The sequence below is a fragment of the Equus caballus genome, chromosome 20 (genome assembly GCF_041296265.1).
Source record: "Equus caballus isolate H_3958 breed thoroughbred chromosome 20, TB-T2T, whole genome shotgun sequence".
In the NCBI taxonomy this organism is placed as follows: Eukaryota; Metazoa; Chordata; class Mammalia; order Perissodactyla; family Equidae; genus Equus; species Equus caballus.
The window spans coordinates 8,951,393-9,239,750 of record NC_091703.1 but is presented as its reverse complement, the minus strand read 5'-3'; the positions used below and the strand labels follow the sequence as shown (position 1 = coordinate 9,239,750).

At 41.8% G+C, this 288,358-nt stretch overlaps 6 protein-coding genes, 2 long non-coding RNA genes and 1 pseudogene across 35 annotated transcripts; 2 read left to right on the top strand and 7 right to left on the bottom strand.

The window, feature by feature from the left end:
• Positions 1-5,220: 5,220 nt before the first annotated feature.
• SNRNP48 (small nuclear ribonucleoprotein U11/U12 subunit 48) lies at positions 5,221-23,001 on the bottom strand. 2 transcript variants are annotated; one of them, XM_023624429.2, is made up of 9 exons: positions 22,519-23,001; positions 19,449-19,562; positions 19,138-19,198; positions 18,241-18,315; positions 12,913-13,101; positions 12,351-12,472; positions 8,950-9,038; positions 8,458-8,622; positions 5,221-6,397 (listed from the first exon to the last, which is right to left on the bottom strand). In XM_023624429.2, the coding sequence occupies exons 1-9, from the start codon at positions 22,672-22,674 to the stop codon at positions 6,349-6,351; spliced, it is 1,020 nt and encodes a 339-aa protein (XP_023480197.1). In that variant the 5' UTR covers positions 22,675-23,001; the 3' UTR covers positions 5,221-6,348. The 2 variants fall into 2 exon arrangements, with proteins under 2 accessions (XP_023480197.1, XP_070101027.1); XM_070244926.1 differs by lacking the exon at positions 22,519-23,001 and adding an exon at positions 22,054-22,254.
• Positions 23,002-26,549: 3,548 nt separating this feature from the next.
• On the bottom strand, positions 26,550-67,057 carry DSP (desmoplakin). 3 transcript variants are annotated; one of them, XM_023624425.2, is made up of 24 exons: positions 66,493-67,057; positions 54,573-54,675; positions 52,479-52,627; positions 51,567-51,741; positions 48,334-48,462; positions 47,365-47,415; positions 46,278-46,439; positions 45,635-45,739; positions 44,659-44,754; positions 44,201-44,326; positions 43,510-43,662; positions 42,015-42,169; positions 41,074-41,200; positions 40,102-40,303; positions 39,629-39,855; positions 38,782-38,948; positions 38,206-38,344; positions 37,479-37,672; positions 36,256-36,418; positions 35,689-35,772; positions 35,148-35,255; positions 34,490-34,588; positions 31,440-33,734; positions 26,550-30,451 (listed from the first exon to the last, which is right to left on the bottom strand). In XM_023624425.2, exons 1-24 carry the CDS (start codon positions 66,669-66,671, stop codon positions 27,215-27,217), a joined length of 8,625 nt encoding a protein of 2,874 aa, XP_023480193.2. In that variant the 5' UTR covers positions 66,672-67,057; the 3' UTR covers positions 26,550-27,214. The 3 variants fall into 3 exon arrangements, with proteins under 3 accessions (XP_023480193.2, XP_023480195.2, XP_023480194.2); XM_023624427.2 differs by having other exon boundaries at positions 33,237-33,734; XM_023624426.2 differs by lacking the exon at positions 66,493-67,057 and adding an exon at positions 60,006-60,370.
• A 62,606-nt stretch (positions 67,058-129,663) lies between these two features.
• Positions 129,664-131,992, bottom strand: LOC138919589 (uncharacterized). The gene is made up of 2 exons (XR_011429887.1): positions 131,858-131,992; positions 129,664-130,939 (listed from the first exon to the last, which is right to left on the bottom strand). It is a non-coding gene; the product is annotated as an uncharacterized lncRNA (long non-coding RNA).
• Positions 131,993-133,496: 1,504 nt separating this feature from the next.
• Positions 133,497-145,539, bottom strand: LOC138919588 (uncharacterized). Of its 2 annotated transcripts, none has more exons than XM_070244924.1 (5): positions 145,355-145,539; positions 135,409-135,616; positions 135,196-135,322; positions 134,356-134,551; positions 133,497-133,742 (listed from the first exon to the last, which is right to left on the bottom strand). In XM_070244924.1, exons 1-5 carry the CDS (start codon positions 145,402-145,404, stop codon positions 133,610-133,612), a joined length of 714 nt encoding a protein of 237 aa, XP_070101025.1. In that variant the 5' UTR covers positions 145,405-145,539; the 3' UTR covers positions 133,497-133,609. The 2 variants fall into 2 exon arrangements, with proteins under 2 accessions (XP_070101025.1, XP_070101026.1); XM_070244925.1 differs by having other exon boundaries at positions 133,526-133,752.
• A 14,028-nt stretch (positions 145,540-159,567) lies between these two features.
• On the bottom strand, positions 159,568-186,207 carry RIOK1 (RIO kinase 1). Of its 7 annotated transcripts, none has more exons than XR_011429884.1 (18): positions 185,857-186,207; positions 182,594-182,798; positions 180,448-180,538; positions 179,778-179,847; positions 178,583-178,625; positions 174,516-174,608; positions 173,632-173,744; positions 173,447-173,527; positions 172,091-172,177; positions 171,535-171,672; positions 171,003-171,106; positions 170,679-170,785; positions 167,687-167,752; positions 166,690-166,809; positions 165,815-165,868; positions 163,993-164,145; positions 160,730-162,709; positions 159,568-160,155 (listed from the first exon to the last, which is right to left on the bottom strand). XR_011429884.1 is itself a non-coding variant. In XM_005603556.4 (17 exons), the coding sequence occupies exons 2-17, from the start codon at positions 182,717-182,719 to the stop codon at positions 162,599-162,601; spliced, it is 1,557 nt and encodes a 518-aa protein (XP_005603613.3). In that variant the 5' UTR covers positions 182,720-182,798; positions 185,857-186,207; the 3' UTR covers positions 159,568-162,598. The 7 variants fall into 7 exon arrangements, 4 of the variants coding, with proteins under 4 accessions (XP_005603613.3, XP_001490410.3, XP_070101024.1 ...); XR_289060.4 differs by having other exon boundaries at positions 185,557-186,118; XR_011429885.1 differs by lacking the exon at positions 163,993-164,145 and having other exon boundaries at positions 185,557-185,858.
• On the bottom strand, positions 176,187-177,137 carry LOC102148047 (threonylcarbamoyl-AMP synthase pseudogene; annotated as a pseudogene).
• Positions 185,858-231,490, top strand: CAGE1 (cancer antigen 1). 16 transcript variants are annotated; one of them, XM_023624419.2, is made up of 14 exons: positions 185,858-186,576; positions 188,597-188,793; positions 191,376-191,463; positions 193,409-193,932; positions 196,256-197,311; positions 198,049-198,198; positions 202,886-202,996; positions 205,149-205,229; positions 205,453-205,560; positions 216,244-216,348; positions 216,982-217,052; positions 227,120-227,188; positions 229,678-229,717; positions 231,217-231,490. In XM_023624419.2, exons 2-14 carry the CDS (start codon positions 188,686-188,688, stop codon positions 231,256-231,258), a joined length of 2,553 nt encoding a protein of 850 aa, XP_023480187.1. In that variant the 5' UTR covers positions 185,858-186,576; positions 188,597-188,685; the 3' UTR covers positions 231,259-231,490. The 16 variants fall into 16 exon arrangements, with proteins under 16 accessions (XP_023480187.1, XP_070101020.1, XP_023480184.1 ...); XM_023624416.2 differs by having other exon boundaries at positions 185,870-186,293; XM_023624418.2 differs by having other exon boundaries at positions 185,871-186,576; positions 188,576-188,793.
• LOC111769257 (uncharacterized) lies at positions 203,558-243,050 on the bottom strand. 2 transcript variants are annotated; one of them, XR_002802111.2, is made up of 3 exons: positions 242,922-243,050; positions 237,250-237,359; positions 203,558-203,668 (listed from the first exon to the last, which is right to left on the bottom strand). It is a non-coding gene; the product is annotated as an uncharacterized lncRNA (long non-coding RNA). The 2 variants fall into 2 exon arrangements; XR_011429886.1 differs by lacking the exon at positions 242,922-243,050 and adding an exon at positions 242,451-242,712.
• Positions 243,051-244,695: 1,645 nt separating this feature from the next.
• Positions 244,696-287,627, top strand: SSR1 (signal sequence receptor subunit 1). 2 transcript variants are annotated; one of them, XM_023624413.2, is made up of 9 exons: positions 244,770-245,067; positions 247,562-247,674; positions 253,104-253,191; positions 254,728-254,990; positions 257,077-257,153; positions 257,907-257,985; positions 259,868-259,961; positions 270,104-270,167; positions 286,782-287,627. In XM_023624413.2, exons 1-9 carry the CDS (start codon positions 244,989-244,991, stop codon positions 286,804-286,806), a joined length of 882 nt encoding a protein of 293 aa, XP_023480181.1. In that variant the 5' UTR covers positions 244,770-244,988; the 3' UTR covers positions 286,807-287,627. The 2 variants fall into 2 exon arrangements, with proteins under 2 accessions (XP_023480182.1, XP_023480181.1); XM_023624414.2 differs by lacking the exon at positions 286,782-287,627 and having other exon boundaries at positions 244,696-245,067; positions 270,104-272,459.
• Positions 287,628-288,358: the final 731 nt, after the last annotated feature.

Sequence of the window (288,358 nt, the reverse complement as noted above, 5' to 3'; positions counted from 1 at the left end):
ACAGCAACCTGCACACAGGGCCCCTCTATACAACAAAGCAAGAAGTGGAATAATATGTCCCATGTTAACAATGACATCATTACTTGGGAGAGAGGGTGACTGCATAGTCACCAATTAATCAGAACAGCCATCAACCAGCCTTAGCCTGGAGCAGGGTGCTCCCAGGACCCCAGCTGCACCAGTCGTTGGCCCTTTATTTGCTGGATCATGGTGGTGCCTAGGAGGGGGTGATTTCCAGGGCAGATGGGAAGAAGGGAGGTAGGGCTTGGGACAGCACTTATTTACCAATGAGTTCAGGAGTATTTCAGTATTTCTACACTGGTAATGTGATGCACCCCCTATACTCTTCCTTATGGAGTCTTCAATAATGCATGGCATGTTTGCTAATACTATAGTATGAAAGAATTCTCTGAGGGCATGAGAGAGCTATCTAGGTTGGTCCATAAGCAAAGCCAGATATAGGAAGCAGAACAGAAAGGAAAAGCTTACAAGTGTGTTACACCTCATAATAATGGCAAGTATTTCGGACTTTCCATTCATCAGACACTATGTGAGGCAAGTCACATTCATTCTCTCTAAACCTCACCGCTACCCTTTGAGGGTGTATTGTTATTTTCAATCCACAGATGAGGAATAGGAGGCATGGAAAGATTAAGAATTTGCCCAGGGTCACATTGTGAAGAAGAGGCAGACCTGTATTATCTGACTCATCCTGCCTCCTTTGATCAAGGCCACTCCTTTCAGTAGGTGAAGAATTTATTATTTAAAAGTATTTCATTTGTATTAAATTGTGTAATACCAAATAAAGCCCAAGCTCATGCTTCATCTCTCCGTGTTCTTGAAGCTCCTTTAATTGCCTTTCTCATTCTAGAAGAGGAATCATGGCTTGGAGCTGGAGCAACATGGGTTAGAGAGCTCCACGATTATGGGAAGTTAGCCTCATAAACATAGTACTCAAGCAACCCAACCCCATATCCTCGAACTGATGCCAAAAGGTGTGATGCTCCTAAGGCAGGACTTGCCAGCACCCACAGCCTTTCTTAATCTAACACTGTTCAGATGGTGTGTGTAGCAACTCTTCAAACTGGAAGTGCCTCCTGCCTTGTATTACTAAACCAAAGGACCAAAAATAAGCTTAGTTTATATTCTATTTCAAGGCAGCATCCTTTCTCTTAGGAAGCCTTGTTTTTAGAATGGGAAAGTGGCTCAGCTTGCTCAGTAAGGATGCATCTGGCTTGCAACAACTCCAGTCTGACAAATCTTATTTTTTCTTTCCTGAAAAGGAGCGCTAGAAATTACTGGTCCCAATCCAAACATCCAAAAGCCGTGAGGACTTTCCATAACACCAAACTTTCAAATTTGTGACCAGAGTAGGAAGTACAATAACTAATGGAAAAAACAAGTGTGGCTTAAGAGCTTTAGTTTAATAATTACAACACCTATCAGCTCAATTCCATCAACTCAAAAGCAAGCTACATGAAAGGAAATTAGCCTCACAAACATACTCAAACAACTATAAATGGATTTATTTTTTCATACTCGGAATGCAACAAAGCTTTACACCAGAACCCCGGGACCTTTATGAATTCACTAAACATAAAAGGAAAGCATCCTCAGGGGCTGGCCCCGTGGCCAAGTGGTTAAGTTTGCGTGCTCCGCTGCAGGCGGCCCAGTGTTTCGTTGGTTCGAATCCTGGGCGCGGACATGGCACTGCTCATCAAACCACGCTAAGGCAACGTCCCACATGCCACAACTAGAAGGACCCACAACGAAGAATATACAACTATGTATTGGGGGGCTTTGAGGAGAAAAAGGAAAAAAATTAAAAATCTTTAAAAAAAAAAAAGAAAGCATCCTCAGAAGACGGGGGTACATTGTTATAGTATTAAAATAATATTTCTGTATGATAGAATACATAGATGATTATAAAATAGTTTTCAATGCCAATTTAAAATATTTTACCTCAAATTTGCCATTTGACAACTAATTTTCACCAAAAGGTTTCAGATTATCCAATCAGCCTTACTTAAAAGTGGCAAATACTTGGAGATCATTGATCTAAGTCAAAATTCTGAGTGATAAGTTCAGTTTCTTACTGAATGTAATCAGTGCCTTGGGCTCTGCACAGCAGCCACCTTGACAACATGTAAATTAAAGTGACTAAGGTCAGGCTAAATATTTGAGAAGCTTCCTTGATTTCTTTTTGCTCACAAATGCCTCCTTTTGTAAACTTCAGGGAGCACTGTTTCCTATGGCAGACGGAAACCACAGCCACATCCTCTTCCTCCAGATGAGCGGAGAACGGGATGCAGTGGACTGGAGAATAAAGCAGGTCTGAGTTTCTCCTCAGCTGATTCCAACTTCCTTCTGTTCAGATTCCTCCAAGAACCTGGTATTTAATTTTCAAGCAGTCTTTATTTTAGCAGATGCTCTGCAATGGATTTTTATATCTTCCTGTGGAATCTTGCTATGTAAAGTTGATCAATGCAATGAACTTTGGTGCATAACTAAATTGTATCAAGACACAATGCAAGTTCATTTGTGGATCAGTTGAACAAAATGGCAGGTGGTAAAATGTTCCCTTTTTTGGATTTTATAAAGGAGTTCAGAGCACTCTGGCGGATATGAAGAGGCTGCTACAAAATGACAGACACTACCATGAGGTGAACCCGTTAAAAAGGGCCCACAGTTAATCAATGTTTATACAGTGGGTAAGAGCAGGGCCTCTACTTTCAGTCTCTGTTGTACTGTTTGCATGACATTGGGGAAATAACCACGCATCTCTATGCCTAAATTCCCTCATCCACAAACATTTATCACCTCCATCATTCAAGAGCTGTACTAAGGACTCTGAGGATTCAAAGATAATCATCATAAAAATTTAAAAACCTAGTTGAGGACAGAAGCAGTAAGTAATTATAATAAAGTGGGGGTGGGGGGAAGGCAAGAATGTGGACCCTGGACTCTGGAGCAAAACTGCCTGGGTGGGACTTCCTGCTCCACCACTCTCTTTGAGAACTGGAGCAAGCTGTTTAACTCACTGAGTCTCAGTTTCCTCATTTTTAAAATGGAGATAATAAGAGTGTTTACACTTCAGTGTCTTATGAGAATTAAATAAGTTGAATATAAAGAGCTCATCAAAACCACTGAGACGCTACTTTACCCTCATTAGGATGGCTATTACCAAAAAACAAAAGATCACCAGCAAACAGCAAGCATTGCCAAAGATGTGGAGAAACTGGAGCTGGATCCCTGCTGCCTTGCTGGTGGGAATGAAAATGGATAAACGCTATAAAGACAGTATGGCGGGTTCTCAAAAAATTAGAGTTATCTCACGACCCAGCAATTCCACTTGCAGGTATCTCTCACAAGAATCGAAACCAGGGGCTCAGATATTTGCACACTCATGTTCACAGCAGCACTATTCAGAATAACCATAAGGTGGAAACATCTCAAATATCCAAAAATAGATGAATGGATGAGCAAAATATGGAATATACACACAATGGGATCATCAGCCTTAAAAAGAGTGAAATTCTGACACATGCCACAACATAGATGAACCTTGAAAACTCTATGCTAAGTGAAATAAGCCAGGCACAAATATTCTATGATTCCACTTATATGAGGTCCCTAGAACAGTCAAATTCAGAGACAGAGAGAACAGTGGTTACCAGGGGCTGGGAAAATGGGTAAGTGGGGAGTTGCTGTCTACTGGGTACAGAGTTTCAGTTTGGGAAGATGAAAACATTGAGATGAACAGTGGTGATGGCTGTACAACAATGTGAATGTACTTAATGCCACTGAACTAAAAAATGGCTAAAATGGTTAAATTTTATGTTATATATGTTTACAATGGAAAACAAAAGGCTCAGAACAGAGCCTGCACATAGCTAAGTGCTCAATAAACGTTAAGCATCCTTAGTGCTTTTAAGAGAGTTCTCTCTTCAGGAGAGAAAATTATTTACAGCCAGTAGATCAGAAACATAGGTGACAAGAAGCCAGGACTTAATGGATGGGTAAGATGGGTAGCCGTCATCGCAATTATTAACATCAGCACTTTACAAAAGCAAAAATCAGATGTTGGGTGCAAGGGGCGTGCAAACGTTTTTGTCAAAATTTAAAACAACAAATATTCTGTGCTGGCATGGGAGTTACATTGTTGAAGATACAAACCCAGCTGTCAAGGAGCTCATAATCCAGTGAAGGAGTCCAAAACACAAACAGAAGCACGGAAAATGAACACATTCAAGGATCAAACAAATGCCTCTTATCTAATTCTACATTTTATCAGATAGTTTAAAAAGCTGGACTTAAAAGAACTCTGGTTGCACCTTCCATCACCTCCTTTTTCCATACTATGCTATTTTCCCCCAATCCCACCAACTCACTTCTCCTTTCCACTTATTTCTCTCTTCTACTAAAGACCCAAGTATGCCTTTGAATTTTAATCTTTTGTTTCTTCTAGTTAGTAAAATCACTGAAATCATAATAAAAAAACAAAATTATAAATTGAGTTATACTATACAAAATTGCTAATTCAAATGGTTTTGATGGTTCAATATTATGGTAACACGAAAGTCCTTGCTTTAAGATTTTTAAATCCGAATTTTACATATGTAGAAATTAAGCACAATGGGAGTAATGGGACTTCACACCGGCAAGTGACCTGCTGATTTCCAACTTATAACTCTGAAAGCTGTTTTCCAGACCTGAGGCCTAACAGCTATGCTGATCTAAATCCAGTTAACCTTTGTCATTTCTGTCATTGTCAGTTACCTATTAAGGTTTCAGTTCTATTTGGAACCCACCTTGGAATCTTAAACCTGGGTTTCCAAGATTCAAGATATTGCTATTCAGCAATGAGATGCTTAACATTTAATGCCAAAGTTTCACCTTAATGATCCATCATACAACAGAATATACTACTAGGAACAAAAACGAACAGACCACTGACACACACAACATGGCTCAATCTCAAAAATATGCGGAGTGGAAGAAGGTATATATTGTAGTATTTCATTTATAACTAGAAAAGATTCATCTAATCAACCGTAACAAAAAGCAGATCTGTGATCGCCTAGGGCTGGGGCAGAGAAATTGACTGGGTAGGGGATATACGGGAACTTGTGGGGGCAACGGAAATATTCTCTATCTTGATTGAGGTGATGGTTACACGGGAGAAGGTAAAAGTTTGCCAAAAGTCAATGAAATTCACACTTAAAATGGGTGTACTTTATTTCATGTAAACAGTTCCTCAACAAAGTTGATTTACAAAAAACAGTATATTTTAATTGACAAGTGAAACATGAATACCTTATTTTAAAAAATTAATGTATTATGGATAAAGCTAAAGTTTCCTTTTCCTCTCCCAATCCTGGTTTTCACCCCTTCTCTCTCCCATCTATATCTCCTCCCCCAAATAACCACTGTTACAAGTTTGGTATGGGTTCTTCCGAACCTTTACAAATATATCCAAATACATACACAGCCAGAGAAAATGTATGGTTTTGTACATAAATATAACTGGGACATATCTTCCCATAACTTACTATTTTCACTTAGCATGATGTTTCTGAGACCTATCCATGTTAATATAAAGTTTCTTTTAAATCCAATATAGTAATCTATCATATGACTATACCATATTTTATTTATTTAGCCAGGCCATTCCCTTTCTTCCCCGCCTCCCTTGCTGAGAAAGACTAGCCCTGAGCTAACATCTGTGCCAATCTTCCTCCACTTATATGTGGGTCACCGCCACAGCATGGTTGACAAGTGGCAGAGGTCTGTGCCTGGAATTTGAACCTGTGAACCCGGGCCACCAAGGCAGAGTGTGCCGAATTCAACCACTACGCCACAGGGCCGGCCCCAAGCCATTCCCTTTCTGACAGACGTTTAGGTCGTTCTCCCCTGTTACAATTCCCCAGTGCAGCAGTAAATAGGAGTTACTACTGGGGTAGCACAGGGATGGCAGCTGGTGTTCCAAGGGGACTTTAGCCTTATCTGCAAGGTTTCATTTTTTACAATGAGAACATATTCATGTATTATTTATATAGTTTAAGTATTGGTTTTAATTAAAGAATTTTCTGATACACAAATTATCACAAAGAATGAAACAAAATCAGAAATAGGAATCAATCATCTATTAAAATATAAGGAAAACAAAGTTATAGGGCATCATAGTGTATTCACAGTTTGAGACATAAGTATTTACTGAAAAATAATGATCTGAGCACTAAGCAGATCACACAAACACATCCTCCTACTCAAAGCAATTTTAACTGTAATATCAGCATGTTGGTTATCATGGCATAAGCACACTTAATACATGCACAAACACTTGATTCATATTTTTTGCTTTCTTCTTTTATGACTATGATGTCTTTCCCCATCCCTGAAATGAAAGGAGTGAAAAAAAACTATTATAACTGGTGGACATTTTAAGATCAGACTTTAAAATAATAATTTACCAGTAACAGACTTACATCAGATACAAACCAGGACAAGTTAAAACAGGCATTTAGAAATGAACAGTGATTTCTTTAACAGTAAATATGAAAAACATATTAAAACTAAGGGGCAAAATTGAAATGGGGATAAGCAAAATGGAATTTTTAAAAATTGCACTTGGAAGTTCTGCTTTAAAATTAACTCTGAATATACGTACATGACTGATGACCAGAGAATTCATTTCAAATAAAATATTAAAGTCATAGAAGGATTCAGAAATTGTCTAATTCCCTTATCCTGGCTCCTATCTCAACTCCCTACAATTCATTCCAACTCAGGGGTGATATCAAAGGTTAGCCTTGCCCTATTCAGAAGTATTTCCTCCTAATACTCAGTTTATCTTCTCTAAAGGAAAATTATTTCATGTTTAGATTTTGAGGCTGTCTAATGTATTCAAGTCAACAGGGACTAATGAGAGATCCCCAAAGTTACTAAATGGAAGAAGCACTAACAAAACAGAAAGAAGCGAAAGAGCACAATTTCTGATAATCAATTTGTGTATAATTGTTACAAAATATCATTCATTATATGAATCAAAAGGGATTATTAAGCAAATATTTCATTTTTACACGAGAAGGACTAACTCATAGCTAGCTTTAAACCTGTAAATGAATGATAGTAAGATGAGCCAAATTACTAAACCAATAAGTATTACTAATTCCTGATCACCAGTGGCCCTGGACAGATGTCACCTGAGAGCCTATTATTAGACAAACAGTGTGCACATGATACCTGCCTTCACAGAGCTCACAGTCCAGGAGGGAAAGCAGTAACTTAAGTTCAATAAAAAGTATGCACTAGGTAGAGTGGTAACAAAAATGGAAAGAATCAGCTCTGTTTGAATGAGTGAGAAAAGGCTTCACGGAAATGACTAAGCTGGGTCTTAATGAACGACGAGTTTACCAAGCAGGCTTTAAAAAGAAATTAGGCAGCAGAACATGACATGGAAAGACAGAGACATGGCACAGTGTGGATGAGGAACTGTAAGTAATCCAGGCTGGCTGGAACATAAATTATGCATTTCATGGGGCAGTGGCAAAACACAAGGCCAGGTAGGCAGATGCCCTGATCCTGGAGGTCTTAAGGTCTAAAGAATGTGAATTTTGCCACTGAAGAGATTTAAGAGGTGAAAATTCACTCTGGCTGTAGCGTAGGAAGGATCCCTATGGGACCAGCTTAGAGACAGGTAGAACAATTAGGAAAAATACCATCTTCTTCCAGAGGGACAGCACTAAAGAGAGCGAGGAGGAGGTGCACATGCGGTATCTTCAGGTACAACCGACAGCAATTAAGACTAGATGGTAAGGAATCAAAAAGGCATATCTAACATGACTCTTTGATTTCCGGCTCTGTGAACAAATGATGGTCATCCATTAACTAGGATGGGAAATGCTGGGGAGAGAGGAGCAGACTGAGAAAAAGCTAAGTCCCACTATGGACCTGATAAACTTGAGATCCAGGTAGATGCCCAGTTAAGCAGGTGAAATACAGGAAGAGATCTCAATTGATTCAAATTCATTATTTTAGTGTTAGTTCATATGTCTCCAGCTATCAAAATTTTATCAGGGATATTTAACAAGGGCAAAACTGACTGACATTAAAATTTGGATCTTCTCTCTGGCCCTATACTCCCTTTAACTGAGGAATTAGCAAGAGAAAGAAAGAATGAGAAAGAACAAGAAAGAGGGAGGAAGGAAGGAGCAGAAGAAAGAGATCTAGGCAAACATCTTGTTTAACATAGTTAACTTACTACCTAGACATTACTTTCATATGTCCTGGTTAGAAAACAATTAAAAAAGGGAAACCCATATCCAACCAGGCATATAGAGAACTACGTCACCAGAGCTGTGGTTATTTGAAGTGAAATAGCAGAATCTGTTCAAGGCACTGTTTACTTTTCAAAAGCAAACAATTCAACATTGGATGTTGCAGAGTTAGACTTACCTCTCTTTCCTTCTTCTTGAGTCCCAGTTTTTGTCCTTATCTTTATTTCTTTTCCGTTTATGTGGGCTCCTGCTTCGATCCCTTCTATGTCGTGAACTCTCAGCATCCAAATAGCTTCCACCAGACTGCCGTGAGTCTACTGACGCTGACCGCCTCTCTTCGTTCCTGAAACATAGAAGAGAGCATTAGCCACTTAGTTTTAACCACTGGTCTCCAGTTTAGACCAGCCTAAAGCCCAATATTCTGTATCAGACCAATGATTGATAGAGTCTAAATAAATGTGTACAACCTTACATTCCATATAAGAAACACAGCTCTTGGAATATGTTTTGCAACTCTGGTATAACAATCCTGAGCAATAACAACAGGAAATAATAAACATTCTCATGAATTATACTGTGCTACTAATCGTCTCAGAAATGCTAAAATTTAAACCATTATGGGTAACAGATTAAAAACAGAATATTTTCCCCAATAAACACAATAACATACTTTTCAGCAGCATCCTCTGCTTTTTCCTGCTCTTCTTGCCATTGACTACTGAGTTCTTCCATGTGCACATTTATCACATCCCGAATCACCTTAGAAGTAAGCACCAAATTTCAGATAAGAAAGCAGCTCAAAAACTTACAACTATAAAGCTAGAAAAAAAATCACTGCTAACAACCAATCAAATATTTACTAAGAGCTATGATATGATGGACTGCGGGATGTGTGTAGTTTACAGACCATAAAAAGGCAATGATCAAGTTGGAATATGAATGGTATAAAGTACTGTTATCAATGTTACATTTGCTCAAGTTGATAACTATACCATGATTAAGTAAGAAAATATCCCTATTCTTAGGAAAGATATACTAAGTATTCAGGGATAAAGGATCATGATGTAACTTACCCTTAAATAGTTCAGGAAAAAAAATTATGTGCAGGTAGTAAGCAGAGAGCAAAAACTGTAGAGAGAGAGAGTGCAAATGGCAAGCAAATGGGGCAAAATGTTAAGAGGTGGTCTGGGCAAAGGATATTCAGCAGTTGTTTGTATTATTTTTAGTTTTGCAACTTACTGGTATGTTTGAGATTATTTACAAATAAAACCTTTTTTTCCAAAGCTTATAATTAAATCAAGATGATAGACAAAATATGAAACTTAAGAGTCACTCCACAGATACTTTCCCAATGAGACTATAAGTTCCTCACCCAAGAACCACTTAGAAGTGTTTTTCTTTATCCACATCATCAGGCACAGGGCTAGTGACTGGCGAGGGACAGCTGACACTAAAGAAGTTCACCCTTCCCTCAGGCCTAACCAGGAGATGCTTTACGAAGGCACCGGGGAATGCGGCAACCTCAGAGACGCACACTGAGTTCAGGCCTGTGTCTCCCCCATCTCCAAGAAACTCTCAATGGCCCCCAAAGCAAAATGGAACTATGTTCAAATTCCTTAGGAGAGTCTTCGAAGCCACCCACAATTTTATGACATCGCATCTCTCACTGGATAGTTCTTCAGAAGCCCTAAGTTCTGGCCACCCTGGATTACTAACGAGTCTCTGGAAAACTCCCATACTTTTACTTATTTTTAGGAATACCACCCCTTCCACGTGAAAAATCCTCATCCACCATTTCCCCTCCTCCACTGTATTCTCTTGTGGAAAATCTACGACACATCAAGGTCTAACCCGGGGGAGTGACATGAGTCACACCCACCTGAATTCCAACTCCAGCTCCAGCAGTGCCAGAGCAGCCCTACCTGACTCCCTGACCAGAAGCTCTACATGAGCTCCGTGAAGCCCGAACGTGACTGGACACGTCCAGAGCCGACCTAGCACAGGTTCACCACATAGAAAAGAGCCAATAAACAGCCACTCCCTTACCCCTCCCTGCTTCTCCTTTTCTCTCAAACACTATCTTGTCTGTGAAGCCTATACCAGTGCAACCTTTTAAAAAGAACTGCTCCCTCCTCCCACATACTTTGATCTCACCTTATGTTAGTACTTAACAAAATCTGTATTTTGAAAGTCTGTTTCATTTCTTAAGCTAGAAGTAGCTCCTTGAGGGGAGGGTCTATGTGCACTTATCTTCATATCCCACAGCAGTGTGTCAGGCAAAGCAACTACAGTACGTAATACATTTCTGCTGAAGTTTGTCAGGTTCTAATCCAGAGCAAACAAAAATGATACAGGATATAAATGAAGAGAGGAATGCATAAAATGCTGAAAAAGCCATGACCAGAGATATGCTAAAGCACTAAAAGACTTGTAAAGACTGAAGTATTTACAGATGAAAGATATTTGGGATCTGTTTCCGAGATTACCAGGTGTCGGGGTAGGGGTAGTAAGCGGGGGTATAAATAAAACAAGGTCATATGATGGTAATTGTTGAAGCTGGGTAATAGGTACCTAAGGGGTCATCAGACTATTCCATTCACTTCAGCATATGTTCGAATATTTCCATAACAAAAAGCTAACCACAAAATTGTAAAGAACACTAGCAGCAACACTTAATCTTGATTACAAGGTTATGAGATCGGAGAAGAAACAAATGATGCCCCATCAAGTATCTGAGGGACCACGCATCACTAAAGCCTGCACGGCCCCGGCCCGCTACAGGGAGAGGCTGGAAGAAATCTGAAACACATATTTTAGCTGTAAAAGGAACGGCATAAAATTAAGGGCTAAACTGTGTGAGACAGAGCGTAAGAGCAATAATTCAGCAGATGGCTCAGAGTCAATGAGCAGCTCATGGAAACAGTGGCATCAAGATTTAAAACAGCAAAACAAAGAGCATTTCAGATGAGAAAATAACATATATTAGGACTTGGAGGTAAGAATAAATCTGTGTAATCAGATATAGTTTGAGAGACACGCTTGACTAAAGTGAAAGAAAATGCTTGATAAAATGAGGCCAGATTACGGACGGTCTTTGAAATCATAGAGAAAAGTAAGAAATAATGTGGGAACAATTAGAGATTCAATGAAGAAATTATTTACAGTCTGGGCAAGGTAATTCATGTACCAAAAAATTCATCAACTCTATCCACTAAATGACATCTGAAAATAAATCCAGATATACATCAAGAGATTAATGTAATTAATTATATAATTTTATAATATACATAATTTATAACTATAATTTATAATATAAATTATAAATAATTTATACCAAGATATTTCTTAAGCCCACATATTTAGTAGAATGCATGAAAGGACACTAAAATTTCTGCAAAAAAATAAGAAAGCTATTAGGGCCGGCCCCATGGTGTAGGGTTAAGTTCAGTGCGCTCTGCTTCGGCGGCCTGGGTTCAAGGGTTCAGCTCCAGGGTGCAGGCCTACAGCACTTGTCAGCCATGCTGACTCAGATGTTAGCTCAGGGCTAACCTTCCTCAGCAAAACAAAAATAAAAACAAAAAGATAGCTATTTATTTAGCAGTTTCTGTGTCCACATGCATTATCCCAATCAATTCTCCTAACAACCCTGTAAAGCCTTATAAAATGCAAAAGTATCATAAAATGAAAAAACTGAATCTTAAAAAGCTCAGAAAACTTGTCTAAGTCAAAGGGTCAGTGATAAACACCAGAATCAAAACTCAAGCCCAGGTCTGTCTAAAGCTGTCTGTCCATGCAGTTACCACAATGTAATATCACTTTCTCAAAAGTACGTATTTTTTTTTTAAGATTATACAACCTCTTTATACAAGGTTTGTGTACCCTGAAAAGTCTCTGTCTAGTACAGGACGGTTGTGAAAATGACAGAGCAAACACGAATCAGGTAGCCATCTCGAACACACTTTCTTTCTAAGCACCTCTAAGGAACTGTAGAAATCCACAAACAGACTTGGAAAACTACCTAAGGGAAATTTCTGTTCTCAACAAAGCTCTACAAGATTATGTAAAACTTACCTCAGTATACGATTTCTTGGTTATGTGAACATTCTTAGCTCTATAGGACTGGCGTCTTCTTTTATAATCTCTCACTTCTGCAAGGATTTCAAGGTACGATTTTGGACTTTTTCGACTATTATCTAATAAAAGAATAAAATTATTATATCCTTAGAAGCTTTTAAATTCTTATGACTTAGTAGAAACGAACAACAGAACCATCCTATATGTCAACATGTTTCAATGTAGCACACAAAAATATTCTAAAAATTCTACATCATATAAATGGGCTAAGTTTTATATCATTCCTTTTCTCTAGCCATTAGCTGAACATAAGTGTGTTCAGGTACATAGATTAAAGTAATAGCACAGCTGTAAGTAACATTCCTATAGAAGGAAGGTATGTGTAATGTAAAAGTCAGAGAGCAAAATTTCATGTACTGAGTAAACATCTTAATATATATGTGACTATCAGATGATAGAAATCATCCCATTCCAACTCAAAGTGGCCTAACAAATGATCTTAACAACACTCAAAAGACAGAATGACAAGAAATATAAAGCTACGGTATTCATCTCAAACCTTGATTGACTTTGGCAGCCAAGTCTACAAAGAGATCACTGTCATTTTCGATAATTTGAGAATCAGAGCGCTTTTTCTTCGTCTCCTCGATTACAAAATCATAGAGGGCAAGACGATCGGCTTGGGTTAGATCACAAACACATCGTTTGTGATTCAGAGGAACTTCAACAGGCAATGAAGAGTAAGTCCCTAAAGTAAAAATAAAACCACAAGAATAAACAATACATGAAGCATTGTGGACTTAAACTCTACTACTTATCTTTAAACATGCACTGTAAGAATCCAACATTCACACAATTTTTTTCACAGTAATCCCTAAATATACAAAGTATCAATCTACGCAATAAATGGCAAAATAATGGCTCTACGCTGAACGCTCTATCCACAGAAAGGATGTACCGTGCATGTTCGCTATTCTCTCCAACAACGTTAAGATCTGTTAAGACAGATCTCATGAAGGCAGGCAGTAAATAGCCATACAACAACTTGCTCATAAGAAAACCTTTTGGGTAACAATTTTGAAAAGGCTACCCATATTATAAAAATAGATATTAACTTTCTTTCTGTTTATATGCTTTTCTCCGTAAAAGTTAGGGAAAAAATGCTTTTAATAAGTAACACGCATTATATAGTCCCTTTGAAAATAAATTATGGAAGTACGAAAAATGCGCAAAAAATGTCTTTTTTATATGAGACATCAAGCTAAATGTTCCATATTCAAAATATATCCCACTTGTGCGTTGACTTAGAGCTAGGGACCAAAAAACAATTAAGCAGCAGAAATCCCACACTTCCTCAGACCAGAGAAAGACACACTGAACTGAGACTAAACTTTTTAAAAATTTTCTGAAGAGGAAGCATATTGGTTTAACCAAATTAATTGAAAAAAGTTAAAAGCAGTGCCCCCCGACAGTTACAGAACTTTCTAAAATCTGCTCTTTAATGGGAAAAAAAAAAAGTAAATACAATACCTTGATATGATGTATTAAACACTGAAGAAAATTTTTGTTTTAAGATTCAAATTTTCTCAAAGAAATAAAAAAATTACTGTAACTGTAAATAAAACAATTTAAAACAACTCTTTCCATATTTCATTATTCACTAATGCAAACAAAGAACATGAGCTCCTAACGGACTTCTTGTAATGTTTGCTAGGTTACCCTAGAGGAATCACTCCGGTTCACAGAACAATGTAACATCAGTAGCTCTTCCTAGATACTTAAATTTGCTACAGTCTAACCTTGTTGACTTCCTAGGTAAAGAGGCAAAAGAAAAATTCAAACAAGAGCATACTATGAACCAAGCATTACAACACAAAAAAAAGAGATGACTTTGCACTTGTCTACAAATTAAGAGGAGAGCTACACTGAATCTCAGTCCATGGTTTAGCAGTTACGGATAACAATACACGGCCATTTGTACTAGTCAAAGGGTTCTGAATTAGTGAGGAAGAAGGGTTCCCTTTCAAGTCATTTGATTTTACTCTAATTCTGGTAGACACTAGGGAAAGTCTTTTTTGTCAAAACATTTCATACTATAAAAATGAGTTAGCTTTGATTAACCTAATTCATTTAAATCTAGCTATAAAAATCTGGGAGAAGAATACAAAGATTAGAAAACACTGATGTATTACAAACAAGCTTCACATAAACCTTTGCCTGTTATTTTTAATAAAGAAATATAATTTCCTCCATAAAATATTTTAGAGATTTCCTTATTCAGCCTAAATTTCTGCATGGTGAAGATCTATACTTAAATTCCTTGAAATTCAACTAAAATTCCAAATCAAGACTGTAATATTGTGACAGTGATTAAGATAAAGTTTAAAAATTTGAGTGATACTTTTAAAAGGATATCATTTGCAAAAAGGATACTGCATATCTTTAAATAAGGAGTACATTCAGGTTCCTAATTCCTCTTTATACTCACCCCAATTACTGAAAAAGAAAAAGTACAGGAAAAGTTAAACAACAAACTGCATTTAAATCATTCAGAACACAGATATTTCTGACAAAAAAAATGAATATACACACTTACATATGCTTACATTTCCATAAAATTTAAATTTTCAAACGAAAGTTTCTATACGATTTAGAGATACATCTGAATGTGTTGTCATCATACTAATTCTGTAACCCTCTGTCTAGCTTGTTTTACAGTTTAACTGTGGTATGATACACCTAATACAAAATTTAGCATCCTAGCCATTTTCAGGCGCACAGTTCAGTGGCATTAGTACATTCACACTGCTGTGCACCCATTACTTCTATCCAGCCCCACAACTCTCCATCACCCTACAGCCAAACTCTAACCTACTTTTTTAATAACTCTAATTCTCATGCTTCCTTGTTAGTGACTTTTGCCATCATGGGGCATCTTAAACATATGAGATACAATATCAAGTATTGATAAGAGGTAGTATGTCAAAGATACAAATTCAGAATTTTAGGGAAAATTCATAGTCAATTTCCTAACATTAGAGATAAAGAAATTAAGGCCCATAGAAATACAATGACTGGCCAAAGTTTCACCAGTGGTAGGAACAGATTAGGTCCAAACCATTACATCCTATCTCTTTAGCTTTCTTTAGCATAGTCCACTGAACTTCAAATCATAGCCATAACTCAAACATATGCCATGAAATTGAAGTACAGCAACATGAATCTTTAATATTGACGGAAAAAGATAAACCACTAAATATAAAATGATTGTCTATGATTGAAATTAATATCTTAGTTATAAAATTAACCAAAGTAACTATATCTGAAAATAAGTAAATCTAATGTTTGTTCAAGCTTTCACAAAGATTAATGAATTGAGAATTATGTACGTTGAGTTTAGACCTGATACGACCAATGAAATGAAAACATAAATACTACCTCAACAAAAAACTTACAATTTAGTGCGTAACAAACAAAATATTAATTAAATAGGAAAATGCAAAATTGTTCATGTTAGTCATTCTTCCTTTAAAGTAAATACATCAATAAGACGACACTAAGAGATTTTTCTCCTGGTGTAAAAGATTTTAAAATGTCTAAGATATAAATTGACCATAAAAAAATAACCTCTGTTGAGAAACTGCAGAACTCTACAAAGGATGAAAAGAATTTTTAAAAGAGGGTTACAGATCATATAAAAAGTTACAATTAAATCTTAAGATAGTGCAAAAATTCAAAATCAACTAAAAGTTTGTCTTAACTATCTATTGAAAGAATTATTCAAAGCAATTCTTTGCTTTTGTGAAGAATTAAATTCAAAGTCCAAATTTGCCTTAACTCAGTTATATAAATGAAAAACTTAGAATGTTTTCTAAATTACTTACATATATAAAATTCTCACCCATTTTATCTTAATATTGCTTTCTATAAATTAATTTGCTTAGAAATTAAACTGCTTAGACAATAGCAGCTACCAATTATTAGAGTCAGGGCTAGTGTAGCATTCATTATCTCTATTGTTCTAACCACCACCACAAGATAGTTTTTATTACAGATAAGGAAACAAAATTTCAGAAAAGTCATTTGTTCAAGGCCGAGCAGATAGTTTCTTTCTTTAAAATAGGTTTACACAAAGTAGAACAAACAATGAACAGTACCAATAGCAGCAGTGAGTATGCACAGATTTGAAGTTTCTGATATTCTACTTAATCACGACAGATAAACATAAAGAACGAATACATTTCAGCAATATCTAGAATCTCAGTCCACAAATTTCACTAAATGTAGAGTTTCTAAGAGAAAGCAGAATAACTCAGCTCAGAGTTGGTGCCAAAATTCAGAACCTAGTTCTCAATCCAGCTTTCCTATTATCTAACAAAAAAAGTGTTAATTCACTTCTATACACCTCTATTTTTTCACCTAATATGGAGGGGGAAATACTTGCCCAAACTATCGAAAGTCTGTTGTGAAAGCGAAATGAAATATACAAAACAACTCTGAAAAAATAATCTCATTTAAAATATAAAAGGATTGAGAACCTTTAGAACAAACACCCCAGAACCTTATCATCTCTATCAGACAGGGTTTGTTTCCCTATCTGTAAAAAGCAGACGCTGGATTAGATGATCTCTAAGTCCTCTTTCAACTCTAAAATAAATTCAGTAAATCTATCTAACTGGCTTTGGTCAAATAAAGTCCTTTAACTTTTAATCTCTCCAAAAAAACAAAAACAAAGTTCTCTACTTTTTAACTGGTTCATTAAACACGGCAATGGTTAGAACCAATAACAGAGCCAAAAACAGGCTTGCTTGATCACAGCTCAGTCATTTCTTCAAATGAGACAGGAGTCAAATGTGTCCCTCAAAGAAAAAACCTGGAATTTAACACAAAAGTACACAAAAATGGGAGCTTCAAAACAGGACATACAAGAAATGTGCTTGTTGCTGCTGTAAGGAGCCACTGTAATATAGACTCAGGGTAAGAGACGTCCTCCTCCTGAAGCCACAGAGCCACTGGGGGAGGAATCAAGCCCAGACACTGGCTTAGAACAACGGGTGAGACCCTGAACTTCAACAAGGGAGACAACAAATCATAACGGGGTGGTGGAGAATATAATTCAGCTAGAAAGAAGAGTGAGGGAGGAAAAGTAAGATGTCCAGAGAAAACTATCTCCAGAAGGTTCAAGGACAGCTCAGAAATCCTTATAAAAGGAGGCAGTCATGCCTTGATTAGATGGTATACTTAGGTTCAGAAGTCCATTAACTCTAGTTACTTGTTTACCTCTATGAGTTTGATGGATTATGTTTCAATTTTCTAAAAACTCATACTTAAAAATTCTATCCTAGTCTTTGCTGGTCAGTCCCAGGCAGAAACTCTAAATCCAGCTCCGAAGCTGGGCATGTAGGGATCCACAAAGCCTCTGAAATTGTATGTACAACTCTGTCTGTGCTTTATTCTGCAGGGCAGCTGTGCAGACTCATCTCTTTTCACCTAAGCCTTTCCTTTCACACTGCATTTCAACATTCTTACCTTTAACACTGGGCTAATTCTCAAGGCAGGAAATCTCAGGGTAAGACAGTCTCAGTCAATGAGATTTATTTATTAAATAATCATAATAAAAATAACTATCTATATGGCAATCTCACCCATTAGGTAATTCCAAAGCACGAACCCCTACCTAAAACAGTGTCCCAGTGAGACTCTGGTGCATTTGAGCAGAAAATATCGCACAAACGAAGCTGACACCAAGAACATTAGTCTAATGTTAAATGTAAAATTTAACCTTACCACTGTTTCCACGAGATTTTTCCTGAAAATTTGTAACAATGTGCTTGTGGGAGAAAAATAGTTTGATTCATTAATTAGCTCAAACTATGATGCCACTTACTTTGATTATAACAATCACCATCTTTTCCAACTGCAGTTCTAGCTTGTTTAATTATCTGGAATTGTGAGTCCTTATCTGTCCAAAAAAAAAACCCATAACCACAATATGAATCATCAGTGTCCACAATTAATTTATTAACTGGTTTCCACTCCAAGCTCTTTGGGCACATTGACAAACCTTCCAGAATCTTAAGAGAGAAAACACCCACATCATTGCCTAGGTAATCTGAATGCAGAATTCTTTCAGATCTAGCTAGAGCCCAGTAAGTAACCAGACTTCACTATAATCAGGCATGCAGCAGTAGCCTCCACAAATTTTAGCGACCAATAATAGCTAACACTTCTTGAATGCCAGCTAGGTGTCAGGCACTATGCTAAGCATATTACATATATACCATTTAATCCTCACAAAGGTACTATTACCATCATCCCCATTTTATGGAGAAATTTAGGCAACAAACAGGTTAATGACCTTGTTGAAAGTCACACATCTATTAGTGACAAAACCAGGAGTTGAATCAGGGCATTCTGATTTCAGAGCCCAAGATTTTAACCTCTACGTAAGCTGTGAACACTTGGAACACATTTCCATCCTCAGCCCTCTCTTCAAACTGTGTTGTGTGGCCAGATTTTTGTCACAACCAAGAAGGAAGGCATCTGTCTTACTGTGCAGAACTCCGCAGTTTTCACCGCCTATTGATACAGACCTGGTCTCGAAGTTTAGAATAAAAACCAATTTCACTGTACATTAATTAATCCTACATTCTTTTAAGGTACAAAATGTCCTTCTTAATCACAAGCATACTTATAAAGTCCACTCTTTTGATAATTCAAAAATGAAATATCAACACCTATCCTAAGATATTTTTAAATTATAATATCTTAAATTAATACTTACTCAAAGTAATTGAAGGTATCTTCACATTCTCATAGAAAAAATCAGAATTATACATTTTATCCTAAAGTCAAAAAAAAAAAAACCTTAGTGTTCTTGAGTAACAGATAATTGACTATTTTGAGATTTGACATAAACCAACAATAAATTAGTATCATTTAAATATTTCTTGCAATAATTTGTGAAATTAGGCAAGTACCATTCTACCCCATAAACGACTATTACTTTATGTCCGAAAACCTAACACTATTCCTTCCAAATATTCTGAACTTTATTCATGCACATATGACGTGTACAGAGAATCTATGTGGTACCTCTTCCTCTTTGGTGTAGCCCAGTTTCCTCAGCTGACAAGACACCATGTGCTTTGCTAAAGACGATTTAGGCATGTGATGATTGGAGTCATAAGGGCATATCACAACTTCATCCTACAAAAATCAAACAGAAGAAGAAAGGTTCATGACATTTAAAGAAATGATTATACCATTAAATGTTTACTACTTAATTAAGTGGCATTATCCAGTTCTCTCCTCTTATGCAGGCCTCTCGCAACTGTGTGTGTGAGTGTACGTGCATGTTAAAAAAAAAACCTCCCCCAATCTCCCTCCCCGATAGCCTCTGCCCAGTCTCCACCCCTTCAAAGCCCCATTCTTTGAAAGGTTCACATTCACTGCCTCGACAACCTCCCCTCCCCGTCAGTAGGTTACTAACAACCTTCTTGCTACCACAGCCAAGGCACGTCACAGTCCTTATAATATTTGAACTCACAGAAGGTCACAAGTGAATTGTTCACTTCTGTCATCCTGATACACTCTTCACGTTCCTTCCACCTCTCTGGCTCCTCCTACTTGGTCTCCTCTAAAGGTCTGTCTTCCTTGTTCTACCTGGCCCCATTTAAAGGTTGGTGTTCATGTAGGTCCAACCAGTGATCTTGTGCCATTTGATATAGGCTTCCTGGAAGATCCCACGTCTTCAATTTTCACTAGATACTGATGACTCCCAAAATGTGGATCTTTACTCCTTGGTTCTCTCTTGAGTACCCTATACTAAAGACACTAAAATTTCAACATGACAAAAATAAATTTATTATATTCATGGTCTCCTGACCCCCCCAACCTGTTCCTCTCATGTTTTCCTACTTCAGTGAAAGGAAGGTCCCACTTGTTAAGCAGGAAACAGCCTCTTCTCTCTCGTCATCCACATCTGATCAATCACTCTAAAATCCCTCCACACAATCCATCCCCACTGCCACTTCCCCACTTCAGGATATCATCATCTCTCTCCTGGATCACAACAGCCATTGCTTAACTGCTCTCGCCACTTCCAGTCTCGCTATCCATTCCATTCTCCAAACTGCAGACAGTTTGAATCCCAGGTGTGCCACTCACTGACTGTATGAACTTAGCCTAGGGACTTAACCTTTCTCTGCCTCAGTTTCCTCATCTATAAAATGGTATCATAGCAGGACCTCTCTTACAGAACTACTGTGAAGATTATCCAAGTTATACATGAGTTCATATACATAAAGCAATTCAAACAGGGCCTGAGATATAGCAAGTGTTCAAAAAATGTAAGCAATTATTATTTTATTAAAAGGCAAATATGATTATGATATACCCTGGCTCAAAACACTTCCATGCCTCCCCCACTGCCCTCATTAAAAAAAAATCCAGATTCTTTAATATGGCTGACACAGGACCTTTAACATCCAGTGCATACCTACCATCCTTCCCCTCCTCCTCCACATCCTATGCTCTAGCCATCCTTAACTACCTGAGGTTTTCGGGACACACCCTGGTCTCTGGACTTCTACACATGCTGTTGCTGCTTCCTCTGGCTTCACCTAGCTAATTTAGCTCACTTTTATTTATCAGCTTAGAATTCACTTTATCCTGCAAGTCTTTGCCGTCCCACCACAGCCTACAATAACCTGTACCACACCAATTCCAACCCACCCTTCATAGACTTTATCACATTGTAATGTAATGGCTGATTTCTCTGAATTCCCCCTCACCAGACAGTAAGCTCTATAAGGACAAGAACCGTGATTTTGTTCACTAAACTTCAGCATTAAAACACTCCAGCAGAAAAGCGAAGATTCCTTAACCATCTGGACTGCATCTATTCTGGGAATTACGGATGTCAATTACCAGGATTTTTAAACCAGCCACCTTCTTGAATATCAGATGCTGGTTTTGCAAAAGTTAGACGTACACTCACAGCTGACTGTCAGAATTTTGGAATTTTACAAACGAGTTCTACAAAGGCAGCATAGCAATTAAGCACACAGACTCTCAAGAGCCAGAAGGCCTGAGTTCAAAACTCTAACTGCTATTTACCAACAGTGTGTCAGTGGACAAACTACATCTCTCTAGGTGTGTTTCCTCACATCCATAAAATGTGGCTAAGAGTACCCAGCTCATAGGGTAATTATGAGTATTAAATGAGGTAACTAACATACAGTAAGTGACATACACAGGCAACGTGCTATTTAAGTGTTAATATAAGAAATCCAAATTTACTACAATGCGGAGCAAACAATGATATGGAAAGGTCTGGCGGGCCTCACTCAATGAATTCCCTCCAAACGAATAATAAATATATTTTTAAAATTTCCACTACGCTTTTAATATAATAAATCCAAACCGTTTGTATATAAATATATAATATATATTGTATATAAATATACTTCCAATGCCTCTGGGGAATCAGTCACGTAATTTAAACCTGAGTTAAATTATTACAGCATGACAAACCCAGAAAGAATATTAGAGACCATGAATTATCCCACGTTGGAGCACTTCCCTTCCACCCATCCCATTAAAAAAAGAAAGTCAGGACTGTTCACTCTATTACACTTGCCTACATTTTTAAAAGCAACTCTAATGTCCAGGAGAGTTGCCAGTCACCATCACTTACTGATGTCCTTTAACAATCCTGGAATGCGTGCTGTCCCAGGCAGAAGTGGGCAATTCTGTGGCAGAGGAAGGTGAACTGAACCTCCAAGCTCCCCTGACGCCGAGTCGGCTGCAGCTGCGGGATCCATATGACGGATGACAAAGCAAACCGCCACCGCCTCCGCCTCCGCCGGCAGCCCCGAGACCCGCTCACCCACTTCCTAAAGGAGCACCACACCCGCCGCGCTCTCCCGCCCACCGCACCGTCTCGTTTTCCTTACGCCCGAGGCTCCGCGGAGGGGGCGCTGCCGGTCCAGGAGCCAGGCGCGGGGCGCCCCAGCGCGGGGCCCGGAGGCAGCAGGGTGCTCCACGCCGGGGCCCGGGCACCCCATGGCCCCGCAGACGCGCCGCCCGCCGCGCCGATCCCCGCGGCCAGAGAAGACCGCAGGTTGAGCGCCTCAAAGGCCCCCGCGCGCCCGCCCCTCACCTCTGCCGCCTCCGCCTCCCCGGGGTCCAGGCGATCGAGGCTCCAGCCCAGGGACGCCGTCACCTCCTCCAGCGTCCGGCAGCAGCTCTCCACGAACTCGCTCAGCTCCTCCTGCAGCCGCCGCCGCTCCTCCACCGGAGGAGGCTCAACCTCCATGGCGGCGCCCCTCCCGCCACCAGGAAGCAGCGAAACTGCCGGCGGCGCGCGCGGGCCTCTGGGGGCTGTGGGCGGGGCCTCGTTGTCACGTGACTGGAACCGCCTATAGGGAGGTGTCCCTGGAAGGGCAGGGGCTGTCGTTTTGAGAGGTGTTTTCCGGCTCCTCTCTGCGTTTGCCGCTGCTTTTGGACGCAGTTGTCCCTGGCCTTACCTGAACAGCATTACTCTCCCCCACCGGACTTTTTAGAAAATCCAAATTTACTACAATGGTTTACGAAAAATGGTTTATGTGTACTGAGAAGTTTAAGGACTAGTACAGTGAGCATTCGCATAGCCGTCGTCCAGCTCATTAATTGTTAACATTTGACACGTTTGCTTTCTCCCACTTTCTCCCCACACACAGCCTCACACTTATTTTTGCTGAATTATTTGAGAGTAAATTGCAGATGCTTCACCCTCAAATATGTCCGTATGCATCTCCTAAGAATAAGGACATTTTCCTGCATAACCACAATACATGATCAACCCTAAGAATGTTCATTTCATAGTATCATCTAATATACAGCTCATAATCAAATTTCCCCAGTTGTCCCCAAAATTCCTTTTATAGCCATTTTATTATTTTTTCAGCCCATGAGCTATAATTGGCTATTGTCTCTTTTAATCTATAACAGTCTGCCCCACTCTCCTTTTTAAGTTAAGTCATTGAATTTTGTCAGGAGCCTCAGTAAGTTGTCTTGTAGAATGTCCCTCTTTCTGGATTTGTCAAATTTTTCCCCCTTATGACTAGATTCAGTTTAAGCATTTTTGCAAGATGTGTGTACTTCTTTATTACATCTCATAGAGGACACATGTCTTAGATTCTCCTAGATTCCTCTTTAGTAATGCTAAATTTGATCATTGGTAGAGGTGGTGGCTGCACTGCTTCCTTGTAATAGTACATTTTCCTCTAGTAACTGGTACATAATCTGTGGGTGATGCCTTAGGGCCGTATGAATGTCCTGTTCCCAACAAACTCACACAATCCTTCAGTGAATCTGTTATTACATTAGGAGTTATAAATGATGATTCTCTAATACTATCATGGCCTCTACATTTATTAGCTGGAATTCTTACCACACTTTCATTTTATTTATTTCACTATGGGATCAAGGGTGTTTTTTAAAAATTATTGTTTTAAGATTTTTAAATTCATTACATACTCCATTACCATCATAGTTCTTGTTAATGCTCAAATTGTCCCAAATTTGACCAGTGGTAGCCACTTTAAACCACCTTGTGTCTCTTTGACATGTCCCCACTGGTCCTTGAGTACTTCCTTTTTTTTTTTCTGGGAAAGATTCACATTGAGCTAACATCTGTTGCCAATCTGGTTTTTTTTTTCCTTCCCAAAGCTCCAGTACATAGTTGTATATTCTAGTTGTAAGTCCTTCTAGTTTTTCTATGAGATCCTCTGCCACAGCATGGCTACTGACAGATAAGTGGTGTGGTTCTGTGCCTGGGAACTGAACCTGGGCCACTGAAGCAGAGCACCCCAAACTTTAACTCTAGGCCATCAGGGCTGGCTCATTGACTACTTCTTTGCTTTGATTAACCCAAGTTTACTTTGTACATTTCCTACCCAAGACCTTAACTCCTCTTATTTTTTTCAAGCCTGCTGCCAAATGTTTGCTTCCCTTTGCACTTGTTTCCACCAGATGAAGAAATGGCAGAAATTTTTGTAAACAACTATTTCCAAAGGCCAATAGCACAGTTCTCTCACTTAAAAAAAGGGGAGGGTGATAATAAGAGAATAAGGTAGTACCATAAAGTACAAAAATAGGCCAGTAGCTGCAACTGGATGTATGGTAAGAAGCAGTTCTTACTCTGCCCACAGCATCCTTACTTTTTATTTGCATTTACATAGTAAGCCAAGCATCCAGGAAAAAGTGAGACTACTTTTGGATGTGAAGTGATGACTGTCATTGAAAAGTTATATATGTATTTCCTTTTCTGTGGATGCACCATAGACGTGAACCAAATCAAAACTTAGCCCAGGTCACGTAGGTCCCAGGTCAAGTATGTCCTCTCTCTAGGACTCAGCCCTATCTCATCTCAGAGTTCAATGACAACTTCAGCAGCAGTTCTGATGGGGTGTAGTTTCAACCTGAGGAACTCCTTTACATCGATGCTTGTTCATCTCAGTTTAATCATCATCAGGAGACCCTAAGGGTCTCCTCCCCCTGTTCTAGCTTAGGCCTCTCTTATGGGCTGAACTGTGTCCCCCCCCAAAAAAAATTCCTCTGTTGAAGCCCTAACCCCCAATATGACTGTATTTGGAGACAGGGCCTTTAGGGAGATCATTAAGGTCTAATGAGTTCATAGAGATAGGGCCCCAATGCGATAAAGGCAGTCTTCTCGTAAGTAGAGGAGACACCGGAGCCACTCCCCACCCCTCACTAACCACCAGCCAGGACGAGCTCTCACCCTAAACCAACCCTGAGGGCCCCTTGATCTTGAACTTCCAAACTCCAGAACTCTGAGCAGATCAACTTGTTTAAGCCCCCAGCCTGTGGTACTTGTTATGGCAGCCCAAGCTGACTGATACAACCTCCCAGCTCTAGCATGAGGATCCTCCTTCATTCTTCCCAACTCACTATTTACCACATTTTTTTTCTTCCTATTACAAGGGCTATTTTTGTACCATCTCTTTCTACCATGGGATCCACAGCTGCTGGCACAATGCATGGCGCATGAAAGAACTCAATATTTAGTGAATGAAATTAATTACAAGTCCTCCAGATCAGGAAGGGAGCAAGAGGAAGAGGTGAGATAGGAAAGAAATGGGTGCTGTTTTCACCCTAAGTACCAAAAGCTCCCAATAATTTAAGTGTGATCTTTTTTGGTCTACACAAGTAGCATTTCATTTGTTTTCCTACTTTCTATCTGTACTATTTGTTTGATTGTATCAATATATACTGCTGATATATGAAAGTTGTCCCACTGGTTAGTTCGTGTGTGTCTTCTGCACCCATCCAGATTGCAAATGCCTTTAAGTCAAGGGGGCTTTTAAATTCGACTGAATCCTCACAGTACCCAGCCTAATACTAGACATAATCAGTATTCAGGAAATTCATGTTAATTTAACGACAAATGTCTGAATTTCAAAAGTTTCTCTTTGATCCAAAGAATAAGCTTATATCTCATCATCCTTCAATAGAGCCAAGAACTCTTCAGGAATCATTTTCATAGATTCAAGGACAATTCTTTCCTCTTACGGAACAAAATGAAACGTGTTTTGAAGATACCCAAAACAGAATCTTAGCCATTTCATGTTTTTTAAATGGTATGATGGTGACTTTTGCCCATGCTACTTGGTACTCACTGTCCAGAATAAACTAGAACAGTACTGATCTTTGGCCTGGCCTCTTTACACAAGCTTCTTTCCAAGGACTCTACCTGGTCCAGAAATGTTGAGAAACTTACCCCAAAAGATCAAATTTCTAACAAGAATTCAGAACTAAAATAGTTGGTGTTTGTTTTTTTTAGGAAGATTAGCCCTGAGCTAACTGCTGCCAATCCTCCTCTTTTTGCTGAGGAAGACTGGCCCTGAGCTAACATCCGTGCCCATCTTCCTCTACTTTAGATGTGGGACGCCTACCACAGCATGGCTTGCCAAGTGGTGCCATGTCCGCACCCGGGATCCGAACCAGTGAAACCCGGGCCACCGAAGTGGAACGTGTGCACTTAACCGCGGCACCACCAGGCCAGCCCCTAATGGTCTTTCTTAATAGGTATTTAGCAAACAGATGGTTTTAAGACATATTTTACAATAAACAAAAATATGCTGCTAAATGCCCTTGTGTATAAACAGTATTAAATAAAAACACAAAAACTTCAAAACTCTAAAAGTTTATTGCCAAACTTCATAAAGACACCTTTTTCAAGTACACAGAAAATGACAAGCAAAATACACAGAAAACTTTGACCAAAGAAAAGCAAAGATTGCTACTATTATGCAAATACAGTCAAATTAATACCAAACCAAATAGGCACATTTAGGAGTATATGGGTTATACAATCCACAATCTAAAACTAAAGGAGACTCATTCCAAAATGCTTGGGTTTGGGGTGGGTAATTTTATCCTAATACAGAAAATGGAAATATTTAGATGAGAAACAGAAATGATGATTAAAACACCAATGATCAATTTAATTTTTATCTCCAAAGAATATGAATATGTATTATATGCCAAAAGATGTTCAAGAATCTAAAACCTAAACACAGAAGAGAAGAAACAAATTCTAAATTCAATTTGTGCTATCCTTACAACTGATTATCACTTCATACACACTACATCCAGTGTATTACTATGGTGAGCTAAGAAGATAAAAAGCCAGAACAGCGCCTACTATTTGATTTCAACCATGACTATGCTTTCTTAAGCAGAGAAACTTCTATCACTATATTGCAAGGACTAGGTTTTCTCTTTTTATTATTTAATAAAGTGAAAATTCATATAAATGAAACCGAGGTATAGCAACCATTACCAACTGACTACTAGTGCCCAATAGAGCTACTGCTAAAGGAGTAGGAATAAGAGTAGGAAGAATTCCCTGTTGCATCAAAGCTTCCTCTCCGGGACCCACTTCGGGAACCAGAGCGAGAGCCGGAGCGAGATCCAGAGCGGGAGCCGGAGCGGGAGCCTGGGGCAGAAGACACGTTATAAGGGCTAGGCAAGCCCTTGGATGAAACAGAGGCGGCCTCCAGAAGGCGGAGGCCAGTGATGTCTTCCACCATGGAGCGATTTATGGCATCCTTGTAGGATATTTTCAATTTGGTTTTGGGGCAGGTCAGGATTTTGGCATAGCTGCTGGTGTCTTGCAGCCTCTGAGCTGCTCGGCCATCGATGAACCCCTTTCTGATGGCTTCTTCTGTGCTTATCCTCCCATGCACTTCCGGGTCAACAAGGCCTCCAGTGAGGTACTGGAACTCCAGGAAGCGCTGACCTGCCTCATAGGGGAGCCATTTTTCTTTCACTGCTTCTGCTGCTGACATCTTCTTCTTTCCCTTCACACCTTCAAAGCCAATGAAGGCTTTCTGAGCAGGCTTCAGCCTGGTGGCCATATCTTGGTCAATCAGGCCCTGGGAGACCGCATCCTGAAGCGACAGCTTCTGCCCAGTGGTCGGGTGGATGATGCCACCTGTGCAGGCCTGAGCCTCCAGAAGCCTCTGACCAGTGATGCTATCCACAATGCCCCTCTCTATACCTTCTGCAATTGAGATTTTCTCCAGGTTTTCTGTGTCAAAGATGGCTGCAATAGGGCTCGATTCTTCCAGGGGGTCAGACAGAGAGCTGCTCCTGATGGTCAAATTCCTGATGCTGGAGATGGTAGAAATCTTACTTACCGACTCGTGTCGGGAGCTGCTGAAAACATCATCGCTAACACTACCACCTATGCCACTGCTGTTGCCAACACCATTTTTCAAGGAGATCATATCAGCAAACTGAGTGAGGCTGAGGCTGCCGGATCGGTACTGGTCAAAGAACTTCCTGTCAACGAGGCCCTTGTCAATAGCATCTTGAATATCATACTGACTGCCTGTCTTCCTATCGACCAGGACCACCCTGGTGGAGCCGTCGGATCCAGTGATGGTTATTTCTTCCCACTCACACTCCTGCTCACACAGTTCTCTGAAGGTTTCATAATCTATAAGGCCCTTCTTGTAGGCCTCCTGAACAGACATCTCCTTGTTGGTTTCTGGGTCAACAATGACCACTCTACGCTTCCTGAGGGTATTTTTTTGCGATGTCTGCACTTGCTTCTTCTTTTCTTTCAGGGGCAGAAGATAGAGCCCCGTTTCCTCATCCTTAATGCATCTTTCTTTTAGTTGCAGATAAGTAAGATTTTCTTCAGTGTTTGGGTCAAAAAATCCTTTTGTATCATCACTTGGATCTGACAGAATCTCACTGAGCTCCTCATTAAAGTAGCCCCTCTTGTACGCTATGTCAACTGGTAAACGATGGCTCTCCTTCGGGTCGATGATTCCACCGGTCGCAATCTGTGCTTCCAACAGGCGAATGCCATGGCCCTTTTCAATGAGTTCCTTGTTCATGGCTTGGAACAAAGAAATGATGTTTCCTGTTTCAGGATCATTATACCCGGTGACAGCTCGTTCTGCAGACAGGAGCTTCTCTTTGAACTCAATACCCACCAGACCTCTTTTGTAGGCTTCCTCCACAGGTAACCTCAAGTTGCTAACAGGATCCACTATAAAGCCAGTAGCTGCTTGGGCTTCTAGCAACTCCAGAGCAGTACCAGGTCGGACCAAGCCAATTTTCATGGCCTCATAAATGCCAAGCTTCTGTTTGGTGGTCTCATTGTATATGCCTGCTATGCAGCTTGAACCCTGAAGGAAGTCCTTAATTCTCTCACCAACCTCATCATAAGAAATCTGACCTGATTCCAGTTCATTTACAGTGGATGGTCTCAATATACCAGAAGCTACTAGCTCAGAGATGGTCACAAGTTGTCTGATTCCTTGGAAGGACATACTTCTCTTCTGTACCGACAGCAAGAGCAGACCAGTGTGTGGTTCAATTCTGCACCGATCCCTCAGCTGCATGTAACTGACCTTCTTTTTCGTGACTGGATCCACAAAGTTTTTCTGACTATCTCGGGGATCGTTCAGGGACCGATACAAATCTCTGTCAATCAGCCCACGTGCCAAGGCTACATCTTTTGGCAAAAAGACACTGTTCACGGGGTCCACTACACCCCCTGAAGCAATCTGGGCTTCTAGCAGGCGCATTCCAGTTTCCCTATCAATCAAATTTTTCTTGATGGCTTCCGAAACAGATACTGTCTTGCCTGAAAATGGATCATCAAAACCAGTGATGGCTTTTTCTGCGGTATATATCTGTTGACGGTCATCGAAGTCGATGAGGTCCCGAGCTATTGCACTGTCAACAGTCAGCTTCTCATTCCTATGGGGATCAATTACACCGCCTGTAGCTGCCTGGGCCTCCAGAAGCATGACTGTGGATTCTGGGGTGATTAATTTCTTCCTCTTCGCCTCTACCAAAGAGTACTTTTCCTTAGGGGAAGCAGAAGCTCCTGCGATAGCTCCTGCACCCCGAAGGAAAGGCTGGATTTCAGAAGCAACTTCTTCCACTGACTTCTTCCCCTTCAACAGTTTGTCCAGCGTTGTTTTGTCAATCAGCTGGCACTCATAGAGCTGCATCGCCGTCACCTTCTTCCTCAGTCCATCAAACACCAGCTTTGAGGAGTCCACAGTCCATTCGTACTCAGTCTGGGTCTCCCGATGGGACCCATATGGGCGCTGTTTCAGTTTGTCGATTTCCCTCTGAAGTCGAGAACGTTCTGTTTCCAGCTGCGACTGTGTCTCCCGGGTGGAGTCCTCCAGCTTCCGCCTGTACCTCTCTTCAATCCTCTTGATCTCTGCTTGGAGTCTTTCGATCTCACTCCTCAGGCTGTTCTTTTCTCGCTCGCTCTTTTCTCTTTCTGACTCTATCTTCCTGATAGCTTCTTCCTTGCGGGAATATTGAGTTTTCCACTGATTCAGGTCATTCTGGATTTGCTGTTTCTCACTCTCGAGGCGCTGTTTCACCCTACTTTCTGCTTCGAGAGTCGTCTTAGCGCGATTCAGCTCATCCTCCAGCCTCTGCAGCCTGGTCTTGTCTTGCTCCAGAACTTTAATTTTCATCAGAAGGGTCTCTCTTTCCTGCACCACCTGAGTGCACTGATTCTTTGATTCCTGAATCCGATTAGACGCCTAGAATGTAAAAAGAAAGAAATGGGGAAAAATAATGCTTTGATCATATCATATGACTATCATAATTTAACCTCTTTTCCTACATTAAAAACAAAAAATTTGATTACTCATTTGCCCTTTCTTTCTTTTCCCTGGATATATTGCTATTTTACTGTTTTACACATTCATGAAAAAAATTCTGTAGATAAATGTTGCCACTTTGATAAATGGCTTCATACTTACTATTTTTTTCCACAGAAGGAAATAGAAGTTGAAGACCTGTCTTACTCTTAATGGTAATTATGGTTTGAAAAATATGGGGAGTTTTGTTCCAGGTTATCACACCTGCTATACCTACATCTTACCCATGACAGCTATACTACTGTATCTAATAAAGCGATGTAAATCTATGGACATATATGCACCCAACACACAGCCCCACACAAATATTGTCTATAGAAGTCAAATGTATTAGAAGTTAAAGAAGTTATTTTTAAGTTAGGGGTTAGAAGAAGAAAAGCCAAACAAAAAGAAACATATTAGGGCCGAGATCAAAAAGGAATAGAAGAATGCAGGTGGAAAAATCGTGTAAGCAAGCAAGAAAAAGTGACTTAAAAATTGCATAGAAAACCCCCTTAATATGGCTTTTATTTAGGGAAATTTTAATTACAAATGTAGGTAACAGCTCACTAAGTAAGAGCTATCTCACAGAAAACAGAGGGGAACATTCAGAGGAAGTGATCTCAGATGTCATACCCAGGCTACAGTTCTCAAAGCAGGTCACACACAGGTTGACGTTTGATGCAGCAATAGAACAGAAGGGCAGACAGCACTGAAATTATGTGACAGCAGTCATCTGGATTATGACAGACGGTAGTACAGCAATAAAAAGAAAAGTGAGACTTTCTGTTAGCATCCATCCCAGTAGCAAGAGCACAGTTCAGGTTAGATGACAACGGAGAGAATTATTTGAGAGACAGTGAAGCTGTGATCAAATATTTGTGAATACCTCTAAAGCCTGCTTTTGGAATTTCTCAATTTCCTGTCTCAAATTTTCCCTCTCTCTCTGTAAATCATTAATCAGCCCCTGCAGCTCCAGGGTCCGGTTGTTGCTGATCTGCAGTTGGCTCCTTAGTTCCGAAATAGTTGCCATTTTATCGTTATCCGCCTCGCTTCGGCCCCTTCGGAGGTCATCGTACTCCAGCCTCAGGTTCCGGAGCTCTTCCTCCAACATCAAGTGCTCCTTGGTCAGGCTCTCTGTGAGAGACTGCAGCCTCTCGATTTCTATTTTGCTTTCATTTAAGCTTCGGCTTTTATCTTCTATCGCCTTCTGGAAATGCTCATTCCTCAAGTGAGCCTGTTTGACATTTTCTTGTTCCTGCAGCAGCTGCCGCCTCAGGGCCTCGACCTCCAAGGAGAGCCTCCTCAGCTCCTCCTGGGTCCTCTGCTTCTCCCTCAGGTGGCCATCCAACACGTCCCTCTGCTGCCGGAGGTCGTCCTCGCTCTTTTTCTTAACAATGGACGCCTGCTCCAGCTGCTGGGTCAGGCTGGTGATTTTTATTGCTTGCTCCTTCAAAGACCTCCTCAAGCCTTCTAGCTCCTCCTCCAGCTTCTTCCTCTTGGAGGAGTCTTCTGAGGCCGTCTTCTTCAGCCGATTCAGCTCCTCATCTGCTTTCTGCTTCTGCAACTGCAACTCTTTCAGAGAACTCTGGAATCTGGTGATATCCTGGTCCTTCACAGTCCTCTCCTGGGAAATCCTTTCATAGTCGACTCTCAGGCGCATTAGTTCTTGCTCCTGAACCTTCAATTTACTTATCGTCTCTGTTGCACTATTATTTGCCTTCTGCAAATCATACTGGGCCCTTTGTAATTTAGCATTTTCATCTTCCAGGCATTTCCGTTCTTTGGTTTCTGTTTCTATCAGTTGTTTTAACCTTTCTATCTCCTTGTTTTTATCCTGGATCGTCTTGGCAGCATCATCAAGAGACTGCTTATATCTCGTGCTCTCTTCTGTTCGCATCTGTGTAACCTGTCTCAGCTCAATCTCCAGCTGCTGTTTTCTCTGAGACATCTCCGAGCCAGTGGCCTTTTGCTTTTGGATGTTTTCTTCGACCCTCCTGAGATTCTCTGTAGTCTGGGCTAAAGTGTTCTTCAGCCTCTTTATTTCTTCAGATAGGCTCCTGTTTTCTCTGGTGAGGTTGTCTATCTGGGCTCGGTAGCCACTGGTGTCCTCTTCCTTCTGCATCGTGAGCTGGTGGATGGTTGTCTTGGTGATGTTGATCTCCGTCTCGAACTGGTTTTTTAAGCTAATGATTTCCTCATCGTAATTGTTTCTTACCTTAGCCAGTTCATTTTCATATTCCCAGCGGCGCTTGGCCTCCTCCTGAAACTCAGCTTTGAGTCTTTCAATCTCCTTATTTTTGTCCTGAATGGTCTTTGCAGCCTCCTCCAGGGACTGCTTGTGTCTTGCATTGTCCTCGGAGCGCAGCTGGATGACTTGCTTAAGCTCTATCTCCAGATGCTGCTTCTTTTGCATCATCTCAGAGCCACTGGCTTTTTGCTGCAAGGCATCTTCTTCAGCCCGCCTTCGCTGCTCAGTGGTCTGCAATATGCTGTCATTTAGCCGGACGATTTCATCCTTCAGATCTCGATTTTCCCTTGAGAGTCTATCAAGCTGGTTTCTAAGATTTTTGGAATCATCCTCTTTTTGCAGGGATATCTCCTTGATGGTGGTCTTCGTAATGTTAATCTCTGTTTCATACTTGTTCCTTAAATTACTCATCTCCTCATTATAGTGGTTTCTTACCTTTGCCAGCTCACTCTCATATTCTCTCTTCCGGGCGCCCTCCTCCTGCAGAAGAACCCTCAACCTTTCTATCTCGTACTCCTTCTCCTTGATGGCTTTCTCAGACTCTATCTTTTGCCAACCAAGGCTCTCCTTCTCACTTTGCCTTGCTTTCTGCAATTGGTCATAGTCATTCTTCTGTTGGTCAAATCTGTCTTCCACAGTCTTTCTTCTTCTCTTTTCATCTTCGATCTCATAAGTCAGTCGGGTGATCTTCTCATTGAGCTCTTTTATTTGGCCATAGCACTTGTCTAGGTTCTGCTTAGCTGACTTTCCATCCAGCTCAGCTTGTCTCTTCAGCTCCTCCAGGCTCACAAGCTTTGCTTTGAACTGGGAACACTCCGCCTGGTATTTCTGCAGGTTCTGATCCAGGAATTTGTTCTTATTGCAGTTTTCAGAGTTGGCATCTCGGGCCAGTCTGAGCTCCTCTTCCAAAACCTCGATCTTGGTATTTTTCAGCTGTGGAAGTGAAACCAGAAATTACGTTAAAAGAAAAACATCTCATATCACAAGAAAGAAAGTGTACTTTTTCCCTCCCAGACCAATGTGCATTCTCCCTTCTCAACATACCTACACATGCACACACCCCACACACACAGGCACACACATAAAGAGTGATACAAGGCAAAAACTACCAGACAAAAATTCAAGAATTCTGCATTCTCGTCATAATTCTTCCATCAACTGCTTGTATGATCTTAGCAAATGATATCACCCTAAAGTGTCAGCTCCCTCATCTGTAAAAATGAAGTAATTTCTTCCAAGGTCAAAAGCTTATGATTTCATAAAGTGTTTCCTTTATTTTAAGGTATAAAGTAAGTTTCCATGTAAACTCAATTCAAGTTATTAGAAATGAAGAGTAAATTAAACAATCATTCAACATGAAAAATTCAAATCCAGCTAGTCCAGAATGTTCTAATCCTTAATGTAACACAAAGAAAGAAGGCAAATTCCTGGACCAAACATTGAATGAAATTACTGGTTTGGGGCAAGGTTAAAACAACTATAATTTTGCAAATATTACCTAAGTCCACCTAGAGCAGTATACTGGAGCATGGGACTAACCCTGGACTTATGAACAAACTATATTATGTCAACTGTCTACAGGAAATACAGTTTTACCAGTGAGTATGTCTAAATCTATGTTATATGAGGTGGTAATAATAACATTCTATTTTTTTTGATGCTGCAAGGAAATAAAGTAAGTAAATTACCTTCAGATCTTCCAAACTCTTCAGCATCTCACTTAAGAATCTGTAATAGTCTCCAGACCTTGTAAGTAGCTCTATGTACCGCGCATGTATGTCTGCAGCCTTGGAGAAAAGGTGTGAAAGAAAAATAAAAGATATTGCACTCAAAAAATAGTCCTTTGCAAGGTGACCAATTTTGTTTTCTAAAACAATGAAATAGTGAATTTATAATTTAAAGAGTGACTTCCCTTTTTTCGTGTACACTTATTCCAAAATCTAGACATACAACCAAACAAACGGCTAAACACCTTGTGTTCCATGCTCATCACTACAGGGTGCTTCCACTAAACCATCTGACAGGTGATGCTCTCAACATCTTTGGGAACAAGTTGTCTTTTAGAAATCAACTAGATATTTTCTACTTTTTAAAAGTCTCCCTCACTAAACCCAGAATTTAAGCCCAGTTTCTGCAAAGATTCCAATACATACACCACAGATCCCAACTTCCACTGATCATTTCCTAAAATGCATTGTATATTGATGACTCACACTAGAGGGAGCAGAACCTGCTAGTAAACCTTTTTGAGTGGATATCCTACAACAAGGGATAAATTCAGGGACAGAGGGAAGCCAGGAAGGGGAAGGGGGGCAGGCTCTAGGAGGTATGCAATGACACCCATACCTCTTGCAGAATCACCCCAGAAGGAGACTGAACCATGGTTCTCTTGATAGGTATGTTCAGTAGAGTTTCCAGTCCTGAGGTGTATGACGCCAGCTGGAGTTCATAATCCTGCAGAATAATAAAATTTAAGAAAAACATAATTAACGGACTTAAAAGGAGTCATTGATAGCTACCATTCCACAATTTTAAATCATCAAGCTGTATTTCTAATGACCAACACCAAAGGCAATCATGTGCTGCTAGTGTTCAAGCAGCTAATACATTATTAAACTAAGCAGTACATCTTGATACGCTCAGCAGAGACTTCTGCACATACCCCCAGTCTAAAGAATGAAGACCAGCCCATTCCCACAGGTGCTGTCAATGTGTAATGAATTCAAGTTCACAGATAACAAACTTTTATGGTTTGTTTAGGAGAGAACATATAAAAGCCATAATCACTAACCTCAAGAAGCTTATAATCTTTAAAGTGAATCAGAAAATAATGCAATCAATATTATTCCTGATGAAACATCAACATTTTTTGTGAAACTCAACATACCTTGATGGCATTTGCACAAAGTTCGGAAATCTTTTGTACTTCTTCTGATTTGTCTCGTTTGCCACATATTTCATTGTGCAAGTTCTATACAAAAAATAAAAATACTTACAAACGTTAACATGCATAAATATTTTTAAGTAAATGTTATTTCACTCTTCAACCACTGTTATTTGTTTTTTTCCCCTCAGTTTATTACTACACGTACTGACCTCATACTCTGACCATTTAACCTTAGGAGATGGGCATGTTTTCTGTTCAGAAAAGAGAAGGAAGATCTTCAAGTTCTGATTATCTAAGAGGTCATCCTCGAGTCGGCACTCTTTTCTGGTCCTATGACCTCAATTTACGAAGATACTTCACTACAATATTACATTATTTCTATGTTCATAATTGCATTTCTTTGCAAATATCTCAATAATTATTCCTATGGGCATTGTTTAAACAGTCACAAAATGAACAAATAATATTAAATATTTATCATTTCAAAACTAGGTACTGCTATGAAAACCAAAGGAAAACATGGCTTATATCCAGTGGAATCTAATGGAATGGCAAGTTGGCTTATACCTTCTGCTCATTCAAAAATCGCATGACCGTGTTGGAATCTCCAAACTTCATAGATTCTAAGGAATCCTGGCGGCGTTTGGCATCATAGAGCCACTTGCAGAAAGCCTGATAGTTATCACGATAATTCCTCAGTTGCTTGATTTGTTTCTCCAGGTCCCATAATCTGGGGAAAACAGACATAATAAACATAATAAAGCACTGCTATTGTTCCTCAAAGTGTTTAATACAGACTGACTATCTGACCCAGCAATTCCACCTAGTGCACGCTCAAGAGAACTAAAAATATACACCCACACAAAAAGTTACATGTGAATGTTTCTAGCAGTATTTTTTATGATAGCCAAAAATTGGAATAACCCAAATATCCATCAATTGACGAACGAACAAACAAAATGCGATATAGCCATACAATGGAATATTATTCAGTCATAAAAAGAAATGAAGTCCTGAAACATGCTACAACATGGACGAACCTTGAAAACATTATGTTAAGTGAAAAAAAACAGTCACAAAGGATCACATATTATATGATTCCATTTATATGAAATGTCCAGTGTGGGCAAATCTACAGAGACAGAAAGTAGACTGACGGTTGCTTAGGGTCTGGAGGGTTAGGAGGTAATGGGGAGTGAGGCAGCGGGTATGCAGTTTCTATTCTGTAGGGTGATGAAAATGTTCTAAACTTAGACTGTGGTGATGACTACATAATTCTGAATATACTACAAACCACCGAACTATTAACTTTCAATGGGTGAATTGTACGGCACATGAATTATCTATCAATAAAGGTGTTTTTAAAAAGCACTTCTAATAAAGTGAACTACAAGCAAGATTCGGGAAATTTCTTTAAACCCTCATTTGCATTAAGACACTTTTTTTATATAAGATCTGCTTTTCATAAACTTTTGGAGAACACTCACTCAAAGTACCTACTCCTTCCAACAGTCATAACAAGAGTTTATGGGTCACAAAAGAGCTTGATCAATGGCTTCTGCTGTTTCCCCAAGACCCTGGATGGCACCTGGCACAGGTTAGTTCAAGCTTGGCTATACGGCTGGACTATTTCTATTTCCAACAAAGCTGCCTACAGGCAGTCCACGAATAGAGCCCCTATTACACTTAACGTACACACAAAACAAAATCACTCTTTTTATAGTGATTACTTTAAACGACATTATCTTGGGAACAACCAAATGGGAACAAAGTAAAAGAGGTTGGCATACCTGTAGTCTATCTGTTTATCTATTCTCTGCCAGCGATCTGTCAACTGTGTGACTTTCTCACTGAACTTGCCCAGATCCAGGTCATAAAGTGGATACTGCTGTGAAGTCTGGGAGTGGATCTGCTGGGCTTTCTGCAGCTCTGTCTTCATGGTGGCCAAGAGTGACTTCTTCAAGTTCAAGTCATTTTTAATTTTCTGTCACAAGGAAAAAGAAAGTACAAATTAATCTCGTCACCCACTTTAATGCTATACAGCAAGTCACCAAATAAAAAAAAGTTTACAAAACTCTTCAGAATATTTATAGTTTTAAGTGATAAACATCAATTCACAAAATATATTTACTGATTGCATTTCCTAAAAAGGATACAATGTATAAAATACTTTGAGAAATGCTAAATATCACACTCCGTTCCATTCTTGAATACTTGTAATATATATTAGCATATTACAGGTCTGAGAAGTCCTATAGTAAAGAAGCCTGTGTAACTATGTTTAACTCAGCATTCTCCATACTGATCTCAGCACAGATGACTTTCTCACATAGTTCCGCAACACGCTCTGGAAACAGTGTGCTAGAGCTAGAGATAAAGACTGACAGCAAGCATGTGTGGCCAACGAAATCCAGTAATCATCAAAACTCATGAAAACTTAGTGAGGCTTCATAATTGGGGACCATGTCCTATATTACTTCCCAAAAACTGGGCCACTGTGACAAGCCTTCACATTACCTTCAGTCCACATCGGTACGCTTCCACTTTATCCAGATCCAGGCAAACAGTTTCCTCTTCGGTGAGTCTGGCTTCATAAACCTTTAACATGTCTTCTGTTTGAAGGATTGCCTGGAGTAGTGCTCTCACTGCACACAAGCTGTCAGGAGCAAAAAAGGCAAAGAAAATTGCCGGGCACATAATTAGACTGTGCACATTTGGCTCTTGCCACTAGTAATGAAAGAGAACAATATTAAAGCAGATAAAAATTTATTTTGCCTATTTTATAAGCCGTGGGAGCAATAATTTTTTTTCTCTCTCTACCATGATTCAGACAGCCATTTTGCATTAACCGAAGAATTTTAAGTTCTGGCCCTTAACATACATTAGATTTCAGAATAGTGGAATTAACACCCTAGGCTCGAGGACCCTCTCTCGAAAGCTCAGAAGAATGTAAGTAAACCTGTAGTGAAAAGGGAAGCTGGAAGGCAAAGACTCCAATAAGCCAAGAATATAAAGCAAATGAAGTCTGACAAAACGAAGCTCAAGAAAAGCAAAATATCTTGAGGTTAAAATATCTGAGTTAGCGGCATTTACCTATTTAAGTAGCCATCTGTAACGCCATTGATATTTTCCAGTTTCTGAAACAGTCCAAATACTTCGTTCTGTAAATAGCAATATTTTTCCGAACCTCTGAAGTTAGCTAGCATATCTTTAAGCTGGTTGAGAACTTCAGCAATTGCTTGAGAATCATTCTGCACACTCTGTCAAAAAGAGAAAGAAAGAAAGCTCTTTTGATTTAGCTGTGTGATTCTTATGACCATTTTTGTCCTTAAAAAGTCCACTAAATGTAAAGGGGTCAAGAAAGAAGCTGGACCTTCCAGTTCCTTCTTCAGGGAGGTTGATTAGCACTATGGAAACGTGGCCCTCTTACTCAGAACGTTCATCTGGGACCCTTCGGTCCAGGGCCCAGGCTGGGCTGAGCAGAGATCACTGAGCTGGGAGCTGAACCACGTGAGCTGTAGCCCCAGCTCTGGCGATGGCTCTGAGCTCTTCCCCCACCAACCAAATCTCTCCATGCCGACTTCCTGTCTATAAATAAAGGTAATTCCACCTGTCTAGCCCGCATCAGAGGTCATTTGAGGCAAGCAGCCAAGTTAATATTTGTGAAAACTTTTCAGATAAAGTACTAAATTACACAAAAGAAAAAACACATAGCCTGATTCAGCGACCCACAAGCTAACAGCAAAGGTGGAATGCCCAGCCTGGTAACCATTTACACATTTGGAAGCATTGGAAAGAAAAAAGAAATCCTGCCAGAAGCCTGCTTTCTTGCAAATTAATGTTTCTTGCCTATAAATATTCAAACCAGGAGGTTTTTTAATTAGCATGCGGACAAATATACACATACCTAGAATCGGGCAAAATATGAATGGATACCTACCTTTAGTTCATTTATTTTCACCGTGATATGGTGAGAAGACCCTTGGTCTGCCAGAAGGATGTTTTTCAGAGTCATTCTGGCTTCACAGTGCTCCATCTGCTTGCGAATCTTCTGGAGCTCTATCAGCATCCATGTTTCCTGCTTGTCATTTTCTCTGTTGGTTTCAATCACTTTAGTATGGTTGACGTCTTGGCAGGGACCAACATGAGTGATTTCAGTTTTGGTTACTGTAAAAACATGTCAGGACCACAAAAATCAGAGAATTCCTAGCCAGAAGAGGACTACGCTTCAGAAAACATCCATACTGCATAAAATTGTGGATATTTTGATTTGATTCTGAAAATTTAGTGTATAAATGACTTTTGACAACTTATCTTTCAAAGAAGTGACTCTAAAACAAGTTTTATGCAAACTATTTTCCTTTAAAAACCACATGGATGGTTGATACAAAGAGAAAGATGCTCCAAACCAACCTGTCTGGTGCTGGGGGTAGCCAGGGAGCTGTATGACCAGCGTCTGGTAGTGCTTCTGGGCATCCGTGAACTGAGACTGGATCTTCCGCTTGTCATCATCTCCAAACATCTCTGAGCCTTGGCTGTTCCTGATGAACTCTTGGTAATGCAACTCAAGGTCAGATATTGTCTTCATGTAATCTTCCTGCCGCATCGTTTTCAGCTGAAAGTAAACAAGGCAGGAGTGTTCATGACTGCCCCCAGAGTGTGACCAAGAGGAGTTTGCTGGAAAATGCCCTGTGCTAGATGGGGCTTGAGGCAACACTCGTCATAGGTCCATTAAGATATCAAAGGTCTTTGAGGGTTTAGACATTGCTCCTAAGAACCATAGCAATGGGTTGTCAATTTTCTTTCCCACAGAACTTTATTCCTCAAAGGAAATATTATTCAGAAGCCCCAAATGTAAAGCAGATCACAGCAAAGCTGTTCTGACTGAAGAGAGAAAGGGGGAAATAGAGGGGATCCAAAAACTTATCCATTCCAGGCCCCTCTCCTCGCTGCCATCCCTGGGATTCTTCAGACCACAATCCGAAACCACTGATCTAGAGGAACTGATGCTTTGGGTGTTCTTCTAAGAATTCTATACCACCTTTCACTTCTGTGATATCCAGTCAATAATTTATGACCTAACTTCCCGCTGCATCTAAGGAGAATGAGATCCAGAATATCACAGGACCAATGCCTTTTCCACTGGTACTTCTGGCTCATCTGGCATTTTTAATTAGTATTTCCATTTGTCTCACAACCAGCCCCACGAGAATTCCTCCCATTCTATATTGGACAAACCAGAACCTCTAACACAGGCTCAGCCCACTCTCTTGATGAGCTACAAAAGCATTAGCCGCACACCAGAAGGTTTGCCTGGTAGAAAGGCACACTGCGGGGAGCAGCTGGCGCCTCCTCCAGGCAGCCTGTGTGGACCTAAGGACGTACCTTGGCGATAGTCATGGCCCTGATTTTCTCGATGTCAATCATGCAGTAGTGCCAGGACACCAGGCTCTTCATGTTGATGTAGAGTTGGTTCCACAGGGCCAAGATGGCTTCATAGTACTGTTCGATCCTAGGAGGGGTGGGGGGATAACACTCTAGAGCCCAGCTTTTCATCCCGAACAGGGAACCTGGGCTTGCTTGTGTAAGCTGCACAGAAAACTAAAACAAGAACTAACCAAGTAACGGGTGTATGTGTAATTTTCAAAACACTCAACATTTCAATGGATTGGGACTAATTTGGGAATTTGAACTTATCCCCAAAAGTACATTCTCAATGATCTACATTAGTATAGATAAAGGTTTTTGCTGTTGTGCTGTTTGTCAGCAAACTTTTTAATTAACAGAGGTCCAACACTGTGCAGGACAGCAGATAGAAACTGGTCATGAAACACAGAAGGCTGCTGGAACCCAGAAACGAGCCCATGGGGCTCATTATGCACTCTCCCTATTCTGTGTGTGGTTGAAGATTTCCACGATAAAAGGTTTAAAAGAATCTGCCACGGACAATCCGTAAAACGAACGCTCCACCTAGTGATGAGCAAATACTGATATCAAGGGCATTTTATACTTGTGGCTACAAGTAAAATTACTGATTATCTAAGAAGGAAAGAAGAACTTTGAAACAATGCCTTTAAAGTGCATGACAAGAATTATTTACTCTGGCCCTCCTAAACAGTCAGACATTCTTTTTTACACTTCAATAATAAGTATGGTATCTTCAACATAAAATTGCAAGACAACACAAGTGGATGGTCATCAGGTTCCTTTTGGGGGGGAGGGGATCATAGTAAGGAACAGCGTGTCTAAGTTTCTTGTATAAGCATTTGCCCTGTTTCTCTCTGCTCATGTTCATGTCGTGGTTATTAAGAACTTCACCAACTTACTTGCAAGACAGGTCCACGGCCAGAGGATTCGGAGGAGGAATAATCAGACCAACAGAAGGAACGAGCATGTCCACGCCTCCTGGGCCCGTCACATACCACTTGCTGCGCTCATTGTTGTCCTTCAGGATGCACTCGTCCCCTTTGTGCACGATTTTCTGTAAGGTAGGCAGCCCCGTGTTTTGGTTTTATTCATAAGTACACATTTGCATCTTTTTTCTCAAAGAGAGAAACAGAGATGACAACATGCAAACTGCTTGAGCTTTCTCTTTTACTATAGTCATGCGTTGCTGAAGGACAAGGACGATGTTCTGAGAAATGCATCGCTGGCGATTTCGTAGTTGTGCGAACATCATGGAGTCTACTTACACAAACCTAGATGGTATAGCCTACTACACACCTAGGCTAATCTTATGGGACCACCGTCGTATATGCAGTCTGTTGTTGACTGAAACGTCGTTATGTGGCACACGACTGTATTTTTTTCCTCAAATGAAGCTGATCTTTACACAACGCAACAATACCGATGCTTTAAATAATACACGTGAGCCTAAAAGGTATGTATAAAGTGAAGTAACTTTCCAAAGACAGCCTGGGGAACCCACCAACAAAGTGAGAAATGCTTATGTAAAGCAAAAACGAATTCCGTGGTTTTTCTATTTTTGTGAGTTCATGTTTTATATATTAGATTTTAGAATGTTGGAGTCACTTGTCTCATTCATTTGCTCTTACAATTTAAAAATAAAACAAAAAAATTCTGGTATCAGGTCCTGTAAAAATAACTTTGCAAATTACCTAGCATCTAAATAGCTTCTTAAAATGGGTACTTAAAATATGACAACCATCTTAACTATAAAATATAACAAGCTGGATACTTACGTATTTCAATCTCCACTTCAACTTACTTCTTACTTCTCTCCACACAAGTTCTTAAAACAGTTCCACATGGTAGAAGAAACTCCATTGTTTTGTGACATTTATCTAACCAACTAATGACATTTTATATTTCTTAAATCCTCCATATTTGTATAAGAAAACAGAGCTGTGGGAATTATATAATTACTGAAAACAAGTCATCATCTATAGAAATGCTTGTATTTACCTGCAGAATTGATATGCTCAATTCCCGCATAAAATCTGCAATGACACTCACTTTCTAGGCAGCAAAACGGTCTCACGTCTCATTTCTTTTACGTCAGAAATTTAAGATGAGTGATCACAGATAATGTTTTGCATATTAGAAGAAAAGAAGTATTAAGCCTTAAAATGGAATTAGAATAGTTTAAAAAATACCTAGTGTCCTAATTATTGACCACTATCCTATGATTCAGAATAGAGCTGCGGGATTTCTTCTGCTGCTTGCTGCTTTGTATACAAAAGAAAGACATTTACTCTGGCGCTTACTGAAAGCTAGGTTAAATTTTGCTCTCAATTGACAATAATCTCTGTGTAGACAAAGGGAAAACTTTTGCATCGTTCTGAATAACTGAGTCCACACCTGGTCTTGTTTGTAGTCACAGAGAGCCCTGAGAATGATGGGCTTATTGCTTCTGTAGTCCGGGTTACGCGGTTTCAGCTGCACAATCTTCTTGGACTTGTTTACCAAGTTCTGTACCTGACGCTTGTATTCAAGGATTTTCTCCCGTTCTTTCTGTAATTGCAAACAGCATCATGCTTTAACATAGATACCTTGTGAATTTTAGATAAGATCTTCAAATGACATTACAAATTAGACATCGCTATAGTTGTATTAGTGTAAAAGGTCACAAATTCCTATCTGCAGGGACTATGGGAACCTTTTCTAATAAGCCACTCATAATGAAGCCACTTCATAATAAAGCTACAGGACCATGAATTAAGTGGGCAGGAAAGAGTATCATTGTGTGAAAGGACTATGTTGATAAAATTTGAAGTGTTTTTCCAAGGGAATTTTTATGTTAAGTAATCAGTTTTCTCCCCATTTTTGTTTTGGCAATAGTAATTACTAAAGCAAAAGTAATTTTCAACAGTAGTTGGGCACGTAAAGAAATTCATTTCAAGAAAAGCCACTGAAAGAGGAAGAAAACGCTTGCTCAAGCTCCGGGCCTGTGTGTCCTGTACAATAATAGAGATGGGCAGGGGAACCCCATTGGCCGGTGCATGTTATCACCCCTGGGTGAGGGTGCTGAGTGCGGGGTCTGAGATGATACCTCCAGCTCCTTGATCTGGTCCAGCAGGCGCTGCAGAGGCATGTTCTTATCACAAGGGTACTTCTTCCTGATGGCGTCTTGAAGGCCCTTCAGGTAGGCTTCCGTCGACTGAGCCTCTTCAAAAAACTAGGAAGGATGAGAGTGACCCCACATCAGTGAGAAGCAACTCAATAAGCGGTGCCATCTAGTATTTCTATCTCCAGGATTATCATCCCTGAGAGTCTATTTGACAGGCAGCTAAAGGAAAAGATTCGAGCAGCAAGTATATTAACTTATGTGACAGCAAGAGACGATCTGAGTAGTAACTAAGTTACCAATCTATGCTCCTCTAAACAAAAAACCAACAAATAGTATTTATGCCATATTTTGAAGATTGTTTTTCGTGCTTTGTAAAATACATTCCAAAGATAAGGTATTAAGACCTAAAAGACAATTAAATTATTACTAAGTATAAAAACCTGAAAGTAGGCAGCATTTTCTTTGAGATGAACATCAATGCACTTGGTGATCTGAAGAATCCAGCTCCACTGTGTCTGGAGAGTATCCATATACGCCTGAAACAGGAAAACATGAGCTGGCTCACCACCTCCAGCCACAGAGAGGCATCCGTTCTTCACACACATGTGAGCGGAATGAAAGCTATGACACATTTTCTATCGAATTGCAAAGCAAGCAAACTTTTTTCTAAAAATTGAAAACAGACTTTCCCAACAGGAACTCTTGGCATAGTAGAAATTAAATTTTAAAACCAGTTCTAACAAGTAGATACCATTAGGAGTATTAGTCAAAATATTCACCCAAATGGCACAGATCCTGACCAATCAGAACAGACACCGGGGACAGCACAGAAGCAGGGTCAGCACCTGCAGCCTTTCAAACTATACCTGTTCCTGCACATCTGCTAGACCGTGGGGCGGTCCCAGGCACCCATGCAGAGGGCTTGAGAAGCTTAAGGCAGTGACTCTTACTTACTGATACGGAAATACTTCAACTTTTTAAAATCACTATAGCCATACCAGTGCTACCAGCTAATGGCAGCCTTGAGCACAACCCACAGATGGCAGTCTAGGGCAGAGGTCAGCAACTACAGCCCAAGGGCCATATCTGGCCCACTACCTGCATTTATAAATAAAGTTTTATTGGAAGAGAGCCACACTCATTCATTCACCTATTGCTATCGTTGCTTTCACACTATGATGACAGAGTTAAGTAATTTCAACAGAGAAAAAAATGGCCTGAAAATCTAAACTATTCATTATTTGGTCCTTTCCAGAAAAAGCTTGCCAACTCCTGGTCTAGGGTGTTGATCCCAAAATATAAAATAAACTTGTCATGGCTTTATGATGGATAAGAATCATTCATTTGTATAGAATGAATACATGAAAAGTTTCCTTTTTTTCCATAAAAAAACAAAATAAATCTCATGAAGCCTACCTCAATTTTGTCTGAAGCTGGATGCTGATTGAGGACAAGTTGGTCGCTTTCTTGTTTAAGCTTATTGAGCTCTTTTTCCTTAACTTCCAGTTGACTCATGCGTATCTGTGAATGCAAGAAAAACAAATCCTTCAGAACAAGTCATCATTAGCCTTCTATCACCTCCACCGTTTCTAAAGGAAGTTAAATACAAAACTGCATTTTGGAAATAAACAATGCCAAAGAATTGTGTTATGGTTTCCTCAATAATCAGAGCATTTTTAAACCCAGAAAGGACATCTGAGATCATCCAGTATATGGCTGAGGCCAGACTGGTGACATGTCTTGTCCACTCACATGGGTAAAGCGACAGGGCTACAACAAACACTGAGATTTTCTAACTCTAGGTTTTAATCTGCCATACTACTGTGCTATACATACTCTGGACTGTCTGAATGAACTAATTCTTACCCTAGCTACTGTCTTTCCAGGATGTTAACATGTCACCCCTCTTAAACCCCCATTTCATAAAGGAATGGTTTTTCAAGACCATTTTCACCGAGGCTGAATTATAAGCAGCTGATTAAATTATTACAAGGCCATTCATCCCCACTCCCAGGTGCCCTCCAAGGAAGCATCCACGGCTGCTCGGGGGCGGGCTTACGGAGAAGGCCTCCTGTTTCTGAGCGATGTTGGTGTTCCTGTCGCTCCAGTCGTACAGCAGCTCCTCCTCCTCGCAGTCGTTGATCCACATGATCTCTCGGGACGTGGCCTGGATGATGTTCTGCAGCTGTCGCAGGTGATCCATCCTCTCAAAGGACGCTTTCTGCACAGCGAGTTCAAAATCGGCATTAGGATAATATGCAGATCGATGGTGCTCTCTGCAGATTTCATAGATAAACCCGTGTGATCCTTTTTACCAAAAAAATCACAAGAATCAGTGAAATGCTAACCTCTTGCATTCACTGACCGCCTGGTTTGTGAAAGGGACCCATCCAAACTTGCCACGAACAGGTGAGCAATTTTAGATTCAAGGAAACAGCCTGTTCCAGAAGGGTTTTGATTCCGATATTGATGTTTGGGTTCAATCATTAGTTTTAGACTATCAAGGGAAAAATGGATCCTTAAAAAAGATAAATCAAGCTTTTCCAGCTCTCTCCCACACCCCAAAAATTCAAGGTGCCATCAGTTAAATCCCAATTTTCCAAGCAGGAAAACTTTTGTGCCACTACTAGCACGTGATTTAAAAAGCACCACTGCCAACAGGGAAATAGTGAAAAAGTGAAGACGGGGAGACACAAATAGGCAGAAGAATGGAAATATCTCTTCTTATGAGTCAAGTAACCGATTCAGAGTTTGTCATAAAAGGCTGATAGTGTGCTAAACATCTGTCTAAGGAAAACAAGTCTTATTTTTGCTTCTACTTCATAAAAAGGCTGCAATTCACCAGTGGAAAAGCTTTACTGCTTAAACTGCAAGTATTTAACAAGTGCTATTCATGTGACACTTAACTTGCAAATAGAACAGCACTAGGTACTGTCTTCAGAAAAAAAATCTTTTAGAATTCACTTCTAAAGGAAATGCAGGAGTAGAAGCAAAATGAGCATCGGCAAGTCCCCACGTATCCTTCCAGGTGCTTCCAGGGTTCATCAGCTGTAACAGCTGGAGGTGCCTTACCCCCCAGCCCATGCCCCGTATCTATGGGACGGAATGGAACTGAACACCGGGGCTTCAGGAAGCAGTCAGCTTACCAGCAGGTTTTCATACTCCTCCTCCAACTGGTAGATGGCTGATTTCTCACGCTGGAAGAGGACATCAGCAGGTGATTATTTCCTTCCCCTCATGGGTTTGTACAGAAACAGCAGCCCTTCTAAACCTCCTTTTTGTCAGACACTGACTTCAGATCCCTCAGTAGAAAGAAACATTTCCTCTAGAAACTCTTCTGCCCGCGGGGACCTTTTCCCAGCTGGTTTAAAGCCAAACGCTCCCTGAGCTGGCGGTGCCACCTCCACAAAGTAAAGGGCGGATCACTGTCACTTACAGACTCACCGTTATAAATCTAAAGGTTTAAAAATACAATTTAGGACTCCCCAGATTTTAGAGAAGAAATGGAGAAATTTGGTTAGATACTCAGGTGGACAAAAGGCAAAAAGAAAGGTGGAAGAAGTGAGGATGAGTATCTGTGGTCTAAGGAACAAGTTGATTTAAAAGTATAGAGATCTGGGGGAGAGCAAGCTCTTAAAATCAGATGAAAATAGTTTATGCTCTAATTCTTGACCCAGCGTCAAGAGAGTCCTTTCAGCAAAGAAATGTCAGGATGAGACATGACTTCCTTTATGAGAAATACATTTTAATTACCACATAGGAAAGGATTCACCAAGGACACAAAACTATAGGACTGTCGCACTTTCTCTATTTGAAGAGATGCTCTGCTTTCTGCAGAAATGAACTACCACCCACAAAAAGAGTCACTTACAAACTGCACACAAATGTGTGTATATGCCCTTAGCCTTCTGTTGAACTCCTCCTGAGTGTTAACACAATCTCTAATAGGTCTATCAGGTTCCACTTCCCCATTTATGCAATGGGATTTTTAAAAATTTCCAGTCTGTTGGGGAAGAAATCAAACTAATGTTTCAGACCAAACTCCCTGGATCGAGTAGTTACACAATATTTCAGTATGCTTTTTGAAGACTCCAAAATGAAACACTTCAAAGTACCAGGTCGGCTTTGATTTTGTCCAGCTGCCAGCGATAGTCTCCAATGGCATTGTGGATGCTCCTGTGGCTGTTGATATGCTCTTCCACTGAGGCCAGGTCCACGCCCCAGGCCACCATGTCCATCTCCGCCTGTGGAGGGAAAAGAGAGTTTCCTCCAGTTCCGGTCGTTTGCATCTGACTCATCTCACCACAGCATCAGGGTCAGAGAACCGAGGGACACACACAGCTTCTATTTAGATAAAGCTGAAGACGTAAATAGTCAATATTTCTGAAACCAAAAAAATTCTGTAAAGGCTTGAGATTCCCAAACAGCTAGCTAATGGGGGCTGCCAAGTACTTCCCTCAACTTGTCTGACCCAGCTCAAGATGGCCTGAGATGATTCAGAAACCAGATCCTTGAAACCTGGATCATGAAGGTGATCTGAAGAAAAATAAAAATCTCCCTGTGTACATCTAAGTGGCTTGTGCATATGGACGGTATGTGTGCATTCCTGCATATGACACAATGTTACAAAATGTGGATAGACGTTTCTATATTCAGTTACTTTAAAATGTGCATCAAAAATAGTTCATTAAGCTCCATCAAGTACTACTTCCCAAGCTAAACAGCTGACCTAAAAGTATTTCTCATTGCTGATTTCTTTAAATTGTTTTGATTAACGTAATTGTTGACACTTTAAATCTGGCATTTTCCATCACCTTTCAGGAGGCAACACTCCCTAGAGCCCACTTCAAACAGAAGTTACGAATATACTCAATGCCTTAATTTCAATTAAGGTTGGCAATATTATGATTGTGGGTTTATGTGAGCTTTTTAAAAATTAAGTGTGACTAACTTCCTAATTTGAGTCTTCACTACTCCAAATGTAAGACTGCCACATAATAAGAATCAAACATTATTTCACCAGTTTCATACCGTGGCAAGTCTGTTATCTCGTCTTTCAAAAGAAAGCATGAGCTCATGTAAATTTCCAAATCACCTGTGTCATCTCTTGGACATGCCAAAGGCAAACATTCCAGTCTGTATTGCAGCAAGAACATAACAGGCATTGTTCTATGCCACGTCCATGTTCTAACATACTTGGCAAGCCTTCAGTAAGGGGAGCCATTTCAGAGTCAGACAACCGAAAGTTACCCGGGACTTTGACCCTCCCCTCCCGCAGCTCATCTCAGCTTTTAAACAGAAACAGGTGAGCACACTGGAAGTTAATGAGATGACCAGGCTCAGCTCACGCCCCTCATTACCAGCCAGGTGGATGGTATCTGACTCGTCCATCAGCAGAAACACAGATCAGGGAAACCAAACAAAAGCCTGGCACAGGCGATGTGTGACTGCCTCCTGATTGTACTGCTGGGGACACTGCTCCCTTATCAGCGGGCCCTGCAGCTCAGTCTCCCGGGAGCGAGAGAAGAATGCAGGCTATGCTTGAGGGAAGAAGGGATAAGAGAGACTCCCAGAGCAAACCAGCAGTAAGTGATAAAACTGCTTTTAGTTTGTTTGAAACCATGGGGCTACCTGATCTGAACAGCACTGCTCATCGACTGCATCTACTAGAAAATGCTCCCAACCCAATGACAGAACATGGAGTCCATGTGACAATGCCATTTTCCCAAATTTAAAAATGTTGAGCCTTTGCTACAAAGGATTCTTACAAAGCTACACCCAATATGAATACAGAAAATGATGAATCACGAGCTGCCATTTTATGTAACTGTCATCCTGACTAAGAAGAAATTAGGGGATTTGATGTTTCATAAGTAATTTGGTTCAAGGGTTGTTTCACCTAACATCACTGATCGTAGGATGGCCTTCAAGCCCCAGCAGCTCTGCCAAGCCTTCCTTTGCTGGCTCCATTCCAGAGGGCCGGAGCACCACCCCCTCCCCGACTCCTCTCTGGGCAGGATTTTATTACAGCTCAAACATAGCAATTGACCTCGCACTGCTCTGGATAGAAATTTGACATTTGGGTGTATGTATCTTGTTTTCTTCAATAATACTCATTTTCAGGGCTATGGAAGAAATTTTTGAACCCTCATTTTCTGGCATAGTACCAATACATATAAAACGCTCAAGAAATGTGTGCGCCAAGATTAGAAGGGAATTTGAAAACATGCAAATAGGTTTCTATTTAGATTTCTGGGATTATAACTGACTTTTCTCCTCTATAAGCCCCACCTTCTGTAACAGCATTACAAAGTCTTTACAACATGTGGGAGAAAAGGTTAACTAAGTGATGGAACCAATGCTTAGTCCCATAAGCCCTCGACACTTAGAAAAGAACACATACAAAAACTTTTGAGTGGTTGAGACACTTCAGAACCACTGCTAAACTGATCCAACAACAAGTAGTAAAACCAACATTCCTTACAGCCACAACCACATGGGCACAACAAAGGACCTCTGCGCAACTCACCGTCCTAACACGGCCACCCTCCCAAGAGCAGGAGGGGTCATTAGGATCGGGTTTTCATTATAAAATTCCTATCTACATGATTACGGCACATTTCTACTGCCACCTGTTCATTATGGCGCATAATTACTACATAAAACAAAACAATAATTAGCGCTGAAAACTGCTTTGTGAAACTGCAGTTGGAGGAGAGGCTCAGCACTGCTTTGTTCCCATTATTTCAGTGGACTCCCACACCACTGACGGAGCGGCTGCACAATGCGACGACTGACGCTTCCCAAATAGGAGGGGAGCAACCAAGGAGCACAAACTAGAATATCCGGTTTTACTGTTTCCAGCTCTTCCAATTTGTCAGCGTTTTAAAAGAACCTCCACAACCTTCTTTTTTCTAAGTACCTATCAGTAACACAGATGAGGTCAGTTACCACTCAGGGGGAACAATGAAGTTTTTTAGCACAGAAACTCCCACAACAGATTTTCCAGTTGTGAATGGTAAGAGCTGTAATTCAGAATCTAATTAAATCATACCTGTTAAATATTACCTGTGTAATGAAGTAAGATTATAAAGGAGTGAGGCTGATTCTCTAAGCCACAAGAGGGGGGAAAAAAAATAAAACCTGGTTTCATTTATTTCAAAATAGAAGCCTTCATTTTTCACTTGTATATGAGGAAAATTCCAAAAACAGCAAGTTGTTGCTGCCAGCTGAGGCTCAGGCCACTCTTTGTGGCCAGACCACTGGGGCTGACCCTGCACCTCTGCACAGCTGGCTCCATAGGCTCGGGGCATTGGGGCCCAGCCCTCACCCCTCGGCCGCTACTTACCCTCTGCTGCCTCATCCACCCCAGACACTCGCTGGTGAGGCGCTTGGTGAACTCGTCCCACCCGGAGCCACTCTGACAGGTGTACCCTCCACCACCCTTGGAGCTGGCCCTCCGGACTCGAGGGACACTGATGGCTTTATAAAGGGCTCGCATTTGCTCCTGGAGCTGAAGCAATCTGAAAGGAAAGGAAAACAATAACACCATTGCAGGAAAACAGCCTACGAAAATACATCTGGGCCAATTTCCCCTTTTCTGAGTCTCCTTTCTATCAGTAAAGAGGTCATAAATGTTTACAAAAACAAAGACTTTTTTTCTTTACCACATGACTTGAATCTTGATCACATACAAAAACTCAAATCTGATGATGCTCAAAGCCTGGGTCACCACAGAAAGGGTCACTGGCTTTGCTTAGCCTCGTAGCACCTTTTGCTTTCTCATGATCTTCACCCCTGGGAACTTTCCTAGTATCCTGGGCCCAAGGCACCACGAGAGCAAAATCAGACTATACATCTCGGCTTTAAACTGCATGGCCAACTCTACGGGTCTCCTTTGTATATTCACTAAACTGAGCTCGACTAAGTGAAATGCTGGCCAAAGGCCTTTGCTGCCCGCTAAATGGAGGTCCAGTTAACATGCCATAACAAACTCAACTCCTCAAAATAAGGACCCGCTTTTGGGCAGGTGCACTTAATTCTTTTCACGGCAGCTTTGTGATTCCACAAAAGATGAAGGGAGTGGTCTTAGTCCATTTGTATTAGAGATACGCAGAGCTGCAAAATAGCAAGTGAGCGAGCCCTTCCTCGGGAATAGCTGTGCCCGCTTCCAGGGAAGGCCTGGGTCACGGGATTCGGTGTAACGAGTGTATTAGACTCCTCACCAGGCCTGCCTGCATTCCCGTGCTGTGGGCAATACCTTTTCTGATAAGCATCACAAGGCTGGCCCATCTGCCGCATCTCTCGGATCAAGCTATCCGTGATTTCCATCTGCTCGTTAGCCTGGGCAAAACACTCATCCAGCTCTCTGCTCCGAGCCAGCTGTATTCCATCTCCATATTTCAGCTCCTGAAAGAAAGAATTCATATGAAGGACACGCACAACAGTGGAAGGAAAAGCGTCCTACGTGTTAACCGAAGCAAAAGCTTCCGTTGTCAACTTAAATAGTTTCCATCTTGCAAATAACTGCAAAAAAATTCTAACTGAAAACTATCTTATTAATTTGAGACAGACGTAAATATAGGGAGATTCATGAACCAATGTTTGTGGACTGTATTTTAAATTTTCACTAGGCTTTTAAAAGCACATTTACAGAATGCTGATCTTTCCCTTGTTTCAATATGTTACATGCCCATCTTTCAACTTCACACAGAACTCTCACCTAATGGGAATTTCACTATGCTAAGAACACTGGACCGTTAAATCGGATAACGTCTTTTACACACACAAATTGAGCTTTCCTGCATCTTACGGGAACATAACTTCTCAGTTCTTAAAAAGAAAGCCGTCTAATTCAGTGTATTGGGTCAATCAATTTCCTGGTTTTGATGATGCATTATAGTTACGAGATGTCACCTTTGGGGGAGGCTGCTGGATGGGTACACAAGACTGCTCTGTACTATTTTTACAACTGCTTGTGAGGCTATAATTATCTCAAAATAAAAAGTTTAAAAAAAAAGAAAGCTTTCTCTGTTCACATGCAAAAAGCTGCCACGTCAGTGCCATCTATGAGCTTTCTCTAGAATTTTCCAACTGCTGCTTTCATTTGGCTTCTGCCAAATGAACCTTATTTCTCTAAACAGAAACTATAGCAAACATGGTACATTTCCCTAACATTGTTACACTTTTATGCATGTAAGAAAAAATAAACTGAGAACGTGATGCCATGGAAACTTTTAGAACTACATGTAAAACGCATCCACAGCCACTACAAATCGCGTCCAGGTCTGGGTGTGTGCTCACTATTAAGACACCACGCCTCCGATTTTGCTTTATGTAAAGGAGTCCCCACACGTGATGAATATTTGGAGGAGTGTATTTCAAATCAGAGACTGGAAACGACCGGAACTAGACCCAAGCTCGTTCACTGAGCCGCAAATACCTTTGTATGTGGATTAAAGTGAAGTTATTTTTCTAAGTGGGTGGACTAAACCAGAACTAGAACCCACACATATCTAAAATTAAAGAAATTGGAACGTTAAGACATCCTCTAAACAGAACCCATAAATTCGCTTGGTTAAATCCCTCTGTATATTTAACAGGATTACTTTGTGCTGAGCCAGTTGCCAGATTTAACCCCACACTGATGTCGGCATTGGGGAGACTCGACTCAATTCCTTTGCTGAAGAGACACAATAAATCGGGACAGGGAGAGAACAGGTGGCCATGGGCCCCCTACTTTCAGTCCATTTCCAGCAAACTCAGAGCAAATGTGAATGCTACACTGTTTTCAAATAAAAACTTGACACGTGAAATATCACGGAACCTGTGATTTCTAACCCTCTTTCAATGAGATCCTAAGCTATCTCAGTAATATCAAGAAACCTCACAGGGCTTTCATAAATATTACCATTTTCCCTCAATTTTCAATTTCTTATTTTTCCATATTTTTTTGTTTCTCAAACAGAATTGTTCTAACAATACGGTAATTTTTCCTGAAAAAAAACTTTATAAATTGATGGTGTACATCACAATCCAGTGACATAAACATGTCAGGTTGCATTTCTGGGAAGACAAAGTATACAAAATCACCTAAGTGCATTTCCAAAAGGGTGGCAATCTGTAGCATACAGATTTGTTGAAAAAAACTTTGTGTGAAACTAGTTTCCCATGGCTAAGCCAACATTACAAATAGGTTAAGAAGATATACATCCCTCTCTAGGCTGTTTTGCAAAGATCAACTCTCAGTATGCAGAGAAGAGCAGTGAATAAGGAAGCACAGGTTAGGCAATGAGTCTAAGCTGGCCAGGAACACAATCAGGCGTGGTTGGTACGTTAGGACAAGAAGGCTTACCGGCTGCACAATGAGCTCCGCCCGCATCAAACAGTCGGCGCAGTTCTGCAGGAGGTCCTGGATGGTGTTCTGGTTCTGGTGTCTGGACATCGTACCAGTTTGACTGGTGGGGCAAACACAGAGAAAGCAGACACAAAGTTTAATTTCAAACTTTCAGAAAAGTTGCAAATAGGAGACAAAAACGTTCCTGGAGACCCTTCGCCCAGACTCTCCAACTGTTGATATTTGCCTGTTTCCTTTCTCCCCCTTCTCCCTCTCTCTGTACGTGTGTGGATTTATGTATATGTGTATTTTTCTGAACCATTTGAGAATAACCATGACCCTTTGCCCCAAAATACGTCAGCATGTATTTTCTAAGAATAAAGACATCGAATAATACAACCACAGTATAATTATCAAATTTAGGACATTTAAAATTGATAGAACACTATTTTCTAATCTACAGAAGTTTTTCAAATTTTCCTAATTAGCCCAATAATGACCTTCACAGCAAGTTTAGGGTTTTGTTTTCCAGGTCCAAGATCCAATCCAGAAATGACTCCTTGAGTTGTAAAAACATATATCCCAGCAGCTGATCTATCCCGCACCCCCCCCCCCCCCCCCGCTTCATCCCACAGTGGTAAAGAATGCCGAGCCCCCCAACACCACAAGTCCCTCCCAAGGAAGACTCATGGCATCAGACCCAGGGCACGAAGGTTTCACTGGCCAGTCTGGCTGAGGAAAACGGTGGGAGACAGGAGAAAAGCTTATTCTACAAAAATATTTTCTGCAATCACAGTAAAAGACAATAATGATGTGAAGGAAGTGACGGGAAATGTAATTATCTTTAACACAAAAACAAGCGACTTTCTTTTCAAGATGACCCTAGAATATTATTCTCTACAATGATGTTCATCCAAACGTACCTTTCAAATAAAGCACTTTTCTGGAAGAAAACCTTAAAAGAACAGTGGTGTTTAAGAAGAGCGTTGTAGATGGTCCATATTTTAAAGAAAAAGATTACATGAATTTAATTTGCTCCAGATAAAAGTAAAAAAAAGGTATAATAAAAGTTTTACTTTTTAATTTGCTAAGATATATTATGGTGCAGCACGGCCTTCTACAGCTTAGTTTAAGAGAGATTTAAAGCATATTAAATTATTGTTTAATGTTTGAGAAAAGGCCTCATGAATGTGCGACAAGAAGCCTGCGTTCCTCCCAGGGCTTCAGAGCCACCCAGCCCTTCAGCTGGGCCAGCCTGCACCTCCCATGAGGCTATTTGATGCCTGTTTGATGTACTGGACTTTCTCTTATGTGTGTACGTTTTCTGTGTGGGTGGGTGGGTGGGTGTGTCCGCGTGTGTTTTAAAGAAAGAATTTCATTGTTTAAAAAAAAAGTTTGAGGGGCTGGCCCCGTGGCCGAGTGGTTAGGTTCGCGCGCTCCGCTGCAGGCGGCCCAGTGTTTCGTTAGTTCGAATCCTGGGCGCGGACATGGCACTGCTCATCAGACCACGCTGAGGCAGCGTCCCACATGCCACAACTAGAAGAACCCACAACGAAGAATACACAACTATGTACCGGGGGGGCTTTGGGGAGAAAAAGGAAAAAAATAAAATCTTTAAAAAAAAAAAAAAAAGTTTGAAACACACAGGCTGTACTATGCACAGATGGGATAAAATCACAAGAATGTGGGAAACTTCTCCTAGGGCACCTGATTCTGCATCATCTCACCCTGGGAAAGCTCTGACTTTCTCTCTCTGCCACCTATTTGCGGTCCCTCCCTGCAAGTGAGACTCCCCAACAAGCCAGCACTAGCTGAACGTGGGTGGGTGGGGAACCAAGCTCTCCCTGGGAACCACTCCCAGATGCTGACAAGGTCCTCCAGGCAGGCCCCAGCCTGCTGCCTGAACTGCCCCCTATCAAAACCAGGACGCCCCACCCCCACCCCCCATGAATGCAGGCCTTCTCTTCCCCTCAGAATTACACAGGAAATCTGGCACCCTTCTCCTACTGCTGAAATATCAACAGGACTACATCAGCTGTCCAAACTTGTGCAAAATTCCAACTGTCTTAGAGTCAGAACACTTTCCAAAATGTACCTATTGTAAAATAGAGGAAAGAAAAAAGACAAAGGAAAAAACTCAGAAATGCAGAAACCTCATTTAGAACCCTAGGATAGATAAGGAATTAGGAAGGAGCTGTGTAATTGTATTTGCTTTCTTTATCGAAGGGGCATCAGAGTACCGGACGTTTCTTCTGAAACATTTAGTAATTCTGTTCAGCAATTTGGTTCTGAGGGTGATTCCCACAAAGAATGCCAGTCCCAAGCACATAAATGAAGGGGCTCTCTCTGAGCACAGTAGAAAGCCCGAGCTTCTTGATTTAATGATTTAATGTGTGATGAAATGATTTAATAATGTGTGCTACTATCAAACCCCACAAAATGAGCTCTAAGACAGAGGCAGATAGGGGAAACTGGGTGAGAGGTATACGAGAACTCTCTACTATCTTTACAACTTTTCTGTAAATCTAAAATTATTCCAAAATAAAAATGTTTTAAAAGAAAACGGAGCAGGGAGGCCAAACTCAGTTGTGAATGAATGTAACAAAGTTTACACACAAGTCTTTTAAAAGTGAGTTCATGAAACTAAATTCATTTGATAACAAAACATGAAACTCACCAGCTACTTTTTACCCAAATACTAAAGTAGTTAGTTACATGACACTTAAATGAATGGTATCCAGGAAAAAGAGAGGTGAGGCAATTAAAAGTTGGCTTAAAACATTGGTGGACCATCTACATTTTTTTGTTTCCTCCTACTTTTAGAAGACATTCCTATTTCTGGAGAGCAGTTGGCATCTCTATAAATAAGACATCTTATCTGCTTCCCCTCACCTACATAATCTGAACTTAAAAAAACCAGGTAACTTCATATGTTGTTAATACCAAAAAGAATTCTTCATGCCTTACTAAAGTATTTGCATATGGTCACCATACATGCTCTTCATATCCACTAAAATCTATGTGTTTTGCCTGGCATTTTAGTAAACAGATTAACAACTGTTTAGGAAAGAGGAATGCTCGAAATATAATCTCTTTAAGGGTGGGAAAAAATGAAAAGCTGAAGTGTTACAATAACGAAATCAAGAAGCTTTGATATTGCTATTTGTCTATAGGAAGTACGATCTGATCAACCAAATTTCATCTTATACACAACTTTTCAGGACTGCATCTGGTCCTTAAAGCAAGATCTACCTATCCTATCTTTTATCTGTAAGTCTGATGTGTGGCCAAGGACACCCTTTGGGAACAGACCTAGTGAGAAAGGGAAGCAGGTGTACACTTTTCCAATAGCTCAGTCCATCAAAACGAGATGAAGGGAGACACAGGCCCCCTGAGGTTTAGTAATGGGGGAAAGAGAACCTGTCTTCACAGTTCATTTGGCTTGCCTTGGCTGGGTGAAGAATTCACACAGAACTCTTTGTACCTAAATCAAGGAGGAAGTGCAGGGAGAAAGGATTCTGACCCATCAGGTGAGTCCAAGATCAGATACTCGACACTGTGCAGTGCTGGATTCTTTCTCTGGAAGGACAGGAGAGTTTCCTTCAGGGATCACGTGCATTTCTTAAAAGTTGTGTGTCATTTAAAACTTTTAGGTAAAATCATACTTTTTATTGGACCATATAATTTTAGACTTTTTTTCTAATCTCAGCAATTTTCTAGCTAAATGATATCTAAGATTTCTTAGCTACTTGTTCTGTAACTCTATTGTATGAAACCACCAAACTCACTCCTCCTATTGAAAATAATACAAAAGTCTGTTCTGACTAATGATAATGAAGGTTCCTCTTCAATTCATACAGTACACTTTGGGAAAATGCAAAATTGTATCATACCTGAAGAAATAACTTTTAAATAAGTGTACTTAAGAAGCATATAAGGATTTTAAAAATGCCTCGCCTCAAAGAAAATTTCAATACTGGTACCTATAAATGTTAGGGGTGCAGAGATTTTAAACCATGTTAGGAATTGGACTGACAAGGTCAAAGTTCAATTTTTAAATCTCCACTTCAGTGGCATGGAGGATGAAAGATATGTGCTCTAAAAAAATAAATAAGAAAACAAAACTCATTTGGGTCGATCAAAAGACTTCTAAACTAAAATTAATAGCTGTTCTTGGAAAAAAAATTGTCCTTAAAGTGACTTTTCCAAAATTCTGTTTCATCTTCAAACTCACGAAGACAAATGATTCATACTACAAAGAACCTGCCTCCACAAACCTCTTTTTTTTTAGTTCATTCTAAAACTTGTTTAAACAAGTAGGTAATAGTCCCAACAGTTTACAGAACAAGCCCTTCAGCAGCGGCTAAAAGGAAAACACGATCTGGATTTTCATCCAAGGATGGACTACAGGCCCGTGTGAGAAACATTACAGAGCCTTCCAGGTTTTCTTTTACTACCTCCAAATAACACTCTTTTCTTAAAAAAACAGGAACTCCAAAATTAGCCACCTTAAGACATTAGTTTAACCCTTGTTGCCAAGAATGTTATACAAAAAAAGACAAAAAATTTTGAAGAGAGGCATGCAGTACTACACAGTAAAAATATATTTTACATAGTTACTCTGTTTTATAAAAGTAATTTTATAATAATCTATACTGTTCAATAGACACTTGGCCCATGCCACCTAACTCTGTATCTCTTTTGGTGAATATACTTTCCCTCCCATTGGATTCCTTCTTTCCTTCCTTCTTTCCCTTCCCCTTTCTCATTCCTTCTTTCTCTTTCTCTCCCTCTCTCCCTCTCTCTCCTTTTCCCTCTCTCTCTCCCCTTTCTTTTGTTCATTCCATCAACATAGGGTCCTGCACCTGTGCCAGAAATATCGTCTTACGTGTCTCTGTATTCAGGCTCATGGAATAATGGCCTCAGAACAGCTCAATAAATATTTGTTGGAAATTATAATTATGTAATGCATTAATATTGATCTTAAAATCTATTTGCTTAGCTCTTCATAATTTTCAAAGCATTTTCACATATACTATCTTGTTTGAGTTTCTTTAAAGGATCTTAAGTAAAAACAAAAAAGTGACCTTTGTAAAAAAACTACTTTTACTTTTCATTTAATGACAATACGCTACCCCCAAGACTCTAAGCACACTCGGTTGAGTGGGAAAGCCATGTGTCCATCCTCAGGAAGTTACAGACCAAGAGCTGCGTCTTCTGTTGCGCTTTCCTGATGGCAGCTCTGCCCTCACTCTGCACTAGCTATTTACACACCTGTTCACCCTTCTCCGGGGGAGCAAAGTCCCACCTCACAGTAGTCACCTTCGACTCCCACATGCGCCTAACAGAGCTTTGCACACAGAGGGTACTTAATGCATGTTTGTTTGGTTTAGTAAAGCAGAAGAAAAACAAAGGCAAATAAAAGGCTGATCCGAGGCCATCAGAACTCACCTCACTACCGGCTCAACAGGCAGGGCAGGATCCTCCTCAAACCCCCATTCCTACCCCAACAGTGAGCAAACCAGGGGGTTTTTCCTGTAACGTTTAGAAGGAGGTCCTCCTCTGACCCTTCATCGTGTCCTCACCCAGTAACTTTGGACGCAGTACTCTAATAAAAGTTCCACTTCCTTCCCATGTTCATTATTTTCACACCGTTTTCAGTGGATGGGGGGCGGGGCAAGCTGATCACATATCATTAATTTCAAAAAGACTCCGACGTTTGCAGACTTGGGGTGCACTCCCTGCTCAGCCGCTTCCAAGTCCTACAGCCTGTGGCTTTGAGTAAGTTACTGAGACTCATTGTGCCTGGAGTTTCTGCATCTGCAACCTGTAAGGACACACCCACCTCCTGGGGTTGGCCTGAGGCTCAGAGGAGCCAGCAACGCCGCAACCCCCGCAGAAACTAAATCCTCACGGCCAGAGGGCTGCGCTGCCGCTGCCAGCACACCATGCTCAGATTTCACTTTTATTTCCATTTTGTGTTTTTTGCCCCAGTTCATAATTTTGAACTTCACCCAGTTCATAATTTTAAGTACATCCTGCAACAAATTGGGAGTGGATGAGAAGCAAAAAAAAAAAAAAAAAAAAAGGAAAAAGGAGAAATGGATTGGGTATTAAGTGTGAGGCATTTCACAGGTTCCTAAAATTGCCTACAAGACCTGAAAATAACGATTTGAGACAACTGAAAGAGGGGATACAGTGTGACAGCATGAAAGAAACTTACTGAACAGGACAAGAAAATTCAGAAAGAGATGTGTTCCTTTCCTTTATTAACTGGGATGACATATGACTATTTGATCCTTACAAATTCAATGTCCAAATTTAGGGATTTCTATTTTAAATTACTTCCCTACACGAAATTTCACATTCCTTCTGAAGCCTAAAAAGAATCGTTGACAAGTTATCTGGTTATCCACCAAGAAGCCAACACCCTTTTCATTTTTTTCAGGGGCCAGAGAAAGCAAGGGATGTTACATTTGTGTGTCAAGAATTTTAATTCCAAGCAAAAACTTAGACTTTTTTGCAGCAGCATCTTACCAAAGTGTCATCATTTTCCTGAAAGGTAGATTTCACACTCTCAAAGTCTTTGAAGGTCCTGGACCCTTCCAGCCCAAGGTGTTGGTGGTAAGGTGTAAATTATTGGACTGTGCTAGGATTTTACAGGATGTTACCTCAAATGAGTGGCTCACTGAGTCTTGGGGTCTGGGGAGGTGGCTTCAACAGCAGAACTACACCCAGCCGTTTTCCCATGGAGCGCAAGATTTGAGAAAAAAGAGCAAAGGGTGGGGCAGTGCTCCAAGTGCCAAGGCCTCAGCACTGCTTCTGGAACCTCCCCATCTGGAAAGACTGGTTAGCTGAGAGCTGAGCTGGACTCCCTAGTCACACCCAAGCCCTCCTGTGCTCCACCCTAAGAAGTCAGCATTGAGGCATCATGGCCATCAGCAGTTTTTTCTTTCCCAAGATATTTCAATCACCTGACAACAATGAAATTATGTCCATATTTAGAGAAAAAATTAACTGCTGTTTAAAGCTGTTCTGTAGATCTCACCAACAATTAGTCGGCTTAATGCAGCATCATATTTCATATTGTGTTTTTTTCCCTAAGCAGATGGAAAGTCCATGAGAGTATTAATGAAAGAATACAATGGTGATGAAATAACTATTTTATAGGAATGCAACAATTTAAAAAGAAGTAACTCATATTAGACAGAAGAGTTGACAAGTAGTAAAGATGAATTCTAATAACTAAGGTGAGACCCTTTCTTGAGCCATGGTGGTATACCGGGTTCCAATATTAGCTCAGCCACTAACGAGCTGTGAGACCTAGGCCAAGCCATTTTACTACTCTAATCTGTTCCCATCTGTAAAAATGGGAAGTTTGTCGTGAGGCCCGAGATGACAGACATAATGTACCTGGCACATCATGGGTGTTTGCCAGGTTATGATAACTATTATTAACCACTGATCTGATATTTTTATAAAATATATAACTTACCCAAACTTAATAACCATGTAAATGTTATCTACCATATAGTAAGCTAAACTGAATCTTACTCTGCAATCATTTCCCAGAAAAATACTGGAATATACATTCTGTGAGTCACCCAACACTAAGCCTGATTTCTCAGACTCTCCTTGCCACTCACATCCAGTTCTTAGCTGAAGTTGCCACTCCACCTGGCAATATCTACTTTCCTGTCCCACTGCCACCAACCTCAATCAGACTTTCATCACCTCAATCTCACTGCAGTTGCTTCCTTAAGCCAGCTCCCTCCTGCACTCTCCCCACTTCATGCCACCCTGCACCCTGAGGCCACAGAAGGAGTCCTCAAGGTCACTTAGTTAGGACAGTCTTATTTCCCTGCTCCTTCCGGGGAGGAGACCTTGCCTGGCTTCGATGTAAGCAATGGTTCCCCTGTGCCTATCCAAATTCCCCCCATGGATTCAGGGTCTCCTAGGCTCTGGCCCCAACCTCTCCTTCCCCCTTACATCTTAATGCATGCCCACTTAGGGCGAACGCTCAAAAGAAGACATAGGCCTTGAATTTGCTCCTAATTTTCCACCTCTCTCACTTTCTCATGCTCTTTTCTCCCCCTGGACTGCTCTCTCTGCCCACCTATCGTTACCAGCGGAAATACTCCAAAGTCTAACTCAACACTGTTTCCTTCAGAAAGTCTTACTAGTTGATCCACCGCAGATGTTATCTCCTTATGAAGCTGAGTCACCTGTACCCTCTTGTCCAGCATCCTTTTCTATTACAGTACTCGTGCACTTACCTTTCTTTAGAGCATATGCTCCTTTCAAGAAGTCTGTATTTTCACCTTTGAATCTCCCCAACACCTAACACACAGCAGAAGCTTAGTAAATATCTGCTGGATGGATGAATAAATGGAACTGAGATACTCTCTTCATATAAGTAAAGGACAGGCCAGTCTAACACACAAGGGACACAGTCTAAAGGCCCAGGAAGGGGGCCAGCTCATGGCCTGGTGATTAAGTTCTGTGTGCTCCACTTTGGCAGCACAGGTTTGGTTTCTGGGCACGGACCTACACCACTTGTTGGTGGCCATGCTGTGGTGGTGACCCACACACAAAAATAGAGGGAGACTGGCACAGATGTTAGCTCAGGGCAAATCTTTCTCAGCAAAACAATAAATAAAGTAAGTAAATAAAAAATAAAATAAAACAAAAAAAATAAAGGCCCAGGATGACAGGAGGGCAGAGGTGAGGAGCCTTGGGTTCTGGTGCCAACTCAGCCATGAGTGGACTCAGGGATTTGGGGCAAGTCTTAATCTATTTGTCTCTAAAAAGGAAAAGTGAGATTTCTGTACTCCTTTGCATTTGCTCCACTCTAAAATTTGGTACAAACGGACCTTCTTATTTCAGGCTAACAGATAGGCTTCTTTTAAAAGGTAGTGTAAAACAAACTTTAAAATATATATCAAATAGTGACCACATGCATTTTGGTTTTGAAATCACGAGTTCTGGACAAAAGTAAGCATTAACATAATAACCACATATTTCTGAAGCTTAATGATTGTATTCGGCTTTTAATCCTCCTACAAAATCCATACTTTGATCAGTGAAAGATCTAACTAAGACTTTTTCACTCGGCCACCAAATTTCACTACAGATTTGCAATTTTTTTTAAGTACAGGAATAAGGCTAGAGTAATTCACAAGAAGAAGTTAAATAAAATAGTTGCAAATTCTATCCAGCCTAAAATAAAATAAAGAAGACACAAAAGACAGGTGGGGGAAGGAGGGAGAATTACAAGGGAGAAATAATACTGTTCTAAAAATTGACCAATGTTATTAACGTAAAGGGCAAAGGGAAGATGTTTTAAAGTCACTTTAAAAGGAAATAGTATAAAATGTCAGCTCTCTACACACTTGTTAGTTTATTTAGGGAAGGGCTAAATGCAAACACTGATTACTTCAAAAATCACCAATCTAATTCAGCCAAGAAAGTGGCCGTTTTAGAAATAAATGAGTTTAAATTCAACCAGTAGTTTTCATACCGCTTTTTGTGCTTTAAAAACAAAACAAAACACCTTTACTTAGAAAAGCTTTTGGTCAGAAAAGTACTTACTAAACTCTTAACCATCATTCATTGAGCAGAGGGCAGTCGGGTCAGAGACGGTCCCCTACTTCTACAAAGCGCAGACATCCCTCCGCGCAAAACCACAAAGCCACCAAGAAAGCAGGCGGGGCCCTGTCTCTGCAGTCGGTCGCCATTACTTTAAAAGGCAGCAGCCAGCAGCGGCGGGCCATTCCGTATTGTGCTAATTCTTCCATTCAAGAAGGGTGAGCAGCACCCCCGCGGGCAGCGGCAGCCTAGGGGACACTCCATTACCAGGACCCGGAAGAAGGACCGCAGGCCGCCCTGGCAGACAACATCCACGCGCAGGAAAAACACCCTTCCTCAAAGTTAGGCAATTTTTCACCTGAGTCTGTTTTCCCTTCCCAGAGAGATGTAAAACTTAACAGGTTTATTAACAGCCTTTAGCTGGGAAAAACCGAGCACAAGAAATGATGCTATACTAGAAGAAAACAGTCTCCCCCAAATTTGCTTCAGTGAAGAAACTTAAAAACCATGTATCTTTATGCAGTTCAACAACCAATGTATTAACTACAAATTTACTTCAACAGGAAGCCAAGGGAGCGAAATATTCCATTAACAGTAATGTTTATTGTCACTTTAAAAGACAGGTATTCTAGGATAACAGAGCAAATTAAAAACAAAATTCTCGGTTCATAATACGCCGAAAAGAAGAGCTGCTCAAGAATCCTTGCAAATTCAAACTTGGATTTAAATGTGTGGATTAAAAGAATGTGCTTTCCAAACAGTGGAAGACTGGGAGGGAAAAGGAAAGTTTCAGATTTAAATGGTTGGCCAAGTTTTAAAACAAACTTAAAAACCAAAGTGAAAACTGGCAAAAAAATCTCTCCGCTTCTCCCTATTGCTTGGCACATTTTTCCTGGAAATCCCCAGCTGCGTTCTGTTCAGCAACCCAAGAGCTCCAAGACTGAGACAATTCTTTGCTAACTCAAAAAGGAAGTAAATTATCAAGATGCTGCAGGAAAATAAATAAATCCAAGCAGAAAACAGGTTGCAACTCGAGCAGCCGCTGCCTTCAAAAATGCTGGCAAAACAAAACCCCCCTGGAGTGTATTCAGCTTGCTCCTCCCCAGCCTGAGGCCGCGGGGCCGGGCAAATAATGTTCTGCACTCGAGCCTCTTTCCCGAAAGCCCTGCACGGGAAGGGCTTGCCGGGGGCGGGGGGGCGAGCCGCCAAGTTCTCACGGCTCACATGGGCATCCCGAGTCCAGCTCCGGGGACCCGGCAAATGCAGGTTCATGATCTTCCCCCACCCAGCAAATGACCCCTCGATCGGTTATGCGCTGACTCTGAGAAGCAGACCGTGCCCTCTTCCCAGTGGGCCTGCCTGGGCGCACCTTGAGCAGGGCTGGCCCCCGGCGTCGCCGGCCGGCGCGGGTGGGTCGCGGCGCCCACCCCATCACGGGCCCCCACCCACACTCGCCTGCCCGAAGAGCAGACCCTGCCCCCGCGCTCCGCCGCCAGGACACGGGGGTCCTTTCTCGGGCGGTTTTTAAAAGGGGGAGACAAAGGACGCAGGCGCGGGGCCACAGGTGCGCTCCCCGCGGGGGCTGCGGCGCGGCGGACCGAGGGGGACAGGTGTGTCCCGACGGAGCTCCGACCCGGGCCACGCGGCCGCCCCTACGGGGAAGCTTCTTTTAGGTGGCGGGGGAGGCCGAGGCGGGACCTTCTTAAAATGGGACCCCGCGCCGCCCCGACGCGCAGCCGCCACACAAAAGCCCTTGGGTGGCCGAGGAGCCGAGGCGCTGGCGCGGACGTGGCCTCGGGGTGACCAGGAATTTGGGATGAGCCAGTAGGGACCGCGGAGCGCCAACTCGGACCCTGGCCACCCACGGGCTGTTTGACTTTTGGTTACAGTTAGAGAGGCTGGGTTTTGTTGTCGCAGCCACGCCTGCCTGACCCCGACCTGCTGGCCGGGACAAAGGGGATGCCAGCCCCGCCCGCTGCGCAGGGGCAGACCCGGAGGCAGCCGAGAGACCGGCCCTGTCCCCGCGCCCTGCCTGGAGCCCTGGCGGGCCTGCCCCCGGCCCCGGCTCGCGGGAGGGGAGAAGGGTGGGACCGAGTCCCCGCCAACACGGCGAGAGCCGCTCCCACTTCGGTTCGCGCCGCGCGTGGGGCGTCCGGACACCGGGCTCCTGCCCCAGCGCCAACAGGAAATGCTTTCCTGCCCTCGGGCACAAAGACTTTCCCCTTTCTGACCCTGGGTTTCCTCGTCGGGCAGAGGAGGGCGGTCCCTCCCTGCCCGTCGTGCGGGGAGAGAGTGCAGACCCCGCAGCCGCGGCCAAGAGCCCCGTGCTCGCCGCGCGCCCGGTACCCACCCGTAGCCGTCCGAGTTCTGGTCGGTGACCGTGTAGCGCCGGGAGTAGTACATCCTGCTGGTGCCCCCGCCGCCACCGCCACAGTAGGCCGCCTCGTAGCGCACGTCGGGGCCGGACTCGGCGCGGGTCATGCGGCCCAGCGTGTTGATCCGCGGGTGGGAGCCTCCGTTGACGCTCATGTCGGCGCGCGCTCAGAGCCGCTCAGCGGCGCGGCATACGCGGGGCGGCCGGCTCGGAGGAGGCAGGGGCCTCGGGAGCGGAGGCCAAGCAGGGGACAGGGGGCGGGGGCGGCTCGGAAGGGCCGGCCCGGCCGCTGCGAGCGCGGCGCGGCGGGCGGAGGGCGCGGCGGGGACGGCGACGGGCCGGGAGCGGAGCGGGCCGGAGAGCTGTGGCTCGGAGGGCGGCGCGGGCGCAGAGGAGCTGGGTCGCGGCTGGGTGTTGGTGTTGGTTGGTGGGGGCGCGAGTCTCCTCCCCGCTGGCACCGGCGCCGAAGCCACACCTGGCCGCTGGCTTCCCAGGGCGGGGTGCGGCCGCCGCGCCTCCCCCGCCCCCCGCGGGTGTCCCCGCCGCGCCCGCCCGCAGCTCCTCCCTGCGCCGCCGAGCCGGAGGGGGACCCTCCTCCGCGCGCGGCCCCCAGGGGAGGACAAGCGCTCGCGGGGCCCGGCAAAGCGGGGCGCCTGCATTCGAGGATTTCCCCGGTCCCCAGGGCGGAAATGAGCTGAAAAATCAGGGCCATTCGATTGGACAATAAACTTATTAAACGTTTACTTTTGCTCTTCCCGGGAAACGGTGCCAACGAAGTTTTGACTAGACACATAATTGAGGAGAGAATGCTTAGATGATGAGGTTTTCTTTAGGGGCTTGTTTGACTTTTCTTTTACTCCAATAAGCCAGAAAATGGCCTCAGATGTCCAATTCCCGACGTGTAAAACGATTTTTACAGAGAACCACCACTTTCTGATGGTCTTCACCATAAATAATTTCTTTGGCGTGAAGATGAAAGGAAAACACTACAACCTTTTTCATGGGGTAACGTGAAAATATGAATTGCAATGCCTTTTATTTTGCCTATTGATGGTCATTTTCAACGAAAAGTTGCAAAGACCTCCACCCCCAGACCCAGTGTCCAAATTTCATAGAAGAATCTTGGGAACACTTGTCTCTGGCGCGCCCCTGAGCACCTTCTCCCTTGAGAAGACTCGGGTCTCCCTGGGACTTCAGTCTGTTGAGAGCAGCGAAGAACCCTGACAGAGATCATCCCCTTGGTACAGATGAGTAACTCTGAGCCAGAACATTCCAGCGACTTGCTCCAGGGCCCCTCCCAGTTCGTGGCTGAGTGTGAACTACACAGTAGTCTCTGACCCGGGTTTAGTTACAGACCCAGTCACACCATCCATAAAAAGCTGTTTTTATCATTTGAAAAATTGCTAAGTTACTCTGTTTTAATAAACACCCACTTAAAGATCTTTATAATAAATATTTGTCATCTTCCCAAACAATGCCAGTTAACTTACCTTTTTATACGATATATTTCTGAAATGTTTATGAAGTGAAAAGAACAAAATCTAACTATATTTGCAGGTTGTAAAGGAAGCGGGGGAGTTTTCTAAAAATTCCCATATTAAAGTACCCCTAATTAAACCTCACTTTTCAGTCACAAATCTTTGACAAACGGTCTTGTTCTTTTTCTTCACACTCGGCCACAGAGTTGACCAGTTAAATGCAACGGGTCAAACATACAATGAGATAAATGTTTACCACTTTTAGCACACCCAATAATTCCCATAATTTTCTCACTTTCCTCTCCTTTTTAATAAAGGTAAATGCAGTAAAGTGTTTAAGTGATTACACAAACACTGATGTATGGAGAAGAGCAGTGTTTCTTCTGAAACTGATTCAATGGCTGGAAGTCAGCATCAGCACAAATGGCCCAATATCCACTGGTTGGAGGGGAGAAAAGCCATTTGGTGTGTCAGTGCATAATATACAAAATTTGATTTAGGCTGTTTTGCCTCTGTGCATCTCATCTGTTTAGCAAATAATTATAACCTACTACATGGAAGGACCAGTGCTAGACTTTGGAAAATACGAAAATGAATAAGGCACAGTCAGTGTCCTTAAAAACATCGTATTAAATCTTCAATTTTAAAAATTCAGGGATTCCTTTATTTCAATAATGTGTAATAAGAAGGTCATGCAATTGCACAGTAGAATTCTCTTTAAAAACAACACACATCTATGAACCACCTCCCAGTGATGACGAAAGCTCTGCTCAGCCAAGGGGCCCTCTGGGAGCTCACATTGGGTAGTAAGGAGCCTGGCTACACAGACCCAAACACCACCCAGACTCACAGAGCCTTTCAGTCTGTTTACAAAACATGGGAAGAGGTGAAAAGTACAACCCACCAATTACACACTTCTGGCAGCCATTGCTTCCTAGCCTATCTTATTGCTTCCTGCGCTCCTTCAGGTATTTCCAAGAAGGCAAATGACTGCCAGCTAACCAAATATGCCAGGTCTGGGAAGAAAATGACTTTCATTTATCTTTTTCTAAGGATGATAAAGGAACATAATAGGATGAAATAAAAGACATGCCAGATGGAATCCAGACCTGCCGGGAGCCATGGCTACATCATTTGATCGGCTGTTTGACAGGGTCCAGCCGATTAACGCCGAGGGGGTGCAGGGTCGCCCCTTGGTGAAGAATAACCGGCCGGCCCCTCACATAGTTCTGAAACCTGTGCTGCTTCTAATTGCCCTTCATTCCTTTTCCTTTCTTAACCTCCAGTTTTCACTCCTTTGGGTGGCTGCTTGGGAGGCACTACCTCCTGGGAGAATTAAATATAGTAAGAGAATGTGACCACCTGCATAAGCCTTCAGAATATCGCAAGGGGCAAGCTCCTCCTGACGCACATAGATAGTGGGAGAACTTTCCTCCCTAATGAGGGGTTCGTACTGAAGAGTATTTGGATCAAAACAGCTACTTCCTTCTGGTTGATGTTTTGCTCTTCCTCCAGTTTCCCTGATAAGCATAGATATACTTCCTCCTCTGTAGTTAAGTAGAATTTTCTTCCATGTGTTAGTTATTGAAAAATATATTATTCCCCTGCGTGTGTTTGGCAAAATATTATAGAAGTCTTTTCTTAATTCCTGAAGTCGCCTTTGTGCAGGAAAAGATAGTTAACCTCTGCCTCTCTAAAAGTTAACTCTGTTCCCTGTAAGTATATACTTAATCAATGAATGCTTTGTGGTTTACTCTGCAAGAACATCTGTACTGCTATATTTATCCCCTGCTAAAAAAGATATAAAAACACTGTATAAACCAGTAAAGACAGACTTGCTTTGTACTTCCTTATCTCTCTGAGAATATTTGTAGAGCTATTTCTGTACTAATCCCGAAAAATATAAAAACGACACTTGTGCACAGTAAAGTTGGACTTGCTAACACCAACCCAAGTCTCACGTCCTCTTCATTTCCCTCATTGCACCGACACCATCCATCCCTCAGGAACCTGGACTCAGCTGGAGCTGGACTCCAGCACAGACCTACACATTAATGGTCTAAATTGGCTCATCTCATGAAAGGCCCCACAGTGAAGGTTGAGGATCAGAAGACCATAGTTCTGATCTTAGTGCTACAATTTACTTGGGCAAGAGCTCAACTTCCACATGTGCAAAATGGAAATAATACTACTTGCCCTGCCAGCTTTCCAGATCTACAGTGAGGATCAAATGAGATAAAATGTGTGAACATTCTTGAAAACTATGAAACGTTATGTAAAGCTAAGCTACCATCTATTGAACCAAAAGCTCTTTGCTGGATGTGAAGTTTTAACCTTTAGTGTTTTCATGTTTATCCCACGTGTGAAGCAGTAAAAACCTCTCTTGGAGACATTTATCACTCAATCATTTAAAAAGCAGTTATTAAACATCTACTGTGTGCCACACAATAGGCGTAGGGCTGGTCACACAGAGATGAGTAAGGCTCAGCTCCTGCTCTGAAGGGTGTCCAGTCTGCCACAGGAAAACGAATGATTACGCGACAACCTTAGGCATGCTATTAGAAAGGTGTGTTTATAGAATTGTGGGAGCACAGCAGAGGGGTTTAAACATAGCTTATTTCTTACAACTAGAGTTAAAAAAATTCAGAAGCCAAAGTCTGGCAGAGTACTCACGAGCTGCCCTGACTGAGGTCAGCTATTTTTTCCCTGCCACTTGTAGATACCTCCCCTGGTACTGTTAGAGACACATCCCTGACATGTAACTTTCTCTCTGGCTGACCTTAGAAATGACCTTGTGGTTAGGAGAGAGGTGTCAATCATACCCTGAGCATATTTTTAAAACTAAACAGAGCACCAGATTTCAATGAGATTAAGAGGAATCATTTACTTGCTTAAAATCCCATGGGAACTCTCTCACATCTCTTTGTTGGTAAATGATATCCTTTTGCCACAGAAAAGATTTACAGTCCATGAGTTAAAATAGCTATTCTGCCTGCCAGGAGCGCACTATTTTAACAAATCAGAACTACAGCGGCTAGGATTAGAACCATAATGTGAGGTAAAGAGAATGCCTATTAAAGCGGCACACAGTTTAGTTTTTAGGCTTTATATATATATCTCTTTGCTCTTTCTTTCTTACTCTTTCATTTGTATGAATAAATTAGAATCTTTCAGAAATAATGAAATCTGGTTCTCGATAGCACAAAAATAAGATTGATCTCTCCTAGTTAAAGTTGTTGAAACTATTCAAAGCTTTCATTGAAAAAAGCAGTTTGATAAACCACACAAATTCCATTTCAGAAAGAGGAAAATGGTTGTGAAATATATACATTAGCCCAGAACTATGTTTATTTTCCTTGGTTCAAGTGTCCTTCAGGAACAGGAGAATTTTCCTGTTTGTAGCGGTTTTTCATTTTTGCCATAGGAGGTTGATTAACATTTCAGAAATTAAATAGCTGAGAGAAACATCTCAAATAGATTTTCTATGGCTATAGTGATGAGATGCCACCTGTATTGGTTTTTGCACAGGCGATAGCTACTAAATTGTGCTATCCTTTGTGTTTTGAGAGTATGTTTTTTGACTGCATTAAATTGGATAGTATAGATATTGGGGATTCATACTTTCCTGCCTGATCCTCTGTTTCATTAAGAGCCCAAGTTTGCAAAATAGCGGGGTTGGAGGCTAAGGATATGGATGATGGCGAGCTCAGGTGTGGGCTACACTGGGGCCACCCCACCCTTAGCTGAGTGACTTCTGACCCACCAAGCTAAACAATAACCTACATTAATTTTAGTGGCCAAGCCACACAATCAATAAATGTAATACAGGAGCCAATAAGTTAGCCTTTGTAGTATACTCAAAGTAACTTTTTCAGTTCATGTAAAGGACTGTCAATCTCTTGTGCTGGGATTGCAACACTCACTCAAACTTCTGTAAATATGAAGTCAAGGTGCAGATTATTGCTGGTAAACCCAGTTCTCAGCAAACACCACATGGATATATAATGTGCTAATAGCTTGTGAAGAAAATTATGACTAGCTACTCAGCCTTTACTGAAAGAATTCCAAATTTATATTCCATAGAGAATTTCAGAAATGAAAGCTGCCTTAAAGAACTTTTATACCGTGGGGCTGGCCCCCTGGCCAAGTGGTTAAGTTCTCGCCCTCTGCTTCAGTGGCCCAGGGTTTCACCAGTTCGAATCCTGGGCGTGGACATGGCACTGCTCATCATCAGGCCATGCTGAGGTGGTGTCCCATGTACCGCAACTACAAGGACCAACAACTAAAAGATATATATATACAACTATGTACTGGGGGACTTTGGGGAGAAAAAGGAAAAATAAAATCTTAAAAAAAAAAAACTTTTATACCAGTTGTTTTGAGAACTTTTAGAGCCTTGAAACTCTTTGTACAAATGAAACGGATGAGGACAGCCAGTAGCCAAAACAGATCCTGATGGTGGCGGACTGTGTCCTGGTGGGAGCCCAGCCCCACCCACTGCACCTAGACCAAGCCTGCTGATGCTCTGGCCCCCTGGAGCATTTCCCTAGCCAAAGCACCAAGTTATCCAAAAGCCACACTTCAATAAAACAAAAGAATGAGTCCCAGAGAGGTTAAGAAACTTCCCTGAGTTACTTAACATCTAAAATATCAGCGTTCTGTCTGTTTCTAGCCTCATGCTCTTCCCACTATGTCAAAATTCCTGTCAATCAGGCACAAAAGAACACCTTTCTGAGCAGTGATTTGGTATCAATGTGAAACCAAGAAACCATCCTATCAATTGTTATTTTCCTACACTGGACACATAAGATGTCTGGAAATGCAGTAACTGTAAAGTAATGAGCCTGCTTTGCAGGAGTCACACCAAAAAAGTGACTTCTATTATTTTTAGTCATCTTCCTATAGGTGGGTGATTATCTTTCTTGCCATCCTTAAATCACAGTGCATGTTTCTGTTTTGGTTGGTTTTTTAAAAAAATTTAGCTTCCATCATTTAGGAAAAGTGAAATTAGAGATTCATATACAAACAACATAAAATCAGAATGGAAACAAAGCCGTAAATGATCTGACTTCTAACTTTGGGTAGAGTGTAATACAAAGGAAATGTCACCTGTCTCTGAAGTGACCACCTTTCAAAATTGTAGACTTTCACAGGCAATCGCAAGTTCCTGCCATCCTTACCATTTTCTCCTCGTGAAGGATTCCTTGCGCATACATGGGTTCCCTGCTGCAGAAAGAAGTGTCCGCATAAGGGAGCTTAAAGAACAGATTCCTGTCTTCAATTATCTTGACATCTAAAGCATCTAAAATATGAAACATAAACCAACCAAAAGTATTAACCAAAACACAAAAAGTGAGCCTCTAAAAGCAGCAGGAGCTAGGAAAAAGAAAACAAATCCATCCTCAGCATCACATGAGTCTCCCCCCTAATCTTGGGTTACACTAGTTTAATTTTGTCAGAGACGTGATAAGATCACAGATCATGGGGAAGAACTCAATTCAAACTCTTCATTGTCCACAGAGAAAACTGAGGCCATGAGAACTCACGTTACTTGCCGAGGTCTCAGCCTGTGAGGGACAAAACCCAGCTCACCTGAGAGTTTACTAGCAAATCAAGTAAGAGGCTTACTTAGAAGGAGGAATCTAAAATTGGGTTTTTTGCCCCCCCTGATTATAAAAGTATGTATGTTTGCTGTAATATACTCAGAAAAGGTAGATGGGAATGTAGGAAAGCTAAGAAGTTTTCATCTATAGTTATACCATCCAGACAAGGCGATCATGCCAAGCATTTTGGGTAGATTTCCTTTCAGGTTTTTTTCCAATGAATTTTTTTCCCAATTGATGTCAGATTATAAATACAAGTTTGTTTCCAGCTTCTTAATTTATATCATGAGCATCTTCCAATCTCATTTAAAATGTCCCTTTAGCATTGCTTTAAAAGGTGCATACTATTTTGTTGTTTTTTTAAAAAGCCTCTTTTAAAGTGGCGAGGCGCAGAATCTAGAGCTTTCCATGCGAGTGATCCACCCCTGTTCTAGAACTTTTCACATCAATAGCAAATAGCATTCCCTGTGATGGGAAATGAGAGGGCGAAGCAGAGCTGAAGCACTGAGCAATGCTTCATGGAATGCAGTTCCAACCACCACCAAAAGGTGTTCAGGACAACAGTGCTGCCCCGGGGCATGCAGGCGAGTCCTTGTAGGGTCTTCCCAGCAAGCCTTCCGTAGCCCTCAGCTTAGGGCTGCAGACGTCAGAAACCAGTTTTCTCCTTTGGTAACCCACAGACATTCCACTTAGGAAGCTCCAGGAGACTGGGCTGCTTCTGGCTCCTTTATCCTCGGGATTCGGCAAACGGACTGCTCCCCTCCAAATGAGAACGCTTCCTTTTAGCAAGAGTCGGATTCAAGAAAGAGCCATGCAAATCAGGAGGAGAGCCTAAAGGATTGTTTCTTCTGCCATGAATTAATGTCCATGACAGCAAATCGAATTTTATTTGATTTGTGCATTTTTTACTGACTTGCAGAATTTTAACCTGAAACATTTAAACCATGCTGACATCAGACAGAAACGTTTCAAGTTTAGGAAGAAGTCATAACACAGATCCACAGCAGTTCTAACAAATCTAGGAAGCAGTTCTGTCTTGCAAAGGTGGGTGTGGAAAGGGACACGTCATTCTTGTCAAACCTGTCTGACGGCTCCCTTGACTTTTAACTGCTTAGCAATTTGGCTTCAGGTAGAATCGAGCAAAGCATCTGGAGTCCTTTCCCACCAAGGGACTCAGAAGAAATGTCATCTGTCACCTCTAAACAATCTTTTACTTTGCTTTACTGAATAAGGAAAAACTAATCTCGTAATTTAAAATTGGAATTATTGTTCTTAAAACAAAAACCAATATTCCTATTTAATGTAGCCCTGAGAAAATATGTAATATGCAAAAGAAAGTTGGTTTTTTTTGCTGAGTAAGATTCGCCCTGAGCTAACATCTGTGCCGATCTTCCTCTACTTTATATGTAGGTCGCCACCACAGCACGGCTGACAAGTGGGTAGGATCCAGCCTGTGAACCCCAGGCTGCCAAAGCAGAACAGGCCAAACTTAACCACTATGCCATGGGCCAGCCCCAAAAGGAGGGTTTCTTAAGCTTCCTTTTTAACTACAGAGAAACTTGTAAGAGGTACTTACATTAATACGAAATACATCTTGATCCCAGAGTTATCACTAAAAATAAATGTTAAGAAAATGGGTGTGGTTATACAGACATGGATGTAGAAAGAAAGAAAAGTATATTGTAGAGTAAAAAAAAAAGAAAAATTTTAAACAAGATACTATATAGTATGGTCACATTTTTTTACATTAAAAATTATGTGTTAGAAGAGACATATAAAGTGATCCTAAAGCATGGCAGTTATTCCTGGAAGATGGGAATGTAGGAGACATTTGTTAGAGTACACATTTCTAACAATAGATCTTTAAAATAAAGGTATGCAATTTTGTAAGGAAAAGGTAGCTTTATACTTGGTATTGAAAATGAAAGTGAGATCTCCAACACCTGGGTCTTAAAAATCTGATATTCATCAGTCTGAGAAAAATAATTATAATTTTATTCATTTGTACAGCACCTTACAGGGTTCTTTTCTTTTTTCATTTTTAAAATCATGGTAAAATATACGTAACATAAAATTCACCCTTTAAATTGTTTTCAAGTGTGCAATTTAGTGGCATTAAGTTTATTCATAATGTTGTGCAAGCATCATCGCCATCCATCTCCAGAAATTTTTCATCATTTCAAACAGAAACTCTGTACCCGTTCAATAATATCACCCTCTTCCCCTCTACCCCCAGCCCCTGGTAACCTCTATTCTACTTTCTGTCTCTATAAATTTGGCTACTCTAGGTACCTCACATTAGTAGAATCATACAGTATCTGTCCTTTTGTGTCTGGCTTATTTCACTTAGCATAATGTCTTCAAGGTTCATCCATGTTGTAGCATGTAAGAGAATTACCTTCTTTTCTAAAGCTGAATAATATTCCACAATGTGTCTATACCACATTTTGTTTATCCATTCATCAGTTGATGGACATTTGGGTTGCTTCCACCTTTTGGCTGTTGCGAATAATGCTGCTACATTGTTTTTTTGTTTTGTTTTGTTTTAAAGATTGGCACCTGGGCTAACAACTGTTGCCAATCTTCCTTTTTTTTTTTAAGGATTGGCACCTGGGCTAATGACTGTTGCCAATCTTTTTTTTTTTTTTTTCCTGCTTTATCTCCCCAAAGCCCCCCTGTACACAGCTGTATATCTTAGCTGCAGGTCCTTCTAGTTGTGGGACGCTGCCTCAACATGGCCTGACGAGCAGTGCCATGTCCACGCCCAGGATCCGAACCCTGGGCCGCCGCAGCAGAGCGCACGAACTTAACCACTCAGCCACGGAGCCAGCCCCTACATTGTTTTTTAAGTATAAAATTATTATAAACTTTTCCTTTCATTTACAACTTCCCCTTCTCCCAGTCAGTAACTGTCCTTTCTTTTTACTTTTGCTTAGTGTCTGTTATTATCATTCATTTACCCCCAAACTCTCCCGTATTGAGTAAATATTTTCTCAACACAAAAACTCACATCAGGTTCTGTTAATTTCATCTGCTTAAAGAAATCTTTCCTAGTGGGGAATGGAGGGGTGGATGAAATGGATGAAGGGGGTCAAAAGGTACAAACTTCTAGTTACAAAGTAAATAAGTCACAGAGATGTAAGGTACAGTGTGGTGACTATAGTTAATAATACTGTATATTTTATCTTTCAAAGTTGCTGAGAGAGCAGATATTAAAAGTTCTCATCACAAGAAAAACAATTTTTGTAACTATGTCTGGCAATAGATGTTAACTAGACTCATTATGGTGATCATTTCGCAATATATACAAATATTGAATCATTATGTTGTACACCTGAAACTAATATAATGTTATCTGTTAATTATGCCTCAATAAAAAAATAAAAATGAAAAAAAAAAAAGGTGTTGCAGCCTCCAGATAAAAAAAGAAATCTTCCCTGGAATCTTCTGACTTGCTCTAATCTGAACTAATTGCTCTCCAGACCTGCTCTCTGCTGCTGACGTGGGACCTCCCTTCCCCTTCACCCTAAGGGTTCCCTTTGCCTGCTCTGTGTTGGTTGGACCCTCTGTTTTCTGGATCCCATGCCTTACACTCTCTTGATTTGCTCTCTCATTTTGGTGGCACACATCTTCCACCAGCTTTACTGAGAAAAAGTGCATGAGAGATGAATTTTTTGAGAACCTGTGTGTCTGAAAGTGTCCTTATTCCACCATGTACTTAACTGATCATTTGGCTAAGTATAGAATTCTAGATTGGAAGTAATTTTCCCTCAGAGTGCTGGAAGCATTGCTCCATTGTCTTCTGTTTGCAGTTGCTACTGAGAAGTCCAAAGCCACTCTGGTTCTTTGTACATTTTATGAAACCTTCAGTAATCAGGATGCTCTATCATTCTCAGAACATAAAATTTAGGGGGTTCAACCTACGTGCCTTTCTTGCATGGTCCCCAGTGCAGGAGAAAAAGAATATATTACAGTTAGCAAAGAGTTGCTGCAGCAACAAAGTCAGCAGTCAGTAAGCATGGTGGTTATTGGAAGAAGAGGAAAGTAGATTTTTTTTAATTTAATAAATATGGTAAGTGAATGCATGAATTCCCTTTAAGAGTAGGAGAAAAGAGGGCCCTTTTCTTCCTTCCTTCCTTCCTTTCTTTCCTTCCTTCTTTCTTTTCTTTCATCTGTATTTCTTTCCAGAGATGGTTTCTTTATCAGGAAAGAATAACTTCCTCCACAGAGAGACAGATCTCGTTCCTGGCATTATAATAAAAGCAGGCAGCCTGCTCCGGCTCCACCTGCTTCCTCCTAGTCAGGTGAAAGTGGAGAGCCAAGGGGTGATAAGGTCCCTAGGTGACAGGAGAAGGGGGAGTGGCCAAGTCTGGCTGTTATCCTGCCAGGCTTCCCCTGTGCTCTCCACCACCTGGGGAACCATCCAGACCTGCTCTCCATCTCCTCAGTCAGTCTGCCCTGTCCCCCCTTGCCCCCCACTGGACTCCCACGCTACCTCATGCGATTCACCTTTCTCCATGCAAGTGAGTCTCTCTCCTTGGTAATTTAGCTGCCTCAGTTCAGTTTCACATTTCATAGATTAATCCATTTCCATTGCCCACCCTAACCCTAACCACTGTTTATCTTCCCAAGTCTCCAAGAAAAGAAAACCAAGTTGGTCCTCAAATCACCTTTACTTCTTAACTCAGTCTGTGTCACGTGCTCCACACCCCTCATCAATCTAAACCTCCAGTTTAAGCTTGTCTCCTCTCTGGGTGAACGTTCACCTGCAATGATTTTCAAAAATGTCATCTTGTATATTTCGAAAGCATCAGCGTGCATATAGGTAAATGCTTTAAATGATCACATTAAGAATTCATAGCGAATGGAGAGGACCCAGGGACTACTGCCCTCTCCTTATTCTTTTTTTTTTTTTTTGAGGAAGATTTGCTCTGAGCTAACATCTGCCACCAATCCTCCTCTTTTTGCTGAGGAAGACTGGCCCTGAGCTAACATCTGTGCCCATCTTCCTCTACTTTATATGTGGGATGCCCCACAGCATGGCTTGACAAGTGGTGTGTAGGTCTGTACCCGTGATCCAAATGGGCGAACCCAGGGCCACTTGGAAGAATGTGCAAACTTAACTGCTGCACCACCGGGCCAGCATCTCCTTAATTTGACTTTTGTCTCTCTTTACTTCCTGTTATAATAGCTGTTATGATGATCAGGGACTTGACCACACTCCACTTAGAATAGATTGTCCCGTTCCTTTCCCTACTCCAAACCACACACCAGCCTCAGACTAACCTTTGAAAACCCCTCTCCTCAGGTCATTCTCCTCCTCAGAATCTTCACTGACTCTGCACTGTCAGCAGATAAGATACACACTCCCCAGCCTGGCATTCAAAACCCTCCACAAACATATCCCAATCTGCCCTCTATGCACATCATGGTTTCCTGCCTGTGTACTTTGGTTCATACACATCCCCCATTGCAATGCCCTCCGCTTTCTCCATGCATTCTGCTAGATTCACTCAAGTCTTGCTTCTCCATGAGACTCTCCCAGGTCACCATGGTTCATTTTTTTTTATTCATCCCACCATCTATCCATCCATCCTTCCATCCATTCATTCAGCAAACTTTTTTTTTTTTTTTTGAGTACTTATGAACCAGGCACTGTTCTAGATTCTGGGGAAACAAAAATAAATAAATCATCTTTCCAATGCTGGTGAAATTGACAATCCAATACAACAAATGGTAGCTTCCATTTAGTTTGCACATACTATATACTAGGTGTTGTACAAAGCATTTAAAATTATCTTCCCAATAACACTGTGAAGGGGGTATTGTAATCCTGACTTTATGGATGCTAAAATGGAGGCTCAGCGGAGTGAGGCTGTCATGGTCACTCAAATGGTAATTAGCAGAGCCAGGAATAAGCGTCTATAGAAACCTGTCGTAATGTCCAGACTCCTAGGTGACACACTCTCTCTCTCACCATACCGCCTACCTTTCTCTCTCTACTCCCTCACTCTGAGCTCAAAGAATTTGCCAATTGATCATGTGATGTATGTTTTCTCTTTGCATTTTCTTAACTTGTTATTTAATTTTTTTGTGTGCCCAATTAGATTTGTAAATGCTGAGAGACCGAGGGAGTTAAGAAAGGATGTGGTCAAGCATGACGTGACTTTTACAGTGTAGGATTCATGTACTTGTTCCAGTTACAGCAGTTTTGTAATGTCAACACCTCAGTATTTGATGGAGCTAGGAGGAGGTCATCCATGAGTTAAACATAGATCACTAACACTCTCAGATGATGACTCCCAAACTTTTAAATTATGAAGACCATTTCATTATTAAAAAATTGCAAATCTACACATAAGCAAAGTTATGCTTCAGACAGCAACCGATGGAGGAAATGCATAATGACAAGCAAACTCCCATAAATTTAACAATGCTTTTAACAAATTGGCATTTTATTAATCACAGTTGCACGTCTTCATAATTTTGAAAAATAGTACATGTAGATGTAAAACGTAACTCATGCACTTACGGACAATGCTCGCACACCCATCAGCAATCTCCTCATCTTCCCAGCTATCCACATCCCATAGGCTGGAAACCACCGACCTCTGAGTTTGCCGACCCGGAGCCCAGAGTGGATGGTGTAATGTCGCCTTGTAAAGGGGCATTCTTCCCTTGTGAGTTCAGAACTCGCTGATGGGGAGGAATCTTAAGTAAGGCAGAGCTCTGGCGTCCATCTGTCTTCTGTATTCAACAAGAATACCAAAGGGGGGCGGTTCTCGGCTCACTGATTATGCAGTATAATTACTATAGATGTTAATGGGACTTATAGTAGTGGATTCAGGACAAATATAAATACAATTCAGTGAGCTCATTTTACCTGCTGTTACCTCTCTGCAGTCGAGATCTAAGAGAAATCTGAGCTAACAGATACGAGTCAGTCAAAGCTGGAAGCGTGCAGACCGTCGACTGAGAACAGCTTCCTTGCCACAGGAAGAGGACAATCGCCCTCCCAGCCCCGTGCCATCTGCTGAAACCTTGATTGTAACTCTTCTCTGTATTTTATCTACAGCGAGGCTATATTATCTGGTTAGCGCATTTCTGGATGAGCCTGCGAGAAATCATTTGAAGCACAAGATATATGACTTATCACATAAGGCAAAAGGCTACTCTATTTTCTTCATCCACCTTCCTAGACTTCCTTAAAAAGGCCTAAAGTCCTTCTGACAGGACACTTTGAACGGAAGGCAACACACGGATGCAGACTGTGCCTCTCATGTCATAGTAGAGGGGAAGCTATCACCCCAGAAGGAATCAGGCCCAGAAGGACTACAGGACAGTGTTGCTACTTAACTGGCAAAGAGATTAGGCTTAATTTAAAAAGTAATAATGATCTGAATTCATTGAAATCTAAACAACCCAAAGTTTGTACTGATTTATTATAGACAAACATGCACAATACTATTATCTTCATCCCCCCAAAAACCACTTAGATGTGCAGGGCATAATTAAAAGCAATAATATTCTATTTTAAGAAATTAGGTGTTTCTCATACTCTAAAGGTCAGCCCTATAAATACTCCATTTGGGTTTCCAAGTCTCCCTCGGGTGTGAGGAACAGACGTCCTCCTTGGACAGTCTGGCCTCGAACTCAGTGCCTGGCACATAATAGGGCTCAGGAAATGAATTAAAGGATGAGTTAATGAATGGGATGCCTGTGGCTTCAGCAAACAAATGTGTAAACACAGACACCCTCATTCAACAAAAACTCAGGCTCCAACCTCAGGCTGATAATCAAAAAGTCACACATTCTGATAGTTGGTTTTACTATTCATTTTCCCCTTCCAGGTCTAGATTTCTTATAGTCTTTACACCAAAAGCAGAAGTGAAAAAGGGATTCTCTGATGTTGTATGTATGATACAATTTTGTATGATAAATACTAAAATCAGTTCAGGGCAGTGTGTGCAGTGGCGACCAATTCTGAAGAGCAGGATGTGCCGAGGAAGGTTTGTATGCAAAGATAGCATAGGGTGGAGAAGGGTGTCTACTGAGGATAAAACAAGAAGAAAGAGAAATCGAGGCAGGAAAAGAACAGGAAGCTGTGTGTGTATCAGTGCACGCATGCATATTCTGTGAGTGCACAAAATAAAAGTATGCAAACTTATGTGTCTTGAATTTGATCCCCAAATAAGCGGTGAAATGTACCAGCTGCTAAAGAGAGATTCACAGCACATCTTGCTTCCTCAGCGGTCAAACGATTAAACCAAAAGACTGACCCTGTCTGTGGGGAAGATGCTTCAACCCTTGAGCTCTATGGCTTTATATCAAGCTGGTCCAACCACAAGGCACTGAGGGAAAAGGTGAACTGAACAGCATTCCTTAGAGTTATGATTGCCGAGATAAAAATATTAACAAGGAAGCTCTCTGGACATTACAGCAGATTTAAACTGTTAACTGTGAAAATGGAAAAGTTCAAAAACAGACAGTTTTAGCCTATGGTGTTAGAATTAGTGTAGTGGTTACCTCGGGTGAGGAGTGACTGGGAGGGGCCGAAGAGCAGGCTCTCTGGGCTGATGGTAATGCTCCATTTCTCAACCTGGAGACACGGTGCACACAGGAGTGGGAAAATTCATCCAACTGTACACTTGTGACTCGTATATATTTCCACGTGTATAACATACTTCAGTAAAATGTTTACTGCAGGGGCCGGCCCCGTGGCTGAGTGGTTAAGTTCACGCGCCCCACTTTGGCGGCCCAGGGTTTCACCGGTTCAGATCGTGGGCACAGACATGGCACCACTCGTCAGACCATGTTGAGGTGGCGTCCCACATGCCACAACTAGAAGGACCCACAGCTAAAATATACAATTGTGCACTGGGGGGATTTGGGGAGAAAAAGCAACTTAAAAAAAAAAAAAAGATTAGCAACAGTTGCTAGCTCAGGTGCCAATCCTTAAAACAAAATAAAGTTTACTGCAAATGCCTACATAGAAATTTCATTGGCAATTGAATTTATATAAAAGAATAAGCAATTTCAAAACTGTATCTTCTCTAAAGACAGTGGCAGATGGATAGAAGACTAATAATTAGGAGAAAGAGTGCCTGTTCATGAGTCAAGTATTGTGAGCTTCCCAAGGAGAGGAGGAACTAGTCCTAGGTAATTAAAGGAAATACGGGTGTACGCTTAATACAGAGCCCAAACGGACTGGCCAGATAAAAGTCTAGGCCTCTGCAGGTCATGGGGTCATCTCGCCTGTACTTTCCTAATTGTCTTCTTCTCTGGTATCATTACAGGCCTTATTAACCTGCTGGCAAACAATGAACACAGAAGAGTGGTCATTAATCAAGGTCAGGGGTCACCAAATAGGGATGGCTTAGTGGGTAGTTTTTACTGGTCTTGGTACCTGATTGATCATCAGGGATGACCAGGTCTATACAACTGTGTCACAATCATATTCTTACGCAGAAGGATACGCTCCTCTCACTCTCTGCCTCGCACTTATGGGTCAAGAAGGCAAACACAACATAGGGACCCAGGGCAGATCTGACTGCTGCCCTCTTTCGTGAGGCATGCCATCCAGGGCCCTCCTCCATCCACTTTAGTGGCAGACTATGAAAGCTGTTAGCTCCTAAAGCTTCTCGATCAGCATTCCCCTCTGTGATATTGTGATTTATAATAAGAAATATCTATTTGGTCTTCATCTCGGTTTTAGCACAGAACCTCTAAAACCCTTGGAATTTCCTAAGTGGTGAGAACTATAAAAGTGTCTTTTATTAGGTTAATGAAGTGACTTTCGGATCCCACCTAAGGCCTGGGCTGGTTGCCAGGAGAAGCAACCATGTGATTAATTAGAGGGTTGGAACTTCCAGGTGCCCCGCCCACCAGCTCTGCGAGGGGAGAGGGGCTGGAGGTTGAATCAATTAAACCAATGGCCAGTGGTTCACTCAATCATGCTTGTGTAAAAAAACCTCCATAAAAGTCCAAAAGGACTGGGTTCAGACAGCTTCCAGGTTGGTGGACACGTGGAGATTCGGGGAGAAGGATCTGTCCAGAGAGCGTGGAAGCGCTGCGCCCCTCCCTATGCCTTGCCTTGTGCATCTCTTCTATCTAGCTGCTCCTGAGTTATATCCTTTTATAATAAACTGGTAATCTAGTAAGGAAAATGTTTCTCTGAGTTCTGTGAGCCTCTCTAGCAAATTAATCAAACCCAAGGAGGGGGTTGTGGGAACCTCTGATTTATAGTCAGCAGGTCTGAAGCACAGGGAACAACCTGGGCCTGTGATTGGCATCCGAAGTGTTGGGTGGTCTTACGGGTCCTTTAACCTGTGAGATCTGACGTTTTCTCCAGGTAGATAGTGTCCGAATTGGGTAAATTGTAGGACACCCAGTTGGTGTGGGAGAATTGCTCATTGGTGTGGAAAAAATCTCCCTACACCCCCCCACACGTTGGAATTGAGTGCAGAACCCAAATTAACCCCTTTTCCTTATTTTCTACAATTTCAAGAATTGGCAGAAGTGACAAGTAATTCCTCTTTATGAAAAAAAGAAAAAAACAAAAAAACTCAACCCTAAAAGGATTTGTATCATTTTTCATACTCAAAAGTAAAAGACTTGGCAGCATTACATGTTAAAGTGGTGGAGTTTTCAAGTTAAATATATCAGCATTCCACAAAAATCCACCCCCACTTCAACAAGGCCAGTTCCTCCTCTATCGCTGTTAAATGTCAGGATTCCATGCAAGATTTCATGAGTAAAAACTAGTGCTGGTGCTTTTACAAAGTCTGAAAACAAGGGTGCCAGCAGCTCAGGGGCGGCAAGAGTGGCCATGTCCAGCCAGCTCAGCTCTGCAAAGACTCTCGCTGTGCTGTCCCCGCAAACACCCAGGCTGCCCAGCACAGCCTCTGCCAGGATGCGCAGGAGAAAGGGCCATCCAGCTCAAGGGGCAGTAAAGGGAGAGCCCAAGGAGAGATAGGCCAGACATCATCCAAACCTGCTCCTGCAAATGCTGAAATTGATACAAATGTAACTATATGTGTATGTGTATATATACACATATATTTACATATATACATGTATACATATACATATGTACACATATATACGTATATACATATATATAAATATATATATATAAGGCAAAAAAAGTGCAGACAAAGGGAAAAGAGGAGCAAAAGGGAAACAAGCCGAAGTGAATAACCCAGAAATTAAAGACTCGCTTGCAGAAAACAGAGACGCTAAAGCCAGAAGAGGTCAGCGCCTGATGCAGCAGGAGAGGAAGATGCCCAGTCTGATCCATGTCATAAACCAAGTCATTGATTTATGATCAACAGTCTCAGTATCACCCTTTTTGTACAATCTAGAGGAATTGTTTTTGGGGGAGTTTTTTGCTTGTTTTTTTTAAAGATTAGATTGGCACCTGAGCTAACATCTGTTGCCAATCTTCTTTTTTTTCCTTCTTCTCCTCCAACACCCCTATACATAGTTGTATGTCCTAGTTATGAGTGCCTCTGGTTGTGCTCTGTGGGACGCCGCCTCAGCATGGCTTGATGAGCGGTACCATGTCTGCGCCCAGAATCCGAACTGGCGAAACCCTGGGCTGCTGAAGCGGAGTGTACGAACTTAACCACTAGGCCATAGGCCAGCCCCTAGAGGAACTGTTTTATCAACTATTTTGTAAATGCAAGATTTTAATAGTTCTAGAAATACACTTTTAAGAAGGAGAAAACCTACTCTACGCCTGAAAAAAAATTTTTTTGATAAGTGTAAATACTTTTTTTAGAGAAGTGATTTCAAGGGCTGGCCCTGTGGCTTAGTGGTTAAGTTCAACGTGCTCCACTTCCGCGCCTGGGTTTGGTTCCTGGGTGCTGACTTGCACCACTCACTCAGTGGCAGCCATGCTGTGGTAGCAACTCACAAACAAAATAGAGGAAGACTGGCACAGACGTTAGCTTACGGCAAATCTTCCTCAGCAAAAAAATAGAAGTGAGTTCATGGGCTGGTTGTTATTTTTCAGTACAACCAGGATGTAATGGAATGTTGAATGAATATTTGACCCTAGGCTGGAGGACAGGTGGGGGAAAGTGCTTTGGCAGTTTTTAATATCCTGTAACAAGAAGTATAACCGAATGGCAATTTGAAGTCATAATCAGGCATTTGCCTTGTTGCAAATATTTTATATTACTAACCGTAGTCCCCTGTTGTCTTTTAGCAGAATTATTTGTAAAACTGCTCCCTAGTCTTGGCTCCCCCGATAGAATTGCGTGCTCTCTGTGACATCTCTGTTTAAGATAGTTCAGCTTTTCCTAATAACTTTGTTAATGTGGTATGAAAGAACGGAAATTTTTTTTTGCTTTTTCTGCCCAAACCCCCCCAGTACGTAGTTGTATGTTCTATTATTTATTTATTTATTTATTTATTTTTTTGAGGAAGATTAGCCCTGAGCTAACATCTGCTGCCAATCCTCCTTTTTTGCTGAGGAAGACTGGCCCTGAGCTAACATCCATGCCCATCTTCCTCTACTTTATATGTGGGATGCCTACCACAGCACGGCTTGCCAAGTGGTGCCATGTCTGCACCCGGGATCCGAACCAGCAAACCCCAGGCTGCCGAAGCAGAATGTGCGCACTTAACCACTGCATCACTAGGCCGGCCCCCATGATTGTACATTCTAGTTGTGGGTCCTTCCAGTTATGGCATGTGGGATGCCCCCTCAGCATGGCCTGACGAGCGGTACCATGTCCCCGCCCAGGATCCGAACTGTTGAAACCCTGGGCAGCCGAAGTGGAGCATGCAAACTTAACCACTTGGCCACAGGGCTGGCCCCAAAATGGAAATTTTTGAGCATGTAGTGTATTCATGATATTAAATCATGAATTTATGGAATTTTAGACCTAACAGATTATCAATGTCTTCAGATAATGATATTTGAGAGCCTCTATTTTTTTTCTAGCTTTACCAAGATATAACTGACATATAATACTCTGTTAAGTTTAAAGTGTACAACGTGTGGTGATTTGATAATAGTGCAAAATGATGACCACAATTGGGTTAGTTAACACCGCGATCCCCTCACATAATTATCTTCGTGTGTGTGTGTGTGGTAAGAATATTTAAGATCTACTCTCTTAGCAACTTTTAAGCATACAATACAGTATTATTAACTATAATCACCAGGCTGTGCATTGGATCCTCAGAACTTATTCATCTTATAACTGGAAGTTTGTGCACTTTGACCAACATCTCCCCATTTCTCCCACCCACTAGCTCCTGGCAACCACCACTCTACTCTCTGTTTCTGTGAGTTCAGCTTTTTTAGCTTTTTCTCTCATATAAGTGAGATTATACAATATAAGTCTTTCTCTGTCTGACATTTCACTTAGCATAATGCCCTCCAGGTCCTTTGAGAGACTCTTTTTAAGAACAACTTGTCTCCAAATTTTAAGCTGGAAAGTCAATAGAATAACTGGAAAAAAATTACAGTGACATAGCTTTTTATATTTTTAATACTTGCATTCAGAAGTAAATACAAATTGATCACTATGTTTATATACTGTTCACCAAATGAAAACCAGTGAAACATCGATTAATGAAGAAAGAAAGTCTAAAAGCGCTAGGTGTGGTAGAAATCATAGGCAGGCGGGCAGGGGTCCCAGCCCAGAGAAGTTATGTGACTTGTCTGCCATCACATAGCGAATGTTACATAGAAAGCCAGATGCTACACCTTCAGGTTCCATCACGTCTTCTCAGCCCAGGGCTGCTTCCATCACCCCAGATGGCCTCCCAGAGGCAACTCGTCATGCTCAGCCATGCATGGCTTGAAACCAAAAGAGCCAGAAATGGGTTCAAATCTAGATTTTTTCATTCACTGGATTGCCTACAGTAATGATTCTTAACACTCATTGTATATCAGATCATCTGAAAGAGCTTTGAAAAAACACAGTTGCCAGAGATTCTGACTCATTTGTTTTGGGGCGAGACCCAGGCATTTTAATTTTTTAAAATATCTCCTCAGGTAATTCTAATGTACAGCCAATTAGGTGAAAATCACGGCTCTGTGGCGCTGGTTCTCAACCCTGGGTGCACAGTGGACTCACTCGGGGGAGCTTTCAAAGGTACCTGCCTGAGTCCCATCTTCAGAGATGCTAATTCGCCTTGTCGGGGCACAGCTTCAACACTTCCCAGGTGACTCCAGCAGGTAGCCAGAGACAAGAACCATTGCTCACAGGCTCCCCAAACCATTAATCTCTAGTCTAAGTCATCGCCCAGGGAAGGGGTTTGAGGCCCTGATCACTGCCATTCTTAAAATTCCACTGCTGCCAGGGTTCGATAAATGCTTATTGAGAGAATTGCCTGATGAGGATCAATGTTAATGAACAGGTGAGAAGAAAAAGGCAAGCTTAAGATAAGATGAACAGGGGCTGGCCCGGTGGCCGAGTGGTTAAGTTCGCGCACTCCTCTTTGGCGGCCCAGGGTATCACTGGTTCGGATCCTGCGCGCGGACATGGTACCGCTCATCAGGCCACGTTGAGGCAGCGTCACACATGCCACAACTAGAAAGACCCACAACTAAAAATACACAACTATGTGCTGGGGGGGGATTTGGGGAGAAAAAAGCAGAAAAAGAAAAAAGAAGATTGGCAACAGTTGTTAGCTCAGGTGCCTATCTTAAAAAAGAAAAAAGATAAGATGAGCATTTGACGTGAAAATGTCCTGAGGGTGGATTATACAGTTGGTGAAGCAAATATTATGACAATATGCAGATTATTTGACAAATGCACCGGTGCCTCTCTTAGGGAGTGGAGGCTGCTTTTCTAAGCCTGGGATATCCTTAGCCCCAAGAATATGTCAAGAGGGAGAATGAGCAGATTCTCCCTACCCTAACTAACCCTTACCATAGACAGAATCACTCTTGCCTGAGTCTAATACAACCTCTGCACAAGCCCCTGGAGAGCAGGGTAATTCTCTTGCCAATTGCTGTGCCCCATGAATGAGCACAGAAGGGTGTTAGAGTGGAGGAAGTGACCCCCTCAATGTGAATTCATACCGTAGACGAGCTATTTTCTTTAGTAGATTTGAGTAGGCTAAGAAAGAAAAATAATTTCCCCTTTTAACATTATTTAACAAAAATATTAAGTGAACAAGTAGGATGGCAAAGCTGTCTTTGCTACAGAACCCCCCACAAGTGTAATAAACACGGCTAGGAAGAAATGCACCAAAATGTTAACAGGGTCTATCTTCGGATAGTGGGATTATGGTGACTTTTATTGTCTCCTTTATACTTTTCCGTGTTTTCTAAATTTTTTATGGAGTGCGGGTATTATTTTTTAATAGCAAAAAGAACACAGACCCTTTTAAAAAATTTAATTGTGCTCAAGTTTGGGGAACGATCGTCAAAAGTGTTTGTAAACCTCTTGGCAGGCAGGTGAGGAGGAACAGGTTTGTCCTGCAGTGTGAAAATTCAGCAGGTCCAGTTGTGCTTTCATAAGCAGTTAGAGATTTTGCAATCCTGGCGATGTGCTCGTCAGGCTTGGCAAAGTTGGTATCAGACGGGAGACTGACAGAGATGAAGTTCCCAATAGCCAGGCAGTCTGTCCATCTGCTGCCAACCCTGACGTCGTAGGAATGAATTAAACACTCTTCCTGTTGGATCGCCACCCTTGATTGATAATGTGAAGGTCGTGGAGATGTAAGGAGAAGATGCTTAGAAAGACTCCTGATCTAGTAACCCTGGATACTGACCTCTGACTAAGTTGGCCACAACATTTGTAAATCAGATGCAAATTACCTGTGGTTTGAAAATCAGAAGACGCAAATGACGTATGGACGAGGCTTTTGGAGAAATTCTAGTGCTGAGCTTATGTGCGCAGCCTACCTGCTAAGCCCAGTGAATAAAATAGGCCAGGGAAGATTCCCGAATAAAACCTCATGTCCAGTAGCGAGGTTCTGTCACCGGCAGCAACAAGTTTCTCTTTCCTCAGGAACCTCCAGATCTTCCCAAACATCTACAGACGCCTTTTTAAAGACTCTGCTGCTCAGTCTCCTTTTCCTGTCCATTTCTTCCACCTCATTCCTAAATTTTCCAGCCTCTTCTGTTGCTTCATACAGACGTTCTTCGTTCATTACTTTCCTGAAACGAAACTCTCTTAATATCGTCTACCCAAATACCCCTCAATACCCATCCTATTTCACTGCCATCAGAAAACTTAGTCAGGAAGTTTTATTTTCTGCCTAAAGTAAATACCATCTATTGTCAATTGAATTGTAAACAACTTGAGGGAAAGACTACTTACTCATCTTCGTATCCCTCCAGAAGCACTTAGCTACAGCAGCTTATTATACGTGTGTTGAACCAAGGAATTTCCTGTCAAAGAACAACAGTAGCACTTTATAATGAAGTCATATATTGATTTATATGGAGCCATTTTCAAAGCATTGATACACACAGCTCCAAATGGAATCCCCGGAATTGCTATCTCCTGGGAATTTCTTAGAAATGCAGTGTCTTAGCCTTCCGTTCCCCCCTCTTCTCCCTCCCCCTCCACCTACTGAATAAGAATTTGAGTTTTAGCAAAATCCCCAGGCAATTCCTACGACATTCAAGTCTGAGAAGCTTTGGTCTAGGGTACCACGTCTCAACCATGGCTGCACACTGGAATCATATGGGGGCTCTACAAATCCAGATGCCTGGGCTCCAGCCCCCAAGAGCCTGATTTAATCAGTTTGGGGTGCAGCTGGGAATCAGGATTCTTAAAACTGCCCCCAGTGTGCAGCCAGGGACAAGAACAACTATGAGTGTCCTTGCCGGAGCTCTCTAAAACTCCAGCAATGTTCTGTAAGCTCAGACTTCTCTCCTCTGTACTACTCACCCTTCCCCTAAGACTGCATTCCTTCTCATCTTCCAAAAAATACCTCTTAGTTTCATTTGTCAATAAATGTCTATTAAACCCTAGAATTTGTGTAAACGCAAAACTTGTTCTTAAACTTCCTTTCACAGTAAATATCTAAATTCTCTTTCTTCACTAACCCTATTTTCTAATTTTGTAAGCATTCTTTGGTGCTACTATAATTATGACTTTATTTCCAGGGTAGAGGAAAAGAAAATTAATTACCTTTGGCCTAGTTTTAAAACAACCTGAAGGGGCAGCCCTGTGGCCGAGTGGTTAAGTTCACGCGCTCTGCTTCAGTAGCCCAGGGTTCCGCCGGTTTGGATCCTGGGCACCAACATGGCACCGCTCACCAGGCCACACTGAGCCAGCGTCCCACACAGCAAAACCAGAATGACCACAACTAGAATATACAACGATGTACTGGGGGGCTTTGGGAAGAAGAAAACGAAAAACAAAAAACCAAACAAACAAAAAACAACCTGAAGGTTATTTTGAGTCACGGAGACATCAAAAGCTGATTATATTTAAAAGAAAATATATTCCGTTCTTTAGCCTTCATGAATATGCCAGTGATTCACTTTATCAACCTCAGTGTCAGAGCTAACACTTCCGGAGGGCTCACAATGCCCCTGGCACTGGGCTAAGTGTTATTCCTGTATCTCAGTTAGTCCACCCAACAACCCTACGAGGTACGTTCTATTATTATGCCTAATTTTTGGATGAGAAAATAGTGGCACAGAGAAGTTCAGCAACTTGCCCAAGGTCACATAGCTTGTCTCCTGAAGACAGGGTTGAAATCCAGGCAGCCAGACACAGAACCTGCTTGAAAAGATTCTGCTGCTTGTTCTGTTGAAGGTAGTGTCTCGGGAACATAGGAGGATGTGGTTTGGGATTGCCTGGGGAGCCTCTTATTCTGTCATATCTCTCCACTGAGAATTTAGTGCATCTTTTCCAAACCTTCTCCCACTTTAATCTGTGGCCCATAAAGCTGCTTCCCAGGTATAATCTATCGTGAAGTTTAAAAGGATTTCATTTTTGGACAAATTTCTTCCAAACGTTGAGCAAGAAACAAGTTCTGACTAATACAGTGAAGATCTAAATAAAGAAGTCTCGATAGTTTAGAAAGAAACTTTCCCCTCCTAACCAAATCCAGTTTTAAATGTTAATATCTCTATTGCAAAAGAAGATAAATAAATGTAATAAATTTAGCCTCTGGACATCAGTATGTGGTATGTGTGTGTGAGAGTGTGTGCGTGTGAGAGAGAATATAAAACTAATAAAGTTAAATGCCATATCGTAAACAAAAGGCATCCTTTTTCTTTGGGCCTCCTCTCCAACCATCCCATTTTAATAGCTCTTTTCTTTCATTTTTCTCTCAGCTTGGCAATGATTTCTTTTAATCCCTTCTGGTTGTTTGAGAGCTGGATTTCTCAACCTCAGCACAATTGACATTTTAGGCCTCAATCCTTTGTTGTGGGGGCTACTCTATACTGCAGGATGTTTAGCAGCATCCCTGGCCTCTACCCACTAGATGCCAGTAGCACCCCTGCTCCTGGGAATTGTGACAACGGAAAACGTCTTCAGATATCGCTGTGTGTCCCCAGCGGGTGAGGAGTAGAGTGGCAAAATCCTGCCCCCAGTTGAGAACCACTGTTCTGAAAATATTCATTGGGATTGTGGTACCATGCATTCATATTTTGCCAGATTTCATCACTAAATCTTGTCTCAAAGGTCTGAAGTCCACATATTCTCTCTCCCTAGTATTATTTATCTGCTTTTCTCCTGTCCTTGCCTCCCTAAGCTTTCATCAGACGTGCTCCCAGGCAATCTCCAGAAGGCGGTGTGCTGGTGGTTGCAGCGGGGAGCAGGGAGATGGCCGTGGAGGGTCCACCAGGGTGAGACTGAGGGATGGGGAATGGAGGCACGCTCTGCCGTTGCTGCTACCTTAACTACAGACCTGGCTGGATGCCTGTGGGCCTTCCTCTGAAGCTTACGTAGACAACACCAATACACCTAAGACATTATTCCAGCACTTCCTCTTAGAGAACAAATGTCTAATTTTTGGTACTATTGCTACACGTGAAACATCTCTGCCTTAAACGCAATTCGCCTAGGGGCAAAGCAAGACTCTTATGTTTTAGCAGAAAAGACAAATTTAGAATACATGTCATCAATATGCTGACAAGAGCTGTTTGTTTGTCTTTATTCCAAGTGTATGTGGGTCTTGATGGTACATATATTTATGGATGTGAATATGGGTACTGAGAAATTATTGTTTCATTTTTGGGATCAAGTTAAAAAGGACAAGTTAAATAAGATGGCCCATGGCCAGCTTCTAGCTGACCCTCAACCATGATGCCCGAAGACTCAACAATAGCAATAGCTGCCATTATTGAGCACTTAGTGTGTGCCAAACACTGTGCCCATGCTTTACCTGGGTTGTCTCTCTTAAACCTTCAACAGCCCTAAGAAGTGTGGATCATTATCATCTCCATTTTACAGATGGCAGAGGCTCAAGTTGGTGAAGGAATGTGACCACACTCATATTTCTAGCAAGCTATGAAACAGGGATTCAAACCCAGACAGTTTGTCCCTAAGGTTTGTGGGTGTGTGTGAAGTATTTTTTAAATAATGGTAAAATACACATAACATGAAATTTACCATTTTAACCATTGTAAAGTGTACAGATCAGTGACATTAAGTGCATTCACATTGTTGTGAAACCATCATACCATCCACCTCCAGAACTTTTTTATCTTCCCAAACTGAAACTCTGTACCCATTAAACACTAACTCCCCGCCCACTGCCACCCCGGCCCCAGGCACCCCGCCTTCTACTTTCTGCCTCCGTGACTCTGACTACTCTAGGAGCCTCATATAGGTGGAATCACATGGTGCTTATCTTTTGTGACTGGCTTATTTCACTTGGCACGATGTCTTCAAGGTTCATCTATTTATAGCATATGTCAGAATTTCCTTCCTTTTTAAGGCCAAATACTATTTCACTGTATGCATATTCCACATTTTGTTAGTCCATTCACCTATCAATGGATACTTGGGGTGCTTCTACCTTTTGGCTATTGTGAATAATGCTGCTATGAACAAGAGTGTACAAATACCTCTTTGAGATCCTGCTTTCCATTCTTCTGGGTTTATATCAAGCAGTGGAATTGCTGGGTCATATGGTAATTCCACGTTTAATTTTTTGAGGAACCACCATACTGTTTTCCATAGTGGCTGCACCATTTTGCATTCCTACCAACAGTGCACCAGGGTTCCAATTTCTCTACAACCTCATCAATACTCGTTTTGGGGTTTTTTTTGACAGCAGCCATCCTGATGGATATAAAATGTGTCCCTAAGGTTTTGAAAATTGATTGTATGCCAAGTCTTTCCCTTCTAGACCTTTCCTTCTTAATTCTAATAGCAGTTAAGCGCACATACACACAATGGAAAGATCTTCATCAGAATGTGGTAACTTGTGAGGATTCATGCCCATTACATTCCTCACTGCACTCAGCTTGGTTTCGTTAGTAAAATGGTTAGGAGGTTGGCAGGAATGGATAACACAACCCACCCCCCCCCACCACCCCCCCCCCGGCCAACTGCCTCCCTCATGGATGTCAAAGTATGCTTCTTCCTCTCTTCTGTCTTGTACACTTTCAGGGTTCTCTGTGAGCGTTTAGCAAACACTCAAAAAAGAATAAACCATGTTTCAGGAGATATCAGCCTATTTTGATTCCATTAATTTTAATAGGAATGATCTTTCAGGAAACCTGTTCTGACTTGATCCAGGGAGCTTGGTGTAGGCAAATTCTCCACCTGGCGTTCAGAACTTGGGCAAAGGTGTGGCTGCCAAAGCAGGCAGGCGTGACTCACTCCCATTACACCTCAGGACGGCCCTGCCCTGGGCGGGTCCCTTTCTCCTCCTCCCTGTTTTTCCTCTGTCTGCTTCACACTCTCGGGTCCTCCTTGCTTCCAGGCACCCTGGGAAACAGTGGCTGAAATAACGCGGCAATGAATCATAACCCATCAGACGGCTCCAGTGAAGTCAGGAGCAGCTCTAGATTCACTCCTGGGTTTCCAGACCCAAGCTCCCGACTCTCGGCCATGGTAGTTTCAGGTCAGCTTCTAGTTCAAAGGCCTGCTGACCAGAGCTGCTTGCTCAAGCAGGAGGATAGCTCTGAATCTGGACCAAAGGCAGCTTTTATCAGGATGCCGATGAACTTAGGCGGCAAGTGAGTGCTGTTAATTAGGTTTTGGGCATATCCTGACAATTTAAAAGTCATCCAGTCTCAGAATCATAGAACTGTAGCATTTTAGGACTGAAGGGTATTTAGATACATAACATCAAAAAATTTCAGGATTAAAATAATGTGTAGTATTGATCTTACCCAGAGTTGTGTTGGAACTGGCTTGTACTGTCTCACCAGAGCCGGTGGTTAAATTTTCAGGAAACTTGCCAGCCAGCCGACTTCAAGTTGGTAGCCTGAGACTGGCCTTTGGAGGGATATTTACACCACAGAAATTGACAAACACTACAATTAGGGCTTCCCCCTCCCCGCTCCTCCACCAGGAACTGGTTATTTAAAAATTTACTGGCACATCATTGATTTTATACAAGCCTTTTATTTGTAGATGAGGAAACTGAGCCCTAGAGAGGGGATATGATTTATCTAGGGTCATACTGTTAATTAGTATTGGAATTTAGAATCCAAATTCTTTGCATCCTATTCCAGTGATGACTACCTAAAGCATAGCCCTGTCACCCAAGGACCAGCATCCTGCCAAAAAACAGAACCATGAGGATGTTATTGCAACAGCAACAGAGTGTGAGAGACAAGTAGTTATCTTGAAACTAGGTTCTCAGGAGAAAGAGAGTGCCCACTGTTAGACCCATCCTGGAATTCCTCCCAATGGTTTAAGCTGAGTAATGAGCACTGTTCTTGTCATACTTACGTGGAATGCAACAGGGAGACCTGGATACAATCATGTATTTGTAATATTCTCAACAATAAGAGGCTTGGTCGCCCTTGAGAAAAAAAGTGACATGTTTGGTAAACTTGGGGTAAACAGCCTGACAATAGGTAAGAAGAAACTAAGCTTCGCAGCCTGAAAATTCATCATTTAGGATACATTATCAATTGCTCCATTGTCTTTTGTGATAAATGTGGTTCCAATACAAAAGCAAATGAACTCTGATGCTTGCATTCTTTCCACAGTGTGATTTTCCTGTCCATGCAAAGCCCAACTCAAAGCCCTGGTTTAGGATTTTTATAGGTTGGCAAAAATGGAGAAAGCTTGGCAAGCCACAGGCAAGGAAGGGCCAGGTGGAGGCGATGGGAATCCTGCCTAGGGGCGCATTGCAAATGGGCCTCAAGAGCTGGTGCTCTGAAAGGCAGAGGGCAGCGAGTGTGGAAGGACTAGTGAGGTGGCCGCTTCTCCCTGGTTGAATCACCCAGACTGGGCACACCAGAGCAGGGACTGGCAGCAGCCACACTGCTTGGGATGAAGGAGAAAGGAGGAATCATAATACTTCCTAGGTAGGAGAGAAGAGGGGCTGTGGATTCTCTTTCCTCCTCACTCCCTCTGTAACCCCTAGCAGTTGCTCTGGTCAAACCTGCCTAACTAGTAATGTGCTCTGCCCAAAGCCACTGGCGGTGCCAGTCCTTCTGTTGTTTTCCAGAGGCTCTTTGTCCATCCCAGCATCCTCAAGCAAGACAGTGTTTGCTAGGCCTGACGCTGTGAGAGCACTGCCTCCCACATGCCATTACTGTGTCCTGTAGAAGGTTGCACAGTTTGGTCTCTCTAACCTATCGTTGCCCTCTTGGTCCTGAGTGTAGTCAAGATCTCATCTAAAGAGTGAGGAGCTTCCTAGTCATTGACCAGGACAAGCGGTCACTCATGCTGGGCAAAGGAGAAGAGAACTCAGGCCCCAGATGGGCAGCCCTTGTGCCCAGACTTCAGATGTCAGGTGTAAAGGAGGGATTACTGTGGGAGGGGTGCAGAAGGAAGCCAGTCGAGTGGAAATAGCCAAACCCTTGAGAGCGGGGAGCCCAGACAAGGAGCTGGAGAAGCTGTGCCACCTTTGAGGTCAGGGTGTGAAGAACTCTGCTGCCCTTTGGGATGAAACGCATGAGCCCCTCGGAGCAACCTGGCTGTGCCGGATTAGAACCGTGGACCTTGCAAATCCCACATTTATTGTATTCCCTTTGTTCTCTCTTAGTATTTGGAAAAGTGGCTTTTTTTAAGTTCCACGTATTTTGCAGTAGTAAGGGTGAAAAAAGGAAAGTTAGTTTTCCATTTTGCGTCTACTCTTTGGCCAAAATACTAAGAAGTGGCAGCAGGCTAAATCGTCCAGGTTCTGGGTTTAGAAGTAGTTTTTTATTCATGCCACCTCCTCTTGGACATGCCTCTTGCAGACTCTGACCCGCTCCACTGTCGTAATTCCCCTCCTGCATCCTCCCTCCCAGTCATCTGTTGTGCTCCTTCTCCTCCCCATAAACGGGCTCTTTCATGAGGTGACGCACTCCACTGCCATCCTTTCTGTCTCTCACTGTGCCCTCAACAATGTCATCCACTGTTCACTCTTCAGCTGTGACCTCTGTGCAGATGATCCCAAACCTCTGTCTCTAGTCCTGACCCTTCTCCAGACAAATTTCTACCTTCTCTGGGCCGCATTGCCTGGATAGGTGATTGCTGTCATAAATCAACTTTTCTAAAATGAACTTACTTCTTTCAACCTGTAACCCTCAAAAGGGGTCCTCTACTCGCCACAAAGACAAGCCAACAATCAAGAGGCAAGGTGGTAGGGGAGAAAGGGTCTTTTTATTACAGCTCGCTTGCAAGGGGGAAGATGGCAGACTCGTGTCCTAAAGAACCATCCTAAAACTACAACATTTTGAAGCAGTTCTATAGGGCAAATGGGCTGGAAAAGGGGGCTCTTGGGATGTCGACCATCTGGTGTTGTTGTCTTTGAGATTCCACGCCATCTCTTTCTCTCATTTCCTGGAGGTCGTTGCATCCCTGGGAAAACTTAGAGAACAAAGTTATTGCCTTATCGGAATAGGGAGGTCTACGTAGAAGCCAAGGCTACGAAAATAGCAGAGCACGCATATTTCTCACAAGCACGTGCATACTTATCTAGGCTACGTGCAAACTGCAAACTAAAGCATTGCTGACAAGGAAAGGGGGTGTCTTGTGAATCAGGGTCATTTATAGTTCTAACATGGTTCCCCTCTATAAGATGGCTTCCCTTATGCTAACCTATGTTAACCATTGGGTGTATCTATTTTAGCTATTTAGGCGGCACTAACAAACCCAAGCTTAAAATTTTCAAGATGATCTTGGACAACCTCTCCATCTTCACATCTAGTTATTTAACCCTATTGACCCTTGTCCATTGATCTCTTTACACTGCTCTCCCCTTTTCAATACCTGTGTCCGCATCCAATCCAGGCTCCCAGCACCTCTTCCCTGCACTATTGCAAAACCCTCCCACTGGCCTCCCCACTTCCAGTCTCTACCCGTTCAGAATCAACCTAGAACAACCCTGACAGATTTCCCTTTGTCAAGCCCGCTCAAGGATTTCTACTCCTCTCCCTAAAACACCTTACCCCACCTACCGTTCAAGATCACAAAACCTACTGTTGTCGCTCCCTAAACACCACCTCGAGCTTCCCTCCCTCTGTTTCTTCCCCCTAGACCCCTCTCCCTTGCAGTGGCACCTGTCAAAAGCTCTTTTCTCCTAATCGAAAGTGCATTGTAAATAACATGGCCACTTGGACTGTTCTCTGATCCCCTCAGGCAGATGCTCCGCCTCCCTCTCTTGAAGCCCCCAGCACTGTGGGCTCCTGCGCACCTATCCCACTCTACCCTATATCACAGCCCGGCCTGCACCTGGGTTCTCTCACCTGCTCCTTCCTTCTTTGCCCCCACCTCCCTGCACACATCTCTCGTTGTTGAGCCAAAAACTCAGAAATGACTCCAGATTCCTTCCTCTCCCTCGCTCCGCATTCAAATCCTCTCAACTCTGCCTCTGAAACATCTCTCTGATCTATTTCCTTCCATTCATCCTTCCTTGCCTGCTTTAGCTAAGGCCGTCCTCGTCCTCATCTCATCCTCATCCAGGGAGCTGGGGAAGGACTTTCTGCATGGCACTGAGGTAGGCAGCCTCTAACCTCTGCCCTGCTCACCACTGTGTGACCTCAGGGAGGTTACTCAGCTTTTCTGAGCCTCAGTTTGCTCATCTGCAAAAGGGGGTTAAAAAAACACTCCAAAATTTTATACACAGAGAGAGAGAGAGAGAAAGAGAGAGAAACTAGCATATATGACAGATAATCATAGAATTGTATCTTTATGATTATTTTGCTTGAATTAATAAAACAACTTCCTAACTGGCCCCTGGCTGCAGTGACACATAAGTAAAACCCAGCAGTCACTACACCACCAATGAGCTCTATAAAAGACATGTATGATCCCACATATAGCTTTTCTTTTAATGCCAATAACTATCAGAATAAAATTTTGTTGTCGGTTTTTTTAACTTAGCCTGTAAGGCTGTGCATGCCGTGGCCCAGCTGCACCTCCTATGGCTGACGTGACCCCTTTACCAAGATAGGAAAACCTGCAGTCTCCCAAATGCAGAGCCCTTGCACATGCCCCCTCGTGCATGCTCTTCTCGCCACCTCTGATCCTGCCAGGCCCACCTTCACCCCTCTCCCCGCTCCTTTCCACGTCTACTAATTCCCCATCTTTCTTCAAGGCACAACTCAGCTATCACCTCCTCTGAGAAGCTCCCCCTGGTGCCCCCAGGAGATTTAGGTAGCTCGTCCTCTGTATTCCAATGTGCCCAGCACTTAGTGCCTGCTACTTTATAACTGGCTTACCTGGCTGTCCTCCTGCTGGGCTCCAGATCCTCGTCTTGTTGGACTTGGTGTCCCTAATGCCCAGCTCTGGATCTAAAATGTATTTGTTGTTACGTGCCATCAAGTCAGCTCCAACTCCCAGCAACCTTATGAATGAGTGATGTCCACGATGTCTGTCCTCAACAGCTCTACTCAGCTTCTGTAGACTCAGGCCTAGGGTTTCCTTTATGGAACTAATCCATCCCATATTTGGTCTTCCTCTTTTCCTGCTCCCTTCTGCTTTACCCAGCATTATGGTCTTTTCCAAAGAATCCTGCCTTCTCATGATGTGCCCAAAGTGAAATGTATACACATGTAATAATTTTGTATTGAACGACTGAATGAAAGCATGAATCCACTCTGCCCATGTTATTATAAGCTCATCAAAGACCAGGGTTAAATCTGCTGTGAATCTCTTCTACTGTCTGCCAGTTGCTCTTATACTCAATGGATTCTCATCAATATCTGGCTATTTAAGGAACAGCTTGGCGGAAGGGGTGGCAAAAGCATCGTGAGCAAAGTGGAGGATAAGATGAGCTGCGGGCGCCAGACAGGAATAGGGCTTTGAGGTGTGGTCGGAGGCGGGCTTTGTTGCCAGTGTGCTAGGAAGCTACTGGAGGGACTGAAGTAAACGAACACAATTAGATTTATGTTTTTTAGAAAAGCCAGACACAAAAGGCCACATGTTGCATGATTTCATTCATATGAAATATTTAGCACACTCAGAACGTCACCCACAGCACACCGGTCCTCGGTTTTCTCATCGACAAGATGAGGTTAGACCAGTTGACCTCTAGGGTCACATTTAGTTCTGTGTTTTCTGATTCCCTGTTAATACAAATGACTGTTAGATAAACTAAAGGACAGAGCTCAGTATGGCACATGGGAAGGGACTCTGGGTCTCTCTGTTTCAGCGGCACCGTGACGTAGTGGGCACGACCCTGGAGGTTTGGATTCTTCTGCTTGTTTGAGCATTTATTACTGGAATGACCTTAGGAAAGTCATGAAATCCTCCAGGCCTTTGTTTTTGTATCTCTAAAACATGGGAGTTCTAGGACGTGGCCTCTGTGGTCCTTCCCACAGAAAGTTTGAGCTCTAGTCTAGCTTCACTTTCTGAAGGCAACCTAGTCTGATCTTTGGATAAGTATATGTTCACTCACGTTATATATTCCAGGAGTTTTAATAAAATTAATGTCATTGATGTTTTCTGTTGAAAAGACTGAAGGAAGGACATGGAACACTATACGCATATTAAAAAGAATACAGTAGAGTTAGAAAGACTGACATGGAAATGTCCCACGAGTACTGCTAAATTTAAAAACTGAGTTTCAAAATGATATGTATAGGACGATTCATTTTCTATAAGAAAATAATGTGTAGTACATGCATGGAAATACTGAGACCTTTTCCTCACTAAGCCACTCCTGTCTCACTATGCGCCGTAATCCATTCCACTGCTTGAGGCAAAAACACAGGAACCAATCATTCTTGGTTCCTCCCCTTCCTTCACACCGTACATCTCTCCCTTCAAAGAGACAGGGAGAAAGTCACATGGATGTTGCCCCTGGGAAGCTTTATGATCTGGTGAAACAGGACAATGCACAAAAGAAAATTAGAGAATACATTGGAATAGATGTTATAATTAGAGGAGAGAAAGCCATGACGTCTGGGGTGGTCAGGGAAGGGGCTGAGTTAGGCTTGGGGAGTCGGTCAGCTAGACAAGGATGGGTAGAGGAGCAGACAGGTGAGGGAAGCAGAGGCAAAGAGTGTGGTGTGTGAGGGGAGGAAGACGGCTATGGAGACAGGCGCCTGTCTTAGTCTGCCGCGGCTGCCATAACGAAGTCCCGCAGACGGGGTGGCTTAAACCACAGACGTTTATTTTCTCACAGTTCTGGAGGCTGGATGTCCAAGCTCAATGTGTGGGCAGCGTTGGTTTCTTCCGAGGCCCCTCTCCTGGGCTTGTAGATGGCCGCCTTCTCCCTGTGTCCTCACATGGTCGTCCTTCTCTCCAGGACTGTGTCCCAGTCTCCCCTTCTTACGAGGACACCAGTCATATTGCATTAGAGTCTGCCCTACTGACCTCATTTTTAACTTAATTACCTCTGTAAAGACACTATCTCCAAATACAGTCATGTTCTGAGGTACCAGGAGTTAAGACTTCCACGTAAGAATTTTGAGGGGACACAATTCAGGTGTCGTAGATGGTCAGGAAATGGTTGAAAAACTGAATGGAAGAAACAAATGCGATTGCATTGTCTGTGGGTACAGCGGGAAGTTTATGGGACACTTAAAGTGGGAAAGATTATGGAGAGCCTTGAGCACTAGAGAGAGAAGTCCAGAGCCAAGCTCTAAGATTCTCTTGAGCAAAGGAATGTCATGACGTTGATGTTGGTGCAAGCACGTTAGATGACACTGGTTTGCCCTGTGGTTTGGAGCAGAGGTGAGCCCCGGGGCAGGGAGATGAGATGAGAGGCTACTTCAGTCATTCCAGGTGTGGAGTGACAAGGGCCTTGACCAGGGTGGTGGCCACAGAGTAAAAGCTGGAGACGGATGGGTGTGCCAGGTGGTTGTTCCAAGCACCTGCACCCAGCTGATGTGTCTGCAAGGCCACATTCCACCTGCATCCTGAGAACAATGAGTCCCCAGAAACTGGAAAGGCAGTGGTTACCAAACCTGTGTAAGATGAGCTCATGGGTCCTGGGAGAGCAATGATTCCAGACAATTCCTTTTGATTTAAGGCCCTCTCAGTTTAGCCCCACCCTGACTCTACAGCTGGGTACTCTCCTCTCCAATATGAGTGGGTTACACTAAACCAGATTCCTATTGGATCGCAGAGGCATTAAACTCACTCCCACCTTGTCTTGGATCTTGTTGTCATCTCCCCTCATCATACCACTTGCACCTACTAGGATGTCCTCTCTCCTCTTCCCTACCTCTGGAAATCCTACTTGAATTTTAAGGCCTGGTTTACATACCGCCTTGTCCACACAGCCCTTGCTGGCACTACAGCTCATGTGGCACTCTCCCTTGGCTGAGCCCTAATCACACGTATTTATACTCCAAGATGCACCATGATATTAAATAATGTATCATGCCCATGCTTGAGATGTTGGGAACATTCGTGTGCCATGCAACATCCCACATGAGACTCTGAACCCCTTGAGGTTATGAATTTGGGACTTTTTACGTATTTGTTACACTGCCAAAACCAGTGCATACTAGATGCTTAACGAATTAATGCTGAGACAATAGCCAACACCCCAAAGGTCCATATAGGACTTTTCCTTGGCCCAGGAAATGGGGTTAGCAGGCTTAAAGGGCAGACATAAAATAGAAGCATATTTATTTCAGTCCATAGAAATTGCCTGTAGAGGGTTGGGCCAGTGGCAAAGTGGTTAAGTTCGCATGTTCGGCTTCAACTGCCCAGGCTTCACTGGTTCGGATCCTGGGTGTGGACATGACACCACTTGGCAAGCCATGCTGTGGCAGGCATCCCACATATAAAGTAGAGGAAGATGGGCATGGATGTTAGCTCAGGGCCAGTCTTCCTCAGCAAAAAAAAAAAAAAAAAAAAAAGGAGGATTGGCAGCAGTTAGCTCAGGGCTAATCTTCCTCAAAAAAAAACAAAACAAAAAAAGAAATGGCCTGTAAGTCCCAGCCCCACCAGCTCTCCCCTTACTCCCCCTTACTCAAAAAAGCTTTAGCCCAGAATCAGAAGAGGTCCTTGACCTTCAAAAGGAGCTTCATGGCGGGAACTCAAAGTTGACTTATCTTCACATGCATAATGTTGATGAAAGGGTTGAGTGGACCAGGCTCTTGGCAGTCTGCATCCAAGGAGATGATTAACTTGTCCTGGGAGGCAGGTGAGACCAACACCTGTGATAAGGATCCTGCAGAGGGCCTGAGGGGAGCTGGCGCCAGGGTGGCCTTTAGGGAGAAAAGGAGTTGTATAAGGGCTCCTTAGGGGAAGAGGACAAAGGAAAGTTGGTAGTTTCTTGTGGAAATGTAAAAGCCAATTCTCATATTCATATGGAATTGCAAGGGGCCATAATTAGCCAAAAGAATCTTGAGAAAAAAGAACAAAGTTGTGAGTTGAAGGATTCACACTTCCCAGTTTCAAAACTTACCACAAAGCTACAGTAACCAAAACAACGTAGTACTGGCATAAGGATAGACATATAGACCAATGGAATAGAATTGACAGTCTAGAGATTTACTCATGTGTCTACCGCCAAATGATTTTCAACAAGGGTGCCACTCCATTCAATGGGGGGAAGAACAGTCTTTTCAACAAATGATGCTGGGAAAACTGAATTTCCACACGCAGAAGAATGAAGTTGGGCCCCTATCATACACCATATACAAAAATTAACTCAAACGGATCAATGACCTAAATACAAGATCTAAAACAGTAGAAAACTCTTAGAAGAAAATACAGGAGTAAATCTTCATGACCTCAGATTTGGCAATGGATTCTTATACATGACACTAGAAGTGCAAGCAAGAAAACGAAAAATAGATAAATCACATTTTAAATTTAAAACATTTGTGCACCAAAAGACATCAAGAAAGTGAAAAGACAACTTACAGAATGGAAGAAAATATTTGCAGATCAAATGTCTGATAAAGGCTTAATACCCAGAATACATAAAGAACTCCTAACACTCAACAATAGGAAACAAACAACCAAATTTAAGAAATAGGCAAAGGACTTAAACAGAAATTTCTCCAAAGAAGGTATACAAATGGTCACCAACCACATAAAAAGATATTCAACATCATGAGTCATTAGGAAAATACAAATCAAAACCAGAATGAAATACCACTTCACACCCATTAGGGTGGCCATTATCAAAAACAAACAAACAAAAAAGAGAAAATAACAAGTGCTGATGCAGATGTGAAGAAATTGGAACCCTAGCGGGAGTGTAAGATGGTGCAACCACTGTGAAAAACAGTTTGGTTTCCTCAAAAAGCTAAGCATAGCAATACCATACAAGGCACCAATTCCATTCCTGTGTATGTACCCAAAAGAAATTAAAACAAATTTCAGACAGATACTTGTCCACCAGTATTTATTGCAGCATTATTCACAATAGCCAAAACATAGAAACAACCCAAGGGTCTATCAGCAGATGAATGGATAAACAAAATGTGGTGTATATAACAACGAAATATTATTCAGTCATAAAAAAGGAATGAAGTTCTGATACAACATGGATAAACCTCGAAAACGTTATGCTCAATGAAATAAACCAGACACAGAAGGTCAAATGATTCCACTTATATGCAGAATAGGCACATTCATAGACACAGAAAGTGTGACAGAGGTTACCAGGGACTGAGGGAAGGCGGGAGTGGGGAGTTATTGCTTATTTCTTACAGAGTTTCTGTTTGAAGAGGTGAAAGCTTTTGGAAATTAACAGTGGTGATGCTTGTACAACATTGTGAATGTACTTAATGTCACTGAATTGTATGCTTAAAAACGGTTAAAATGGCAAATTTTCTGTCATATATATTTACCACAACAAAAAAAATATATTTTTAAAATTTTTATTGAGATTATGATAGTTTACAACCTTATGAAATTTCAGTTGCGCATTATTGTTTGTCAGTCGTGTCGTAGGTGCACCACTTCACCCTTTGTGCGCACCCCCCATCCCCCTTTCCCCTGGTAGCCACTAATCTGTTCTCTTTGTCCACATGTTTAACTTCCACATGTGAGTGGAGTCATAGAGATTGTCTTTCTACCTGGCTTATTTCACTTAACATAATACCCTCAAGGTCCATCCATGTTGTTGTGAATGGGATGATTTTATAAAAAATATTTTTTAATAAAAATAATTGGCAGATGCGAGGAGGAGGGGCAAGGTGCAAGGTGGATGTGGCACTCTTTGGAATGTGTAGTTATTGGGAGAGTGAGTGGTAATGGCTAATCTTTTATTCCAAAGATGATTTGTGTTAGACACCAAAATGTGCCCAAATACAAAAAAATCGTAGGCACAGAAGATTTGCTCCAGCAAATACAGGAGGAGCAAGATTATCCCTGGAGTTAGCAGGTTGACCCACAGGCTTTCTGAGCCACTCCAAGATGCCGAGGTAATCCTGAGGTCACTCTCCATGCCCAAGATTTATAATTCTGGTGGCACTTTCTTCCTCTGCCATGTCGAAGCTAAAGTCCCATATCAAATATGGGAATGTTATAAAAAACGATCTCAGCTGAAAGATGACTGAAAGATTGCTTGAAAATATTTAACCTTCCAGCCTCTCTTCTGTAGAAAAACAAAAGGTACTATGACTTATGTTGCCCTTTTCATTTACTTTTCAAGACAAAATATGTCCGTTTCCTATTCTAGGGCGTTACAAATTCTGCTATCTTAAGAGAAAGCTACACAGAGTCATGCTCCCTCCACATGGAGATTTGATTTTAAATTGTCCTTGTGGGGTGTTCCGGGGTTCACCAGCTGCAGCAGGATGGCGCTGCCCGACGCCCTCCTCCACCCCCAGGACGCTGAGGTGTTTCCACCCGTCTCTAGAATGGCATGAACGTGGAGATCACGTACTTCACAGGGCTCGGCACAAGGTAGATGCTCAAAATATGTTTGTGAAATATAGAGAATCCCAGTTGCCTAAGAGGAGGTGATTGTGAGGAGAAAAAAATGACATCCATGGAATACTAATGAGGTTCAAGCTCAATTTTCGGACAGAGACATGTTTCAAAGAGAGTGCGTATGCTCCTTATTTACGTCATGCCTCTTTGAATCTCTCTGCAATTTCACGTGGGTGGTTTAAACCTTCATTTGGATCAGGAACTGACTTCTAGGCACATCCACTATTGAACTGCAGAGTGAGCTGCCCATAATCAGATGTGGCCTCCAGTATTTAAACCTCCTAAATGGAACAGGCCTCCCAAAAAGCACAAAGAAAAAGTGTGACGAATACATCATATTGGTTAAAAACTAAAAGAAAGCCTTTTAAAAAGATACATATTTCTGTATAAGTGACATTTGGATAGATTTGATATGACAGCTAGTCTGCTTGGGTTTTTTTTTACTTTGGCTGTTTGGTTCTGTTTAAATTGTACTATGCAGATAGACCACACAGCTGGCTCTAAACACTAATTGCTAAGAAACAGCTCTTGCAGGGATGTGGATCCAATTAGCATCACATCTTTAATTACACAGCATATTATACACTTTGCATGCATAATTACTTATTTTATGGCATCATGCCATTCTATAGATAAACAAAGACTTTGAGAAAATTTACTGGCTTTTCTGGGAGTGTCCCCAAAAGGCTGTAATTTTCACTCTAACCAATAACTAAGATGGGAATAACCCTAGAAGTAGATTATTAACCTGTTTGGGTGCAATAAGTTCAGAAATTCCCCTCGTAAATTTTTTTTCTTTTAATGTAAAATTGCAGAAACGTTTATCACACCAATGAGTACAAGGGACAGTCGTAGTGTTGGAAATACAAATATAAATAATACAGAGATTTTTGTATTCAAGGAACTCACAGTATAACACAGGAGACTGACATATAAGTCAACCATTAAAATAAAGTCTGATAAAGGCACAAAAAGAAGCGAGCAGGGATTGGACGGTGGTGATAGTCTTCTGCAGGAAGGTAGAAATCAAAAGGGAATGTTGAAGAATGAAGAGGCATTTTCACGGCATCAAAAGTCAGAAGAACATTCCAAGAAGAGTGAACAGCATGTGCAAAGGCACAAAAAAACATGATAGGTTTGGGACAGCTCCTTGTAGATCTCTATTGCTGTGCGTGCAGGGCGAATTAGCAGGCGAGGAGACTGAAAATGTGGGACCTGAGGTGGAGGAAGGCCTGGGATTTTGGTACTTTATTATCTTCAATAAGTTGTAAAGGAAGCCGCTGCACAGGTCGTTCATCTTCATCTTAAAATACACAACATAAACTGGGTTATGGGCTTGTAAAACATGACCGAGTTGGAATGAGCATCCTAGGAACACCTGAACCAGGAATCTTAATGTTCAGCTAGACTCTTCAGAGAGCCAGTAGCATCAAAAGAAGAATCTCTCTTCCCACCCCCATCACCAGTTTTCATAAATTGGCAGTTTACTCTAAGTAAGCCAGGCAGCAAGGACAATCAGAAGTGGATGCCAATGGGGCAATTCCCAATGGGCTGAGTGACACCAGGGCCCTGCTGTTGGGTGCTGCTGTTCTGGGCGCAGACTGAGAAGGTACGAGGCAGAGCAAGGGGTGTGGCAGGTAGGATGTGATGTGCGGGGGTGGGGGTGGGGGGAGGATTCTGGAGACCTGACGGCTTTCAGGCAATAGAGTCAAGCCCCCAGGGCAGAGGAGAGGGTTTCCTCATTCTCTAAGGATGGAGGTTGCTGCTGGCAATTCTCATTCCACACCTGGCTGCTTCCCGTGCCCTCAGATCTGTTTTCTCTTCTATCGTCTTCTAGTGTCTTAATGTCTCTGCTACTCAAGGCTTCACAGGGACGATTCCACACAAAGCTGTCTGGCGTTTATCATGACCCCGAGGCGCGTTCTGCCAACCGCTCCCTGCTTCCTCCCCCGACCCCTACCGAAAAAAGTTTAGAAATTCCCTCTCATCAAGACGTGGCAAAGTTCATCTGCACATTCAACAAATTATATTCTTTTTGTAAAGCAAATATAATTTTAGTAAGCCATCATAGCATCTAACTGAGGGAGGGGATTAGCAAGGACGATAGTATTTACAAACCCCCCATGTGCTCCTCCCTGTGGTGGGTGCTCTAAGTATACTATCTTACTTAATCTTCTCAACATTCCTGTGAGGGAGGCTCGTTCAACCCATTTTACAGTTGTGAATATAATCACAAATTCTGTGTTATTGGGAACTCTGGCAGCCAACCTTACCCAGCCCAGCTTTGAGCCTAGTGTTCTAGGCAAGTATCTAGCACAGCAGATGACTGATAAATGACAGATGGGCTCTACTGGGTGCTTGTCCCTGATCAGGCTCATAGAGGTTTACCCAGTTTACCCTGCCCTCTCAGTCCTAGTTATCACGCCTTATTGCAGCACTCAAAACATGTATCAATGGGGAACAGGAAGTCTGTGCGTGATATTAGGCTCGCTCAAGGAAAAGTCAAAGTCTTATATGCATTTATTTACATCCTACTTTTTCCTACAAGGGTTTTAAAGTAATTTACCACAAAGATACCTACAATAACGTGACTAAATATAAGAGAGAATAAAATAAATAGGATCATGGATAACATAAACATAAGTAGTTAAAGTACAATAAAAGTTAATAAGAGAAGGAACAAAGCAAAACCATAAATATGTAGGCTATAAGAAATTATATAGTTCAACCTGAGTTTTCACCTTTTGTTTACCAAAGTGAAAAGGTCAGTTACATAGTTCTAATTGTTAGAGAAGAAAAGAAACTTCCTCAGGGGAAGCTCAGCTTTTCCAAAAATTCAGATCTAAAACACATACCTCATGCACAATTTCATACTAGCTTCCACCCTCCCTGGCTCGTGACAGAGCAGTCGCTATCGCTGTCATACATTCCCATAGCAAAAGCAGGAAAGTAAAGTCCTCTGGTACAGCTTAGTAGCAAGGTTCTCAAACTGGAAGATACATTCTGTATCAGTTATCTATTGCTGTGTAACAAATCCCCCCAAAGCTAACCACCACCACCATTTTATTTGCACATGATTCTGAGGGTCAGCAAGTTGGGCTGAGCTCAGCTGAGCTGTTCTCCCACCAACACTCAGGCCTTACACTCCAGAGGTTCTGACTGAACGGGTCAGCGACGGGGCCTATTTATCAGCAGCAGTTACAAAGCTCCCCAGCTGATTCTGATGTACTGCCAAGCTTAAAACCACCGGCATGGTGCATAACCCGAAATCACACCTGAGGGAAGGCAGTTCTCACCAGGCAAGGTAAAGATGTAAATGACTGAGAAATATGAGATCCAGGTTAGCCAGAACAATATGAAAAAAGAAAAACAAAGTTGGAAAACTCATATTTGCTGGCTTCAAAATTTACTACAAAGTGACAGTAATCAAGACAGTGTGGTATGGCATAAGGAAGACTAATAGATCAAGGGGTCAGAATTAAGGGGCCAGAAATGAACCTTTACATGTCCAGTCAATGGATTTTCAACAAGGGTGCCAAGACCGTTGAACGAGGAAAGAATGGTCTTTTCCACAAATGGTGCTGGGACAACTGGATTTCCACATGTAAAGGAGTGGTTTTGGACACCTTCCTTCCATCCTATTCATAAGTAATTCAGAATGGATCGTAGACCTAAAAGTAAGAGCTAGAACTATGTAACCCTTAGAAAAAAGCATAGGATTATATACCATTACTAAGAAGGATTTATCCCAGGAATGCAAGGTTGTTTTAACACCCAAAATTCAACTAATGTAATTCACTAAAAAAGAACAAAAGCCACATGGTCATCTCACTAGCTGCAGAAAAATCATTTCTCAAAATCCAATTTACATTCATGATAGAATCTCCCAATAAACTGAGACTAAAAGGAAGCTTCCTCAACTCAACATTTTGCTTAATAGGGAAAGACTGAACACACAATAGAATATTATTCAGCCTTAAAAAGGAAGGAAATTCTGACACCTGCTGCAACATGGATGAAGCTTGAAGACTGTGCGGACTGAAACGAGCCAGTCACAAAAAGATAAATACTGTATGATTGCACTTGTATGAAGTACCTAGAATAGTCTAATTCATGGGGGCAGGGAGTAGGAAGGTAGTTGCCAGGGGCTGGGGGCAGGGGAGAACGGGGAGTTAGTGTTTAAAGGTACAGAGTTTCAGTTTGGGAAGATGAAAAGAGTTCTGTGGATGGACCTTGCAGATAGTTGTACAACAGTGTAAATGTACTTAATGCCACTGAACTGTACACTTAAAAAAGGTAAAAAAGGTAAATTTTGTGAAATTTATGAAATTTTATATTTCATCACATTAGAAAAAATAAAAATAAGTAAATAAAATAGTAAAAGAATGAATGCTTTCCCTCTGAGACTGGGCACAAGGCAAGGACATCTGCTCTCACGACTTTTATTCAACATTGTCCAGTGAAATAACGCAAGAAAAACAAATAAAAGGTATATCGATTGGAAAGGAAGAAGTAAAACTGTCTTTATGTACAGATAACATGATCCTGTATGCAGACTAAGGAGTCTCCAAAAGCTTACTAGAATGAACCAACCAAGTCAGCGAGGCCACCAGATACCAAACCAATACACCACATTAATTGCATTTCAATATACTAACAATAAACAGCCCAAAAATGAAATTAAAAAGCAATCCCATTCACAACAGTACCAAAAAGAATAAAATACTTGGGAATAAATTTAACAAAAATAGTGCAAGAACTACGCACTACAACCCACAAAACCTCGCTGACGTATTTACCTGGAGATCTGAATAAATGGGGAGACATAGCATGTTCATGAGTTAGAAGGCCCGACAGTGTTAAGAGGGCAATCCTCCCTAAGCTGATGTGAGATTCCACACATTCCCTATGAAAATCTCCCCAGATTTTTTTGTAGAATTTGACAACCTGACCCTGAAAGTTGTATGGAAATGCAAAGAACCCAGAAGAGCCAAACAATTTTGAAAAAGAAGAACAAAGTTGGCTGACTTATACTACCCGATTTCAAAACTTACTATAAAGCTACAGTCGTCAAGACAATCTTATATTGGCATAAACTTAGAAATACGGATCAGTGGAACAGAATGGAATGTCCAGAAATAAGCCCTTACATTTATGATCAATTGAGTTTCAACAAAGATGCCAAGGCAAAAAAACTCAAAACTACGTAGCCCTTACCTCACACCGTACGCAAAAATTCATTCATAGACCTAAATGTAAGGGATAAATAATTATTATCTACTTTAATGCCAAAAATCTATCAAAAAATAAAATCCTGACTAAATAGTTCTTTGCTTTATTTCACTCAGGCAAATGACTGAGGCTACAGATGAGCCAAATATCTCGAATGGCATTGTCTGTTATTTTGAACACCTTTCCCAAAATATTTTCCTCTCGTAACCAGTTTTGTTAGGCTGAGTCCCTTGGAAGAACACCCCATCGGGTCACCCAGATGGACATCTGCATTGTAAAGAGAGGCAGTGGAATTTTTAAGCTGACCCCAAGAATACTGAAAAACTCAGATTTTGTTTTATAGAAAAATAATTTGTTGTCCATCTAGAGAATTTTTTTTTCAAAACATATATCTGATGCTGTATCCAGAACATGTAAAAACATACTTACAACTCAATAATAGTAAGACAAGCAACCTAATTAAAATGGCAAAAAGATTTTAACAGATACTTGACCAAAGAAAATATACAAATGGCCAATACAAAAACAAAAAATCCCTCCACATCATTAACCACTTTAGAAAACAGTATGATAGGTTCCTACAAATTTAAGCATACATCTTATGAACCAGCAGTTCCTTTCCTAGGTATTTACTCAAGATATATCAAAACATATGCCCACACAAAGACTTTGACATGAATGTTCATAGCAGCATTATTCACAATAGCCCAACCCTGGAAACAATCCAAATGTCTGTCAACAGAGGAACAGACAATCTGTAGTATATCCATACAATGGAATACTGTTCAGCAATAAAAAGGAATAAACTACAGAAACCAAAGAATGAATCTCAAAAAAACCCACCATTATGCTACATGAAAGAAGCCTTCTACAAGACAGTACATATTGAATGATTCCATTTATATAAAATTCTAGAACAGGCAAAACTATAGTGGAAAAATATCAAAACAGTGGTTGCCAATGGAGGTTGGCAGTGACAGGGATCGACTGGGAAGGGGCATGAGGGAACTTTTAGGGGTGATAGTAATGTTCTATATCTTAGAGGAGTTTGAGTTACACAGATGCACACATTTGTCAAAATTCAGAGAATTTACACTTAGAATTTGTGCAGTATTCTATATGCAAATTTTATAAATTTTTTATTAAGATTATGATAGATTACAACCTTGTGAGATTTCAGTTGTACATTATTGTTAGTCATGTTGTGGGTACACCACTTCACTCTTTGTGCTCTCCCCCCACCCGCCCTTTTCCCTGGTAACCACCGATCAGTTCTCCTTGTCTATATGTTAACTTCCACCTATAAGTGGAGTCATATAGAGTTCGTCTTTCTTTGTCTGGCTTATTTCGCTTAACGTAATACCCTCAAGGTCCATCCATGTTGATGCGAATGGAACAATTTTGTCCTTTTTTATGGCTGAGTAGTATTCCATTGTGTATATATACCATATCTTCTTTATCCAATCATCAGTTTCTGGGCATTTAGGTTGGTTCCACGTCTTGGCTATTGTAAATAATGCTGCAATGAACATAGGGGTGCATGGGACTCTTGGGATTGCTGATTTCAGGTTCTTAGGATAGGTACCCAGTAGTGGGATGGCTGGGTCCTTCCATCTAGAGAATTTGATTGAGAGTTACACCAATAATTTCTCCAATTTAGCAGTGAGCATTCAGCCCAGTTTATTTTGAAGACATGACAAGGATAGGAAGACCTACACAGGGCTGTCCACTGCTGGGTTTCTTTGGTCCTAAGGGGCTGAGGGGGTCTACAGAACTCTAGGTCAGCAGCTGTGGTTTTTGGGATTTCACATTCTCAGCCGGCCAAGCGTGTCTATTTAGAGAGCGTGGAACATTGCTGGCCAGGACTGAGCCTGCTGAAGTGAAATGCCTCCGAGGCAAGCAATCCCTCAATAATCTCAAGGCTTCAGCAGGCCTGAGAAACGGATGGACACACCTCTCTCCAAAGGGAGAAGCTGTGGGTTGGTCCACGTCTTCTGGATTCCTTCCAGCTGCTGGGTAGGTTTCCCTTCTTGCAGTTCAGGACTGGGTGTGGAAAGTGGTGAGCTTCTCCTCTCCACCCAGAGGCAGCGAATTCGGTCCCCCGCCCACACAAGCAGCAACCTGCAGAACCAACACTTCTCTTCTTTTGTTCAGAGATGTGGTACAAAGAAAAGCAGGTCTGCTTCCCCTGAAACTCGTAAAAGGGTATTGTATTTAAAACAAAGATATACACCCCAAATACATTTCCATCTATCTCCCTACCTACCCACAAATACTCATTAAAATTGAATTTAGGAATAGGCATGCATGTCTCTTAAAAGATTAACTTGTCTCCTTCCAAACGAACTAAACTTAAAAAGTCTATTTCAGGGGTCGGCCCCGTGGCTGAGCAGTTAAATTCTCGTGATCCGCTTCGGTGGCCCAGGGTTTTGCCGGTTGGGATCCTGGGCGCGGACATGGTACCACTCATCAAGCCATGCTGAGGCAGTGTCCCACATGCCACAACTAGAAGCACCCACAACTTGAATATACAACTATGTACTGGGGGGTTTTGGGGAAAAGAGGAAGAAAAAAAAAACAAAAGCAAAGATTGGCAACAGACGTTAGCTCAGGTGCCAATCTTTAAAAAAAAAAAGTCTATTTCAGTTAGTGGTGACCCTTCTTTATTTTAGAATGTGCCAGGCTCTCATCAGAGGCATTAAATCTTTTCCTTTTCATGAATAAAAATGTCACAATTAAGAAGTATAACTCAACATTCGTTTGCCCTCATACTCCACTTTCTACCTGAGAATTTCAAAACTTTTAAGACAAAATTACATATTACAGAAGAGGAAAACAATAGATAACAAGTGTGTGAGGCTGGGCAAGTCATCTTCCTGTTGTAGAGAAAATGTGTGCAGGGTTGGCGCACGATCACGCTGTCTCTTTCAGACCTATTCTTCCTCGATTATGGTCTGTAACAGAAAGTTTGTGACAAAGTTAAGAACGGCACGTAATTCCTAGTTCTCCAGTGTTCTTTCTGAGTATTTGTCCTACCACCATTCTCTTTTCCATTATTTTTTTGGATCAAGCAGTGTTCTCATTGTCCTGCCTCCTTTTGATACTTCTTTTATGTTTTAAAAATAGCATCTTTTTTTCAGATTATAAAGTTAGTGCTATTCATTACAAAATTTTAAAATGTGAATAGTTACGAAGAAGAAAATCAAATCAACCATAATTTTCCCACCAAGTGATAATCACTGTTAACATTTTTGGTATATTTCCTTTTAGTATTTTTATACATAATCACTTTTTTTCCCCCAAAAGCAACATAGTAAATAAATCCAAAGAAATTTTCCCATTCTTAATCCATATCTGTGTAGAATAAGACCACTACATTTGATCTTGAGTTTGTCCCACCGTGCCACCAGCCTGGGTCTTCTGGTCCTAGCCTGTGGTCTGTTTCTCCACCCACCCCGACCCTCAGTTTCTCTGCCGGGGCCCCACTCACACAGGACTCCAGGTTTGGGTTTTGACTATTTGCCTTCGGTGCTGTTTGACCCCTGGGACTTTGGGAATGTGAATTGTAAAGGCAAAACTTTGTGCAACTCTGCACCCAGTGTAACAAAGCTCAAGTAAAACTTTATCAAATCTACATGCTTTATTGTTTTTGATGCTTTGGAAATTAGTCTAGAGTTTTACTCTGCCTTTCTTAAATGCAGGCATTTCCAAAGACATGAGATAGTAGAGAGGAGGCACCGTGCCCACTGACATTCCTAACTCCAGCACGTGGCCCGTAGTTAGTGCTCAGTAAACGTCCACTGAGTGCTTTAGTAACATTTGTCCAATTGCTTCCTGTCTAGGGGAATGTAAGCAAAGCTTGAAGTTAATAACAGCAGCAGTAATGAATGTGGTGGGTGGCTCTGCATCCTTTACCAGCCAGAATCACCTGGCTTTACTCACTTAAATATCTCTGTTACCTGGGCTGGGTCTTGCTTTTCGACCACCAGCCCTTTCCTCCTGCAGCCATGAACTCAATTTGCCTTTGTGGCTGCTGCTTCCACTCACTGTCCCCTGATTGACTTAGACTTTGCTCTACCACCAAGGATGGCACTGGCCTCTCCCTTCATTGACTCCTAGTCTCCTTACCTCCCACCACTCAACCTACTGCCATCTGCTTCCACCTCCATCTCTCTACTAAAACCATTCTTACCAAGCTCTGGACCACTTTTTTTTTTTTTTTTTTGGTGAGGAAGATCGTCCCTGAACTAACATCTTGCCAATCTCCCTCTATTTTGCATGTGGGATGCCACCACAGCATGGCTTGACGACTGGTGTGTAGGTCCACGCCCAGGATCCAAACCTGAGAACCCCGGGCCACTGAAGCAGAGCCATGAACCTAACCACTATGCCACTGCGCTGGCCTCTAGGACCACTTTTAATCCTCATCTTACCTAAATTCTCCAAGGCATTGGACACACTTGAGCTTGCCTTCCTTGAAACTCCATCTTTGGAGAGCATGATTCCTTCCTCTGCGTTCTCCTCATACCCCTGGCTGCCCCTTCCCAGCCTCTTCTGCCAAGTCCTCCTCTGCCAGAGGCATAAATGTTGGAATTCCCCATGTTTTCCTCCTTAGCTCTTCTCTTCTCACCCTGTAGACTCAGCTATCTGATCTCACCCACTCCCATGATTTCTGCACCATCTGTAGATCCCGCAAGCCACCTGGGGATGGAATACCCACTGCCTGCTCAGTCACTATACTTGAATGTCCCTCAAAGTCAATGTGTCCAAATGGAGCTTAGGTGTGCCCTCCCACACCTCCCCTTCTCCTGTTGTTTTATGGCGCTCAAGTCAGAAACTTGGAAATCTCCACGCTCTTCTACAGCCCAGATCGAATGGTTCACCAAGACCTATTGATTCTACCTTGCTACTATGTATCTGATTATTCTCCAGACTGGGATCTTTCCAAGATGTCCATCTGAGCTTTCTCTCAGTAACATCCCATTCCTCTCATAAAAGCAGGACCCCGCCTCCTTCACGTGGTTTACAGGCCCTTTGGGATCGTGTCCCTGCTTACTCACTAGCCTCATCCCTTAGTAGTTCCTATGGTCTAGTCATACTCACCTTCCTTTAATTTATTCAGAAAGCCCTGATGGCTCTCAACTCCAGGCGGTTGCATCTACTATTCCCTCCACTTGGAAGCCTCTCCCCTTCCTTCCCCTGGGGATCTCCTGCTCTTCCTTCAGGTCTCAGCTGAGACCTCATTTCTAAAGAAGTTTTTCAGGAAGTCTTTTTGAAGCTCCAAATGTCTTGGCATACGCTGCTGGCATGTACGCTCCGAAAATGCTCGGTACCATCTCAGCACTAGCCCACTAACTGTGATTGCCCTTGCACTGCCCTGGACTGCCAGGCGAGTGTAAGTGCCGGGAGGCAGGGGCCAGGTCTGTTTTGTTTACCTTTGTATTCCCTGCAGCCAACATAGCACGACGGTAGCGCATAATAGGTGCTCAGTAAAAACGTTGTGTGAATGTGAAACTAGTGAATGAATGAAAAGATGAAGAAATGAATGTTCTTCTCTTTCATCAATATCCTTGTCATCTCGTGCGAGGATGAAGCAGATTCCTAACAGATCTGCCCACACTCCTCTCCAATTTATTTTCTACATTTGGGTTCAAATTATCATTTTTAAAAGAAAACCTAAACAGGCCGTGCCCTAGTTTAAAATCAATGGCTGTGCATTTCCCACAAGATAAAGTGCAGACTTTAGCGTAGTTTTAAGGCCCTTTTGATTCAGCTCCTGACTACCTCCTCTCTCACCATCCATCCCGCAACCAAACACTAACCTCCAGCCCCAGTGAACCACTCTCTGCTCTTCCCACAAGTCAGGCTCTCTCTTGGCTCCTGGCCTTTGCACATGCTCCTGCTCGCTTTCCCTTGGCCCACCTTCACTTGATCTTCAGGACTGGGTTTAGGAATCTCTTCTTCCAGGAAGCCACCTCTGAGCCCTCACTTCCCTGACAATCGAGTTAGGTGCCTTGCTGTGGCTCCCACTGCACCACACAGCCTTCCCCAGCCTTTATGCGTCCACTGCACGATTCCATATCTGAGGGCGCGACAGCGTCTTACAATCCGGGCACAGCGGCCTGAGCGAGAAGAGTGACAGATGAACAGTGAGATCGTTAACAAAGAGCTATGTTCAAAGTGAGGACAAGTGTGAGCCCTGTTGGCAATCTCGTGTTCATATCTCAGGAATCACGTCACACCGAGTGTCTGCAGTGGGAGAGGACGGAACAGGCTCAGGGAGCCAGTCGGGGGGACGAACATGAGAGGGGCCTTGCAGGACTCAGAATGAGACTGACCGCAAACTGAGGAGAATTCACTTCACTTTCTGCACCTAAGCTTTAAAGTATAATGAGGAGAGTCTACAGACTTTACTATGTTCTTTTATTTATTCCAGTTATCTAAAATTTGAGTACAGATTTTTTTTTTTACCAAACTAGGAAAGAACTTTCTTTTTTTTTTTAAGGATGGGCCCTGAGCTAGCATCTGTTGCCAATCTTCTTTTTTTTTCTTCTTCTTCTTCTCCCCAAAGCCCCCCAGTACATAGTTGTATATTTTCAGTTGTGGGTCCTTCTAGTTGTAGCATGTGGGACGCTGCCCGCAACGTGGCCTGACGAGCGGTGCCGTGTCTGCGCCCAGGATCCGAACCCATGAAACCCTGGGCGGTGAAGCGGTGCCGAGAACTCAACCACTCGGCCTCGGGGCTGGCCGTAAAGTTTATGTCTATTGAATTGCCTAGAGCCAGGCACAGCTGAGATGCATTTAGCTCTGGGAGCTGCTCATTTGCAATCATTTCTTCAAGGAGATTCTGCGAGAGTCACTCATTTACAGACATTTTATTTCATGCTTGTGTCTAAAAGTCACTTTAAGAGTCAGTCGGAGCCATTTTCTCACCTCCGTTGCTATGGCTGAGTCATGTGTGACCACCGACCTGCTGCTTAATAATGTCATTTTGTGACTGCCCCTCCCACGGGAGCCCCGGGTACGTGAATACAAGGTCCCCCTCATGTCACAAAGTGCGGTGAGAAACCCCTGCTCCTGGCGGCCCTGGTGGGGGTGCCGGGCCGGTGAGTAATGGATCTGCCAACCGCAAATGAGGCTTCCTCTGACTCATGCACACATGAAGCTGCTTTATCTCCTTCGTCCCACCCGTGCTCTCCCATCCTCTCCTGCAGAGGAGGCGGGGACTGAGATGAAAGAGGGCCCCCTGCACCCGCCCGAAGAGCAGGCCGGCTGCTGAATCAGGACCCGCCTGGGCCTTGCAGCCCGCCCCAATAACGCCTCGCGCCCGGGCCCTGCCTTTCATCCGAGGACCTCAAAGTCCTTAAAAGCATTGGCTTGTGAATCCTCATGCAGGCCCTGGGAAATGGTCAGGGCTATTTCAAAGTCAGGGAAGCTGAGGCACAAGGGGGCGGCGGGGCGGGGCGGGGCGGGGGGGGCGGGGCACGGGGTTATGGTCACGCTGAACATCACACAAGGGCGCTACCCAAGAGAACCGGGACTCCCATGTTATTTTTAACCCTTCCTTCCCCACCTTTTTTCCTGCTATTTTCCAGAATTCAACTTACATTTTCAATGGATGGAGGAAAGGAAATACCAATTTTGTACAAAGTGTAATCCACAAACAGCAACCCAGTACTTCAGGACGGCCCAGAGAACCTTGGAGGGACTTTCAGAGAAGCTTTTCTTCCTGAACTCTTGGGGAGTGTCTCTCCTTTCTGAAAGCTTTGTTTCTTACAATGCCAGCCAGCGTCTTTTTGAAAGGCAGCCGCCTCAGGTTATAAGATGGAGTGTCTCTCAAACTTCAATGTGCGGAAAAATCACCTGGGGATCTTATTAAAATGCGGAATCTGATCCAATAGGTCTGGGTGGGGCCTGAGAGTCTGATTTCTAATAAACTCTCAGCTGCTGATGGTGGTCCAAGGACCACACTTCGAGTAGCAAGGAGGTGGACAAAGAAAGCCACCTGGCGACAACGCCCGTCTTGAAAAATAACACTTGGAGCCCAGCCATTCCTTCCCTCAACACCAGCTCTCGGGGAGTTTCATTATTCTGAGTTTAATTATTGACTCTTTAGGGTCTAATTTGCGAACCATGCTAACGTTAGCGCATCACAGCACTGGGTGGAAGTAAGAAAGTTGTAGTTGTTTACAGTCTTTACAAACTCGGGAGACGGTGTTACCTCTGATCGCACTTACCATCGTTAATAGGCACGCTCCTGTAAAGAGTCCCACCAGGTATAATTGTTTGCTGTGCAACATTCCAAAGCAATAGACTGAAAAAAGAACAAAATTAATAGGAGGTCACTTGGGGGTGAAAGAAAAATTACCTTTCAAAGCAACTATCTAGTGCGTCTCAAGTACATAGTCCAGGCACATAAGAGGTTTTACTGCATACATTTATCCGTGTCTGATGTGACCTTTCACCTCCACCATGTTATTCATGTTCCCTACTGTTGTCATGGCAACACTGTTAACCAGCTGTGGCTTCTCAACGTCTAAGGAATGCCAGAGTCATCCAAGCAGTCTTGTTTTTGTTTTGTTATGATTTTTTTTTTTTTTAGTGAGGAAGATTGGCCCTGAGTTAACATCTGTAACAATCTCCCTCTATTTTGTATGTGGGATGCCACCACAGTGTGGCTTGATAAGCTGTGTGTAGGTCCATGCCCGGGATGCCAAACTGCAAACCCTGGGCCACCAATGCGGAGTGCAGGAACTTACCACTATACCACCCGGCTGGCCCCAGCAGTCTCATTTTTTACATCTTCTAGCCTCTCAACCTATAAAGAGATGGTTGAGGCTCTGGGGCACAATTTCTAAATAATAAGGTGTACTGAAAAGTCTAGGTCCTTCCCAAACTGAAGACTTCAACCCACAGCCAGCCCCCAACAGGAGATAATCACTACCGGAGGCGCCTTGTCTGTGCTCATCTGGCCCAGACAGCAGGGACGGGGACAAAGGGTGCATCTGGTAACATCTCCTGCCCACCAGCACCTTCCCAGGCCTCCGTGTGGGGCGGATGGAGACAGCGCTGACAGGCCCCGCGGCGTGGGAGGAGGGGCTGGCTGGTGGGGCGAGGGCACAGCTCCTCCAGCTCTGGCTTCCGCTAGACAGCAGGTTCTCATTCTCATCGCAAATTCCTCCAGCCTGACAACAGAAAACGTCACTTCATCTTTTTCTTTATATTGGGAGACATCTCAAATGTGCTAAGAAGTGCAGGTAATTTTGCAAATATGTATATGCTAGCTTAGTCAAATACTGAGATTACACTTTTTTGAAAGAAGCAAAAGTACAGGTATAGCTGATATTCCCTGTGTTCTCCTCCCCAGTCCGCTTTCTCCTCTTTGTTCCAGAGCTGTTATCATGACTTCCCTCTTTGTCATTCCCGGGCACACTCTACACTATTACTTCATATGTTATATGATAATAAAAATATGTTGTGTTTTGCCTGGCTTCATATAAATGGCGTCCCGCTATACGCATCTTCTTGAAAACTTGGGGTTTTCTCACCAAACACTGTGTTTATGAGATGTCGCCATGTTAATCCATGTAACTCTAGTTCATTCACATTAATTTGCTGTATAGGTTCTATTGCATGGATAAAAACAATTATTTATCCATTCTGTTCCTGGGCCTTGAAGTCACTTAAATTTTTCACTCTTACCAATAAGGTTGCGATGGGCGTACTGGTAAAGTCTCCTGGTGCACACGTCCTAGCTTCCTTACCCAGGACGGGAGTTCACGGGACACAGAGAAGGCGTGGCTTTAACTTTCCCGGATGCTGCCAATTGGCTCTTCCAGAGGGTTTGGGACGCCGTGGAGAAAGTTCCCATCTCTCCACATCTTTACAAACACATAGAGTAGTCAGGCTTTTTACTTTCTGGTAGTCTGGTGGGAAGGAAAGGGTATCCGCCTCACCTTTTAAAAACTGCCTTATTGAGATATACACCATGCAATTCACCCATTTAAAGTATGCAATTCAATTGGCTTTTAGTCTATTCACAGAGTTGTGCAAGCATCACCACAACCAATTGTAGGATATTTGCATTACCCCAGAAAGAAGTCCGGCTCCTCTTAGCCGTCACCCCATTCCTTCCCTCCCCATCTCCCCTGCCCCAGGCAACCACTACCTATTTTCTGTCCCTGTAAATTTGCCCACTCTGGACATCTCATGTAAGTGGAATCACACTTTCATTCTTTTCACAAATTCCTACAACCTGACAAAGGACCACTTGGCTTCATGTCTTCAATGTTGGGAAATATTTCAATATGTGGTTAGTGCCCACTTTAATTTGAATTTCCCTAATTGCTAGTAAATCTCACAAGGTTTTCATATGTTTACTGGCCATTTGGAATTCCTCTTCTCAAAATTGCCAATTTATTCTTTTATCCGTTTTTGAACAGGATTGCTTATCTTCCTTTTGTTTATTTGTAGGAGTTAGTTAAATATTCTGTCCACGAATCCTCGTTTGGTTATACACGTTGCAGACGTTGTCGGAAGGCAATCCTCCCTGGATGTCTGTGTTCACGCACTGTCCAGACCTTTCTGAGCAACAGACACTGACACGCTACAAAAAGAGAGAATGCCTCCTTTCTCCCGCAACCCATTTTCTCTTCATTTTCTAAAGGTGATAAACCCAGAGCCATTTGTTTACATTCCAAATGGCTGTAAAAACCCAGAGACCTTCCTCTCTTCTCCCCAGAGTGGATTTGTTTACATTAGAGAGCGAAGGTCTCTCCCTCCCTCCAGAGTGGGAGGCACAGATAGGCCAGCAGTGTCTACACAGGCTCTGAGAGCCCTGAGCCCAGAGCTCTTCCCTGTGTCACACGGCCCTGTCCATACCAGCCAAATCTACCCCTCGCCGTGTTGCCTGCGGGGACTTGTCAGTAAGACCGATATGTGAGCAAATCATTGGTCTGTGTTCTGATCCAGAAACCTCATGTTTCCAGTCGGGATAATAAACAGATATAGACACAAAAACTTAACATATCTTCTTCTAGTCTGTAGCTTGTCTTTTCTGTTTATTTATGCTGTCTTTTTTTCATTGTGGTATAATATACATACATAAAATTTACCACTTTAACCATTTTTTATGCAATGTTATGCAACCGTCAACACTATCCATTTCCAGAACTTTTTCATCTTCCAAAACTGAAACTCTGTCCCCGTTAAGCACTGACTCCCTATACCCCTCCTCCCAGCCCCGGGCACCCCCCATTCCACTTTCCGTCTCTGTGACTCTGACTGCTCTGGGAACCTCACATAGGTGAAATCATACAATAGCTGTTCTTTTGTGATTGGTTTATTTCACTTAGTGTATCCTCAAGGTTCATCATGTTATAGCACGTGTCAGAACGTCCTTCCTTTTTTTAAAAAAATTATGATAAAACACATGTAACATAAAATTTACCATCTTGACCATTTTTAAGTGTACAGTTAAGTGGAACTAAGGAGATTCACTCTGTTCTGCTACCATGACCGCCATCCACCCACAGAACTCGTTTCATCTTGCAAAACTGAAACTCCATCCTCATTAAACACTACCCACCCCTGCCCCCAGCTCATTCTTTTTTAAGGCTGAATAATCTTAGATCCATTGTATGTATATAGCACATATAGTTTATCCGTTTATCCACTGATGGACACTTGTGTTGTTTCTATCTTTTGGCTGTTGTGAATAATGCTGCTATGAAAATGGGTGCGCAAGTATCTGTTTGAGTCTCTGCTTTGTTTATGCTGTCTTTTGACAAAAAATTTTTTTTTTTAAGTTTTAACACGTTCACTTTTTTCACCCTTTCCTTTATGGTCTGTGTTTTCCATGTCCTATGGAACATCATTTTTTAAGTTTACCATGCTTGCTATAATGGCCTGCCTGGTTTCTGGTTCCCATTGCCCTGTAATCATAATGCTGAGGCTATTTACCCCCAGCTCAGGCTCTAGGCCAGCCCTGCCCAAATCAGGGCAAACATAAGAGCTCATTGGCTGGTCCCACTCAAACCCTATGCCCTGGGCCCCCAACTGGGCTCCTCTGTCAGCACTCCTTAGGCCCAACCTCAGTCTAGTGACTCCAGCCTCCAGCCTGGTTCCTCTTGGCTGAGTCCTGTCTACTCTCATGGGCTCTTCTAATGAACGGAATCGTGTGCCTGAACTCAATCCCAGGGTCCGGGACCTCATTGTATCCTGTGCCTGGCCTCCCGGCCCTGCCTGGGTTCTACCCACCTGCCACCACTTTCTCCAACTGCTTGTTCGGGGGATCTTTTGTAACTCCCTCCCCAGGTCAGGGAGTCTTAGATGACCAGGATCTTGGGGTCACTGCCTCCTCCCCAGCACTGTTTAGACTACAACCAGAGGTGCCTACATTCTTCATGTAAACAATCTGATCATTATTTATTCTACCTTTTCTTCAATACCACCTTCTATGTGCCAAGCACTGGTTGGATACAGACAGACAAGACTCATGTCCTCATGGTGCTTACAGGGTGGTTGGGGAGCAGACAATAAATAAGGAAACGTGAACAAATGAAGCAGTTATAACCTATGATAAGGCTCTAAAGGTTATGAACAGAGGGTTATGCTCGAGAGTAACTTGGCCACCGGGTGCTGCCTCTGTGGTGGTTGGAGAAGGCTTCCTTGAGGAGGAGATGAGAGATCTGAGTCATGAAGGAGGTGAAAGAGCTGGAGAAGGAGCATGCTGGACAGGCTCAGAGCAGCTGCAGGCTTTAGGGGCCAGCAAAGGAGTCCACACACTGCTGCCTGGGACTGAACTTCAGCTCCTGAGCCTCGGCTGAGGAGCCCTGACTCTCCAGCTGCCCCTCCTCTCAGCAACCAGCTCTGTCACCTCCATGGCACTGACTGTGTGGTCTAGTCCAGGCGCCCCTCATGTCCACCTCGACCTCCACTTGGACCTCTCCTTTCTTGGCCTCAGCTGAGCAGCTGTGGCCGTTCCCGCTGCCAAGAAATTCATTCAATGAGATTTTAAAAAAGCATTTATTAAGGAGCTAATACATGGCCAGCCCTGAAGATGTAAAAGTAAATAAGCAAAATAATTTAAATCAGGGTCTCTAAGTGATATTTGTATACGTATGTTCACAACAGCACTATTCACAAAAGCCAAAAGGTGGAAATAATCCAAATGTCCATCGATAGGTGAATGAATAAACAAAATGTGGTCTATACATACAATGGAATATTATTCAGACTTAAAAAGCAAAGAAATTCTGACACATACAACTTGGATGGAGCTTGGGGAACATTACACTAAGTAATTAGGCCAGTCATAAAAAGACAAATGCTGTGTGATTCCACTTGTCCCTGGAGCAGTCAGTCACAGAGACAGGAAGCAGAATGCCGGTGCCAGGGGCTGGGGGAGGAGGGGAGGGGAGTCAGTGTTCGATGGGGACAGAGTTTCAGTTTTGCAAAATGAAAAAAGTTCTGGAGATGGATCATAGTGACGACTGCACAGCAGCGTGAAGGTACTAATGCCACAGACCTGTGAGAACTGCGTGAACTTGCAACACAGGAGACCCCTGCCCCTGCGCTAAGACCCCACCAAACTCTAGCATGGCTTCCGGCAGCTACGATCCCATCCTGGGAAGACCCAGCCTCCCTGGAGATTCTGTCTGGAAAAACTCAGGGCTGTTCCAGCCACCACCTAATGATAGGCCCTTGACCTCTCCTTCTTAGAGCGTTTACTAATAAAAAGCTTTTCCTTGTCAATCTTTCCTCTGTCCTTTTGAGATATATATGAATCTGCTACAACCCAGAGTGTCTTTCTCTAGGACCTAAAAGCCTTTCCTTTTAAATATAAACATCAAGAAGGATAGGGCCTCTGGCTCCCGGTCTCGGCAGAAGGGCAGAAGCCTAACTTTGCTAAATGTCCATTAGCGGACACAGCTGGCCTAATTGCATTTACACTGACCAACCCTCTTACAGCTTTTTGTAAAGTCACTGCCTTGACTCTGCCCCTTCCCCTCCCCATTCTCCCAGAATGCCTCAGTTCCGGCAAATCGGAAGGGAGCTCAACTCTTTCCCCTACTGCAGTAGGTATTCAATAAAATCTGTTTCTATTGCTTTAACACCCAGCTTTGACTGTCTTTGACAACAGTAAAACGGTTAAGGTGATAAATTTTACGTTATAGGTATTTTACCACAATTTAAATTAAATTAAAAAGTTATAATGGAAAAAAATTATTTATTTAATTTTTTGAGGAAGATTAGCCCTGAGCTAACATCTGCTGCCAATCCTCTTTTTGCTAAGGAAGACTGGCCCTGAGCTAACATCCATGCCCATCTTCCTCCACTTTATACATGGGACGCCTACCACAGCATGGCTTTTGTCAAGCGGTGCCGTGTCCGCACCCAGGATCCGAACTGGTGAACCCCCGGCCAGCAAGAAGCAGAACGTGCAAACTTAACCACTGCACCACTGGGCTGGCCCCCAAAAAGTTTATTTAAAAAATACAGCAGACATGGAGCACTTACTCAAAGAGCTTGCCTTCTAGTAGAAGGAAATACGACATCTGAGGAAGATAGTGAAAAGGGCCGTATTTGAAGTACAGAGGGGGACTGGGGGTGTTTGGAGGAGAGAAAGATTACGTCTAGTGGGAGGGTGGAGAGAGGGACAGAAACCTGGGAAGCTTTCTAAGACACTCGGGAAGGCAGGGGGAAAACATTCTAGGCCAAAGAATCCAGCAAGCCAAGGCTCCGAGGAGAGAAAGCGAAGGGATGCTCAGGCAACAGCAGGCAGTTCCATCTGGCTGGAACTGGAAAGGTTCCTGGTAGAAAAAGATTACCAGAAGGAAATTTCGAAAGGTAGCAGAGAACCAAATCAGAAAAGATCTTGATTTTGCCCTGTCGGCCACGGGGAACCACTCCTGGTTTTCAAGAGGAAAAGGAAGTGATTTAAGTCATACGAGAGGCAGAAAACGCCGGCAGCCTGGTGGTGTGTGCGAGAGAGGGAGCCCAGAGGCTTGGAAGAAAGTCTGAAAGCTAATACCATTGTCCGGGTGAGCCAGCAGTGGAAGGGAACACGGAGAGAAAGGGCATGGCCAGCACGAACCAGCAGCTGGTGCGAGGTATCCAGCAGGAAGGGGGAGTGGCAAGGAGTGCCCTGGATGGGGGGAGGGCAGTGAGAGTTCCAACAGGAAGATGGATGCAAGAAGAGAAATCTACTTGAGAGAACCTAAGCAGTTCAGATTTAAACTGGTTGCACTAGAGAAGCCAATAGAAGATTCATTAATTTATAGTATAAATCTGGTACTGGTCCATTGAAGAAATCTGCTTTAGTTCTTAAGCTGGAAGGGAGAAGCCCATGGTCAACTTGATAGGATTGATTCTATAACCCTGCCCTGCCCGACTCCTTCTACTGAAACCAGATCCTCTGGAAATTGGGTTCACACTCTAGACTGAGACAAAAATAAATTTTTTTTCTATTGTGTAGAAACTACATAATAACTATACTTGTAGGCGCTGCATGGCCAGTTCCTGGATGGGAGGCTTGGAGTCACAACTACACCAGTGGTTCTCAAACTTTGATCTAAAAGTGAATCTCCTGGGGATGTGTTAAAAGGCAGATTCAGGTTCCAACTGTGGAGGTGGGTGGGGCCTGAAGTTCTGCATTCCCCAAGAGCTCCCTCTGGGGTGATCTGGATGCTGCTGCTCTGGGAACCATAACTAAATAGTAAGAGGCTAGAAACTGCCGCTGAAATGGTAAGAGGGCAGGAGGGGAGGAAAAGGGAGGTGATGGGAAACCTACCTGCTCAGCCCCAGAAGTCATCTGTGCAACCTCCATCCTGTAAATATCTCTGAGTTTGACACTGTCCCCAAGGGCACCTGGACAAGTAGTGGTAGGGAAAGAGGGGAAGAGTTCTTGAAGTCAGACAGATCTGGGTTTGAAACTTATTAGCACTGTGACCTTTGCCAATTACTTCTCTCTCTAAGATTCCTCAATCTGTAAATGACACAGATGGCTACTTCCTATTCAAGGAAATAAGGGTCAAGCCCAGTTCTCGGTGTGTACTGGGGATTCTGCCAGAGTTAAAAGTATTTTTCCTTTGAAATCTAAGAGAAGTCTGTTGTACAGAATCCTCCGTGGACTTCTTAATAGACTGCAAAGAAGGGACGGGGGGTGGGGGGCGGGAAGGGTACAGGTGCCTCCCAAGCTGGTGAGCTCTGGAGCCAGGCTGCCTGGGTTCAATTCCGAGCTCTGCCACTTACTCCCTGTGTAAAGCGCTCAGGCTTCAGATCTCAATGGAGACGACAATAATGCACATCTCTCACAGAGTTGTACCGAGGAGTGAATGTGCTAATGCCCTGAAAACGATGTCCTTTTACATAGAAAACCCTCACTACATGACAGAGTTGCTTGTTTCAAATAAACAAAGGTGATCTTTCCTAAGGAAGTAGTTAAGGACCTCTTTGTGCCCCTTAGCTGACCACCCCCCTCAATTCTATACGAGAAGTTGAAGATTCCTAAAGGGAGTTAGAGATGGAGAGAATTTCTCTGGAATAATTCTTGAAGTGCTTTTATATTTCCCACTCCCTCCCCAAATGGGGGAGGACAGATGGGGAGGGCAGCTCCCTCTTGCTTCAAGGCCACGGGGGGGAGGGGGGGACCTTCAAAGGGACCACCTGGAGAGTTGGACCTGTGTCCCCTTGAGTTTATGGGACACGATTGACACAATGGACAAATGCTGGACTCTGACATGTCTCAGAATGCCTCAAGGTGAGAAACCATGGCTGCCATGGGGAAATGCCTGCACATCCACAGTTTGTGAGTTGTTCCCATGGTTGAGAGTTGGGCCTGTCTAGAGAAAGATGGCCTGAAGTTGTCACAGAATCCACCCAAGAGGGTTGCCTGGAGGGGCAGGGAGCAGTTAGCAGACAGAAGCTGCCGTGACAGCTGGGGGAAACACATTCACCTGTGCTAAAGAATGTTCAGGTGAGAGAGCCTCAGGGAGCCCTTCTCCAGCCTTTTGAGACTGAGCATCGTTAAAGTGTTTTGCGAGATACAATCAGCTATAAACATCTGCGGAGCCCAGAGAACTTGGATGCCAGCTCAAGACAGAAATATTCCGGGAAGACTTCTCTTATCCCCCACCTCCTTGCTTTCCAGCCTACTGTCTCTTCCCCACCTCGCTTTGATCCTGGATGGGTCAGAACCCGTGGTCAGCAAAGCGTAGGAAGAGGGGGTAAATCTCACGTTGAGGAAGGAGTGCCGATATCTCCCCAGCTCTCTCTCCTCCTAGTGGCAGCCAGCCTAAGTCAGACCAAAACGAAGGGGCAGGAGAAGGGGCTTTAATCTTAAGTGAGGTGCAAAGATTGTGAGTTTTGACCATTACAGGAACCTGGACATTTGAATTACTAAAATGGAACTGATTTGCGGGACTTGAAGTGAACGGAGATTTTTTAATCATCTGAGAGAGACCAGAGAAGCCATGGGATCTGCCCTAAATTTCCTCTGAGGGATGAGGAAGAAAGAGGCCAAAGAGTGGGTTGGAACAGGCCGGGAGGGGGTGGGGGAGTGGCGTAGAGCTGTTGCTGTTGCCCATAGCAGCGGTCAGTGTAGCACAAGGACAACGAGTCAACATCCCCTGACCAACCACAGAGCTGCTGGCGGCAGCCCCCTTGACATGGGTAAACAAAACTGACCCCTAAGCCACACGCTGACTCCGAAGGGAATAACTGGGGAAAAGGGAGAGTTTAGGAAAATACCAGTACTCCCAGGTAATCAGTTAGGTGGCACTTCAGAGCTTTCAAATTTGGGGTACAGCTGTACTTCGGATACGTTTGCACCCAACCGTGGGTGATTCCAAGGGCTCAAGGGCTACAGGTCATTGAGATTCGTCTCAACTGTAATTTCTACAAAGAGAGACTGTATTACTCTATTGCTGCCCAACAAATGACCCCAAACTCGACTGTTGGAAACAACCATGAACATTTACTCTCTCGCGTAATTTTGTGGGCCCGGAAGGTGGGAACAGCCTGCGTAGGTGGTTCTGCTCAGGGCCTCTCAACCAGATATGTTTCTAGTGAAATAAGCAAGGTGCAGAGCCACGGAATATCATTATTTGTTTAAAAGGGGACGGGGCAGGAATATTTATATATATATTTGCATGTATACATAAAATCTGTGAAAGTCACTCGAGAAACTGCTAATATGGCTTCCCTTCAGAGAGGGGAACTGAGTACTGGGGCAAGAAGGGGAGTGAGAGACTCCATTTTATATCCTTTTTTATCTCTTGAATTTTGAAATATATGACTAATACTATTATTATTATATTATTATAATACTATTACTATTATGGAAATAAATACTATTTCCAGGGGGAAAAAGAGTTTAAGCAAAAACAAAGAAAACAAAATGAGTAGCCCCAAAGTTGAGAAGTGATACCGTAGAAATGCAAAATTCTTTTATTTTAATAATTGAGATATAATTCACATATCATAAAATTCACCATTTAAAATGTCCAGTCAGTGGCTTTTAGCATATACAGAAAGTTGCGAGACCATCACATCTGTTTAAACCTGGGATGTTTTCATCGTTCCAGAGGTGGACCCGTATCCGTGAGCAGTCACTCTCCACGCCCCCTCTCCCTAGCCCTGGGTAACCATTAATCTGTTTTCTGTCTCTATGGATTTACCAACTCTGGATGTTTCACGTAAATGGAATCATATGACGTGTGGCTCTTTGCCACTGGCTTCTTTCACTTAGCAAAGTGTCTTCAAGGTTCATCCACATTGTAGTGTGTCAGAACTTCGTTCCTTTTTATGGCTGAATAATATTCCATTGTATGAAGATCTTCATTTTGCTTATCAATTGATGGACAGTTGGGATGTTTCTACTTTTGAATAATGTTGCAGAAATGCAAAATTTGGATCCATACTGATTCCAAGATTTCCTAATCCTCAAAACAAAAAGTGGGCAGTGCATACTGCCACATAATGGATATTTTCTGTACTCATTTTAAGATACATTTAAAATGCATTCTGGTCCAACTAGGAAAAAGTCAAAATTTCACTGAAGTCCCATCTTTCCTTTCCCATCCCGTGCATCTCCTCCCTCTGTCTGCTGTGCTCAGCTGCCCTCACCCTGGCTGCGTTCCCCAGCCCTCCCCTCCCCCTGCATAACACCTTTCTGCCTTTATGGGCAGGTTTTCATTCTCCCTCTGTCTGCCAACACATATAAGCATCATCGCCAAATTAACTCATCCTGGAAAAAATTAAAAAGCTGGCACACCTGAGCTTTCTTTGAGTAATCATTTTTGCCATTAGCTCTCTGCCTGCTCACCAAGAGTTCTGTTGAAACTCGCCCTGCCCTCCTCCTCCGGCAAGTGTGAGGCTGTGGTATGTTTCAAGCCCAGGTTTACTAAGCCCCAAGGGCTACTCTTAACAGACATTAGGATCAGCAGCGACTGGACAGTGTTTAGCTCCAGATAAGATCTGGAGAAGCAGGAGGGAAGTTACTTGTGCAAACACACACACACACAGTCATACACATTCCCTCCAGAGAAATCTCTTTGTCTGGAGTCTCTCCTGAGAGTCAGAGTACACACAGAAGATAAGAACTCAGACTCTTCTGCTGCCATCTCCGTCCATCTGTCCATCCGGTCTCCAGAGAGAATTCCACCGAAACGTGAGCACAGCCCTTATTTACAAGAGTGACGTCCTTGGGAGTGAAAGATCAGAGTTTCAGATCAACCCTTGCTCAGAAGTTGAGGTCATTCTGTTACACTGAATGACACTTGTTTGGATTTTTAAATTGTAAATGTTATTGTCCTATCAGTGGCTAAAGTGCTTTTTAATGGAATGCAGACATATAGCTCTGCCTTTATTCCCACTGCGGGAATGGCCAGCATAGTGTGTCTCCTTAACTACTGCCAACAGTGCTAACGCTCACTCTCCTCCCACCTGGCCAGTCCCACCATCTTCACAGCGACACAGGCTGATCTTCGCATTTCCCTGTCAGTCAGCCCCCTGCTCTAAACCATGCTGTGTCTCCCTGGTACCAGCAGGACAATTCCTGATTCTTGGCTTGGCACACAGACACGTGAGACATGCCACCGGGGGTCCCTGTCTTTCAATGTCTCCCCACACACCTTTGACTCCAGCCAAACAGGGGGCTCACTCTCCCCTGAACACCCCAAACGCATGCTGGCCCCTTGCCTGGGCTCCAACCACACTCTCTACTCTCTACCTACGATGCTCCTTCTTTCCTTGTTCAACAAATATTTACAGAGGCCCCACTATGTGCCATGACACAGCCAACGAAGGCAGCAGATGAGGAGTCGGGCAGTTCTGACGCAGTGTGAGAAGGGGGATGGGGGGAGAGCAGGGTTCTGAGGACAGTAGGCCAGTGGGTTGGGGGACCGGGAGGAGTTCAGCAGCCACACTTACTGAGCCTTTGCCACAACTGTTAGGAGTGGTTATCCCTGTCCTACAGAGGGGGAGGCTGAGAGCCAGCGAGTGGCAGTGGTCTACAAGCGGCTGGCTGCTCTGCTGCGTCTCATGCCGAGGTGGCCCCCTCCGCCAGCCTCCCCAGATCAGACAGACCTAAGCAATGGCTCCTGGCGACAGAAGCTCTTACCTTCTGCCTTTCGTTTGGCAAGCAGTGGCACAGACCCTTGTTCTGTGCAGTGTTTTTAAACTTCGTGTGCGTGTTACATCTTGTCTCCCCAGCTGGCTGTGTCCCTGTGGGCCGGGCATCGTTTCATACAGGCTCTTTTGTACCAAGTAGGCAGCCAATAAATATCTGCTGAATGAATAAGTGAATGAATGTACTCAGAGCACTTAGTTATCTCTCCAAAATCATCCATCCAAAAAATAACTTTACAAAACAGAGATAATTGCTCTTTCCTACTTCACAGGGTGTGCTGAATAGATTAATTCATTTCTGTCCCTCATGAGACTCAGATCTCAGATGAAAAGCACTAAATCGTGCTGGCTGAAAAAAAGGCTTATAAAAAATATATATTTCACCTCGTAATAGGGGCCTTGACTACTCTCCTTTAATAAGCATATCATCTCATTTAAACTCAAAACACAAAGGGTAGAAAGCATAGAATAAGCGGGGGAAACATAATTTTTTCCTTTCTAAATGTGATTTCTCTTTTTTGCCGAGTCCAGAATGATTTCCAGGCTCTGGGCGTATGCTGCCAAAATCAGAAGAAATGTACAAAGCAACGCTGGGCTCAGAGTTGGCCCTTCCTGAAGGGTGGGTGGCCGGGCTCCTCCAAACCTCTGGCTGAGCTTCTCACTCAGCAATTAAGGCTGCCGGAGCTCCGCCCAGACCCCAAGCACCCTCCAGCTTTTGTCTCTGGGAGAAAATGCTGCTGAGCACCGAGGAAATCTGCGAGGAGATTAAAAATAATTGAGGGAGATGCACAGCTTTGCTGTCCTCGCCCTCCCTTCTGGGCGTGGGGCTGCCTGCTCCGGGATGCCTCGTGCAGAGTGGGAGGTGGCCTTTGGGGGAGACTTGGGCTTGGTTGACCACACCCTTCTTTAAGGCTACCCTCCCTCTGTCTGGCGACACCACGCCCTCCCCTCTCTGACTGCCTCTTCTTGTCAGTGTGCCTGTCTCCTCCACCTTCTCCCACTCCCATGCTCACTGTCCTACCTGCCTTCAAGGTGGAAAGCAAGTCCTCTTTCCTTCTGTACTCACACTCTGCCGGAGCAACTCATTTGTTCCTACGGGGTCAAATGCCTTCCTTCCCCAAGGGGCAACCCCCAAATCTCCACATCCAGGAACACACTTGCCCGCTGAGAGCATCACTCATTATGCCCCCAACGTATCTCCCTCTCTCTCCCCAGCCTAGTCCTCTCCACATCTCCCATCCTCATGAGTTGCACCACTGCTTACTCTGCTACCGTTGGAGCCAGAAACCTGGGTGTCATCAAGACACCTCTTCTCTACGGCTACAGCTATATGCTGTCAAGTCTAACCCTTCCCATGCCAACTACCACTGCCTTAGTTCAGGCCCCACTTTCTCTCTCATTAGCCTCCAAGTGGCTTCTCTGTCTCCAATCTCTTGCCCAGCCCAATCCCCACATTTTGGCCAAAGGCATATTTCTAAAATGCCAATCTGTTGATGTTCTCTCTCTACGTATATTCCTTCAGTGGAACTGCGCTGCCTAAAGCAGTGGTTTCTAAATGTGGTTAATGACCACCCGAGGGGGGTCGTGTGTTCACTGAAAGACAAGGCAACAGTCCAGAGGCAAGGCGGTAGGAGAGAAAGGGCTTTATTACAGCTTGCCAGCAAGGTGGATGATGGGGGACTAATGTCCAAAAGAACCATCTCAAAACTACAAAATCTTCAGGCCGTTATATAAGGCAAACGGGCTAAAAGGGAGGGAGGGGTCTTGGAATGTCGACCATCTGCTGCGGCAGACCTTGAGACACCATATCATCTCTTTCTCCTGTCACCAGTGATGGATACCAGCATAGCATTTTCTTCCCAGAGGTCGTTACATTCCTGAGGAAAACTTAAAGAACACAGTTATTGCCTTATAGCAGCAGGGAGGTATATGCATAAGCAAGGGCCACAAAACTAACAGAGCATGCACATCTTCCCCGAGACGGGTGCTCAATCACCTAGGCTGTGCGCAAACTAAAGTACTTCTAAAGGGGGCTGGTGAGTCAGGGTCATACATAGTTACAACATGGCTTCCTTCTACAAGATGGCTTCTCTTATGCTAACTTTCAACTGGGCCGGTTTTAACTGACTCAGTGTCACCAACAATTTCCCTGTCAGTTATACCCCGGGCATAATCATATGTTGGTGTAGGGAATAGGGCCACCATGTTCAATCTGGCTACCTGGCTACTTCCTGCTGGATCAGGGTGACATAAGGGGACCATAGCATGGACGAGAGTCACTCTCTTCTTAAAATGAGCCCGGGGTGGGGGGGGCCGGTTTGTGGTGCTACTGACCCGGAAACCTTGGTGGTCAAGGTAGACATACATTTCACTCCCAATCTAATAACTCAGTATATTGATAGACTTAGTAAGGGGAGGCCCCCTTTTATTATGCCAACAAGGATCGATACCCAGCTGGTATCTAAGAGAAAAGGTGAGTAAACCAGTCACCTGGATCCAAGAGAAAAGGGATTTAATGGTCTACAGTGGCATGTATCCAGGGGCTCGTTCCCGTATTTGATGAATGCTGGCTTCCACTTGAGAAGTATTGACGCAGGTGCAGCAGGTGGTGACAGCCGCCACGCATACACCACCTTGTTCAGCACGAGGTAATCCAGAGCTGTTCTGTTATCTAAAACCACCTTAGCTAAAGAGTCGAGAGAAGTTTTTAAGTTACTAAGAGAGTTAGCAGTTTCATTAGCCATAATTTCAAGGCTGTGGGATAAATCTCAGAGAACATCCTCATGGGCAGCTACTCCCCACCAGGGTTGAAGACTACATCCAAAGAAGTAAGCGTCACCAGCAGGAATTCCACCGGGCAGGGCTCGGTGCCCATTAAAGTGGAAGAATAGTTCCCAGTTGGTTTCAGTTTCCCTAAACCACACAATGGGACCCACAGGAAACAAAGAACTTAAAATGCAATGCAAGGTGACAGTGTCACCACGCATAACATAGAGTACCTTTTTTTGTTGAATAATCTGGGGTTCCTTAGTGACCGATGTGAAGGCCCATGGGTGAGATCTTTTGTTTGAAAGGGACAGTGAGGAGTCCCTTAGTTCTTGACAGCCAAACTCATATGTAGGAATTTCGATCAGGGTGGTTATACATAAGGGCAGTGCATTATTTACTGGAGGGGACATAGCATATTCATGATATTCCCTTTTTAAGGGAATGGTGAGGCAGGGAATAGTTCCCTGTTTTTCAGTGGGAAATGGAGCTATCCTGATCTGATCGATAACTCTTTACCAGTCTTTTGGTCCAGCTTGGGGGCGGCTGGGAAAAGTTACATACAGGCTGCACCAAATGGTCCCATGTCCAAGATTGGAAGAGGGCTTGGGATGGCAGATCCAGCAGTCTGTGACACTGGTCGTGGATGCCATAGCCTGGGTGATGCGGATCGAAGCATTGTCTTCCCAGGCTAGGGTGATAACAAGGAAAGAAAGTGAGCATAAAAGACTAAGGCTTCTTCTTGAATACATATTTTAACTTTCCAACGGGTTCAACCTGCCAGTCAAGAGGCCAGTCAACTTGTCTGTCAAGAGGTGTACTCTCCTGTGGGATTGGAGCCACTTCTATTCCAGAGTGGTGCACCCACGGTTTCACTCCAGCGAGTCTGACGGATGAGTGTGTGGTTAGCAGTACGTCAAAAGGGCCTGTCCATCTCGCTGCCAGTTGGTTCTCAGGTGCTGTTCCCTCCAGGTCTTCAGTAGCACTTGGTCACCAGGATGGAAGGGATGTAAAGCACATCAGAGGGGTATGCTGACTTGTTAGAAAAAACTCATGAATAGATGTTAGTATGGCACTTAGCGATTTAATGTAAGTCACAAGTGTAACATCCTCTAGGGCCTCAGGTGACTTGCCTGAGAAAGAAGAAACCTGAAAAGGACAGCCATATAAAATTTCAAAGGGGCTTAATTTGAGCCTGCTTTGGGAGGAAGTTTGTCAAAAATACCTAAAGGTTTTAAAATACTTGCTCAAATAGGAAACAATGTTTAGTTATCCATTCAATCAAGGTGACAAACAGAAACAGTCAAAAAACAAAAAACCTTAATAGAGAGACCTGTCTTTTTTGAACATAGGAAATTATTTTAACCAAAACGTAGATTTTCTGTCTTCTCAGTACACTTACTCAAAAATGAAGAAAAACATTTTATAACCTCTTTATCAAGAACAGAATAAAAGTTCAAGAAAAGTATCCTTTTAAGAGAGAAAACCAGGGGCCAGCTCCATGGCTGAGTGGTTGAGTTCGCTCGCTCCTCTTCCATGGCCCAGGGTTTCACCGGTCTGGATCCTGGGCGTGGACATGTCACGGCTTATCAAGCCATGCTGAGGTGGCGTCCCACATGCCAAAACTGGAAGGACCCACAACTAAAAATATACAGCTATGTGCTGGGGGGATTTGAGGAGAAAAAGGAAAAACAAAATCTTTAAAAAAAAAAAAAAGAGAGAGAGAGAAAACTAAATTCTAATTTTTGTACCAACTTATTCTTTATATTAAAACTCATTTATTTAATTAAATTCATTTTGATCTTAGCCAACTTGACCATGCATAAACTCTTTCCTCAGGGTTCTTCCTCCATAAACCTTTTATAACTTTCTTTTTACATTCAGAATTTGTCCCAAGTCTTTGTTTTCTTTCTTCTTTCCTAGTACTTTAGGACAAATTTATCTTTCTTAACAAAACAAACAAAAATATTTCTATTCTTTATACCTTCTTTACTGAAAACATACATTTTTACTTTCCTTGTATACAGACTTTTTAGAAACATGTTTTCTCATAGAAAATTTTTCAGCATGCACAAAACATGCTTTTCAATAAACTTAACATCTTTGTTTCTCTGAGATAAGAAAGCAAAGGCAGACAAATCTATGCTTAGTAATCAATTTCTAATATGTAATCCTATGTGGAAATGACCTAGATACTCAACAAATTTTTTTTAAAGGAATTTCTCTTCTTTTTTCTTTTTTTTTCCTAAGATTGGCACCTGAGCTAACAACTGTTGCCAATCTTCTTTTTTTTTTTTTCTGCTTTATCTTCCCAAACCCCCCCCCCCCCCCCCCCGTACATAGTTGTATATCTTAGTTGCAGGTTCTTCTAGTTGTGGGATGTGGAATGTCGCCTCAACGTGGCCTGACGAGCGGTGCCATGTCCACACCCAGGATCCGAACCCTGGGCCGCCGCAACGGAGCACGCGAACTTAACCACTCGGCCATGGAGCCAGCCCCCTCAACAAATTTTTATCATTTAAGTCAGTATAGTAAAACTGTAAAGTTTCAAGTTACCAAAAAAGATTTTAGAAGCTATTTTTCAAGCATATATACCATAAAACATAATTATTATACCCAAAAACTCTTACCCATTTTCATTTATCTAAATCATTTGTTCCCAACAATTATGTTTAGATTCCTCTCAAAAACTTCGTGAGACATTAGACAAAATTAACTATCACTTTAAGCTATTATTTTGCTGACAAATTTGTAACAAGGGTAACATGAGCTTATTTGACTAGTAAATCCAGGCTGCACGTCTGCATCATATCTAATGCTGATAACTTGTGGACATGTCTATTTTAATCAAACCCATAAACTTAAGCTTTTATTTACCAAAGACCATTTTATATTATGTTAATTTGAAAGACATTTGGGTTAGTTTCTATTACATTTAGAAATAATTTATGTGAATGCTTACTTTAAGCCAATTAAACAGAGCTTTTAATTTTGGCCTTTCCATCTGGAGATAAAATATCACAGATATGTAACATACATATACACACAAAGACTCTAGAGTTATCATTTTAAAACTTTAGGACAGGGGCCGGGCCCGTGGCTGAGTGGTTAAGTTTGTGTGCTCCGCTATAGGCGGCCCAGGGTTTCGTTGGTTCAAATCCTGGGCACGGACATGGCACTGCTTGTCGGGCCATGCTGAGGCGGCATCCCATATGCCACAACTAGAAGGACCCACAACTAAGAACACACAACTATGTACCTGGGGGCTTTGGGGAGAAAAAGGAAAAAAAAAATCTTAAAAAAAATATTTTAGGACAATGCACACCTTTAAAAGTCTGCACAAGGTATTTAACAACAGTCCTCTTTTTAAGTGTGCAATTTAACTCTAGACCAATTTGTCTATCTTAGGGGGGCGGCCTTTATTATCTTTTTAGCACCTGATACTAGCCTCTAGTTTTTTTATTTTTTAAAATTTTTTCTTTTTCTCCCAAAGCCCCCCAGTACACAGTTGTGTATTTTTTTAGTTGTGGGTTCTTCTAGTTGTGGCATGTGGGATGCCGCCTCAGCATGGCCTGACAAGCAGTGCCATGTCCATGCCCAGGATTCGAACCGGTGAAGCAGAGTGTGCAAACTTAACCACTCAGCCACGGGGCCGGCCCCTAGCCTCTAGTTTTTATCTCATGTAGGGTGGGCTCCAGCAACCCTACTGACTTCCCTTCCAATGTTTAACTAACATTGTCTGACCATCTACTTAGATTTAGCCCCAGTGGGCTCTGCTTGGGGACACACAGTGCATTCTCCATTCCAATATGCAGAGATGGACAGACACACAGACACAGACAGGATCCCAAACAGAACAGACAGGTGCACCCAACAGATTCCAGGTAGTCCTCCACTATGTCTCCTGTCAGTTAGTGCCCAGACTCAGATGGGATATCCCCCTGGGATTTCCCCTGCAAGAGACAGGGAGCTCATGGCAGGCCTGGCCGAGGAGACTCACCTACTCCAGATTGAGACCATCAACTCACTAGAAGCCAAACAAACAACAAATCTAGAGCCTCTTTCCTTGCCACAAGAACAATGTGCCTAGGGCCAGCAGTGCCAGGTCAGACAGAAAGCACTGGGGACAGTCCCTAGGGCAAGTCACCTAGGCAGCTACTGGTCTGCTTCCTAGGAGGGGCCAAAATAAAAAAATGGTAAGGAAAGGGGCTTTTATTATCTAAAGGCAGCCAGATGAGGAGATGGGGGCTACCTCCTTGAAGGGAAAAAGGCAGGGGGTTTTATTTGGGGTTTTAGGTAGGGGAGGAGGAGCATGTGGCTTGCTAGTTGGCACTTTCCCGCTGGCCCTGTGAGGTGGTTTGCAGGAAAGGGGGTGGCGAGATAAGGGAATCTGCTGATGAGTGTCCTTGGTTGTCTGTCTCCATGATAGATGGTGGACTCTGGCACCAGGAAACTGAGAAGTTGGGGTCTGGGAAGCTTCAGTTTCTTGATATTCTCTGGACATCAGTTTCCCTGTCATAAACTTCAAGGACCTGCAATCAGTCACATGTTTAGTGTGAGCCCAGTGCAAGGCCACATGGGCTTGAACAATGTGTAACTTCTATTTGCCTGAAGCTCAGGGATACAAAGTTAAAGAAACTGATATTTGCATATGAATATAACTAAAGAAGCAGGGGAAGGGGACAGGTGCCTTTGCTTTTAACCCCATATATGCTGGGTTAAATGTAGGGGAACTGATAGCAGGGTAGGTTATCAGTTAATAGACCTGAGAGCTGTTAAAAAACAGAGATGCAGAGGACCCAAGAAAGGCAGAGCCAGAGTTTCCAAGGCATCATAGGCAGTGAGGCCTGCCATGGACCTGATTGTGCAAATCACTTGCCTAAAAAATCAGCTCCAAATTCCTTTAAGACCTTGGCCCCACACTCATCCTATTCTTGAACCAGCCATAATGATTTCACTTCCCCAAAGGTGTCCCCAAAATTCTCTGCCCGTGCTATTCTGCTTGGTGGATGCCCTCTCCAACTGAAGGTTTCCTTATGCTCCCAGGCAAAATCAATTCCATCCTCCTTTGGGACTCCTCTGTACCTTGTAGTCAAGAAAACCCCCACTATATCACTTATTGCATTGTACCTATATTGCATTTTTAAAAAAAGATGTCTCTCTGTCTCTGCCTAGACTGTAGACTAACTTCTTGAGGAAAGTCTTAAAGAGCTTTGCATCCCTCAACTCCTAGCACAGGGCTGGCACATAATTGGTTCTTAATAAATATTTATCAAAGGCATGACTATCAAATGCATGAAGATGAATATGAGAAAACCCATTCTTTCCTCATATGGAATTTTATAGAAGTGGTATAATATGAAGGGCTACAATTTTCAGTTTCTGAAGTTTTACAATTTCTGAAACCCAGAAACTTTCCATTTTCTGCCTGAAGTCTAAAATCTCCATGTCATCACTGTGTAGGGAAGAAGACATTCCCTCTACCCGCTCTGGGTCCTTCTGACCAGGCTACAAATTAAATTCAAATGACACAGAGTAACAGGAAAAAATTAAACAAAGCTTTATAACATGTATACATGGGAGAGACTCAGGAAGACTCAGCACCTCACCAAAATGGCAGAGGTTCTCATCTTAAATACCATCTTCAGCTACACAGGAGGATGTTGGGGTTGGGGGGAGTCAATTATAGGAGATGACCAGAAAAGTACAGTAAACAAGAGTAAGGTTATTACACAGATTTAAGTCTTTGCCTTCCACGCTGATAAGAGTTTTTAGAGATAAGGTCATTCTCCCTTCTTCCTGGTGCAGAGAGGGAGACGCCTTTACAGATGGAGATTTCCCTTACAAATGTAAATGTCTCTTACAAAGGGTAACCTCCACTTTTCAGAGTTTCTGTCATGACTGCAGTTTTTAAAAGTAACCAGCCCAAAATAATCCTCATGCCAAAGAGACAGATTTTGGGTTGGCCAATTCCAGTCGCCCACAAATACAAGTCTTGTTTTCCTAGGATCCTCAACTAAAACCACCAGGCAGGGGCTGGCCAGGTGGTGCAGTGGTTAAGTTCGCACATTTTGCTTTGGTGGCCTTAGGTTCACTGGTTCGGATCCCGGGTGCAGACCTATGCACTGCCTGGGAAGCCATGCTGTGGTAGGCATCCCACATATGAAGTAGAGGAAGATGGGCATGCGCATTAGCTCAGGGCCAGTCTTCCTCAGCAAAAAGAGGAGGATTGGCAGCAGATGTTAGCTCAGGGCTAATCTTCCTCAAAAACAAAAAACGAAAAAACCACCAGGCAGTGGTGTACTTAGGGGAGGGAGCCATCAGCTTGGGCACAGATAACAAGGGACGGCTTTTTCTGTGCTGATTTTAAGGACTGTAAAAAGCAATGACAACTCCCTCTGCTTTTCATTATCACCATGTGGCAGCGAACTGTAAAAAGCAATGACAACTCCCTCTGCTTTTCATTATCACCATGTGCCAGCAATTCCAAACAATATGGGTGATAAAACTCTACTGGTCCCCCTGATCCCCAAGGAATCCTGTCCTCTTGGATTCTTTTTTTCATTGTCATAAGTGAAGATATGTAGGCTCTTTAAAGCTTTACCAATTAAAAGAGAGAGACCAGAAAAAGCCACTGATCTATGATTCCATACCGCCTCTCCTTTACCTTCCTTGGCCTGCTCGAAAAGATTCTCGAGAGAAATGGAGATAAAAGAATTAGGCATTCATCTGTCGATGAAAATAATCCATAACCAATCTATAAATGAAAATTAGGGTGAGTCTATTATGAACCAGATCTGAGGAGTAGGCTAGCCTGGGGCCTTCCTTCCCAAAGGAAGGGCGGGCACCAAAGAAGTGGGGTGTACAGAGTGGTTATATACCCTGTTGGAACAAAGAGCACACATCACATATGATAGGAATGCCCCTTTTACAACAGTCACGAGATTGCCCAGCCAGTACAGCACAGCTCCTCACACAGCAGGTAGCAGGTCTGTTGTCTCAAGCTGGGTGGTCACAGGTGGGCACAGCAATCAGTTCCTGGCCTAGGGAGAGATGCTCATCCTTAAGGAAATGCCACTGTGGGGGAAGTTGCACCTTTATCTTAAGGCCATTTGTTCTTGTCTGTGGGACACAGCAAATGTTTAAAGCAGATATACCATGCCTGCTCAACGGCCATGTCAGGCCCTTTTGGAAAAACAAAGTCAGGCCGAATTAGGTTTACACCAAATGGCTTCCTCACATGCTCCAATATCCTATTGCTCGCCATTTGTTTGTCACCTCTAATATAATAATTTTCCTTTCTCTTACGTGCTCGCACCAATGAAATAAAAGATTTCTAGGCTATTTCTGCAATGTTTGTTTATCCTTAACTAAATTAAAGAATTGTTAGAATATGCCATGTAGTTCTGGGTGAAGATATGTGATAAGCACACATCTAATTTCATTCCCTCCTGAAATGCACAAAGCAAGACAAAAACAAAACCTGCGCAGGGACAGGGAGACTGAGAGAGGAGACAAAATGAAGCTTGGAAGCTGGAAGACAGATGGAGCGGTGGTAGTGACTTGGCTGAATGCTAAACAACGGGGAAGGCTGAAAACAACCTGATTTACACCTCGGGATCCTTAGGAGACTCATGAAGGGCAGCCCCAGGCATCTCAGGAACCAGGGGCACAGGAGCTGTGACTTTCATCCTAGGGAGGTCTGGGGCGAAAGCTCTTTGAGAAGCGGTTAAATCCATGGACCCCTCCCCTACTCCACGACTGCCCATCCTCCACGACCCCAGAGGGTGGGAGCTCTATTCTCAGGGGAAGGTGAAGGAGCGGCTTACCAGGCACTGGGCACAGGGAAAGTGAGGAGAATACTGAGCGCGAGGATGGCATGAGTGTTTATGCACTGAGGAAAGAGGCGGTTAAGGCTTCCCCCTGCACCAGGCTTCCAGATGCTGGCAGCCAGGCTCTCACCTCCCAGCGGGATGCTGGGTTATCCTGTGTGCGTGCATGTATGTGTGTGTGTGTGTGTGTGTGTGAATGTGGTGTGCACGCTGGAGGGCACACACATCTAACCTGAGCAGTCGAAAAGAAAGACCTAAAGATACCAATTTAGCAGCTCCCCATCAAAGGGCCCATCCAGATCACCCTAAAATGTTGTCTTCAGTCAACAAGCCCTATCTGTGTTCTCAGCAGTCCCAACCAAGCTCTTAGTCCCAGTTCTTAACTGTGAGCAGACCACCAAGGGTTAACAGACATTTGAGGAAAGCCTCAACAAAACAGAGTAGGGGTGGAGGTCGGGGGAGAAGCAACTTGGAGAGACTAGGACACTGCAAGGAGAAGATAACTTCCAGAACCCACTCAGGCAGTAAGAAAGAGAACTGACTGGCCCCCAGTCAGGGCCTCAAAACAGCATTTAAAAATATATATATATTTCAGAGATATAAGAGAGAAGAGGGTGTATTCATGAAAGAAGAATGGGATAATATTAAAAAGTTGCATTCAGAGAATTAAAAAAGAGCTACTGGAAATTAAGACTTTTCAGAAAGCAAAAGTTCAAGATAAAATTGGAAGTCTCCCAGAGCAAAAACATAGAAACAAAAAATGTCAGGGAGGGGCTGGCTCGGTGGTGTGGTGGTGAAGTTCCACATGCTCCACTTCGGCAGCCCAGGTTCACAGGTTTGGATCCTGGGTACCGCTTGTCAGTAGTCATGCTGTGATGGCAACCCACCTACAAAATAGAGGCAGACTGGCACAGATGTTAGCTCGGGGCTAATCTTCCTCAAGCATAAAAAGAGGAGAATTCACAACAGACGTTAGCTCAGGGTGAATCTTCGTCAGCAAAAGATGAAAAAAAAAAGTCAGGGAACTGGAGATCCCATATAGAAGAGAGGTGAAGGGAACCCCATGAGATGGTGAAGGGAAACCCCAGGATGCACAGGGCAACCAGACCAGAGAGTTTTCATGAAAATGAAATTGATAGGATGTTTGATGAAAATGAGCATTTTGGCAAGGGATCTAGACAATTAGCAGAGAGTTTGGGATTGAATTAGTCATAGCCACACACAATTAAAAAGACAGTTGTTAGGAAAGAAAAATAATGGCTCAGGCTCTGCTCTGAGCAGCTGATACTCCCACTAGCATCAACACTGAAAGTGATGTACAATATAACTGGATGGGGAGGATGGGGAGGAGGAAGGGCGTGGGGGGAGGTGGTGCTGAGGCAGGAACAAGAGCTAAACCCTCATCTTCTATAGAAGAAGGAAAATAACTAACACCTTAGCCTGAAAAATAAAGCAATAGCAACACAAGCTTGTTAATGGGAGATAGGGAGGTAAATACCAAAAGAATCAACTAGAAGAACACAGCTGACACTAGCGAAGGGGAAACTGGGAAGAAGGGACATGGGGAAGACAAGTTTACCTAAGACTATTTTTTATTTAACTTGATTTAGTTGGCTTTTAAAAATAATGCATTTGACAAAAATTAAAACAAAGAAATATAGGATTTTGGGGCTGGCCCAGTGGCACAGTGGTTAAGTTTGCATGCTCTGCTTCAGCAGCCCTTTCAGATCCTGGGTATGGACCTACACACCACTCATCAAGCCATGCTGTGGTGGCATCTGACACAGAAGAAATAGAAGGATTTACAACTAGGATATACAACTATGTACTGAGGCTTTGGAGTGGAAAAAAAAGAGGAAGATTGGCAACAGATGTTAGCTCAGAGCCAATCTTCCTCACCGAAAAAAAAAAAGCTACCTAAAAAAAAGGAAATATGGGATTTATTTGAAAGAGGAAAAAAGTCTATTCTAAACTAAGCAACTTATTACTACAAAGTTTACATAATTTGTGTGTGTGTGTGAAGATTGGCCCTGAGCTAACATCTGTGCCAATCTTCCTCTATTTTACGTGGGATGCCGGCACAGCGTGGCTTGACTAGTGGTGCTAGGTCCACGCCCAGGATCCAGGCCTGAGAACCGCAGGCTGCAGAAGCAGAATGTGTAAACTTAGCTACTATACCACTGAGCCAGTCCCTAGACGATTTTATTTTTTTGAGGAAGATTAGCCCTGAGCTAACATCTGCCGCCAATCCTCCTCTTTCTGCTGAGAAAGACAGGCCCTGAGCTAACATCTGTGCCCATCTTCCTCTACTTTATATGTGGGACACCTGCCACAGCATGGCTTGCCAAGTGGTGCCACGTCCGCACCCGGGATCTGCACTGGTGAATACCAGGCCACTGAAGCAGAACATGTGAACTTAACCGCTGCACCACCGGGCTGGCCCCTAGACAATTTTTTTAAAGCCAAGAAATAGAATCCTCTGGCAAACGTGATTTTAGGCTAATACAAAAAAAGTGAGTCAAATTCTTCACCTTAAACAGGTGAAATTATTCAACTTCTGTAGAAGTTCATGACACATTTTTGAAAGAATGATAATTACATGAACTATCTGTAGAAAAGGCAAGTCAGGTGTAAACGCAGCATACTTTCTATCAATGCTTTTTACAGAACTGAAAGACGTCTTTGTCAAGGCCATTGTTTCATATTTCAGAACATACATAAAATTAAATAGCCCTTAGAAATTCTCAGCCCTGTAAGAAAACTTCCCCCAAATCTCTTGTCCTAATCAAGGTAAAAACTAATTTTTGGAATCAAAGAGTTAGAGGGGCCAGGAGGCCCTTTGAACTGCGAGTCTCTCAGCCAGCATTTGGGATATTAAGTCTTTGACCAACCTTTCTTTGAGGAACCTCAGAGCAAGCGAACTAGCCACGCCACGAACCATAGGGAAGCACAGCCTTTCTTTTTTTCCTTTAGATGAACAGATTATCCTCAAGGCTCACACGTCAACCCGGGGTTTGGATTGATGGCCTCCTATCCTCACACCCCACCTTCCTCTTAGCTCAGAGATATGGTAAAACCACCCGACCTAGCCATCCTGTTACTGCCTGTCCTTTCTGTACATGCATGGCCTCCCTCCTTCCCCTCCCAGGCTGCCTCCCGCCCCCACACCCCACAGACACACACCTGGCACTTGGGTCTATTTCTCAGACAAGTTGCTCCCAGAACAAGACTGAGAAACCGTAGGTTGGTCTTCTTCCTTCTCCCTTAAACCCGAGGCTGCCTCCTGAACTGTAAGAACAAGCGCCAGTTCGGGAGTTCGTCTGCCTTCCCACGTCCAGACCTGATTTCTGAAGACTTAAAGCCCGCTCCACAAATTTATAAGGCTACTCTCGTCTCTGAAACATTAGCATTCCATATGTGAGCCCAAGTGCCAAGTGTCCTTGTTGTTTCCAGGTAAGTTTCATCACTTGATGACAAGATCTGTGTTCCCTACAGGCCCACATAAGCGATAATTATTAAAGAATACCCAAGAGACACAGGAAGAGAAATAACCGAAAAACTCCACTTTCTTACGATAGAAAATGATTCAAGAAGTGATGGCCAAAGCATGGGAAAAGATATCGAGAATACTGCTTAATTCTCAGGGAACTTGTACTTTGGAAAAGGGATCAATTCCACTGGAGATCACACGGAAGGCAGAGGGGACAGATAAGGTTGCTCTCAGTCCAAACACATGGAGTCTTGGAAATGCATTCCTTCCTGGCTGTCAGGGGTGGGAGTGCAGACGGTGAGGGGCTGACCTCTGAGTCAGGCTGCAGGGCCTGGCTGGCTTTTGGTGTGTTCTGGAGTGGATTAATCACGGACTCAGCCAAAAGGAGGCAGCTCCAAGAATTCGAGGGGAGCATGGGCTCGGGTAGAATCCCCTGCTGGACAAAATTGACCTGCTTGGAGGTTTCTTAGCAACGCTGAGCCGCATGTTACTAAAGGCGATCTGAAGCTTTTCCTTCCCAAAATGACCAAGTCACACACTCACCAACATTTTGGTCTAGGTAAGAGTTATAGACAAGGCATTTATCCAGAAACTGAATACTAACTGAAATAACACAACTTTCCATCCTAGAATCCTGCTGGGCTGAACCGGGTCGCCTGCAAACTTTGAAGCATCTGGTCAAGGCTTGCTGACCTTTTCAAGCTGGACCTGGGCCACATCTCCAGGTGGCTGTCACCTTGGGACAGAAACACCCTCCAAGGCAAAGCAGCACATACATCCCTCCATAAATCTGTGCAGAATGGACAACACAGTGTCGGATGGCCGAAGCACTGACTATTGTTTCTAGCATCTTTGATCTGTCAACAACTCTCAACAACATTTATTTACCAGTTCCTACCTGTCCTCTTCTTCCTGCCCCAAATGACTAGCAATAGGAAATAAGTCAAAACTTTTACCACTGGAAGTAAATAAATGGGATTTTATTTTTAAGTGGAATATAAAATGGCTATAATCCTGTAAACTTTTAAAATCACCCTGTCAGGAGGAAACGGTAAGTTATACCACACTCACTTAAACAATAAGTCAAATAATTCCCAACACTAATAGCTCCCTGTCTTAATCCATTTGGGCTGCTATAACAGGAGCCCCTACACAGGGTGGCCTATAGGCAACAAGAGTTTACTTCTCACAGTTCTGGAGGTGGGGAAGTCCAAGACCAAGATTCACTGTCTGCTGAGGTCCTGCTTCCTGATCCACAGACGTGGCCATCTTCTCTCTGTGTCCTCACATGGCGGAAGGGGCCAGGAGGCTCACCGGGGTCTCTTTTGTAAGGGCACTAATCCTATTAATTAGATCTCCACTCTCAGGACCTGACCACCTCCCCAAGCCCCCACCTGCCGACACCATCACACTGGGGGTTAGGCTTCAACATATGAACTGGGGCACAGTCAGTCAGTCCATAGCACTAGCTTAGCCGAGTCTTCACAGGGATGCATTGGTTAACGCAGACAGTCACTGTCTTTCTATTTTCCTTCTCAGTAGTCTAAGAGAACCAAATCTTTTCTTCACGAAACCACTAGCGTAGGCCTCTAAGAAGAACACATGGAAAGGGGCCGCTATCCTAACATTATCCTAACCTTTGGGGTAATCATTTTCTTGCTTTGTTAGTTTACCGTAGTATACTAAAAATATCGTAGAGTTTTGCATGGCTTTAAACTTTATGTGACTGGGATGTCTGTCTATATTCTTTCACGTCTCACTTCTTTTGCTCAATCTTACACATGTGAGATGCATCCAGTTTCTTGCACGCACCTCTCTTTGTTCATTTGCATTTGCACAGTATTTCATCATGTGAATAAGCTGCTTTCCCCATTGTACCGCTGATGGACACTTACACTGTTTCTAGATTGGGGTGATTACAGGCAATGGGCCTATGAAGGTCATTGTATATGGCTCCACGTGCACATGTGCACAAGTTTCTCTAGGGCAGTGCCATCTGGTAGAACTTTCTGCAATGATGGAAATATTCTACATCTGTGTTGGCCAACACAGTGGCCAACAGCCACATGTTGCTAGTGAACATTTGAAATGTGACAGTGCAACTGAGGAACTTAATTTTTGTTTATTTAACTTTACTTAATTTAAATTTAAATAGTCACGTGTAGCCCAGAGGCTACCATATTGGACAGCACAGGTCCAAGGGATACACACAGTAGTGGGAGTGGTGAGTCACCAGTATGGTAATTTCAACTCTACTAGACAATGTCAGACTGTTTCCACAGTTCCTGGCCCACCTACCTACGCGTTTATCTGCAGAAGGAACCTCGTAACTTTGCCAAGCACCGAGTGGCAGCCAGACTTCTTCAGAGAAACATGAATGTGAATGCAGAGTCCTCAGGAACCTCGAGTGATATGCTTATTTTGGTTTATGAATATCGTGTTTTAGTAATATTTGCTAACTCCCGTAGCAGATTACTAGTGAGAAGCGTCACCAGATTTAACCATGAAAATGGTTGGGACTGGGCATCATTCACCCATGAAATCAAAGGTCAGACTCAGGCTTTTGGACTAGGGAGACATTTGAGAGTGTTTGAGAAGCACTGGTAGAGTAGAAAGAAAACCGATGTTGGATCCAAAAGCCCTGAATTCAAATTCTGATGCTGCCTCTTGGTAGTGGTGTGACTTTGAGAAAGCCACACGACCTCTGAGGCTCAGTCTATCCCCTCATTCAGCACATCTACAGGCAGGTGCTTTGTAGAGGACAGGGATACAAAGACAAGACAGTCTCTTAAGCATCTCACTGTGCTTTTGAGGAGAGAGCTATATGAACTATTTATTCAATTATTAATTTATTCAATTACAGTAATGAGAATAAAAATATCTACCCAACAGAAACAGTCAATAAGTGAAAAGGCACCCTACGGAATGGTAGAGAGCGTTTGCAAATAATATACCTGATAAGGGGTTAATATCCAGAATATATAAGGAACTCCTACAACTCAAAAACAAAAATACAAACAACCTGATTAAAAACTGGGCAAAGGACTTGAATAGACAATTTTCCAAAGAAGACATACAAATGGCTAACATATGAAAAGATGTTCAACACCACCAATCATAAGAGAAGGGCAAATCAAAACCACAATGAGATATCACTTCACACCCATTAGGTTGACTGCTGGCAAAATAACAAGCATTGGCAAGGATGCAGAGAAATGGGAATCCTAGTGTACTGCTGGGGAGAATGTCAAATGGTACAGCCATTATACAAGATAATATGGAGGTTCCTCAAAACATTAAAAATACAATTACCATATGATCCAGCAACCTGATGCTGCCTCTTGGTAGTGGTGTGACTTTGAGAAAGCCACACGACCTCTGATATATATCCAAAAGAATTGAAAGCAGGATCTCCAAGAGATATTTGTCTGCCCATATTCATAGCAGCACTATTCATAATAACCAAAAGTTGGAAGCAACTCAAGTGTCCATTGACAGAAGAATGGATAAAGAATTTGTGGTATACACATACAATGGAAATTATGCAGCCTTTTTAAAATAAATCCTCTCACATGCTAGAACATGGATGAAACTCGAGGACTTCATGCTAAGTAAAATACGCCAGTCATAAAAGGACAAATACTGTATGATTCTACTCGTATGAAGTATCCAAAGTAGTCAAAATCATAGAAACAGAAAGCTGGAAGGTGGTTGCCTAGCGCTGGGGAAAGGGGAAGCGGGGGTTCGTGTTTAGTGAGAACTGGGTTTCAGTTTTCCAAGATAAAGGAATTCTAGAGATCTGTTTCACAACAATGTAAATATACTTTACTGAACTTGTACTTAAAGATGGTTAAGACGGAAAATTTAATGTTATGTGTTTTTTACCACAATAAAAAAATACCTATCCCACAGGATTCTTGTGAGAATGAAGTAGGTAAATGAGATCATCTGCCTGCTTCACACATAACAGGTGCTCGAAATTTCATTTCCCAGCAGTCCAGACCCTGAACACCTCCACGCAACATTATTTCCAGAGCTTCCTCCCTGGTATCCATGCCGTCAACCTCTCTGCCTCCCAATCGGGTCCGCACACCACTGAAATGAAACTGTCACTTCCATTACCCCATCTGCCCAACACCATCACTCACCGCCTGTGTAACCTGGGCGGGCTCAGTAACGCCTCTGGCGCTCAGCTGCCTCATTCAGGGGTCCGTGGGAATTCAGTGAGACGATGCCCGTAAAGTCTTTGGGCAGCACACACAGCAAGTGCTCACTAAATGGTCGCCATCATTACTCTAATGGTTTCACTGCTTAAGTCAAATCTTTTCCACCCGAGAAGGCCTTCCATGCTGATTCCACCTCACCTCATGCAGCCTAGCTGGGAGAAGGCCTTCCGTGCTGCTTCCACCTCACCTCACGCAACCCAGCTAGGCACACAGCTCCATTTCCTCTTTCCGCCTGAGAGAACCCCAAGATTGTGCAAGTACACATCCCCCTCTGGGTGGTGGCTGTGCTTCAGGAGAAGTGGCCCATCCCAGTCCCAAGAGGAGAGTCACAATTAGCCCCAACCATTCCCAGGCGAGTGACTGCAGAGCAACGCAGGTCATGTGCAAATCTGCAGGGAGACTTCTGATAGACATATTTTTGGCTGATAAAAAGAAAAACAAGAAAAAAAGTCCTTTTTTCTAACTCTGGGTATTGTCATGAGAATGTGATGCCCTGACAGTGGCAGCAGAGAATACCACAAAGAACGAGGTCCTGGATGAAGACCTTGAACTACTGGTTAACCATCCAGGACGGGCCACCTCCAAACTCCGCGTGCGGGAGACAACACAGGGCCTTGCTCAGGGCTCACGTCCAGCAGGTACACGCTGGGCCAGCCATACTGGTTGTGAGCGTATTGAAACATTTCTGTGCTGCTTTGTTACAGCTGCTGTCTGAGCCCCCGAGTGCTTCTCTAGCACCCTAGCTCTAGCACCCTCCCCTAGAATTTGCTACACTTTTCCTTATCCCTCCACAACGCTGGCCATAGCAGAGGCTTGCAGGACCCTACTCCATCACCACGGCCAGGGGCCATTCCGATTAACTATTACATTAAAAAAATAATTTTGTCCTTACTGTGTAAGCCGCATGGTCAGGGTTTACTGCTACTTGCAACCAAAGCATGGGGACACTTTTTGCCACCCGGCCAGAGCAGCTTTCGTAGGATCATGCTCTGCCATGTAACTCAGCTTTTCACCCTCCTACTCCCTGACCCAAACTTACCTATCCCTCAGTCTAACTCCAGCCCCTCCCAACCACTCCAATCCATACAGTTTGTTCCCACCTCTGCACATTTTTGCATACATTGCCTATGCCACACAATTTAGCACTTAAAAAAATCTCACGTTATTTCCTAACTGTTTTATGTAAGAACATGTGTATGTGGGGTTTTTGTTTTTGTTTTTGGTGAGGAAGATTGGCCCTGAGCTAATATCCATCACCATCTTCCTCTTTTTGCTTGAGAAAAATTGTTGCTGAGCTAATATCTGCACCAATCTTCCTCTATTTTGTATATGGGATGCTGCCACAGCATGACTTGATGAATGGTGTGTGTATATGTGTCCAGTATCTGAACTGGCAAACCCCAGGCCACTGAAGCAGAGCTCACAAACTTAACCACTACACCACAGGGCTGGCCCCATGTATGTGTGTTTTATTCCATAAGAAATCAGTAACATCAAGGGCAGGAGCTAAAGTATAACCCTTATATATCCCCCAACAGCATAGCATCGTAGGCTTAGAATAATATTCAATTCAGGAAAGAAAAGAAAAAAGAGTGAGTGAATTATTACTGTTGATTTTCATTGACTTTCTATTTGTTTGCAGGGATTTTTTATTTTGGTTTTTTGGTGGGGGAATGGGTGTTGGATAAAGAATCTAAGTTATGCAAGTCTATGTCTGTTGTAACAATTTACTCCCAGCTTTCAAACCTGTGACCTCAGACCAGACTCCATGTGGTCAAAGTCTCTCTAACAAGGCAATGGGAAAGATATACTAACCAGAGCCCAGGGAAGGCTCCGGATGATATTTCATTCCGCTGCTCACATTTTCTACTTCAAGAAAACCCAACACCACAGAACGCAGAATAGACTGATGGAAGGCTAAGAGGCTGGTTAGCAGCGGTGTGGCCTGTGGCGCTCAGAAAGCAGCCCCAGAGCAGCCTGGCCACTTCTGTGAGAGGACAGTCAAGCTGCCACAGCCAGACGATGACCCTCAGAACTAGAGCAGAGTGCTGACAATCACGTCTACGGCTTTTCACTTTCCCCTGGTCTTGGAAACGTGTGTAACAGAAAGCATCTAAAATCCCTTTAAGGGCTGGCCCCGTGGCTGAGTGGTTAAGTTCAGGCGCTCCACTTCGGCAGCCCAGGGCTTCACAGGTTTGGATCCTGGGCGTGGACCTAGCACCACTCATCAAGCCATGCTGAGACGATGTCCCACATAGCACAACCAGAAGAACCTGCAACTAGAATATATAACTATGTACTGGGGGGCTTTGGGGAGAAGAAGAAGGAAAAAAAAAGATTGGCAACAGATGTTAGCGCAGGTGCCAATCTTTAAAAAGAATAAGCAAATAAAATAAATAAAATCCCTTCAAGAAAGATCCTAACAGGCCATAGGAAAGTGGACCCCATTTCCACATCCAGGGCATAGATTCTGTGACAGCCTGCCCTCAGCTGGGGACACCTAAATGGGTGGCAGTCAGGAGGTGCCTCGAGCCTCCTCCGGGGGCCTGGATCTCCGGGCCTTCCTTGCCTGCTTCGAGGAGGTGATGTGAAGGGAAGCACGAACACTAAGAGCAGCCCAAGGGGCCAGAGCACCAAATCCAAGACTGCCCGGTCCTCACCCACCTCCGTCCGCCCAGGAGGAACTCCGCTGCTGTGAACATCCACAGGCACTGGCCGTGCACATTCCTAAGGGCCATGGGGCCCAAGTGGATCCTGCACCACCCCAGTTCACATGCCCTGAGCGGCCTTCTACTTTCGTCCTTTACCCTTTGGAGACATGTGGGTTTCCATCGCGCATGGGTGGTGCACGCGCTGCCTCACCCACCCCCAGCCTACAACAGCATATCCAAAGTACCCCAACACGTCTCCTCTGACGCTTCTCCCCCTCAAAACACGTAGTTCTGGAAAACAGACTCCTCTGCTTGCTGGGATACCGACAGCAGCTGGCACGTGCCAACATCAGGGCCGAGGGCTCCTGGGGAGGTGGTGGGACTGGAGAGAGCCCACTGAGGCTGGGGGACCTCCCTCGGGCTTGCAGATAGAAGCAGCTGAAATTTCAAACTCAAAATACAACTGTTCAGAGACCTTTTCTGCATTTGCCTTCTCATAGAGGCTTGTTCATTCTTTGCTATGAAAACGTTTTCCACCGTTAAGATCTTTGAAGGATTTTCTCTTTTTTCCAGGACTGCTTGTCTGCAGCAAGCCTGCTCTAGTCAGAGGCGGATTTCCATCCTTGCGACACCTTTAGAGACTCTGCCTCCCTCTGGAGAGCTGACCACAGAGAATCCGCAGTTTATTCCCATCCCCAGGCTGCAGAGACGGGAGCGTTTAAGCCCACTCGGGAGCCATCCCCGGGACTCCTCAAGGCTGCTCCCCAAGGCCAGAGGTCCTTCCGAGATGCTGGGAGAGCGAATGCAGCTAACGCCCGGGACTGCTCACTGCTTTGTAGGTAAGGACACTTTCTTCCCTGGCGGGCACACGCTAAAAGCAGCAAGCACAACTCATACATGTTCACAAACCGGGACAGCAGCAGTGAAGCTACTGCAGGAGGGCAGGGCAAATGCTAACCAGAGCTGGGCGCTCCACACACGGAAGAGCTGCGACCTCTCGGCTTTCCACCAAGCTGGGTAACTAGATGCTCCGTCAGGCTGCCATGAACCTGAAAGCAGCAAAACAAAACAAGCAAAAAACGGCCAAAAAGCGAAAAACAACTCCCCCCCAGCCCCCGAAAACACCACCACTCTACTCGTGAATCCTAGTTACAACTTGGCTTGCATGCCCAGAGGAACTCTGGGGTCCCAAGGAGGAGTGGAGTCGAGTGCTCAGCGCCTTTCGCAGCCTCAGCCCCAGAGACGCCCTCTGGGGTGAGCACACACCCCTCCACCTCATCGGGAAGGCCCAGCTTCTCCCACTCAGGTGTCGGGTGTGGATGCAAGCTCCCCGAGCCGGCTCCGCCTCAGCCCACGAGCAGCAAGCTGAGATCTCCTGCCCCGAATTGGGAGCGGTTTCCAACAGGAGGAGAAGGCCCTGAAGGCCCCCCAGCTCCTCCCACGGTTTTAAGCTAGGGCGGGGCGGCCCACGGAAAACTGCGAAGTCAGTCAGTTCGGCTTTCGGACTGCTCCACCCTCTCCTTTCTCCGCATCACCCTTACTTCCCACCACACCCCGTATGGCACTCCACTGCCCTCCACCTGTTAAGATCGACTCAGTGGAAGTTTGCCGTTTACAATTTCCGGTGAATTCAATCTCCAACTGAAATAAAACCCTCCGACTGCTCTTAAAAACATTCCAGAAGCAGAGTATTGGTGGCAAGGTTATTTTCTCCGTGATTTCTTGCTTTTTAAGTTCCAAGTGATCCTGTTTGTAAAATAAAACGTCTTCACTTTGGAAGACAGTAACAGCAATGTCGTGACACTGCACGTGAATGCATTGCAGGAGAATTTCCTAGAATTCGGAGGGGAAACCACACTGAGTACTTCCGAAGTGTCAAGCTTCGAACTTCACTGACATCCCAATTGACTCTCCTGCCATCCTCACTCCGATGAAGGGAAAAGTTCAGAAAGTTTGGCTTGCCCACGTTCATCCAGCTAGCAAACACTGGAGGTGGAATCTGAACCCAGCTTGACTTGCAAGTTCAGTTTAGGAAAGGAAGAGGCCTTAGCAGCCACCTGGTTCAACCTCCTCATTATGGAGATGAGGAGACAAGGGCTTACATCAAATGACTTCCCCAAGCTCACTGATCCTTTGCCAACAACTCAGGAAACTTGGCCAGGCCACAATTATATTGGCCTATAGGGTTTTGCTATGGTACCCTCTCCCTTCCTCCAAATGGCTTTGCTCTTTTTTCTTAAAAGCTTTTTATTTTTGGTGGGAAAGATTTGCCCTGAGCCAACATCTGTTGCCAATCTTCCTTTTTTTTCCCCTCCACAAAGCCCCAGTACATAGTTGTATATTCTAGCTGTAGATCCTTCTAGTTCTATGTGAGCCACTGCCACCATATGGCTACTGACAGACAGTGGTGTGGTTCCTCACCTGGGACCCGTACCCAGGCTGCTGAAGTGGACCACATTGATCTTTAACCACTAGGCCATCAGGGCTGGCTCTAGCTTTGCTCTTTTTATTGATGTATTGAATATGCTGCTTACTGAAAACCACTGACAAATTCTTCATAGACAGGGTACAAATTCTAAATAAAGTAAAAAGGAGGAGCAGATCCTGGACTAGAATTCAGAGTTCCTTTTTTTTTTAAAGATTGGCACCTGAGCTAACATCTGCTGCCAATCTTTTTTTCCTCTCTCTTCTTCTCCCCAAAGCCACCCAGTACATAGTTGTATATTCTAGTTGTAGGTCCTTCTGGTTGTGCTTTGTGGAATGCTGCCTCAATACGGCCTGATGAGCAGTGCCATGTCTGCACCCAGGATCTGAACCAGTGAAACCCTGGGCCACCAAAGCAGAGTGCACAAATTTAACCACTCAGCAACAGGGCCGGCCCCTATAATTCAGAGTTTCTTAATTAAAATTTGGGGCTTTTTCAGTTATAGCACATGGCCTGCCATTAACACCTGCATAAATATTAACAAACCGTGAATGAAGCGGGTATCCCATATGTACTCTGGCAGTCTTGATACGTTATGACTTAATGGATGCTTCCCTAGAACAGTTAACATTTTCTAAGAAAAATCCTTTAGCCTCTATCCTTCATTTTATATGGAATGACAACTAATAACCAATACTTATTTTTTTATAAACATCATGTAGCTAAATGACTTATCTGCACTATATCTCATTTAATTCTTACTGCAATATAAGGGATACTATTATCCTATTGTTTATAAGCAAAAACCCTGCCCCACTATCCTCACTAGCAATGGATTTGAAATGCAGTCGTGTGGTCCTATTGTGCCACAAGGAACCTCAGGTTAAATGTGGGGCATGACTTCTTGGAGCATCAAGACTAACTGATGGTTATTTCAAACTTCCCAGAAAAGTTTTTAACAAGAACTTATGAATGCAAAATCACATGGATTTTTTTTCTACAGCTAAAACAAGAGATTTAAAAGGCACGTCATGCTGGAGGTGGAGTGGGAGGCAGGCTGGGGCCACGTTCCTGCCCCAATGAGCACCTTCAGTAGGACAGTTTGAGGAGCAAACTAACGGCTAACAAAATACTGCTGGGAAAAACCAGTACCAATGTCTCCTTTTATTTATTCTTAAGAAGCCCCATTTCCCCTCATACACTGTATATGTTATCTGTATTTAAACCTTCAAAATAATAAATATTCCTGAATATGAAATTTTTAAAAATATCTTACAGAATATCTTAATCTAGACAGATTTTGGGGAAAACCTTGCTCATTTCTTCCTTTGTACATTGCTCCATCCTATATATCATATATTCACATGTGCAATTTTAAGTTTTCTACTCCACAAAAAAGTAAAAATAGGTGAAACTAATTTTAATATATTTTATTTGACCCGATATAAGCAAAATATTATCATTTAAACAAGTAATAAATATTAAAGAATTACTAAGTTACTTTATGTATCTTTTTCATACTGAGTCTTCAAAATCCAGTGCATATTTTACTTACAAACCAGACTAGCCACACTGCAAAGGCTCAGCACACATGTGGCCAGTGGCTACCATATTGAAAAGTGCAGCTCCAGAACGACTAGAGATGTCATCACTCCAACATCTTTATTTTACAGAGCAGGAAACTGAGGCCTGGAAACATGAAGTGAGTCTCAGCGAGCTAACAGCATGTCAGACTCCCAGTCTATTTAGAAGTCTATTTTTGTGTGGTTGCTACTCTCTTCTTGAAGGATGTGTATTATTTTAAGGTAAAACAAACAACCCGATTAAATGAGCCGTAAGTTTTGGAAAATGTTACTGTGCAGTTATTTCCTCAGGAGCTAAGGAATCAACCACCAAGCACACACCCACTAGCATCAGCATCAGTTCATTGAATCCTTCTTTGTGGGGAATGTAAAGAGATCACCTTGATTAGTCCTATGTACCCCACGTATCTTAAAGTTCCGGCAATCGACAGCCTGCCCGCCATTCATGCAGCCTGCACCGCACGTTAACGATTAGAATTCAAGAGCACACCTCCCTCTAGAGGAGCAAAAATTATTGCAAGGACAATGAACTGAATTCCTATCACAAAATCAAAGCAGCACACAGTAAGGAAAAGGTTGCCTTATGAGATTATGATTCACGTAAAAAGCAAACCAGACTTATGTGATAACTGGCACCTTAAACCCATTTATTACACTTTTAATAAACTCTTCTAAGAGATGTAATTCTAAATTGGTCCCTTGGCCTTTGAGAGATCTTTTCTAAATCATTCATCTACTACACATTTTCAAATAATAAAACTGAAGAGAAGAAATTTTATGACCATCTGGGGTAATGCCCCTAATCCACAGATGAGAGATTTTCCCCCAAGGAAAGCAGTTTATCCTCTCCCGAGCCGAGAGGGATCCTGGGCTAAAAGCTCCCCCAGCCCTCGAGAAAGCCTTGATAATGTTTACACACGGGGGCCGCAGGAGACAAGCCCCCAGTGTTACTGCCAATATTGGGATCGTTAATGAAAAACCAGGTTGGGGAAGACCAAATACCTACTAACAATCATGCCAATCCCCTGGGGCTGGGGTAGTCCTTTATGCCCCGTTGAAGGAAAGGATCATGATGGCACTTCACTGTGGGAGCCTGCCAGCTTATACAGTAAGCAAAGGTCTTGCTTAAACTCAGGACGATTTGTTAAAGTCAATTTATCTTAAAAACTTTCAGACTATATTTGGGAAGAGATGGCAAGATGTATGAACATACACCTTGGCTTCAAAGTCTCTCATTCCCCTATATTGTGGTGATTTGGGATCGAATGATTCATTAGTCAGTCCATTTTTGACTGAGCACTTTGGATAACAGTCAAATGGTCTCACACGGTCCAAGTCAAAATAAGAGTCTAGTGTAAAAAGTACCAGTGGCATCAGCTTGAGTGCTGCACTAAAGCCGAGGGTCTGAGGACAAAAGGCCGCAGCAGGGGCAGCACTGTGGCCTGCACACACGGCTCAGGCCAGTCACCTGAACACGGGCGCCAGGCGTCACTGAAGGCAGGACTAGAGGGCACAAAGGAATCCACATCAGCTCCTAGTTTTCCTTTTTAAGAACCCGAGGGGTGCATCCAATTGACATAATGGCCTCTTTTTTGATTAAGAAACACAATGTACTGTTCACTCCAATATTTACTGAGCATTTACTCTGTTACAGACACCATACTAGGTGCTGGGATACAAAACTGAACACAGCTAAAACCCCCTGCCCTTGTGGAGCGTACATTCTAGAAAGTCAGAGGGTGGAGGGGAGGGAAGAAACACAACACAGAAAAATAAATTCACTATACAAGTCAGTCAGTTTGTAAGAAGAGCCATAGAAAAATAATGTAGAGGAAAGATAATAAGGTGTGTGGGGGCCGTAGGGAAGGGGGCAGACCCCAATTCCTAATAGAGCGGTTGGTTAGGAGAGCTCACCAAGAAGGGGACATTGTACTTTAAAACAAGGACCAGGCTTGGCAGGACTAAATATTCCATCAGCCTTTGTTCAATACACAAATCCTCTGACTGCATCCATGAGTAGAATCTGAATTTCAGAACCCAAAGGGCATTTCAAGAGACACCCGGCTAGGCCGGTACCAGCAGGCATTACAATGCTGCCTAGGCCTACCTTTGAGGCCCACACGATGAAACCTTGATGCCTACACAAAAAGTTACTTAAAAATAATACGACAACAAATCTACACACATTTGTCCAAGGCAATACAAACCCAAAGAATATGGAAATTAAAAACTCCAACCAAAATACAGGGCATGTGATAACATGATCCAGTTCAAGGGACAGAAGGGGAGAGCTCTCGCTTTATGATCACGCATAGATGAAAACCTTACCCATCTGATGTGGCCACAAAAAGTCTTCACAGGAAACTATACTTTGAGGAGAATTTGCTCTAGTTGCCGATCCTTGCAACTCTTTCATCATCAAAAAGTAACCAAGGGCTGGCCCGGTGGCAGAGTGGTTAAGTTCACATGCTTGGCTTCAGGGGCCTGGGGTTCACTGGTTCAGATCCCGGGTGTGGACCTACGCACCACTTATCAAGCCATGCTGTGACAGGCGTCCCACATATAAAGTAGAGGAAGATGGGCACAGACGTTAGCTTAGGGCCAGTCATCCTCAGCAAAAGAAGGACTGGCCACAGATGTTAGCTCAGGGCTAATCTTCCTCAAAACAAACAAAAACACAAACAACAACAACAACAAAAAGTAACCCCCAGAAATCAAGAGTAAAGCTCTGAATGTTCATGATCTTTATTTACTATGTCTACAGACAACTAAAAATTAGGAAACCTGTCAAGCTTTTGAAAATGAAAATGATTTTTCAGAGCCCATGATATTAAACTGAATTTTTTTCCAGCTTCTAGGATGTTTTTCTTTTCAGCTCTTCATTTTCTGAGCCAAAAGGTTAGTGAAATCACAGGCACATAACAGCACAGGCCTGCAGCAAAGAAACAGCAAGCTGCTTGCACTGAGTTCAGCAGAATGCTCATGAAAAGGAGAGATCTTCTCAAACAACTCAATATTAAACTATAAAGGTTTTCAGATCTCTTGGGTCCACCTTCATCAAGTTACAAATAAAGCTGAAGAAAACGTGATGTCAGCTGAGAACCACAGATTGATCAGACCTGGGCAAACAGCTGGCCCAATTCCTCTCTCTTCACTCCAAGGCCACGCTCAAAGGCTGGAGCTTCCGGGCCCGTGAAAGTTCTGTTCCTCAACTGATTCATCCAAGGAAGAGCAGGAAGTGGAGCAGCGTAAGAAACAGCTGTGATTTTGTCTTCAAAGGAATCTCCAGGTTTCTCATGGTAAACTTTTAGTAACACCTGCATTATTTGAAAGGATTAGAAAAATCAACAAAATAGGCCAGAAAATCAGATTCATCTACTACAATTGACAGAATTATGTCCCAGCCTTCGGGCCAAGAGACCTGAACCTCATCTCTCCCATTGGAAAGTAACTGTACAAGGAATAATCCAGACACTAAACCTGTCAAATTCAAAGGCAATCCAAGCCTATAACTTTGGCTAAGAATGGGCTCCTTCCTTCCCAGCCTCCTGGTGAGAAAGAAACACTGGAAATATGGTCTCAGATGAGTTCAGCAAGAACACGACCAGTGGTTACCACTCAGCCACAGTCTATGTCCCAGAATCCAAACAGGGCAACAGCCACAACAGCGAAAGTTATCAGAAAAACGTTCCTCAAATTAGACTCCCCCTATAGTCCCAAATCTTGGCATTTTACAAGCCACTCCCTCCCGACAGCAACGTAAATGAGAATGAACTGTGCTGAATCTGGCCGACACTACTTTTGCCCAAGTGAAACTGATTCCAAAGTGAGTAATTGCATTAGTCGCCATAAGATCGCTCTGAGGAGCTTGACCGCTTGCTTCATACACACCTTGTCAGAGAGAAGGCCAGGCTAGGCCAGGCCCCAGAAGACCCTGAGACGAACTCCCCACAGTCGGGAGGATGGCTACGTTTGTGTGAGCTTTCTCCTCGGTTGTGTTAACTGTAGAATATTTCAGAGGGGCTACTGTCGTCTTTCACTGAAATTGTATTTTGAACTTTTTAAAGTCAGGAAGGAAAAGTATTATGAACATGATAATTTGACTTAAAATTTTAAAAGCTCAGCGGACCCGCCACCAATAATCCACCAACTCTCAAGCAGGTGCAAGCTTCAGTTTTAGGGAAACTGTTTATTTATAGAAACTATGTCTGATGCAAGGGCTAAAAGAGACATTTCTAATATCAAGTACATGGTAAAAAATAAAAACTAACTTGGTAATTTCTTTCAACATTTTTGCTTTGTGGCAATATAAGCTTTTACCTTACCCTCCTACTCCCAAATCTGCTCCACCCACATTGCTTCCCAACAGTTGGGAAGTGACAGTGCCAACATTAAGTCACAACTCCAACATTCACTGCAGTTGCTTTGGTCATAAATCCTGAGGGCGTCCTTCACTCTTTCTCCCAATTCCTCAGGTATTCCCTTAGCACGGCCAGTTCACTCTACCTTTGTATTCTGTCTAGAATACAACCACTTCGCTCCATGTCCGCTGCTACCATCCTAGACCAAGCCATCACCTCTCATGTGGGGTACCACAATAAATAACCAACTGGCCTCTCACCCTTGCTTCCTAGTCAATTCTCCAGAAGCCAGGGTGATCACAATCCTTTCAAAACAGAAGTCAGATCATATCATTCTTCTGCTAAAAACTCTCCAATAGCCTAACACCATCTTATCTCATCTACTACTTTCTTCCTTGGTTATGATGCTCCAGCATCTTGTTTCTAGAACATTTCAGGCACATTTCTGCCTCAGGGCCTTTGCACTTGCTGTTTGCGTTACCAGGAATGCTCTTCACTCCTGAAATGCACATGACTCACATTCTTCAGGTATTTGCTGAAATACAGCCTCTCAGTGTGGCCTATTTTTAAACTGCAAACTCCCACTTCCCCAGGCATTATTTCTTCTCTGCATTATTTCTCTCCACAGATTTTATCACCTGCAGATACACTGTTTTTTAACTTATCTTAATATCTTGTCTTCCTTTAAAATGTAAACTACCTGAAGCTAGAAGTTTTTGCCTGTTTTGTTAACTGCTGTACTCCTAGCACTGAAATACTCAAATATTTGAGAGATGAATGAACAGGCCAAATAGCTGAATGTGAAATAGCTTATGAACTAGGAGGCCCTAGCTTAAAAAAGAGTATTCAAGATGAAGAGTAAGTGCATGACAAATGATCGCCAATGCAGACAGAACAGAGCCGCTGTGAACGATTACATCGACAGCCAACCGAATTCTCTTATCAGTGAAAACCCCTTGTACAGAAACCATGGCCTGACCAGCAAATGATTTCAGATGGGTCTTTGGCATGTACAAACAAAGCAAAAACAACGTGCCCCAGCCTGTCCAAGGTGCCTTTACACCCACATAAAGGCTATGGATGTCCATCACCTTGAAGTATGTACGATGCTTCAAAGAACATGTTGTAAGAGAAAAAATATATAAAACTGTACAAAGTTCTTCATTAACACAGCAGCTTAAATAAATCCTCTGATAATACCAGACAGAGCCAGGGACAGGTCTAGGCAACAGAGCTCAGAGCTCTTTACATAATTACACGAAGACACCCAATCAGTCTTCACAGATGCTGCCGTAATCACCATTCGGTTAAATCAGTAACCCATCTTCCAGAGGCAGCTTACTGTGCAGGCCAGAAAAGCAACTGACGGAAAATTACTGTACGTAACATAGTCCTGATTCTATTTTCCCTTTTTTGTCTTGGCTGTCTTCTCTTTTCTTTTTTTCACATGTTTAGGAACTTTGTTTTTTCTTTTCTCTCTCTGAGCTTCCTTGACCATCTTTTTTCTTTCCTGTAAAACAAAAACAAAAATTAAAAAACCCACAAATTTCATTCAGAGCATACACATTAATATTACAACTAAATTAAAAAAATATGTAAAACGGGGGCCGGCACCATGGCCGAGTGGTTGGGTTCGCGCACTCCACTTTGGGGGCCCAGGGTTTCCCCGGTTTGGATCCTAGGCCTGGACATGGCGCCACTCATCAAGCCATGCTGAGGCGGCATCCCACATGCCACAACTAGAAGGATCCACAACTAAAATATACAACTATGTACGGGGGGGATTTGGGGACAAAAAGGAAAAATAAAATCTTTCCCAAAAAAAAGTATGTAAAACGATAAAAAGTGAGTGTAACATGAAAAAATGAAAAATGATTATGATTTGGTAGTGGAATTTTGGGTGCAAATTGTCTTTAAGGTCTCAACAGAAATTTGAAGACAGCCAAACAGAAAGATCCGTGAGGATGTTATTAAATGTTTGCAACTATTTTTCTTTATTAAGTTTCATATTTTAAAAGAAATAAAGGTTAGAAAGAGACAAAATATTCATTTCCAGTAGGCAAAGAGGGGAAATGTACCAGCGAGCTGGACACGTCTCTCTGGAGTGTCAGGACCCACAGATTCTAAGGCAGGATTCCGCTCAGAATAAAGAACACAGTCGTGCACCACCTAACAACAGCGAGTCGGCGGTGGGCCGCACGTGCCACGGTGGCCTGTGAGACTGGTCCCACATAGCCCAGGTGTGTAGCGGGCTACGCCATCTAGGTCTGTGTAAGTGCACTCTGTGAAGTTCTTACGATGATGAAATTGTCTAACAATGCGTTTCTCAGAGCGTACTCCGTCATTAAGTGACTATCAGTCACTATCACTATCACAACCCCCGTCCGTCGGTAGTGTCTCTTTATGTCTACGGCTAGGAGTGGAAGAAACAGTCATTCAGATTCTGGAAACACCAGACTGGGCTAGAAATCCCTCTGAAATGGCTCTTCAGTATTTCACCGTGGGGCAACTCCAACCTCATCTGTACTTCAAGTGAATGATAATCATTTTAATCAACGTACTGAATTCAGTGTGTCCTCTCTCTGGGCAGTACCCAAGGAGCTCCTAATAGAAATCCAATCTCTAGATAATGTACCACCAAGAGTGCAGTTCACACTTGGGAACTGAAACTACAATGAGAGGTACTTACTGATCAACACTGCTTTCAGTCACCATAATCCAGACACTTAAAGTGAAATGTGAGCAGCTGTGCTGCCATGTTGAAGAGCAAGGGAATCTGAGTTCCTGGCTCACCTTTTTATCAACCTCGAGGTCGGTGGGGGGCTTCTTGGAGCAAGCATGGTCTCCCTGCTCTTCCAAGTCTGTGTCAGCACACTCAGAGCCTCCAGCATCTTCTGAATCAGAACAAGCCTTTTCCTTAACTTGATTTTCTAGAAGTGCAGGCACCTTGAAAATATTACAGAACCATGTTCTTCTAAGCCAATCAGTTATCTACTGTTATCAAATGTGTTAACGCCAGAATTCAGATTTTAGCCTTGCAGATAGACTTTGACAAACATCCTGTACTGAAACATCAAAACAACAGAGTCAACATCTGGGAGGAAGCTGGGAAGCAGCCATTCCAGTGAGGCTCGGGGATGTACCCAAATGAAGGAAACGGGGCCCTACTGGGCGACCTGCGTCAACACCAGAACTGTTCTGCTTCTTTCAGCAAATCAGGACTGTTGGGATTTGGAAGGATGTGAAATAGAGATAGAAATAAAAAATAAACACTTATTTGGATAACTTCACAGCTGTTTTCCTATAGACTGAATTTCAAGTAACATATTCTTAATACAATCAAGAGGGAAGACAATATTTAAACGAGAAATTTTCAGGTTTTTTTCTCAAGTTTAGCAGTTTTTAAAGCAGCAGGAAGCATTTTTTAAAAACACGAGGTTTCCTTTTGTAAGAAAAAAACAGATCTTTAAGAGGCAATTGTACAAAAAGGTTTTCTAGTCAGTTGCGACAAAACCTTCATGCTCTGGAATTCAAAGCACAACTGCCCCACAGTACCTGTCATATACAACTCAGACATGCAAAATACTGGGATTTTCCTAATTCAGTTCTTCCCATAAAAAAGACACAGTAAATTTTCAAAAAGCAAACTGTGATCCTTCCTAGTTAAGCCTTTAAGAACATTAAAAGAAACAAGAACTACCTTTACTATCATTCAAATCAGAATAAACCCCTGCTATTCTAAAACGTAAAACAAAACAAGATTGTTTTTAGAAAAACCACTGCAGGAATCCAGCACTATAAGACTGCTAGACTCACGAGATTGGTCTTCAGCAGGTTTCGTGCTAGTATGAGACCAGATTCCACTGTTTGTTTTTTTTTAAAGATTTTTAAATTTTTTTTTCCTTTTTCTCCCCAAAGCCCCCCAATACACAGTTGCATTTTTTTTTCAGTTGTGGGTCCTTCTAGTTGTGGCATGTGGGACGCCACCTCAGCATGGCTTGATGAGCGGTGCCATGTCCGCACCAGGAAACCCTGGGCCGTGGAAGCAGAGCATGCGAACTTAACCACTCGTCCACAGGGCTGGCCCTCCACTGTTTTTTAAAGCTGGTTGTAAAACATGAAGCAGCACAGTTTCATTACTAACTTCACAAATGAAGACCAGGATATGAAAGGGATCAATGCCTCACTACAACAAAAGAATAATTCAGAAGCAGATTGAAAAAGAAACCACAAATTTCTATACTTCAGTCTTATAGTTAAAAAGAATGAAACAAAAAGGGCATTTCTGAAAATGCCCATGACTCTGAAAGTATCTATACTAATACTACTATATCATTCTTAATTTAACTCTAATAATACATTAAATCTTTTTTTTCTGAGGAAAATCTGCCCTGAGCTAACACCCGTGCCAATCTTCCTCTATTTTTCAGGATGTGGGCTGCCAGCACAGCATGGTCACTAACAGAGTGGTATACATCTGCGCCAGGAACGAATCCAGGCCACCAAAGCAGAGTGAGCCCAACTTAACCACTAGGCCACCAGGGCTGGCCCCTAAATTTTATATTCTTTAAAAGTTTTTTTCACATAAATGAACAGCAACACATGTTTTTCATACCTTCTGAACTCCTGACAAATCTTTCTTCATCCCTGTGACAGTTTGGTACAGAATCTTGTAACCAAAAAGAAAAAAACAAGAATCAACATCCAACTAGACAGTGAAATACACACATTGCAATATTAAGAAATAACACTGTGAGCCACACAGTATCTCGTGTGACTAAAGGAGCCTAAAACGTATCTCACAGTAACATGGAAAGTTCACAGAATGTATGTTATCCTCGTCCACCAAACACCAGGCATCAGCAAACTCCGGCCACAGGCCAACACAACCCGCAGCCTGATGGTTTTTACAGGTGAACATATGAGACCAATTTGACGACAGAAAACTCTAACTTTGAATCTTAATTAAATGAAATGTATTCTCCCCAAAATAACTTCATTCTTTTCTCATCAGTAGACCTGTATCATGAAAAGTTGTATTCAGTTATTATTAAAGTGTTTTTAATTTCATCAATACAAATTTGGGGGAAATTTTTCTCTCTTGTTATATAATGACCCACAGAACCGCCTCAACTTTGCTTCTTGGCCTGCAAAGCCTAAAATATTTGCTATCTTCCCCTTTAACAGGAAAAAATCTTCCAGACCCTGAAATATATATGTTAATGGATATAGTATAATAACCATTTATAGCCTAGACTTGTATGCAAATATTCCTTTTTCTGCAATTATAGTCTGTTGGACTCATTCAAATGTATCATTTCCTTTCATAAATACCAGTGAATTCCCTTTACATCCAATGTGCACAGAGAACATGTTAATGCAAAGGGAATTAGCCATCTCAGTAGATTCGAAGCCACATTCAAGCCTGCAGGTTGGGGACGGTAGCTTCCTTTGTAAACTTGCTTGCTACATACAAACCAAGCAACTCACATTGTCTTGTTGGGCATTCATGGCCATGTCCTCTTCCTTCAATTTCATCATTATATCCATATCCCTCTCATAATTTTTTACTTCATTCAAGGTTCTAGGAATATATGCTCGTTTAAACACCTAACAGACACAGAGAAAAAGTAAAATTGAAACTGTCATTCACATATTTCTCACATTCCCTCAGCATCCTCCCCCGTATCAAGTCAGAGGGATCTAGCATCATCGTCTGCAGCACTGATTCTCAGCCAGGCTGTTCGCACACACCGGGGTTGTATCTGCTGTGTAGCGTGCCTACAGCAATTTGTTACTAATGATAAAACACTAAATGATTTAAGATTACCCTTAAAGTAACACTTCTTTTCCCTTGTTTGCATTCCAAAAAGCTTTTCTGAGTGGGAGAGAAGGCAGTGGAGTTGCAGTTAGCAAGCACTGCTCGGCTATGCCTTACAGAGGAACATGTTTTACATGGGATCATTATCCACCCTACACTATTGTGAAAAAAGGCTCAGAATTGCTGATATAGGGTACCTTATATTCATCTATCTCACTAATAACTATGAGAATTTTTTTTTAAAAGCCCAGTATAGATCACTTTCACAAAAAGTACACTGACTCCCAAGATTAAAATTTTTTTTTTAACCAAACGTAAATATTCAAAATCAACAATGTGACTGGAATCAACATTTAAATCATGTAGAAATTCACATTTGCAAACTAAAATAGGCTTTTCCTTCTTGAATCACACTCTAATAGGCTCTTTAAAAACATTCTCCATCCAGGACAATGGACTAATAGGTTGCTGAGCAGAAGGACATAAAGGAATGTAAGTTATACAATTTGACTCAGTTAAATTACCTAACATATTAAGTCTCAAGGAAATATTATCATTCAAAAAACTGATTTATTAAAATCAAATTCATGCACTAGCAGTATTACAAAAAACCAAACGTCAAAACACAAGTGTTTCCTGAGGCTGTGAACAGATAACAAATTCTACCTCTTCATCCACATGGTCTTGGCTGGATCTTTCTTCCTTGGTCCTTTGAGATGCTATTTCCATGGCCTTGGAAAGAAAACAAAAATTACTCTGCTTTACATTCAACCTACAGAGGATCCACTCACTTCCCAATTTCAGTACAGACCTGCTCTAACCTCTGTCCATAGCCTCTTCACACTCCTGAAGAAGGACGTGCTGTCCTCCAGCAGGACAGGTGAGCTCACACCACAAAGGTTGCCATCAACCCACAAGTAACAGAGTAAATCAAACTCGTCCAGCCTCAGGGGATCTCTAGCCCTCTCTCAAAATTAATACTACTTTTACTAATTTTTAAATGGTTAGCACAAATATTTACTAAAGGAAAAGCGAGACCCAAAGAACGAAGAACCACTCTTCAACTCTTGAGCAGTCACGAAGGGGTCAGAGGGACGGTGCACGGCCCTCTAGTCGAGAGTATGCGGCTCCAAGGCTGCTGCAGCCTCAGGCATGGGAGGAAGCGCTGAGCACAGGGACTGCAACGGAGGCGACAAAGACGCGACAGGACTCTCCTGGCTTGTAAAACCGTAAAACTGAAGATGTGTTCTCTACTCTATTTAGAACACGTAGAAGAAAGGGAAAAATAGTGGTACTAGGGTTTTTTAAGTTCACACACTAAAATTAGTGCTAAAGAGTTTAAGAATAAAAATGATGTGATATTTATTTATTGAATTAACATATGTGATTATTTACTATGTGCCAGGTACTGATTAGGTCCTGGCAATACAAGAATGCAACTCTGTCCCTTAAGAGTTCATAGTCTAGTAGAGGGTGACAAAATTAAAAAGAACCAAATATATTAAGAAGTGATGCAGTGTGACTACTTCTATCATAGACTTACAAGATATAGAAAATATACCTACGGAAACAATTGTTTCTGCCTGATGCCTCCTCAAGAAGGCTTTCTGAACTGAGCTTTAAGGTTCACTAGGCAGAGCAAGCTGCGCACAGGTAGAAATGGGAAGGCATTCCAGGAGAGGGGGAACATGAAAAGGTCAGAGAAAACCTGAAACCTGTGTAGGACCATGGATGCCATGTATTCCATATTCTGATTCACAGACAAAAGTAAAAATAGATAAAATGAACATCAAAATCAAAAACTTCTGTGTATCGGGGCCGGCCCCGTGTCTGAGTGGTTAAGTTCGCATGCTCTGCTTCGGTGGCCCAGGGTTTCACCAGTTCAAATCCTGGGTGCAGAAATGGGACCACTCATCAGGCCACGCTGAGGCAGCATCCCACATGCCACAACTAAAAGGACCCACAACTAAAAATACACAACTATGTATGGGGGGGGGCTTTGGGGAGAAAAAGGAAAAATAAAATCTTAAGAAAAAAAAGACTTCTATGTATCAAGAGTGTGAAAAGACAGCCTATGGAATGGGAGAAAATATTTGCAAATCATATATCTGAAAAGGGGTTGGGGTTTTTTTTGGTGAGGAAGATTGGCCCTGAGCTAACATCTGTGCCAATCTTTCTCTATTTTATATGTGGGACACTGCCACAGCATAGCTTGATGAGCGGTGTGTAGGTCCACACCCAGGATCCAAACTCATGAACCCTAGGCTGCTGAGGCAGAGCACATGAACTTAACCACTATGCCACCAGACCAGCCCCTGATAAGGGGTTAATAATATTCAAAATATATAAAGAACTCCTACAACTCAACAACACAAAAACAACCTAATTAAAAAATAGGCAAAAGACTTGAATAGATATTTCTCCAAAAAAGATATACAAATGGCCAGCAAGGAAATGAAAAGATGCTCATCATCATTCATCATTAGGAAATGCAAATCAAAATTAAGAGATACAACCTCAGAGTCATCAGGATAGCTACTCAAAACAAAACACAAAAACAAAACAGAAAATCAAATAAAAAAATAAGTGTTGGCAAGGATGTGAGAATGTGGAGAAACTGGAACCCTTGTGCACTGCTAGTGCAAATGTAAAATGGTACAGCCACTAAGGAGAACAGCATGGCAGTGCCTCAAAAAATTAAAAGTACAACTACCATATGATCCAGCAATTCCACTTTTGGATATATACCGAAAAGAATTAAAGCAGGGTCTTGAAGAGACATTTGTACACCCGTGTTCACAGCAGCACTATTCACAACAGCCAAAAGGTGGAAGCAACCTGAGTGTCCATCTCTGGATGAATGGATAAACAAAATGCGGTCTACACCTACAATGGAAGGTTATTCAGCCTTCCAAATGAAGGAAATTCTGACACACACCACACCGTGGATGAACCTTGAGGACATTATGTTACGCAAAACAAGGTAGCTAGAAAAAGACAAATCCTTGAGGGCCAGCCCCATGGTCAAGTGGTTAAGTTCATGTGCTTCGCTGCAGCGGCCCAGGGTTTCGCCAGTTGGAATCCTGAGCGCGGACATGGCACTGCTCATCAGGCCATGCTGAGGCGGCTTCCCACATGCCACAACTAGAAGGACCCACAACTAAGAATATACAACTATGTACTGGGGGGATTTGGGGAGAAAAAAGGAAAAAATAAAATCTTAAAAAAAAAAAAAAAACCTGTCCTTAAATTGTATGCTTTCATGCCATTAAATATTTAAAAAAAAAAGAAAAAAAAAATCTTGTCTGATTGCACTCACGGGAGGCACCTAGAGTTGGCAACCTCAGACACAAAGCAGATGGACTCAGGGGAGGGAGGAGTGGAGAGTTAGTGTTTAATGGGTACAGAGTTTCTGTTTTACAAGATGGAAAAAGTTCTGCGGATCTTGCCTGATGATTAAAGTTAAGAAACCTGCCTTTACCATTGGCTTTTTACTATATTTTTGGTTCCCCACCTGTGAAATCAGAAGGAAAAGGTCTTGGGAAGCTGTCGAAATGAACAAATATTATGCTGAGCAATTTGAGACCCTCAGAAGTGCCACGTAAGTGCAAATTACTACTGCCATTTTCCATTCTTTCCCTCCCTCACCCCATCTCACCTTCGAGAGATAAGCGTCCATGTTCTCCGGTGTAATTGAGGGATCTGTGACAAATTCAAAGAGCTCCCGCACAGTCATCACAGCAACACCACGCTTCAAAAAGAAATCTGTCAGAAGGAAAACATTAATGACAGCTTTACGAGGGAAAAGGTTATTATTCCAACTACTTTACAGAGAAACAGAGAAAAACACGCCATCTCTAGTTAATGGCAGAGGTATCACTGCAACGAACGAGTTAGTGCCAAGACCTTACATTAGCAGCTTAACAGAGCACAGAACCAACAAGCACAAACAAGGCGGGAGAAAATTCCAGCTTCCACTCACCATTGACATTGGCACAATCTTTTCTCAAGAACTCCAAGGCGTGTGGGTGGTCATGCTCCACGGACTGAGAAACATCAATGATGTACACACCTCCACTGTGGTACCTGTGGGCCAGACATGCGGGGACTGTGAGAGGCATCAGGGATGCACACCTCCACTTGGGTATCGTGAGGGCCAGACGTGCGGGGACTATCAGATATGACTACTTTCCTACATTTTGTTTAAAAAGTTCTATTTTAAGAGCAAGAGAAGTAACTAATAAAATAAACAAGGTGGGTAAGGAGAAGAGGCCGCTTTGACTAACAAGGGATGAAAACTGAGAAACCTTCCAAAGTCCTTTAACGATCAAGAGAGGTCAATTCTGTGACTAAAGTCACCAAAGGCAGGAACACATCCTGTACTGCGACCACGTGGAAGTCAACTTCCGAACTTCAGCATTTAGTATGACTTCTTTGGATTGGGAATTTTGTTCATTTTTTTAAAGGACACGAAATGACTTACGGGGGGTTCCTAAGGGACACAGCACACTCACAGCATGTTAAATTCGCTGAGATCCGCATGGACGAGCCTGGCATCCTGATACATCCTTCTCATGTACTGAATGACCTGCAGATACAACTCCCGAGCCTTGGATTCTGATAACTGGACGTTTTTCAAGAGTGGCGCTGGCCTGGAATAAAAAAAAAAGGGACAACTAACATACACTGACCCAGGACAAGTTTTCTCGCCTCATGCTACTATGACACAGGCACTCTCTTCTACACCTGAGCACATGAACTGTGCGTGGGACAACTTGGTTCACTAGAGACACACCATTCCAAGAAGCTGTCAACAAACACGCCGTCCCAGCTTACTGTATAATACATTCCTCAAAAACAGGGCGAACTTCATTATTCTGAAGCATTTTAAGACTTAAAAAGGTAGAATAAATTGATAACTCTATGCACTAATACAACAGAAAACGTGGATAAAAAATATTCTAAGATGAAAGGAGCCATTCAAATGGGAAATATTAGTTCATTGGCTAATTTAAAGCACTTAACAATACAGTTCTGAGCAAGTAATTATTAGGCCTTGCACATACTTACATGTCATCCTTCCCAATGAAACCCATGACGAGAACATGGCTTCTCAACAGGATAGGTTCTGGGCATGGGATCTCAGCTGTGTTTAGCCTGCGATATCAAGACAGAGAAAAGGACTAACGAAAAGTCGAAACGGCATCTAAAACAATTCAAGATTAATACTGCTGCCAGGAAACAACACCATGGCCTTGAAACTATTATTGTACTTCTTCAACTCTAAGACCAGAGCTTTTAGGTGACACCATTATGTATCCCCAAGAATGACAAACACTGGCAATTCAACTATGACATCTTATAGCTTCTAACAGCCAATCTGATTCCAGAGATGGGAAACCATGAAAAAAATTTGCACCTTAGTACTGATGAAATACAGCAGGTACGTCTGCAATTATCTTTTGAGTTGATCAGTCTGAAAAGAGCTTAATAAAATTAGTTGGACTCACAACCAACAGCTAACTAAGCACAAAATTTTAGAAGGACTTTCAAAATAAGTACTACTTGCTTGATACTAAAATATCCAGTATATGTCACCTATGTACAGCATATAAAAAGTTAAAATAAGGGCCAGCACGGTGGCTCAGCAGTTAAGTGTGCATGTTCTGCTTTGGGGGCCCAGGGGTTGCTGGTTCAGATCCTGGGTGAGGACATGGCACCGCTTGGCACCCCACATATAAAGTAGAGGAAGATGGGCATGGATGTTAGCTCAGGGCCAGTCTTCCTCAGCAAAAAGAGGAGGATTGGCAGCAGATGTTAGCTCAGGGCTAATCTTCCTCAAGGAAAAAAAAAGTTAAAACATTTAAAAGAGGGGGAAAAAATCCTTCAAATTTTTGTGGAAACTTGATCTCTGCTATGTAAGCCACCTTTACCTGATACAAAGGCATGAGCACAAAGAATACAGAAATGTGTCCAAAATTGGACTAAAATAAGGAAACTACAATAAGCAGAGTTTAGGATCTAACAGAATTTGTCTAAAACTCCAACACTTACTAACACGTGACCCATCGTTCTCACCACCGGACTGTGTCACTTCCCTGTTTATGGTCCTCTAACAGCTCCTCATCATCCTCAGTCTAAATGCTGAACGTTTTCACGCAGCTTCCAAGGCCCCTCACATGAGCCACCCTTGCTGAATAAATGTGAATCGTGGCAGAATGCTTCTGTAACGGATTCTTAGAACAGAGAAGAGGAGCGAGTTCCCACTTGTCCAGAAATTTGTTTCTTCTGCTTCCCTCAGCAGATCTAACGGAACTGAACGGCCCTATAGAGTCCCTGCCTCTGGGCAGAGCCACACTGGGACCTGCCGTAGGACAGGGCTGAGCCGACGTGCAGGGCACAGCATGCACATCCCCAGACAGTCACCTGATTAAGTTCCTCATTTCTTTTTCTGCCCAAGTTTTCACCATTTTTCTGGGGTTTCCTTTACAATAGCCATGACGAAATCTTGAACAAGAAAAATATTTGTTATTTCAATCATTCCATTATTCTACTTTTTATTTTTTAGGAAATAGAAAGTAAGCCAACTGGGAAAAAAAGTCTGAGCTTACCTGAATTCCCCACTTACATACTTATCCCGATCTTTGAACACCAAAATAGAAGTTTTATAAATTTTGATTGCTCTGCTCTGTCCATTTGTGGTGCTAGCATGGTATACATTAGCCTAGTTTAAGTCAAAAACAAAAAAAATTAAGTTCATCTTAAGTAACTACAAACAGTACTTTACTTTTCCAGTCTATTTGATTCCATCTTCAAAAGTCAAGTGAACCGAAATAACACGCATAAGGTACACCATCATTTTCTGCACATGTGAATTAAAATACAAAACATCATACCAGAAGGTAAAGTAAATATATCTCCAAATTACATATATAGTAAAATTCAATTTAAGTACATGTGAGAAGTGGTCTCAAACTTTTTCTATCTCAAATATGTGGAAAATACTTGAAGACATTCTTACATGTTGTGATTTATAAAGTGAATTTCACTGAGAACTGCTTCCTATAGAATGAGGTGCTAACTTAAAAACACCATGCCTCTCTCCCTATCTAAATATAAAGGAAAAAATAAGAAAAACACTCAACTCACAGAAACTAGACCATAACCCCCACCACCACTGGTAAATGTCTGAACAGGACTGAGGCCTGCAGTCAAGTGACCCCCTAAGCTTACTGCTGGGTATACTAGGGGCTCAACGATACAATACAGTAATGGCAGTGGAAAGGCACAGCAATGTGCACAACTTTCTACTGGTCATAAATATTAATAAAGCCATTTTCAGAAACACTGTATTAAACCCTCCCGACTTGGGTATAGTTTTTAAAAAGATTTCTTTTTAAAGGCACACTATATTTACTAAGTGCCTTAGATTCATTTGGTATCTGAAAGAAGAAAGCTAACATGAAAACATTCAGGCATCCAAAAAACAGCTCACTTCTTTTCCAGTGCTAATGCAGCCATTTATCTCTGATATAATTCCTCTAGTCAACATCTTGAATAAAATCATTCGTGTTCTGGGATCCAACACCTAAAAAGAAATGCAAAAAGTAGAAATTTCAGAAAGATAGTATCAAATATTTCCCAATGAAGCCCCTGACAATTACCAAATGAAGAGCTTAACTGTACTATGCTATTCCGGCTGCCTGAATGAGAGTTTCTATTACGGTGTTTTTATTCACTCTGATTTTTAGCACATAAAATGTGAGGTGAAAGCTAAAGGAACCAGAAAGACAACAAACCAACAAGTTCATCCAGTCACGGAAATCAAAAGCTACCAAGTACAAGGGAAGCAGAAACTGACTAGATCAATGTTAGCCAACAGAAATATACTGCAAACCATCTAAGTAATTTCACATTTTCTAGTCCTCATTACAGGACGTCAAAAGAAACAGGTGAAACTAATTTTAACATATTTTATTTAATCCAACACATCTAAAACACTATTATTTTGACAGATAATATAAAGTTATTAGTGAGATATTCAACATTGTTTTTTACATTAAGTCTTAAAATGAAGTTTGTATTTACATTTATAGTGCATCTCAATTGAAACTAGCCATGTTCCAAGTGCTCAGTGGCCAGTTTATTAGATATGCAACTTTAACCCAGGGGTCAGCACCCAACGGCTCAGGAATCAAATCCAGCCCGCAGCCTGTTTTTCTACAGCCTGCAAGCTAAGAAAGGTTTTTCCACTTTTAAAGAGTTTTTTTTAAAAAAAGAATTAGCGATGCCTAAAGAATCAATCATTCAGCCCTTTAAAGAATGAGTCTGCAGACTCCTGGTACAGATGAGTCAATCCAGGAAAGGTCTCCTTCAAAGTCAGAGCAGTCAGTCTGGAGTAAAAAGGGCCCCAAAGTCCTCTTTAACAAACAGAAGGTGATCAATTTTTTTTCCCATTTATAAAGTTGTTTAATAGCAGCATTATTTTCTATTAAAGAAAACCAAAGTTCAAATGCCCAACAACAACGTTTAACACTTGGTATAGATATGAATAAAGATAAAGGGTGAATAGACACTGGATTTAAATAAAGGTGTTATACGTATAATTTGCTATAATTTATTTTATGAATAAATAAGAAAAAAGTCCCTGGCTTAAAGGGATAGCAGAGATTTGTTTTCCAATATTCTTTAATTTGGACCCCCTACCCCCACCCCTTGCCAATTGAGCTGACTTCCCACCATTAGACCAAAATGATGACTCTCTTGGCCAGGCAATTACAGCACACACGCCAGCAGCCCCCTGGTTCAGAGGAAACAGTGTTTGGCCTGTGGCTCTACAATCTTCACTCTCAGCTGGTTCCAGCTCCAGGAGCACAAACTCACACCTTTGGTCACTTCAGACTTAAACAGCACCAGCTGGTGCTCTAGCTGATCTGGACCTTAAATGCCACCTACCCACCAGAGAGGAGGCTCTCATTACATTTCAAATCTGTTATTTGAATTATTTTTCAAAAATTAAAAAAAAAAGGGAAGAAACTTATCAGAACAAGGCCATCCTAGGAATGTTCTTAGTCTCTATTCAGCTTTTGGCTGATATATGAAATTACAGATGATAAATATAACCTCCCCCACCAGGTGTGAGGCGTTAAACCAGCAGCTCCTGGGACCTGATCTACAGTATTAAGACACATTGCCTTAAAGGGTCAGACTAGTGACGTTGCAGCCCCACTGGCCTCTGCAAATGAGGCCTTGGCAGCCACCAGCAGACAGACACATGGTGTCCAGCACCAGTGCTTAGGCACCCCCTCCTCCCAACTTTCACAAGCAGGATCTGTACGAAGGGAGCAGCCTGTACTTCTGTTGGAGGATGGCTGTAGTACTTTCCAGGGCACAGCCTGGACAAATGATGCCAAACCTTCCAGGCACAGACACGTCAACCACAGCTGAGCCTAGGTGATACTCAGAGCTCTGGCCATCCCCAGCTGGTTCCCCATCAATGACCAGGGACAACTGAGGCCAGAGGTCCTGGAACTCCTCGACATTCAGAGAACTGGCCTGGGAGCTGAGGTTAGCGCTGGTGAGGGGAAGTGGTCCCCCAAACACCCGGGCCAAGTCCTGCATGAAGGCATGGTCAGGAATCCGGATGCCTACAAGAGGAGTGAAGGGGTTCAGGTCCTTGTTGAGCTGCTCTGAGCGTTCCATCACCAGGGTCATTGGTACTGGTAACAGGTCTTTCAGGAGCCCCTCGGGTGCTCTCACATGGCAGTACCTGTAGATGTCGGCCACAAGGCCCAGGCATACGGCTAGCAGCTTGGCCTCGCTGCGGCCCTTGAGGCAGTACACAGTGCCGAGCAGCTCGCTGAGCAGGCCAGGCTGTACAGCGTGTTAGTAGGAACAGCCACCATGGCGCTGGCGTCCAACTCAACCACGGCGGCCTGCAGCACCTCACTTAGTCAGCATGTTCCGGGCTTGCGGTCGGGATGGCCCCGCTCCCCGGGAGCCGCAACAGCTGCGCTCCTGGTGCCCCCAGAGCAGGGCTCGGTGGACAGAGGAGGCGGCTGCTCCAGGCGGAGCCTGCCAGCCCCTCACTCAGCCCCATACTGGCAGGAAGGCGATGAATTTAAAGCCTGCTCCTGTCCATGCCTGAAATGGAGGCAGCCAAAAATTTACACGCAATTTCAAGGGACACCTGCAGTAGCTCCTCCAGCTCCATGGAGTGAGACAGTATAAAGCGGCCAATCTAACTGTACTTTAGGGTCTTCAATGAGGTGGCTGCAGCCACACCAGAAACCTAACATTAACAGAAACAAAACAACACTGGAGGACTGTGGACTAAAAGACAACCAATGACCAGTGCAACTAGAGAAGACCGAAAGGAACGTGAGTGAACAGGCAGTACGTGTCCGTTCCTTCTCCACCACACAGGAAAAGAGAGGGGAGTACAGGACCTAGGCAGAGACCCGTGCTGCTGCAAAGTCAGTACGCAGACAGGTTAGGAGCACGGGAAGGAGCAACGGACCAAATGAATTAAACACAAAATAAGGAAAGATAAATACAAGAAGCAAATAAACCCACAAATACGTATTTTAAAAAGACAGCTTCAGACTCAAGATATATACTCTCAGCAAAACTAATTTTGAAAGAGAAAAAGGAAGGATTTCTTGCCTAAGTTATTTTAGGGTCTTCAAAAAGTAAAGCTGCCTGATCTCTCTGAGCTAGACCACACTGTTTTCAATCACAAAAAGAAACCTCACAAAATAAATAAACTAGAGGACAATGCAGACAGAGATCCCAGACCCTACTCCTTCCTGCCTAAAGGCGGAATTCACCAACTGAGCAAACGGTTCTAGAGCTCAGGGTGGGTGCTACTCCCTTGGGGATTGAGGTGGCCAGCAAAAGAGGTGCTTATGTCCTAACCAAGGATCTGCAGGTCGAAGGGGCTACTATTGCAAAATGTGTTTGTGCATATGTGCATGCGTGGTAGCAGTAGTAATGTTCTGATCCTTTCTATCACTTTCTTCACATCAAAACTCTGTGCCAATGCTAACACCCAATCACAACTCTCTACATGTGGGAAAATCAGGGGCTGATTTTCCCCCATCCTTGAATAGAAAGAATAAAACAAGCATAATTTCTAAACAAGTAAGAGATGTCTAACTGAAAATTTGAAGGCATTACCTCTCTCTCTCTCACACACCTCCAGCCCCCTTTGTGGCAGACACCTGACCTATCTTCTGGGAAAGCTAAAAAATTCCTGGAGACCTTGTTTAAGACAAAAGATTCCTGGTCTTACAATCGATTCTGCTTCCCTTCCATGGAGGAGATGAATGTTTTGCGTGTTGGCTTCACAGGGCCACGGAGGGAGCATGACTAATTTATCTATTAATTATCCTATTACAAAGCAAAATGTAGGTCTCTAAAACTCTAAGAAGGAGTAATTTCAAATAGGAGTAACTGTTAGGTAACATTAGCATTAAGCAAGAAGGATGAAAGCAAACTACAACTCAAAGCGAAAAGAAATGCTAACTTCAAACGAGAGCTTGCCACACACTCAAACCATACCTGTTCCACGGTTGCTCTGTCGGCCTTATCTTTGATGCGATACCTAACCAAAACCAAAAAAGGGTAGGTCATGTATTTCAAATTCAGTCAGAGAAGCCAAAATAAAAAGTTTCTAAATACACATGAGTCCGTGAAATTTCTAGGTAGGCAGTTTCTTTAACAACAGATTTCCTGATCTCATCATAGTTTTATCACTCAGTGAAGCTTCCTTCATTTCCCTTTACTAAGCAGCACTTCAGTTCCCTAGGGTAAAACGAAGACATCTGCAGTAAGAAGAAAATATCTACCCACATTTCGGAAGCATTAAATAAGAAGAGCAGCTGGGGTAAAGGGAATGAGGCTGGAGTCTGTTAATGCTGTCCTTAAGTCTTTAATGATTCCATGAGTACAGAAGTCGTTTATATGGCTTTCTCGTTAAGAGTCCTTTCCCACAAAGACACAAGTTTTTATCATTTCAAGACAGTTACTGAGTTCCGTGTTAAAATGCAGACATTGATTAGCTTCAGCTCACACACTAAGTGACTCCATTGGCCCACTAACCTAAAGTAATAAAGATTCAAACACAAAGATTCAGACGCTTCAATGAAATAATAAATGACTACGGTGCTTCTCAAGAAGCTAGTATCTTTTGGGCACAGCAATAATTCAGAAGAAAACTGGTTAAGCTGAGTTCGAACACTTCTAGTTGTATGATTTTCGTGTCATTTTCTGTAATATACTGTTAATGCCTGAGTTATCAGCACTTAGAAGTTAGCTAGATCTGAAACAACTGGCTTTGAGAACAGAAGTTGTAAATGGAAACAGTTCTCAGTTATATCATTTAGTTTTAAATCTTCCTTTGAATTTTTAAAAAGATTTCATGGAAGGAAACAATTCTTAATAAATTCTAAAAAGGAAACACTTCTATACTCTAACATTTTAGTTTAAACTGGAACCTACAAAGTTACCCTCATAAGAGTGCATTTGTGAATTTCACAAGATTATAGTTTTACCATATATTTCTTAAAAAGATTCAGTTAGTATTTTTATCTTACAAAGGCATAGGATACTCTCATTTAAGCTAAAAAAAAAAAAAAAGAAATGGTTTACATATACAAAGGAACATCCCTTGCAGAATAATTATGACCAAGATGCTACTTAATTTGTCTAGACTTATTTCTTATCAGTCATGTTTTATAGTTAAAATATTACTTACATATCTGCTTCCTTTTGTCTAGACTTTTCAGTGACTCTATTTATGACAGAATCAGTAACATTTAGCTTATCTAAAAATACAAAAAATCCACAATGTAAACAACATATAAGACAAAAAGACATTAACAGTCTTTCTGAATAGGATACTTACCCCTCTTCCCTCTCTATTTTCTAAATATTTTATTATAAGTAAATATATTTTAGGAATAGAAAAATGTTTAATGTTTTTAATGGTAAGCACTAAGTCGTGTTTCCTTAATAACAAGTGTTGTCACTTTCATCACCACAGCTGTAATTTTTGAGCCGCCAAAATCTAGATGCAGAAATCTCCCAAAACAAATATATCGGCACGTGTGGAATTTCAGACACTATTATTATTTTGTACAACTAATATAGATAATATAATTGCTTGAATTTCAACTTTAATTCTAAAAATTTCAGTTTCATTTCGAATTACAGGTTCATAAAACAGAATTAAAAAAGGCATAAGCTAAAGTCTTTCCTTGAAGCCACGTTTTCAAATTACAAAGTTTTTATTTTCTCTAAGCATGATCATTCAGTCTGTAACACGGAATATATTCACTTCTTGATCTAACAAAATTTTATAACATTTCACAGTTTTTGAAGAATGTCCTCATAGCCCAGTGAGGAAATGTATTTTATAAACTCACCTAGATTAATTTTATTCTCAAATTTCCGTAAGACCTTGTCTGCTGGAGTAGACATTTTGGCTGAATTGCAGTTGGAAGTCTGTCGATTTGCCTAGAAGAAATTAGTACCAGAGTCTAAAGCACTAGTTATAAATACAAACCTAAGTTTACCTAATGTTTTTTTCCCTAGTTCACAGTTAACTATTAAAGCATCAATACTCAGAGGAGTACCCTAAGAATTAACCAAATTTATCCAAGAAATTTCTTAAAAAGGCATTTGAAAAAGAAGATTAAAGTTACTGGCTAAAACAAAGAGTCTGCATAATCTGGGTTGTTTGTTTAACCTCTCTACAATGTATTCTTCAGTATTATAAATAAGAAATTAAAATGAAATGTGTTTTTTCTAATTTGACTGCTTCATAGATTTAAAACTTGAGAATGTTCCTTTACCGCCAAAGTGTATAATAAAGAGCTAAGACCTACATTAAACTGGTTCTAAGAATTTCATTTTGGGCCTAGTATCTCAAGGAAGGGAAAGGCTTAGCACCTAGAGTGCTACGCACAAACTTAAATAGCAGCAAAACGAGAAGAAAGGGAGACGACAGCCAGAAGCCACAAACAAGAGAATACAGCAGAGAGAAAAAGGCCTGGAACCATCACCAGTTCAATCCTGTTATCTCAGCGTGGAACTTTAAGGCCGAGCTGTTTCTTGTTTGCACAGAACTTTTTAAAATTTTCTATTAAATACAAATTTTAAAATAATGTTTAATTAAAATAATGTATGTTTAAGTAAAATCTAATACGTTAAATTTATTTTACATTAACATAATACGTTAAAATTTAAACAAATAAACTTTGTCTTTTTTTTTCTAGCTTTATTAAAATGGATTACATTGGGGGCCAGCCGGGTGGTGCAGCAGTTAAGTTCGCACATTCTGCTTGTCAGCAGCCCGGGATTCGCTGGTTAGGATCCCAGGTGCAGACATGACACCGCTTGGCAAAAACCATGCTGTGGTAGGCGTCCCACATATAAAGTAGAGGAAGATGGGCATGGATGTTAGCTCAGGGCCAGTCTTACTCAGCAAAAAGAGAAGGATTGGTGGTAGTTAGCTCAGGGCTAATCTTCCTCAAAAAAAAAAAAAGAACGAAAGAAAAGGGATTACATCCTATGTTGAAACTGCTCAAAGTCTCATCAATGAATCAACAGGTTACCAAAACAAGACCAGAAGCGTGAAATTCATTTGGTTATTTTATAAACGTCTGCATTCCAGTCCACGTTATAGCTATCTTAATATTCAAAGGAACACTGTAAGTTTTTCCTCTGCATACCTTGAGGAACCTTTATCCAGGAGGATGTACCATGTTAATCCTGTGGCTCTGACTCCTGACACACTTAGCCCTTCCAGTGTGAGGAGGCGGCGCCACACAGTCTGCTAACTTGCGTTTTGCACACGGTAGATGACGGGAGATGAGAACCTATCTCCATGTCATTAATACAGCCTTCCTTTGCAACATATTTTATAGCTGAATAATAGGCTATTATGTGAAATCAGTCCCACGGTAAATTTAATCAAAGTTCTTTCCCATGTTCCTCTACTACAAACAAGAGTGGAGGATCATTCTTGTAACTAAGTCCTGGCACACTCATAGAAGAATTGCTGAGTCAGAGTGTTTATTTTATAAGTTTTTAAAGCTTTTACATTTACCAAATCTTGGAGGTTTATCCTCCAAATAATTGTACCTACTTACTTGACCACCAACTATATATTTTGTGCCTTTGTCAGTTTCGTAGGTGGAAAAAATGGCATCTCTACAAACCTAATCTGCACTTCTTCAATTATTAATGAGGCTGAACTTTTCCTCCATGTTTCTTAACCTTTTGTAGTAAATTGTCTACTCATATCCTTTTCCATGCAGATTTTAAAGCTCATAATCTTATGATAATTTAAATAACTTTTTAAATTGATTATGGAAAGAATCCACCTCCGGGAAATTATCAGAAATATGGAAAGGTCAAAGAATGAAAATCACTAAAGGCTGGAACTACAGGACTATATTACCTGAGGAAAATCTTTCAGTTATTCAATTCCAGAACCACAAAAGGTCCTTTTAAAAAATAAGATATAAGCAAACAACACAAAGATGCATAGAATCATTTATAAAATACCTGTGGGTTACTCCCTCCATTCAAGGTAAAACCCTTGGTGAGTTTTCCAATGCCATCATCCCAGTCCCAGTCATCGTCATCATAATCCTCTTCCTCCTCCTCATCTTCTATCTCACCGTCACCCATCTTCTCATTCACATTATTTTGAAGGTCTTCAAACACAAAGTCATCTTCCTCTTTGATTATCTTCAAATCAATGTTTTCACTAGAAAGAACAAGGTTTCAGCGTGTTTACACATACTCTAATTGGACAAACATAGGTATTTATTTATGATATAACATTAAACCTATACCAACAAATCTAAAAGCTTCCCTTACAACAAATCTCCCAATAAGCTTAATCTACTTAATACCAAATTCCCCAGTTTTTCAGAGTTCTGTTGGAGTTGTTTGCTTATTCTCCAGGTCCAACTAAGGAAGAAGTACATGAGGGTGTGAAATCCGCTTCTGCCTCAGTGAGGTTAGAATTGATATAGTTACCTTCTCTGCAGAATGAACTGATTCAAGGAAAACTTCACTGAGCTGGTTTAAGAGGAAAAAAAAAAACTTTCTGACAAAACTTGGGAATAAATCTAAAGCAGCCTTATTTTGAACTCAACATTATTTTCCAACAAAGGAAACTATATCAAGGTTTGTGTTACACCAAGAACTTCAAACCACTCTTGTTCATAAAGAGAAGGAGTAGCGAACACGAGCACCACAGCTGGGTGAAGCAGGCTTGGTCAAAGAAAACAGGACAAGTGGGGATTGTCAAACCGAGAGAACAGGCCCAGGGAAATGGCAGCACAACTAATAGGGTCTTTTTTTGCCATGTGAGAATTCAGACCCAATATTATCAGGTCTTTGCAGTTTTTCAAGAAAAGCCAGAAATCTGGATATTTGTATAAAATCTCCCACTTAACTGGAATGTTCAATTTACATAAAACACTGTGCCTACCAACAAAACATATCTGCAGGCCAAATTCAAGAGAGGTACTACCAGTTTTGACCTCTAATGTAGAGAATAAGGACAGAAACTGTCTATAAAACAACCAATAATATGCACTACAGGCTTAAAAACAGTCAGACACGAGTTTAAGCAAATTCAGATATCAATCCAGACTTATTAATTAGCCACAGTTTAGAGGGCTCCAAATCTCCATGGATATGGGTAAGAAGAGAAAAAACAATCATTAAACACCTGCTATTTACTAGGATTTCATAAACATAATCAATAAATTGATCCTTCAATTGCCAAAAGCCTAGGTGGGCAGGTTAAAGTGACATCTTCATTTGTACCAGGACTTCTCAACCTCAGCCAAACAGTCCTTTGCTGCGGGAGGTTGTCTTGTGCACTGCAGGATGCGCAGCAGCATCTCCGGCCCTATCTACCAGATGCCACTAGTGTACCACCACCCTTAGCAGTGACAAGCAAAACGTCTCGAGATTGCCAAAAATCTCCTGGAGTGGGGGAGGAGGGGCAAAGTCCTCGGTTTATCCTCACTACATCCAGTGATGGATGGTAAACCAGGGCACTCATTGTCATTAAACCATTCACCAGCCACACTGGCTGTCTCTCCTTTCCACTTAACTTCTTCCCTAAGACCTTCTGCATGCTCATCTGTAAACATAAACCTGGAATGCCCTTCTCATTTTTACTCCCCCTTCCAGTATTAGCTTACCATCACTCACTCAGGGAGGTCTTCCCTATTCTTCCCCCATTTCTCCTTTATACTATTTACCCAATTCTAATACAAGTAACTTGTCTTAATTAGACTTAACATGTTCCCCTTGCTAGAGGGCAAGTTTCAGGTCAATCAGGGTGGTGTTTACCAATGTATCCCTACCAACTAACACCAGATCTGACACACAGAAAGGCATCAACATACAGCTATTGAAAAAACCCCCAACTGACTAATAAAATCTATGTAACAAGTCCTTACCATAAACAAAAAGCACAAACTATTTTCTCAATCCACCGCCAAATCCTGTCACTTCTTCCCCCAAAACATATCCTTATGCCTCTGTCTCAAGCTCCCACAATCTCTGAGCTGATGACTTCAGTACTTTTGAACTAGTCTCTGCTTCCATTCCTGCCCTCCGAAACCATCCTCTCCATAGCAGAATAATTCCTTTAAACCGTAAATCTGATGACGTAATTCCCCTGCTAAAATCCCCCTATGATTTCCTCTAAGACCTAGAATAACACCTCAACTCCTCACCACCACTTGTCAGCCTCTACATGTCACGGCCCCTGAGAAGAACTTCTGTATCATTACCTACTGAGTTTCTCAACTACCTCCACTGTGCTGCAGGCACACTGCCCTCTAGATCTTCCTTTCACAGCCAAGAGGGATTCCACCGTTGAGCCTCTTCGCTTGCTGTTCCCTCTGCCTGAAATGCTGTTCCCTCTGCTCTTCCTGAGGTTAGCTCCTTCTTGTCATTGAGATCTGGACTTAACCTTCCCTGACCATATTCACTTGGCATATCAACCGATTTTAGTTATTTGCATAGTATATATCATTATCCTTTTTTGTTTTTTAAATCTCTATATACTTGTCTGCCCTCCCTCTCAAGCAGAGAAGGAAAAGTTCAATCACAGCTGAGACTCAGTTTGTGTTGTGCATCACTTTCTACAGCGCCCAGGACACAATCTGGCACACAGTGGGCGCTCAATAAATATTTCTTGAATGCTGAATATAAAGCGCAAAACCTATGTTTCCCAATGGCTGTCCCCAACCCTGTCTCTCGGCGACGCTAACCACGTGGGAACCCCGGACTCCCTAGACCAGAGGCGCTCGTTAACTGTGCCGTACCCCAGGACCAAGGGCCCAGCTGCGATGCAGAACGACTCCAAGGCTCTGAGGCGCGCCCCCGAGTGATGAACTACAGTCTCCCTCTGCACCACTAACAAGCGTCAACTCCCCACCGGGGCGGCGGCGAGAGCAGAATCCGGAGCGCCGGGGTCCTCCACGGCCGCCTACCTGTCGGAGGAGTCCGCGTCGTCGAACTGCCCGGGAACCACCTGACTCATCAGCAGCCGCCGGTAGTCCATGACGGACGCGCGCCGAGCCTCGCCACCCGCGGAGGCCGCCCACCCAGCGCCGAGACAGGAGCCGCACGGAGACGGTGCCCCCGCGGCCGACCCGACGGCCTCTGTGTGGATGTGTGGCCTCGCAAACCGCTGAGAAGCCCCCACGCCAAAAACACGCGCCACGTGCCACCGAGGAGCTGTACCAACAGCCCCGGCCTCCCGGCCCGCCCTGCCGGAAGTCCCGCCCTACCGGAAGTCCCGCCCCTGCGCCGGGCCGCGCGCCCGGAGCCGGCGCCGATGGTGCGCCGGAGGGACGCGTCGAAGTGTTGGGCTGCTGTGAGTCGCCTGCCCCGCTGAGCCTGTGCCGGCCGCTCCGCCCGGAGCTCTTGGTCTCCGCAGCCCGCTTCGTGTTTCCTTCCGCAGCAGGACGCGGCAGCTGCCCACAGGCTGTCGGGCCCGGGGGCTCACACCCACGTAACTCCCCGGCGCTGGAACAGAGGCTTCGAAGTGGCGAGCCGCGGGGGCGGGGCGCGGACGTCACACAGGACGTTCCAGTGCGCCCGCCGCCCCGCCGCGTCGTCCCGGGTCCGCGTGAGAGGGTGGAAGCGCCGCCTTCCTCCCGCGGAACCGGTGCAGACAGGGCTCGCGCCCCTTCCGGGGCTCCGCGCAGCTCCATGGACCCTGGACGTGAGCACACCTCTGCGGCTTAAAACGTTAAAAAGACGTGAAGCTCTTGGGACATTACAGTCTCTCTTATTTTGTGTGCGTTGTTCTGTGGTGAAAATAAGATAACTGCTTTTAAAAGTTAAAGGTTGACATACGATTGAAAAGATTTTAAAAACAAAACCTTAGAATTTTTGCCCGTAACTCCAGTGACATCTGTTTTAACGCCAATCTTAAAACAGCGTTCGAGTGTCCCTGGAATATCTGCCCAAGCATTTGAATATTGTAAAAAGCTAGCATCGATCTGGTAAGGACAGAATGAAAGTGAGCCTAACTTAAAAAAAACCTAAGTTGGCAGATTGTGCCACATGAACAAAGTTGTAAAAGTGTAATTGGACATTCTGGGTTTAACATTTAAGGAATAAGGCCCTTGCGTTTTTTTGCATTTGGAAAAACGAAACGAGGATCTTTCAGATCCCGTTCAGCACAACCCAGGCAGCATTTACGTGTTTGGAAGATGGAGGAGGAGAGCCTAGAGTGAGGCATTTCACCAATCCTGGCTAGCCTGCTTGGCTCGCTGGGGGTTTTTCTTCTTTTTTTAATACACATAGAAGCCTAACAAGTGTGGCTCTTTCTTTCTCTCTCTCTCTCTTTTTTTAAACATTGGCACCTGACCTAACATCTGCTGCCAATCTTCTTTTTTTTCTTCTCCCCAAAGCCCCCCAGTACATAGTTGTATATTCTAGCTGTAGGTCCGTCTGGTGGTGCTATGTGGGACTCTGCCTCAGCGTGGCTGGATGAGCGATGCCGTGTCTGCCTCCTGGATCTGACCCGGGGAAATCCTGGGGCACCAAAACGGAGCACGAGAACCTAACCACTCCAGGCCAGCCCCGCACTGGCTTTTTTATACTTTACTGAATGATGACATAGCTTTGAAAAGAATTAAACCGCAATAATTTATTTATTCAGTAATTCAATAAAATAATCCAGGCAAATAGGTAGTGACTATAGATTGAGAAGTTTTGATAGAAATAAATCATTGGAATGCAGGATTTATTCAATCAGTATTTGCTCTGTGAACAGCGCTGGTCCATTTGCTGTAAGGGTTGTTGAAAAGCCATAAGTGGACTTTTCTAGAGGTATTTGTAAATACACTAACACCTTGGACACAATGGTGAAGGCTAAAATGGTAAAATGAATAGGTGCTGAAATGCAAGATAGATAGTTGGGTTAAAGACAGCGTAGGAATTTTAAAAGTAGCGATTGGGTAAATAGGAATGTTTTAGGAGAGAAGCACCTGCCACGGCAGACTACTGACGTGGTGAGGAGCATGATTTGTTTGCAGGGAGGTGGGCCTGATGTGACTAGAACAGGCGAGTGCTGCGTGGGTAACAGGTTCCGGCTGTGAAAGACTTAGAGAGTCAAGCGGAAGAATTTGAATTCAGTGTGATTGGATGTCCTTTCCACTCCCATCCCCTGACAGACCTGAGGACGTCAGGAGACTGCAGACCAGTGTGATGACATAGGGATGGGAAGAAAGCATGGGTTATGAAAAACATTTTTGGAGGAGAGATGGACAGGACTCGGTAACTGAGCAGCCCACAGATGATGAGGTAGAGGGATGCCAAAGACATCTCCAAGTTTTCAAACCCAAGTGCCTGAGAGAATAGGTATGGCATAGGAAAGTGAGGGAAAACTGATTTACGATGTTGGATTTGACTTGGTAATGAGATATTTGAATGAAAGTATCAAGTAAATAGAAGTACAGTGTTTTGTGGAATCTAATAGGTCTCTGATAATTTGTGTGTGTGTGAGGAAGAGTGACCCTGAGCTAACATCTGTGCCAATCTTCCTGCATTTTATGTGGGATGCTGCCACAGCATGGCTCAATGAGCAGTGCTAGCACCACGCCCAGGATCCAAACCTGCAAGTACTGGGCCGCCGAAGCTGAGTGTGCAAACTTAACCACTACGCCACCGGGCCAGCCCCTCTGATAATATTTTGTAAATATCTTCTGATTAATTAACTAAGAGATTACTTCACCTTTTGAGTCCCAGGATTTTGGGGGAATTATTAGATAATAGCCAAACATATTGACTTCTTGTTATCCAAATTAGTATTTACTACCATACAAAGTTACCTTGGTAGACTGAGACTAAAATCTTTTATTTTTCCAATAACTTGACAAATGACATTTTAAAGTCTAGGACAATGAACTTTGCTGCTTTTCCAATGTGAGGAGGGATAAGGAAAAAAGTTTTTTGTTTGCGTATGCTAATAGACATTAAAATTATGTTTTTTTAAAGAGGCCTTCCATCATTCAACAGATAGGAACAAGGACTGTCAGAAAGTTTGGGGATCACCTTCAGATCCTGTACATTTTGAACTGGAAGCATCTCCTGAAAAATTAGAAAGCATGTCAGAAGCGGATGCCATGAATTTCAGCAGTTTTTCTCAAGGCTTCACTCACTCAAGTTCTCCCTTCTTTATGGAAACCAGCAGTACCACTTCAGACTGGCCTCAGGTGTGCATGGCTTACAAGTTCTGGGAGGTACAGATGTATTCAGCCTTCACATTGTCTTCCATGTGAAAATTTCTTCAAAAATATGAGGAACAATAAAAAGATTTCCAGTGGAGGCATAGAGGAGGGGAATACAGGGTCTGGTTTTCCCAGTTCCATTAGTGTACAAAGGAAGGTAGAATTTTACAGATAGAGTGTTAAAACCGATCCTGTCCTCCTCGAGAAGTCCCAAGAGTGCAGCCAGGGACATGGTCACAACAGCTCAGTCACTGACAGGACAAGAGCCCAAGGGACCTGACATCTAGCCTAGAGCATCTTCCACCACGTCAGTATGGAAAGGATTCAAATGTCATTCATAATGATACAGTGCCCTACATGTAAATGACTTCCTTCCTACCTTCATGGAAATTCCTAGTGCCCTTTCTTACAAAATAAAAGAGATTGTAATGTTCCAAGATCATGAACGTTGTTCCAATGTTTGATAATTATTAGCAAGAGTGTAGGAAAATAATAGGAATGTATTAGGTTGTGCCATATGAAATTGCCTTTTTGTAGTTCAAAAATGGACAAATATTGGCAACTTCATATGGTTCAGCCCATAAATTGGCATAACCTTTCTAAAGGGCTGTTCAGTGATAGGAAATCAAGAGTTTAACTGCCTAGTTTGTTTTTAATTCTACCTCTAGGAAGTATACAAATGAGATCTTTGCTGAATTATGCATAATAACTGAACACTGAAACAACCCATGTTTTCATCAGTAGGGGCCTAGTTAAATTATTGTTCAGATGTACAGTGGATATGTAAACCTTGAATATGATAACACACATATTTGTTGACATGGAAAAGGTTCACACTGCTTCTCACTAGGTAGTGGGCTTTGGAGTGTTTTCTACTTTCTCTTTTTCAAAAGTATTCAAAATTCTTTTTTATATTTATGAAAAACTATTTTCACTTTTTTTTGGTAAGATTTTATTTTTTCCTTTTTCTCCCCAAAGCCCGCCAGTACATAGTTGTATGTTCTCTGTTGTGGGTCCTTCTAGTTGTGGCATGTGGGACGCCGCCTCAGCGTGGCTTGATGAGCAGTGCCACGTCCACGCCCAGGATTCTAACCAACGAAACACTGGGCTGCCTGCAGCGGAGCGCGCGAACTTAACCACTCAGCCACGGGGCCAGCCCCAAAACTATTTTCACTTTTAAAAAAATTGGTTATAGTATTATCACAGTGTATCATTAGCATTATCAGTGTAGTATTACAGTGTGGTATTATCAGGGTCCCAGATACTGTGTAGTAAATTGTAAAAAAGGAATGTCTTAATTATGTAAGGAGGTCCTCCCTCTTGGATTTCAGTGAGCATTTTATTCTTAATAAAAAATTTATAGACCAAAGGAACAAAAGGCATATTTTAGTGAAAAAGAGTAATATCATAGGAGACTAGAGCTAGAAGTTACCTCTGAAAATCAGTAGTGAGTCCCAAGAATTTGTGTAAATGTAACACCAATACGTGTGAACAGTGCTGTTCTATTTTTCAAGCAGATTGTTCTTGATACTTTTTAAATGTCATTAGGAGGAATAATCTGAATTAGCAACAAGTCTAAAAACAGATTGTTATAAAATATAACTCGGTTTTTATTGTATTTCAAGTGCATTCAATAAGTGGAACAATGCTGTAAAACATTATTGAGTAGAGGTTTGTAACCAATTGACTTTAATGAGAGAGAAGGATTTTTTTAGAGCATCATTTAGATCCACATAGTTGATATACTATTCATGATTAAACCATTGTTTTCCTCAAACATTTAAAATATTTTCCTTAGTGTGTATATATATATTTTTTTCCGGAGTAAGATTAGCCCTGAGCTAACATCTGCCGCCAATTCCCTCTTTTTGCTGAGGAAGATTGGCCCTGAGCTAACATCCGTGCGCATCTTCCTCTATTTTTATATGTGGGATGCCTGCCACAGCATGGCTGGATGAGCGGTGCCATGTCTGCACCTGGGATCCGAACAGTGAACCCTGGGCTGCCAAAGTGGAACATGTGCACTTAGCCACTGCACCACAGGGTGGGCCCCCCTTACTAGCTTATTTGTACTGTTAACTTATTAACCCTTTCATCTTAGATGCATTAAGGTAACTTTGAGAATAAGCTCTACATGAATTTTTATAGATTTGTATGTAGTGGAATCAGATTTCACGTTGTTACTGGGACCCTATTTTATCTATCTTTAGTGTTAAAAGACTAGAATAACAACTACCCTAATGTTTAGGTCAGGTTTAACAAACGTGAAAGAATTATCAGTAAGAGGTATATAGGTTATTGTATATAGGTTTATACTAACATTATTTGAATTGCCAAAAGACCAAAATTTAAAATAGCCAGATATTTGTTTGTCATTTAATATCTTGACTATTAGTGTGGTTTTATTAAAAGGGAGTTCAGATATACAGCAGGCAAAGATACTGGGAAGCCCATTCTACCTGTACAACAAAAAATACTAACAGAAAAATTATATAGCAATGTACATACACCTTTAGAAGAGGCTTATGATGTTTTAAATATTAATGCCTTTTTTATTATTAATACAGAATGAAATAAAGAATGTAAAAAGGGAAAATGAGTCCAAATTCACACTTTCTGAAGAAATTTATAGCACGCTAGACGATTTGTTAGGTGGTGAGTATCTCTTTGTTGGCAATATGCAAAGAGACAAACTAAGATTTTTTTGTGTCCTATGATAATAACAATAAGAATAATAGCCAGGTACTGTGTAAGCATTTTATATACACCATCACATTTAACCCACAAACAATTCTATGAAATAGGGCTTTTTTTCTTTTTAAATAAGGGCTGTTTTTTATCTCTATGTTACTGATAAAAAAGTGAGACTCAGAGAGTAACATAAGATATACAAGCCATAATCAACATATTCAACTACATTAAAATTTTTTTTAAAACTTCTATATAACCAAATCATAATCAACAAAGTAAAAAAAAATAAGCCGCAGACTGAGAGAAGATACATGCATATATGTGATTGACAAAGGATTGTTAGCCAAAATAAAGAACTTCAATAAGAAAAAGACACATAACAGCAAAACAGGCAAAGTATGTATATTAGTCTGCTCGAGCTGCCATAACAAATACCACAGGCTGGATCGCTTCAACAACAGAAATTCATTTTCTCACAATTCTAGAGGCTGGAAGACCTACATGTATTTACATGGCTAAGTCTGAAGAGCAAAATATTAAGTGAAATAAAGACTTTCATATGGATATATATATCTATGATGCTATTTACATAAAATTTAAAACACAGAAAACAATACTATATATCCACAGTTCACCCAGGGTGCTGCAGGATATTTTGAAATTTGAAGGAAAGAGTGATACAGGATCCACTGGACCCCAGAAATTACGAGCTTGAGACAGTTCACTCTTTCAGTATAAATCCGTACTACAAACCTTTCTATCACATCTCATTTGCAAAGCTGGGTTTTTGGAGATTGCTGTGATAAAAAGTAAGTCGTGCGTGAAAATCTGTGTGGAAAGGACGTGAGGGTTGGTGTTGTCCAATCTGATTCCAAGGTTTGAGACATTGTGTGGTGCCAGATAATGCATCCAAGTAGCAAGTAAGTTTGGTTGTTTAAGGATGAAATAAAATATTTTTATTTCAGCTTATGTATATTTTCAAACAGTTGCTAAGTTGTTGGGACAAATTCTTATTAAGTTGTTTGAGCTCAACTACTTAATAAATGGAACTGTTAGGTATTTCTTTTGGTCCAGAGGTGCTGTGAAAAAAATTACTGAGATATTGAGGTGTCACAAAATGAGAAAGTCTGGGAACTTGATCTATATTATTTAGGGTCCATAAATGAGAGTAACAGTAGAAAAATATGGATGGGAATAATGAATACATGCCGGCTTCAGTACTGTAGTTATCTCTGGGGAGGGGCAAAGAAGGGAATTTAGATAGAAGGGAAGGGTCATGAATTAATTTTGTAACACTTTACTGTTTTCCCTTTTGCCTTATGTGTTTTTGATTTTTTTAAACATCTTAAATCTGGGTAATTTGTCATATTGAGAAACAGTGTAGCATAGCATTTAGGAATAGCATTCTAGAATCTCAGCTGCACTGCTTACCCTCTCTGTGACCTTAGGCAAGTAGCTTAACATCTCTTATGTCTCAGTTTCCTTATCTGTAAAACAGGGATAATAACATTACCTAGCTCCTGGGATCGTTGTGAGATTAAGCAAGTTTATGTGTGTTTGCTATTATACTATTCACTGTGCTTTTGTATTCTTTTGACACATTTTATAATAAAAACATTTTAAAATTACAGTGCAGCAAAAGAATTTTGAAGGTATCTTGGAATTTGTTATAATGGTATTTGGACAGGATAATATATAACAAGCCTTTTGTAGCAGTATTTGAGAACTTTCCCCCATGAAAAAGTTTTGTTTATTAGCACAATGCCATGCTAAAATCCACTCAGCAAAAAAGGTTGAAATATATATAATTCTTAAAAGTCTCTAAGAGTTTATTTCATAAGTCTGAATATAAAAGCACGTAACTTTATGGTCAGCTAATTCTTATTTCCATCTTTCTCCTTCTAATGAGATGTCCACATTGGAAATTACTCACAGAATGTACCAACTCAGCCGATTGACACCAGCATTTCTTCCTTCAGACAGTTTGAACCCACTTGTAAACTTCATCAGACAGAAGCATTTAATAATGAAATGATAACATTTCAAAATCTGACAGAAGGCTTACCTTACACGGAGAAGCCAGAATTGCAAAGTCAAGTATATAATTATGCAAAAGACACCAATAGAAAGGAAGGTCCATTTAAGGAAGAAAATCCAAAGGGAACTAGCACTTCCACAAATAAAGAGCAGCTTGCTCATGAGTGTGTCAGACAACCTCCTAGAAGCCCGCCTCCAATCCACTGCAATGGAGAGACGCTGAAATTCACGGAAATGTCACTGGCTGAAAGTACTCCCGCGGAATCTGCCCTCAACACTGGTCAACCTCAAAGTTTCTTGTGTAAGGAAAATGTACACAGTGATGTTGAAAAACCATTTTATAAAGAGAATAACTTTAACCTGCTTGATCTGAGAGCTAGTTATAAAACAGAGGAGGTAAGATTTTCTGACGGTCAGTACAGGCTGTAGAGTATTAAAGGGTGTGTGTATGTGCGTTTTTTAAATGTATATGAACTGAGACTTTTCCAAGTAGTGCTAAATCGTCTAATTAGTACAAAGGACATTGCTTCTCTGTGGAAAATGCCTTCCGAGATCTTAATCAATTTAAAAACAAAGTTTTCTAGTAAAATCAAGTCCATACTTGGAGATTAGCTCTACCAAATGCTAATGTCTGTGAGGATCAGGGCTCTGTCTTACTCATCCTTTTATATACCTTAGCATCTACACAGTGCCTTGAATATAATAAGCTTTTATATTTTGTGAATCAAATTGAAGCAGGGGGTTGAGAAGAGGAAGAAGTACAGGGGTATTAATTAAATTATTTGACCAAAAAATCAAGTTTTTTTTAATCATGGGGTTCCTATTGACAAGCAAAAAATATTTACTTTCCTACCAAAGTGAAAACATTAAATTATCTTTTTTTTTTTTTTTGTCTGAGGAAGATTTGTCCTGAGCTAACATCTGTGCCAATCTTCCTCTGTTTTATTCTTTTAGTACGTGGGCAACCAACACAGCGTGGCCACTAACAGAGTGGTGTAGGTCCGTGCCTGGGAACCAAACCAGGCTGCTGAAGTGGTGCTCACTGAACTTAACCACTAGGCCACTGGGGCTGGCCCTTAAATTGCCTTTTGATTTATTAATTCTGGGCATGCATGTCATATCCTAAGAGCTCTGAAGATGCCAACTGTGTAAATTCTATATACTCTCTGAACAAAAAAATAAAAATTTTAAGAATTAGTGTGGGCAAATGAAATCATTCAAGAATAGCATAAATAATACCTTTTCATTATGAGTTTGATGAGAAGAGATATGGCTATTATGTTTCATTTACAAATATGAGCAATCTTTTGTTCATTTATTTGGAAGAAGCATTTAAAAGAGAACTTTATTTCTCTATGTTGATTTCTGGAAAATGACATTTAAAACTGTTTAATTAGGATTTCTCAAGATTATTCCTTCCTGTTCCCATTGCATTTAGTCATTTATTCAGTCAGTCAGTAATACCTTCAGGCATCTATTATGTGCTATCCCCTGTATTATGTGTTAGTTATGTAATGGTTAAAAAACAAAAAGATGTGATTTTTGTCCTTATGAAAATAATATCCTAGTAGAGGAAATAGGCTTTAAACAAATAATCACGCAAATAAATGTAAACTTTCAACTATGATAAATGCTGTGAATAAAAGTTGCATGTAAAGTGTGTGTAAAGTATATGTAATGTAGTATAAAATTACATATAAACTTGCAACTATGATAAGTGCTGTGAATAAAAGTAAGATGGGGGTCTTACTGTCCTGGTCAGGGAGTTTGAGGAAGGCTTCCCTGAAGTGGTGGGAATTGAGCTGAGTTCCGAAGGACGAGTAGGAGTTAATTAGGTTACAGTGGATGGGAAAGCATTCCATGCAGAAGTAACAACATATGCAAAAACCCTGTGGCTGCAGGGAGAATGGTACCTACCAAGACCTGAAGGAAGCCCAGTGTTGCTGCGCTAAAGGGAGCAGGAGGGATGCAGTAGATGAGGATGGAGAGGTAGCATGGGTCAGATATCAAGATCAGATATCAGGACCTTGTAGGCCCCAGCAAAGATAGTTGTCTTTATCCCAGAACAATGAAAACCGTTAAAATACAGGGGTCCAGTATCTTTAAATTCTAGAAAGTTATACAGCCCACCCCTACTGAGGTTTTTATGTCATATTCATTTCAGTATTTTCTTACTACAACTTACTGTCCTTTCTTAATCCCCCAAAACCTGTATTGTGGACAGAAAGTCAATCGTGAGGCATGTTCATCTGACATTCTAAGGCTGAGAGGATTCATAGCATAGTGAGGTAATGGTTTAATGAGAAATAAAGTCTTTATTCAAAAGAGGCCTCACAGACTGTAGGGTAATTGATAAGTTTGTTTTAATTTATTTGAGGTGAAACTATCTTATATGTATTCAGAAAAGTTTGCATCATAGGAAATGGTGAGGGTATCAAAGTTTAACTTTTCTTCTGTGACAGTAAATGTGATACATATCTCTACCCTCCACCTACTGTTTGTGCTCTGCTGTGCTGGTAGGCACTGTGCATACATTTAGCAATTGATACTTAAGTATTTTTTTAAGTAGGTGTTATTGTTGGTAGTAGATATTAGCATTGTTCTTTTATAGCTGAGGAAACTAAACTAGGGATCTAGGATTCAAGGCCAGCTCTGTCTGACTTCAAAGTTCATCATCTTTCTACTCTTTCATGCTTATTTTATTTACTATGATTTACAGCTTGCATTTTCTTCAAAAGGAATACAGAATTCTGGGGATATTCCTAAGGCGTCAGCCAGTCACCAACAGGCAGTAACAGTGGAGGGCGTGGACAGTCCAGGGGTTGCCTCACCTGGGTCTCCTGCAGGCGCTTCTTCGAGTGATGGAGCATCTCAGGAGGACTGCAGGACACCTGACACAGAGCAAAGCTTGGAAAGCTTACAACCTCTGGAAGAGGATTTGGCTTTAAATGAAGTCTTACGGAAATTAAAACATACTAACAAAAAGCAGCAAACTCTGATCCAAGACCTACAGTGTAGTAAAATGTATTTAGAGAGGAAGGTTGAAGAGCTACAGATGAACACTTCCAAACAGCAAGTGTTCGTTGACATCATAAATAAGCTAAAGGAGAAAGTCGAAGAATTAATTGAAGAAAAATACAGAGTCATGCTAGAGAAGAATGATATGGACAAGACACTGCAGAATTTGCATGAGATTTTAGCTAACACCCAAACACTTCTTCAGGAATCTAGGAATGAAAAGGAAACCTTACAGCTAGAGCTTAAGAAGATGAAGGGCAATTATGTTCGTCTCCAGGAAAGGTACATGACTGAAATGCAACAAAAAAATAAAACTCTAAGTCAGTGCGTAGAGATGGACAAAACCTTAAGCCAGAAGGCAGAAGAGGTAGAGAGGCTGCAGCTACTCAAAGGAGAGTTGAAAAAGGCCACCACTTGTGCTTTGGACTTGTTGAAAAGGGAAAAAGTGGCCCGAGAACAAGAGTTCCTGTCTTTACATGAAGAATTTCAGAAACATGAAAAGAAAAACCTGGAAGAAAGACAGAAACTGAAATCCAGCCTTGAGAAATTGGTGGTGCAAGTTAAAAATTTGCAATTCATATCTGAAAGTGAAAAGGCTGAGAATATAAAACTTCAGCAGCAGATCGATGAAGTCAAAAATGAAAATGCAAAACTCCAGCATCAGGTTGCAAGGACTGAGGAGCAAAGTTACCCCAAATCTGCGATAGCTCAGTTAAAGGAGCACTTGGGGGATGTGATGGAGTCAGATATCACAAAGGTATTGTCACAAATCAGAATCTCTAATGCAGGATCTCAAGACTTTCTAATAATCTGGTGATGCATATTTAGGCATGGCACTTACACAAATTTGTTTGCAGAAAGAATTATTAACAAAAAAGGAGAGATGGGCCAGCCCTGTGGTGTAGTGGTTAAGTTCGGCATACTCTGCTTCCACGGCCTTGGTTCACAGGTTCAGATCCCGGGCGCGGACCTACACCACTCATCAGCTGTGCTGTGGTGGGAACCCGCATACGAAATAGAGGAAGATTGGCACAGATATTAGCTCAGGGCAAATCTTCCTCAAGCAAAAAAAAGAGGAAGATTGGTGACAGATGTTAGCCCAGGGCAAATCTTTCTGAGCAAAAAAAAAAAAAAAAAAAAAATGGAGAGAGAGAATGGAAAATGCACCACAGGTTTGGAGAAGTTTCTTTGGTTCTTGGGTACTCACATTAAAGAACAGCCATTTCTGGCCTCTTGTGATTATTTTGTAAGAGGCAAAAATTAATGTGGGAATTTTGTGGGTACTCATAACCAGACATCTGAAGCATCCTTTGAGAAAGGATTTTGTAAGTGGGGATCTTGATCTTTTTTTTTTCCCTGAGATTTCTGAGAACCAAAAAGTTTGAGAACCACTGCTCGGAGTTTTTAACAGTGGCATTTTATTCAGCATTTTACTTAAAAAGTAATGCAGATTCTTTGTCTTTATTGTGACAAATCTGAATTGTGTACATGTAGGATGCAAAGATAATACATTCTAATTTGGTCCTGAATCGCTCGCCTTGTGAAGATGAGAGCCTGAATCCCCCAGATGTGAAAATAACTTCTCAGCTGGCCTCCAAAATTCGCAATCTTCTGGCTCTGGTGGTAGGACTTCTTACATGCCAGGTAATTAAAAAAAAAAAAAAAAATCATATTTTTTTATTGGGATGGAAGAAATATCAAGGTTGGACTAAACCAGAAGAGGCAATATAAGTTATGGAAGAAAAACAATGGAAAACAAAATACAGCCCCTTCAACCAACCGGTCAGCCCTTCCTTCCTCCTCCTTCTTTTTTCTGTTTATCTTTCTTCAACACCTAATTCCCACAAGTCTATAATAAGATAGAAAATAAAGACATGAGGTGAAACCCTTCATCTGGTACTTCCCACATTTCAGGAAAGCTCTCTCAGAGCACTGGCCTCATGCTCTGGGTCGGTCTGCCCCTCGTGATTAGGGTTTGTTCTCATTAATGAGCTGTTTACCCAATCTAAAGTCTAGCTGTTGGGCAGGGGGAGGGCAGTGTGGAGCTGTGTACAAGAGTAGAATGAGAAATGAAGTTAGAGTCACGTGAGTTTGAATCTGTGTTCACCACTTCCTGGCTGTGTGACTTGGCCAAGTAACTTTTCCTTTCTCCGCCTTGGTTTCCTCATCTTAAATGGGGGAAAAGATGTTTGCTGCTGCCCCTGGGCAGTTACTAGTGCTACATTTAATGAGAACCTATTAAAGGGCATGACACTTGATAGCTTCTCAAATTAGCTTAGCCAGCTCTCTTTCTTCCTCTTCCCTTCTATTATTGTATATTCTTTGATCTTAACTGCTGCCATCTGAGCCAAAATTTGGGGGCATGAGTTGCGACGTTCCTGATCCAACACAAACCTTATTTCTATTTTGTTTCAGCTAAAATTTGTTGAACACTAGTATTTACCAAATGCTAGAACCAGGGCTAAGCATTTTATGCAGAGATCACAAAGTGGGGGACCACAGACTGTATCCACCTAAAGTTTTGTTTTTAAATATTTGAATTTGAATGTGGCACCGACTCTGCTTTGCTGCAGACTTTTCTACCCCACCCTCCCGCTTCAAACATTTGCTTACTCACCACGTTTGCTTGGTTTTCTCCTGTCTCACTGGAGCCTGCTGTTCTTTCTCAATCTTATCTGCTGGCTGCTGCTTCTCTACCAGACCCGTGAATGATGGAGTGTGTCATCAGCCCTCTTCTTAGTAGATCTCACCCCACACCAAACAAATGTTGTCTGTTTGCTTGTTCTGTTCTCCCATCCCCACTGGAACAGAAGCCCCCAAGACCAGAGACTCAGCATGCTGTTTGCCTCTCCCTAACACGGTCAGACTCCCAATAGGCACTCAGTCCGCTGACTTCCCACCCTGTCCTTGGAGGCATTTAAATTTACTGTCCCTGCTTTTCATGGATTATCTCATCCACTCTTTACACCATTCTTTATATTGTCAGGCTTCTTTTTTTTAAACACAGAAAAACCTAGGCTGAGAATAGTTGAGTTTCTTGTCCAAAGTCTCACATATGGTTAAGTGGCAGAACTGAGATAGAAATCCAGGCAGTCTGACTCCAGTGCATGCACTTTTGACCCTTACCTTATACTGGTACTAGTACCTTCATTCTGGGTACCCTTGAAATTTCTAGAGTTTCAGTATTGTTGAAGATGTCTGATTGTTCTGGTGTCAGGTATAACGGTTTGTCTAAAATTTGGATTTGTAAGCTGACTAGGCTAAGAGGGAATGTATGTAAGACTGTAAGCATGTATAGTTATTATAGATGAATACTAACTTCCCAGCCATTATAGTAATCTGTCCCGATAACAGCTTATATACAAGTGTGAATCTGTATGAATTCTTTCTACACTAACACTTTATTAAGATGTCTTATGATGAGTAATTGAAGAATGGAGTTCAATATTATTTTACTTCCTTTGGTTTGGGCACTTATTGTGGAAGGGAGATTTGTTTCATTGTGTTTTTTCCTTCCTCCTTTTATTTATTTATTTATTTTTTTTTTTTGAGGAAGATTAGCCCTGAGCTAACTACTGCCAATCCTCCTCTTTTTACTGAGGAAGACTGGCCCTGAGCTATCATCCATGCCCATCTTCCTCAACTTTATATGTGGGACGCCTACCACAGCATGGCTTTTTGCCAAGCGGTGCCATGTCTGCACCCGGGATCCCAACCGGAGAACCCGGGGCCGATGAAAAGCGGAACGTGAGCACTTAACTGCTGTGTCACCAGGCCAGCCCCCATTTATTTATTTTTAATTGAAGTAACATTGGATTATAACATTACATAGCTTTCAGATGTACATTGTAATATATTTCGAATTCTGTGTAGATTACATCGTGTTCCCCACCCAAAGACTAATTAGAGTCCATCACTTCACATGTGAGCCTCGTCACCCCTTTTGCTCTCCCCCATCTTCCTCTATGGTAATCACCAATCCAATCTCTGTTACTGTGTGTTTGTCATTGTTTTTATCTTCTACTTATGAGTGAGATCATACGGTATTTGACTTTCTCCCTCTGACTTATTTCACTCAGCATAATACCCTCAAGGACCATCCATATTGTCACAAATGGCCAGATTTCATCATTTCTAATGGCTGAGTAGTATCCATCGTGTGTAAATACCACATCTTCTTTATCCATTCGTCCCTTGATGGGCACCTGGGTTGCTTCCATGTCCTGGCTATTGTGTATAATGCTGCAGTGAACATAGGGGTGCATGTATCTTTATGCATTTGAGTTTTCAATTTCTTTGGATAAATACCCAGCAGTGGGATAGCTGGATCATATGGTAGATCTATCCTTAATTTTCTGAGGATACTCCATACTGCTTTCCATAGTGGCTGTACCAGTTTGCACTCCCACCCGCAGTGTACAAGGGTTCCCTTCTCTCCACGTGCTCTCCAACATTTGTTGTTTCCTGTCTTGTTAATTATAGCCATTCTGACCAGAGTGAGGTGATACCTCGCTGTAGTTTTGATTTGCATTTCCCTGATAGCTAATGATGTTGAGCATCTTTTCATATGCCTGTTGGCCATCCATATATCTTCTTTGGAGAAATCTCTGTTCAGATCTTTTGCCCGTTTTTTAATTGGGTTGTTGGTTTTTTTGTTGTTGAGATGTATGAGTTCTTTGTATATTTTGGATATTAACCCCTTGTCTGATATATGGTTTGCAAATATCTTCTCCCAATTGTTAGGTTGTCTTTTTGTTTTGTTGATGGTTTCCTTTGCTGTGCAGAAGCTTTTTAGTTTGACGTAGTCCCATTTGTTCATTTTTTCTTTTGTTTCCCTTGCCCGGTCAGACATGGTACTTGAAAATATGCTGCTAAGAATGATGTCAAAGAACCTACTGCCTATGTTTTCTTCTAGAAGTTTCATGTTTTCGAGTCTTACATTCAAGTCTTTAATCCATTTTGAGTTGATTTTTGTGCACGGTGTAAGGTAATGGTCTACTTTCATTCTTTTGCAAGTGGCTGTCCAGTTTTCCCAACACCATTTATTGAAAAGACTCTCCTTTCTCCATCATATGCTCTTGGCTCCCTTGTCGAATATTGGTTGTCCATAAATGTGAGGGTTTATTTCTGGGCTCTTGATTCTGTCCATTGATCTGTGTGTGTGTGTTTGTGCCAGTACCATGCTATTTTGGTTACTATGGCTTTGTAGTATATTTTGAAATCAGGGAGTGTGATACCTCCAGCTTTGTTCTTTTTTCTCAGGAATCCTTTGGTTATTTGGGGTCTTTTGTTGTTCCATATAAATTTTAGGATTCTTTGTTCTATTTCTGTGAAAAATGTTGTTGGAACTTTGATAGGGATTGCGTTGAATCTATAGATTGCTTTAGGAAGCATGGACATTTTAACTATGTCAGTTCTTCCAATCGAAGAGCACAGAATATCTTTCCATTTCTTTGTGTCTTCTTCGATTTCTTTCAACAATGTTTTATAGTTTTCGGTGTACAGACCTTTCACCTCTTTGGTTAAGTTTATTCCCAGGTATTTTATTCTTTTTGTTGCAATTGTAAATGGGATTGTATTCTTAATTTCTCTGTCTGCTACTTCGTTGCTAGTGTATAGAAACGCAACCAATTTTGGTATGTTGATTTTGTATCCCGCGACTTGACTGTATTCATTTGTTTCTAAAAGTTTTTTAGTGGATTCTTTAGGGTTTTCTAGATATAAAATCCTGTCGTCTGCAAAGAGTGACAGTTTCACTTCTTCTTTTCCAATATGGATCCCTTTTATTTCTTTTTCTTGCCTGATTGCTCTGGCTAGGACTTCCAATACTTTGTTAAATGTGTGGTGACAGTGGGCATCCTTGTCTGGTTCCTGTTCTTAGAGGGATAGCTTTCAGTTTTTCTCCATTGAGAATGATATTTGCTATGGCTTTGCCATATATGGCCTTTATTATGTTGAGGTATTTTCCTTCTATACCCATTTAATTTAGAGTTTTTATCATAAATGAATGCTGTATCTTGTCATATGCTTTCTCTGCATCTATTGAGATGATCATGTGATTTTTATTCATCATTTTGTTAATGTGGTGTATCAGGTTAATAGATTTGTGGATGTTGAATCATCCCTGCATCCCTGGATTGAAACCCACTTGATCATCATGTATGATCTTTTTAATGTATCATTGTATTCAATTTGCTAGTTTTTTGTTGAGGATTTTTGCATCGATGTTCATCAGTGATATTGGCCTGTCATTTTCTTTTTTTGTGTTGTCCTTCCTCCTTTTAGCTTTACTGAAAATTTTTACTATAACTTCTCAAACTGTTACCCTTAGGACATCACCAATCCTGATGCTGAACATTTCAAAGAGAGTGAGAAAGTGAGTGATATAATGCTAGAAAAATTGAAGAGCTTCCACCTTAAAAAGAAAAATTTAGATATACAGGTACTGTATTTAGCCTTCATTCTAGAATTTGTGTCATTTTTGGTGAGAAAAATAGTCGAAAAAAAGATAATGTAAAAGTATAAAGAAACTCCTAAAATTTGGCTTTTTTAAAAAGAGAAACCAGGGGCCAGCCCATGGCCGAGTGGTTAAGTTCACACACTCCACTTCGGTGGCCCAGAGTTTCACCAGTTCAGATCCTGGGCATGGACATGGCACCACTCATCAAGCCATGCTGAGGTGGTGTCCCACATGCCACAACTAGAAGGACCCACAACTAAAAATATACAACTACGTACCGGGGGCTTTGGGGAGAAAAAGGAAAAATAAAATCTTAAGAAAAAAAAAAGAGAGAAACCAGATTACCTTTACTATGGCCCTGACTAAAGAGATATGTTGTTCAACATTTGCCTTGTTCTAGAACGTAAATCTGTATTAGAAAATCTCATTCATCTACCAAAAAATTGGGATGGTTATTTTTTCCCTTTTGCATGACACTACTGATTCCTGAAGAATAGTGTATTTTGACATTCCTGCAGTGATTTCAAACTTCGTCACTTGGAATAATGGAGACATCGAAAACACATTGTTTTATTTCTCAAGTGGGACAAGGGTAAGGGAAGCGGCTCCTGGAATTTCTTCAGTTGTTCCTTTCTTGGTCTAGTGGTGCAGAGACTGAGGGATAAAATTAAGAGAGTAAGTTAAATAGAGAAGGTGATAGGATGTTAACTTGTGCCATTTTTAATCTGAGAGGAATAAAGAAGTGACAGATTAATCTGGCTAAAGGAATAAAAACATTCAAATCTGGGATCTTGGATTGTTGTAACAAATTCAGTCCTAGCCCATCAGGAAATTACTCCTCTGAACTGAGGTGGACAGAAAATTAGTTGCGAGTGTTCTGGGGAATCTCTTTGTCTCCTAGCCAACCTGTGGAGAAACACATCAGGGAATAAATAGACATGCAGAAAACCCACTGGCCTCCACTTCTTAAACCAACCTTCAAAAATAGGCCCAGTTCAGGTTGGAGCAGGAGGTTACAAAAATGCGATTTCAGATATTTATGTTCTTTTGGTAAATTTCTGTGTAATTGCAGAAATATTGGCAGATGACATGATGTGATGTCTGTGATTTGATTCAGTGAAGGGGAATGAGGGAGGAGGAAGAGGTTGGGGATATAAATGATACAAGATTGGCCATTAGCTGTTAATAGTTGAAGCTGGATGATAGTTGCATGGTGGGGTCATTAAGTTTTTTTCTCTATTTTAAAAAATATTGGAAATTTTTCATACTAAAAAAATATTCTGTGCAGTACACTTTTACCTCACTGATATTTGGAAAAGTTCATATACTGAATACTAAGATTTATTGTTATACTGAAAAAACAAATGAGAAATGATTATAAATTGCATCCAGAAAATCTTGGCTAATTTTTTTCTTTAAAGAAGAATTTTAATAGCCTGCCTGTAAAAACAGTTGAATATTAGGATAAGCTTCCTGGGGATCCCAAGCCCACCCTCAGGTTTGATGGTTTGCTAGGACCGGTGGATTCAGCATACAGTCGTACTCACAGCTATGGGGGACAACAGTGAGAGGACAGAGCAAAATCAGCAGAGGGGACAGGTGCATGGGGCAAAGTCCAGAGGAAACCAGGCTCAAGCTTCCCAGAGTCTTGTCCAGTGGAGTCACACAGGACAATGACTTGTGACAATGCCTGTGAAGTGTCATCTACCAGGGAAGCTCGTTAGAGACTCAGTGCCTAAGGTTTTTACTGGGAGCTGTTCACAGAGGCACCTCCTGCCTAGCAAGTACCAAAATACCAGACGCTCCAGAAGGAAAGAGGTGTTCAGCATTAACCGCATTCTCTGTACAAATAGGTGAGCATAGTGAGCCATTCACATCAGGGATGATGGAAACGCTCCCACAATCCAGGTCCCCAGATGCCACTCAGGGGGCAGCCTCGCTAGCAGGCCTTTCCAAGGAGGGCAGTCCCAGGCTTGCTGGGGAACTCTTTTCTGCACACGAGCTATGAAACAGTAGACCCTTTGGAGACCAGAGATTAGACTGTGCACGGTTTGATGATTTTATTGTAAATGGTATAAAATGTAGTTGTATTTCCTCTCCTTCTCTGAAATGTAAAATGCTTTTTTTTTTCTAGCTACTGAAACATAAAGACAGAATCACAACTTTTAGAGAGTTAATTGCTAACGAAAAAGCATTTCAAGATCAGGTTATTGAGGTGAGTTTCACATTTACTGTGTACTGTCTTTAACATACAAAAATACAACTTCAGATACTTATGGTCTTTTGATAAATTTGTTGAAATTTTTTGGCTTTAAGTTCTACACTTCTATTATTCTAGCCACTGAAGATGTCTTTGATAAACTAATAAAGTATTTATTGTCAAATCTTCCAAGGAGTGTGAAAGTATTGGAAGTGAGCACAAATATATTTAATCTCAGGTTACAGACTTTGATTCAAATGAAGCCAAGAAGGTCAGAGATGTACCTCTCTTATTGGGAGCCAAACTGGATAAGTACCACAATCTAAATGAAGAGCTTGATTTCCTGGTAAGAAAGAACTTTTGTTGCTTTGCTATCATTTTTATATGCAACATAATTTTATTACCAAGTTTAAGAAATTATCAACCTTCAAAAAATTGGCTTATTAAATTGTCACACACTGGCATAGTGGCAGTATTATTCATCCACAAAAACAGAGAATTGAAGTTTGCATTTTCAGGTTTTGAAATTTTGAATATTGTCCCACCTGATTTCTGTTTAGACTAATCAAACTTTTTTCTTTCAAAATGCAGAAATAAAAACTTATGTGCTACTTTTCATGGTGAATGAAGTACATTTGTATAGTTGCATGTGCTGCCACAATTCTCATAGCAATAGATGTTTACATTAACCATGATTGGGGTGCTTTGGGAAATAGCACTCATAGTTTACTTTAGATGGCATCTAAAGATAAAGGCATCACCACAAAAAAGAAATGGCAATTATGTGGGTGATGGAGTTGTCAGCTAATACTATGGTGGTTATCCTTTTGCAATATATAAGTGTATCAAATCAACACATTATATATCTTAAACTTACACAGTGTTATATGTCAATTATATCTCAATAAAGCTGGAAAAGATGAAGGCAGATAAAACAGGAAAAATATGGTAGAAGAAAATGAAAATATCTTAGTGTCTAGAAAGTTACAATCCAACTGCATCCCACTATAATGAAAAAGAGATCACTTAACATAATTTATTTTTTAATAGTTAGAGAAGTCTATCATCATATTTCTAAATTATTAAAAATTGGCATTCCTCTGTTTAAGAGGAAAAACAAAAATCCAATGCTGTGAGGGCTCTAATTCATTAATCTTTTTTCATTAAATAAGTAATTATTGACTTCCCATGAAAGGTTAAGCAATGCTAGTCACTATGGAGACAGAAAGCTAGATCACGGATAAGCCCTGCTTCCAAGGAATGTAGAAAAGAAGATAAAATACATAAATAACTATTTATGAGGAATCAAGGAAAAGTTTTTAAAAAAGAGACACGGGGACAAGCATCTAACAGAGGGAACGCTTGTCAAGTGACTGGAATTCAGAGGAAGAACAGAGGGCATCCAAGCGGGAGACTCGTGGAAGACTTTGTGAAGGGGATGAGAGTTGGACCTTGTAGACCAGTAAAATTTGAGCCTAGGGAGAAAAGAGGAGAGCACGCAATAAATCCATCATTCCTCATCAGCTTCTATGCCTCCTGGCCTGGGGGTAACGGCCATGAAAATGGACCTTAATCCCCCTAGCAGTGGGAAGCTGGAATGAGAACAAGGACACAAATGAAAGTGTGTCAGACACACCATGGTGCTTGCAAAACGTGCTACAGTCTGCCCTGTACAAACTTTATCTCAGAGAAGCCAAATAATTGAAGAGGGAGAGTTCTTCACTGAAGAATGTAAGCTTTTAAAAGCAGAAGAAAAGATACACTTAGAAAATTATATTTTGCATCCCTGAAGAAAATAAGCAATCTAGAGAATTATCGTAATTCCTTGTAAAACCTTTAAGTTCAAGACTGATAGGGAACTTCTAATGAATGGGTCAGATTGACAAACCTCTGAGCCAGCTGATCAATCTCAGCCCCACTAAAGGTGAGACAGGCAGACCTGTGCACCCTCACGTGATGCAGGAGGACACACGCAGCGCTATTTATAAAGTCTTCTCATCAGAACAACTGGATCTGAAAGCAGGCTTCTGGACCTGACTACCAAGTGACGATGGATAAAGAAACATATTAAATGACACCATGATAACAAAATCCAGAATGTGAAAAATTCTAATAAGTAAACAATTGGCATGAGAAAAGGGAGAGAGGAGAGGCACAGCTGTTGCAGAGTAAAAGAGGTTAGAGACTTAAGAGACAACTCAACCAAATGCAGTGTGTGAAACCTGTGTAGATCCTGATTGCAACGAACCCACTATGAAAAGACATTTGTGAGATAATAGCAGAAAACTGAACACAGTCTGGGTATTAGATAATATTAAGAAATTATTGTTAATTATAACAGATGTGATAGTGGTATCACTGTGTTTTTAAAAGCCCTTGTCTGTTAGTGATACATATTGAAAAGTATTTATGAGTGAATTCATACGATGACTAGGTTTGCTTTAAAATAAATAGGTGGCAGAGTGAGAGTGGAGTGGGGAGAGGTTGGAGACAGATGAAAATATAATGGAAAAATGTTAATAATTGTTGAAGTTAGGTGATGGGCACATAGAGGTTCATTTTACTACTCTCTGTACTTTTGTATGTGTTTGAAATTTTCCAAGATAAAAAGGGTTTTGTTTTTGTTCTTTGTTTTTGAAATGCAGAAGTATGCTCCAGTAGGCTCACTCCTCATTCTCTAAGGAACTCTGGGCCAGCAAGACTTGGTCTGCTGGAGTTAAATTTGATGACTCACACCTCCTCTGATGCTTTGTCATGTGCTTCTCTTGTGGTCCGTCTGACCCCTAGCCTTTGGTTCTTCTTCACGATTCTGATCCTGCTGTCTGCTCCATTCACCCCCTGACCTCCTCTCCACTGAGACAGGGTCCTTGACCCCAGCTTTGCCTTCTGGCTGGTTCTAGCAAGTGCTTAACTGTCAAGTGGAAAATGTCTCCTGGTCCTGGAAGCTCTTGATAAGGTATCTCCGAGTCAGGGATGTGGTCAGATAGTCTTTACCTAGTGTTATGGAAGATAGAGAAAAAGTGTTAATGCAAGCAAAAGCTTCTTAGGAAACCTGGAATTATGAACTAGAGAGTGCCAAACACCCTGGCTCTATGGCCAGGCCACTTGCACCTCAAGTCATGGGGCCTCGCTGATCTTCTTAGAGGTGTGTGATGGGCATAACAATGGCCCCCCAAAGATATCCACACCCTAGTCCTGGAACATGGCAAGAGAGACTTTGCATCCCTTGATAAAACAAGGCATCTAGGCAATTATGGCAAAAGGGACTTTGCAGATGTGATTAAATCAAGGACCTTGAAATGCGGAAAGAGACTATTCTAGATTATCAGGATGGGCCCAATCTAATCACATGTATCCATAAAAGTGGAGAAATTTTCCCAGCCACATGAGAGAGAGAGGTGACTACTAAAGGATGTCAGAGTTGCAATATGGCTGGCTTTGAAGGTCAGGGAAGGGAACAACAAGCCAAGGAATGTGGGCATCCTTTAGGAGCTGGAAAGACTCCCCTCAAGCCTTCAGAAAGGAACATCGTCTTGCTGACACTTTAGTGGAGTGAGACCCCCATAAGACTTCTAACCTACTGACTGTAAGATGATGTTTTTGTGTTGTTTTAAGCCACTAAGTTTGTGCTAATTTGTTACAGCAGCAATAGGAAACTAACACAAGATGTGTTCACCTCATTTTCTTTAGTCACTTCGATTGCAGTGCCTCATAATATACTGGAGCAAGTTAACATATTATTAACTTGAAACTATGTCCACAAATCTAGAATACAGGGGGACTTCAGAGGAGATTCAACCTGGGAAATCTTCCTCTGGAGGACTTCATGACTGAGCAGTCCCTCCTGGACTGCGTGAATCTCATTCAGCACCAGCAACTGGCTGGCTTCTCTGCCTTGGTGCCTGTCGTCCACACAGCACGGGTGAGCAGCTTTCCAAGAGGACTTCCTCCTCTGCTACAATCAAGCGTATGTTGCTGTGGACAAGGCCAGACATGGGCTCTTCCTCAGCCTAACTCAGCCCTGCCCTTGGAGCCTGCTTCTTCGAGATGCTTGGCAAGGCCCATCACAACTCCTGTGGGTGTGCCTGTACACCGTGTGCTCCAGCACACGTGGGCAGGCCCCATGGGCAAGGAGAGCTGGGGAGAGGAGAGCATGCCGCTGCACCTGCTGTTAGCCCTCACGCACCCGGAAGTGGGGAGGTCTGGTTAGACCTTATTTCCTATCTCCACGTATGTAAGGGCTGTGATGCTCTCTTAAAGATTACTTATTCCAAATATTTCACATCAAACTGTGTAAACACAAATATAACAAATATGCAGGTACCTACCACCCGGGTTAAGAAATAAAATATGAATATAGTTCAAGCCCCCGTGGCCCCTCTTCGGTTGCACTTCCTCCCCTCCACCCAATGGTAACCATTATCCTGAATCTAGTGTTCACTTTTACCATGCATTTCTTTATTTCCTGCACACATGTGTATCTCTAAACAATGCATAATATTGTTTTGCATATCTTTTTTTATTGTATCTTGTATATCCTTTTCTAACTTTTTCCCCCTCAACCTTATAATTGCAAGATTCTTCCTTGTGATAGGAGTAGCTGTAGGTTACTCATTTTCACTCCTGTATTTTAGTGTATGAATAAATCATAGCTCATGCTAGAACATTTCAGACACATCCAGTCATTGTCCACATACTTTTACAGAGTTGAAATCATAGTGACATAAACTCTTCAATGTTGTTTTAATTAATATACCACACATTTTTACATGTTACTATGCTAGCCTTATAGATTGTATATTGATTATATATAATTCTTAATGGCCACATAATATTCCAGAGTGGAAATACAGGTTTTTTTAGCCCCTCCCCTTGTTGGATATTTGGGCTCTTTCCTTTTTTTTTTTGGAGGAAGGTTAGCCCTGAGCTAACTACTGCCAATCCTCCTCTTTTTGCTGAGGAAGGCTCGCCCTGAGCTAACATCCATGCCCATCCTTCTCTACCTTATATGTGGGATGCCTACCACAGCATAGCTTTTGCCAAGGGGTGCCATGTCCGCACCTGGGACCAGAACCAGCGAACCCCGGGTCACCGAGAAGTGGAAAGTGCGATCTTAACTGCTGTGCCACCAGGCCAGCCCCTCTTTCTGCTTTTATGTGGAGAGGTTTTTCCTTTGTGGGTTATTTTCCTAGAATAAATTATAAAAGTGAGATTACGCTTTTTTTAAAGCTATAAATATACATGTGGATCTTTATGTACATAATCAAATGAATTTTCAAAAGAGTTGAATTTTACCTTGCGGATATCAGTGTGTCATTGGTACTGTTTCACCAAAACCTTGCCAGAATTAAATATTATCACTTAAATTTTTTCTAACCAATTGCCCTTTGAGTTTATCCTTACAGTAAGATGGAACATTTTTCAGTATGTTGCTGTTATTAATTGTGTCTGTGGGACAGTCCCACACAGATTTTAATATATGCAGATTTTAACAATTCTCATTTAACACAGATTTTAACACATGCACTATATTTTCAAAGAATAAGAATTGTGATAGAATAAATGTTCACTATGCAGAGACTCCAGACTGCTTTCCAAGCCAAAGTGTTTTAAATCCATACAGCACATATTCCTGGGCCTAGTACCCCTCTGAAGATTTTTTTTGCTTTTTCTTCAATTTAGCTTGTCCCCAAATCTGATTTCTCTTCTACCTTCTCTTAGGTATGGCCACTGACTTGGGGGAGGGTGAGAAGGGTGAGGAGTAGGGGGAAGAGTTTCTCCATGAGAGCTGAGATCTTCACTGGAGGCAACAGAGGATGCCCACATCAAAGGACTAAACAAGGCCACAAACCATGCAGCATGCGAAAAGCCTAGGAGGGAAACCTGAAGAATCATCAACCAAATAGGAGGTTGGGATGGGGGCGCAGTGGCACCAGGCACAGGATCTATGGATCCAGACATCTAGGGCCAAGTGAAAGCCGGGCAGAAGGCTCCTCTGTGAACTGTCTGGTGGACGGGAGGGTCGAGGGCAGGACAAAGCTTTGGAGTTTGCTTCTCGCCGGAACTCTCATGTGTTTCTCTCACAATGATCTGTATCCCCTGCCGTGTTAAGTCAGGCGCAGAGAAAGTCACTTTACCAACCATCAGTTTCTCTTGTTTTATTCAAATTGGTTTTCTTTTGGTGGAGACTTTGAGTGGGTTCAATTCCTAGCATCCAGCTCTGAACATTCCAGCATCTCTGAGACATCAAGGAAAACACACCACATTAAAGGACAGCTTTCATTAATGGTGGTCAAACAACCATGTTCAAGGTTATCTGGTAGTGTCTTCCTTTACAAAAGAAAAATGTTGCCACCACTTTATCCTTTAAATTATTCCATAAATATTACTTTACATATTAAAAAGTACATTTGGTATGATTTCATGAAAATATTTTAGACTTTTTCAGTGATTTGACTTTAATAGACTGTCTTCCAAAACTTTTCTATTTTGAAAATTTTTTTAAACTTCAGAATATTGAGCTCTTAATGAAAAGACAAGCCAGAAACTGGGAGAAAATAATTGTAAATCACAGACCTGATAAAGGACTTGTGTCTAGAATATGTAAAGAACCCTCAAAACTCTATAATAATAATAATAAAATAAACAACCCAATTTAAAAAGTAAGCAAAAAGATTGTAAGAGACACTTCACTAAGAAATACATAGATGGCAAATAAATACATGAAAAGATACTCAGCATCATTAAGAGGCAAATTAAAACTACAATGAATACCACTACAGACCTATTAGGATGTCTGCTAAAAAGACTGACTGGAAGACATTAAAAGACATTGAAGAAAACACAAATAAATGGAAAGATATTTTGTGCTCATGGATTTGAAGAAGTAATATTGTTAAAATGTTCATACTACCCAAAGCAATCCACAGATTCAGTGGAATCCTTATCAAAATTCCAGTGGGATTTTTCACAGAAATAGAACAAACAACCTACAATTTGCATGGAATTTTGACCACAAAAGACCCCGTGTAGCCAAAGAAATCTTGAGAAAGATCAAAGCTGGAGGCATCATACTCCCTGATTTCAAACTCTATTACAAAGCTACAGTAACTAAAACAGTATGGTATTGGCATAAAAACAGACTATAGGTCAGTGGAACAGAATAGAGAGCCCAGAAATAAACCCATGCATATGTGGTCAATATATGACAAAAGAGCCAAGAATATACAATGGGGAAAGGACAGTCTCTTCAATAAATGGTGTTGGGAAAACTGGACAGCCACATGCAAAAGAATGAAACTGGACCACTATCTTACACCATACACAAAAATCAACTCAAAATGGGTTAAAGACTTGAACATAAGACCTGAAACCATAAAACTAGAAGAAAACATAAGCAGTAAGCTCCTTGACATAGGTCTTGGCGATGAATTTTTGAATCTGACACCAAAAGTAAAAGCAACAAAAGCAAAAATAAGTTGGGGCTACATCAAACAAAAAGCTTCTGAACAGCAAAGGAAACCATCAACAAAATGAAAAGGCAACCTACTGAAGGAGAAAACAATTGCAAATCATATATCTGATAAGGGGCTAATACTCAAAATATATAAAGTACTCATACAATTCAATAGCAAAAAAGAAATAATCTGATTTAAAAAGGGGCAGAAGATCTGAATAGACATTTTTCCGAAGAAGACATACAGATGGTCAATAGGTACGTGAAAAGATGCTCAACATCACTAATCATCAGAGAAATGCAAATCAAAACCACAATGAGCTATCACCTCACACCTGTTAGAATGGCTGTTATCAAAAGACAAGAAATAACACGTGTTGATGAGCACGTGGAGAAAAGGGAACTCTTGTGCACTGTTGGTGGGAATGTAAATTGATGCAGCCACTATGGAAAACAGTATGGAGTTTCCTCAAAAAAATTAGAAATACTGTATGACTCAGCACTTCCACTTCTGAGTATTTATCTGAAAAAAAACAAAAATACTAACTTGAAAAGATATATGCACCCTCATGTTCATTGCAGCACTATTTATAATAGCCAAGATATGGAAACAACCTAAGTGTTCATGGATGGATGAATGAATAAAGAAGATGTGGTGTATACATACAACAGAATATTATTCAGCCATAAGAAGAATGAAATCCTGCCATTTGCGACAAAATGAATGGACCTCAAGGGTGATATGCTAAGTGAAATAAGTCAGACAGAGAAAGACAAATATGATCTCACTTTTATGTGGAATCTAAAAAAAAATGCTCATAGATACAGAAAACAGATTGGTGGTTGCCAGAGGCAGGAGATGGGTGTGAGAAATAGGTGAAGGGGGGTCAAAAGGTTAAAAAAAAAAAAAACCAACAGGGGATAAAATACCTTCCTGGAGATTTCGGGAGGCAGGAAAACTATGAAGGGGACATAGTTCAGGAGGGAGTAGCTGGGAGAGCGAATGACAGACATATCAGAGTTTGCTCAGTGGATGGAATCTGTGAGGGTACAGAGAAAGATGTTAACTTGGGGAGTTGGGGGGGAAAGTGAGTGCTCTGATTGAGTGAAAGCTGGGAAGGGACATTTAGGGAAACAGCCCAATATCCCAATAGAAATCCAGGCCCTGGAGGAGAGTGTGTGAGTTCTTCTCTAGTCTCATCCATGGGTTCTTATGCTGAACCTTTCACCTTCCTGATCTCAAAAAAAAAAAAAGGCTGTCGGGGGCGGCCCTATGGCTGGGTAGTTAAAGCCCTGTGCGTTCCAATCCACTTGGGTGGCCCAGGTTCACAGGTTTGGATCCCAGGTGCACACCTACTCCACTCATCAGCCATGCTGCGGAAGGATCCCACATACAAAGTAGAGGAGGACTGGCACAGATATTAGCTCAGGGCTAATCTTCCTCAAGGAAAAAAATTAAAAAAGGAGGAGGATTGGCAACAGATTTTAGCTCAGGGTGAATGTTACACACACAAACAAAAAAAATGCCTATCCATACCAAGGATTGGTGAGGATGTGGAGCCACTGCAATTCTCATACACTGCTGGTGGGAACGTAAAATGATACAACCACTTTGGATAAGACTTTGGCAGTTTCTTAAAAAGTTAAACATACACCTGCCATCCTTCTATTCCTAGGTATTTACCCAAGAGAAATGAAAGCATACGTTCATACAAAGACTTGTACATGAAGATTCCTAGCAGCTTTATTTATAATAGCCAAAAACTGAAAGCAACTCAAATGTGTGTCAACAGATGAGTGGATTAACAGATTGTGGTATATCCCTACAATGAAATACTACTCAGTAATGAAAAAGGGATGAACTACTGATACACAAGCAACCTAGATGAATCTCAAAATAATTGTGCTGAGGGAAAAGAGCCAGACAAGAGTAAATACTGTTTGGTTCCATTATATAAAACTCTAGAAAATACAAACTAATCAGTAGTGACAGAAAGCAGATCTGTGTTTGCCTGGGGCTGGCATAGAGTATGGAAGTTAGGGAGGAAAGGTAGGCAAGACGAAGGGATCACCAAGAGGCAAGAGGAAGCTCTGGTGGGAGGGGCGGTGATGGATATGTTCATTATTTGATTGCTGTGATGGTTTCATAATTGCATACATATGTAAAAATTTATCAAACCGTACACTTTAAATATGTGCAGTTTATTGTATATCAGTTATACTCTTAAAGTGGTTAAAATTTACACTCTTTAATGGGGACTTAAAATTTTGGATTCCTTTTCACTGTAATCCAAAAAGCTGATTTACAAAGCTATTCTTTTATCTCTAAAATAAATATCCTTTAAGAAATCTTTTGCTCTTCTTTCTTTAATCTGAGGTTAGCAAATAAAAAAATTCAATCTGAGGACTTAAAAGAGTTATTACTTTGAACTTGAAAGCCATTAAAGAAATTTAAAATGTGCCATGAAGTCTATAATGAAAAACAGAAGTGAGAAGGAATTCCTTGTTGCTTCAGTAAAGTGTCATGAGGGATGTGACGCTAAGAGTGGAACTCCACCCTCCAGGATGCAGTGAGGAGGTGCAAAGCAATAGAATGGAAAAAGCCCTATGCTAATGGATGACAAAGATGGATTTTAGTCTTTTCCACTTCTAGATATATCCTTTCAAAAATCTCTTAAATTCTCTTCGCCTTGGTTCTGTCTGTTAAATTGAGGTAATAATGTCTGTACTCCCTACCTTAAATAATGTATGTGGTCAGAGGAGTAGGACCACTGACTTGATACTGTCCCCATTAGTTTATTTATATAAGAGAGAAAGAACAAAAAAAGTTGCTATTTCTGCAGCAAATTTGTTTTCCTATTGCTTCCTCCAGGCTGTTTCACTACAGACGTGTAAGTATATTTAAAACATTAGAAGATTGATGGCCATTCTTAACATTGTTATTTAATGGGAACATTTCTGTTGTTTTCTTCTGTAATTGCTTTGAAAATTAAGGTAACTGCTAAGAGCACTTGTGAATACCCTTTCCTGATAATCAATCCTGGATGTCACTTTTAGAAATACAGTTTTTAATTTTTAATGGGTTTTTTTGCAAATAAAAATTGAACCATAGGTGAGAACAAGAAGTACATTTAGCTGAACTTTTTCTTTAATTCACAGTCATTTATGCAAGTGGGAATATTTATCAAACCTGAAATGCACCATCAAGCACATGAGTGCTTTCCTTCAGGTAGAATCATATATGTCTATACATTGGTTATATAGGGAAAGAAGGTAGTGAAGATTTGTGGCATTATAATAAGTACTTATGTTCACTAACAGATGTTTAATTACTTGCAAAGCTGTTTCATAGTATTAGACTGGAGAAAAGCTGAAACATCATTATAATCTGTCCATCTGTTCTCAGTGCAGTCTAGCTAGGATCTGGTCATAGCATCTCTTGACTCACCTATGGTACAATTCAGTTTAAGAGAATATTGGAATAAATTATAGCTGGTTGTTCTCATTTGTTCTTAGCATCCATGCTTTCATGGCAGTTTCCAGGTTAGTATTTTTAATGATGTTTCTCCATAGATTGCAAAATTGGGAAATCTTTTAGAGTCAAAAGAAGACCACTGCAACAGACTCATTGAAGAGAATGACAAGTATCAAAGACATGTAGGCAACTTACTAAATAAGGTACAGATTTTCTTACAGAAATATTTATCTTTTAAAAACTATGCCAAATATTAAAGTAACAGAATTTTGGAGCTAAAGAGGATCTGAGAGATGATATCACACAATTGTATCAATTCTTTTTACTTCATAATGACATTATAAAATGCCCCCATTTGCCTTTTAGCTGAAAGCTAGCAAAGAACATAATATCTGTCTTTCCTTCTGCTGTCATCAGTTTCAGGTCTTAGTATTGCTACTTCAGTTTGGAGGTAATTATAAATCTTGCCCACTTAGTGTTCTAGTTTACTTTTTAAAAACTGTGTTAACTTTAACCAAATGCACTGTAACTTTAATCAATACATACACTGCTTGTGTGGAAGACAACTGGATCATAGTTGACTCTTTACAATTGTGCATTTTTTGACGCTTCACTTTTTCTGCATGATGAGTAGACACATTATCATTCTATTTCTATTCGTATCTCTGATTTCAAAATATAAGGAAAATGTTTTGTTTATTGTAAAACTTTCATTGATGGAAGTCATGTCATTGAACTTCAATTTGTAGAGATTTTTAAAAATCAAAAAATAAACAAAATTAGATAAAAATTCCAGAATTTATCAGAGGATAATTTTTTAGCTTATTTTTTTCCAGGTTATATCATATGAAGAAATTATCGAATGTGCTGACCAAAGGCTCGAGATATCCCACTCCCAGATTGCACAGTAAGTTGAAAAACATTAAATTAACTTTTAATTTTGTAAACATTTACTGATATTTTATGTGACCCTCTAAATTACGAAGTTCATATTCTTAGATTTCAAGAAAAAGGAAAAATGTGCAGTTTTATAAATTCAGACCATTCTTTAATAATATAACTAGTCTATTTAATGTCTGGACTTCTTGGTCAGAGTCGAATCACAAGATGTTCATCTTCCTTCCTCAGAGCTCCCTTGATTCCCAGGGCTGGTGAAGGATTAGTGAGAAACGTCCGACATTTTTAGAGGATACTATCATGGTATCCAAGTAAAACAACTTTGCAGTGCTTAGAATTTATTCACAGAAAGTTTTGGAATGCACACAAAAGGAAACATATCCATATATATGTTAAATATCAAGTAACCTTTCTCATTAGAACAAGATTCAGCTTGAAACACTCCGAAATTAGTGTTTTTAAATTCAGCAAAGTTTTTCCACTGATTTATTATCCTCCTTTCTCATATGCTTCTTCCTCCTTCCTTCCCCAATTTCATTTATACTGTCCTGGCTATCCTAGAGCTTAAGCAAAAGGTCCAATCTGACCTAGAAAGCACCCCCCAGCACAGGAACTTTCTATGGCACTAACTCACCACAAGATGTGAAACACAGTGTGGGTATTTGTACCTTGGGAAGTTTGCCTCTGTATTTCACTATTGTTTCTAAGCAGAATGAATGGTAAAACAATTTTCCCATTTTTCAGACTGATGCAGACAAGTTTTAAATTTGGAGGGGGAAGTGATGTTACACACTCAAGAGAAGTAAAATTAGACTCCTCCCTAGCTTATAACCAAGAAACTCAACCAATGCACAGTCCTCATGGGCTCATGAAATATCAAAATAAAGAATAACCTAATATTTTAAAAACAATATCAAACCATGAATCTAGCCAGATTGCTTTGCCCCAGTTATTTTTTTTTTAAGATTGACACCCGCGCTAACATCTGTTGCCAATCTTCTTTTTTCTTTTTTTTCCTTCTTCTCCCCAAAGCTCCCCAGTACACAGTTGTATATTATAGCTGTAGGTCCTTCTGGTTGAGCTGTGTGGGATGCTGACTCAGCGTGGCCTGACGAGTGGTACTGTGTCCGAGCCCAGGATCTGATCCGGAGAAACCCTGGGCTGCCGAAGAGGAGCACACAAACTTAGCCACTCGGCCATGGGGCCAGCTGCAGCCCCAGTTATTTTTAAAACTTATATTTCAGTTGAGTGGTGGATCCAGCTTGTGTTCAAAAAGAGACCTGGAATCTGAGTTTTATTAACTTTATTAAAAAGATTGTCAATTGTGGCTGCTTATTAGGATTCCCTTGAATGCTTTTTAAAAAATATCCAATGCCCAGGCCTTACTCCCAGATCAAATCAGCTAAAATACCAGGTGGGATCTGGGCATCAGTATATTTCAAAAGCTGCCCAGGTGATTCTAATGTCTGGATAGGTCGAGAACCACTGCCAGATATTGCGTAAGTTGATTTCGTTAAGTGATGAGCGTTGTCATTGATTTTTTTAAATCAAATATAGTCTATTATATCCATGAAGAACAGTATTTTTGTTTATAGTGAATTAGCTTTGATCTCATTAAAAGGTATGTGCTGCTTTAAAGTTACCAAATACACGTCATCAGAGCAATGTTTCTTTAAATTGGTGCTCGTCTATTCTGTTAAAAGTTAGCAGTGTTTGAAGTATCTTTCTTCGATTACATTCACAGGCTATACTGTAAATTTTCAATTCACATGCCTTGGAGTTTAGAAACAGCTGCTTACTTACAACAGCCGTTCATGATATTTGATTTTTCTAGAAGACTAAAAGAAGGAGCTTGGTGCAGTCCATTTTGTACATGTAACCAGAGTGCTCTTTCTGAAATATAAATTTGATCATGCCCCTTAAAACACGTTAGTGATTTTCCAGGACTTTTAGGTAAAAGCAAAAATCCTTAGCATGGTCTACAAGTTTCTTCATGATACAGCTCCTGCCTGCCTCTCCAATCTCATGTCACCATTCTCTGCCTTGCTTTCAGCCACACTGGAGATGTTATAGTTTCTCAAATGCATCACATTCTTTTGCCGCGTGGCTTTCGCATATATTGTTCCACCTGGAATGTTCAGACTACCCTAACCCATTATCGCCTACTGTCCTTCAAATCTCCACTCAAATGCCCTTTCCTTACAGGTACACTCACTGTCTTCCCAGTCTGAATCAGGCAGCTTTTCACAACGCTACAAAGATTCAGGTGGTCTTGCATCTCTTTCTCCCAAATACTGCTTCCTCTGTAACACCTGTGGCTAGGTCAGTTTCAGGTGTGGGAGTCCTGCTCCATACATTCCTGGCTCTGGAACACTTTCCTATGAAATGTCAGACTTGTTCTCTCTACCTCACTTCCTATCACGTCTATGACAGCATCTTGGTGAGAAGTGGATCCTCTCACAAAAATGTTCCTGTTCTACCTACAGATGGTCAACAGGCGCATGAAAAGGTGCGCAACATCATTAATCATTAGAGAAATGCAAATCAAAACCATAATAAGATACCACCTGACACCTCTTAGAATAGGCGTTATCAAAAAGACAAGAGGGGCCCGCCAGGTGGCACAGCCGTTAAGTTCGAATGTTCTGCTTTGGTGGCCCGGGGTTTGCCGGTTCAAATCCTGGGTGTGGACACGGCACTGCTTGGCAAGCCATGCTGTGGTAAACGTCCCACATATAAAGTAGAGGAAGATGAGCACAGATGTTAGCTCAGGACCAGTCTTCCTCAGCAAAAAGAGGAGGATTGGCAGCAGATGTTAGCTCAGGGCTAATCCTCCTCAAAAAAAAAAAAAAGATAAATAAATCCATTGGTGTTGCCAGTTTTCTTTAGCAATACACTATTTAGCACTATCTTTTGGCCCTACAAGATATCCATATCCTAATCCTTGAAACCTGCAAATGCTACCTTATATGGCAAAAAAAAAGGTCCTTTATGTTAAATAATAATCTATTATTCTATTAATGTAATATAATATTATTGTATTAATTATATTACTGTAAGCCAGCATATTAAAAATTAAAAAGGAAAAACCATATGATCATCTCAATAACAGAAAAAACATGTGACAAAATCCAACATTCATTCATTTAGAGAACACTATTCATTTAGGGCTAAAAACTCTAAACAAACTAGGAATAGAAGGGAACTTACTCAATATGATAAAGAGCATCTATAGAAAAAATACTGCTAAAATCATACTTAATGATGAAAGACTGAATACTTTTTCAAGATCAGGAACAAGATTTCTATTCACACTGTACTGGAAGTTCTGCTCAGTTCAGTCAGAAAGAAAGAAAAGCCATCCACATTGGAAATGAACAAGCAAAATGAACAAGCAAAAGTGAATTTATTCCTTAGATGATATGATCATCTGTGTAGAAATCTGATGAAATCTACAAAAAAGCTCTTGGACTGTTAAGTAAAATTAGCAAAGTTGTAGGATCCAAGATCAATATACAAAAATCGATACTATTTCTATATACCAGCAATGAACAATCAGAAATTTAAATTAGGGGCCAGCCCAGTGGTGCTGTGGTTAAGTGTGCACCTTCCGCTTCAGTGACCTGGGGTTTGCCAGTTCGGATCCCAGGTGTGGACATGGCACCACTTGGCAAGCCATGCTGTGGTAGGCATCCCACATAGAAAGTAGAGGAAGATGGGCATGGATGTTAGCTCAGAGCCAGTCTTCCTCAGCAAAAGGAGGAGGATTGGCAGCAGTTAGCTCAGGGCTAAACTTCCTCAAAAAAAACAAAAATTTTAATTGAAAAAATAAAAACATTTCAATAGTACCAAAAATATGAACTACATAGGGATAAATTTGACAGGAAATGTGGAGGACCTATACACTGAAAAGTATGAAACATTGCTGAGAGAGAATTAAGAAGACTTAAATAAATGGAGAGATAGACCTTTTTCATGGCTATTTTTTTTTGTTTGAGGGAGATTAGCCCTGAGCTAACTGCTGCCAATCCTCCTCCTTTTGCTGAGGAAGACTGGCTCTGAGCTAACGTCCATGCCCATCTTCCTCTACTTTCTATGTGGGACGCCTACCACAGCATGGCTTGCCAAGCGGTGCCATGTCCACACCTGGGATCCGAACCGGCAAACCCCAGGCCACCAAAGGGGAATGTGAGCACTTAACTGCTGTGCCACCGGGCACGCCCCTTTCATGGCTCTTAAGACTCAATATTGTTAAGACTTCATTTCTCCCCATGGTGATCTTTAGGTTCAATGAAATCCCAATCAGAATCCCAGCAGGCTTTTGAAATAGAAATCGACAAGCTGATTCTAAACTTCATATGGAAATTCAAAGGACATAGAATAGTCAAAAGAACTCCAAGAAAGTGGACAAAATTGGAGGGCAAATCTGATTTTTAAGACTTTTTATAAAGCTACAATAATCAAAACAGTGTGGCAGTGATGTAAAAATAGAAAAAAAGATCAACAGAACAGAATAGAGACTCTTGATATAGACCCACATATATTTGGACGACTGATTTTTGACAAAGGTACAAAGGTAATGAAGTACAAAAAGGATGGTGCCGAAATAATTGGATATCCATTTGTTAAAAAAAAACAAAACACTGATTTATACGTTGTACCACATACAAAAGTAACTCAAAATGGATAATAGACCTACGTGTAAAGCTAACACTATAAAACTTCTAGAAGAGAACATAGGGGAAAATTTCTGTAAACTTAGGTTAGGCAATGATTCAGATATGATTAATGAACATGATCCATAAGAGAAAATTTTGATAATTGGACTTCCTCAAAATTAAAAACTTCATAGAAAAAACAATCCCAACTTTATATGGAACCACAAAAGACCCTGAATAGCCAAAGAAATCCTGAGAAAGAAGAACAAAGTGGGAATCATCACACTTCCTGATTTCAAGCTATATTATAAAGTTCTAGTAATCAAAACAGTATGGTATTGCCATAAAAACAGACACATAGACCAATTGAACAGAATTGAGAGCCCAGAAATAAACCTATGCGTATGCAGTCAACTAATATTTGACAAGCAAGCCAAGAATACTCAATGGAGAAATGACAGTCTCTTCAATAAATGGTGCTGGGTAATTGGATATTCACATGCAAAAGTATGAAACTACACCCCTATCTTACACCAGTCACAAAAATTAACTTGAAATAGATTAAAGACTCAAATGTAAGATTAGAAGCCATAAAACTCCTAGAAGAGAACATAGGAAAAAAGCTCTTTGACATGAATCATGCCAACAGATTTTTGGATATGACACCTAAAGCACAAGCAAAAAATCAAGAATAAACAAGTGGAACTACATCAAACTAAAAAGCTTCTGCACAGCAAAGGAAACCAATAAAATGAAAAGACAGTTTATGAAATGGGAAAAAGTATTTGCAAACCATATATCTGCTAAGGGGTTAATATCCAAAATATATGAAGAACTCATACAACTCAGTAGCAGAAAAACAAAAAGTCCAGTTGAAAAATGGGCAAAGGACCTGAATAGACATTTCTCTAAAGAAGATATTCAAATGGCCAACAAGTACATGAAAAGATGCTCGGCATCACTAATCATTAGGGGAATGCAAATCAAAACCACAATGAGATATCACCTCATGTTGAGGTGAGATATCACCTGTTAGAATGGCTATTATTCAAAAGACCAGAGGTAACAAATGCTGCTGAGAAAGTGGAGAAAAGGGAACCCTGGTGCACTGTTGGTGGGAGTGTAAACTGGTGCAGCCACTGTGGAAAACAGTATGGACTGTCCTCAAAAAATTAAAAATAGAACTACCATATGATCCAGCAATTCTACCTCTGGGTATATAGCCAAAGAAAATGAAATCATTGGGTCAAAAAGATATCTGCAGCCCCATGTTCATTGCAGCATTATTTGCAATAGCCAAGCTATGGAAACAACCTAAGTGCCCATCAACAGATGAATGGATAAAGAAGTTGTGGTATATATATATACAATGTGGTACATATATATGTACAATGGAATACTATTCAGTGATTAAAAAAAGAAGGAAATCTTGCCATGTGGGACAACGTAGATGGACGTTGAGGGCATTATGCTAAGTGAGGTAAGTCACACAGAGAAAGACAAATACTGTATGATCTCACTTATATGTGGAATCTAAAAAAACAAAACAAAACCCAAGCTCATAGAAAAAGAGATCAGATTTGTGGTTACTAGAGATGGGTGGTAGTGAGTGAGGGAATTAGATGAAGGTGATCAAAAGGTATAAACTTCCTGTTATAAGTACTGAGGATGTAATGGACAGCATAGTGACTATAGTTAACAATGCTGTATGGTATATTTGAAAGTTGCTAAGAGAGTAGATCCTAAAAGTTCTCATCACAAGGAAAAAAATACTTTTTTCTCTTTTTTTTTCCTTGTCTAGATATGAGATAATGGATGTTAACTAAACTTATTGTGGTGATCATTTTGCAATATATGTAAGTCAAGTCATTATGCTCTACACCTTAAACTTATACTGCTGTTTGTCAGTGCTGTATGTTAATTATATCTCAATAAAACTGAAATTAAAAAACAAATTTAACTCCTGCTCTTCAAAAGATATTAAGAGAATGAAGAAACAAGCCACAGTCTGAAAGAACATGTTTGCAAGTCATATATCTGATAAAGAAGTTTTATCCAGACTATATAACAAACTCTCAAAACTCAATAGTAAGAAAACAACCCATTTAAAATGGGCAAAGATTTGAACAGACATTTCACCAAGAAGATATATGAATGACAAGCAAGTACATAAAGAGATACTTAGGGGGCTGGCCCCAGTGGCTGAGTGGTTAAATTTGCGCGCTCTGCTTCAGCAGCCCAGGGTTTTGCCTGTTGGGATCCTGGGCGTGGACCTGGCACCGCTCATCAGGCCAAGCTGAGGCAGCGTCCCACATGCCACACCCAGAGGCACTTACAACTAGAATATACAACTATGTACTGGAGGGCTTTGGGGAGAAAAAGAAGAAAGAAAGAAGAAAAAAAAGATTGGCAACAGATGTTAGCTCAGGTGCCAATCTCTAAAAAAAAAGAGATACTCAACATAATTAGGAGGCAAATTAAAACCACAGTGAATATCACTGCAAATCTATTAGAATGTCTAAGAGACTGACCATACCAAGTCCTGGCGAGGATGTGGAGCAACTGATATGCTCATAGCCTCCTGGTCGGAATGGAATATGGCACAACCACTTTGGAAAACAGTTTGGCAGCTTCTTAAAAAGTTAAAACACACACCACCATATATGATTCAGCCATTCTACTCCTATGTATTGATTCACGAGAAAAGAAACCATGTATTTACAAAAACCATGTACATTACAAAAAGATCAATGTTCATAGCAGCTTTATTTGTAATGGACCAAAACTGGAAACAACCTAAATGTCCCTGAAATGGTGAAATTTAAACAATTTGTAGCCTAGCCGCACAGTGGAATACTACTCAGCAATAAAAATTAGTGAATGAGGGCCTGCCCCATGGCGGAGTGGTTAAGTTCTCGAGCTCTGCTTCTGTGGCCCAGGGTTTCACTGGTTTGAATCCTGGGCGCAGACATGGCACCGCTCATCAGGCCATGCTGAGGCGGCATCCCACATGCCACAATAGAAGGACCCACAACTGAAAATGCACAACTATGAACTGGGGGGCTTTGGGAGAAAAAGGAAAAATAGAATCTTTTAAATAAATAAATAAATAAATAAAATAGTGAATGAACTCTTGGTACGTGAAACAACATGGATGAATCTTAAAATAATTAGGCTGAGGGTAAGATTCCATTGTATAAAATTCTAGATAACATGAACTAGTCCATAGTGAGAGAAAGCAGATGAGTGGTTGTCTGGGGATGAGGGAACGAGGAGGGATGGGAGGGAGGGAGTACAAAGGTACATGAGGAAAATTTTGAGGGTGATGAATATGTTCCCTACCTTAATTGTGATGATTGTTTCCTGGGTATATACGTTTGTCAAAACATCAAATTTTACTCTTTAAATATGTGCAGTTTATTGCATGTCAACTATACCTTAATAAAGATGTTTAAAAAACAAAAACAAACCTGAGTGCCAAAATAGACTCCACGGGGGTAAGTCCAATTTCCACTCCCAAGTGGGAAGATCACGGCCCTTGTTGGCATGGTCCAGTTAGCACCATCATCCACTCAATGGTGCTGCTTTGCTTGCCTAGCTCTCTGCATGGGCAGCCAGGGCCCTCTGAGGGAGGACATCACTTCCTCCATGGTAAACCAGGGACTCTATTTACTTGGTCTTAGGCTGTAGCTTTTTGCCTTCAGCTCTATACACAGGAGTAAGTGTATAAAAACATTCCATTGGTGCTTTTTTGCACACTTGGAAAATTCCTTTACTTTCTTTTCTTGGGGATCCTTCTCCCCCAAGAGTTGGGGCCTTTCTTTTCAACTCTAGAAATACAGAAGACTTATTCCATGCCATTTCTCTGAAAATAAAGCATGATAGACTAAGGCTTTTGGTGTATGGAGGACCTATTTAATGTTGTCATCTCTTCTCCTGGGTTGGACAGCTTCTCCTCTCTACCCTCTGAAAACAGAAACCTGATACCTCTGGACAATGAGGCAGAGGTTTCAAAATGACAGTCCACAAGTCAAATCCTGAGACAGATGTGTTTTGTTTGGTCCCTATAATGTTTAAAATATTTTTAAGTTATTGCCAAAATTTAAAAAGGACAATTTCCTGCAAAGGTTTAGATTTCTATCTCCTCTTTAAGATCTGACGACATTGCTGCAACATTCCCACATGGCAGCACTTGGCAAGAGGTGAATAGCAACTTCTTCCTTTAGGTGAGGAATAGGGTATATTCTCTTGGCTTTGTTCGAATCCCCACTTAGCTGGCTTTACTCATTCCGCATACTTGCCTGACTCTCCCACAGGCATTTGAGGCTGTGATCCCTGCAGTAGAATTTCCTGCCCTCTAAGTGTCTGTTTACCCTTTATAGTAGGCTGAATAATGGCCCCCAGAGATATCCAAATCCTAATGCCTGGAACCTGTGAGTGTTCCCTTATATGGCAAAAGAGACTTTCTGATGTGATTAAGGATTTTGAGATAGAGAGGTTGTCTTGGATTGTCCCAGTGGGTCTCAAAGGCAATCACAATTGTCATAAGAGGGAGGCAGAGAGAAATGTGATGACATCGGAAGGCAATGTGACCATGGAAGCAGGGGAGAAAGGGCAAACCAATGCAGGACCATGAGCCAAGAAATAAGGACAGCATCCAGAAGATGGAAAAGGAAGGCAAAGAATTCTCCTCTAGAGCCTCTGGAGGGAGCGCTTCCCAACTAACACCTTCATTTCAGCCCAGTGAAACTGATTTTGGACTCCTGACCTCAGGAACTGTGAGAGAATAAATGCATGTTGTTTAAAGCCACCAAATTTGTGGGAATTTGTTACAGCAGTCACAGGAAACTATTACACCCTTGCTGGATGGGAAAGTAAGTTTAGGAGGAGACTATCTTAATGGAATTTGCCCTCCTAGGGGCAACAAGGGGAACCATTGGTATTTCTCTTGCTAAAAGCCATAAAAACATAACACAAGTAAATCTCTAGCAGGCCACCTGCATGCTGTGATCCTTCCTGTAACACTCCTACACATTTCCCCATGTTAAAGCAGTCCACAGCTCAGGGGTTTTGTATTTCACATGTCGCCTCCAGGATCATGTTGGGTTAACTCATACACAGTGGTCAGTTCTCGACCCACCGTGTAAATGATTAGAAGAACATCTACATGTCACTTTATAGCTTTACTGCTATCTGCTTTCCTTCTTCACCACTGGAACCTATGAAGGGAAAAATTGATCAAATGATTTGAGTTGCTAGGAAAGAATCCCAAATTCCCATATAGTGAGATGGAGGGACAATGTACAGAGAGCTAGACCACCATTTGAATATATCTACTCAAATCCTCCAATAAATATAACAAAAAATTAGTTTAGAAAAGTCAATTTCAGTCATAAAATTCAATTGTTTCTTCTTTCAGTTTAGAAGAGAGAAATAAACATTTGGAAGATTTAGTTAGGAGGCCCAGAGAGAAAGCCAGAAAACCAAGGTAAGTTTTTCTTTTTCTTAATAATAATGTCTTTAACTGTAGAATATATGTATAATAATAATACATTTTAAAAAAACTTTTTCCTTATCTCAATTTAAGATAAACAAGATAAATTATGTGAAAGTGTTTGCTGTTTTGCCTAGTATGAAATAGTTGCTTGATAAAAATGTTTTTTGTAGGACCTGAATTGGAGAGCCATGTTCCCTGCCCTCTTGGAACTTGCAATCACTTCTAAGGAAGACGCTATAGAGATTATGAGTTAATATTTTGTCTACAATAAAACAGCTTACCCTGCTATCAATATATATATAGCAGACCAGATTTTCTTACACTAATGTTAAATCTTATAATCCGTTACTTTAGAAGACTCTCAGTATTTGATGCTACAGGGTATATGCCCAAACCCTATGGAATTAATTAAGACCATAGTAGGATGTTAAAATGGGACTCTTCCTGGCCTAATTCCTGAGATGCTAAGAAAACTTTTACCATTTCCCAAAACAAGAGTGAGTTTTCCCCATGTGCAGTTTCTGAAGGAAATTTTGAAGAACCTGTGTCATGACTCATATCCCTTGGCCAGATCCAATATGTAAAAAGTGTAGAGAGTGGGGAATATTGGAGAAGAGATTTCTTTGACTCTGTCATGTCGTGAGCCCCCATCAGCCCCAAGTAATTCTACCTCTTTTACCTAAGCCTTGGGAGGGGTTTCTAGGAGATCAGCTAGAGAGAGAGCTTTGAAATAGTTTCATGAAAGTTGGGAAACATAGAGGATGAATGACTCATTCATGCCTGAAAAACTAAAGCAAGCTGTGGCAGCATGACAGAGGGGCAGTTGGGGTGGCTTGTTCTTTCTGAGCTTGTCATCAGGACAAAGAATGTATGCAATAGTTCCTTAAGAACTATGCAGGTAAGAGTCAAGTTATCTTGGGGTCTACCCAAGGCTTCCTGAAAGGATACCAGTGGCAAGAAGCTGGAGGGGAACATTAGATTCTTAGGTGCTGATCAAGCAGTGACCATCAGAAGAGAGATGCATCAGCCTGAGTCAAGGGAACTGTAGGACCCAGGTCCTCAGCAATGGCAAGCTCCAAAGAGAAAAAATCAGCCTTAGCCATTTGCCAAACCCAGAGACTCCGGAGCCACCCAGCCACGTAAGAAATGTGCTGTTTCCTTACTTCTCCCTCCTGCTGCAAATGGAGGTAGTGAGCGAAGATGCAGAAACTGACCTCCAAGGGCAGGTGGGTCCACCAACTAAAGCCTTAGCTGCGAGAGGGAGAGGAGAAGTCTTATTTTTGAGTGAAGATTAAAGGATTGATTAATATTTAAGACTGCATATTCTGATAACTGAATTGAGACTGTGTTCATGCCTCACAGTCAAGACTGACCATTACCTTAGAGTGAGCAAAAATCATTGGGCTGCTGCCTATTCAGCTACTGGCAAAGGAAGAGCTTCCCCAAGTGAAAAAAGGCTAGAAGCAAGAGGCAGACATTAAAGTTGCATTTTGATTATGTCATGGGTCATGTTGGTTCAGCATACCATTTGCAAATACAACTATATTTTGAAAATCAAAACCCCTTAGCAGATTATACTAATATTTGCAAAATGATAGGTTAACTACAATTTTTTCCCTGATATGAAGGAATAGATCTCATGTCTGTTATATTACAGATGCTCCGTAATTGCTAATTTAAACTGAATATGAATCTTTTCTGAGTTGCTGAAACTGTGGAATATTTTTCTCCAGAATTATTTTAAAATAAGAAAATTTGCATATAAACTTAAAGGTTTCACTAGTTCAGATATTTGTCTACTTATACTCGGCCTATTTTCACAATTGATTTGAGGCCCATTTGTATAGATTTAGACTGGCCTTGAAGCAAGGAGTTGAAGTGAAACAGAAGGGATCTCAAGGCCCTTTCCAGCTGATAAGGCTGCTGCTTAGAAACTTAAGCCTTACATCAGCCGTCAGCCACGACCATCCGGGAAGCCTCCCGTTGACCGATTGACCTCAGTAAATTGAGCGTGTGACCACACTTCAGACTACCTCTGCCCCATCTCAGAATCATGGTTCTGCTTTTGCCAATTGTCTTCAGGAGTAGAAAGAGTGGGAAATAGGAAGATAAAAGTGAGCACTTTAATAGTCTCAGATGTCTTATTTTTGCCTCTAGTTCTTCATCATTTCCAAGGAAATTCATGAGGTTTTCAAGTCACAGCCAGAATCTTATCTTAAGCAGTAAATCTAGAAGAAGGTTAAAATGTAATGAGACTGTGGCCCAATATTTTTATTTATTTTTTAGTGAGAATAATCTATATATTACATGCTAAAAAGCTTTATCTTAATCTTTTAGGGTCTCATTGTTCTATCCTAAATGACAATTTCTCCTTGAAAGGAAAGGAAACTATATTAAATAGTGGCATGTTTGTTCACTATGTTAGTCCTCACACCCACCTGTTTTTTTTTTTTTTTTACATTGTTTTCTCTTTCCTGTAGACTAAGAAGATTAGAAAATCATCCCAAGTCCATGACCGTGGTAGGTCCAATCTTCTCATTCATTGCTTCCTCCTCCTTGTACACACCAACCATATCTAACCACTTGCTATTTTCTAAACATGCTATGTTATTTTTATGCCTTCCTGTTACTGCCCATGCAGCTTCCCCTACCTGGAATGCTCTCTCCCAACTCCTTTTCTCCCCTTACTTCAGTTCCCACCTCACACATCTGCCAGCTCAAGCTGCATCCCCTCTATGAAACCTTTCCTGCCCTGTCTCCCGGATGGAACTGACTTGCTTCCTCCCGTGTGCCCATCCTGTACCCTTTGGTGTAACAGCACCTGTAACATTTCATCACAATTCTCTGCTTACATGTCCCTTGATTTAACTACAACTCTTTTAGTGCAGGATTGTCTCATATTCATTTTGGTATCCCCAAGCACCTATCCTATAATAGGTACTAAATGGGAGTCAATATTAGACAGACTTGGGACCCAGAACCAATGCTACCCTTGCTGGCCATAGGGGTGTATTCATGAATACTGTGGCCTATTTGTGATCTAGCTTTGTGAAGACAGATACAATCAAAGGGCATGTCTCCATATGCTCCACTGAGATCCAGCTGTTCTAATAGTTGAATTATGAGGACACCTTAATACTATCAATTCTTAGTTATACTGTGCTGGTGAGTCACTTCATGAATTATTCAGATTCTTGCTCCTATTCCTTCTTCATTCTGCCAGCTGGCAACCGAACCAAGGAAGACAAAACTCAACCAGCCTTATTCCTTGTCATACTCCTTGGTGTGAAAAAGGTTGAAACAAAAATATTGATTAAAATACAGTATTGGTATTATCTAAGTTCATCTATCCATAGGTTTTCCTTGAACCCCTTTTTCATATGTAATCAAGAATTAGGGGCTGGCCCCGTGGCCGAGTGGTTAAGTTTGCATGCTCCGCTGCAGGCGGCCCAGTGTTTCGTTGGTTCGAATCCTGGGCGCGGACATGGCACTGCTCATCAAACCACGCTGAGGCAGCATCCCACATGCCACAGCTAGAAGGACCCACAACGAAGAATATACAACTATGTACCAGGGGGCTTTGGGGAGAAAAAGGAATAAAATTTAAAAAAAAAATCTTTAAAAAAAAAAAAAAGAATTAGCTGTTTATGGGGGTGGGCCCTGTGGCCGAGTAGTTAAGTTTGAGCACTCTGCTTTGGCAGCCCAGGGCTTTGCCAATTCAGATCCTGGGCACGGACATGGCACCGATCATCAAGCCATGCTGAGGCAGCGTCCCACATAGCAGAACCAGAAGGACCTGCAACTAGAATATACAACTATGTGCTGGGGGGCTTTGGGGAGAAGAAGAAGAAACAAAAAGATTGGCAACAGATGTTAGCTCAGGTGCCAATCCTTAAAAAAAAAAGGAATTAACTGTTTATGGAATAAGAATTCCTTATGTAATCAAGAATCAGCTCTTCTGTCACTGAATACTTGTCTTTCCTGAAAACTTAAGAAACATTTTTTCCTTTCATTTTTAGATGCCAGAAATTTTAGAACGAAACAGAAATGATTCAGATTAAACAGGACTGAAGATTAAACATTAATCATTTTTGTCAACCACTCCAGGAGCAGAGTCACTACTAACTGTGCCACCCAGATCAATACATACTGATGATGCTCTACAATCTGTATAAATGGTGAAATTTTACATTCCAAAAAATGTGATTACTTTTCTTCTTATTTCTTCCTGTGAACAATCAAACATATTCCACTTTAACATAAATAGATTAATAAAGTGGCTTCTTTTCCAAATATGTGTCTCTTTTTACTCTCACGGAATACCACTCCCACAGTATCAGTGACACGTAAAAATTGTTATGGATCGCACGTCTACGTTTTGTTTCTGTCTGCAAGATATCCTTTTTCTCTACAGAAAGGCAGGCTTTTCCTAACACCCACCAAATTTCAAAGGATACTAACTCTGAAATCCTTTGGAATTAAAGCCCAGATGAAAGGAGAGGAGTGTTTTTTTTTTTAAGACCTAACCCTTCTAATTTCCACCTTAACATAGTGTTGAGAATTAGTTCTGAATTTAAATATGAGAACCAGAGACAGCTGGCTTTGTGATGTGTCAAAAAAAATAAATGCACATAACGTACATATGATCCTTTTGATAAATCCCAGAACCGTGATGGAGGTGTAACTATGGAAGCAAAATACAGCTTGCGTGGAAGGGAAGAAATTATTTGATCTCACGGAAATTAGTTTTGCACTTAGGTAAGTACAAGAGGAAAATAGATGTAGAGTATATATCTGGCCCTGAAGGAAGTGCTGAATAAATCAAAGCTATTATTTTTGTTGAGCAATTCTATAAGACAGGTTTTACATGAATTTTGAAACAAAACTTGTTAATTTCTTAAATTCAAAAAGTTGCAATACAATTTAAGACAAACCATGAGAAATACATAGTGAGTTGCAGCTGTAACAGTGTTCTGTTTCAGAAAGTTAAGCACTGAAGACTTTGGAAGTGATTCAAGTTTTAAAAAGAGACACTAATATTAGTTCCATGGGATCCTCTGGGGAAAATTAAATATGATAGGAGGAAAATATTAAGATAAAGATGGCTAATGCAGCCTCTGGACTCTGCACACCAACGTGATGAAACAGATGGGATGGAGGGATTAACACAGGTTGTCTGCAAACAGGACTGTGTGCATAAGAGTTACATTTACCATGTGTGTTATTAGACATTTATGATCTTTCACCTACCGATTGTCCCAGAATGAATTTGCCTCCTTTGGTGCATGGCTCAAGGATGTAGAGTCTAGGCCAGTCCATCTTTTAATAAACATTTAGTGACTTTCAATAAACTGTATGATAGCATCTGTGTAGGATGCCAGGAATACGAAGAAAAATCAGGCAAAGATCACCAAGGACTGCATAATCTATTGAGGGAGATAGATAGATAACCTTTGTTCTAGAATGGTGTATAAGTGTCTATCTAGGGTGCTCTAGGAGCATGAAATAGCCCTGGGCTATGTGAGAAAACCTCAGGGAAGATTTTACAGAAATGATGACAGTTCAGCCAGATCTTCTTAGCTGACAAGGTATTCCCCAGATAGATGGACAAGGAAAGCAACAGCACACTCAAAGCCTGGAGGCCTGAGATACCTCGTTACACTCCCTGCACCATGAGTAATGTCTAAAACCTACGTTCTTCATATGGCAGGAGATGAAGATGATCATGAATAGCATTATATGCCATGCTAAGAAATTTGAACTTTATCCTTATGAGAAGCTCTGATGGATTTTAAGTAGAGTGATGTGGTCAGATGTGCATTTAGAAAGATCACTCTAACAGTGATATACTGGGTAGGTTGATGGTGGGTGATTCTAGAATCAGAAGTTCCAGTTAAGATACTGCTGCAGTGCTCCAGGCAAGGAAAACCAAGGCCAGAAACAAAAATAGTGGCAGTGGAAATAAAGAGCAAGCTATGAATGCAAAGCTATTTTAAAGGTAAAATGAAAAGACTTTGGTAACTGGTTAGCTCTGGGAGTGACAAGAGAGGAGTCTGGGAGCCTTTCAGGGTTGTGGGCGGGTGGTGGTCATCTTCCCGAAGCAGAGACTACAGGAGGGACAGCTGGTGTGCGCGGAAAGATACGATGAGTGTGAGGTGACTATGAAACATTCGGGGAGGCCTTTAATAAGTAGTTAAATATATGCTGAGAAGGATCCAATGGTCAGGGCAGGGACCAAAGATAAAGGAGAAAGCAGGGATTGACGATTCAAGGTTCTAGAGGAGGAAAGAGGGACGAGGTCCCACAGCACAGCACAGGAGCAGGAACAGTCCTCCTGGGAGACTGGAAGAAAGGACATCAAGACGGGCATATTCAGGCTGACTGTGAGCTGTGGCATGGGAAGTTGGGGCTCTCAGCTGAGAGCTTGCCTCTCTTCTTGCAGTAGGAGGCTCGAGGGGAGAGGCAGAGGTTTGAAGTAGCCACAGCTTCTGCCCTCACAGCAAAGCTTTGGCTCTCACCACAGGATATTACAAGGAGGCACAATGTCCCCTCCGCCTCATGGTTTCTGTATTTTTATCCACTTTCTTCTCTTTCCCCCAGTCGCTTGTTCCATTGATTCTGACCCAGCATATCTTCTTGAGGACTCGCTCCATCAATCATTTTGACTCCCTCACACCTTTTGTTTATAGCTCTTTAGTGAATTCTTACCCTAGCCTAAAAATAAATCCTTCCTGCAGCCCGCTTCTCTAAAGCGCTCCTGGTTCCTCTCTTTTCACTCCCCATTGTGCCTTCTGAAAGACTGTTATTTACAGTTCACAAACCACTTTCACATATTATCTTAATCAAGTAGGCTATGTCGACTCATAGTGTTGCTGATGTTTTCCATCTTGCTAGTCTCTCTATGCCACTCTCATTTTTAAAGGCTGTATAATATTTCATGGAGTGTATATACATACATCATCATTTATTTAGTCATAGTTTATGGACAGGGTTTCAAGTTCTTACCTGGTAGCCCAGCGTTCGTTGCCTTATGTGCTCTGGCCCCAGACTACTTCTGTGCGTCAGCTCATACTGTTTCCCTTTCCCAGAGTGCCCTTCCCTGCCCTAAGTAAACTCAACTTCCTGCCCTCTCCACCTCCACCACCCAGTTCCTCATATTTAAAACGTTTGTATCCTTCAAGGCCTAATTTAAATGTTGCCCTCATCTTTATCTGAAAGTACTACCTAGCTCCTCTGTTTCACCTATGACTTGCTAATGGTACTTAGCACACCTCTCTCTAAATTATAGTGCATGGGAGATAGGACACCACAGCAGAAAGAGCACTCAACATGCAATCATAAGATTTAGGTTCAAGACCCAACTCCTCCATACTAGCCATTGTGAGAAACTGAGTTCACAGTCATACTATTTTAAGAACAATTACAGGACTGTGTTAATATTAATGTAAAAATGTAAATATTTTGTATATTAGGTCTATCTTTAAAAGATTGTAACATTTGCTTATATAAATACAACTCCTTGTTATGAGTGAGTGACATATATAATTCAAATGTAGCAGATCCAGTCTGAAATATTTACAAAGGACTTTGGGAAATAGTATGAATTCATGATTGTGAAATTAGACAAAGTTCTTCCTATATTTGGCAAGGCCAAGCGTGCATGAAGAACAATTAGAATATATTCTTTAAGAAATTCTAGTGAGCACAATATGGTGAAAATTCAACAACACTCTAATACAGTTGAGAATTCGTAGGGTAAATGTGTCCAAGGTCAGAGATGATGTTCCAAGGAGAGAATTTTCAAGATTTCACAGTGCAGTTACTCCACTGACACATCCCTCCAATTCAGTTGAACTCAACATGCCTAATCAGAGAGCTTCGGAAGAATGGTGCTCAGGAACAACTCAGTTCTCTCCCTCCTGTGTGTCTCCTTTACCCTCACACTACTACCATATTCACAACACTTCTGACACCAGATGTGTGTGGTTTTCCCCCATCAAGCAAATCCTCCGACACTAGCTAGGTGTCCTATCATTTAACTCAATTCTGACACTGTCTACCTGGAGATAGCATCAGATCCCACAGGCTAAGGGCTCAGTCCCACGAGGCTGCCCTCACTCCACTTCAGATGCCATCACAAGTCCAGGTTGTCACCTGTGCTTCTGACCGATAGGCTACAAATCAGAAGTTTCCATGACATCCTCCTCGGGTTTGATTAATTTGCTAGAGCAGCTCACAGAATGCAAGGAAACACTTAAGCTTAACGGTTTACTAAAGGATACAGATGAACAACCGATGAAGAGATACACAGGGTGAAGTCTGAGAGGGTCCTGAGCTCAGGAGCTTCTGTCCCTGTGGTGTTGGGGTGCGTCACTCTCCCGGTACTTGGATGTGTTCACTCACCTAGAAGCTCCCTGAATCCCGCACTTTTGGGACTTTTATGGTGGTTTCCTCATGTAGGGATGATTGATCATTAACTCCATTTCCAGCTCCTCTCCCGACTCTGGAGAATGGGAGGTGGGGCTGAAAACTCCAAGCTTCTAATCATGGCATGGTCTTTCTAGTGACCACCTCCCATCCAGGAGCCATCCAGGAGCCCACCCAGAGTCACCTCATTAGAACAAAAGATGCCCCTAGTGCTCTTCGCACTTGGGAATTTACAAGGGTTTCAGATGCTCTGCACCCGGAACTGGCAGCAGAGACCAATACATGTATTTTCTATTATCTCACAAATAGGTAGAAACTACAGTACCTAAATACATGAAGAATCACTACAACTAATAAATATATCTTTTTTATATACTCTTCCCTTTATTGAGGGATGATTTACATACTGTAAAATTCACCTATCATAAGTGTACAACTCAATGATTTTTAGTAAATTTATGGTCATGCAATAATCACAATCTAATTTTGAAATATTCTATCATACCCTCCCCCCAAAATTTCCTCTAGCCTGTTTGCTGTCAATCACTGCTTCCACCCTCAATTTCTCCAGGATTCTGGTCAGTCTTGTTCCTGGAAAGCATGCAAGAGAAGGTTCAGCAGGATAAACTGATCAACTGCTGCGTTTGACCCTGGGGCATTGAGGCTACCACCTGGTTACATTTGGGTATTTCACTGTCATCTGCCATGATCCATGTAGTTTTTGTGAGGGCCAGCCGGCAAATTAAGTTGGTATTTGACAGAGACCATCACCCCTTTAAGATGTGGCACGCATCTTACCATTGCCCTGGGATGTGATAGTGCTTTTAATTTACTATCTTGACTGGGGAAGGGAGTGGTGGTGGCAGTCTCAGAAGCTTCCACTTAGCCTTTCATACTCTTAATAACTCTCATTAGGAACCAGTGTAAGTTTCTTTCAAGTATGTCCATTCCAACTGTACTTTCAGGGACCAGACACTGGTAGGGCTCACAACCTAAAGGACCCACTGTGAGCTGGGCCTGGGCTGGGCCTCCACTTATTACCTGGCTCCCATATACTCCTACTCTAAACAGGGGCCGTGTTGGCACTTTAGTTCCTGGATATAATGCCAGTTTAGACCTTGTGTCCAACAATCCTGCAAAGGGCTGGGTGTTCCCCTTTCCCCAATGCATGGATACTCTGAGTAAATGTCCACAGGTCCCTTTGAGGAAGGATGGGGTATTCACTACTGAATGGCAGTTGTGGTGGTGTTTCAGGCCTCCTCATCATAGGAACCTGGCTTCCCCTCAGTTACTGGGTTCCAGGATTGAGAACTGGCTTAGGCCCAGCTGAGGGAGAGAGCATGACTTTTTATGGGGGTGACCGCCCTCAGCCTCCTGATCTTTCTTGATTTCTTTAATTGTATAAATTAAGCAATACGTCTGAGTCCCAAGTATCACATTAACCCTGCCCTGATTCTCTACAGGTTATTCCTCCTGCCCCCCTCCCCCTCCCTCTCCCCTGACTGGGCAGCTCATGATGGTAATTGTTCCCACCTTGTTTCTGATGGTTAAGGGGTGCCACCTGGCCTCCATTCTCATCCTCATCCCCATTGCTATTAGCCCGGTTCCAAAACAGCATCTCTTACCCTCAGCCCTGGTCTACAGAGGACAGCTGATCACTGGTCTTCTCAGCAAGGCTGGAGCTCCTCAGTGCGTTCCTTATTGCTTTGGTAAACGGAGTGTCCTCCAGGTCTTCCTACAGAAGTAAGCTGATGAGTTTTCCAGCATTATGCAGTATATCCATTCTAACAGGCCTAGATTTAGGGGCCAGGCAGAGAGAAGGAGGGGCCAGTGAGGTGGAAGGAAAATTAGGAGAGCATGGTCGTCATTGAGCCTCGAGAAACAAGTGTTAAACAAGCAGGTGGGGAGGGAGGGCTCAGATGACGACTTTGGGATTTAGCAAGACGGAGATGGATGTTTGAGTGCAGTGGTGAAAACAGAAGCCCAGTTGGACTAGGCAGAGAAGAAAATTGAGAGGTGAGATTCTGAAGTTTTACTGTGTCAGAGAGCAGAGAAATAAGGCTGTCCCTGAAGGGGAACAGAGGCCACGGGAGAATTTCGCTTTTTAAGGTGGACAACAGTATATTTGTACTGACGGGAGCAATGAATTGAAGAAGTAGAAATTTATTATGAAGTAGAGAGGAGAGTGCTGTTTTCAGAACCCCACCTTTTTGGGCAGGAGACAGAATCCAAACCACAAATGGTGGATGGCCTTTGATGGACCTATAGAAGTTTTTATTGTAGCAGAGAGGAGGGTGGAGCGTGAGTGCACAGATGGAGGTAAGGGGTCAGGTTTGTGGTGAGTGGTCAGGTGATTGTGATTTTTTTTCTGTTTTTTTCCAAGGAAATGTGAGCTGGGGAGAGGTCAGGAGAGGTCTGTGAGCTGTGGAGAAAGAGGACCAGGTGGGAATGGTGCTCTGGGAGGGCGGGGAAGGAATGCAGGCCCTGCTTCTAAGTGAGGAGTTGGGCTGGAGAGCCAGGATTCCTTTGAAAGTCCTTCTTATTTTCTTTCTTTTTCCCATCATGCCCCTTTTCATAAGGATCACAAAAGAACTTCTTTTCTTTCAGAGGTAAAGTATAGTACAAAAGCCCTAATTCTTTTTTTTAGCCCTTACTAGGTGAAAGAACACGTCTTTGCATATAATAGACATAACTTTTTCATTTTTAGGTAGTGTAGATGCAAAACAACCAATAACCATTCTATAGATAAGAGAGATAAGGTGAGTTTTACTTGAGCCAGGGTGAGGATTAATTATAACCCAGGAAGGCAGTTGAAACCAGCAAACAGTTAACCACTGATGATTAAGTAGCTAGGAACTAAAGTTTTTTCCCTTTTTGCAATGACTGATTATAGCTTTTAACTGTTTGCCCACCCCTTGTTAACTGCGCTCTTTAGGCAATATGCTGTCCGACTCCTACCAGGTTCCTATAGATAACATGTCCCTGGAGCCTGGGTCACCATGGTAATGGGTGTGTGAGGGGTTTTTCACGAATTAGAACCCCTTGTTCACTTCAGGCTGGTTGAGACCACCAATCCATCAACTGGGCCTGCACAGATATCTGATAAATGACCTTTTGACATCAAGAGGCTAAAAATTCCACCCTCAGATCATGCTAATGATGAGGATCAAGGCTGCTCCTGTCCCAAGGAGAGAAGTCCAAGGTGACCTGCCCTCCATACCGAGCTATATCATCCTCTGGAAGCATAGGATGTCCTGACCTTATCTGATTCTTATCTAAAGTTATAGGACCAACCAATAGCCAGATCCCACCTACACTGATACTATTTTAATGACTTTTTTATATAAGCTTTCCTTTGTCATGTAAAGAAATAACTCATATATCTATGCCTTATGAATTTAGCCCTGCCCTCATCCCATTGCAGCTCTTCCTGCCCACGGGTCCTGTCCCCATGCCTGCAGCTCTTCCTGCCCACGGGTCCTGTCCCCATGCCTGCAGCTCTTCCTGCCCACGGGTCCTGTCCCCATGCCTGCAGCTCTTCCTGCCCACGGGTCCTGTCCCCATGCCTGCAGCTCTTCCTGCCCACGGGTCCTGTCCCCATGCAGGCAGCTCTTCCTGCCCATGGGTCCTGTCCCCATGCCTGCAGCTCTTCCTGCCCACGGGTCCTGTCCCCATGCAGGCAGCTCTTCACTGTCCATGGGGCCTCTCCCATGCTGGCAGCTCTTCCTGCCCACGGGTCCTGTCCCCATGCCGGCAGCTTTTCACTGCCCATGGGTCCTGTCCCCATGCTGCAGCTCTTCACTGCCTATGGGGCCTGTCCCATGCCAGCAGCTCTTCCTGCCCATGGGGCCTGTCTCCATTCTATTCTCTGAATAAAAGAGCACTACTGCCAGACCTTGAGAGTCCAAGAAATCTTTCGACTCCTCGACTCACTGAGCCCGCATCACCAACACCCTCATTTTGTGAACACATGTCCTAGGAAGAGGCATGGAGTCTGACTACGCTTGCCCAGATCATCAGTTGCCTCACCTCCGATCACCTCTCTCCACGTTTCAGACGACCTTGCACCCTACCCCATAAATATCCCTGAGTCCATATTTTTGGGGAAGCGGATTTGAGACTCATTCTCTGGCTTCCTCTCTTGGCTGCCTTGTGATTAAATCCTCTCTCTGCTGCAATCTGGTTGTCTCAGTGTTTGGCTTTCCAGGCCCAAATGAGCCTGGTTCCGTAACAGAATGTCCACAAAGGAAGAAAGCATTCTGGAGAAGCATGGTTTTCAGTAGTCTTATACCTTTTTGGAACAAAGAACATACATTAAACACACCCAGGATACATATTCATCAAAGTTTCAAAGAGGTATTCAGTTGCAAATTAGCAGGTCAATATAACCCTGATGTTGGGAAAGGGACTAATATGGGCATTACCATAGGGTGTCTGACGGGAAGTATGCATTCTTACCTGAAAAGCGTGCATTCTTTAATGGTTAAAGCAGTCATACAACGTATGTTTGATCGGCCATAAATCAGGCTTTTCAGTTCAAGCCAAATCAGTTTTGAACCAGAAGTTACCCCCTATAAATCGATATGTGAAAATCTCCTGTCAATATTTTTTCATTTCTTATTAGGTCTATAATTGAACTTAGGTTGCAAATTTGTGGAGGAAAGATGTCACTTGTAACAATACAATAAATTCAATAACTGTTTTCTGAGTTACCACTGGGCATCAGGTGCTGTTCTACAGCATTGAGTCAAAGGCCTCAAGAGCCCTGGCCTCAAGATGCTGAGAGAAAGGCGGCATAACACGGGACATACTGTGCTAGAAGGTAACAAGTGCTATGAAAAAGGGAGAAAGGAACTGAGAGGGCAGGGGAGGGGAAGCCGCAGGGTGTAGTTTTAAATTGGAGGTGAGGGTGAGCCTCGCTGACAAGGAGACAGTTGAGCAAAGGTTAACGGACATGAGGACGGATGTTCACTGGCTACCCAGTTACCAGAGGAAATGAAACAGAACCAAAACCGGTGATTAATAAATACATTCGCTAATGACGCCAAGAGAAATCTTAAGTAATCTAAGGAAAAGAAAGCTCTGCTCTAACAAATTCTAAGGGAATAAAATGACATAAGTGGAGAATCAACTGTGAATTTGCCAGAGCTGTATGAATGAGAATAACCAGAATGTGGTATATTCTTGGAAAACACATCTTCAAAGAGAGAGGTGCAGATGTGAGAGGGAGAGAATATGGGGAGACATCTGGGAGGACCTAAATAAATTAGCAGATGGAATTGTGAATTCCCTAAGGGAAGGATTGGAACCCAGTAAGCAGGAGAGCCCTGGGTGAGCACCAAGGGAGAGCATAGATCACAATAATGCAGAATTCATGAGCACTAAGATCAGGGCGAGTATTTTACTTCCCTGATCCATAGGCTACTGCTTTTTATGCCAGTCAGACAGCCACACAGGTCTCTCTGTTATCTGTTTGTATGTTTTTATTTTCCCTAAGTTCATCACAGCAGTCACCTCCAGAGTGGGCATGCTTTATTTGTTCCTGCTGCACCTTTAGTAGCTGGTTGTCTAAAATTCAAGCCCCAAATAAAATCCATTAGTAATCATTTAATAACATAACCGGAGTGAAAGTCCCAGTTTAATCCTAAACTGGCTTATCCTCACAGGTTCAGGCTATGTCTAAACATGTCCTGAGAACTGGAGAGACAGACCGACCAGGAATCTCCTTAACGTAAGGCATGAGAGTCCTCCCTGCTGGAAATCAGGCCTCTGCAGGGAAAAGAGAGTCAGTGAGACACCCTTGGTCCAGGGACAAAGAGGTGATTTTGAATACAGTGTAAGTCTGTATCTTCTACTATAGGTTACACTGGATTCCTGTGCTAGGAGGGAGTAGGGAGTTAAATAGAAGGATTGTCACCGACTAGTTACCCCAAGGAACTCAAGGGTGGGTTTGGATATTTTAACTGTTTTTCCAGATTGTTCTTTTTTCCTTTGTTATGTTAAGGAGATGCAATCACTAAACTCCCTGAACCAGACCAAGCCTCACCAGGAGAGCTATGCCTATGACCTTTGCCTTATTTTTAATGCTAAGATCTTTCCAGGAGAAGCTCAGGCCTTATTACCATAACCTGCAGTGTGTGTGGAAGCGTGTTTTCCAATTGAGCATGCACAAGCAAATACCCACTGCTCCCTTTTGAATGTTCATTCCCCATCCAAAGTAAATGTCCCTGCTTCCCTTTGTTTGGGGATGCCATTACTCTGGAAATCATACCTCGTGGTCTCCTATTTGCTGCAAATATCCTTTACTTTGTGAGACAATTACTTGTGGTGTATGATGAGGATTTTTAGGCTGCTTAATTTTAAATGAGGATTTTTAGGCTGGTTACTTTTAAAACTACAGATGAGAGAGGCAGGCTCCAAGGAGTAGAATTTGCTTGTCCCTTTGTTGGGAAACATTTACATTTCTAAGGGAAACCTCTACCTGTGAAGATGCCTCCCTCTCTGTGCCAGGAAGAAGGGGGATGGCTTTATCTCTAGAAACTCTTAATCAATGCCAGAGGCAAGAACTTAAGTTGGTTACTGTCTGGCAACCTCATGTAACTGACCCCCCCCCCCCCCAAATCCTCCTTTGTCTTTAGCTGAGGATAAAATTCAATTGGTGACTTCTGCCATTTACTCAATCCGGTTTGATTCTTATCTAAAAGTTGTGGGACCGCCATATGGCCAGACCCTACAGGCACTGATACCATTTTAACCTTTTTTACATATTCTTTGTCTTGTAAAGAGATAACTCACATACCTATGCCTTAAATTTAGCTTTACTCACCACCCAACTTTGCAGCAGCAGAAGCAGCAGCGGCAGCAGCAGCTCCCCATGCCAGCAGCAACTCTGACTGCCCGTGGGTCCTGTCCGCACGCAGCAGCTATGCCCGCCCATGGGTCCTGTCTCCACGCTATTCTATTCTCCAAATAAAAGAGCACTCCTGCCAGATCTTGAGAGTCTAAGAAACCTTTCTTTCGACTCCTCGGCTCACCGACCCTGCATCAGTGTAGAGTCTGATTTAAATCACCAGGAGGGACCCCATTTCAGTTTTGGTAACAGGATGTGTTTGTCAAAAAACCTGCCAGACATCAGGAACTCAGAGCAGGTCTGAACTGAAACTCGTGAAACAGAAAGTGCCTCAAAGTTGGGGAGAGAGATTCTTCCCATGCCAGTAGAGTACTCAGCAGGGTTCAGCCACATCAAAGTGGGGTCACCAGTCCTGTTGGCTTTGGTACAGAGTGGAAGCTTTGGTACCTGTGCACAAGAGTGGAGGCAGCAGCAAAGTGGGAGGATGCCTTCTCACAGAGCCCCTCCACCTCTGGCGGGTGCCTTAGTAGCAGCAGCAGCAGCAGCAGGAGCAGCGGCGCTAGTGGCCTGGCGAAGTGGAGCAGAGCTGAGCTGGTTCAGCCCAGCGCTGTCAGGTTGTGACTTGAGTAGGCAGAATTAGACAGTGGCGGTAGCAGCCACAAGCTGCCTTAACAGGGGCCCTAAGGCACGAGGTCTTTAGCAGAGCCAGTGCTGGAACAGATCAGCAGATGTCCTAGGCCAGTGTGGCATGGAGGCTGGAATCAGACTGCCAAGTTAAAATTTTGCCTCTGCCATTGACTAGCTTTTAAGCCTTGAGTAAATTACCTTTCTGTATCTCACTTTTCTTAGTAATACCCAGTGTGGGGACCTGAAATTGGCCACCCCAAGATATGGCATCAGGATTATTTGAGGCTGATTGCTTTTGATAAACTGGGACAGGGAAGGAGGCTCTGAGGAATGGAACTTGCCCTTTGTTAGCACACATTTACATTTGCAGGGTAAATCTCTGTCTGTAAAAGGTGCCTCCCTCTCTGTACCAGGAAGAAGAAAGGAGATGACCTTCTCTCTAGAAACTCTTAATCAATACCAAAGGCAAAGACTTAAATCTGCATTTTATTGTGCTTCTCTGGTAACCTCCTGTAACTGACTTCCCTCCCCCTCCCAACGTTGGCATTTCTTTAAGGATTAAGCATCTTTCCTTAGGCTGGGAACTGATTGCTGCGCTCACTTGTGACCGCCCAGCTCCAGACAATCGACTTGCCTCCGGCTATGCCCTCTGAGACAGCAGACCACTACCTGCTGTGTCCATCAAGCACTGGGCTGACAGGGCAATCTTGTGACTATTGTGGGAGGGACATTTCAATCACATGTGAAACACCTTGTTTGGGGGTATATAACCACTCTGTGCACCCTACTTCTTGGGTGCCCTTTCTTCCTTCGAGAAGAAAGGCTCCGGACCATGGTTCCTCATAAAGCTTTGTTTAATTTTCTCTTGCTATTCTGTCTCATGTGAATTTAATTCATTCTCCGGCCAGACGAACCCACATTTGGGAAGAGGAAATGTCTTCCTCCCCTACACCAGCTCATTGGGAGTTTTAGAGATTAAATGAGATTACACATGAAACACAGTTCTAAGGGACAATCATTAGCAATAATAAACACATGAGAGTCAGTTTATTTATCTGATCATCCATACGACATGGATTGGATTGGTCCAGTCCAATGGTTCCTGGTATTCAGATTGTTTAATTGCATGAAATACCAGATTTTTGGCAGCAACCCAAAGCCAAACTAGATCAGAAGGAAACTGAAGGAAACTGTACAGCCACTGCTGCCCGCACTATGTATTTGCCAAATGCTCACTATAAGCCAGGCACTGTACTAGGTGATTTGTAACTCTGGAACCTCAGGTAAGAATTTAAGAACTGCTGCTATTTAACTTTGGGTGAGGGTGTGGGCAGATAGGGGACAAAGGTTTTACACTGTGTAGTTTTTATGCTTTTTGGGTTTTTTGAACAATTATCTATGCTAGAACATTTTTGCTTTTCAATGCCACCTAGTTCACGGTCCTTATATCACTATTATTAAAAATTATATAAAGACTTCTAAAAAAAAAAAAAAGCACTCTACTGCGCCAGGAACCAGGCGGATCGTCATTCATATAAAGTAACCACAAACGACGCTAATTAACTGGGAGACACGGTCACGGTGGGGCACGCAGCAAACAGCAGGTCGCCAGCCCGCGGCTACCGCGGGATGAGAACTCTCGCGAGAATGTCAGAGGCCCGGGCAACCAGTCACGTGACTCCCGTACTGCCGGCGCCCCTCCAGCACTCCGAGCGAAGCAGCCACGTTGGCGGCGTTCCTCAGCCAGGGAGGGGGCGTAGCGAAAAGCCGTGCGTGGTACGTGCCCCGCCCCTCCCCGCCCGAAGCCCGGATGAAGAGTAACGCCATTACCGCCGGAGCCGCCGAGAGGGCTAGCGGACGGCGACTGGGCACCGGGCCGGCCGCGCCATGAGACTCCTCCCCCGGCTGCTTCTGCTTCTCCTGCTCGTGTTCCCCGCCACCTTCTTGCTCCGGGGCGGCTCTGGAGGTGAGGCGAGGGGAGTGGGCCGCGGGGCTTGGCCGAGAAGGGACACCAGCGACGGCAAGTTTGGGGCTGGAGGCGGCGGCGACTCCCGCGCCGGGCGTCCCCCTTGCCGGCCGCCCTCCTCTCCGACCCCGGCTCGGGTAGGGGCCTCAGCGCGCGCGGCCGCAACCCCGCTGGAGCCTCGGCCTCTGCCGCGCGGAGCGCGGGGCACTGCCGGCGGTCTTGCGCCTCGGGCCGGGCCTTGCGCCTGCAGCAGTGGCCGGAGCTGGCGGATCGTCGGGTCGGGGAAGGAGGCGAGGGGCTGTGGGCCCGGCCGCCCAGGGCTGCAGCGGCGCCTTGGCTTGCTGTCGGCCGCCGCCAGCGCCGCTCCGCCCCTCCCTGCTCAGGGCTGACGTGTCCTTAGCGCCGGTGCTAGGAGACCTCCATTCATTTGCTGGAACCCTTGTTTTCTACACACCTGAACTCTTAGAGCGTCTTTCTTTTGGCCGTCTTCCCGTTTATCAGCACCTGATCCCTGTGTGTCACCAGGAGTCCTGACTTCAGAAAAGCTCCCGATCCTCGTCCCCACTGCCCGCGCCTGTGCTCTGAGGCGGACTGAAGAATCCCTGTGGGATGTCTGTTACTTGTGCCCTCCTTTTCTCGCCTCTCTTTTTCTGTAACCTTTTTATGTTTTGTGGAAGTGCCATGTCCTGAAAAAATAGTCTACTTCGAGTTCTAAGTTTATTCCTTCCAACAGTTGACCTGGTGTGGCAATAACTTGGATAGCAGATCGTTGAAAATGTAGAAACTTGGCTTCTTGCCCTGGTTCTATCATGAACTTCGATCGTTTAGTTTGGCTGTAAAATTTAGCCTGACTAAACGATCGCTAGAATTTCATTCTCTAAGTTTGAGCAAGCTGTGTGGCAAAATGAGTGATGGTGACAGGTATCCACGAATTGTTTTGCAAAGAAGTGAAGTGATTGGCTTCTGTTTAGTGGATAGAAAACCAAGTGAGAATTAACCAAAACTGTGAATGAATTCATTTGCATATTTAAAGAGGAGTGCTTGCTGGTTTGTTCTCATTTGGGTTTTTTAAAGAAAATTTGTTCTACTTGTGTAGAATCTAAACTGTATTTTTTCAGGTTTTATAAATTTTCTTTTTAAAAGAAACATCAGTGTTTAAACTGGATTTCTGTAAACATTTTTGTGAGGAATGGTCTTTCTTTCAAAAGATGTGTTTTCTCTTAATTTTTCCCGTCGAAAATTGTTAGATTTTATAGGCATAAAATTGTTGCTGGTTAACATTAAAATAAATTGTTTAATATCCACTGAAAAAGGGGATGAAAAGACATTTTATATATTGAGAAGTCTTGAAATTTAACTAAATACAACTTTATGTCAGACAAAGATATTTTTCTTACTGGTTTTTTGAAAATTTGTAAAGTTAGGAATGACTTATAAATTATGAGTGCACTGTTGTAGTCTTTGTTCAGCAAGCAGTAAAAGCTGTTTTTAGTTCGTAATGGGTGATCCAGTGTTCTTTAATATTTTGCATGAATTTTAACAGCCAGTAAGGACAGACAGGAAGAGACTTAAAATGCATGGTCCCTAATATATACTGTTTTTCTTGGATATTGCAGCATATGTACATGCTTCCTTTCCCACATTTTTTCCTTTACTGAGCTGCCACATCATCATTCTTTCTGAGAAATGTTGAGAGTTGCTAGAACTTTGAAATTTCTTTGCAGGATCTGAAGTAGATTTAATGTGACTTATTTAGAGTAGTACTTTTACCTATAAAATTATGATTTTTAATTTCTTGGCATTACAGTTATGCTTAACTTTTATTTTGATATTAAGTGTAGGGGAAATAGAAAAGTATCGTAAAACATGTTTGAAGCCATATGCAGAAATAAATGCTGTCTTTCTCTGCTATAAACCCTGAAGTTACCACTGTAGTTTTTACTAAACAGGATGTGTTTTATGCAAGCTAATTTTTGCCCTGGATACCATCAGATATTTGTTCCTTGGAATTACACGCTTTCAAGTTCTAAGAGTGAGCCATAGTCAACTGTAGTAACAGTGTTTCTTGCCTAGATAGTGAGATTGCTGTTTTCCTTTAGAGCTGAGTTTTTTGTTTGTTTTATAAAATGGTTAATGACAGGGATTAAATTTTGGAGTTTCTTTTAACACAAACTTATTTTCCTTAATTTGCTTAAGACAATTGTTTGAAGTTCTTTATCTGGGCTTCAAGGCATCTTTGGTTTCACCAGTTCATTTTTCCAACTGTTAGGTGCTTTTTAAAATTAAACAACATTTTCCATTAAAAGGAACATGCAGTTGTTAAGACTACTAATAAGATAATATGCATATTTTTAGATGCATTGTAATTTGGCCTCATTCGGGTGCACTGGGAGATTGAATTACTCCAAGGGGAAAATTTTCTTGCCTATGCCTGAGATTAAAGAACATCACTATTCCAGGGTAGTTAATTACTTGTCTTGTATTTTATTGTTAGGTTCGGTAGCAGTGGCTCAAGATCTTACAGAAGATGAGGAAACAGTGGAAGATTCAATAATTGAAGATGAGGATGATGAAGCAGAGGTGGAAGAAGATGAACCCACAGATTTGGTTAGTGTTACATATGATTTAAGATATGTGTATAATGTATCTAGAATTTATTCTTTTTATAGAAAAATTTGTTGTTAAAATTCTTGCTTCTAGAGGTTTGTTACTGTGATCAGAGTGGATTGAAGTTGGGAGAGTAGGGGCCAGTCATTGACGATGGATCATAAGTATTTTCTGGAACAGGGAGGGAGACATGAAACAATTCAAGATCATATGGTCAGAGCCTGAGTGTAACAGTATAGTGGGAATAGCACTGGACCATTTGTTGGTGGATTTGGGATACATACTACTCAGCTTTCTGACCTTGGGTAACTTATCTCTTTGGGTCTCAGTTTCCTCTTTCTTCTTTCCTTCATTCAATAAGCAAGTATTTATTGAGTCCCTTCATGTGCCAGTCACTGTTCTGAGGGCAGGGGTCAACAAGCCAGATATTTTCTCTGCTGTCATGGAGCTTATGTTCTTGGGGGAGTATATATGTGTTTCGGTGGTAGGGGTTGAAAAGCAGACAAACAATGTATAAAATGTGTTCTGTGAAGAGTAAGGCGCTTAGACAAGATCTCTTAGGAGTCATCCAGCTCTGAAACTTTTATTATATAATTATAGTATGACAGTAAGAATGTTGAGCTAGAATAAGGATTATTGTAGCATGCTTCCAGCTAATTTCATTTCCTCTCTTGGACTACTGTAATCTACACAGATTTTTTTCTTTCTCTTTTCATTATACCACACTTGAACCTGGAAGTGATTCTAGATTTTTGTGATTCTAGATTTTGTCATTTTTTTTCAAGATTGAACCAAAAGGAAAAGTCCCATTTCTTTTAAGTCAATATCAAAATAATTAGTGTCATATATAGATTTCTGCTCTTCTTTTGACTTATCCTCGTTTTTATGGAGTATGCCTTCCAACTAAGCTCATCTGCTTGCTATTTTGTTGATGTTTAAGTTCCCATTTTTATGCATCTGTACATACTCTTTCACTTGTGTAGAATACCGCTACCCATTTTTGTGCTTTCCTAATTTCCTCTCCTTCAGGAAAACTTTACTGATTACCCATGTATCAAGCCTTTCACATGTATGTTTACCCATACTTTTAGGGTTTATATTAGGGCTCTGCATCTTCAGCCTAGTTCATTAGATGCACAGCTTTAACTAGATCAATATATTCCTCCATCAGTGCTGGTAATAAAGATTTGACTGTTTTAAAAGTGCCACTTGTGGTAAGATAACTTAGAGTGAACATTGGAAGGGAGTTGATCCAGGAATTGAGGATTAAAGGTGATATTTAGGGCTCTGAAATTTGGGCGTCTACAGAAATTTAGTAATAGATTATATTGTTATAATTACTTTTCTGACATTACATGGGCTCTCTAGTGCTGGAATGTACTTACTCTGGAGGGAGTAGAGAAGGGAACTATTAGATCATTGTTACACAGTTGGCCCTCCAGCGTCTGTGAGTTCCACATCTGCATGTACAGAGGGCAGACTGGGACCCGTGCATCCTTGGATTTCGAAATCCGTGAGGGGTGCTGGAACCAATCCCCTGCAGATGCCAAGGGAAGACTGTACTTACAGTTTGGCTAGAACTTTTGTTTTGTCTTTCTTTTTTTTAAACATTGGCACCTGAGCTAACATCTGTTGCCAATGTTCTTTCTTTTTTCTTCTCCGCAAAGCGCCCCCACCCGCCGTACATGGTTGTATACTCTAGCTCAAGGTCCTTCTGGTTGTGCCATGTGGGACGCTGCCTCAGCATGGGCTGACCAGTGGTGCCGTATCCGTGCTTAGGATCTGAACTGGCAAAACCCTGGGCCACCGAAGTGGAGCACATGAACCTAACCACTTGGCCACAGATCCTGGCCCTAGAACTTCTCTATACCTTAATCATCTCCCTGCCTTGACAACCATTAGAGTTAAAAGAGCAACTCTAATTGTTCACTCCTCACCCTGGCCGATTAGTACAGAAGTGTTAGTACCCCTTGCTATGTTGCTTTTCTCAAATCAGAAAATGGTTAGGGCAAATTGAAGCAGAAAGGCAGGGAAGGTGTTTTCTTCCTTTGAACTAGACCATCCCAGCAGTGGTATGCTTGCATGGGACCGTGTAGGCTGTCCAAGAAAGGTAGGCCCTTAGATCCAGAGCTCTACAAAAGTTATTTCCAGAACTGAGCGCCCTAGAATTTCTCCGGTTATTATTTCCCAAGATTTATATTATCAGCTTGTACACAGTTGCCTTAGGTATCAAAGAATTGGGGGATTCGTAAGGGTCCTCTGCCACTCAGCCTATGTCTGTAGTCACGGGAGGGAAAGGAGATTTTTCCTAAGGCCTGAGACTCCAACGGCTGGTTTAGATGCAGGTTATTGGTTTAAAATTTTTCAGTGCAAACCTTTTTTTTTAAGTCACCTTGAGCTTTCCTACTCTCTTGAATATCCTCTGTCTCTAAAAGCTGTGGCTTGCACTGTAGCTTGCCAGCATTCTCTGAAAGTATTTTTCTTAAAGTCAGTGATAGCAATTTTTGTTTTTTGTTTTTTTGAGGATGATTAGCCCTGAGCTAACTGCTGCCAATCCTCCTCTTTTTGCTGAGGAAGGCTGATCCTGAGCTAACATCCATGCCCACCTTCCTCTACTTTATATGTGGGACACCCACCACAGCATGGCTTGCCAAGCGGTGCCATGTCCGCACCCGGGATCTGAACCAGCGAACCCCAGGCTGCTGAGAAGCGGAACGTGTGAACTTAACCGCTGCGCCACCGGGCCAGACCCGCAATTTTTGTTTTTATTAAAACGAGCTATAGTAGTAATAACACTAGCTAACTTAAAAATATTAGTAGTATTATTTAAAGTGGGTAGTATATTCAGATGGCTCTGAATTTAAAAGGTACGAGTTATATAGTGAAAAGTTGCTCTTGCCTGCCTGTCCTCCAGCAGCTGAAGTCACCTTCTCAGTGCTACAATTTCCTTACTCTCCTGGAGACAGTCTATAATAGCTGAAATATTGTGGAGCATTATCAGGTTGTAGGTCCTAAGAATTGTACGTCTTATGATATGCTAATTAGCTATAAGATAAATGAGTTGTTTGCTTTTGCTTACCTATACTCTCCAGTTCTTCACAGCTAGCATATCACCACCTTCAAACTCCAAAGTCAGTCCTCTTCAGTCTTAGCAACAACATTGCCTTCAGTGTCAGTGAAGGTCATCAAGTGTGAACTCTATTAGATTTTCTGCTTTCTGTTTCTAAATATATTATTTACCCATCCTTTCTACATTTTATCCTGTTTATTCACGAGTTGTCTTACTCTCTTCTAAGGCCAGTCCTACTCCCTCTGTCCTGGTGGGATCTGTTAAATTATTCTCTTTCCTTCTGTTATCTTCGAGCATTGATCCTGCTCAGCGACTTATTAAGCTACACATGTGCTCATTTACTCTGCTTTGTAGTCCTTCACCTTAAATTGCTGCACATTTCTTTTCTCTACCGGCATGCTTCTCTAACGTGCTCTAGTCCCATGTATCTAATAAAACTGTTGTTGCTGAGTCACCAGTGACCTAATTGCCAAATTCCTGGCCTGTTTTCCATTTTTATACTGTTGGAGCTCTCTTTAGCATTTGCTGATTACTCCTTCCTTGAGTTCCTTTGTGCTGGCTTCTGTTGCTCACCTCTCAGTTTTCCCTGCCCAGCTGCTGCTGCTTGGTCTCTCTCTTACTTTCGTCTCCCTCTGCTCACTCCCTTAATGTTGGTGAAACCTCTGGTTTCAGCCACACCAGCTTATATTGATGACTTTCAGATCTTGTTTCTAGCCACCTACCTTACTGAGCTCCATACCTGTATTTTCAGCTCTTTGCAGGATAGTACCATCTGTATGCTCCGTAAGTACCTCAAATTTTATATGTCCAAAATGGAATTCCGCATTTACCATCCGTCTTGTCATCTGTTTCTTGTTTTGATATGGCTCCAGTGATTCAAGCTTTTGCCTTGTTATTTCCATTTCTTTTTATTCCACAACCCCATTAGTCAAATCTTAGGGATGATTTCTTTTAACTGTTTCTCAAGTATACCTTTCCTCTTCATTGCTACAGCTTATGGGCCTGTCTTCCTGTCTCTGGTCTCTTCCCAAAAGTAGAAATTCACTGACTCTTACTAAATGAATAGTATCATTAAGGATACTTAAAATATAACATAATACAATTGCACAGGCGTCAAACAAATGTTTGAGTAAGCCTATGAGCTGAGTGTGGAGGATTTTTTTTTTTTCCATTTTCTACCCAAAGCCCCCCAGTACATAGTTGTGTATTTTTAGTTGTGGGTCCTTCTAGTTGTGGCATATGGGATGCCACTTCAGCATGGCTTGATGAGCAGTGCCATGTCCGTGCCCAGGATCCAAACCGGCGAAACCCTAGGCTGCTGCAGCAGAGCACGCGAACTTAATCACTTGGCCATGGAGCTGGCCCCTGAGAATTTTTAAAATATAGGACAGTCTTTGCCTTTGAGAAGTCTGTCTGTTGGAAGAAAGAATATTTTACATAAATGAGAAGTTAAATGACAATAAACAAGGCTGTCATTAAGCATCTTGATTTATGTAGGGCCCGGACACTTCAAATGTATGAATAGCTTTATAATCCTCATTGATGCCTAGAGAGATGCTACACTGAGATTTAAAGTTAAATTAAAATCTGTTCACATTTTTTAACTGCTTTATTGAGATATAATTTGCATATCATATTCACCTGTTTTCATTATACAGTTCAATGATTTTTAGTAAGTATACGAAGTTCTTCAACTCTAATCAAGTTTTAGGACATCTTCATCACCCCAGTATGATCCCTGGTCACATTTTCTTTTTTTAACCATTTCTTCCAAGACGTGTGATGAATTTTCACAGGAAAATTGTTAATTGTGATGGAAATCTCTAGGCTGATGACAGGGTGATCTAGGTCATGGGTTGGCAAAATGTGGCCATGGGCCAAAGCCAGCCATGCCCATTCTTTGACATATTGTCTGTGGCTGCTTTCACACCAAAGAGAAAGCAGCCACAGAGTTGACTAGTTGCAACAGGGAGCTCATGGTTCCCAAAGCCAGAAATAATGGATATCTGGCCCTTTTAGTTTACCAACCCATTCTCTAGAACCTTGCAGTTCAAAGTGTGGTCTGAGTACCAGCAGCGTCATTTCCTGGGTATTTGTTAGAAATACAGGATTTCAGGCTTGATCCTAGACCTGAATCAGATCTGCAGAATCCTCAGGCGATTGATATGCCCATTACTGTTTGAGATACACTGCTCTGGAAGTTTTATTTTAACTGATGACATACAGTAAAATTCATACCACTGCTAATCTCAACAAAGCCTTGAAGAAGCAATATTTTCTCCCAGACTTAGTGAAGTCATTATCTTCTAATGATGTATTTTCCCTCATAGTAATTCCTTCTTAATGTTCTTTTTCTTAGGCAGAAGATAAAGAGGAAGAAGATGTATCTGGTGAACCTGAAGCTTCACCAAGTGCAGATACAACTATCCTGTTTGTGAAAGGAGAAGGTAATAGAGGGATGTTGGTTTTAATTCAGATACAGAAATTTTTAAAATGACAAGTTCACTTTTGGGGAAGCATTTGTAGTGCTTAAGGTTTTGATTCATCTTCGTCTCTTATGTTACAAGTGGGCTGTAAACGTATTTTTTTTAAAACCCTCTTTTATTTGTATAAATACCCATATATATAAGGTGGTATTCCTGTCATTAAAATAAGGAGAAAAATAAATACTACCCAGTTTAACTAGAAATTAAATGTCAGTTTGGAAGATACTGTTTTTAAACTTTTTTCAAACAACCACAGTAAAATAACTCATACTTTGAGTGTTAACATTAGTGAAATATTAAATCTTTACAATTAGGCCTTGGTTGGAGCCTAGGTTTCCTTAAAGGAAAATAAATATAATGTCTTCTACTTATTGAGGGCTGTGTGGTAGGCACTGTTGTCAAACACTTTGCATGTATTTTTTAATCTTAACAGAAATCCTATGAAGATAGTTAGTATTGTTAAACCGAGATTTAGAAAGGTTAACAGCTTGTCGAGGGTTACTCAGTTAGTAAATAGATTGTGGAGACAGGTTTCAGGCTCAGATCTGACACCAAAGCCTGTGCTGTGCTGGGTGAAACTCAGCTCTGTAGATTATAGTATGATTGTTGAAGACTCGTTACTTGAACTTAGTAATTTTCTCGGTCTTCTCAAGTTTTTTTAAAGATTAGCACGTGAGCTAACAACTGTTGCCAATCTTCTTTTTTTTTTTTCTCCCCAAATCCCCCCTGTACATAGTTGCATATTTTACTTGTGGGTCCCTTCTAGTTGTGGCATGTGGGACGCCGTCTCAGCATGGCCTGATGAGCTATGCCATGTCCGTGCCCAGGATCCGAACCTGTGAAACCCTTGGTCACTGAAGCAGAGCGCATGAACTTAACCACTCGGCCCCCAGGTTTTTTGTTTTATTCCCACATGTGATCCAACTTTATGCCTACAAAAAGTATGTAATTTGATTAAGAGATTTTTTCCCATATTTTTGTAGCTTCCTCCTTGAGTCTTAAAATATGTATTTTGAGTAATTGCTTAAAGTAGATAGGGATTGCCTGATTAATTTTTTTTATGTTCTAACAGATAAAGTTTTTAGGTGAACTTCTTAGACTTTGTCTTTTTGTTATTCTTCTCTCCATTATCTGTACCAATAACAGATACTAAGTTGGTGGAAAGGTGACTTCATCAAGATATGTAGCCCTACTACAAGATAATCTACTGCAGAAAGTATGCAGCTCTTTCGTAGACCACGTAGTTTGGATGTGATCTGGTCTGAAATTGAAATGTTCAGTTAACTCAAGTTGGAGTGCTAGATTACGGACAAAAGGGTTCATTTGTACACCAACTCCAATTACTAGTTAGTAGATGATTGGAGTGCCCTATTCAAAAGGATTCTGAAACCAGGTTGACACACAGCAGGAAAGGGTGCCAAAATCCATTAGTAACGTCTCCTGCTTATTTTATACTCTTTGAACCTTTTCTAATCTTCTGTCTTTTTTGTTTCTTAGATTTTCCAGCAAATAACATTGTGAAGTTCCTGGTAGGCTTTACAAACAAGGGTACAGAAGATTTTATTGTTGAATCCCTAGATGCCTCATTCCGTTATCCTCAGGACTACCAGTTTTATATCCAGAATTTCACAGCTCTTCCTCTGAACACTGTAGTGCCTCCCCAGAGGCAGGCAACTTTCGAGTACTCCTTCATTCCTGCAGAGCCCATGGGTGGACGACCCTTTGGTCTAGTCATCAATCTGAACTACAAAGATTTGAATGTAAGGCCTTCTAAACCTTTTTTTTTTTGTTAGAGATGGGATAAGGGAAATTGACATTGTTTAATGAATATTCTTGTATTTATTCGTTGAGGTGCCTTGTCTGTGGTTGAAACTGTAATAGGCACTAGGGAGGCAAAGATAAATGGTCTCTGTCGTCAAGTCTATAATCCACTGGGAGAGATAGATGTAAAAAGGCAGTATCACAGTATGATAAGGGATACATACTAGAGATAAGTATATAAGGTGCTCTGGTATGAAAGTGGAAGTGACTTGAGCTGGATCTTAAAAGGAAAAGCAGCAGTAAGCCACACACACAGTCTACTGTTTTTGAAATAGTTTTAGCAGTAAGGTTTATAGTTTATGAGAACCAAATAGCCTAATATAAGCTCTGTTGTCAACTGTTGCCAGTCTTTTTTTTTCTCCCCAAATTCCCCCAGTACATAGTTGTATATTGTAGTTGTGGGTCGTTCTAGTTGTGGCATGTGGGACGCCGCCCCAACGTGGCCTGACAAGCAGGGCCATGTCCGTGCCCAGGATCCAAATCAGTGAAACCCCGGACCAGTGAAGCGGAGTGTGCGAACCTAACCATTCGGCCACGGGGCAGGCCCCTTTCTTACGGTTTTTAATGTATGTAGTATATATCCAATGAATGAATGAATGAGAGCAGCCCACTATAATTTTACTGCTGAGAGTTGACCTCTAGATGCCACATATTATGTCTGTCTTCAGACGAGAACACATCTAAACCATTTCCTTTTCAAAAAAGTTTTCAGAGAAGGAAATTTCACCCTCTCTTGGAAGCGTAGTCAGCCTTTTCATCTTCCTAGTGTCATGTTTACCCTATGTCTGAGTTAAATTTCTCATGCCGCAGTGAAGTTTTCCTTTTTTTTTCAGTTAGTAGAGTAGGAAGGGTTTTTCATTCTTCCTATCTTCAAAGTAATGTATTAAGCTTCTTCAACTTTACAGTTAAGTGGCTTGAAGAATTAGATATTTTCTTTTGTTTTCAGAATTAAACTTAATCCAACAGGCATATATGTAGTTTATCTCATTTTGAATGTTAGTTTCATCAGTGCGTTCTGATTATTAGAATTATCAATAGAAGAACACAAATTGAAAGATCTTGAAGTAAAACTTAAATAGTTACAGTTTAGCAATAAGTGACAGTTTTGAAAAAGTACTGCTACCTTTGTGTGAAGCATCAAGCACTGAAAACAGCTCTCTGTGTATCGTCTCAGTGATTCTGGGGCATTTGAAAACTGAAATTGTGCTGAACTGACAGAACTGTTTCAAGACCACAACAGAAAAATATTTTGATACTGAACATCACCAACCCATTTATTATAAAGATACTGATTTCCAATCTATTGTCAGTTCCCCCCTGCCAGGAAGATTAGCCCTGAGCTAACTGCTGCCAATCCTCCTTTTTTTGCTGAGGAAGACTGGCCTTGAGCTAACATCCATGTCCATCTTCCTCAACTTTATATGTGGAACGCCCACCACAGCGTGGCTTGCCAAGCGGTGCTACGTCCACACCCAGGATCCGAACCGGTGAACCCTGGGCCTCCAAGAAGTGGAACCTGTACAATTAACCGCTGCGCCACTGGGCTGGCCCCCATTATCAATTTGAATTTGACTTTTGTTCAAGTCTAGTTCTTAAAATGATCTTCTGTTGCAGCTATTGTTGTGCATTTTTTGCTCTTCTTTGTTTTGGCGGACTACAGACAACAGAAGCTAGGGGTTCTAGTGTAAGAGTGTTCTGTGGGCTTTGTTTTTGCACAGTTTTATCTTGTTTTTTTTTTTACTTACCTGGTTCCTCATACTTTTCTCCTCCTCCCCCCAAAGAAATTGGGGGACAAATGCAAAGTTGGAGGCATTTTTTATTTTGTAGGAGAAAGTAACATCATGATGTTGAATCCCTGACATTGAATTAGGGCAATTATGTATGATTTTGTTGAGTCTTACTGACCTTCTAAGTGATAAGAAGGCTGTAGCATATCTGTTAGGGTAATGGTTTTAAGAAATCTTGTAAACTTTCATTCTTTCAATGCATTTCAGATTTTTGTTTTGGTTTTTTTTTTCAAAACAGGGCAATGTATTCCAAGATGCTGTCTTCAATCAAACAGTTACAATTATTGAAAGAGAGGATGGGTTAGATGGAGAAACGTAAGTAAAAGTAGAAATATGTAGATCTTGATCTCATTAGGTGGGACTGGAAGGCTTGCTCCTATCAACATATTTTTAAATGGTGAAAATGGAGTAAACTATATATTTGGTGAAATCCTTACTACATAAATCCATACTTTAGATGATTCTTAAAATTGTTAATTCCAAGTTAGAAAAGATAGTTGAAAATGAAAAAAAAATTTTTTAAAAAGATAGTTGGCTTTCCATCTTTCCCCTCTTTTAAATTCTTTTCCACCCTGTGCTCTTAAACTGATCATAAGCCTTATCTAAGTTGCATACCTCTAAAATTGCAATTGAAAACGTAAATCATAAGATTGTATCTTGAAATGTGTTCTTTGTGGATGATGAATCATTTCATACTGTATAATTATGTGTAATTCACCAAAAGTTATTTTTAAATCAAACTGCAAAATAATCTAATATTTGAGGGAGACAAAACCTAATGCAATTATAAAGTAATTTTTTTCACTTTAGATCATATAATTGCTTTTTTTGTTGACTAATTGTTCTTAGAGATAAAGTAAATTTATGAACTTATTACCTAGATCTAAGTTGAATTTAAAAAATTTTATTCCTTTTCCCAAGAAGTTATTTGGAAAGCTTATATTGTGTTAGAATTATAGTTGTAACTAGCTGTGGTGTTTCTTATGAGGTAAAGCAGAGTTAACAGTTTTAATTAGCTGTGGTATTTCTTATGAATTAAAGCCAGTTTGTTTTCTTCTTTTATATCAGAATCTTTATGTATATGTTCCTTGCTGGTCTTGGGCTCTTGGTGGTTGTTGGCCTTCATCAACTCCTAGAATCTAGAAAGGTAATTACGGATGAACAACTCTTATAGCCATAGTTGAAAAGTTGTTACAGTGTCGTCAAAATTAAGTATAATCTAGTTATTTGTGGCTTCTTACTTTCACCCTGAGTTTGTAAATTTACAGGTTTGTTGTACCTTTTTAAAATAAAACCGGAAGGTGAGACCTTGGATATTTGGCTTGGATTTGTTTAGACTTTCATACACATGTGCAATTAATGCCCTTTGTCTACACCCTCCAGACTGATCTTTACCTTATTGTTATTGGAATTCTAAATTATGCTGGAATTCTTATTCCTTAAACTCAGACATAAGATTTCATTGTTTACTACACTTTTTCATGGATGTTATTTTATTTTATCTGTAAGCAGTGCAGCTTTTACATTTGTGTTTATACTCTTAATTGTAGGGATAATGCATAATTAGCAATTAAATGAGTCTTTATTTGAAAAAGAAGGAATGAATTTGGCTGTATTTGTTCTGTCAGTCAAACTTGTGTTTTCTTGTTAGGGCCGTAAGGTGGCCACACTGAAGCATCCCGTCTTCATGGTTTCTCTCTCTTGACGTGGTGGCTAATTTCACCACCATGTCTTCATCTCCCTCTTCTCCCCCACCCTGCAAAAAACCCCAGAAAACAAAACAACTCATACTGCTCCTCTCAATGGAAAGTATAACATGATTTGTGTCAAATATATATATCAACCAGACCCTAAACAAGTGCTAGACATTTTGGTGACTCTCTATTAAGCATTAATTCAGGCAGTCAAATCTATATTAAAGGGCCAGCCTGGTGGCACAGCGGTTAAGTTTGCACATTCCGCTTTGGCAGCCCGGGGATTGCCAGTTCGTATCCTGGCATTGGCGAGCCATGCTGTGGCAGGCGTCCCACATATAAAGTAGAGGAAGATGGGCATGAATGTTAGCTCAGGGCCAGTCTTCCTCAGCAAGAAAAACAAAAAAAAAGAAAAGAGGAGGCTTGGCAGCAGATGTTAGCTCAGGGCTAATCTTCCTCAAAAAAACCCCAAACTTTAAAAAAAAAGTCTATGGTAAAATTAGCAATAAATGTTATTAGTAAGTACTTGCTCTTTAAAAAAGAAATACTTAATGCTTAAATTTAATTTCCATGACTCACTTTGCCTCATTATTATAATAGCATTTTTGCCTACACTGTGTATAATGGCATCTCCAAATTTTTTTTCCCGTATGCATAAGCCATTTTTTAGTTATCTTTCTGTGTGTTCAGAATCAGTGTTTGGACTGTATAATTAACACTCTGTTTCATAGTAAATAATTAGTTTTTGTTTTTAAGAGCAAGGCTAGAGAATGGGATTGAATCACTTTCTTATTTTCTAGCAGTTTTGCTGCAAATACTGCTCTAGGGACAAAGTTTGAGATTGTTAGCTTAAATGAGATTTTATGTTCTTGTTCTGTCTGTGCCAACTGTTTAAGTGTATTTAGCTAACAATGTAGAAATCTGTTGGCATGCAACATTTCAGTAACTTTCCTGAATTTTGTTGAATATAGAAATAAATTTATTCTTTAAGATTTGATTCCCAAAGGAGAAGAAAATCATTGTATAATTAGAAATTCTTCCTTGGTCCACCAATTGTATAGTAATATATGAAGCTTTATAGCAGAGGAAAATGTCTTTAAAGCCTGAAAATAAATAATTGTTGTGAAAGTTTATTCCTTGTTATTTATTGTTTATAATTGGTGCTGGACATGATTTTCCTTTCTCATTAATAAAATTCTTAAGTAAGAGTATGTTTTAAAAGAAAAAACACCTTTGTCTATTAAGATATTTAACTTAAGTAGCTTGATAGATCTTTTTAAAAGTATAGTAAACAATATAATGGAACTCCTTTAAAGTAATGTTTTATATTCTCAGCGCAAGAGACCCATACAGAAAGTAGAGATGGGTACAGCAAGTCAGAATGATGTTGATATGAGTTGGATTCCTCAGGAAACTTTGAATCAGATCAGTAAGTACTTTTATGAACTTGGCTGGGAACCTTTTCTCTTAAAAGGAAATTAAATATCTTAGATTTAGCAAAAGTGCTTGGTCAATGCTATTCAGCATTCATCTTTTCCTTTATTTGTGTACAACCTAGCATAATTGATTAATGAAGGCTTTAAAATTTTTTTATGTGGTGTATTTATGCTTTAATTTAGAAACGTCCAGATCTACAGTTTTATATAAATATGTAAATTCTCTATATTCCTAATCTTTCTCCTGTCTCTTTTCTTTCCTTTTGCTTCAGTGCAGAGTAGAAGAGGTGAGGTGATTACCTTTTTTCGTGGCATTTGCTGTGGTATTGGGGGCTCTTGTATAGCACATGAATACTTTACAGTCAGCTTAATGAGTAATGGACAGTCTTCTAGGACTGTTTGTTAGAAAAACTACCCAGTATAGTTTGAGAGAAGAAATGGAAAATACTTCCTGCTAGTTTACCTAACAGGTATATTTCAATTTTATTACATATGCAGTCAGTTAGAATACTAATCTTTCTAAAAGAGTATAGGATGTTTTTTCTCCAATTTTAAATGGACTTTTAAAAAGCATTTATTATAAAAGCAGTGAGGCCTCATTGTAAGAAAAAATATAGTACAAAAGTGAAAAACTGAGATTACCTTTTGGCTCCACTAATCCCGTTCCCCATCAATATTTGGTGTTTATGTGTTATTCTGAGTATTTTCAATATATTTATCAGCATATATGTCTATTGTTTCCATGTGTTTTACACAAATATCATGCTGCACACACTTTCTACAGCCTGAGTTTTCACACTTTGCATATCTTTTTGAGATACTTAATAAATTTGCTTCAGTGTTTTTAATAATTAGATAGTAATCTTTTTTATAAAGGTGTCTGTCACGATAGATTAAACCTGTTTTGAATTGAAGAGTGTTATTTCCAGTTTTAAACTCTTACAATTAAAACTACTGAGGAAACTTAGATAATAGTAAGAGGTGGAGCCAGGATTTAAATGAGTTTGCAGTTAAACGCTCACCATGCTACCTAAAGTAGTATATTGTAAAGGGGAGTGAAGCATAGTTATCAGATAATACTAAGTGCTCATGTGTAAGCATTTATTAGAAATTTTTTAAAAACTTAATATTCTTATTTAAATTTGTGAGATTTAAAAAAATTGAGATGTAACTAACATAATATTAGTTTCAGTTGTACAACAGAATGATTCAGTATTCGTATATATTGTTAAATGGTCATCACAGTAAGTCTAGTTAACATCCATCATGACACATAGCTACACAATTTTTTTTTCTTGTGATTAGAACTTTTAAGATCTACTCCTTAGCAACTTTCAAATATACAATACTATGTAGTATTATTAATTATAGTCACCAAGCTGTATATTACTTCCCCATGACTGACTGATTTTATAACGGGAAGTTTGTACCTTTTGACCCCCTTCACCCATTTTGCCCACCCACCACCTGGGATAAATTCTTAAAAAGTAGAATGGCGAGGTCTAAGATTATGTACATTTTAATTTTTATGGAAAGTGTCCCATTTCCCTCCCAGAAGATAATGCCAGTTTATGTCCTCATCAGTGTACAATATTGCCTTTTTCTCCTCTGCTCTCACTAATCATTCTGAAGTATTAAATATTGTCAAATGTTTTAATCTGTCAATATGATACAAAGTGGTATGTCATTGTTTTTCATTTACAGTTAAGAGTGAGGTTTGGCTTCTTTACACACGTGTTTATTGGCTGCTTAGTATTTCTTTTCCTGTGAGTTGGCTGTTCAAGTCCTTTCTGGGTTTACAAATTGTTTTCCTTATTCCTTTCAGTGAGCTCTCTCTATTGAAACACAATTACAGTGTGGTAGGTGGTTTATTCAAAGTGCGTTCAGAGTAATAAGAGCATAGGAGGGCCTTCCCCCTCTAGGGGAGTAGGGAAAGCATTCACAGGAGTTGATATTTGACCAGAGTCTTGAAAAGTTGGATGAGGCGGCCTCTTCCAGGTTTGTATGCTATGCTAAGGACTTTTGACTTTCCTTCTAGGTAGAAGGCAACCATTAGATACTTTAAAGTAGAGAAATAACAAATTTATGTTTTATATGGTGAAAGCCTTGTGGAGGATGGTTAGCAAGGAGGAGCTACTGGAAACAGGGATAACAGTTAGATAATTTCAGAAAAACATATGAGAAATCCTTAGGACCTAAGCTCAGGCAGTAGTGATGGGTGTAAAAGGGAGTAGAAAGATGTTTCAGAAGTGGAGCAGAGTGGGCTTCTTGGATGTTTTAATGAGGGAAAGTGAAAGAGTGTTCTGCGCTTAGGCAGCTGGATGGAAGGTGATCTCGTTAATATTAGGGAATATGGGAAGAGGAGTGCACATGTGTGAGGAGAGATGAGTTTGGATTGTTGCATGTGAGGAGCCCATGGAGCTCCCAGATAGGGATGTGCGGTGAACGTTTGAAAGTTGTTGAGAGCACAAGTGAATAGAGCTTTGAAATCATTGGGACATATAGCATAGGTGGTAGCTGAGGTTATGGGAATAAATCTATCTTTGTAAGGAAAAACTTCCTATATCATCCTGACATTCAGTGTAGCAAAAAAGAGAATTGGGGTGAAGTGTAGACCATGGCCTCTCTACGATGCATCAGAATTACTTATGAAGTCTGTGGTATGTTTAAATACAAGTTCTTTAAATATAGTTGTATTTTAAATATCTTACACAGAATTAGCTGAAACTACTTTTGAAAAACATTAAAATTATAATTAAAAACTAAAGTCACTGTAACAGTTACGGGACCATTTCTTCAAAAGAAATTTTACATGTCAAATAGATTGAGAGTTTGGTTTCATAGTATCTTTCTCCCTGTTCATGAAATAAAAAGCTGAGAATTATTACAGTTATAGAGCAAAATTTAAATCATCTATAATTGTATTTTCAATTGGCAAATATTCAGTATCTGCTATGTTACAGTACTAACTAGGTTCTGAGTGATTTATTTGAAAGTTAAGAATATTACTTTTAAGAATTTACATTTCTACTTGAGGAAAATAAGGCGCATATATGAAATTTTTTTTTTTTTAGATTGGTACCTGAGCCAACAACTGTTGCCAGTCTTCTTCTTCTTCTTTTTTTTCCTGTTTTTTCTCCCCAAATCCCTCCCAGTACATAGTTGTATATTTTAGTTGTGGGTCCTTCTAGTTGTGGCATGTGGGATGCCGCCTCAGCATGGCCTCATGAGCGGTGCCATGTCGGCGCCCAGGATCTGAACCAGTGAAACCCTGGGCCACAGAAGTGGAGTGCGAGAACTTAACAGCTAGGCCACAGGGCCGGCCCCATGAAATATTTGAATAGTCAGAGATAGTATGTGATTATGTGGTAGAATGCGTAATATGGATAACATAAGTTAGGTAAAGGGACCATATTAGAGTCAGGGGAGACCTTGTTGAAGGAAAATTTAACTTATGTTGGGTACCTTCTATGTACTGGGCATTCGCTCTGTAAGGTAAGCTGCTATCTCTGTATTTACTGATGTGAAATTGCTCTTAAGAAAAAGTAACTTGCCAAGATTCACAACTAGCTTTGTCCGCATTCTAAAGCCCGTTTATTTTTCCCAGTGACACTTAATATTCAAAGATAGATATAGTTAAAGTCACTGAATATTTTTTAACAATACTTGCTTATCTTGCTCAAAATCTGATTGTTCAGCCTGAGTTTGTTTTAGGACCATGCCGTTACCACCAAAGACACTTTTATTATTCCTTATCTTTTCCCATTTTAAATGAAATCCTTTGTTTTGAAAAAACTTCATAAACAATGGAGCTCCTAAACGGCATTGAGCTAATCCAATTACCCAATTAAGGTGATAAACTTTTTATCAAATTCAAGAGATTTTGATCCTTTGCGTCCCCTAAGCTTATCGTTGAGAGGCATCTTATTTGTTAATTAGTTTTGGAATTTGAAAATATCTGGAAGACACATAACACACTGGCGCATAACCATACTCCTTTCTCACTATTATGACTTTTAGCAAAACCCTGGGAGCCTGGGAGCCCTAGACAGAGCCTAATCCTGTGAAATCAAAGGAGTCCTGAGAGCATTTCGGAAGTCGGGCTGGGCCGGCCCAGTGTCGCAGTGGTTAAGTTCTCATGTTCCGCTTCTCGGCAGCCCGGGGTTTGCCAGTTCAGATCCTGGGTGCGGACATGGCACTGCTTGGCAAAAGCCATGCTGTGGTAGGCATCCCACATAGAAAGTAGAGGAAGATGGGCATGATTGTTAGCTCGGGGCCAGTCTTCCTCAGCAACAAGAGGAGGATTGGCAGTCGTTAGCTCAGGGCTAATCTTCCTCAAAAGAAAAAAAAAAAGACTTGTTTAGAAGTCAGGCGCTTAGAGGTTAAGGAGAAAGAAGCCTCTGAAAAGATAATCATGTTTTTTGCCAGCTAGTCTTAACTTGCTCTTTTAGAGTATAGATTTCTTTTTTTCCTAAACAAAAGTCACCTTTTTTAACTTGCTTTTTTAATACTGAGATATTTTAAAATTACAAATATGATGATGACACACTACCTCTAAAACATTTCTGTTTGCAAAGAAACATTTTCCTAACTGACAAATAACATTATCACATTTAAAGGATTATTAATTATATTAATAACCAGGGGGCCGGCCCTGTGGCCCAGTGGTTAAGTTTGTGCGCTCTGCTTCGGCGGCCCAGGGTTTTGCAGGTTCTGATCCTGGGCACGGACATGGCACTGCTCACTCATCAGGCCATGATGGGGCAGCATCCCACATGCCACAACTAGAAGGACTCACAACTAAAAAAGTATACAACTATGTACTGGGGGTCTTTGGGGAGAAAAAGGAAAAATAAAAATCTTTAACCAATCTATGTTGAAATTTCTCCACTTGTTTCAAAAATATCTTTTATAACTTTTTTCCCCCCAACATAAGTTGATGCATTGCATCTGGTTGTTATATCCTTTTAAGTCCCTTTTAATTTACAACAACTCAAGAGATTGGCTACCTGTCCTCTAGAAAAGGGTTTCTCAAATTTTGTATACAAATCACTTGCAAATCTTGTTATGATGCAGGTTCCGATTCAGTCGCTCTAGGGTGGGGCCGAAGCATCAGGCGTTTCTAACAAGCTCCCAGATGATGCCAGTACTGCCCACCCATTGATCACACCGAGTGATAAGGCTCTAAAAAGTCCCACCTCCAAATTTGTCTGATTGTTTTGTCCTGGTGTCTTTTAGTTATAGTTTATTTAACCTGGAAGATGTAAAGCTGTAGGCTTGATTAGATTTAAGTTGTTAGTTTTTGGATAATAGCATGCATTGTAGCTCATGAGTGCTGCTTCCTGTATCACATCAAGAAGCAGCATCTGATTGTCCCATCTTAGTGATGTTAAATCGAGCGCTTGATTAGGGTGGTAGCCGTATGATCTTTCTATGTAACCAGGAAGGGTTAGGTCTTTCTGCTTGCAACTTAGAAATTATCTGTGTGGTATATCCAGTTCTCTAAGCGACTCACCAGTTGATAATCCTTGCATGAATTGGTAATGTTTCAGAGCTTGTAAGTGATGAGTTTTTATTGAAATTTCTTCCATTTTTACTAATTGCCATTCTTTTGTAAAGTAGAGCTTTCCCTCATCAGCTGGGGCTTTTTGGTTACCCTAAAAGACAGCTCCTACTGAAAAAACAGGATAAATGCTTAATTCTTTCCTTTGTTTTCCAGTTTTCAAAGTAAAGAGTCTAGAAACCACCCAAATGGTGACAAATGAGTTTTTTCCTAATTTTCTCCTTTGTTATTTATCATAAACTTGGATTTTCATAGAATCAGTGTATTTCAGTTAACTTTTTTGGAAGTAACCTTGGTTTATAACATTATATAATTTTCAGATGTACATCATTATATTTTGACTTCTGTGTACACTACATCGTGTTCTCCAGCAAAAGTCTAGTTCCCATCCGTCACCGTACACACATGGCCTTTTGCTCTCCTCCCACTCCTTTCCCCTCTGGTAACCACCAATCTATTCTCTGTATCTCTGTGTGTGTTTTTTATCTTTCACGTAAGTGAAATCATATGGTATTTGACTTTCTCTGTCTGACTTATTTTGCTTAGGATAATACCCACAAGGTCCATCCATGTTGCCACAGATGGCAAGATTTCATCCCCTTTTTTTTTATGGCTGAGTAGTGTTCCATTATATATACATATACCACATCATCTTTATCCATTCATTTGTTGATGAGCACTTAGGTTGTTTCCGAGTCTTGGCTATTGTGACTAATGCTGCAATGAACATGTAAGTGCATGTATCTTTTCAAATTAATGTTTTCATGTTCTTTGGATAATACCCAGAAGTGGAATACCTGGATCACATTTTTACTTTTTTGAGGAATCTCCATACTGTTTTCCATAGTGGCTGCACTGTTTTACATTCCCACCAAGAGTGTTATGAGGGTTCACTTTTCTCCACATCTTCTCCAACACTTGTTTCTTGTCTTTTTAATATTAGCCATTCTTACGGGCATGAGGTGGTATCTTGTGGTTTCGATTTGCATTTCCCTAATAATTAGTGATGTTGAACATGTATTCATGTGTGTGTTGGCCGTCTTTTTATCTTCTTTGGAAAAATGTTCAAATCTTATGCCCATTTTTTAATTGGGTGGTTTGCTTGAGTTCTTTTTATATTTTGGATATTAAACCCCTTATCGGATATATGATTTGCAAATATCTTCTCCCAATTGGTAGGTTGTCTCTTTGTTTTGTCGGTGGTTTCTTTTGCCATGCAGAAGTAACTTAGTCTTTTTGATGCTCAAACATTGTTACAGTTTTGGCTAGACTTTAGGGATGTCATTGATACCGAGTGACATTGTAGGCCCATTCTGTGAACTAAGCTAGAATATATGCATTTTTTCAAATCATGAAATCCTTTTGATATTTTCAGTTTAATTTTAACAATATTTTTACTTAATTTTGTATGCTTGTCTTTCTTTTTTTTCTCTAAAGTCTTGATTCCTCAGAGCCGGAGTCCTCAGACTTTAGCTTTCATCAGAATCACCTGGACTGCCCATTAAGCTTGCTGGGCCCCACCCCTACAGTTTCTAGTTGAATTGGTCTGGGGTGAGACCCAAGAATTTGCATATCTCAGTTCTCAGGCGATTTTAAGGCTGCTGATCCAGACACACAGAACCACTGTCTTAGAACATGATTTTCTTAGAGTAAAGAGGTTGAGCCAAATTGCAGATAATTAAGGAAAAAATAGCCATTTCTTTCAAAGATAGGGACATGTGCTTTGCGTATTTGAAGACAGAATGGAGAAAACCCAAGAGAAGTTTTGAAGATTGTGGAACAGGAGGTGTACATGGAAGTGGAAGGTCCTCCAGCTTTGAGGAATTCCCTTTGGAGAGGAATGGTGTTGAGGACTAGGATATTTAAGAGGCTGATACTTACTTAATTTGGCAAGAGCTTTTTCTCATCCCTGTCTCATGAGAATGTAAGGGAAGGAGGAATAATTTGAAACACTTTGAACCCATTAGTAGTAAGTTTTCCTGATAAGTTTTGCATTTCAGATTAGGGCACTTGCTTCCCTGATGTCTTTTTAACTATAATTGATGGGCTAGCTGATATTTTTTTCTTTTAAAGATTGGCACCTGGGCTAACAACTGTTGCCAGTCTTTTTTTTTTTTTTTTCCTGCTTTATCTCCCCAAACCTCCCTGTACACAGTTGTGTATCTTAGTTGCAGGTCCTTCTAGTTGTGGGATGTGGGACGCCGCCTCAACGTGGCCTGACGAGCGGTGCCATGTCCGCACCCAGGATCCGAACCCTGGGCTGCTGCAGCAGAGCGCGCGAACTTAACCACTCGGCCATAGAGCCAGCCCCCTGACCAGCTAATTTTGATAGAAAATTATAGGATCTTTGCTTAATTACTAGTTTTTTAAGTGTATACATAGGAAAACCTTAGTCAGAAACTATAAGAATGAAATCTTTTATATAATTTGACTTTTCTTGTTAACTCAGGGATCCATAAGAAAACTTTTGACTTATAGCTCATTAATAAAAAAAAATCCCTCTGAAAGCTATGTATGTAGTACTACTCTCCCTGAGTAAGATAGAAAATTAGACAGATTATACAGTCCGAGAAAGGGAACAGGGACTGGCTAAAGTTGCTGTTAACATTTTTCCTTCGTCTTCTAAAAATGAAAAAAAGTTGCAGACAGTTAATGATTTTACTACAATTAGATAAATTTCTTTAACATCTTTCTTTTAAATGAGCAGTATAGGCATTTTCAGATCTCCCTCATTTGTTCAACATCCTTAAACATCATGCTTAAATGTTTTTTCACTTAAGTGATTTCTTTTTTCATGTTGTGTTTTCTACATGCATGAAAGCTAAAACATTTTGACCTTAAATAATTTATTGGATTTTTTTAGGTGTTTTTTTAAGTTTTTTTAGGGTTTTGAGAAGGGTGGTAAGTGGGAGATTGGGTTTTTCTTGATGGTGAAGAGCATTAGTATACATCTCAGTTACTGTTCTTTGCTGAAATGAAATGGCGCTTTCTGGGTTATCGAGGTATATGGAGCCACTTTCCCAAAAGCTCCATGACTCCACAATATTCTCCGACTCTGTTTCTCATTTGTATGCTTCTTAACGTTGATGTGCTAGACAGACAGGTAATGAAGCTTTTTAGACTCATTGTTAAGGTAAACTGAATCGGCTGCCCTACTGACAGGGTCAGATTCTTGTGTGTTGAAACAGGCATCACAGGTCCTCTAAGGCTCTTTTCCATGTATTCCTATATTTAAAATCCTGCTTCAGCAGGTTGAAATTGTTGGAAATCAATAATCACCACTTCACATAGTAACAGCTGTGTTCACATAAAAGCCTATTAGATTCCAAAGTACTTTTTGAATCATCAGTATATTAAGCATATTGTTTATTTTAAAAAAATTATTTAGAAATTGGTCAACTATGTAAAAGCAGTACTTAATCTAACCTTTTTGAAAATCTGATGAAAGTTGTAGTCTTTCTTCATCAGAAAAATGCTTCTATGCTCAGTTTTGGACACACATCATTACTAAGCTGTTTAATAAAGTAGCACGAGGTCAATTTTCATGTGATGTGTAGACTCAGTCGTAATATTTCAGTCATTAACTCTTAAGCAGATTCTTTTAAAAGAATTCTTAGCTTCTAAATATTCTTGACAAACATTTACTTATATATTTCTTAAATATAGGTATGGTCTAGTAATTTTGGAAAGTAAAAATTAAGCTCTTTTAGACAGATTTTTTCATACCTGTTAATGAAATGCTTACAAGTGAACCCCATACTTTGTTGAAAACATCTTTTTCCAGCCCTTCACTTTTTTTTAATGGGAAAAATAGAGTTTTTAACTTACTCCACAAAGAGCTTATCTTCCTAATATGTAAAATGCTCCTAGAAAATAAGAAAAAGACAATGGTCAGAGAGAAGACAGCCCTTCCCTTTTCAAAGAAGCTTAGAGATGACTCTTCTTACTGAGTGGAAGTAGAAGAAACTCATCACCAATTTATTTTTTATTTAATAGACCCCACTAAGAATCTAACATAAAAGATAAAGAGAAAAAAAAAGATAATGCTTATGTGCGTAAGATAGTTTTAATATTGATATACTATGTAATTTCCTTTATCCTGCTGCTTCTTCCAGGTAAATTTATGAAATTGCCAAAATTTGCCAAATGCATGGTTGCATTTGTAAATACTGTCTTTAATTTGTAACCAATATAAATTTGTCTGAGTTGCAAATTTCATATCTTTTACACTATTGCTAAAGTGTTTACTTATGCATGTATAAACATGTTAAGTTGTACATTCAAAATTTTGCAGGGTGGCTTCAACATTACAGTAACCATGATTAGATCTTTTCTCACCCTAATGGCAAAAAGTTTCATTTTAATTGTGTTACCTCTTGAAGGATTATTTTAAAGCTTAGTTTAAAAACCTAAATTAGATAAGAGGCATTTATTATTAGATAGTATCCTTGCATTTGTGTTCATTTTTTTTTAATTTAATGGTAAAGTTGAAGGAAAATGCTTTTTAAATGTCTTTTGAATCCAACGCACTCATAATAGTCAGGCAAGTTAAAACTTTCTCTTTTCTTCCAGATAAAGCTTCACCAAGAAGGTTGCCCAGGAAACGGGCACAGAAGCGATCAGTGGGATCTGATGAGTAAATGTTCCTTTGTGCAACAATTCAGTCTTTACTTAACCTGCCCTAATGTTTTTCGGCCTGATGGGAATTAGTGCAGAGAAGCCATATCACCATAGAAGGCAACTACTCCTTATGTGTGGACTGAGCAATCAGAGTCTGTGATGATAATATTGCTGAAAATGCACTGCATTCGTTTTTCTAAAGTAACAAATTTGGTTTTTTTTTAAACCATTAAAATCTGTGTGTGCGTGTGTATGTATGTGAGCAGTTGGTCTTACCGGAATCATTGTTGAACTACCTGAAACATGCCTTTAGAATACTAAATATGATGCAATTGTCTCTTCCTTTTTGACATTTTTATATTTTCCCCCCAAACGCAGTATTTGCCCGATAGGATATAGATGTCCTGCCTTGAACTGTTTTAAAGAAAACAATTTGTTTCTTAGAATAGCTCAAATCCCAATTGATGGCACAAATTAGCATTTTGTTGTTATTGTTGCTGTTTTACAAGTAGTATTCTAAAGGCACAAGCTGGAACAGCTGCTTTTTAGCAATAGAATTGTTTTGGTATCTTGCTGCTGTTTACTGTGATGCGCACCTTCAGAAAACTTCCCAGATGAGTTCAAGGAATTTGGGGATCTCTTGAGCAACAAAATTGTGAAACATGAAAATTCTGCTGATCTTGTTGTATAAAACCAATCCCACTCTTTATCGTAAAGAAAATGGTACATTTATGGAAACTGAGTTGTTTTGTCCATCATTGCTCTGTTTCTGACCTGAAGGATAGCTCTGGAATGATTTTAGACCCACTGAGTTTTTTTTTGTTTTAAGAGATCATTTTTCTCTCCTTAGAATATAGAAGCATCTTGCTTAAGAGAAGTTGCTTTGGTCACAGACTGAGCCGAAGGTAAATTTATAAAGAGAGAGAGAGACTCCAACTGATCCTAACCTGTAAAAGAAAAAAAAAAGAGAGTTGGGTATTTTTTAAATGGTTAACCAGTTTTTTTAATCTCATCTTTTGGGGATTTTTGATTGTTATATAACCTTTTTAAAGTTAATCTGAAGACTTCCAAAATTTTAAGCAGTTAAGCCGTCAGAACCAAAATTAAATTGGACTTCATAGAATTGTCTTAGAGAGTTACTGTGGCCCTAGGTAGTAAATTGTTTGGCATTATTGTCATACTGGATGAAGGGTGAAGTAAAATAGTGTGAACAGATAAGAGGCTTTTCCCGTCTGTCTTTAAGCCATATTCTCCCATATATATTTTGTAAGGAAAGGGTAAATGAAATTTAAGTGGCTGTTTAATTCCTGATCTGTCTTCATTATAATGAACTGACCCGTCTTCATTATAATTTACCCCACCCGTACCCATGCTCACACAAAAACAGCAGAGCAAAACATAGCCAACAAAAAATATTTCTAAGTTGTTTAAGTATTTAAACGTCTGAGCCAAAGCCAATGATAATAAAATAGAAGTTATTGTATAGTTGTTAATCGCTTTGCAAGTAGGGGCTAAGGTGTCAAATTTATATTGGCATTGCTGAACTATAAACTTTCTATACCTGTAATATAAAGTGTTTGAGTTTTTAATTGGGCTGTATGATCAGTAGTTTATTTTGGAAAAGCTCTATGAGCTCTAAGAAACTGCATGGTTTTTTGTTTAATGTAATATAGGAGACCGTCCACTTTCTCAAGGAATATATTCCAAACGTTTTTGTGAATGTCCAAGTTTGTGAAACTACTAGAACATAATGCAATGAGGTGTAATTACGAAATTTGAATGACCTATAGAGCATTGTATTGAATACCTGGTGATATTTAGGTAATGGCAAAGCCACACTGAGTTACAGGTGCCAGTCCTTGTGACTGCTAAGTAATTTGCCTTACATACCAGCCCCTTCCCCTTCTGAGGTTCAGATTAGTGCTTCAGAACTTATTTGTCATGTTTTATTTTTTTAGCATAGATTCGGAACACTTGAAACTCTTAAATCCTCAGATGCCAGGGGTGTTCTATAGTATCAGTAAGTGTTTAGCAGAAACTAACTCCATAATGAATGGAATTCAATTCCACACATGGTTTGTTCAAGCACACTTAATAAGTAGCCTATTTTTTAAATGTCTTTTTTAAATGTAAATATTTGGATGAAGTTTTTGTTTTGATATATTCATTTGCTACACCAACCATGGTTTCAGAATTCACGTTTTGAGCAACTTGGTTTCAGAATCTGTAAAATGAGCTGAGAATCTTGTATATCCAACCTGTCACTCAGATGTGTGAGAATAATGTGTTCATAAAGCATGGATCTTGCTTTGGTTGTGCAGCTTCATCATTCATTTCATGGTCTTACACAGTAAGTGACTTTGAGACTATTCCTGCCCTCTAACGTGGTGTCCGAGGAGGGGGCCGAGGGAAACGACACCGCCAAGGCTGAAGCCTGAGGAAAATAGAAATCAGAAGGAAAGGAGCGTGGACTTGATTTTAGTGAAGTTTTTAATTTTAAATAAGCTTCAGAAAATAGTGACTTTGATAGGAAGAAAAGGCAAATTTAGATCTTAAAAAAAATAAAATGTTAAAAAGCCATTGCCTTAAAGGTGTATTTGCAGTGCATCAGCCTGGAGTTGTACTTTGGCTCTGTTGGGGAGACGCAAATGTTGGTACTGTGACACTGAAACTTTTATTTAATGACTTGTGTTATTTTGGAGGTAGAATAATTAGATAAATGACATAATATGCAAGGCTCTCATATAGCATTTATCTTTTATGGTACAGTGATATCCATACCCTTGGTATGAAGGAAAATTTACATGATTTAGTGCATTTAAATAGTGACGTAATCTTTTTTTAAACCACGAACTCAGCCATACCCATTATCTCTCACCAAGATTCTGATAGGTTACATCCTTGATTTTTCAGTCTTTAGTTCCAAAATTAGATGTTAGCTTAAATTCAAAAACATTTCCAGATACACTTGAAGTAATCTACCACAGTTTTGGACAGTATCATTTATAGCTGTGCAATCAATAAGCTTGCTCTAATTTTATTAAATAAAATCCTACTTTTCTTTGAACTAGTATCTCCAGCTTAGTGAAGAGCAATGTGACACACAAACAAGACCCTTGTTAGTAGTATAAGTGGAACATTTCGATTCTGCTGTTAAGCTGATATGTATAAACATCATCCTTAGAGGATATAAGGAGGGAAGAACAAAACTGACTTGCAAACATCTAAGTAAGAATTTCTTTAGAACTCTTAGGAACTTTACTAATTAGTATTTGTAATGATTTTATCCTTTTTCATTTACACAAAAGGCTGGGACTTTTACAGTAATTATATAATCTGAAGGTCCTGGAGTTTTTCTTTTTTCAGATTTTGGAATTATTTAGGAATATGGCTCTAAGGTTGGGGTACCGTTTAGCTGCCTTTTTTAAGGCGGTATGAAAGGAAGTCATTTATTAAAATCAGCCATGCACTGTGTGCTGTTGGGCCTTTCCGCTCATCATCTCAGAAACCTTCACGACAACCCACTGCGATGGAACACCACTCAGCCTAAGCGGATGCTGCTCTCATTTTATTCATGGAAAAAACAGGACCTCCCGAGTTTCAGTAGCTTGCTCAAGGTTACATATTGAATATGGCTTCAGAGATGTCTTATTCTGAAACGCACACCGTCTTTCCCCTCCACCCTGTTTAAGATGGAAATTTCATAAAACCAAGCATTTATAAATGCTTGGTTTTCCAGAATCAATCAACCAGAAAGTTCAGATAACCTTAGTACTGAATATACTATATATATATATATATATATATATATATATATATATAAGGGTATATAGTATACATCACTTTAGTGTACTGTACAATAGTGTGTAAATGCCCCTCAACTCCAGAACACTCTAAAACCCCAAAGAATCTTCTCTGCTGTTATAAGATTTATCTTAATGTTTGTGGTATATATATATATATGATTATTTGAAATTTGACCCTTCATTTTCTATATGATAATTCAGTTATCCACAGTACCCTGTGTAATCTCTGTTAATGACACACACCTCTTCAAATGTCCCCGATTAACAAAATCATCATTTTTACAAGCATTTTCAAGATGCATTTCGTAGTTTGATTGGATTGTCAAGTTGTAAAGGGTTGAAAGATTGATCTTCTGTTGGAGATGAGAGCAAAGGCCCTGTCCGTGGGCTGTACGACCAGAGAAGTGATAGGACTGGGATTACAGGTTAGTCTTCTGGCTTCTCTTCTTTCGGTTCAAATAGAGATTTCCCCTAATAGGCATAATGGAGCATTAAAAATAAAATCGAGTATCTCCTAGAAAACACAGGAAGGACAACCCATACTTAAAGTCCCTAAATCAGAGCCAAAGATGATTGACTAGGCTGTTTTTTGTTGCTCTGTTGTCCCTTACATAGATTTCTGTCACACTGCCTGTGACAGTCTCTAAGCTTGCTGACAGGTCTTTCTCCCTCTGCTGGACTGTGAGTCCAGTGTCTTTTTTTCTTTTTATCCCCAGCTTCTGGTTCACAGTTATCACCTGGAAACCTATCACAAGTGTTTAAAGAAAGAACAAGAATATGGGGCCAATTTTCATCCACCGTTCTTCCATGGGCCTGTGTTCAGAAGTATTCCTGGTGAGAACCCAGGATCGCTAGTGGTTCTCTGAGGTTGGACAAAGAGAAGTGTTACGCTCTGCCAGCTTGGGGATTAGAATATAGTTAGCTCTGCCCAGTAACCAGTGGTGACCTTGAGAAGGCAGCTCATCCCTGGAGTCATGCTCTTTTTTTTTTTTTAAGCCATTTTTTTTTTTTTGAGTGAGGAAGATTGCCCCTCAGCTAACATCTGTTGCCAGTCTTCCTCTTTTTTTTTTCCCCAAAGCCCCAGCATATAGTTGTATATCCTGGTTGTGGGTCATTCTAGTTCTTCGACAAGGGATGCTGCCACAGCATGAGTTGATGAGTGGTATGTAGGTCTGTGCTCAGGATCTGAACTGGCGAACCCCAGACCCCTGACTTGGAGCACATGAATTTAACCACTTGGCCACAGGGCCAGCTGTTCGTGTTCTTATTTTGTTTTTTGGGGTTTTTTTTTTTTAGGAAGATTAGCCCTGAGCTAACTACTGCCAGTCCTCCTCTTTTTGCTGTGGAAGCCTGGCCCTAAGCTAACATCCATGCCCATCTTCCTCTACTTTATATGTGGGACGCCTACCACAGCATGGTGTGCCAAGCGGTGCCATATCCGCACTGGTGAACCCCGGGCCGCCGAGAAGCGGAACGTGTGCACTTAACCGCTGCACCACCGGGCTGGCCCCTCGTGTTCTTTTTTAATTGAGAGATATTGAAGTGTCAATCTCAAATTGTCTGACTCTATTACCTACATACCCTAACCTAATACAATGTTATTAAATGATAACATTCCTCCTTAAATCTGGTCTACTCAGAGGAAAAAGAACTGAGGTATAGAATGGACTTTTGTCAGGCCACCTGGGTTCAAATCCCAGCTCCCCGTTAGCTGGAGGCAAGTTCTGTAACCTCCCTGGGCTTCAGCTGGGGCTGCCAGCCTCCTAGGGTTGTTAGGTGCTCAGAACATGGCCTGGCGCGTGGGGAGCCATGTGAGTGGCTGCTGGTGCTGCTGTAAAGCACCGTAGGCTAGTAACAGCCTTGAAGCAAGACAGGTATGTGTGTGTGTACTTCCTGGCCTTCGATGTGGGGTGACAGTTAAATTCTACTGAAGAGAAGGAAGAGTTAAACATGATTCTTGTGTAACTAAAGAGTAAAAGCCTAAAATAGACATGTAATGTGGCTAGCTCTGGCTTTAATAACCAACCAGAGCGATACGGCTGCCCAGGGGAGCTTTTGTTGTAATAACTCCGTTAGAACCTGCACATCCGATTGAGAATTACATTTTTCAGAACTCTTGGAGAGGCTGCGTGTATTTCAGGGATGCCACTGCTGTTCAAAACGTTCTTGAAACTCCTCACGGAATTTCTTTCAGCTTCGGACTGGGAGTCTCCCAAAGAAACTCAGTCTTATGTTTTTTCAGAGATCCATTTGTCTGATCAGCCATGTTACTCACAGTTACCAAAGCAGGTGCTCCAGTTTTAAAGCCATTTTAGAAAGGAGTATGAGAAATATTTCAGTCGAGGATAGTGTTGGGATGGAGCAGATGTGTGTCAAGCATCTGCTCTGTGCTCTCCACATGCGTTCTCACAGCCACCCTCAAACCCCGTTACCCAGGGTGAAGCGGCCTCATAGAGCCCAGTGGCCCCCGCTCTTCACATGGGGGCTTCTGCGTTCTCTGGCTTTGTTGGAGGAAGGCATACTATGAATACTGTGACAGGGAGCACACTCATATTAACGCACATAACAGACTTAGTGTTCTAGGTGCACGATTTAGGATTTGCTTGACATTTTCTCTGAGGTAAATGTCTTCTCACAGCCAAGAGTCAGGCTACGTTTATCATGACGTTACTCCGTCTTGACAGTGGCTCTCTCGAAGGACCTGTTGCCATCATCCTCGGTAGTAGAAGGTCTGAAGCAGCTGGTCCTTAGTACACATGAGAACAGGACTGCGTCCCCTTGAACTCCTCTGCGCAGTTTATTACTAGAGTTGCATGTATTTTAAGGTCTTTCGTTTAGTATCTTATCCTGTGCATAATTGAGTGACCTTGTCACCGCTAAAACATGCTGGTTATGTATTTTAACAATTTGTCCCTACAAGCTGATGGCACTCTGTCTCCAGTAAGTGGGAAGCAGGATGTAGAGCAGACTTCGTCTGCTGTCCTGACGCTGTCTGCGGAGAAGACGGTGGCGGGGCTCAGTCTGATGGTGTGAGAATGTTGTATCTTGACTTTCCTCCGTTGCATTCCACCTGGACAACGTATGTAGTTTATACTGAAGCCCTTCCGAGAAGTCCTCTCATTTCAGGAACACCGGTAAGATTCGGTGACCCACTGGTCACTACAGGGGCTTTTCACACGCTGGCTGATGGTTTCAAGGAGAAACCCTGTACACACGCTGTCTCGGTCATGTCTGTGCAGAGAGGACCTTACTGTACCGACTGCAGTCTACGCAAGGCACTCGAGCTGTTACTGAGCCTTGCTTGTTGTCACGAGGGCCTGTCTTCCAGATTCTTGAGAGACTTAGCTCCCGACCTGCACCTTCTTTCCTCTAGTCCTCTGCATCTCTGTCGGCTTTCCTTTTTTGCCCACCTGGGTGGAAACCTCCGTGTCTTAAGTCTTGTGCGTGATTGTCTTGCTCCTCCAGCTGCATTCCTGTTTTGGTGGTGGTTTTCCCTCTTTGTCAAAATATCTCCTGTGCTCTTGGCTTCATTTTCTTCACCAGGCTTTCAGCCTTTTAAATTTCCTTCAGTGTAGCTTCTTCCCCCCAAAACCTGCTCTCAGGATCTCACGACTCCCTTCTTGACAGCCTTCTTTGTCTCAGTTTTCGGCCTTGACTTGTGCATTTAACCCATTGGCCACCAGCCCCAAATTGCCCTTAGCTCCTGTGACCTGCTCTCACTTCCTTCAGGTTTCCTTTAACCCCAAACTCAGGCTCATCGGCCCTCCCTCTGTGCTCGTCTCTGGGCAATTCTGGCTTCATCTGGTAGCTGTGTTTATTACCTCAATCCTAATTTTCTAGACCTGAATTATTTTCTTAGTGCCATTCTGTGATTGGCTTTCACTTAAATTTTTTATTGTGACCCTAAACCAACACATCGCAGATGTTTATTTCCCTCCGTAAACGTCCTCAATCTAACTTCTTGTCATTCTTCAGTAACATGGCTCCAATTTGTCCAACATGGACAGTGATTCGCGTATAAGTACTTAATCAATTCTTTTTTCATTCTTCTTTTTGTATTTTTATTATAATATTTTGTAGTTTTTATTATAATTTCTTCTTGAGATACATGTTAATTGATTACTGTGATTTAAAAAAAATTTTCTTTTGAAAACGATCTTTTTAAATTTCTTTTTGTTGCCGTAACTTTGGTTTATAACATTATATAAATTTCAGGTGTACATCGTGTTCCCATTCCTGTGTAGATTACATCGTGTTCACCATCCAAAGACTAATTATAATCCATCACCACACACATGAGCCTAGTCACCCCTTTTGCCCTCCTCCCTCCCCACTTCCCCTCTGGTAACCACCAATCCAATCTCTGTCTCTGTGTGATTGGTGTTTTTATAACTTCTACTTATGAGTGAGATCATATGGTATTTGACTTTCTCCCTCTGACTAATTTCACTGAGCATAATACCTTCAAGGTCCATCTATGTTGTCACAAATGGCCGGATTTCATCATTTCTTATGGCTGAGTAGTATTCCATTGTATATAAATACCACATCTTTATCCATTCATCCTTGATGGACACCTGGGTTGCTTCCGGGTCTTGGCTATTGTGAACAATGCTGCAGTGAACATAGGGGTGCAGGTATCTTTATGCATTCGTGTTTTCATGTTCTTTGGATAAATACCCAGCAATGGAATAGCTGGATAATAAATTCTTATTAATGTTAGCTCTGCTATGAATTAAATTTCAGTTCTCTGCATTTCAAAATCTAAGGAATATAAGAACTTTAAAGAAATCTGAATTCATTCAGTCTAGGCAAAATACCTCTGGTTCAAATTTCTTTTTATATTTCCTAATTCACTGCAGGAAGTCTTGGGTTTGCTGTTTTAATTCTAGAACTTGCAAACTTGACACATGATTTCTGGCAGTGTATTTTTAATCAGGTTATTTATGACAAAACTTGCTTCTTCAGTATAAGATTTTCTGTGTTGACTGTCTGAGAATGTTATCTGGCCATCTTTTAGGACTGACTGTTTAATGAAAGTGGGAGTAATGAATCCATAAAACTTTTGTACAGCTTTGAGAAGTGTTCCTACATTATAGGTTCCTGGAAATCAGTTTTCCAGTTTAGTAAACCCAAGAGCACCTTTTTTCTTGGTTATTTCCATCAGTGTGACCTACCACACAAACGAGACTGCTGTCCTGTGAAATGCTTCTTTTTTATTTACGTATCCCTTAGTTAAATCTGGTCTTGAGAGTATTTGTGTGCAATATAAAGTATTTCCTAAAGTGCCAATGCATATTACTGCAATGTTTTAATGATGAGAAGCACAGAGTGAATCTTAAAGATTAAGCAAAAAAAGAATGGGGAAAAAAACCCCTACAATATTGACCTTAATATTTCCCTGGAATTTGTAAAAAGCTTCATATGGGGGCTGGCCCCATGGCCGAGTGGTTAAGTTTGCGCGCTCCACTACTGTGGCCCGGGGTTCGGATCCCGGACGTGGACATGGCACCGCTCATTAGGCCACGCTGAGGTGGTGTCCCACGTGCCACAACTAGAAGGACCCACAACTAAAATATACAACTATGTACTGGGGGGATTGGGGGAGAAAAAAGCAGGAAAAAAAAAAAAAAAGATTGGCAACAGTTGTTAGCTCAGGTGCCAATCTTTGGGGGGGGGGAAAAAGCTTCATATGTTTTCTGCATATAAAATTTCGACATTTCAAATAACAAAGTCTTATTTTCGAATAAAAATGATTTAAGATGAGTTTTCCATGTGCTCTTTGACTGTCAGCTAGTTGACTTTTCAGATGATGGTCCTGGGACACCTCCCTCCCCTCACACATGTATGGAGACTTGGGTTCCCAGCAACTGTAGAGACTGCGTACGCGGACCATTTAGACATTTTGCAGCAAGTAGAGATACAGTTTTTATTTAAGTTCCTCATCTGTGTATCAATGAGTCAGTAGTACCTAGAATTTCCTTCTTGTCAAGATTTATTGTAAGTAGTAGAACTGAATTATGTGTTCTTCATTGAAAAAGTAATTTTTTATTAGAGTCTGTGCAAACTTTGGAGATTTAGTCTTTGTAACTATGTAATGTTTTCAGTCTTTTCTGCAGAAAGGAAAAAATGAAGAAGCAAAAAATATTTAATTAGGACAGTAAGAACCAGCATTTTCTTTCTTCTCTACAGTGCTTGAAACACTCAGTATTAAATAAATTTCAGATTAGTCCAAAGTCTGAAAAGAAATAGAAATGCTAGAGCAGTTGTTCTGGTAGGGTGGTGGATTTGTTTTTCTTTTCAAAACGTTTGTGATGTGCTTATATTTTATAATGGAAGAAATAAATGTCAATTTTACATTTATCTGAGCCTCCTATGATGAGTATGATAATCAACTTTGTGAGCAGCTTTTCTGTAGCTCAAAAAGAAAATGAGCCAATTTTTAAAAGTTGAATGTATTGTCCACTTTACGTATTCAAGGAAAATCAAGATCGAGTATTGCTGGAAAATCCTTGAAAGCGTTTTTCCTTTAAAGGAACCCAAGTTTCCCATCTGTTATTTTTAAAAATTAGTAAACTACCTGCATCTGCAGCTGGGTTTATGCAGGCACTGGACTGAGTGCTGCCCCCCTGCCCTGCCCGGCTGGAAACCCTCTGGCCTCCCCTGTACTTAGGGGAACATGGAGACTCCACTGCTGCCTGCAGGCCCTCTGGGATCTGGTCCTTACCTGTCTCTCACCCTTCCTCTGCTTCCTTCTGGCTCCTGGCCCTGGCAGTGAATCCCTCTGCCCAGGTCCAGCCCCACGTCATCCCTGCCTGTTACTTAGCCTCGCCTGACCTGCTTACCTCCTCAAGGCGGGCACTCACATCCCCCTCCTCATCGCCTTCAGACCCCTACCACTGTCTGAAATTACCTTGTCCTTCCATCACCAGTCACCCTCTTTTGAAATGTAAACTTCATGACAGCAAGAGTTTTGTCTTGAGCCAGCCCTGATGGCCTAGTGGTTAAAGTTCAGTGCGCTCCTCTTCAGCGGCCCGGGTTTGGTTCCTGGGTGCAGAACACACCACTCGTCTGTCAGTAGCCATGCTGTGGTGGCAGCTCACATAGAAGAACCAGAAGGACTTACAACTAGAATATACAACTATGTACTGGGGCTTTGAGGAAGGAAAAAAAAAGGAAGATGGGCAGCAGAAGTTAGCTCAGGGCAACTCTTTCTCAGAAAAAAAAAAAAAAAGTTTTAAAAAAAAAGAATTTTGTCTTGTGTAAGTCACTGGATCACCCAGTCTAAAAACAGTACCTGGCACATAGTAGTTGTTTAATAAATATGAATTATTTAATCATCAACCATACAGTGAAGTAGGTACATCCCCATTTTGCAAATGAGGAGATTAAATACACAAGTTAAATAACTCACTAAAAATCACTCAGCTGTTCAGTGGCGAAGCTGAGGTTGAAACACAGGCTTGTCTGTGTCCAGAGCCTTCACATGATTCTGCTGCCTCCCTCATAGTATGGAAGTTCTCCAGAGGCACCTGTCACCATGTACTGAAAAGCCAGGATAAAACAGCAGGTTGAATCACTGTGCTTTGGATTCACGCATGCCCAAGTCTCGGGCTCGTGTGCGGACGTGCACGAGACTTCTGGGCTGTCCCGGTGGGCCGGTGCACGTGGAGGGTTTCAGAGAAGAGGTTGAGGTTGAAATGGCTTCTTGGTTGTACATGGCCACTCCACTTGGAAGCATTTACCAAGACAAAAGTAAGGAAACTGCAGGCTAGCGCCTGGGAGTTGCTGTTAGAGTGGTCACGTGAAATCCCTTAGGGGAGTTCTAGAAAAGAAAGTGAAACAGTAGAGAGATCCCAGCCGGAGCTTCAAAACAAAACATTAGTTCCTGACTTGTAACCTTAAATATTTTTTCCTGAAACGCATAATGACAAGCTTAGCGAATTACACCAAGTTGAAACAACTAAGTAAGCTGTCGTAGGTGCACAGAAGTTGCCCACTGGCCATTACAGGAGCACCAAGAGGAAAGGGACCAAAGAAAACTATTGAAGTGCAAGCCCCGTTTAAATTGTGTTTCAAGTCAAGAGACTAGCTGTGTCATGGAGACTTTCTAAAAACACATTACTAAGTTTCTTATAAGGGAATAGTTCATTACTTGTGTCTGTATTTTCCGTTTCATAATTTTAAATTAGTAGTATTTCCTCCTCTTCAAGATTTCTCCAAATGATATGAAAACATTTTAAAGCATAACCGTTACCCCTGGGCTCTCTTGATACCCGTCCGCAGAGGTGTGTTTTGCTGCCCTCTGCTGCTCATGGTGGGTACAGCAGTGAACAGCCCATTCCCAGGGCTGCCCTTTGGCATTGCCAGAAAGGTGCAGAAGGATCGAGGAGACAAGACTGTATTAGGAATTGTTCTCTCCTAAAGCAAACTACCTCTTCCAACCAGTGCAACCCAGCTAACCTCTGCATGCCTGTGCTCCACTCCCCACCCCAAAAGTAAACCTCAAATTAGAGTGAAAATGGTGCTCTTGCTAAGACGTCAATGAAATGATTTAGATTTTTAAGTTATTTGAGTGATCATGTCAGTAGAAAGGTGAATGCTGTAAGAGTCACCCCTGTGGGTCACTGGTAGCGCTGGCTGGCCACACTTAGAATGGGTTCTCTGGGGTCATCTTGTCTCCCAGAGGAACAGGGTTTCAGAGGGCGGAGAAAGCCCCGCCCCCCTCTGCTTGCCTCCGTCCTGTCCAGACATAAACACACACGCATGTTTGTTCCGGAAGACTAAGCAGGTATTTCCGCTCACTGGACATCAGGAGTGTGATGGTTAATAGCTGTTGGAGTTAGCTCTTGTTGGAATCAAGACTCACCCAATTAGTAGCTGGGTAACCTTAAACAAGGCACCTACCTGGTCTGTCTGTTTCTCCATCTGTAAAATGGGGATAATACTGCCTAGAGTTACTCAGTGAATATTTACAAAGCCTCTCACTGTATGTCAGGTGTTTCGTTGAAGTTTTAAAGATATTGCATGTAGAAAAGCTCCCAATGCCTGGCCCAGAGGAACCTAATTTTCACTGCTTGGAATGCTCTTCCGCATTACATGAGCAACGTTCATTTGTCAGCCAACTAAAAACCATCATCTGCAACTTTTTTCCCTAGAACTCTGAAACATAAAAGGTGTTGTCCTCTTTTTTCCCCCTGTACTAAATAGAGCCTCATATAATATTAGCGTTGAAAAGAACCTTAGGAGTCGCCCGGTCCAGCGTTTTTTTGCCCAGTGCAGGGCTCTCCTGCCAGTGCGCGAGCCTGTATGGACCCTCCGCCTGGCCAGGTGGCCCTTTGCGTCTTTGAACAGCCCAACTTTTATTCGTTCTTTCTTGAATCCAAATGAGCTTCCTTGTGGTCTGTGTCCTAGTTCTGCGCCCTGATCATCGTAGGAAGAGCCTCCTTTCCCTCCCTTAGGACAGCCCTTTATGTATTTGAAGAGATCTCTCTCTCTTTCCTTCGTCAGAAATCATCTTTTATTCAGGCTAATGTAAAAATAATAACCACCTCAAGCTACGTGGATCTTTTTTTCCTAAAATATTCCCACAGAGTATTTTTGTTTTCAAGGGAAGACTGCCAGTATTTATTAAGATAATGGGAATTGTTTGGGCACATAAAATCTTACATGTTATTGAATAATATAAATGAAAGGGTCCAAAATGATTACTTGAGATAAAGGGTGAAAATAGTTGCCTTTAGGACTCTCCCTCCACAATGCATTACTTTGACACTTATTTCTTGCTCTTAGGCAGCATTTGCAAACTTAGTTGCCCATGAGATGGGGGTGGGGGCCGGGGAGAGGTGGGGCCGGAGGAGGCTTGCCTGAAGCACAGAGTTCGGGGCACCATCCCCAAAGCTTTGGACTCTAGCTCTGGGCTGGGGCTCAGAAATCTGCATTTTAATAAGCACCACTGGTACTCCCAAAACCATGCTGCCACACCTTCCCCAGGCCTCTGAAGGCACTCCCTGGCTGCGACGTCATGCGCCCATCTCCCCTGCTTGCCCCCGGGAAGCCCTGAACCAGCTGTATGCCAGGACGGCACATGCGCTGCAGGCGGCGGCCATTAGCCTGGACCTGAACAGGCTCCTTGCCTTCTACAGACATGGGGCTACTTTACTTGCCCCTTCCTATTGTTTCCTACCCTCTTGTTGGATGCCTGAGAGGCCAACTGAAATTAGTGGCGGTGGCGGTGGCTGACCCTTTTGAGCCCTTCCTGTGATCCAGGGACTCTTCTAAGCGTTTCACTTGTGTTCTCTCATTTCCTTCTCAGGGCAACCAGCCCTGTTTGAGGTGGATTCTCGTATCACCATGTTATGGCTGAAGAAACTGAGGCACAGAATGATAAAGCAACTTCCCACGGTCACCTAGCTTGTAGAGAGAGTAAGGCCACCCGGGATTTGGACACAGGCAATCTGACTCCAGGAGTCCTGCGCATCTGCTCTGCCACGGCTCCTGGACCTCTCCTGGAGGCGCAGGCCTGTGCAGCCAAACACCCGGTGTCCCAAAGGCACCTCCCACTCAGTATGGGCATTGCTCGTTTTCCTCCCCTAAATCACTTTCTCCTCCAGGATTCTCTCTCCCAGTTGGTGCCATCACTTCCACAGGAAATGTCCTTTTTACAGGTCCCCACCATCCTCCGGCCCCATGACAGTCTTAAATCCAGCTCTTCTCTGCCCTTTACCCTGCCCTGCCTCTCACCCTCATCCTGGAGGTGCTGGAAGCTCTTTGCTCAGTTCCTGCGTGGTAAGCAAGCACTTGACAAATGCCACAGCCCCGTCTGGTTGTGATGCAGCCGCTGCCTGCAGGGCTGCAAGCTGTGACCCAGTCTAGACCCTTCAGACTCGCCCCCACGAGCTGCCCTGATCATCGGAAGATGGCCCTCTGATCCTTGTTGCTCTCCCCTGCTTAAAACCTTTTGGCAGTTCCCCACAGCCTGCGGGACGCGGATCCAAACCTCTGCTCTTTGCCTCCGCCTGACCTTCGAACCTGAGCCCACTGGTCCCTGCTTGGAAGCTTTACTCCAGCTGAGCTGCTCATTCCCTGCGCACCACACGCGTCGCCACCTCCCGGCCCTTGCCCGGTCCGCTCCTATATGGGAGACGCTGACACCCCGCCCTGACCTGCTGTCAAGCACCTGGTTTAGGGGGAGCTTTGAATTTTGATATAATTTTGAACTTACAGGAAAGTTGCAAAATAGTATAAAGAAATTCCCCACACCCCTTCACCTTCACCCGGATCATTAATTGTTAGCATTTGGCCGCACACATACAATCGTGCGTCGCTTAACAAGGGGAATGTGGTCTGAGAAATGCGTCATGAGGCGATTTCGTCGTTATGCGAACATCATAGAGTGCACTTGCACAAACCTAGATGGTGCAGCCTACTGCACAGCTGGGCTACACGGTGCTAACCTTATGGGACCACTGTCGTATAATGTGGTCTGTCTTTGACCGAAACATCACTGTGCAGCGCGTGAGTGTACATTTTTTCTGATCTATTTGCGAGTGGATTGCAGACATCGTGCTCCTTGCCCCTGAATACACCAGCGTTTACCTCCTAAGAGCAAACACATTCTCTTACATAACCAAATCACAGTTACCAAAATCGGGACCTTTCACATGGACGCACTGTTTTCTAGTCCACCGGCTGTGGCCGGATTTCACTGCTCGTCTCAGTAATGCCCATTACAGCTGTTCTTTCCTGGTTCCGGAGCCAGTCCAAGATCACGCATCGCACTTAGTTGTCGTGTCTCCTTAGCTCTTTTCATCTGACACGTTTCCTCCGTCCTTCAGGATGCTGGCATTTCTAAGCAGTACAGGCTGGTTGCTTTGCTAGAGCTTGCGCACTGTTTCCTCATGAACAGATTCAGATTAAGCCTCACCGGCAGGAACAGCACAGAACTGATGCAGGACCCTCCTCAGTGCAGCAAATCCAGAGGCACCCCACGCTACTGGCTTGTCCAGTTGTTGTGACGTTGATACTGATGACTTGGGAAAGGTGGGCTCTTTAGTTTTTCAACCTCAGTTTTCATGTCACCTTTTTGAAAGAAGCTTTCTTAGGAGCCCTTGCCACCCCCAGGCACCCACCGTTAGGTCAGGTGTCTGTTCCCATCATGCCCTGCGTTAGTGCTCCATTCACATTGACTTGATTGAATCCTGGTGGTTGTGTATCTGTCTTCCCTACACTGCCACACGTTCCAGGAGAGCAAGGACCACGTCTTGCTCGCCGTGGCAGCCCCAGCTCCCAGCCAGGGCCAGGCACAGAGGAGGTGCTTACTATTCGATATTTGCTGAGTGAATGAAAGAATGAATGAGACTATTTGGGAGCTGATTCAGTTACAAAGCTAAAACCCCCAAATCTCTCCAGATGAGTCTTTGTGGGGTTTTTTGCTTTATGCATGGAGCATGGCTAAGTTTTTGGATTCCTTTTTATGCCAGATTCTCACTGAAGCATGACTAAATCTCAGTAAAGAGGCACGGTATTTATCTTGCTTTTGAGAATCACAGAATGGACTACTTTTAGAAACTTTGAACCCCAATCCTAGATTTTTCCATTTGTTCCTTCATGGGAGGAAGGCTGGGAGTGAGGGGAGGTTTTCTGGGTCTTTCATCATGTGACATATTTGGACTTGAAAGGGCAGCCTGAAGTGTCTGTCATAGTAGGACGGGCCCTTGGCCCGTTGCCGCTGTCCCGCCCCCACTGCACAGCCCGGTAGGGAAGTGACTCAAGGGCCATCCTGAGGCCTCTCAGGGGATCACTGTCTCCCTTTGTTGTTTCAGACGCAGGAGGAGGGAGACACACTGATGCTGTCCTCAGACCTCTCCTGCAGCTCTGCGTGCATGGTCTCCGGGCCAGGGCTGCGCACTCCTCGAGGCTGCTGCAGGAAACCCCTGGACGTGCGGCTCCCGGAGACCGGCCATCCTTTCTGCGCTGTTTTGCTATTTGTGAAACTTAGGACAGCACCAACCCACTCGGCTGGCTCCTCCGCTGGCTCCTGCTGTGAAGTCACCGCTGGGAATGGCTGCGTGACCAGGGCTTTGTGGCTTATGAGTAATGGCTGTTGTGCATTGTTTCTGGGTGGAGATTTCCCAGGAAATCAGGCTCCTTTGCCAGCCAGTAGGATGGGGATGTGGGTCCCCACCAGCGAGGACTGGATGAACTGTGTGGCCCACGCTGGAGCTTGTGCAGTCCAGCTTGCTCCTGCTCCACTGTGTAGATGGTGACTGAGGTCAGGAGACAGATGGCTGCAGGCGAGGTGAGCTCAGGAGCACCTGTGACATCATGGTGGCAGCACACACCTTCGCAGCTCCCAGGCTCACCTGAGGGAAACGTTGAAAGATGAGCTAAGTGGGGAGGGGCCTCACAAAGGGTTGGGCACCTCAGCCATCCCTGGGCCTCGGCAGAGGAAGAGCTGGGGCCGAGCTGAAGAATGCTCCACGGGCGCACAAGGAAACCCGTCTGACAGCACATGGGGTCCTTCCGCCGACTTGCAGAGGCCTGGCTGCCACGTGTTACAGGTGCTCAAAATGGCTCCCGGGCTCTTCTGTTATGCAGACAGGAATCATTAGTTGAAGTGCATTGAACTGAATTGGACTGAAATAAATTGAATTGAAAGGCACAAACAAGTATGAATCTCTTGCTGAGTGCCTGGCCCTGGAGCATCAAAGACACTTAAGACAGTCCCTGTCATCACACTAGCTGGGCCTGTAACTACCATATTGTGGCCTTGAGCAGAGTGCATTTGGGGCTGGGGGTGAGAATGGGGAGGGAGGAGGAGAGCGGCCTCAGGAGGAGATGCTCTCTGAGCTGAGCCTCCAAGTTCAGAGTGGGAATTGTGGAGAGAAGGAGGAAAAGGCAAGGAGGACATTAGGGTCCCAGGAAGGAGCAGGGGCAAGGGCACGCTGTATTTGAGGAATGACAAAGAAGAGGCGATGAAGCAGATGATAGCTGAGAGTGACACAGATTTTCACGTGCATAGACAGATTCACAGAGAAAGGGCATCTCAGGTGTGGCCTGTGCGCCCCATGCGTGGGAGTCACCTAAAGCAGAGCAGAGCTCTCCAGGAGCTGCGTCTGGAGCCTGCGTTTTAGAACAGACTCTACAAGTGAATCGAAGTTTGAGGCTCACTGGCGGGGGTGGGGATGAGCCTCTCTAGCTGATGGGGAGCCACTAAATGACTTTTAGGTAGGGAGTATCAGGATCAATTTCCGTGTCATTGTCACACTTCCAGGCACATCAGAGTCCCCTGGAGGGCTTGTTAACACACAGACTTCCAGGCCCACCGCCGAGATTCTGAGTCCCTAGGTCTGGGGTGGGGCCTGAGTGTGTATTTTGCTGGTAGGTTCCCAGGTGGGTG

Coding starts and splice junctions, on each gene's coding strand:
- SNRNP48 (XM_023624429.2), bottom strand. CDS start 22,674: ATGGAGGTTGAGCCTCCTCCGGTGGAGGAGCGGCGGCGGCTGCAGGAG. Junction 19,563..22,518: donor GGGAGGCGGAGGCGGCAGAG/GTGAGGGGCGGG, acceptor TGATTTTTGTAG/GATGAAGTTGTGATATGCCC. Junction 13,102..18,240: donor TGGTGATTGTTATAATCAAA/GTAAGTGGCATC, acceptor TTTTTACTTTAG/GGACTTACTCTTCATTGCCT.
- DSP (XM_023624425.2), bottom strand. CDS start 66,671: ATGAGCGTCAACGGAGGCTCCCACCCGCGGATCAACACGCTGGGCCGC. Junction 35,256..35,688: donor TTTGTGCAAATGCCATCAAG/GTATGTTGAGTT, acceptor ATTATTCTGCAG/GATTATGAACTCCAGCTGGC. Junction 34,589..35,147: donor CTGGGGTGATTCTGCAAGAG/GTATGGGTGTCA, acceptor CTTTTCTCCAAG/GCTGCAGACATACATGCGCG.
- LOC138919588 (XM_070244924.1), bottom strand. CDS start 145,404: ATGGTTCGTGGCGTGGCTAGTTCGCTTGCTCTGAGGTTCCTCAAAGAA. Junction 135,323..135,408: donor ACTGGCCTCTTGACTGGCAG/GTTGAACCCGTT, acceptor TTATCACCCTAG/CCTGGGAAGACAATGCTTCG. Junction 133,743..134,355: donor CCCTTTTCTCTTGGATCCAG/GTGACTGGTTTA, acceptor AGTTTTCCTCAG/GAATGTAACGACCTCTGGGA.
- RIOK1 (XM_001490360.5), bottom strand. CDS start 185,627: ATGGACTACCGGCGGCTGCTGATGAGTCAGGTGGTTCCCGGGCAGTTC. Junction 174,609..178,582: donor ACAGAGCAACCGTGGAACAG/GTATGGTTTGAG, acceptor ATTTCTTTTTAG/GTGTTGGATCCCAGAACACG. Junction 171,107..171,534: donor CTCAGCGAATTTAACATGCT/GTGAGTGTGCTG, acceptor TCTGGCCCACAG/GTACCACAGTGGAGGTGTGT.
- CAGE1 (XM_023624415.2), top strand. Junction 198,199..202,885: donor TAGGACTTCTTACATGCCAG/GTAATTAAAAAA, acceptor TGTTACCCTTAG/GACATCACCAATCCTGATGC. Junction 202,997..205,148: donor AGAAAAATTTAGATATACAG/GTACTGTATTTA, acceptor TTTTTTTTCTAG/CTACTGAAACATAAAGACAG.
- SSR1 (XM_023624413.2), top strand. CDS start 244,989: ATGAGACTCCTCCCCCGGCTGCTTCTGCTTCTCCTGCTCGTGTTCCCC. Junction 253,192..254,727: donor CCTGTTTGTGAAAGGAGAAG/GTAATAGAGGGA, acceptor TTTGTTTCTTAG/ATTTTCCAGCAAATAACATT. Junction 270,168..286,781: donor CGATCAGTGGGATCTGATGA/GTAAATGTTCCT, acceptor TTGTTGTTTCAG/ACGCAGGAGGAGGGAGACAC.